The sequence below is a fragment of the Gobio gobio genome (genome assembly GCF_949357685.1).
Source record: "Gobio gobio genome assembly, chromosome: 15".
Taxonomy (NCBI): Eukaryota; Metazoa; Chordata; class Actinopteri; order Cypriniformes; family Gobionidae; genus Gobio; species Gobio gobio.
Window position 1 is genome coordinate 35,808,856 of NC_137108.1, and position 288,358 is coordinate 36,097,213.

The 288,358-nt window shown below is 37.9% G+C and overlaps 4 protein-coding genes across 5 annotated transcripts; 3 read left to right on the plus strand and 1 right to left on the minus strand.

Annotated features, from left to right (window-relative positions):
- Nucleotides 1-820: 820 nt before the first annotated feature.
- On the plus strand, nt 821-46,027 carry tgfbr2b (transforming growth factor beta receptor 2b). Its single transcript, XM_079837722.1, has 7 exons — nt 821-1,086; nt 18,430-18,583; nt 19,389-19,576; nt 34,085-34,887; nt 37,232-37,373; nt 42,943-43,070; nt 45,345-46,027. Exons 1-7 carry the CDS (start codon nt 993-995, stop codon nt 45,531-45,533), a joined length of 1,698 nt encoding a protein of 565 aa, XP_079693848.1. The 5' UTR covers nt 821-992; the 3' UTR covers nt 45,534-46,027.
- An 18,179-nt stretch (nt 46,028-64,206) lies between these two features.
- Nucleotides 64,207-121,438, plus strand: stt3b (STT3 oligosaccharyltransferase complex catalytic subunit B). Its single transcript, XM_079836884.1, has 16 exons — nt 64,207-64,766; nt 90,658-90,766; nt 95,141-95,428; nt 96,281-96,346; nt 101,699-101,798; nt 106,711-106,809; nt 107,008-107,154; nt 108,562-108,610; nt 110,978-111,132; nt 114,507-114,718; nt 115,430-115,617; nt 115,709-115,880; nt 116,041-116,214; nt 117,657-117,770; nt 117,921-118,127; nt 119,384-121,438. The coding sequence occupies exons 1-16, from the start codon at nt 64,510-64,512 to the stop codon at nt 119,462-119,464; spliced, it is 2,418 nt and encodes an 805-aa protein (XP_079693010.1). The 5' UTR covers nt 64,207-64,509; the 3' UTR covers nt 119,465-121,438.
- A 6,745-nt stretch (nt 121,439-128,183) lies between these two features.
- On the minus strand, nt 128,184-200,632 carry osbpl10b (oxysterol binding protein-like 10b). 2 transcript variants are annotated; one of them, XM_079836590.1, is made up of 12 exons: nt 200,184-200,632; nt 191,247-191,422; nt 187,301-187,380; nt 181,644-181,880; nt 164,927-165,149; nt 164,589-164,731; nt 147,471-147,617; nt 143,301-143,790; nt 136,510-136,696; nt 135,171-135,353; nt 132,439-132,592; nt 128,184-128,964 (listed from the first exon to the last, which is right to left on the minus strand). In XM_079836590.1, exons 1-12 carry the CDS (start codon nt 200,393-200,395, stop codon nt 128,920-128,922), a joined length of 2,277 nt encoding a protein of 758 aa, XP_079692716.1. In that variant the 5' UTR covers nt 200,396-200,632; the 3' UTR covers nt 128,184-128,919. The 2 variants fall into 2 exon arrangements, with proteins under 2 accessions (XP_079692716.1, XP_079692717.1); XM_079836591.1 differs by lacking the exon at nt 181,644-181,880.
- Nucleotides 200,633-201,416: 784 nt separating this feature from the next.
- On the plus strand, nt 201,417-214,435 carry gpd1l (glycerol-3-phosphate dehydrogenase 1 like). The gene is made up of 8 exons (XM_079837401.1): nt 201,417-201,592; nt 201,955-202,132; nt 202,539-202,679; nt 205,560-205,698; nt 207,542-207,654; nt 208,929-209,165; nt 209,307-209,413; nt 212,581-214,435. The coding sequence occupies exons 1-8, from the start codon at nt 201,546-201,548 to the stop codon at nt 212,675-212,677; spliced, it is 1,059 nt and encodes a 352-aa protein (XP_079693527.1). The 5' UTR covers nt 201,417-201,545; the 3' UTR covers nt 212,678-214,435.
- Nucleotides 214,436-288,358: the final 73,923 nt, after the last annotated feature.

Here is a 288,358-nt window from a genome sequence, read left to right on the forward strand (position 1 = left end):
TGTCATTGACTTCTGTTGTACATAAATTATACAAATTATGATTGATACAGCTTAACCCTAAACTTGACTCTTTGAAGAGTTCGTAATATATGCATTTTCACTTACAAATGAAATATATTTAGCTAATATACACTGTAAAAAAAAGAGACGCTGCCTTAAATTTTTAGGTAATCAACTTGCATGAAGTCAATTCAAATTAAATTGCATTAAGCTGACTTACAAAATGAGTTTAATCTTGTATAACTTATAAAAAAAGTTGAAAATTGCTTAACTTATTTTGACGAGTTAAAGCAATGTAAAAATATCTATTTGAGATATCATTGATCAAACCATTGTTTACAGTGTACAAGTATGTGACTAATACATTAGACATAATATATTAGACATAACATAAGTATACAAAGATTAGATAGATAGATAGATAGATAGATAGATAGATAGATAGATAGATAGATAGATAGATAGATAGATAGATAGATAGATAGATAGATAGATAGATAGATAGATAGATAGATAGATAGATAGATAGATAGATAGATAGATAGATAGATAGATAGATTTATACTCGTGAGCATTATAGTAGCCTATATTTCCACCCAAAAAAATGCCATAAATGAACCGCATCAAGTGAGAGTTGAAGGCATCCACCGTCTTTAAATAATACGTTGACGGCATTATCGTGGGATTCGTGTCGTTTAAAGTTCTACACAATAAAATTAGAAGTGAAGGCATATGTATAATTACAGGGCTACGGTAAAGACTGTGTCGAGAGGGAGGGAGACGGAGGAAAGTCCTGCCCTTTCTGAAAGATTTCCTGTTTGACTAGGCGAGCAGAAATAAGTGACTCAAGCTCACAGAATCCCTCGCAGTGACTGTTCACTTCAGCAGCATGATACGCTCTCCCTCACTCCGGACCAGACGCTAAAATTACTATACGCTTTCTCAAACAACGCCAGCTTTATCACGAACACATTAATGCGAGGACTACGGACATGATTGCGTTTCTAATGGAGCAATATCGGTTTTCTCTGCTCGTTTGGGGGACCTTTTTGATTTCTACCGTTGTCCTGGATCGGAACGTAGTCGGTGAGTGAATGTCTTGACACTTCTCGCGCGCTCCTTAACTTGGCAGGTATACGTGTGTGTGTTTTTTTTATGTTGGAAGACACCCATGTTTTTAACATCCACTGTGGATTGTGAGCTCATAGAGCAGCGTTTGTTTCTTGACTTACTTTTAAGAGTGCAACAGGTGATCGCATTCAGAGAACGCCAACTTCAGCGTTGTTTTTTCCTGTGCAGTTTTCGAGAGTTACGTAAGGAGCAACATATTGCTCAGGTGTTTCAAGATGACATCAGTCCCACAAAATGCATTTTTATTGTCTTGTGCCGACTCTGCACGTCTGTTCTTGATATGAGTGACTTGGGCAGAGGTGTCATTGTGTTTGTAAAACCGTTATCTGCATGTGCATGTTTGTGCATGTGTCATTATTATCTATTGTGATGTTGACAGACAGATAGATAGATAGATAGATAGATAGATAGATAGATAGATAGATAGATAGATAGATAGATAGATAGATAGATAGATAGATAGATAGATAGATAGATAGATAGATAGATAGATTGCCATTTTTGTGTACAACGAATAGCCTACAGATCAATTATATTGGCAATGCCTTAAAATATGACATGATGATAGAACTATGGGTAACACTTTACAATAAGTTTCATTAGTTAACATTAGTTAACATGAACTAATAATAAACTGCACTTATAAAGCATTTATCTTTGTTAATGTTAATTTCAACAAAATATTGTTAACAGTAGTTAATGCACTGTGAACTAACGTGAACAAACCATGATGTATTTTGATGAACTAACGTTAACTAATGCTGAACAGAGGTGTTGTTCATGGTTAGTTCATGTTGAGTAATGCATTAACTAATGTTAACTAATACAACCTTATTGTAAAGGGTTACCGAACTATGTCCTTTATGTCATCCCAAACTAGTTGAAGATGACCTTAATGCTAATTTATACTAGTAATGGAAGGAAATGCACAAAATCACATAATCACATGTTCAAAAAACCCATAGTAGTACCATGGTACATGAAACATTGTGGTATTATGAGATCATGCTAGTTTGGCACTTTTGTTTATTACTCACATTCTGTCACTTGTAGCAGTGGAATGCAAGTAAGCAATCATTCCTCCAATCGAGTGCATGACATTTTATCATGTTAATACATCAGACTTTTTCTGTTGTTATTTCCTCAGACGTGTGTGTGTGTGTGTGTGTGTGTGTGTGTGTGTGTGTGTGTGTGTGTGTGTGTGTGTGTGTGTGTGTGTGTGTGTGTGCGCGCAAAAGGGAACACCCTTATGAGCTGACAGCTGAAAAACATTACGAGTTTGAGTTTTCGGTTGTAGTGGAAGTGTTTGACAGTGCGCACAAGACATTTTTTCCATTTCAACCAGCCCTGAATCCTTCCTCCCATTTGGTATAAATTGTTTATCTCTTTCTGTCCTGTCATTAATTTCAGCCTCTGTGATTACAGGTTACTTTAGACACTAATTACACTCACTGAACTCCTCCCCACCTCACGCCTGTGATTATACAGCAGGATATGTTTGTCACACAGCGCTGGCAAATGCTGCGTTTGGTGGAGTAACAGAGATATTTCTTACAGAAATCATATTTTCCAGATGTCCGGCTACATCTTTGCCACTTCCTGTTTCCAGCCTTGCTTGGCTGCTTTTAGTTCTGCACACTTCGCTGCTGAAACACACTAGCGCTGTGTGTGCTGCATTTGAGCCAGATGCTGGAGTTTTGCCCTGCTTGTTTTAGGAATTACAAATAGCATCAGTCACCCCCATATGTAGATATGACACCTTCCTATTTCTCACCAGCCCACATTTTGAGCTCATCCAGTCTTGCATCATGCACATAAACTCATGCATTTTTGTTGTTGTTGGAGTCACTCTCCCATCAAGTTTAAAAGTGAAAGTTTTATAGTGCAATGATTTAAGCGTAATGTACAGTCCTTACATGATGTTAGAAAAAAGACCTGTTCAAATCTCAAAACCTCTCCTTCACTCCGGTGTCCGGATCATATGCTAAAATCCCTATGCTTTCTGGTCAAACAGTGCAAGCTGCTCTAATAGAGCAATATCTGCTTTCTCTGCTCTTTTGGGGGATTTTTTTCTTTGTTTCTTAAGTTGTCATGGATCGCAGCATAGTCGTTGAGTGAATGTCTTGACACCTATCGCGTGACGCGTGTCTCTTAACTTGGCAGGTATACATATGTGTAAATGTGTGTTTTTATGTTGAAGACTAGGGCTGGTTAAAAAATATTGATTATTGAATTTTAAGAACCAATATCACAGGAATCAATCTTTCAGTCTTTGCTGTTTTGGACGTCTTTGTAGCCCACCTCCCATCTAATAAATCACAACAAGCTTTGTGTTTTGGTACTTCTGATATGAAACAAAGTCTCATCTTTCAAATTCTGTCATATTTATTATACAATTTTTTTATAATAAATTCTGGTTCCCCTTCAAGGGAACTCGAGCTGCGTCACCGCTTTGGGAACGCCCCTGCGTGATTGCGTCGTGAAGCACGTATGTCATCAGTCCAATAGAGAGACGGAACGTCATAGGCGGGTGACGTCATAGACCCGGAAGCTATAAAGCACACCGGCAAACACACGCCGTTAGCTTCTGTTGCCTTCAACAAGCGCTCTGTGTTATTCTGTCCAAGTGTCTTTGTGTTGTGTCTGAGTTCAGACTGTTTTGTTACGTTTGCACTATTCACCACATTGATACAAGAGAAAAAAAAAGTATGACGAGCGAACAGCGTTACAGACAGTGTGTTCCTCCCTGCTCACGCTACATCCCGAGCGGGGATACACACTTGATGTGCGTTGTTTGTTTGGGAGAGCAGCACGCGCAGTCGGCACTCGAGGGTGCCGGCTGCGAGCATTGTGAGGCTCTGCCTCTTCGCGTGCTGCGATCCCGCCGGGCGCTCTTCGAGGAGGGCGTCCCGGTTAACGCTCCCCACGGCACGGGTCCCGCTGCGGCTGAGGCTCAGCGGCGACTCATGTCGTGGGGTTCGCAAAAGGATCTGACGGAGGGGATGGAGACGGGCCCCGCCCTATCTCTTCCTTCACCCGCCAGATCCAGCGCTGCCTCTCTGGGTTCGGGAGCCCGCTCTGCGGCTTCTCCCGCCCGGGGAGCGGCCGCGATACTGCAGCTATCTTCCGCCGAGGAGGTTGATGTCTGTAGCATCGATGCAGGGGGTGGAGACTCGTCACTTCATTCCCCTGCAAGTGAGGAGCTCATGGAGGTGCTGAGCAGAGCGGTGGCCAGACTTCACATTGACTGGCCACATGAACATCATGAGCGAGCTGCTGTAAAAAGCAGACTCGACGAGCGCTTTCTCCCCGCGCGCTCTGTTCAGCCTCCCCGAAGGAGTCTGCCGTTTTTCCCGGACCTCCACACCGTGGTGTCGAGGTCTTGGAAGCGGCCCGTGTCTGCACGCATTTTCACCCCGCAAACGTCCGTGTATAGTAATATCGCGGGGTGTAAGAGACACGGTTATGGTCAGCTGCCTCGGGTTGAACAGACGCTTGCGAGCCATCTGTCACCCGAGTCTGCGTCGACCGTAAAGGCTCCGTCTTTGCCCACAAAACCTCTTAAAGTGACATCATCTTTTGTGGGCAAAGCATACTCGGCAGCAGGTCAAGCCGCCGCGTGTCTGCACACGATGTCTATTGTGCAGGCATATCAGGCTGATCTGCTAAGGGACCTGGGGGAAAGCCACGAGATCGGAGTCGATACTATTAATGAACTTCGATCGACTGCCGATCTCGCTCTCCGTGCCACCAAGGAGACGGCTCGATGCGTCGGCCGTTCTATGGCAGCCCTAGTGGCCACGGAGAGGCATTTATGGCTAAACCTTACAGATATTAAGGAAAGGGACAAGAGCTTTTTGCTTGATGCGCCGTTGTCTCCGGAGGGCCTGTTCGGTGACGCTGTCACCACGGTTACCGACAGGTTCCTGGAGGCGAAAAAACAGGCAGCGGCGCTCAAGCAGTTCCTTCCCCGTAAGCCCCAGGTCTCGTCTGCTGCTGGGCGGGAGCAGCAGATGCCGAGTACAAGCTCCTCGCACAGGGCGCAGCAAAAAGTGAGTGTCGCCACTCGTACACCCCCGCAGAAAGGGTCGTCGGGTGCGCGGCGCTCACAGGCGCAGCCTTCTAACCCCAGGGCTGATCTGAGGACAGTCATTGTGGCGAGGAAGGCTGCGTCAAAGAAGTCCTGACGCCTCTGGGCCCAGGACAGTGAGGGTGGTCCCCTCCGCGGGCGCACGGTGCTTACCGCTGTACACGGTACCCGTGCGTCCGCGGTACCCTCACGGGGTCAGTCCGCCAACCCCGCCCGAGTGCCGGGGCGCGGAGGGGCCCCGCGGGTCATTCAAGGATGGCCCGCACCCTCTTCGGAGGGAAATTATGCCGTCGAGTCAGTCGTTCCCTGCCGGTTCGCCGCTTCAGGGCGCTGCACTCGCGGTGCAGAGTACATCAGAGACCAGCCTCGAGGGGCTGGTTCCCTTAGTAGATTTTGTGTCAGAGTGGGAAAATCTGCCTCACATATCTCGTTGGGTCCTGCGATGTGTAAAGTTGGGGTACGCGATTCAGTTCAGATGCCGTCCCCCCAACTTCAACGGGGTCCTCTCCACTGTGGTGGACCCGGTGCAGGCTCTGGTGATGACTCAAGAAGTACAGACTCTGCTGCAAAAGGGGGCTATAGAGAGGGTTCCCCCCCCGGACAGGGAGTCAGGCTTTTACAGCCGGTACTTCATAGTGCCAAAGAAGGATGGTGGGCTGCGCCCCATCTTGGATCTTCGCGTCCTGAACCGAGCCGTGGCAAAGCTCAAGTTCAGGATGCTGACACTCAAACAGATCGTGTCTCAGATCAGGTCCGAGGACTGGTTTGTCACGATAGATCTCAAAGATGCGTATTTCCATGTCTCCATCCTTCCGCAGCACAGGAAGTTCCTGAGGTTCGCTTTCAGGGGAGAAGCGTACCAATATCGGGTGCTTCCTTTCGGTTTAGCCCTTTCACCCCGCACGTTCACGAAGTGTGTGGACGCTGCTCTGGTCCCCTTGCGTTTGCAGGGGATCCGCATCCTCAATTACATCGACGACTGGCTGATACTAGCACAGTCAGCGCGTCTCGCGGTTCAGCATCGAGATGTTGTTCTCGCGCATATGAGGAGGTTGGGGCTGAGGCTCAACTCCAAGAAGAGTGTTCTCTCTCCTGTGCAGAAGATCACTTATCTCGGGGTGAGTTGGGATTCGGTCGCTATGCAGGCTCGTCTGTCGGAGCCTCGCGTGGGGTCAATCCTCTCAGCCGTGAAAGGGGTGAAGCTAGACCAGCCGCTCACTGTAAAGCAGTTTCAGAGACTGTTGGGTCTGATGGCAGCCGCGTCCAATGTTATTCCTTCGGGCCTGCTGTTCATGAGGCCGCTACAGTGGTGGCTCAAGACCAGGGGTTTTTCCCCGAGGGGGAACCCCTTTCGCGTAATCAAGGCAACGCGGCGGTGTCTCCGCACCTTGGTTATGTGGAAGGACCCCAGGTTCCTGACCCAGGGCCCGTCGCTGGGGGCACCGTGTCAGCGTACTTCTCTGACCACGGATGCCTCCCTGACGGGCTGGGGGGCGACCATGAGTGGTCGCTCGGCCCAGGGTCTGTGGCAGGAGCACCAGCGTTCATGGCATATAAATTGCCTGGAAATGTTGGCGGTGTTTCAGGCTCTGAAGCACTTCCTGCCGCATCTCAGGGGCCATCATGTGCTTGTACGCACAGACAGCACATCGGTGGTCTCCTACATCAACCATCAGGGGGGCTTGAGGTCTCGTCGCTTATACAAGCTGGCGCGCCTTATCCTCCTCTGGGCTCAGGGAAAATTGCTGTCAGTCAGGGCTATGTACATTCCTGGGCGGTTGAACGTGGAAGCAGACATCCTGTCGAGGCAGGGGCCAAGGCCCGGGGAGTGGAGACTCCACACCGATGTGGTGGAGCTCCTTTGGGAGAAGTTTGGCAGGGCCCAAGTGGACCTGTTCGCCACTCACGAGAACTCTCATTGTCATCTGTGGTTCTCCCTGTCGCCTCCAGCTCCTCTCGGACTGGATGCGATGGTACAGGAGTGGCCGAGGCTGCCCCTGTACGCTTTCCCCCCGATCGCTCTGCTTCCGGGAGTTCTAGAGAGAGTGCGCCGGGACGGGGCCCGTCTCCTTCTAGTAGCCCCGTTCTGGCCGGGCCGGGTATGGTTCTCGGATCTGGTGTCTCTCCTCGACGGCTCTCCCCTGGAGATTCCGTTCCGGAGGGACCTTCTCTCTCAGGCGGGCGGAGTTTTTGTTCACCCCCGCCCGGAGTTGTGGAAACTGTGGGCTTGGCCTCTGAGGGGGCCCAGCTCATAAGTTCCGGTCTCTCAACTGAGGTTGTTGAGACCATTCTACACTCCAGAGCTCCTTCTACGAGGAAACTTTACTACCTGAAGTGGAGACTCTTCACCTTATGGTGTCGAGATCGCCTGCGGGATCCAGTTAACTGCCCTGCGAGCGTGGTGCTGGAGTTCCTGCAGGAGAGATTCTCTGCTGGGTTAGCCCCCTCCACACTAAAGGTGTACGTGGCGGCCATAGCTGCTTACCACACTCCTTTGAGTGGTGTTTCATTAGGGCGACACCCTCTAGTAACTCGTTTCCTCCGTGGAACCTTGAGGCTGAGACCTGTGACACGCACCAGGGTGCCGGCCTGGGACTTATCCATCGTCCTTCGAGGCCTTTCTGAGGCTCCCTTCGAGCCGCTCGAGGAAGTTCCTGAGAAATTTCTCACTTTCAAAACTATTTTTCTTCTTGCTATTTCTTCTCTTAAAAGAATTGGGGACTTGCAAGCCCTCTCTGTCGCACCCTCGTGCTTGGAGTTTGCCCCGGGTATGGCTAAGGCCTTTCTCTCTCCGAGGCCCGGGTATATTCCTAAGGTCCTCACTAATCCTGTGAGACCTATTGTGCTCCAGGCCTTCTGTCCTCCTCCCTTTGTGACGTCAGACCAGGAAAAGTTAAATCTGCTTTGTCCAGTTCGCGCCTTAGACGCCTATATCCACAGAGCTGCCCTGTGGAGAAAAACTGATCAGTTGTTTGTTTGCTACGGACCTCCATCCCGTGGGGGTCCGGTGTCAAAGCAGAGGATGAGCAAGTGGGTAGTCGAGGCTATCTCACTGGCTTATGTGGCGGCCGGACAGCCCTCTCCTTTGGCTGTTCGGTCCCATTCCACTAGGAGTATGGCTGCTTCTCAAGCTCTCTTGGCAGGGGCCTCCCTGCAGGAAGTGTGTGATGCGGCGGGGTGGTCCTCGCCGCATACATTTGTCAGGTTCTATGAACTAGATGTTTCTGCTACTCCGGGGTCTCGGGTGCTCGCCTCGTAGCTGTTACAGGCGGGCATCCAGACTCGCATGGGGACGTGGGTATTCTCGTTCCCAAAGCGGTGACGCAGCTCGAGTTCCCTTGAAGGGGAACGTCTCGGTTACGACTGTAACCTTAGTTCCCTGATGGGAACGAGACGCTGCGTCACCCGGCCATACTCCTCGCATGCCCGCAAGCGCCTTGTTTCAGGCCTTCTTCAGAAGCTAATGGCGTGTGTTTGCCGGTGTGCTTTATAGCTTCCGGGTCTATGACGTCACCCGCCTATGACGTTCCGTCTCTCTATTGGACTGATGACATACGTGCTTCACGACGCAATCACGCAGGGGCGTTCCCAAAGCGGTGACGCAGCGTCTCGTTCCCATCAGGGAACTAAGGTTACAGTCGTAACCGAGACGTTTTGGTGCTACTTAATGTGGCGTGACAGATTACTTTAGTGCCTCATTTTAAGCAAAGCAGCAGGGCAGAGCACACATGAAACGATCATTTTTTCCACATTACTACTAGTTACAGCACAAAATAAACATGAATGAACATCAGAAGGTATGTTGAAAGATTCCGTACAACTGACCGGAATCCATATCATGTCACATGTAATCACTCAATCAGTGTTTAAACCATGGAGAGACGTCAAAAACAGCTTGTGAACAATAGGTCACGTAATGTTAGATTTACCTCAGAAAAGCCATTTAACGACCAAAAACTCATTAGTCAGCTAGAAAATAGGAGCAATTTGCTAAATACATACACTATATTGCATATTCATTGTATTTTTTACTTAAAGGATTAGTTCACTTCAAAATGAAAATTTCCTGATATTTTATTCACCCCAATCTAGGGCTGTAACGATTTGACCAAAAATAAAACCTCGATTAATTGAACATTTGACCTCGATTACGATTAATGAATGATTATTTTGCTTTTTTTCCCCTTTTTTTTTGCCCTCATAAGGTTTTTGAGTAGGTTCAATGATAAGGTTTGTACTGTAAATATTTTCTACTATTAAAGGTGGAATTTTTTTTCTAATGAAAAAGTGCATTGTGATTTTAAAATACTTGAAGGAAACGGTTCCCTTTCAGCAGTAATTGTCTATGGAGCAGATTTTTGTTTGTTGTACATCAGATACAGATAAATTAACACTGTAGGCCTACATTACATTTATTTGAATGCATTAATGAGAGCGTGATTGTGTGTGTGAATTACTCTTACAGTCTCTATTCATTACGAAGCTGTGGTTTGTACTTACTTCAAAGGTATTAAAGGTCCCGTTTTTCGTGTTTTTTTGAAGCTTTGATTGTGTTTACAGTGTGCAATATAACATGTGTTCATGTTTCGCGTGTAAAAAAACACAGTATTTTTCACACAATTTACTTATCTGTATACTGCTGTTTTCACTGTCCTCAAAACGGCTTGAAAGATTTCCCTGTTCTATGAAGTCCCTCCTTCAGAAATACGTAACGAGTTCTGATTGTGCCAGCGGTTCCCGTGTTGTGATTCGACAGCAGCTTAGCGCACGCAGAGCGCACGTTACCGGAAAGGTCACGCCTCTCACCATAACGGGGATGCATGCGCTCAATGATCTCTAAGTACAGCGTCCCTGGGAAAGCCAAACAAAGGTGACTTGACTCCGGGATGAAAATAACAGCGTCTCGACGACATGGCGACAAACAAACTATACGAACGCAACCGAACGCAACACTTCCTCTTATCCACGCGGGAGCAACAAGACCACGCCCCCTTTTTCACATACTCTTGTGGGCGGAGGTTAGTCAACAAACTGCTCTACTGACGTAATTAAAGCAGGAAATACCAGGATGTAGTCCTAACCAGCCGTTCGCTGTAGGCTTTGAAAGGGAACTTCTGTTAAATAAAATATCTCGCTTGGCATTGAACTTTGAGCTTTATAATTTTACAGGTATTATAAATGCTCTAACAGCAACATTACACACTAACTAAAGTTTGAAAAATGGGATCACGAAGAACAGGACCTTTAAAATGTATGCCTATAACGGTTGAGTTTCTAAGCTACTTTAGTGACTTTACTTTAGTCACAGCTTCTGTCTGAGTGTTCGTTTGTCAAAATATATCAGGCATTAGTTCAACATAATACACATCTGATGGTTGAAACTCGCTTTAATGTTCAAACTGGCAGGGCATAAACCACTTACAAATGACAAGCTTTGTGAGGACGCAGGTGACAGGTCTGCCTTCAGGGCGCGCGCGTTTTCAGAGACGCGACACGGCTCGGCTCTGTGTCACTGAAAAAAGCTGAGCACTGAACGGAGAAGTTTTCCGTATTGTTGAATAGTTCACAATCTCTTTAAAATGTTGAAACTGGCAAGCCTTTAAACGCATTTACTTGACAAACTTTATGAGCACGCAAGTGAAAGCGGCTTCGGGGCTTGCGCGCGCCGTCTGTGTGTGTGTGTGTGTGTCAGCGTGTAGGCTATAAGAACAGTAATTAACTGACCTGTATAAACTGTGTAAAACATGCAGCTACTATAGTGATTCTGGGCATCTATAAACACAGATAACTGCTCCTGCATCTCTCTGTGTGCCTTCAAACTGCACTTGATGTGACTGACGGGGCGGAGTCATGTGAAAACCGAAATAACCGACATGGGAAGAATACGTCGGTTAGAGGTTCTGAATGCCGGTTTCGGTTATTTTTCGATTAATCGTACAGCCCTACCCCAATCTCATCCAAGATGTTCATGTCTTTCTTTCTTCAGTCGAAAAGAAGTTAAGTTTTTTGAGGGAAACATTCCAGGATTTTTCTCCACATCATAGACTTCAATGACAACCAAAATGTTGAAGGTCCAAATCAATGCAGTTTCAAAGAGCTTCGAAGGGCTTCAGAGGCTCTGTGCAATCCCAGACAAGGAATAGGGTCTTCTAGCAAAACGATCTGTCATTTTCAAAACAAACCAAAAAAATTATATACTTTTTAACCTAAATTGCTCATCTTGGGCTGCTCTGCACGTGCGCCAGTGATTACGTAATCACGTCGGAAAGTTGATTGGAAACGATGTCGGATGATTTTGAAGTTGAAGATGGAGTGTTTTTGATAAAGGGCCTCGTATTAGTCCTCGCACGTTCTCTTGGGGCGGTACTTCCGCCTACGTTTTTTTTTTTTAAATGACTGATGGTTTCATTAGATAAGACCCTATTCCTCGTCTGGGATCGTGCAGAGCCTCTGAAGCCCTTCGAAGCCCTTTGAAACTGCATTGATTTTGACCTTCAACTTTTTGGTTGCCATTGAAGTCTATTATGTGGAGAAAAATCCTGGAATGTTTTCCTCAAAAAACGTCATTTCTTTTCGATTGAAAAAAGAAAGACACAAACACCTTGGATGAGATGGGGTTGAGTAAAATATCAGGAAATTTTCATTTTGATGCGAACTAATCCTTTAACCTGTTCTTCAATATTTAATGTATATTTGGATAAATCTGTAATTTTATGACGGCCACCATTTAAATGTTTATATTAAAAAAAAGAGTAGAAACATGTAATTAAAAGTATTGTTATTACGTTATTATAAAAACGTCCTTATGTGTAATTTAAATGCAAGTATCCTATAAATCAAATGATGTACCAACTGGGCTTCCCTGTATAGTTTACAGCATTAGTTGAGATATATTTTTTTCCTTGAGTAAATTTGGCATATACTGTTCGGACCCAATTAATCGATATTGAATCGAATGAATCAAATCGAATCATTTGTGAAATCAAATTGTGAAATTTATGTCAATTCCCAGCCCTACAGAAGACCCATGTTTTTATGATCCACTGTGGCTCATGAGCTCATAGAGCAGCGTTTGTTTCTTGACTGCTTACTTTCAAAAGCGTGTAACAGGTGATCGCATTCAGAGAATGCCAACTTCAGCGTTGTTTTTTCCTGTGCAGTTTCAGGAGTTGTATAAGAAGCAGCATATTGCTCAGGTGTTTCAATATGACATCAGTCCCACAAAATGCCGTTTTATTGTCTTTTGCCAACTAAACTTTGCACGTCTGTTCTTGGGCAGGTGTGTCTTTGTGTTTGTAAAACCGTTATCTTAGCACATGTTTGTGCATGTTTCATTATCTATAGTGAAGTTGACATTATAGATAGTTGTAGTATCTATGACGTCATGTTACTTTTTATTTTTTTAAGCGCATTCTGTCTTGCATCATGCGCAAAAAGTCATAAACTCACACACATTTTGTTGTTGTTGTTGTCGAGTCAAGTTTTAAAGTGCAATTAACGGTGCTCCGATTGTAGTTAGTTTTAATTGGTTTGAAATACCTTACCAGACAAATCTTTAAAATAAAGTTGACTACATTCTCTCTCTAGACACAATTTTAGGGGCCCAAACTGGCTGCCAGAGCCTGTTGTGCTTATCTAAAGCTGTACACTGCTTATCGTAATGTTCCGTCCTTAAATGACATTTGAAAAAAGACCTGTTCAAAGCTGATAGAGAACCGTTTAAAGTGCCAAACTAGAGCAAGTAATTTCCCTTTGGCCCTCTGGGAGAATCACATTGAAGTTAAAAAATATATCCTCCAGAATCAAATGTCATAATTTCGGCTATGTTATGAATGCTGTCCAAAGGAAATAGTGTGAGGTAATGGCTCTGCAGTATATAATGTTATCCAGTCAGGCCGAGTAGTAGATAAAGAGTCAGTGAGCAGTGCTTACGGAGTAAAAAAGCTCCTTTGTAGGCCCTTGAAGGCATGTGAGACTCAGGTCAGTGGATGAAGGTTGTGAGTCCGAGCTTATGTTTACCGAAGCCTCTCCGGGCCTCTGTGCCGAGAACTCAAAAATAGCTATCTCGGGGTGAGAAGAGTAGTCACATAACCTCAAAATGGCTGCATCTGATTTGACCATATTTGTCTTCGTATCCTTGTGGCCGACACAATCCCCTCTTGGCCCGCTCCAATGAACTAGAGACTAAAAGGGCACATAGTACTGTTTATCCTCCCGGCTCTGAAGACTGAGCTAAAGCAGCCGAAAATGACAGTGGATGGATCATAAGACATATATGTTGTTTGAATGTGCAGTCGAGCTAAACCTATTATGCCACAAAAGACGATGACCTATTAATATAATAGAAATATACTTTGCGAATCTATCTTCAGCCATACTTTGAAAATACAACACGCATTGCTTGCTATTAGTGTAGCAAAGGTGAGTTTGTCTGTTGTAATTGCTTGTTTTTTTCTTCAGTAGAAGTGTCTTGGCTGTTATTCTATCTGTGGAAGGAAAGCCACACATCCGCCCTATCTGTGCTTCCTTCCTTGGTTAGGTCACCTGTTCCGTCCTTCCCAGAAGAGCAGTGGAGACAGATTGAGGAGCGAGAGCTGAGTTAAGGGAAAATGAGGGTCGGAGGTCTTGCGATTGTCACTGTACAGTGATGTCATACTGCCTTCTCTGTATCAGAAACTATTCCCATTATTGAGGTGATGAGACCTGAACATGAGGGATAAGTGCTGATGGACTGATTTGCAAGTGACTCTGGATTCTAGTTTAGGGGGCGTTTACACCGAAAGCGATTTGTAAGTGACTACGTCAATCATTTTCAGTGAAAGCTGGCGATTTGAGGTGACACTTTAGACAGCAGACCACTGCACTGATGATGAGTCAAACTTCATTCAAATGTGAATGGGCTAAAAACCAATGGGAGAGCAGACAGTGGAGTACCTGATACAGTTGGAAGCTTTCTGGCAATTTAGTGCTAAGCCGATAAGTGATAACTATACTATTTTGTCCGAATAAATGACAAGCTAAATATTAAAATAAATAGGCCTGCTATGAATAGGTATCAGACCATTATAATTTATAGTATGTTCATTTTGAGATTTGCTAAAGATTACTTTTTACAGTGTTATTAAACTATAAGATTAACTTTAAGTGACCATTAGATGATAACAAGGGTGATCTAAATATAAAAAGGGGAAATTAACATGCACAATTAAATATACAATAACCCATATGATACAAAAAATAATAATATCGACTAGGGCTGGACCAGAATATTCGAATATTCGTTCGGTGGGTTGGTATTCAATTTTCAATTTTGGGATTTGAATATTTTTTTTTTCTTTCTTCTCGCATCCCCCTCAGAACAGTTATCATTCGCCCTTGAATATGTTTACACTATATAATCTGGCGAAATACAATACTTTTTTTTTTACAATTATCTTTTTTAAATAGGATGGACAGTTGAATAGGAACCCTACCTATTTGCTTCTTCTTAGAGTTCCCTGCAACGGAGTATATTCTTTGTCTAGAGCAGGGATCTCAAACTCAATTTACCTGGGGGCCGTTGGAGGAAGACTCTGGGTCAAGCTGGGCCGCATCAAGTTATTATTAACAGTTCTTCAACATGAATGTTTCTTCTGAACATGAACTGTTCCTCTGAATTTGAACTTTCCTTCTGAACATGAATGGTTCTTCAGAACATAGGCTTCTCTTGCCTACTCTTTTTTTTAAATATAGCCTATAGAAATTAAATCATTATGAAATAATAAATGATTTTAATTTTATTTAAAATTATAAACGAATTCAAAGCAAGGCCGTAACCAGGTCAAAAAGAACAGTGAACAAAATTCTAGGTCTAATTCTAGTTGGGAAATAATCTTTTTGGGACTATTTGCAAACAATATTTGCATTAATTTGCGTCAAATATATTGTCAGTCCCGAGATTCTTCACATGAGTCGATACACTGTTAACAATTGAATTCCCTGGTGGTCTAGTGGTAGAATTTTTGTAAAAAAGGTTCCGGGTTCTAATCCGCTCTCATATAGTTTTTTTTTTCTTCTTCTTCATTCAAATCAAAGATGTTCATCAATGATTGGGAGCATGGACACGTTTGTGTGCATTTTGTTTTGTGATTTCACCTGAAAGAATAGAGTCTCTCTCCGCAACGGCATTAAGCGATAGATTGACACGCTCGTCCGTGTGTGAAGACTTTGCACCGGCCAAAAGAGAATGTAAAACCCGCCTACTTTGATTTGAATAATCATCTCAATCATTTTGACATTGACGAGCGCTGTTAGACCACATTAGTTTCGACTGTCTGATCAGCCTTTTTATTATGTTCCTGTCAATCACGCGGCGTCAACCAATTATACTGCATAAGGGAGGGGCGAGCCAACTCTCTCTCACACACACACACACACACACACAAAGGAGGCAGCAAGCGCGGCACACGCAACGACTCAGCAAAAAGGTGCTTTTCAGAACAACGCGCGGGCCGCACTAACACTAAACTTTGATGTCAAGTAGGGGGCCACAAAATATCATCCCGCGAGTTTGAGACCCCTATTCTAGAGCGCATGCCTGAGCTTGCATTTTGGGTTAAGCTGCGTTGGTTTGACATTGTGGAAATTAGAATAACAGAATCGAAATGTATTAGCCTTTTTACCTGTGAGGGATGAAATTTTCCCTTAGTCACATTACACACAGAGCTTGTGCACTGTGCGGCCATGAATGAATGACATTTTAGTTTCGGTTTAGAATTAGCACCAATTCAGGGGCGGGTTGCTTAAATGGTGGGTTCATTAGCCTATTCTTAATGAGAAACACGACAACAAAACTTTCTCTTAAACAGTCGCTTTTACATTTCGCTTTGAAACCAAATCTTCCGCGATCATCTTGTCATTCAGCGCCTCACTGTCTGATGAATGAGATCTGACTCCTGCTGTTGGTCTGTGCTGCGACTCTCATTCGGCTCACGCTGCACGTTCAGTTTTTAATTGTAGTTAATCTGTTCTCTAACTGAACTAAATGATTTTTACTACTATAATATATCAAAATGACGATGGGGGCTGTGCCGCGGTGGGCAAGTGATGTAACCGGTGTTATGCCTGAACACTGATAACACAGACTATCGCAGAAAGCCTATTACCCCTTTATTATCAATCTAAATGAATCTACTGCGAAATATAGGAGCTTGTTACTGGGACATAACAGACCTGTGTGTTTTGTATCTCAAGTGCAGGGTCCGTTCTCGGAGCATGTAAGCCCTGCCCGCGTGAGGCGCGCCGCTGAGAGATTTCAGCCTTTATTAAAAAGAAGAATATGTTCAGCCCCCTCCCTCCAAATATTCAGTGTTGATTACTACCGAAGCTTCGAAGCTCAAAAAATGGTATTCGGACCAGCCCTAATATCGTCTGATATTGTACCGAAATATTGTGCACTCCTAATTTAAATGCTGTGTGAATCAGTGTTATTTTAGTATTGTTTATATATTGTTATAGTATTTATTAATATTTTAATTTGGCAAACATTCAATTAACAAAACAGTTTTTTTCTTTTTTTAAGTTTTAGTTAATAATAACAACACTGCTGTGAATGTACTTTTATGTAACTGTTCATTTCCTTATTTTTCCCCCACTGAACCCCCTTTATTGGTACTGTGCTCTTTTAATTAGTTTGCTGTAAGATTAATGTGTTAAAATATCAGTTGGGCTTTGCAGTATGGGTTGGCTTCTATGTCTTTCAGTGTGTTTGAATGACCGGTGCCCCTTTCAGTCCCAGAGAGCCACGGTGGCCTTTTATCACAGGAAAGTCTAGGAGGTGTGTGGTACTCCAAAGAGCAGCTAAACTAACAGATTACGTAATACAGTTTAACGACTTTTTATGGATTGGTCAAATACAGACACTGCACTTGAGAAAGCATACACACTGACTCATACAACACCGGGCTAGTAACCCCTTGCGTGTTCTTGAATTCACCTTTTGGGTCTCTAAGATTAACAGACTAAACCAGTGGCAGAAGCATAACTTTTTCCACTGATCTGAGGTCTTGATGTCAGTCTTTACTTGCAGAGACAGGAGTTTGATGCCATTTGGTCTCTCTGTGCTAGTGTTTGCTTGATCGCATCAGTGCATTTAGGTCAGAGTCTCAGGAACCAGACAAGGGAGCTGGAGATGAAATCAGGGCCGAACAGGGCATTGAAAAGCAGATAAAAAAGAGCAGCATGTATATCTGATAACAGAAGCATCCAGCATTTCATCTTGCACTTTTTTGTAGTCCCTTAGGACCATTCAAGGGAAGTAGATGCAGTATTGGACTTTATAGCCTACAGATTTTGCACATCTCTAGATCTGATATTGTGGTTGAATGTAAGCGAGGTTGACTATTTCATCTAGTTGTGATATTTTAATGTTACACTGTGTCTATGTTGGACGTGATTAGTGGTGCAACAGATCACAAAACTCACGGTTCAGATTATATTGCAGTTTTTGAGTCACGGATCTGATCATTTTTGGGATCAGTCACTAACTACAAGCATAGATCAATACAATATAACAAAGTTACAAATAAAGTTTAGTATTCAGATACAGAAATGTAAGGATGAAAGGATTAACTATTGCTTAGTGTTCACTATATACATTAAATATAGCTGTCTTTTTTGTTTGATTAACATTAATGACATGAACAGCAGCAGGCATTTATAGACTGCTGTCACTTTAAGAGCTAATGCACGGATCCAATATAATGATACACATTCGATTTCTTTCACAACTGTTTACATTCACTTAAAGGGATAGTACATCCAAAAATGAAAATTCTGTCATCATTAACTCTACCTCAAGTTGTTCCAAACCTGTATGAGTTTCTTCTGTTGAATGCAAAATAAGATATTTTAAAGAATCAAATAGCCATTGACATGACATTCTTTAAAATATAAACTTTTGTGTTCAACAGAAGAAAGCAAGCATTGAAAAAAAACATAAGCATAGCATTTTAAGATGCTGTTAAAAAGTCAAACTTTTAAAAACACGTCTGAGACCTCTTCATTGTGTTGCATATTATGTAAACACCCCCTGAAAAACTCATCCAGTCAGACTAGTTATCTAGGGTTTTTCTAGTCGTAAAACATCATTTTGCAAATTCTCTGTCAAGCACAGGTAAAATAGTAACTAAAGAGATTTAATGGGTGATCTTGTTTCTGTTTTATCCTAGATGGGATGCCACCTTTACATACGTTTCGGATACCTCAACTGTGTAAGTTCTGTGACGTGGAGGCATCCGATTGTAACGGAACCGACACCTGTGAAAGCAACTGCAGCATTACGTCCATCTGTGCCAGCCCGGATGAGATCTGTGTGGCTATTTGGTACGTTAACTGTCAAAGCCAAACATCTGCTTTGCACAACATTAAAAAATCACAACCACATCTTGTTTACAGATTGCAATATTATTCTAATTAAAAAAAAGGCATGACATCAAAATTGACCCTTAGCAAATGCCCTTAGGCTCAGTACATATTGTTCTAAAAGACATTTTTTGCAACACTTTATTTTACAGTGTCCTTGTTTTATATGTTACATATACTTACCAGAGTAATAACAGTAAATTATGCATAATTACATGCAACTAACCCTCAACCAAACCCCTAACCCTATAGTAGTACATGTTGTGAATTATTATTATTAATCAGTACTTAAATATAGAATTACACTGTAACACTAACACCTTAAAATAAAGGTGTTTCACTACTACGTATATAAAATACATTTTTCTTTTCTACTGACATAACCCAGGCCAAATGGTGAAGGGAAAAATTATATTATCCAGTACTATAAGTTTAATACTTCATAATCCAATACCAAAAATAATATAAAGTATCTTGTTTTACTCTGAAATATGTGACATTGAAGTTAAATGTGCTGTGAATGCCATTTCATGTTATCTTTAATTATGGAAACAGTGCTAAAAATAGCAACAAGTCATTGTTGTATCTAAGTGCTTATTATGTTTAGTGGTGTAGCAACAATGGCATATGCAGTTTATATTTTATTGTCAAAGGCAATTAAAAACGTAAAATAGCTAAATTGTATTTTGGATTGAGAAAATAACAATACCATAATTAACATCATAATCACAGTGTAACTGTATTTGTTTTCTCTATATGACATCAGGAGGAAGAGCAATGACAGCAACACAATCGAGACATTGTGCCACAATCCCTCTGAGCCCCTCTACGGCATCATGGTGGAGAACAACAACACCAAGTGTGAAATGAGAGAGAGGATGTCAAACAGCGGCCCTTTCCACATCTGCTCCTGCAACGACGAGGAGTGCAACGACAAGCTGATGTTCACACTCCGTTAGTTTCCCTCTTCATTCCTCCTTTCTAGCTTTTTCTATCCTCCCTTACTTGTGTCATTGATAGTTGTGGTTTAAGATAGTAAGTTAGTAACTAAAAATTGTAGATTCAAAACATTGTGTCCTTGAGAAAGGTACGTCCTAGGGCTGTGCTCAGAATATCGATACAACGATACATCGTCATGAACTCCTGACGATGCGCGTATCGATACAGCAGCTGCCGTATCGAATGTAATCAACGCGACGCGAGCAGCAGTGCAAGACATTCAAAATGGAGAAGAGGTTTTCAGTTAATGAATGAAGGGAACATTGCAGCACGCTTCACATCCATTAAATAGCAATGCTCTTTGGGCTTTGTCGCTATTGATATAAAACAAAGTCTCGGATTTCAAATTACGTCCATTTTATTACGAAATTCAAAAACATAAATATTGTTTTGGCGCTGTGGCGTGAGATCGCTTTGGAGCAGCTCAGCTCTAAAGAAGTGGCCGCGAGCAACGCACGTGAACGGATCTTCTCTTCCACCTTAATACTTAATACCAGTTACAGCGCGAAATAAACATGAATGAACATCTGAACGTGTGTTAAAAGATAGAGTACAACTTACCGAAATCCGTATCATGTCACATGGAATCACTCAATCAGTGTTTTGTCAAATGCGGAAAGGCGTCAGTAAAACAGCTTGTAAGCAATGTCATGTAACGTCACATTTACCTCAGAAAAAAAAAACCTATCCAGTGTCCATAAACTCGTTAGCTAGAAAAATTTACTCTAGGGAGGAGCATTTTGCTAAATATATGCACCATATTCCATATTCATTATAATTTGTAATGTTCTTCAATATTTAATGCATGTTTGAGTTAACCTGGCAAGTTTTTATGACAGCCACCATTTAAATGTTTATATTTCAAAAAATATGTATATGATTATATGATTATGTAATTTGTAAAGTTAATATTATAACTTTATTATTATAAAAAAAAGTTATTTAGTGTAATTTAAGTGTTTGTACAAATCAGTTCACTTTTACCTTTAATATTATAGTACAACTGACTCCCATAGTTTACAGCATTAGTTAAGAGATTTGTTTTCCCAAATTTGTTTTAGATTTTAGATTTATCACGAGATTTGTTTTACATTCCAAAATTTGCCATGTATTGTACCTGATATATATCCAAAATAATCAAGAACCAAGCCTTTCCAACGTTTTTTTGTGACAATTTATTTCATTTAACTAAATTTTTTTTTTAATGACAAAAACAAAATAGTTTTTCAGTTATCACAACTGTTCTAACACTGGTTATTCAATAAACAGATGTTACTGTTACTAAACTCTGCTCAAAAGAAATGTAATTCCAAATTGATCCATATCGTTAACGTATCGTATCGTTACTTCAGTATCGTGATGCGTATCGTATCGTGACATTGTTGGTGATACACAGCCCTACGTCCTGTCCATTTTTTTTTCTTGTTGAACATAATGTTTAATTCTGAAATATAGGTTATTTTATATATTATGGAAATAAAATGGGTGCAAACACCATTTAGATGCCAAGCAGTGTTATTGTAGTTATCTAAAACAAAAACTATTGAAATATTATTTTGTTAATTGAAATAAAGTTGAAATAAAATGTATTATAGTAGATATAGTAGATGTATTATAATCGATATATAGTAGATGAGACACTTAATTTGAAATGTTTCATAGGCAACTAACTGAAATAAGTTGAAGTACTAAAATGACTAAAATACTAAATGGAAAAAAAGACAAAAGCACAAAAAATACTAAAACTTAAACTAAAATGAATACTGAAAATATTAAAGTTTAAGCTGTTTCAAAATACTAATACATAGTATAGTATATAAATAATGCAAAAATAACACTGATTGAAAGGGCAGGATTTTTTTTTTTACGAATGACGGGCTTTCCAATTCTGTGGAAATCTTCAGCATTCTGCAGTCGCAGATTCCGTGTGGGACTGTGAATTGGTAAGCGAAACCAGAGCATTGCAACCTTTGAAACATCTCATGTGATGTAGCCTACATCACACCTCTCTGAGGTTTTATATAGACTATGGAAACATTGTATAAATAATGAATTGTTTCAGCTAGTTTTAGTTTTGCTAGTGCTACACTCTAGATAAATAGCATTCAACTGAATTTTAATCCCAAGCCCCTGAAACAGTCTGCATTAGCATACAATGCTAACTATTTAGCGCAGGCTCATAACGTGTACCTCGCTCTGTTATGTGAGCTCAGGTTGTCGTAACGTTCTAAAGCAGCTGCATTGTTGCCGGCCAGGCTGCGCTGTCTCAGGCAGACTTTCTATTGGCTTTGGTTGTGTGGACGACTGAGGATCTCAGACATGTGGTTTCCTGTCTGTGTAACTTGAAGCAGAGACATCACAACCACATGGCAAAACAGCTGTGTGCACTAGGCATGCTCTAAAATAACCTTATTTACCGCTATTTGGAAAGTTTATAGCATGTTTTATACATTTTAAAAAGCCGCAATTTCATTTTTTATGCAAGGAACATCCACATGTGTGTATGTTTTTATAAAACCTAAAGCATTACACAGGGATTTCTGAGGTTCTGCGGCGACTGTGCTTCCTTTATTTCAGTATGTAAACACATTTATCATAAGCTAATGAAGACAAATGTTAGGATGTTAAATTGTGGATATACAGTAAGTTGGCGTTTGAGCAGGTGTTTGATGCCTGTAGTGTTGACTGTGTAGGAGCAGTCGAGGGAGGCTGTAATTCCATCCGGTGAAGGAGGCCTCATTCCCTGCTAGAGTGGGGAAGTATTGCAGGAAGTCCATGTTTACTTATTGGAACGGTTCCATGGCATATTTCTCCAGAAATGCCTGGCATTGTTTTCCCGGACCATAACATTTTTATGACATTAACTGTGGCTGAGAGCCTGCACGTTACAGCGATAAGCTCCCTGTTCTGTATTCGACTGGAGACTTTATTGTGGCAGCTGCAGGGTGTACGCACCAGCTTATAATTATATACCGCACAGCAGAGCTTTGTCATATAGCAATTTTACACTTTTTTCTTTGCTGAATCAAATAAACAAAGTCACGCTTACAGTACTTTTAGCCTAGCTGGACTTTTTAGGTGGAAAGTACACGTTGAAATCTAAAAGTGCCTCAAATATCCCTTTTCTGTTCTCAGGAAGCTAGATTATATTTTTATTATATTTATATATTTTACGTTATGTTTTAAAGTGCCCCTTTCTTCTTCTTGATGGGTTACCTGAGGAGCCGTCAAAAGTATATATAGAGGTTAATGATGAAGTTATTCAGAGAACTCCCCATAAATGTACTTTATGTAAGGCTGTATAGATTATTGGTCATGATGGATAAACAAACTGATTATCAAAATGTATAAATATTGACTGATGTATGTATTGGTCTATCCAAAGTATACACTCACCTAAAGGATTATTAGGAACACCTGTTAAATTTCTTATTAAAGCTACACTGTGTAACTTTTTTAGTTTATTCTTTGCTAAAAACACAAAAATATATGTGCTCATTAATGTATATTTACTTCTTTCAAGTAATAAAGTATTCTCGTAAGTTTATAATATGCCATTTAAAATACATACGGGTAGGGGTTCGAATGCAGGTCGCCATGTTGCCCCTCCATCTTGAAAGTACATTAGCCAAAGAGGGACATACCCGTAAATTCAAGCTTCGCCTTTCGCGTTTTAACACTCGATGGCACTGTACAAAATTCCCTGCCTCGCGCATGTGCGCGTCAACTTGTTCAGACTTGTCTGGTGCATGCGCAGAGAGTTTTCATCTCAGCAGCGTCCAGTAACAGAGTTATACGGAGTTTTCCTTGCTTGTTTATTCCTCAAAAGTCTGTTTTTCCTTGTGTGGTATTTCTGTGCGTTCATAACTTCGTAAGTAATAATAGTTATTGTCATTGTAGATGTTTTCAGAGTGTGTCATCGCGTAATTCAGTTGATGTCACCTCAGAAGTATTTTTGTGTCAACATACAATAGCGTAATGCTCACCTATTTGAATAATCATTCAGTTATTTTGTTATCAACAATGTTTATTCGTTTATAGAAAATATTTGCTTGTAATGTATGTTGATGGAAATATGTATCAGGTCTGATCGGCATATTAACAATTGTTATACAGAGCGCACTGCAGTGCTAAAGCTGCGCACACACTTTTGTAATCCGACACCGCTTGTTAGCAGCAGCAGCGGCAGCTCCGCTTCTTTTAATGCAGCTGCATTTAGTGCCTATATATGGTACAATAAGCTCTGGTTTACGGTTACATTATACAAATGTAACTTATAAGTATAGTTATGCAGCAAAGCATTTGTGAAGCCACAACATGCACAACCCTGAGGTCGGATGGGCTACAACAGCAGAAGACCCAACCGGGTACCACTCATCTCCACTACAAATAGGAAAAAGAGACTACAATTTGCACAAGCTCACCAAAATTGGACAGTTGAAGACTGGAAAAATGATGCCTGGTCTGATGAGTCTCGATTTCTGTTGAGACATTCAGATGGTAGAGTCAGAATTTGGCGTAAACAGAATAAGAAAATGGATCTATCATGCTTTGTTACCACTGTGCAGGCTGGTGGTGGTGGTGTAATGGTGTGGGGGATGTTTTCTTGGCACACAGTACAGAGTTCACTGTACTAACCACAGTTGGACCCCACAGTTACCAGATCTCAACCCAATAGAGCATCTTTGGGATGTGGTGGAACGGGAGCTTCGTGCCCTGGATGTGCATCCCACAAACCTCCATCAACTGCAGGATGCTATCCTATCAATATGGGCCAACATTTCTAAAGAATGCTTTCAGCACCTTGTTGAATCAATGCCACAAGAATTAAGGCAGTACTGAAGGCGAAAGGGGGTCAAACACAGTATTAGTATGGTGTTCCTAATAATCCTTTAGGTGAGTGTATATCCTAGTGGGTTTGTATTGCAAGATTTCAGTTTCACATTCAGAGCCATTATGGAGTTTGAATATTTGAATGTGGCATGAATTCTGAATGTTTGAACATTTTGAATGAGTCTGTCAGCATGAAGACATTATGTCTTCTAGACAAGACTCCAGACAAATGAATAGAGCGAAAGAGGGAAATGGAGAAACTGTGGTTAACTGTGGATTACTGTCATTAGTTTACTCCCAAAAAAAGAAAAACATTTAAATGTTGTAATGCAGTTTCTCCTGAAATCTATCTACCGGCAATTCACCTGCAGAATATTAGTGCTGTTCCTCAAAATGGAGTTTGTGCAAACATTCCATTAAGCAAATAGTGAGTGAAAGCACAAACCACGGAAACGGTTAACACTTTAGTGAAAGTGATTTTGTAACATCATGTTTTAAATTTGGCTCTGAAATGGAATGAGAATGATGAGATATGAAGACAGATTGATGTCACTGTTTGATGCAGACATATTTGCTGCTACTCTTCACAGTGATGGCCGTTAATGCTTGAGTGCTCCAGCAAATGTACATTTGTTTCTAATAAGCAACTCGTAAAACTTGTCAGGAGCGTTGCACTTTTCATTGTGGTTTGCACACATGTTCTTCTGTTATTCGACTTGTAAACTTGATTGGCTCAATCAGAAGAAACACGATGTGAATATGGAACCTTGGAGGCGTCTTGATTTAGAGGTCCTGGAAGCTTCTTGTGTGTTTTTCCACGTTTTTTAACAGTGTTTATACCATCACAGTAACACACTGAACAAGATTCTCACTCAACTAGGTTGTTATAGGTCATTGCTGTAGTTTAATTTCCTCGCATTTCCTGTTGACATGTGCAGTATTATTTCTGCAACTGTCAGGTAATGTTACTATAACACGAAACAATATTGCATTACTCATAAAAAGTAACTAATCATGTTACACTATTACATTTTTGGAATGCAATGGCAGGCTATGTTTTAATGTGGCGTATGTGTATTCACACTGGAATAACAAATTGTGGCTAACCGTATATCAAATAATGTAATGTTATGTGTTTAACAAATTGTCTAATAATAATAATAATAATGTCTAATTTAACAATTTCATCTATTATTAAAAATAAATTATTATTGATTATTATTATTATTATTCATAATTATTGTCAATACAACTATTATAACATTCTATTTAGATTCAGTGTCCATCTAAACAACAACCTATATACAAATGTGTTTGTGTACACCGATCAGGCGTAACATTATGAAGTGGTGAAGTGAACGACACTTATTATCTCTTCATAACGGCACCTGTTAGTGAGTGGGATATATTAGGCAGCAAGTAAACATTTTGTCCTCAAAGTTGATGTGTTAGAAGCAGGAAAAATGGGTCACATTGTGATGGCTAGACGACTGGGTCAGAGCATCTCCAAAACGGCAGCTCTTGTGGGGTGCTCCCGGTCTGCAGTGGTCAGTATCCATCAAAAGTGGTCCAAGGAAGGAACAGTGGTGAACCGGGGACAGGGTCATGGGCGGCCAAGGCTCACTGATGCACGTGAGGAGCGAAGGCTGGCCCGTGTGGCCCAAATTGCTCAAGAAGTTAATGCTGGTTCTGATAGAAAGGTGTCAGAATACACAGTGCATCGCAGTTTGTTGTGTATGGGGCTGCATAGCCATAGACCAGTCAGGGTGCCCATGTTGACCCCTGTCCCCCGCTGAAAGTACCAACAGTGGGCACGTGAGCATCAGAACTGGACCATGGAGCACCTCAATAGAAGGTGGCCTGGTCTGATGAATGACGTGTGCGCCGCTTACCTGGGGAACACATGGCTCCAGGATGCACTATGGGAAGAAGGCAAGCCGTCGGAGGCAGTGTGATGCTTTGGTCAATGTTCTGCTGGGAAACCTTGGGTCCTGCCATCCATGTGGATGTTACTTTGAAACGTCACACCTACCTAAGCATTGTTGCAGACCATGTACACCCTTTCATGGAAACAGTTCGCCCTGCCACAAAGCAAATTGTTTGAGGAGCACAACATCGAGTTTGAGGTGTTGACCTGGCCTCCAAATTCCCCAGATCTCAATCCAATCGAACATCTGTGGGATGTGCTGAACAAACAAGTCCGATCCATGGAGGCCCCGCAGGACTTAAAGGATCTGCTGCTAACATCTTGCTTCTAACATCTTCAGCACACCTTCAGGGGTCTATGCCTCGACGGGTCAGGGCTGTTTTGGCAGCAAAAGGGGGACCAACACAAAATTAGGTCATAATGGCCGTATCGGTGTGTGTGTGTATATATATATATATATATATATATATATATATATATATATATATATATATATATATATATATATATATATATATACGCAAAATGATAGATGCCAAAATATTCTTTCTCAGATCTTGTGGAAAGTACTCATTATTCTTTCCCAGGATGATAATCCAGGCCATTGGCCTGACAGGACAAATAAGTAGCAGCATGTGTCTGTGTCTCACTGGAATATTTCCAACCTGACAATATGTTCCTACTCAGTTGATCTTTTTATATCATAGGTTATTTTGATGGAAAGAAGAACATAAAGGAAAGGAAGAAGATTGCAAACGGAGGATCAGTCTGTCTGTGTAGACTTTATTTTCAACCCAACCCTGACCTGCACGTATATATGCTGGCTCGCAAACACGCCCACGCTCACATGCTGAGGAATCTTGGCCTCCGGTTATAGAGCAGATAGTTAAAAGGTCTGAGTCACACCGAGAAAGCCGACGAGAGACCTAGACGTGGTTCGTAAGAGAGAGAGAGAGAGAGAGAGAGAAAGAGAGAGAGAGAGAGAGAGAGAGAGAGAGAGAGAGAGAGAGAGAGAGAGAAAAAAAAAGAAAAGTCAGACTTGTTTGTGGTATGAGCCATGCTATAAAACAAAGCCGTAGCCATAACAAACAAACAGTAACAGGTCTGTCTTTCTCATGTAGAGCATGTTATAAATCTCAGTACTCCGCATCAGGACAGGGATCGAAAAGGCAATAACATATGGGAATCCTCACTTTGAATTCTGACATTTTCAAAAGTAAAGCAAGCTAACAATGTGCTCAGACAACAAATGAAAGCATGCCGAAACTTATTCGTATGAGGGTGGAGAGAATTGGCCTGTCACATCAGTAAACTTAAAGAATATGTGAAATGTCATGTTCTGAGATTTTGTTGACAGGAAAAGTTAATAGAATCTTAAAGTCATGAAAAGTCAAAGGACAAATACGGTTATTTGGCAAACAAACAAAAAAACAACAGTATTTGAAAATGATTTTCCTTGAAACTACTATTGCATTGGCAGGCTCAGACTACAGATTATGGTGGGCTAGCAATACCAAGACAGGTTAATCACTACAATATGGTGCAAACACATGTAACATTTAGGATGCTTTTGATATCAAGTTTTGCATTGTCCTTGACAGGGTAAAAGATGACCTACAATCTAAAACCTGAAATTTCTGAAATAGTTTTCTTCAAAAGAAATAATGTTTAATTATATACTAGGAAATTAATATAAAATAGGAAATATACAAAGACAGTTAGACTAGCCTGAATGCCAGCCGAATTTAGCCCCGTCCACAACAATTGAGTTCGGGAAATTCGGTCTGGACTTGATTCGTTGTGGAGCAACTATGCCCCAAACAGGAGCTGTTCTGACCAATCAAATTGTCAGGGCGGGCTTTATACGATGATGGACAGATGATAAACAGTTACGTAATCATTCCCGTCACCAAAGAACGCTTGGGTTGAATTCATTCTAATCCTAAACGAAGAAATTGTTCGTATATGCATTCACCTTTACTATTTCTCTCTAAAATGATGATCGTGTTGGGAAGTACTCCGTGTCTCCTTAAATTATTTTTACAACACCGGCAAAGTTCGTTTACACTCATCTTCTTCTTCTACTTCTTCCAGTGTGCGTGCAGTTGAGTTCTGTTGACAACTATGCATCGCTCCGTTGCTCTGATTGGTTGTAGGTCTATCCAATTGAGGTCTTTCCTGGTTTGGTTGAAACACGAAACAATGGAGCCATATCAGTCTCATATTCTGACTAGAATCTGAGTATGACGACATCAGGCTTACAGTTTACTATACTTAGTAGAATTCGGTTACGGGCAGCGTTGTCAGACGGGGTCAACGATTTTCAGCCCAAAAGCTAAAGAAAAAAAACAAGAAAAAAAAACCAGCCAAAACTTGAACTGCCAAAATAATTTGATAGAAGTCTATTGCCATACCAATCAAGGTTGATGAGTACCATTTTTATCTCCTTAAAACATAATGTTGATGACAAAAAAAAAATCCCAGGAAAATGGATCAAAACAGGGCAAATACATTAAAGAGAATTAGCAAATATGACTAAAATGTCTGATGGAAAACGGTCAAAACAGCAATCAAGAAATTAATTGACTTAACCCTCAGAATTTTTTTTTTCCAATGTCAACAGTAGGAATAAGCCAAAGTGCAAAAAGTACCAATGTAAGAGATCGGAAAAACAACATAATTAGCAGGCCTTTCACACGTTAATGCACACACCGCTGCCAAAATGTGTCATTCGTTGATACTGTACGATAATCCGCCAGCAAAAAAATAACAACAGTGATATGCTTACCTTTGTCTTGCACTTTGACAGAACTATAGAAACGTTACGTTGTGAAGTACATAGAACATAACGCACTTAGCACAGTCAAAACTGATTAATTCAAACCTCTTTCAGCAGCTGTCGGGGACGAGTAGAGCGCAGTCTAGATGGTTTAAAGGTCCTGTTCTTCGTGATCCCATTTTTCAAACTTTAGTTAGTGTGTAATGTTGCTGTTAGAGCATATATAATACCTGTAAAATTATAAAGCTCAAAGTTCAATGCCAAGCGAGATATTTTATTTAACAGAAGTTCCCTTTCAAAGCCTACAGCGAACGGCCTGTTTCGACTACATCCCTGTACATCCTGCTTTAATGACGTCAATAGAACAGTTTGTTGACTAACCTCCGCCCACAAGAATACGTGAAAAAGGGGGCGTGGTCTTGATGCTCCTTCGTGGAGAAGAGGAAGTGTTGCGTTCGGTTCGGTTGCGTTTGTCGCCATGTCGTTCAGACGCTGTTATTTTCATCCCGGAGTCAAATAACCTTTGTTTGGCCTTCAGGGGCTGTAGTTTGAGCGCGTTCATCTCCCCGTTATGGTAAGAGGCGTGACCTTTCCGGGCAATGTGCGCTATGCTGCTGTCGAATCACAACACAGGAACCGCTGGCACAATCAGAACTCGTTACGTGTTTCTGAAGGAGGGACTTCATAGAACAGGGAAACCTTTAAAACTTGCAGATGTCCTGTTGCCTCTGGCTTGGCGTGCTCAGTTGGGGACACAAAAATTTTTAACTAAACATCGAAATAAATCTAATTAATAAACTAAATTAACCATATAAACTAAATTACTGATCTAATTATTGATCTAAAGCCCACACTGTCACTGTATGATAATTTAAATGAACTGATGACATCAGCGTTTTCTCCAGAATGGCTATAAAGCTGAATAAAATTATGCTGCATTATTTTCCTGTTCAGCACTGTAAAGCTGCTTTGAAACAATCTACATTGTTAAAAGCGCTATATAAATAAAGTTGACTTGACTTGACTTGACTGGTCAGTGTGCACACGATGATGGACAGGAGTCATATAGTCCCCTATATTCGATTATATATTTCAATTCAAGCCATTCAACTGTGCTCTCAGAGTTAGTTATATTTATAAAGAGTCTTCGAGTCAACATCTCCCACCACAGGTGTAATCCACGTTGGATCACTCTCCCACTCTTTATTGTAGATACAACTTACTGTATATTTATGCCACTTTGACATAACGATCACTTTAATATACAGCTACAATTTATCGCGCTAAAAACCTGTCAGTCATGAATGAGCACGTCTGACTGCTGATCGCTGATTGGCTGAAAGTGCGTGCTCGTCGGCGATGTCAATACCTCCTCCAGCTGACTCTTCGTGGGCCAGTGTGTGTCATGACTCATGATGAGTTCATGAACACTTGAGTTTTGTTTATTAACCAATAACCAAACTAAATTAGACTATACAATTTTTTTTTTGAAAACCGCCAAACTTACCTCAAACTAGCTCAAATTTTGTCCACCCGCCCAAGCCCATTTTTACCCGCACAATCAAATTCAAAACCCGCCCAATTTGGCAACACTAGTTACAAGACCCGCCCCATTCTACTTCTGATTGGTTATGTTAGTTTGGTTAAGAGTGAAAGCTGTGTTCCTCTCAAACCATTGGTAGGCGAACTCATGAACTCGAACGTGATATCAGCAATTTTTTTTTTTAAATGTATGTTGTTAAATTAGTAAATTTTAGCAGCATCTAGCAGTGAGGTTGCAAATTGCCCCCGCTCACCCCTCCCTTTCGAAGCAAATAGAGAAGCTACGTTGGCCGACACAGGACAAAGATGTCGTCGTCTGAGACAGCAGAGAGTTGCTAGCGCTCTGTAGAGAAGTTTGTCCGTTTAGGGCTACTGTAGAAACATGGCGGCGCAAAATGTTAACTTCATTTTAAGGGGATACTGACTACATAGTTATGTATATTATATTGTATTCTGTCAATAGTTCTCGTGATGGTTGACTGACATCACGATGGAGCGCCACCATCGTGATGCCACGCCCCCCATTGCGAGTCTTGTTGTGAGTGCAACGCACACTAAATCCTCTTCTATAGTTAAACTAAAAACTTAGCAGGGATTGCTCTGTAAATTAAATTGAGAATATAACTAATGCATATATTCTATTTTAAATACTGTAGTCTATGCCAGATATAGCCTACATTTTGAAATAATAAACGAGGCTCAAACATCCATTTCATAAGCATGTGTGTTTATTTCAGCACTTCCGTCAGTGAAACAACACACCACAGCCTGTAAAACATTTAAACAATTATCAGTAAATAATGGTAACCTAAAGAATATAAGAAAATGTAATATTAGTAAAAAAAAAAAAAAGTAATTTCCCCTCAAGGATACATCATATACCGCTCTGCGCGAGATGAAACACGAGCTGGACACCTTCTCAAATATCTTCATCTTCATGTGTGTTGCAAAGCAACACTTGTTGTAAAGGTTCTGAAGAGCAAATGTTATCTTCCACAGGGTCAAGACATTTAACCTATGTTTGATTATTCATTGCCAGAGAAAACGAAAGTAAAATGGCCTGTGTGTGAAATGCGCTATTCAAATAAACTTGACGCGCCTTACCAAGTCTAATAACAAGCACAAACTGTGTTAAATAAAATTAAATAAAAAGGTAGCCTATTCGTCCTACAGTGTTTTTCTACTTTCCCACAGTAAAGGACTTGAATGGGTTGCCTAATAGACTTAATTATAAAAAAAACGAAAGGAAGAAACGTTTATAATTCCCTGCGAAAATGGGTGCGACGCGAGTGAAGATTTGAGAAAAGAAACGAGATGTCCATGTGGGATAAAATGGACTAACGTTAGGCCTATTGTTAAAATTCACGGAAATCGCAAAACAGCATAAAAAAGCTGACAAATCTTAAATTGGGCTCAGCCTACCGCTCTCATTCGGCATGAATCCATTCATGGCTGCAAATTTATTTCCTTTGTAAACAAAGCTTTGTTCTTCACTCGGTATTATTCACATAAAACAGCATTCACATACAAAACACTGGGTTAGTAACGAAATTATAGTTTTGAAGTAGAAAATAGTAGGCTATTTATGTAAAGAGATATATTAAAATAAAAAGAGCACAACTCTTCTTAAGTGGAAGGAAGCTACTTTTTTCCCTCACGTGCAAGCGCGGATGAGTCATTATTTGGGTTAGTTAAATAACGAAATTATATAGTTTTTAAGTAGAAAATAGTATTTATGTAAAGAGATAATAAAATACAGCTATAGTAAATTATATATTTGTATTAATAAAAAAAAGACGATATCATCGTCCATCACAATGTTTTACTGTAAACATCGTCAACTGCCAATTTAGGAGACATCGCCCAACCCTAAATAGTTCCTCATAAATACTACACACTGCACCTTTAAATGAGCGTTAGATGATGGCAAAAATAAACAACATTTATTTGATAGATTTGGCAAAAGCTTTTATCCAAAGCGACATTCAAGCTATACATTTTTTTTCAATTCATGCATTCCCTAGGAATTGAACCTATGACCTTGCCGTTGCTTGCACCATGCTCTGCTGTTTAAGCTACAGAAAGGCAAAGGTAATGTTAATGGAACCATTAGGGATAATTTAAGTACACAAGTCAACAAAATAGTGTTTTTGGGATATTTTAATCCAAAAATCGTACATATTGTGCCTTTAATTAATCCTTTTCCAGTAAGTATGAGCAATGGTAATAGTAATAGTGGGGCTTATTAATGCACTAATAAGAAACATGTCTATTGGTGTGCCACCCGCCCACCCTCCAATGAGAAGCAATTCAATTTTAATAGATTAACTTGTGAGTCAGAGGCTTTGGAAAGCGAAATCCACTTGATTCTTGTTAAGACCTTGGCACAGATGTACGGTGATGCGTTTAACGGTAGAGCCTGCAGAAAAGTGCCTCTTATTAGCTGATAATGTCATGGACCGCAGCAGTGTGGCTGGCATCCTGTTTTATGTGGCTGGAAAAAGGCGCTGCGATTTCATGCATGTTTATATTGGTTGTTTGGCTGGAGAAGAGGTTTCTGCCGCTGTATGTGAAGGGTTGAGTGTTCCCTCTGCACCACACGTCTATGCTTTATGCATGTGTTTGCTGACTGTTCCGTCTGCCAAACGCTTTGGCATTTATTGATGTTTTCCCTCTCCCAGTGTCGTGTATCCATTTCTGTTCTTTTTATGTCTGTGTCTCAATGATAAGGCGTGTCTGTGTGTTTGATGGAAGAATGCAGACAGACGAAACACTGACTCCACGCTCTGCCCACGTAGTTGGCAGGTCTCACTTTGTCTCTGGATTGAACCTGCAGTGCTAGGGCTTCTAAGCCAATCCTCAGGTTGGCAGACATACATCGTAGCACTAGCTGGGTAAACTTTCCCTTGAAGGATGCAGTCACTGAACAGACTCCCACTGTGTGTGTGCGCTTCACTTGTGCTTCCTGTTGTGGCAGGGAACACTGCTTACAAACTGAGTTAATGATTAGGAGTTCGGTCAAACTAGGTATAGCTGAAATTTGAAATGGCTCTAAATTCTGGACATTTCTCTGACAGTTGACTTCGCTCAAGGACACAATGGTGTTAAAAATCAACAGATTTCATGGTTTTGAATCAATGATGCATTGAGATCTTTTTTGAACTTCTAATTTTAATAATTTATTGATGTGCATTTTTAAATAATTTAATTCATCTTTTAATTAATCTTATAATATTTAATTAATTAATTTCTCTGAAAAAAATATTTGGAAAGCCAAATATGACATTGTTTGTTCAAGTAACTATATAATTGGGACAATTTATGGGGAATATTGTTTGTCTAACATTGTGTTTTTATGTCTCATCATCTGCTTTCTCTCCAGCTATTGGTCCAGACCCCACAAATAACCAGGTGGTGTTGGTGATCCTGGTCAGTTTGTTGCCCCTCCTTGTTCTGGCTGTGCTGGTCATCGCCTCCTTCTACTGGTATCGTATGTACCGTCGCCGCAAACTCGACGAGTGGGAGACCAAGAAGCCGTCCAAACGCAAGGGCCCCAAAGGCCCGCTGGACTGTAGTGACGCCTGCGCCATCATGATGGATGATGACCGCTCGGATAGCAGCTCCACGCACGCCAACAACCTCAACCACAACACGGAACCTCTGCCCATTGAGCTGGACCTTCAGGTAGGCAAGGGCCGCTTCGCTGAGGTGTACAAAGCCAAACTGAGACAAAGCCCCTCGGAACAGTTTGAGACGGTGGCGGTTAAGATCTTCCTCTACGAAGAGTACGCATCCTGGAAGAACGAAAAGGACATCTTCTCGGACATCGATCTGAAGCACGAGAACATTCTACACTTCCTGACTGCTGAGGAGAGGAAGGTGGAGAAACAGTACTGGCTGATCACCGCCTATCACCCACGCGGGAACCTGCAGGAGTACCTCACGCGCCACCTCATCACCTGGGAGGATCTACGACAGCTTGGGGGATCGCTAGCCCGGGGTGTGGCTCATTTGCATAGTGACCACTCCCCCTGCGGGAGGCCCAAAGTGCCCATCGTCCACCGAGATCTGAAGAGCTCTAACATCCTGGTGAAGAATGACCTCACTTGTTGCCTCTGTGACTTTGGGCTTGGCCTCCGTCTTGACAACTCGCTGTCAGTGGATGACCTGGCCAACAGTGGACAGGTAGATTCTGCAACAATATTTCATATGGTGCATTCTGTCTGTATTGATGACATTGATGATATATGCTTCTGTTGAAGCTATCAGTCAACATAATTTCAACTTAAAGGGATAATTCACCCAAAAATGAAAATTCTATCATCGCCCTCAAGTAGTTCCAAACATGTATGAATTTCTTTTGTCTGCTAAACACAAAAGAAGATATTTTGAATAGGGCTGCAATATATATCGTTTCAGCATCAACATCGCGATAGTCACATCTCTGGGTATGCAATGTCAAGTAACTATGGGATCGTATTGATCACAGTGATCCGTTCGGACCAGCCACTGCGGTTCAGAGCGCAGGTGATTCGCTGATCAAAGTTGAACCATCATAGAGTGAAAGTTTATCATTTGCACATGTTTCAGTCTTGTCAGTTTAAACATTCATACAAGTTTAAAAAGAACTCATTGCACAGAGCACCACAGACAGCATGTGAACACTGAATTCCATCCTCTTTCTCGTCTTTTTGTGCTTGAACAGAGACATTCACGCAAAATTATGTCAATGTCCATCTCGCAGAGTATCCTCGTAAATACAGTCGCTTATGTCTTAAGTGAAAGTAAACAGATGCATAAAGATCCATGCATTAGGTCTTAAAGTGACAGCAATCTATAAACCTGCTGCTGTTTGTCATTTAATGTTAATCAAACAACAAAAGAAAAAGACAATCACTTTTGGAGCCTTAACAACGATTCATTATATTTAAGTTATACAGTGCAGACTTTGCAGTGTTATTTTACATAATTACATTTTTGATAGACTTACCTGAAAAGCAAAGCACTGTTTGTTTTATTGTATTTAATATAACTATATACTTGTAATTTGTTTATTTTCTATGCAGATTCACTCCCCTACAAAATCCCACCAGTCATTCTAGAATGATTAATTCTTTCCAAATAGAGATATTCAAGTCATCTGGTGAAATTGTTTTCATATCGCAATATATATGTATATATTGAATGTCGGTAAGCAAACAGTTGATGGGGATTGACTACCATAGTATTTTTTTCTCCATAATATGGAAGTCAATGGGGCTCATAAACCATTTGGTTAACGACATTGTTCAAAACATCTTCTTTTGTGTTCGGCAGAAGAAAGAAATTCACACTGGTTTGGAACAACTTGAGGGCGACTAAATGATGACAGAATGTAAAAAATTTTTTGGGTAAACTTTCCCTTTAATATCCACCAATCTGTGAACAAACGAAAGAGAGAGATCAGCAATGAATGTGATCAGTAGACATCTCGCATGAATTGTGTAATAAAGTCAGGCAAATTATTTATTTATATTTATATCTTATTTATTTTTTGCAATAAATGTTTAATATATTGTTAGTATTCTGACAACAAATGACTATAAATCAATGGTTTTATATTGTACCATTGTTTTTTATTTATTTACCTCAGTTGCATTGTTTTATGGGATTGTAATCCTTCAAAAAAAAAACTTTTATGAAGTCGCTTTTCCTCATTTTCATATATATTTTTGCTTGAAAATGTTACCTGTTTTATTTCGATACATCCATCACAGTCCATCACCTTTTTTCAACCTCAATGCAGCACAAGACTACTTAGATTCAAATGCCTTTATAGCTTTGTTAGTGCCAGGTAAAGCGCTGGCGTATAACATACCCAAAATTGTGCAGATTTACTGTGGCAGAGACATCGTGTCATAACTTGCAGGGAAAGTCCCCTCAGGCATTTCACCATGTGCAGATGTGTATGTATGTATGTGTGCCCTTTGTTCAAACTGTCTGCTCAGATTTATGATTCACAGGCTAAAAATGAAAAGACAAAAGGTGCTGAGTGAATCAGTAATGAACTAGCTAACAATCACCCGACTCTGAGCGACGTCTCTCCATACCCAGAGTGCGTTGATGTATGTCAGCGTTCTGCTGGTCCCAGACAGTGACCCTAGACGCATTCAAAGGGAGTTTAAACTTCAGTGCTGATGTTGCGTTTAATTTATCACGTTTTAGTTTTGTTGGTTCATCGGTGTGACCTTTTGTACTCCTAAAGTGAAGTCGAGTTGTGCATGTTTTAAAGATGAAGAAATAAAAAAGATGCAATATTACCCCAAATTAAAGGATTCTTTAATTTGGGGTAATATTTATTGGAGTTTGGTGCCCTCAAAACAGTTTTCCAAACAAAAGCAATGAACGCTTAGATTAATTTATTATCTGAATCATGACAATATGGAAGTTTTATTATTATTGTTGTTAAAAATGCAGTGTTGTCATGATATTGATAGATATATACAATATCAAATTATTTACATAAGTATTCTATGTATCTGCTTCTCAGGTGGGTACAGCCAGATACATGGCTCCAGAAGTGCTGGAATCAAGGATCAACCTTGAGAACATCGAGTCGTTCAAGCAAACCGATGTCTACTCCATGGCCCTGGTACTGTGGGAGATCACGTCCAGGTGTAATGCCATCGGAGGTGAGTACACAACCATCTTCAAGATCTCACTTGGAAACATAGCTGTTATTTTGGCATTTCCCAAATCAATATGGATAGTGAACTTGAGACAATGCTATTCTGTTTCTATTCTGCCTGTAATTGTCCCTCAAGGAGAACAGGGGTGAAAATAGGCTTGCTTTTTTTGTCTGATTCTGTCAGTGGCATTGTGGGTTTTTTTCTACCATCATTGGGCTATTGTTTTTGTACACTGCATGGAAAGCCCACTGCAGCCCGCACTGTGTTTTGACCGATTTGCAGCTTCCTGTTATTGGAGGAGTCGTTCTTTAAGAAGAGCAGAGATGGTTCGGTGTACTCACTCTATTTGGGGAATGTAAGGAATGTGTGAAATGTCAAGTGCTTCCTAAGAACTTTCCCTTTTTTGGTCAGGTGGGAAGATTCTTGGCACACCCAGATATAGGCCTAAACAACAATATATATATCTGTCATTGACTATTTATGCTCTCATCTTTGAAATACAACAGCAAAAATTGGAGGTAAATATACAGTGGGGCAAAAAAGTATTTAGTCAGCCACCAATTGTGCAAGTTCTCCCACCTGAGAGAGGCCTGTGATTTTCATCATAGTGTTACGGTTCCAGCAGAACAGAATAGCACGAGATTACACTTCAACTATGAGAGACAGAATGAGAAAAAAAAAATCCAGAAAATCACATTGTCTGATTTTTAAAGAATTTATATGCAAATGATGGTGGAAAATAAGCATTTTGTCAATAACAAAAGTTAATCTCAATACTTTGTTATACCCTTTGTTGGCAATGACAGAGGTCAAACGTTTTCTGTAACTCTCCACAAGGTTTTTACACACTGTTGCTGGTAGTTTGGCCCATTCCTCCATGCAGATCTCCTCTAGAGCAGTGATGTTTTGGGGCTGGGATTTTTGCTCACCGTTCTTGTGATCATTTTGACCCAACGGGGTGAGATCTTGCGTGGAGCCCCAGATCGAGGGAGATTATCAGTGGTCTTGTATGTCTTCCATTTTCTAATAATTGCTCCCACAGTTGATTTCTTCACACCAAGCTGCTTACCTATTGCAGATTCAGTCTTCCCAGCCTGGTGCAGGTCTACAATTTTGTTTCTGGTGTCCTTTGACAGCTCTTTGGTCTTGGCCATAGTGGAGGATGGAGTCTGACTGTTTGAGGTTGTGGACAGGTGTCTTTTATACTGATACAGGGCTTTCCTGTTGTTCAAACAGTAGAGCATGGGTCTAGCAACGCCAAGGTCATGGGTTCGATTCCAAGGGAAAGCAAGAATTGACAAAAAATGTAAAATGTGTACCTTGAATGCAATGTAAGTCGCTTTGGATAAAAGCGTCTGCCAAATGCATAAATGTAAATTTAAATAACGAGTTCAAACAGGTGCCATTAAAACAGAGGAGCCTCTTAAAGAAGAAGTTATAGGTCTGTGAGAGCCAGAAATCTTTAAATCTTTCAATTCTTTAAACATCAGACAGGATTTTTTTTCTCGTTCTGTCTCTCATAGTTCAAATGTACCTATGATAAAATTACAGGCCTCTCTCATCTTTTTAAGTGGGAGAACTTGCACAATTGGTGGCTGACTAAATACTTTTTTGCTGCACTGTGAATATGAATGCATGTGGAAAATGAGGAAGAAAGAGGGATTTTGTTGTTGAGATTAGGGATTTCCTGCATTTAATTTTTTTTGGTGGCTGCCTGTGAAATTACGGCCCGCTGAAGTAAATTTAAGTAAATTCATCAATGCAATCCAATTTTGTATTTGAAATGCTCAGGGTCGATTAAGTTTTCTTGATTTTCATTCCAACTACGGTTATCTCATATTAAGGGAAAAAGGGGCTTTGATTGCCTTCAGATAGTTTTACGTTTTCTTATATGGCAATAATCAGATAGGATTCTTTAATTTGGGGTAATATTTATTGGAGATTTTCTGTTATTTTAATCCCATCTGAATAGGGTTGATGGAATAGAACAGTAGCTTTTATGAAATAGGAAACAATTTGTATATTTATTCATTAAAATTAAAAAGGTTCTGCATTTCAAAAAAAGTAATTAAAAAAAAAAGCAATGGAAAAAATCTCATTTGCAGTATTTCTAAGCACAAATTACATAAATATACTTCTGTTCAACATTTTGGGACACTAATATATTTTTTAAAGAAATTAAAAATGTTATTCTGCAAGGATGCATTAAATTAATTAAAAGTGACCGGAAACAAAATATTTATATTTCTAATAAATTCTGAGCTTTTGAACTTTCTATTTATAAATTAATAATACAAATAATAATAATAAAAATAAAGAAATATAGTGCCAAAAATATTAAGCAGCACAACTGTTTTCAATACTGATAATAATATATGTTTCTTGAGCATCAAATTGGCATAATATTAGAATAATTTTTGAAAGATCATGTGATACTGAAGACTGGAGTAATGATGCTGAAGATTCAGCTTTGCCCCCACAGGAATAAAAACAGAAATATTAAAAAAATATATTTCACAATGTTACTGTATTTCTGATCAAATAAATGCTTGCTGAGCTTTCAAAAGACATTCAAAAACATTAAAAACTCTTACAGAAACTCAAACTTTTTACAGTAATTAATAAAATGAATAAACTTTGCTTCCCATGTAAATATCTTGTAAGCATCTTGTTTTTGAGCATGTTTAGATATTTTACTGGAAAACAAGACAAAAATATCAAGAGTCATTTTGTGTAATTTTTAAATAAATTTGGCTGTTGAGTTGTTGAAGGTGCACTTCAAAATTCTGATAACGTTTGCTATTTTAAATGGATAGTTCACACAAAAATGACAATTGTGTCATCATTTACTCACCCCCAAGTTATTCCAAACCTGTATGAATTTATTTCTTCTGCTGAACTCAAAAGATTATATTTTGAAGAATGTCAGTAACCAAACAGTTGATGGGCCCCATTGACTTCCATAGTAAGGGCCCATCAACTGTTTGGCTACCAACATTCTTCAAAATATCTTCTGTTGTATTCAGCAAACGAAAGAAATTCATCAGCTCTGGGAATATGAGTGAAGTGTGCATGTGTAAGTGTATTAGCTTGTGTATATTGTTTCTCACACTGTCCCTGTGCCTGTTGAGTTGTGTTACCCACATGCCCCAGCATGCCCTCTCTGTGGTTGACAGGGGTTGCTGGAGTCCTCCTGTCATGCTGCTTGGAGCTTATCTGAAGAGCTGGAGGTGTTTTCAGACAGACAGACTGTCTCATTCCAGCCTGTGTTGAGGGGGGTAGAGACAGACATCCCAGGGTCTGTCTCTCGAAGCCCTTGCTGTTATTTTTTTTCTTCTCCGCTCCTGCTTCCACTGAATGCAATGTTAAAAACCTGTGATCTCCTGCAAAAAGGGGGGAAAGAACAGTTTTCGGGTGCAGAAAGTCAATGTGTGGGTGTTGGTGAAATGGAAAGCTGTGGCCGCGTTGTTCTGCTGCTGCGGCTCAGTGTGTATGCTAGTAAGTCCTGAATTAGCACGGGGTGCGGCCTGGTCTAGAGTAGTAGAGCAAACTTGAGACACTGCCAGTCAAGGAGAACTCCCTCCCTTTCCTCAGAGAAACAGAGGAAAACAAGTAAATGGAGGACAGCAGCTGGCTAGCAGGTGGCAGAACCCCATGCAGGGTGGCCATCCATCAGTATAGGTCTCAGATTCACTGCCGCCACGCCTCTGACTGACTCAAGCTTCTTCACAGTCACACAGAAGAGTCAAGGGTGTTGTTTGCTCACGATCCACCCCAAAATGTCTGTCTGAAGCCTGAAAAAATCCTCCGGCAACATTGCTGCTGCATTGCTCTCCAAGCAACTTTTAAATAGGTCAAAGTGTTTAAGCAGGAAATCTTACCTCCGTCTGCCCCGATTGACTGTCTAACTGACTGTTTTATTTACTGAATATAATCTCTCGTTTAAGTGTGTAAAATCTGGCATATATAGTGTCATTTCCATTTATTCCATGGAATAAAACAACTATGGTAATTTCACAGTTAGCATTTTATTTTTTCTAAAAACAATCGAATCATATTTTCAAACTTTTTCATTTGTCAAATTACTGTTTGTTTGGAAATTATATTTACTGTGTGTAATTGACCATGTTTTTTTGTTTTTTTTCTCAACATCACGTCTCATATTTGTCTGGGACAAAAAGATGTAGCTAAAGTAAATGATGAAAAGTTTCCAAGAGAGCTTTACTGTGTGGCCTTAAAATAAATACCATATAAGAAAAAGAAAAAAGCTGTTTTTAGCCCCTGGGACATAAAAGCGCTCAAGAATGAAGAAACACCCTTAAACTATTTTATTTTTTTCTTCTTGCACAATTTCCCAGACAGAGACTTGGATAAGCAGGTCTGTGGAGGTAGCAGACGGTTAATCTAAAGGGGAAACTGTAGTAAAAAAGCGTTACCCTGGATAGCACTAGCTGGGCCCGGGGAGGGAGGCCTCAGCCGACAGGACATCTGTTCCCAAAACCACGGCATTCCTCACATAGCGAGTGCCTTTGTGGAGCCTGGCCTCTTGAGCAAAGCAAAATGTATAGAAAAAGAGACCGAAACCAAAAAAGAAAGACGCCAGGTGATCTTAATGTTGCAGACAGCCGTGTGTCCTCATCTACGGACTGCATGCATGCTAAATTCCAATTTTGTCCGTTTTACCACCATCAGGTCAGAGCCACACGCAGGGCATCGAGGACAGCAGAAATAGCACCGCAGGGGTGGGAGTATTTTGTTTAAGCGCTGAAACAGGGGAAGTCCACTTGTCAAAAACAGGATGCGTTCGCTTGTGGAGTCAGCTTCTCCGCAGGGTCCCAATCACAGTCCTCCACTTCCTGTCCCAGGCTGCATGCTGGCCTAACCCCTTCCTGTGGGTCCAGAATGCTGGGCAAGAACCACAAAGCACGCTCTCCAATCAAGAGCAAGCCGCTCCAAAGTAAATGTACTCATCAACCATCATTTGCTGTAATGGATTTTATATTGGCCAAGAAGAGTGCAATAACCGCTGTTTTATGGGAGGTTTTGGTGTTTCTTGCAGATTTTTTTTCCTGTTTCGCACCCCATGTTTGTGTGTGTTATCTATAGCTGGCTCTGGTCAAGTACTTGGCTATGGAGGCTGAAGACAGATATATGATTGGGCCTCTGCAGCTGCAAGTTTCACAAGGTCTGGAAAGTCTGTTTTTGGATCTCGCTGGCACAGTCCAGTGATTCGCCTCGAATTTCACCAATTTGTTTTCGTGAACAAAACAAATAACCCACAAACTCAGCATTGTTTATTGTTGGCATTCTGATGGGGCGACTGATTTTGTTTCATTTCTCTCCAGTTGCCGTAATGACAGTTTAGGTTTTTTAGCACTGGATAGAATAACCAGAGCATATGAAACATGCTTTCCCCCCCTCCGTCGGGGCTTGATTTCAACCGGAATTTCCAACCTCAGTACTTCTCACGACCAGACTTCTTCTGAAATGCTCTCCAAGAATGATACTTCACGCTGTCATAAAGGGATGGATTATATGTCTGATAATCTGATTGTCTTGTGTGTCTTCACAGAGGTTAAAGACTACGAACCTCCGTTCGGCTCTAAAGTCCGAGAGCACCCTTGTGTGGAGAGCATGAAAGACAATGTGCTACGAGACCGGGGCAGGCCAGAGATCCCCAACAGCTGGATGAAACACCAGGTAAAAGAGCACAGGGTTGTATTTTGACCTCAGAACATGGTAAAAGACAGCAAATTAGTTGAGAGAATTTTGTCAACTGTCTTTGGGAGCTTTTGGAAAGCGTACAATTCTCCTATGAAAAATAGCTTCAGTTATGCACTGCCCTGCCAAAAAAAAAGTCGCTGTTTGGATTTAAATAGTCAAATGCTTAAGAGTCTATGATTGGATCATTATTGCTGTGATTATTATGTTTTTAGCATGTTATATGTTTGTTATAACAGTTCTTCTATCCCTAATTAATGGAGTGTGTAGCTTTTCATTTCTTAAACAACCATGTAGGAAGACACATCATGGCCATATTCCAGGATGACAATGTCAAAATTCATAAGGCTCAAACTGTGAAACAATAGTTGGGAGGGAGCATGAAGAATCATTTTCACACATGAATTGGCACCTCTGAGTCCAGACCTTAAAATCATTGAAAGTCTTTGGGATGTGCTGGAGGAGACTTTACAGGGTGACCTTTGCATTGTCAATACAAGACCCGGACCAAAAATTGATGCACCTCTAAATGGAAATAACATCACAACATTTATTTCCATCAAGAGGTGCTTCAATTTTTGGTCTGACAATTTTGACATTGTCATCCATTCCTACATGGTTGTTTAAGAAATGAAAAGCTACACACTCCATCAATTAAGGTTAGAAGAACTGTTATAACAAACATATAACATTCTAGAAACATAATAATCACTGCAATAATGATCCAATAATAGACAAATATTTGCCTATTTACTGTAAATCCAAACAGTGATTTTTTTTTCTGTTTTCTGTTCCGTTCAAAAGTTTGGGGCAAGTAAGATTCTTTAAAAAAAGAACATACAACTTTTTTTAATTCAGCTTGGATGCATTGAATTGATTGAATTGATGTTAATGAGCAGCAAATCAGAATATTAGAATTATTTATGAGGAATCATGTGACAGTAGCCGCATTTCCATTACAGATTTTCACAAAACTTTTGGGATATTTTCTAAATGTCGATAAAAAACTATTGCGAAATGACGGCGTTTCCATTAACCGATGTTATGCGACTAGAACTTATTTTTTTCCTCTCGCGATAAGTCATTCCAAAAATGATGCCACGTATGTTGGTAGGTAAGGAAGCCATTATACTTGGGAGCGGCCACAAGGTTCAAGGCTTCAAGGTCTTCATGATAATTTGTGGCATTTCTTTGTTGTTTAGAATCCAGTATTCCTGTAATTCTATTGTCTTTTATGAGTTTAATAAAGAACTCTGTCTCATCTTCTGTCCAAACATACCGCGTCATCTAATGGTCGACTTTTACATACGCCAGGTGACCTGTAAATGCTGTTTCCATTGCAGTTGTGCAAAAATTTCCTTTTTCGAATTGCCTGAAAAACCACCTCATGCGAGGGTAAAAACTATCTTGCGATATATGGGAGTTGTTGCGAAATTGACGCGTTTCCATTGGGCGTATTTTCAATTGGCAATTTCAATTTGCGTAATTTGAAGAGTAATGGAAACGCGGCTAGTGAAGACTAGAGTAATGTTGCCAAAAATAGTAAATTTTACATTTTAAAATGTATTAAAGTAGAAAACATTTATTGTAATAATATTTCACAATGTTACTGTTTGTACTGTATTTGTGATCAAACAAATTAGTGAGTATAAGAAACTTGTCTTGTTTTAAGTATGTTTAGATATTTTTACATGGATACTGAGTAAGGGGCAATTCACACAGAACAGTTTTCCATTCCACCGCTCTACTTTTCCATTGTTTTTCAATGTAAACTAGGTGGACATGTTGGCATCTTTTGCCACATCTCGTGGATAACGCGGCATACTAAAAACGCAGCACGCAAGTTAAAATAAAACTTTAAAAAAGTAACCATGCGTTTTCTTCCCCCGCTTCACTGACCTGCATCTCATGTTTCTAACCAAAAAAAACGTGTCCTGTGTGAATAATCCCAAAGAATAATCCCAAATTTTCTTTTTATTAGTTTGACTGATAAAAACTACCTCAAACTTTTGAACGGTAGTGTATACTGACAAAAAGAGAGATTTAAAGAGCAAAAACACTAGGGATGTAAAGTTTAGTTCCCAAGTTCAACCAAAAATTATTGATTAGCTCAACTACTATAGCTATAGTTGATTAGTTTGGTAAAACTAGATTGAATAAAAGGGCATTTTCATCAAAAGACAAAAACTATGACCAGAATAAAACTGTATTTTAGGCAAATACATGCACAAAAAACGTGTGCTTTGTCTCCAGGGTGTGGCTACAGTCTGTGCCACCATCAACGAGTGCTGGGACCACGATCCCGAGGCCCGGCTCACGGCACAGTGTGTGGCCGAGCGCTTCAACGACATGGATGACGACCTAGACAAGTTGTCCACCTGCAGCAGCTCCGAAGAGAAGATTGCTGAAGATTGCTCTGTGAGCGTGAGCGATGACAAATGAGAGAGGGAGAAAGGTCACTCTCTCTGCAAAAACTGAATGTTTGGATCCTTCCAGTGAGATGGAGGGGAAGAATATGGCCTTTTCATTAAGCTTTGTTTCATAACCAAAGATTTCATGCACTTTATCAGATTATACATAGCTCACACTGAGGAAGGTCAGGCTACCGCGCAAGAGGAGCTGGACAGACGCTGGTTTTCTCCTCTGACAGCTGACCAAGAGCCAAATGTAATCAGGAAAAGGTTTTGCCTTGACACTAAAGATTCATAGGAGATTGTAAGACTTTTTACCGATCACTTCAGGATTTTCTGGATTTATGGAAGAATGTGTTGTGTGAGAGATTTGTGTGCACGAGTGTGTTCGAATAAAAGCGTGTGTTTGTAATGTATGTTTGGTGTTGCTTATACCGAGAAATGTATTGTGCTCGTTAGCCAAAGAAAAAAGTATGTTGTAAATACTGCTTTTCGACATGAAAAACCCACACTATTGAGAGAGCCAAAAAAGGGAAGAATATGCTGCACGTACATAGGGCTGGGCGGTATATCATGTTTGTACGATATATCAATATATTTTTATAAACTATAGGATGAGGCAATAATGTTTATACAGTAGTGTGATATTACAGGCGCATCTAAAAAATGGACACAGAGTGAGCTGATATGTGGAAAGTGCAGTCACACTTTAGTTTAGGGTCCAATTCTCATTATAAACTAATTATTAACTACGACTTTTGCCTCAATAAATTCCTAATTACTTATAATAAGTTAGTAAGGTAATTGTTACATTTAGGTATTGGGTTGAATTAGGAATGTAGAATAAGGTCATGCAGAATAAGGCATTAATATGTGCTTCATAAGTACTAATAAACAGCCAATATCACAGTAATATGCATGCTAATAAGCATCTAGTTATTAGTGAGAATTGGACCCTAAACTAAAGTGTTACCGAAAGTGCATAACCAAATTTGGCCTAAACATGAGGCTCATAATAACTCGTTATAGTTTACACGCATGCTTTAAGTGATTTATCTCATCAGGTGCTCTGACAGATACTTTTGCTGTTTAATGATGTGGTGCTTTCCTCAGTGCATAACTTTCATTTCACAGGCATATTCTCCATCTGTAAGAATGTTAGAAGGTCATGCATTTTGCTGTCAGGAGTGGACGAGCCTGATGCGAGCTAGTCTCCGCAAAACTTCACAGAATTCTGTGAACAAGTGCTGTCTTACACCAAACAGACGGAAATACAGATATATATATATATATATATATATATATATATATATATATATATATATATATATATATATATATATATATATATATATATATATATATATATATATATATATATATATATATATATATATATATATATATATATATATATATATATATATATATATATATATATATATATATATATTCCGTATATTGTCATTCAGCCAAAAAGTACAGAGATATGATTGTTTGGTCATATCGCCTAGCCCTACACATACCAAAACAATTTGTTAAACGAACAGTATTTTGAAATCATAAAATGCCTCATATGTTCACATATCCTGGATATTGAATTGTGCCTCTCTTTTACTACTTTTTATGTAATATATTGTAAATCTTTGATGAATAAAAAATACATTTATGTACAGTATTGACACTAAAAATGAGTCACTTTTTTATTTTGTTTTAAAGCTGCCGTCCATAAGTTTGCCTCTTTGTCCCCATCTCTGTTTGAAACCTGCTATTGCAGTTATTCGTGGAATTATCATCTTTACGGATTGTTCTAATGTTTTGAGGAGTGTGTGCGGCTTACTGCCAGTCACCGCACTGGTGTGGATACTGTACCTATTTCGGAATCACAGATTCTACGTCTTGGAAGTATTACCAAAATAATAATTTTCACAGGAAAATGTCATCTGAACAAGTGTCTGCCACTTTTGTTCAGACCATCTGAGGAAAAAAAGGCATTGCAATAAATCACGCTACCAATGGTGGTCTAACAATCGCTTAGCTATTATCACATCAAACCATGCAAATTATTATTATTGTTTACACATTATTACAAGCTTACCGTTGTAAGGTAAGGTAAGGAGATAGTTTTGAACACTTTCTGGTTATGTACTTGCTCAAAACATTTATTTTGGATCATTTTAACCCAAAAAAAAGTTACAGACCGCAGCTTTAATATAGCCTGTTCATTGTGTAGTACTATTCTTTGAATTATGAGTTGGATCTATTAGGTCCACTATCAGCCTGGGAAATTTGAGGAGATTCCTTTCATATGGATGATGATTGACAGCCAGATATTACTTGTAATATCGCCGCTGGTTGTAACAATGTTTTAAGTTAGTCTTAAACATTCCATTAACCAGTTGTCACACATGCCCACTAGTTCAGTGCTTTGGGAAACAAACCTCTTCAATGAAAATCAGTTGTCAAATATGCCTCGGAGAACTAACTGTTGCATTTCTGTACATAAGCCTCAGGGTTTCTACTACAAGAACACCTTTAGCTGTTTCTAAAGCAAGGAGTGTTCTGGGAAAGTGTCTTTTACCACAGCAGCAAGTGGGTAAAGTTTTCAAAAGAAAATCCAAAACCTGCTGTTGTTGCCATAGGGGATTTTAAGCATTGATATTTCAGTATTATCTACTATAATTATATCTATTCCTATATATATATATATATATATGTTATTATTATTTATATTTTTTCTATTTATTTTTAGTTTAGGTTTTAGTAATTTTGTTTAGTTTTTTTTTGTCATTTTATTCGTTTTATTTAGTGCTGTGAATCGGTTAAAAAAATTACTAATTAATCACCCATTTTTGATGAGATAAGTTGCACCTAACAAAGTTTTTTATATATATTTTTCATTTTTTATAATGATATTACGCAGCGCCTGAAAATAGTCTCCAGCACGCTCCCTGTGCAAGCAGGTTGTCATGTTGGTTATGTTGACGGAAGTTAGCCTATTTTCAGGCGCTGCGTAATATATCATTATAATATGTATTATGTAATATCACCCATGGTACGGCAGCAAAGTTCCTTGATTATTACGGAGGAATGAGAGTATAGTTCCTAGCCATATCGGCCGAGAAAATTTTCGGCCAAGAAAATCGCAACTTTTCATTTTCTGTCTTCTTAGTACAAAATGTAACTACAGAAGAGTCAAGTTTTAAATAGGAAAAATATCAAAACTCTTTGGTCATTTTTTGAGCGAGATGCTAACGGTCTAATCAGATTCAATGATCTATGCTAAGCTATGCTAAAAGTGCTATCGCCAGACCTGGAGACCGGCTGAATGGAAAATAGTAAAACTTAACTGTTTAACTCTAGGGGAGTTGGAAAATGAGCCTATTTATTTTTTAAAAGTGGAGTGTTCCTTTAAGATCTGAAGCACATGGCACGGATCCTCACGCATCCTATGTCCACACAATCGAGGATACTCGACAAACATTTTGGCATACTTTTGTGTGTTTTTGTCCGTTTAAGCATGAAAGAGAACTGCGGCCATGCGCTCAGTACAGATTTAAGTTCTTATTTTTGCCAAAAATATATTGAATGGGTCAAAATTATCGATTTTTCTTTTATGCCAAAAACCATAAGGATATTAAGAAAAGATCATGTTCCATGAAGATATTTTGTAAATTTCCTACCGTAAATATATAAAAACATTTATTACAGAAGAGTAAATTTGTACATTTCCTACCGTAAATATATAAAAACATTTATTACAGAAGAGTCAAGTTTTTAATAGGAAAAATATCAAAACTCTTTGGTCATTTAAATATATAAAAACATTTATTTCAGAAGAGTACATTTGTAAATTTCCTACCGTAAATATATAAAAACATTTATTACAGAAGAGTCAAGTTTTTAATAGGAAAAATATCAAAACTCTTTGGTCATTTAAATATATAAAAACATTTATTTCAGAAGAGTACATTTGTAAATTTCCTACCGTAAATATATAAAAACATTTATTACAGAACAATCGAGGATACTCAACAAACATTTTGCCATACTTTTGTGTGTTTTTGAAAGAGAACTGCGGCCGTGCGCTCAGTACAGATTTAAGTTCTTATTTTTGCCAACATATTGTATGGGTCAAAATGATCGATTTTTCTTTTATGCCAAAAACCATAAGGATATTAAGTAAAGATCATGTTCCATGAAGATATTTTGTAAATTTCCTACCATAAATATATAAAAACATTTATTATTAGTAGTAATAAGAGTTGCTAAGGACTTCATTTGGACAACTGTAAAAGCGATTTTCTAAATATTTCGATTTTTTTGCACCCTCAGATTCCAGCTTTTCATATATTGTTTTCAAATATTGTCCTATCCTAACAAACCATACATGAATGGAAAGCTTATTCATGATTTAAAAGCTTTCAGAGGATGTATAAATCTCAATTTTAAAAAACAGTTATAAATAACTGTTATTACTATGGTAATGTAACATAAGTAACAAGGACACTGTAAAATAAAGTGTTACCTGATTTTCTATAAAATCAAGTCTTGCACCACGCATGCTCAGTTGTTACTAAGTATGAGCCGGGGCAGACGGCTGTCTAATTGAGTGAAATAATCTTCCTCTTTGACTCTCTTTTGTGGCGTGAGGCTGTATGAATTGAGCTCTCACACTGGAGTCAGTACAGCGGTTTATCTGGGCTTTGTTTGGGAGTGAGAGTTTTGAAATTCATGACCGGGAACTGCCGTGACCATAATGACAGAGAAAACGAAAACTGCAGAGTGCCTCAGACGGATCATTTTTATCCCCGGCAGTCGTACACACCCCTGTTCCTCTCACCATCCCTCTTTTCCCTAGTGTCTATTGTTTCTTTACTATTTTAGCCCCTATAACCGCTGGAACGTCTGGGGGGGACCAGACAGGGGAATAAACCAGTATCTGTGGGGCTGAAGGCCTATAAATATCTCTGTGTGGCACTGATCTCAAAATAGGATTTATGGGCCCGTTCTGAGTCTTGGCATTTGTTGTTGTTGTTGTGGTGTTCTAGAGAGAGGAGAGCTGACCAGAGGAAACCGTAGTGCACTGCATTCACATTTTTTTCTGTCGTGGAGAGATGGAGTAAACAGTTTAGTCTCTAGTCTCCATTTTCAGAGATGTCTGCAAATAGCTTGAGTACTAAAATGTATAAATATACGCTAAAAGAAAAGATTTACGAGACCTCAAATATGTGCCTGTGAAAGAGACTTCTTGTGAAGTGAGGAATTCATAACAAGTGCATACGGTAAGTTTTCATACAACACCTTTATTGGGCACAGTAAGTTAGATTCATCATACATTGTATAATACATCATGATTGATACATTGACTGTCTTTCATTGTTTAGTTAATCGTCAATCCTAAATAACCTCATGCTAAACATGGCCAAAATTAAATACAAAAAAATGACTGAGTATTTCTGTGCCAAATACACTCCTTCAGTATTCAAACAAGTTTCGGAAAGTTTCTTCAGACTATGGCCCTTTATGAAGTCATAAAGGGCAGAATTCCTTGCATGTGCACTTCTCCCGGATATGTGCGTGCGCACATCAACCAGAGCGAGAGCAAGAGCGTCCACAACGAGCTTCGTTCGGGTTACGGGAGCCGTCGGCAGGGCTGTCATTTTGTTTTTAGACCACGAAATCAACAATGTCACTAAAGAAATCAAGCATTCTGCGTTAGTTTAGGCAAGTCACATAGTAAATCTCTGACATCAGCTGATTGGCAAAATTCCAATCCTGCCCATATCAGCTGATCCGATTCCTATGCACTCAACTGGCAACTCTCAAACAGGGCACCTTACTTCAGCGCAGCTTAAGTTCAGTCTGCCTGCTTGGCTGCTTCCACTGTATGCTGCTTTGCAACCCTCCCTCCTCCCCAGCTCCTCCTCAAACTGTGTTTAACTTAAACAATTTCATTCTGTTGTTATTGGTTGCATGCTCTGTTCTCAATGGGGGATTTAAGCTGCCCTCCCAGTTTAAAAAAAATGTGAGGTTGTCCCCAGAAGCTGCTGCTGTTCCTTGTCTTGGCTTTTCATGGAGCTCATGAAAAGGATGGGGAAATTACAACAGAGCCATAATCGCCAAAAAGTTGACTAAAAGTTTGTCTGTGGTGTTTTTGACTTAAGTGGACCTGACTGAAGTGTGTTTCTGGTTGTGAGGGACAGATAACCTTGTTCAGCTTCCCAAATAACCCAGCGTTAAAGGGATAGTTCACCCAAAAATGAAATTTTTATGTTTATCTGCTTACCCCCAGGGCATCCAAGATGTAGGTGTCTTTGTTTCTTTAGTAGAACACAAATTAAGATTTTTAACTCCAACAGTTGCAGTGTGATAGTCGTATAATGCATGTCAATGGGGATATTTTAGAGTATGAGAGCAATGAGAGTAAAAACACATAGACATACGAATCCATATTAAACCATGCGGCTCGTGGCGACACATTGATGTCTTAAGACATGAAACGATCGGTTTCTGCGAGAAACCGAACAGTATTTATGTTATTTTTTTTCCCTCTTATCAGACGAATGTCCTCTAGTATTCCCAGCGCCATAACTTCCGGCGAATAAGGTCAAAATACTAGAGCGATCAAAGATATACAGTATATACGTAGATGCCTCATTTGACCGATCCGCACAAGCACTAATGAGGATTCTATGTATACATCTATGATGGTGCCGGTATTTTGCATGTATTTTGACCTTATTCGCCGGAAGGGATGGCGCGGGGACAGCTGATGCAGAGCCATAGAAAAAAATGAAATAACATTTTAAATATGGATATTTTTCTTACACAAACGCATCGATTCGCTTCAGAAGGCCTTTATTAACACCCCGGAGCCGCGTGGAGCATGTTATTTGACGGACAGATGCATTTTTTATGGACTTCAAAAACAGAGCAACTATTACTGCTATTACAGTGCTTGGAATAGCCTGAACATTTTTAATATAACTCAGATTTTATTTGTCTGAAAGAAGAATGTCATATACACCTCAGATGGCTTGAGGGTGAGTAAATCATGGGCTAATTTTAATTTTTGGGTGAACTATCCCTTTAGCACTTTAAGTGCCTAGAAAAGCGCTATATAAATGTAACAAATTAATTAATTAATTTAAGGAAACAGTGGATGCAGTTTGTTTTTCCGGAGCAGCAACGGAGTTCTGCAAGTGTGTTTGTTTTTTTCCCTGTCATGAGTCGAAACCGCAGGCGGTGAGTGAAACTGCATGAAATGTCTGTGTTTTGTTGGCAATCAGCGCGTATACATATAATGTAAATAACATGTATAGTGAATCGATAGTTATCCAGGGAGTGTGTGTGTGCTTGAGATTCTTTAGCCCTGCCCACTGCATGACTTCACGAGTTTGGCTATTTTCGGAAAGAATCGGTACAGCGTATCTGTCTTTTATAAATATGATCAAACTAAAGACTCTTCGGACATATGAAGGATGCAATACTTTTTTAACATGAGATACTCTCATTCAATACTCTCATTAACATGAGATTGGCAGAAACTGTGTGTTATGCCCCCTAAAACAGCGGTTTGCTATATTAAATATTTAATATTTCCAGACATTATATTTTAAATAAATAAAAAAACACAAAAGCCAAATACACAACTGTTTAAAATTTTGAGGTCGGTTTTAATGGGGTTTTTTTTCTTCTTAAAGCAACACTACGTAACTTTTTTGTGCTCAAAATGTATATAATGATTAAGTACATCATGAATCCATTTTCCAAACCGTGTTTTTGTCTTATCCTGAATCACTATGGTACACTTAAGTGTTTATATTTGAACTATTTTAGTCATTGTAGCATGAAAAGGAGATTTTTTATCCTTTTTTTCATCTGAAAGTAAAATTTTATGCAAGTAATATTGATATAGTTTTGCAATAAAAAGAATGTGTAGGTTTCATAAATTTAGACTCTTTTGAGCACTAATGAGTTATGAGTTCAAATGAATTTATTTAAATCCAGTGAAGTCAATGGAGTTCAAAGTGGTAATTCTCATATTATATGTTCTTATACATTTCATATAATGATATATTCAAATAAAACTTCTCGTAAATATTGATAAAAAACACATATTTTCTTGCATCACAGTGGTTCTAGCTGTAGATCTTGTGAAATTTGAAATTTCAAATCATTTTTCAACTTTTTAATGAATAAAAAGGGGAGTAAATGTAGTAATAGCATGGTAAAAACACTGTAACATTCAAAATTTTAAGAATTTTAAGAAGTTACTGATCAGATACAATATGGTTTTAGTTGAAAAGAGTTATGACTGTTTTACAAGCGTATGTTTCAATGGGTCCAAAAGGTGTATTCAGTTTTTTAATACATGACAAAGGTTAAAAATGTAATTTATTCCTGTGATGGTAAAGCAGAATTTTCAACAGCCATTACTCCAGTCTTGATTTAGTGCTCAAGAAAAAAAATATCTTATTATTATCAATGTTGAAAGTGGTTGTGCTGCTAAATATTTGTGTGGAAACTGACATTTAATAGAACAGCATTGATCTAAATAGAATTTTTTTTTTAACGATGTAATTCACTGTAATTTTTTAGCACCCTTGAATGCACCCTTGCTGAATAAAAGTATTAAATTTCATTTTAAAGAGTTGATTCATGTGGCTGGTTTGATTCATTCACTGATTCCCCCTGCTGTCTGCTTTTTTGTAAACTTATAAAGCTTCAAGTTTTGCTTGAGTGCCCTACATTACCATAACAAAGCTGGCACATTAAATGTACAAAAGGCCATGAAAGTCTCCGTGGGTCTTCTTCTCCAGTACTTTCGGGCAGTTAAGTTGAAGTGGTGGGCTCTAGGCCATGTGCCGGGTGACTGATAAGTATCTGTTTGAAGACATTCACCTTTTTTCCCTGTACGTCTGGTAGCGAGCCACCATCAGGCTGCATTTCATCATGCTCTTTGATCGCTGGCGCCACCCGAGGGTACAGAGATCAAACAACAGATAAGAGATAGACACTGCAAGGGGAACAGTGCAAACTGCTCAAAAACACAACAGACTGCCACTTGCTTCCAAACAAACACATTTGGAAGGAGCTGGGATAATGACAGGCTGGCCAATTTGGAGCACCATTATATTTTTTGATAATCGTTGGGTCATTAAAGTACAAATTAAACCAAGAAGCAGACTGTCAAATGGCCTTTTTTTTATTACTATTAAGATTTTTTTGTGTGTTGTGACTATTTTCCATTCAATTAAACATAGTCTATTGTAACCAAACCCTGGAGTAAACAGCATAAGGTCTGGTCCGCATCGCAGTGTATCCTGGCCAAAAAAAGCACTTCAACAGATATTCTAACACGTAAAATGACCATGTAGGGGTAAGTTTATCCCATAATAAAAATTATTTTAAAAAAATGGTGCATTAGTCTCTATACCGAAAACGCCAGAAACACCTGAAATGATGTTAAAATAAAGAATTGCTTAAATTCATGACTATATTATAATGCAAGTACACTCTAAAAAAAAAAAAAGGTTCTATATTGCACCAAAAATGGTTCTTGGCTCGTAATCATAGGGGAACCTTTTTTAGTGCTATATAGCACCAATTTTGGTGCTTCAGTGGTTCTTCAGCGGTTCTTCAGAGGTTCTTCACCGGTTCTTTGACTAAGGTGCTATATAGCACCTCTGAAGAACCGCTGAAGAACCACTGAAGCACCAAAATTTGTGCTATATAGCACTAAAAAAGGTTCCCCTATGATTACGAGCCTTTTTTTTTAGAGTGTATTTGTATTTGAACACCTGTCTATCAGCTAGAATTCTGACCCTCAAAGACCTGTTAGTCTGCCTTTAAAATGTCCACCTCCACTCCATTTATTATCCTAAATTAGATGCACCTGTTTGAGTTTGTTAGCTGCATAAAGACACCTGTCCACCCCATACAATCAGTAATTTTCCAACTACTAACATGGCCAAGACCAAAGAGCTGTCCAAAGACACTAGAGACAAAATTGTACACCTCCACAAGGCTGGAAAGGGCTACGGGGAAATTGCCAAGCAGCTTGGTGAAAAAGGTCCACTGTTGGAGCAATCATTAGAAAATGGAAGAAGCTAAACATGACTGTCAATCTCCCTCAGACTGGGGCTCCATGCAAGATCTCACCTCGTGGGGTCTCAATGATCCTAAGAAAGGTGAGAAATCAGCCCAGAATTAAACGGGAGGAGCTGGTTAATGACCTGAAAAGAGCTGGGACCACCGTTTCCAAGGTTACTGTTGGTAATACACTAAGACGTCATGGTTTGAAATCATGCATGGCACGGAAGGTTCCCCTGCTTCAACCAGCACATGTCCAGGCCCGTCTTAAAGGTCCCGTTTTTCGTGTTTTTTTGAAGCTTTGATTGTGTTTACAGTGTGCAATATAACATGTGTTAATGTTTCATGTGTAAAAAAACACAGTATTTTTCACACAATTTACTTATCTGTATACTGCTGTTTTCACTGTCCTCAAAACGGCCTGAGAATTTCCTCGTTCTATGAAGTCCCTCCTTCAGAAATACGTATCGAGTTCTGATTGTGTCAGCGGTTCCCGTGTTGTGATTCGACAGCAGCTTAGCACACGTTGCCCGAGAAGGTCACGCCTCTTACCATAACGGGGAGATGAACGCACTCAAACTACAGCCCCTGAAGGCCAAACAAAGGTGATTTGACTCCGGGATGAAAATAACAGCATCTGATGGCGACAAACGCAACCGAACCGAACCGAACGCAACACTCCCTCTTCTCCACGAGGGAGCAACAAGACCATGCCCCCTTTTTCGCGTATTCTTGTGGGCGGAGGTTAGTCAACAAACTGCTCTACTGACATAATTAAAGCAGGAAATACCAGGATGTAGTCCAAACAGGCCGTTCGCTGTAGGCTTTGAAAGGGAACTTCTGTTAAATAAAATATCTCGCTTGGCATTTGGAGGGAGCTCAAACTCCGTGTTTCTCAGCGACAGGCCAGAAACCTGACTGATCTAGAGAAGATCTGTGTGGAGGAGTGGGCCAAAATCCCCCCTGCAGTGTGTGCAAACCTGGTGAAAAACTACAGGAAATGTTTGACCTCTGTAATTGCAAACAAAGGCTACTGTATCAAACATTAACATTGATTTTCTCAGGTGTTCAAATACTTATTTGCAGCTGTATCATACAAATAAATAGTTAAAAAATCATACATTGTGATTCCTGGATTATACACACACACACACACACACACACACACAAGCCAGGTCAAAAGGAGAGATAAACACGTCACAAATGATAATTATTTATTTATTTATTTATTTATTTATTTATTTATTTATTTATTTATTTATTTATTTATTTATTTATTTATTTATATTATTATTTATTTATATTTTAAGTTAAATCTGGCCTTGACATTAGCTTAACAGGATAACTGAAAGGAGAATCAAACAATACACAAGTGAGATAAACCACCAAACCAAAACCAGAAATGAATAGCTCATTTCAGCCCAGATCTTTAAATTGCAACAATCCCAAATCCCAAACTTTGCATTTCTGCAATCTGTGGCCTGCTCCACAGATATTGCTTGTTTACTAAACTCTTCCGTTCCCAGACTAAACCACTAAATCAAACCCTTTTGTTGCCAGAGATCTAAGGATTTGACTTTGTTTTAGTCCAGTGATTGATGTTGGGCAAAATGTGTGCTTGGCAGCAGTAGGTTCTTACTCTGACTCTGTACTGAACTGCACTGCCCTCTGTTGGTCATTGTTAAATACGATTCAGTACCTATGTTGTGTATGGGACCTTTAATGTTTAAAGTCATTACAACTATCAAGGACCATCACTGTGCCTGGTGTCAACACAGTAGTGTTTTCTTATATATATATATATATGGTTACATTTTTACAGTGTGTCGTGACTCTTACTAACGTTCATTTAATATGAGCCTGAACGAGACCTCTTTAGCCAGATGCCTAGAAAGAGCAAAAAACGAGGGAACAAAGTTACTTCATTTACGTCCAATTATGTACTATCTGGTTTCTACCACTAGAGAGAGCTGTGCTTTAAAAATATAATTATGAAAAAGTATTTTTGTTTGTGTGCCTGATGTCTTATGTGACTGCACATCATTTTAAACATCTTTTTATATTTTAAATGGATAACATTATGCATCTTTAACTTGATCTTCCCACAATGCCAAGCTCCTCTGACCATTGCAATGATTTTCTCCTGCTGCAGTATTAATAGGTTTTACAGTCCTACAATATGTGCTTTAATGATGGTAATTTCTCTGGAAATTAACCATTTGAAAATAATGCATTTGCTGAGAGTAGAAAGCCTTTTTAAACATTTTTTAAAACATTTATTTTATCATGTAGCCTATTAATTAATTCATTATTTTCCATAGTAGATTCCAAGTTGTGTAGAAAGCCAAAGCAAAGTGTTCATTTACTGATTATTATAAGCCTGTGTGCTGAGTTCTGGGCCGTCGCCGTGAGTGCCTCGCTGTCTCTACAGATCAGTCTAACGTCTTTTCCAGCACTTCCGTCCCCGAGTCCATTATAGTAATACTGGAGAAGCCGATGAGAAATAGGAAAGCGCTTTTACAGCAGAAGGCCACCTAATGAAGACAAACAGACCTTCTCCACACTGCTAGTATGTTATTTTGTGAGACGTCACTGCAGATACAGAAAGAGAGATCAATGCCTGTGACTATGAGTAGTGGTGGAGTAGATTATGGAGTATGTAACCATTTTGTTCAGGACCATTACGACACAATACTACAGTCTGGCATTCAACATCTAATGGAGGCTTGCATGATGCAGAGTGGCTTTGATAAAACATATAATTAATAAATAAATGAACAAAATAAGTGAATACATTTTAGTACCATATTGATATTCTGTAGTTTGATAACCTATAAAAAAATTAATAGAAACAAAGTAAAAAGGCACAGAAATGACTATATTTAAAATTTCGGAAGATAGTTGGATTAGCTCATGTTTTGGGGTTGCTGCCAGTGTGTTGCTAGTTGTTTTTTGTTGTAAAATTTGAGTAAAAAAGGGTCCAATGTTATGCTATTTTAACAGTTACTAATTTTATTTAGCTGGTCTCCTACAATCGGTTTACATGCTCCAAGGTAAAAACAAAACAAAAAAACACTGCAGTTTATATACACTGCAGCATCACCTCTTTTCTCACAATGTCTGAAACAGTTTGATAAAGAATTCTCTAAACCCTTTCCGAAAGGCTACTCTGCTCTGATTGGTCAGCTGGCCCATTCTGTTATGATTGGTTTACCCCTTGCAGCCTGTATCGGAAACTTTGTTTTATATAACCTTTGCATTAAATTACAAAAAAATGTGTTAAAGGCGCACTGTGTAAATTGTAGCGGCATCTAGTGGTGAGGTTGCGAATTGCAACTGCCTACCGCTCACCCCTCCCTTTCGAAGAACAGGGTGGCCGACACTGGACAAAGATGTCCTCATCTGAGACAGCAGAGAGTAGCGCTCTGTAGAGAAGTTTGTCCGTTTAGGGCTACTGTAGAAACATAGCGGCGCAAAATGGTGACTTCACTGTAAGATGACCCGCGGTGTATGTAGATAGAAATGGCTCATTCTAAGGTAATAAAAACGGTTCATCATGTAAGGTCTTTATACACCCCTGAAAACATAGTTATGTATATTATATTGCATTTCTGTCAATAGATCCTCATAAATATTACACACTGCACCTTTTCTAATGCAGCGGCTGTGGGAGTGACAGTAAAATTGACATCTTTCTTCTGACTGCCGTTATCAATCTATCTTTATTTTTCTTCCCGCTTTTTGAAAGTTGTGAAAACACTATTGTGTTTTTGTTTTTTTTGCTATTAGAGCAAATTGGAACACAAAAAAAATTGATTTAATGTAGTATCTCATTCACCGCTATAGAAGTTTACCCAACTATGACACCTTCTGCTTCTGAGAAACCCGGAAATGTGAAAAGGGTCAATTACCATATCTGAATTTCAGCTCCTCATCATCCTTTGGAAGTGCAAGCAAAGTGGATTTGCCATCGCAGTTCAGAAGTCTTCTCGACATTTCAACAACATGAACCAAACTCTTCCAGGCCTCCAGCCACAACTACAGTGTTTGAGGGTCAAAGAAGATGATATTTGCGGGCAGCCAATGAAGACCATAGGTTGGCACTATGCAAATTTGTTTCAGTTTGTTTGTGGAGGAAGTAAGACCGGAATTACGACTTGTTTCAGGCAGTTCAGAATCGGTTCTTTCTTTTGCGATGCAATAAGGCAATAAATACAATAAGTATTGGTCGTGCACTTTAACGTTTTGCATTCACAAACAGCTATATCACACACATGAAAGGTAATCTCCAAAAAAGCATAATAGGGGCACACAAAAAATGTCTCGGGTCCCTCCATCAATCTAAGTTTTACCAGTGTTATTGACAACTGTTATCTCTTAGAAGCATCTGTCTTTGACAACCTGCATGAATTGAGATGTCACAAACCACTAAAGAACAAACAAATGAATGAACCACCAAAAAATGATTAAAGCTACACTGTGTAACTTTTTTAGTCTATTCTTAGCTAAAAACACTTAGTTCTTTCAAAAATATATGTGCTCATTAATGTATATTTACTTCTTTCAAGTAATAAAGTATTCTCGTAAGTTTATAATATGCCATTGAAAATACACAAGGTAATGGGATCTAACGGTGGTCGCCATGTTGCCCCTCCATCTTGAAAGTACATTAGCCAAAGAGGGACATACCCGTAAATTCAAGCTTCGCCTTTCGCGTTTTAACCGGTTTTAACACTGTGCGCGTCAACTTGTTCAGACTTGTCTGGTGCATGCGCAGAGAGTTTTCATCTCAGCAGCTCCAGTAACAGAGTTATACGGAGTTTTCCTGGCTTGTTTATTCTTCAAAAGTCTGTTTTTCCTTGTGTGGTATTTCTGTGCGTTAATAAATCCGTAAGTAATAATAGTTGTTGTCATTGTGGATGTTTCAGAGTGTGTCATCGCGTAATTCAGTTGATGTTACCTCAGAAGTATTTTTGTGTCAACATACAATAGCGTAATGCTCACCTATTTGAATAGTCATTCAGTTATTAACAATGTTTATTCGTTTATAGAAAATATTTGCTTGTAATGTATGTTGATGGAAATATGTATCAGGTCTGATCGGCATATTAACACTTGTTATACAGAGCTAAACCTGCGCACACACTTTTGTAACCGGACACCGCTTGTTAGCAGCCGCAGCTCCGCTCCTTTTAATGCAGCTGCATTTAGCGCCTATATGTGGTACAATAAGCTCTGGTTTACGGTTACATTATACAAATGTAACTTATAAGTATAGTTATACAGTTCTTAACTGTGTATATTCTGTCATGTCATTATCATGTATATTTACCATCGTTCTCACAGAAACCACATTTATGTACATATCCATGCAAACCTGTTTATGCCTTGCAATTGGATGACTGAATAAACATTACTATCATCAAAGTTCACTCTGGATTAGCTGCAGTTCTTTCTAGCCGAATAATTAGGCCAGTTGAGTTCCAACCATCCCACTGCGCACAGAATATCCCACAGGCACCGTGTCGAATGTGGACGAGGTCGAACTGCATTTTAATCTTGGACTAAATCGGCCACTGTAGGAGTTAAAACGAAATCGGAATTGAACAGAACAGAAACTAAAATTCACTGGATGGTCATATACAAGTTCACCACTAGATGGGGGAAAATATCACACAGTGTAGCTTTAATCAAAGTCAGCATTTAATCCAAGATCCATCAGTTGTTTCTTCTGCAATAGCTGCAGCTGTCTTCAGAGACATAAAGGCCCGGAGCACTGTGATCACTGTGATCTTCACAATAAATGGAACGGCCCAATAAATGAACACACACGAGAATAGCAGTCTTTCAGAGCTGCTTTTTCTTTTGTCAAATAGATACACACTCAGCCTCATTATCTGCCTCCATCCCGCACAACTGATATGAGTCACCAGTAGGTAAGTCGCCTCACACCGTCTGATCTCTTCTAACCTCTTTATTTTGCCTAAACTTTCGAGATTTACACTCCCACCGAGACAAAGAAACCTCAGAGGAAAATAAAAGAGAAAGAAACGATTGTTAATGTTAGAATGCAATGGGTAATTGCCTTGGCATTTAAATAAGGGAATCTCTGGATTTCAGAAATGTTCTAGGTGCCATTCTCTAGGAACACAGCTACTATTAAAAATAAAATAATGGCACCAGGAGGACCAGCTAAACAAGAACACCCTGACCACAAAAAAATATAATGTTCCTAATCAGTATTTATGTTCTTTATAGTAAAAACATGTAAACATCATAAAACCAAGATAAATGTATTTGAGAAGCACAATTGCATGAGATGTTTTTGTTTAGTGGTGGCCTTTAAGCTGTTTTAATTATCAATATTTTTATCTGAATGGCTTTGCAATTCACAAAGAGTAGCTATCAGTTACAATATTTCCAAAAAGTCACATCATTTTAAAAAAATAAAATAAAAATGCAACCTAATGTCAAGAGCAGTGACTTTTAATGCATTGTGGATGTATATTTTCAACAATTAGCATATATTTGGGAAGGACTGATGGGTAAATCCAAGATTTATTGCATTCCAGACTTTTTAGCCAGGTGGGTGATGTGCACTGGCATAATGGAAACTGTGGGTGTCAGCAGAGGTACATTAAAGCTGTTCCAGATTATAACAAAACTTGACACATATTTGACTAATGGCAAATGTGATTTGGTTTAAAATGCTAAGCACCACTCCAAATTAATTTCCCTGGTCATTTTCCTGATGAAAAGGATATATAACAAGGCCTGTGTTATATTCAAATACTACAGGACACAACACATTTTCCAATACAATATAACCAAAGCCACATGTGCAAGGAAAAATAGGCTGCCCCCCCCCCCCCCAGATGCTAAGCAGCACAATAATCAATAGCTTAAATGCATCTATTGATTTTTCAATGCAGCGATATTGACATGCTTAATGTTTGATATTGTCTGCAGAGGAAGATTCCTTGCACTGTGGATAGAGGCATGTTTAACTAAACCAAATGTTTAACTTCTAGTCTATGGTCACTGTTAAACACCACATCTGCAATGTCACATTAATGGATAACTTGAACACATGTATTGCAGAGCAATTCACTGACCGATGAAGGTTGCTTTTAAAAACCTTGTAATTTTTAAACATGACCTTCAAGCTTAATGCTGAATTACCATTGAAATAAAGCAAAGTTAAGTTGAAAATATGATTCATATAATAACAGTTGTGTTATTAAATGTTTTTTTTTACCATTAAAACTCATTTGTGTCTTGCTATACTGTATAAGATATTTTCTACTGTGCCTGTGGTGTGTCATGAACAGATCCAGAGCAATATCTGCATGCTGGTTTGCACAAAACTTTGAAAAGGCTGTATGATCTATACTGCATGTGGTTTTGGAAAAAATTGTGTTTTTAAGCAAACATAACCTGGTTGAGCCTAAAACTGGGATCATGTTTTAGGGAGGATACATGAGAATACGAGAAAACCTGATCAAGGCAAATAATTCACTTTGTGAATTTCAGATCACCATCCTGTGGTATGGTAACCTAATGTAATGGCAAGTTTCCTAAACCCTATGTGGGCATTATGGGTGGAGCTGCATCCCCTAACCCTACGCATAACCCTATCTCTCCACCCATTAAACAGGTTAAGCTCCACCCTTGAGCTCCAGATGCTCTGTAGCGAGCACTAGCTTGGAGCCATTCAAATTTAATAAAAATGGCAGAGACAGGCTGATATTGTTTTCAGTACAGCTCCAGCTTAAGGCTACCACAATTTTGTTTCTCAAATCATTTATCTTATTGTAGGCTGAATACATTTTTACTGGGGAGAAACTATAAATACAGATTAAGACCATATTTTTGGAGGTGTGCTCAGGGCCCTGTTTAGCTGGTCTACTGACGCCATTATTAAATCTTTTACTGCTGCAGCTTCCCGGTTTATTATTGTGCAATATGTGTTCAAACTGTGTCCAAAAGCAGGCCCCAGTAACAAATATAGACACATGCTAAGTATGCAGTCAGATGTAATATAGCCTACACGGTTAATAATGTTTCATGTCGTTCTAAAACTTTATAGCTTTCTTTCTTCCGTGAAACAAAAATATTCATCAGCCAAATACTCTCTTTACCCATACAATAGAGTTATGCCTAAAAGCTCCTATGGAACGGCATGAGGGTGAGTAAATTAGGACGAGACGTTCATTTTTGAGTGAAACATGAGCCTTTTTCGCGATAAACGCAATAAATGACTGGAACAAACTTTATGTCGTGATATCAAATCAATCGTTTGACATGACATCCGCATAAAAAATATCGCTTGCGTAGTGACCTGCAGCTATATGAAGGCAGTTTTCTGATGCAAAATTCATTTATTTCATTGGTGTACAGCGGTACAGCGCCGCGACGGTCGTTCGTGTTGATTGGCTCAAACGAGTGCTCGTTATTGAAAACCTGGGACAGGATTGGCTAACCTCTTGTCAACGTTTTTCCGTTTTTGTTTGTCAACGTTCCAGGCTGTGCGTAATCCCATTGGCTTCTGTCAGTGGTTTGCTTGCAGCGGATTGGCCGAAAAGGTCGCGCGTGTGACCCGCCTTGTTCTACCTGTCTCGCTATGAGAGGCTGAGAGATTCTTCCTGCTGTGTATGGAACAGAACCGCCCTGTTCACCCCCTCCTACCAGTGGATCTCGTGTGTTGAATGGTACAAGCCGGTTAGCATGCCACTCATACGCGGAATCTGCTGCAAATAAATCCAAATTGTTAATCCACAACGCCAAATACCTGCAGTTGGAGCAACGGCCTGGTTGCGCAGAAATATTGGCGCCGAGGAGGGAGCGGGTTGGTGGAAAGAGGGGTGCGTGGCGGTGGGAAGTGCTTTCCTAACCAAATCCTCCAGAACATGGCGGAGCACCACACCGCCTCCGACTGTAAGCACAAAGCGAGCTCCAACGCCGGAGGTTCGGTCTCGGGCAACGGACGGCCCAACTCCCCGGCTGTATGCGGCGGCGGAGGCCTGTCCGGTGGACTGACGCAGCCGGCGGGATGGCAGTCTTTGCTGTCGTTCACCATTCTTTTTCTGGCCTGGTTGGCAGGGTTCAGCTCTCGACTTTTCGCAGTTATTCGCTTCGAGAGCATCATCCACGAGTTTGACCCTTGGTGAGTAACAAGGCGGGAGGGTTTGTGGCGCATTTATAATCTGACGTTTGGGGAAGTAATGCACGATTTATCTCGCATTAAATGAAATGTCCGTACGGGCTGCACAGTGTCGCTGCGATCCTTCATTCATCTCAGTGTAATTGTCTCAGGAAGCGTTTTGTCTCTGTGCGTACCACGTCCATGCTTGACAATTTTGACACGTAACCGCATGGCAGTTGCCCTCCATTTTTTAATATAATTTACGATAAACGAAATTGATTGTGATCGCTTTAGCCATATGCTATTTTGATTACTATTTGTTGAGGTATAATGAATTACTCCAAGGTGTCCTATAAATCCAAATCAGGAAATGCTTAGAAAATATTTATTATTTATTTTTGTTACTATTTATGTGTCAATTAATAGTAAATAATTCAAAGGTGTCTAAAAGCTAACTAACGTCATTAGTTGTATTATCTATTCAATTATGTACTTTTGCATATTGATTACATACTAGTACCTAACGTTCTCATTGGATACTTGTCTCCAAGATAGTTAGAAAATCCTTTATGATTCCTAGTTCATTGTGATTAGTAAATGGTAAAACTGGAATGGGTACTAGTGAGAAGTGAATATGATACACGCTTCACAAATGTGCACTTTTCACTGTTGGGGAAATTACTAGAAACGTGTAATATATATTGGGAAAATTCAAGATATTACTCACTATGGGATCACATTTAATTAATATGGATTCTGTCTGTTGCTGTTTTCACTAGTAAGTAATTATATAGTGAATATAAGATAATCTGTAATAACAGAATCATTGTCACCACTATATAAAATAACATGGATTGCTGATTTTAGTAACACAAAATGTTTAGTTTAAAGAAATAAGTGTTAAAATGACTTGCCGTGCAGTATTATCACCTCCTGGTACTATAAATGTGTGCATATGTGGCTCTTTCACAAAAATCTGTTTCATAACAATGTCAGATTTGCAGATAAGTAATTCTTTTGATCCGCAGAGCTGTCAAATGTAAGCTCTTAACTTCTGCTTGAGAGCTAATGTTGTATTTTTAGCACTAAAATGTTTAATCCATTCATGAATCATAGGTTTGAATTAAACCCCTTTGTGCAGTAATTGCATTAAATTGAGACTCAAAAGCATTTACTTCCTTTTCTTCAGCATATAGAGACAAACTGTCAATTATTTCCTTATATCCTCTGTTAAGAGCAGTGAAGACATGGGCTACCTGTTTATTTAACTCTTATATAAAGTCTCAAGGTGGTGGTAAATGAGGCTGGATGAATTTAGGTCAACTTCTTATTTTATCGTAATCGGAAACTTTTTATAGTCATGCTTCTCACCATGACAGATTCTTTAAACACATTAATGGTATACTCAGGCATGTGTTAGATTGCATTTCAGTGGTTATGCTACATTTCTTCTCTAAGAGAATAACAGCAGGAACATCCTGACATTATGGTCCCAATTTTCAGATTTGCAGTCATAACTGCTAATGTTGACGGTCATGGTGCTCTGCATTCATTAGTCTGAATGGAAGATCAAACAGTGTTATCTATGTGCTTAAACAAACTAATTCTTAACCTGCCTCCTAGGCTAAAATTAATGATATTCAACAGAAGAACATCCTCATGCAAAGCAGGGGAACATGCTAGAGTGTAGGTTTTGTTGTTGTCTAGTTTCTTTTTAGGTGCTGTAAAGCTTGGTCATTACACTGAAATTTCAGTTACAACTGAAATATTTGACCAAAACGGCAAAGAAATACATTTTTGGTTTCATCTGAAATGGTATTGGAAGGCTGAAATCATTGACCGAAACAGTAACATTTAATGAACACTTCTGTGATGAAGCGTTTTGACTGCCAGTGTCTATTTTGTGCACTCAATGTGGATAAGCCACAGAGGTAAACATGTCAGCAGTGCAGACACACTTCACAGTGACCCAAAATTAGAGCTGCATGATTAATCGTTAAGATCTCGATTCAAACACCCACGCAATCTCCTTCCTATATGACAACGATACACCATTGTCTATTAAACCTTTGACAAAATCATACAGAAATATTGAAATCTGCTGCTGCTGACCCAGAGAGAGCAGGTGTCATGTGTAAGTATGAAACGGCTTCACAAAGTCTTTTCAACCACACTAGTATCGTTATATCTTTTATAATAATTCAAATCATCACACAAGTACTAGGATAAAAGTTTATAGTTCGGATATAAACACTGATGTCTACGGAAGGATAGACATAGAGCAAATCAACTTCTGAAGTTCAGCAGAAACTCATTGAGCTCCATGTAAAAATGCCCAAATTTACAACAGAAAAAAAAAACATGTTTACAGCCTGGTACAAATTCTATATGGCTAAGTTTGCCCTTCATGACGACTGTGAGGGGGGGTGATTTATTTTTATTTTTATAACTAATTCATTTACATTATATAAAGCCTTAGCATTCTGCATAATTAAGGGGCGTGGCCACTTTGAGTGACAGGTGGATTGCCGTTTGTCTGCTGTCTGTTAGTCATCACGTCACCTCAGTTCCATCCACGTCCTGCCTCTTTGCCCATTTTCAGTTATTCGGGAGTGACGTGCTGCCAAGATGGCAATGGCCGATTTTGAGGCTTCAAAAACTCCCTTCAAAAACCTACGGGTGACGTCACGGACACTACATCCATATTTGTTTACAGTCTATGCAGATTGAGACCAAAATGGTCGCAAATGCAATACGTATTTGATAATAGGACAGTTAAAATTTCACACGGTTGCATTGGTGCGTGTGCGAGTAATGCTTTTGCTCTTTGGGTTCCGCTGAGCCAGAGATGGACACGCTCAGCGCTTAATGACAACTCTTCAATGTTTTCAACCACATAAGGTTTATTTAACATTTAACACATTTAAATAGCATACACAAGTACTAGCAAAACAATACATTTATAGTTTGTAAAATACACAGTGATTTCTATGGAAGAGCGCAATGACAATCCATTGACGACGTGATGTATACATATCAGATACGCATAAGTAACTATAAAGTTTACTCTATTCTTCTCCCACTTTACCAGCCACTTGCTTGTGTATTTACTTACTCATGTATTTGAGGAGAAGTGGATGAATTGACGTGTTGAAAATCTGACAGATCGGATTCCCTGAACTGCGGCGCAAACTAGCATGGCGACGCCCATCACGCATTATAGATCAACCAACATGATCATTATATTAACAAAACACATTCACTTGCATGTATTTGAGAATTGGAATATCAGGTAGTTGATAACATAGCCAGCAAGTTTGTGAATATTTTGAAAAAAAATAGGAAATAAAAGCGATACATCTGTCATACAGCGCTATTGTGGCTGCAGTGTGTCACATGAAGGGCATGACGCATAATATTTCTTCTTAGAAATATTACTTCAATAAAATAACACCCATGGCAGTAATACTTTTGTTATATGTTATGTGTGATTAATATTTTACTAATGTGGAAAGCAATGGAAGCAACGCTCAGATTAAAATATTTAGCAAATATCAAGCCTTTAGTCACTTCAATCTTTACATCAATGCAAAACCAGCATATATAAATCAAGAGAACGATTCATCATGCAAGGTCATTATTGTTTATATATAAAAGGGTTCGATCAAATTGTAAGTCGGTGCGACCAACTGAGAAAGTTAGTCGTACGGGCAACTAGTGGGAAGAATGAATCTAGAGCCCCGTCCAGTAATGCAACAGGTGAAGTATTTATGAGCGAGTCATTGAATCATTTATTCAAATTGTTTATTTATTTATATTTTTTAAATTAATTCAGATTAATAGACTGCAGCAATTAACATTTCTGACACTAGTCAGAAAATCTAGTAAATTATCTTGGGAGAATCGTGCAGCTCTACCAAAAATGATGCAAGAGTAGAAATGTCAGATGTTCAGCTGGAATAAATATTGAGAGGCGGCTCATTGCTTAAGAACTTTACTACAAATAGTTTAAAGGACAACTCCGGTGAAAAATGAACCTAGGGGTAATTAACACATGGTTACTGAGTAGATCGTTCTGTGGGATGCAGTTTCATGAAAATCGAATGTAAAGGGTTTTATCTCTAAAAACAGATTAGCTTATAACGCTAGTATATGGGGCATATATTAAGTAAAATTAAATCGCTAGTTAATACCACTAACAAGGCTCAAAATAGCCTCACACTAACACGGTATCATAATGAGGGTCCCTACATGCAAACCGAAGCATTGAGAACTTTGTAAGTGTACAAACAGTTTAATAAGAAGATGCTTTATAAGTACATTACGCGTATACAGGCAGGAGCCATCTTGGAAACAAGTCGAGCCACGGTTGAATAATCCGCCATCTCTTTAGTGTGTATCCTTTGGAAGCACTGGTCTCTGTTGCGTTCAGTTTTTTTTTTTTTTTTTTTCTTTCTCTGTTGCGTTCAGTGCTTTCTTCCGGAAAACAAAGGACCATATGAGATTCTAAGTCACAGTTCATCACTTAGCACAGCGTTCGTGGCCCGACTTGTCGAGACTGTTTTCCAAGATGGCTCCCGTCTGTATACGTGTAATGTACTGTCTTTATAAAGTATCTTCTTATTAAACTGTTTGTACGCTTACAAATTTCTCAATGCTTCGGTTTGCATGTAGGGACCCGCATTATGCTACCGTGTTAGTGTGAGGCTATTTTGAGCCTTGTTAGTGGTATTAACTAGCGATTTAATTTGACTTATTCTATGCCCCATATACTAGCGTTATAAGCTAATCTGTTTTTAGAGATAAAACCCTTTACATTCAATTTTCATGAAAACACATCCCAGAGAACAATCTACTCGGTAACCATGTGTTCATTACCCCTAGCCCTAGGTTCATTTTTCACCGGAGTTGTCCTTTAATGTATTACCTGTGAAAACGACACCCTGAACATAAGAGTGCATACATTTCGGTGGATCACTAATCATTACACAGTTTGCAGCGTGTAATGTCATGTATTATTTGTGTATTTGATTTATGATGGAACACAAAAAAAAATAAAAAATGCTGCCATAATTTTGGTGGTTTCTATGCACTTTAATCTTGTAGAAAACTTTTTTTTTTTTTTTTTTTTTTTTTTTCATTCAGTGGCCAGATTTAGATCTTAGGTTATTGCTAGTTTCGTTGTTGTGAATTCTTGGCATTAACTTTTTTAACTTTAGTGGCATATCCATATCCTGACACATCGCTGTACTTTCTCGATTTAACAACCTCTAATCTGATTGGCAAGACACTCTGTAGTCCCGGTTCCAGCCTTGACGACACTCCACACTTAGCTCTTTTTGTCCTCATCCTCTTTCCTCATCCACCACCGCTTACTCTTCCGCCTCTCCCTCTGATGATTTCCATTCATTGTTTATCAACCTGTGCGACATGTGCACTCAGAACTGGCTTATGTTTTACACAGTTGGTTTGATCACCTCATTAGAAGCAAGTGTGAACAATTGAGTTGTGTAAAAACGGTGACAACTTTTGTAGTTGTTTAACTTTTGCGAAATGTGCTTGAGTGAGTCTGTTTTGCAAATGGTGTCGAACTACCTGAACTTGTCTAAGGTTTTGCCAAAAGAGTGATTTATTTGACCAATATGTTTAGGCTACTGAGCATTTGCTTCAGAAAATGGGGTTTAGTATTTTAGCAGTTGAGAAACGGTAGTAGCATGCTAACTGGACATCCATGAGCAGAACTGAATTTCCTCTTTGTGGTCTGCACGCAAGCGCAAAATAAACTTGTTTGGTTGCTTTATATGTTGGCCAGACAACATCTTTGTGTAGGAAGTAGGTTTTACTGTCCGCCTGATGGTTGAATACTGCAGACCAGTAAGAACGCCTACTAGCAAGCAGCACAGAGTCTTGGCGAACTACAGCCAATTATTGTGAACTATATGTGTGAACTCCCCTTAAAGCACATGCTTTTATTTGATCGGGGTTGCATTGACTATATGGAGTAAGTGACTATATGACTATATAAGCACCACTTGCAAGAGTAGATTTAATTAGCTAATGGGTCATTGCTATTTTAGCCTTTCTGAAATGTATTGGTATAGTTTTCTAAACCATATACATATGATAGCTCAGCTCAGCCAATCATGCCAGTGTCATTAGCCGATTTCCATTCAGAGGCGTTCATAAAACACAGCATGTTCTAAATCTTAAATTGCATGATAATTTTACCATGATGCTGCTTTGTTCGTCTAATGCTATTGCTCACTTGGGCAAATCTGCTGGCATCTGTTAATGCTGGTGTTTTTTTCTTTTTCTTTCCAATGTTAAATACATTTTTCCTGTCCTTGCTTGTTTGAGCTGTCTAAAAGAGTAGGATTGGTTTAACCAACCAATGGAAAGTGAAGCCAAAGCGCCTCGATCGCCCCCAAGTGGTTGGTCCCAGTATAGCTCATAAACCCCTCCCCTACATCTATTCTAATGGGATGCGAGACAAACTAAACAATCAAATTACACTTCAAATACATTTTTTCCAAAGATGTTTTTTATCATGCTGATGTCACGCAAGTGGGTTTGGTTTTAGTTAGTTATTTGATGCTATAAAAACGGGGACGTGACGTCATGATTGACAGCTTCTCTTAGTGAAGTAGTCACTGAGGCACCAATGGGCTTTTTTCGGGAGGAGATTGGATCTTTAAGCTTTGATTTCTACATTTCCATTACTGTTTGTTTTACACCGACATGAGTTGTTCAGCAGTAAATTTGCTATACATTAGGATATTTGTGAATAGGTGTGCAAAATATTTGTCTGTGTATAAAATATATATATATATATATTTTTTTTGGCCTGTTGTCAGACGGATTTTGTCATTTCTGCCAATCCTTGTCATAGCCTTTTCTGCCTTTTTGTGCAATTGTGGAGCGTTCAAATAGATTCTGATGTAACCTATTGAGTGCATTTTTACAATTATATCTGTGTGTTCATGCCGTTTTGTTTAGCTGTGAATAAGACATTGGATTGTTGTGATTCCTAGTGTTTACCTTTTGTTTTCTTGCACGCATGCCTCTGTCCTCTCAAGTGTGGCATTGACACCTCTCAGGCTATTGTGTGCGCTCTTTCAGTAATCTACTTTGAAATGCAGGAGATTTTTTTTTTCTTCTTTTCTGGCTGGCGTACATTGGCTCAGATTGATTTTTTTTTTTTTACTCTTAGTCGTATGAATGTTGAGAAGCTTTTAACTGCCAGAGAGTGCTCAAGTCCCTTTGTAGAGGTTGGGATGGAGGTCCCTCTGGGTTATTGGTTTCCTGTGCACAGATTGGGCCTAGTCTTGCATTTGAGCCAATCGCTGCTGATTCATCATGCAAATATAATCTTTGGACAACAAACACGTAAGCATGCTTCTAGAACTTCAAACATATAAAACTTTCAGCATGCTAAAATAAACACCTACATGGGATTTGCAGGTTTTGAAACTTGATTTTACCTGCAGTTGCACCAGGTGTTTGGTTTTGTCATGAATGCTGGTTTCTATTAATACTCAAGGAAAGTTTCTGTAAATAACACCATTTAAAAAAAGGTTTGGGGATTTAACTGAGCTCCATAAATGTTTGGAAATTGTAAAAACTCTGAGAGCACCTTGCTTTCAAATAGCTTTTTCCTGTGTTTCCAGCTAGGGGCTTCATTGATTTGAGAGCTCAAATGAGTAATTGTTTCATGTCCAGATAATTTCAGTGCAACACACACACACACACTTTGGTTCTCTGGGTGTCTCATTTAGATCCAGCACACTGCCCCGAGCCTGCTCTGTCCTTTCTCATTTTTGGATGCTGGAGTGTTGCGTTTCCTGTTCTGCTTTTCTACTCTTAATTCCTCTAGTGTATTTTCTGTCTATCGTTTTTCTCTTTCTTGCTTTAGCTTGTGCACTTCTTTCAACCTCTCTATAGCAAATAACACAGCCTGCTATTAGGGCTGGAATGAAAGGCGAAATGTGTTGACCGGTAGAGATTTTTGTGCTGTTCCTGTATATATTGTGGTAGGTGCACTTTTGCTGCTATCAGTGGGCGGGAACTATTTAAGTTATTTACATGCAACAAAGAATCGGGGTGTTATAAAAAATTACAGAGGAGGACTTTAACAAGTCAGGAAGAAGACTCATGTACTTAATGGTATTGGTTCCAATTCATATACACAATTTCTTTAATATAATGTAATTAATTATAATATAATTAATATACATTTAAATATGCCAGAAAAGCTATATAAATGTATTTTATTTATAAATAGTAAACTGTTTGTTAACCTAATATAAATGAGTGAGAATATCAGTGCAGTATTACATTAAATATATTGCCACATTTTGAAAATATCTTTCCCCCCCCCCCCCCTCCCATCTCTTATATAAAATGAATCATACTGTGAAATGAGTTTGATCATATTGCCCACGTCTAACCCTTATGTTCTGTTTGCACAACAGAAATAAGGGCAGCGACGCAAAGCTCATATTTCTGTTTTACCTTCCCTTATTTTCTTTGAATCCCTCTTATCTCCCTCTCCGCTCTCTCTATCCATATGGCATTATCCATCCACCCTTCCGTTAATTGAGCTTTCATCCTGTATCTCCCTGACCGCGGATGCATTGTCTGTGACGGGCATTCTGATCTGAAGAAGCATTTGAGTGCCACTTATCTCTGAGTTGCCTGTGGAGTTGAGCCGCTCTCTTGTATATCTGAATGAGATCCTACTTTTATTGGAGGATATGAGGAGAATTATAATGTTTCAGGGACCACAGGTCTCTTGTTGCCTCTGCCTGGCCTTGAATATAAGTCATGTGATTAATTAGTCTCAAAAAGGAGGAAAGGAGGCCAGGCACAGGTCATCTTTTTACTGTGCTTAGTGTAACCTTTTCCAAATATTGTTAAAGAATAGTGGGAAGTCTTGTGTTAATTAGGGTGCTTTAAAATGGCACCAGGTATTGTGGTGGTGTTCACCTTTAGCTGTCTGGTTAGCATCACTGATGCCACTGCAACGCTGTCGTTTGTGACCTCTTCATATTTGTCTCCATTAGCCAGCTCATAAATATTACTACTTCCTGTTCAACTGAAAGGAGCGTTCCCTCGTCTTTTAAAGGGTTAGTTCACCCCAAAATGAAAATTCTGTCATTAATTACTCACCCTCACGTTGTTCCAAACCCCTTAAGACCTTTGTTCATCTTCGGAACACAAATTAAGATATTTTTGATGAAATCCGAGAGCTTTCTGACCCCACATAGATGGCAACACACCGACCAATTTCTAGGCTCAGAGGTAGTAAAGACATTGTTAAAATAGTCCATGTGACTCCAGTGGTTCATAACATTAAGGCTGAACCACTGGAGTCACATGGACTATTTTAACAATGTCTTTACTACCTTTCTGGACCATGAAAGTGTAAATTAAATAGCTGTTTATGGAGGGGTCAGAAAGCTCTCAGATTTCATAAAAAATATCTTAATTTGTGTTCCGAAGATGATCGAAGGTCTTATGGGTTTGGAGCGACATGAGGGTGAGTAATTACACATTTCATTTTTGGGTGAACTATCCCTATAACATTTCATTGTTTGGCAGCCTGAATTCGAGTTGTCAGTTCATGGTAAGCTGACCTTCACGTCATGTCATTTGCCTTTTGAATAGTCAAAAGTCTGATTGCTGTCTGTGTAGTAATGGAAATGGAGGGGTGGATGATATTTATGAAAAGGAAAAGGTCCTCCTTTTACTCCTCACACAGAATTTTCTGAACAATAACCACAGTATTTTTTGTAATCTTTACCTCAATCCTTTTTCAAATTCCTTTTTCTTTTAATTCCTTTAAAAAGTGTTAAAAAACTGTTTGTTCGGTTCAGTGCTGCTGTTATAATTAGGGATGCACCGATATGAACATTTTGGCCGATACCGATAACCGATAATTCTTAATATTTAAAAGCCGATAACCGATATATTGGCCGATAAATCTAAATACAAATTTTAATAAACTCTGAGAGCCTGATTACAAAAACAAAAGGCTCACCATTAAAAGCCATGTCCCAAACACTTCAACATAAATCAAACCTATACACTACAGTAGCCTATTTGAACCAGTGTGAGATTCCTTACCTTTTCAAATTAATTTTACACTCCTATGGCCAAATTTTTTTTTTTAACACTTTACAATAAGGTTTAATTTTTGTTAGTATTAGTTAACCAACCAATTAATTTTAGTTCATGTTAATCTCAACATATTCAGACCCAAAGTTGTGTCTTTTAACATTAGGTATGAACTGTGAATGGACTGTTACAAAAAACAAACATTTTATTACTAAAAGAAACAAAGGTTATTGCTCTCTGTTTGTTCATGATAGTTAATGCATTAATAAAATGAGACCTTATTTGTAAAATGTTACCAAAAATTATATTGTCTAAAAAATACAAATAATATACCTAAATAATGCAAACAAGTAATTGAACAGCATTACTTAGGCTGCATAATAAAGAATCAGAATGCAAGTGCATGAAATAACCTCCGCACAGACGATAAAGAAATGGTTTTAATCAAACCATATTGTTGATGGAAATGATACGAGAACAATAAAAGTGCTAATTATAAAAAATAATGCTTCTGTGTTTTTGAAAAAAAAAAATATGTTTAATATTACAGTAATAGTAAACATCTGTAATATTAGTCTAGTCTATTAGGAATAATGTTGCTGTTTGAGAGCGCGCTGAAGCTGGAGAGAATGAACGAACAACCATAAACTGAAGCGCTTAGAAGTTTAATTAACAACTAAATGCATCATATATGAGAACAATCAGATATTTATACAAAATAAATATAATATTACAACTTATATTAGCACAAAATCACGCATAGGTGAAGGGTTATAACTCCTGTGGATGCTCTTCCCCTGTTTGAGAGCGTGCTGAAACTTAAGATGATCACCGGTACAGTGAAGCACTGCGGGTTATTGACTTAACGAAACACATCCTATATGACTTTAATCAGATGTTTATACTACAAAAACGTAATATTACGACTTACATATGCTTAAAATGACGCGAATGCACAAGCGAACTTGACTGTGCTGGTCAGAATGCGTTGTTGACGCTTCCCACAACAGCACGCTGAAAAACAACTAAACCCAGAGAATTCACTACGTTTTATAACAGAAATATTCTCATTGCAGTGTTATGTATAGGACAGTCCCAGTAGTTATTAATGCTGTGCATTTCTGTTTGAAATGCGCGCGCCGGTACAATGAAGTGCTTTACTGCATCGTTAATTAACTCAACCAAACGCATCCTATATGGGATTATATACACAAAATAATAAATATAATATTACAACTTACAATGGCACAAAAGGCTGTGAATGCACAAGCAAACTTGACTGTGCTCGTCATGAAGGTGTCACTCCGTGGGCGCGCGCTGAAGCTAAAGACCGGTACAATGAAGTGCTTTACTGCATCGTTTATTAACTCAACCAAACGCATCCTATATGATATTACATACACAGAATAATAATAAATATAATATTACAACTTACAATGGCACAAAAGGCTGTGAATGCACAAGCGAACTTGACTGTGCTCGTCATGAAGGTGTAACTCTGTGGGCGCGCTCTTCCCTCAACAAACGCGCTGAAACACAACGCTCTTTTACAGCCTATTCTATTCTCATTATCATTTTATGTAGATTATAGAAGACTTGCGCTGCACATGTTGCACATAACTGTATTTTCCTTTTCGAAGTGATTCCAAACATATTTAGAGCAATTCAAACCCATCATGGTGGACAGCGCGTCCGTCTCAGCTGAAGGAAATAATACATTATCTATCGGCTTGACTATATCGGTCAAATTTTCTTATTGGACCGATAACGATAACATCAAAAATAATCATTTATCGGCCGATAACGATATGTTGCCGATATATCGTGCATCCCTAGTTATAATTGTCAAAACAGAAATAAAGCAATAGATATCAGTCATCGGGCACACAAACCATGCAACTAATTTGGTATCAGTATTGGTTATAAAAAAAATCAATATTGGTTGATCTGTATTTGTCACCAAATTCTGACCACACTAGGGCTGCATTTCCCAAAAGCATTGTGAGCCCAAGTTGATTGAAGACCATTGTCACCAATGTTCTCTACGGTCTAGCTTGCAATGCTTTTGTGAAATCCAGCCCAGAACATTTGTTTCGGTGCCACCTATTGGTCAAAAGTAATAAGCAATTATGTCACGTTACAAGTGATTTGTATTTATGGTCTTTCAACCATTTTGCTCTGTCAAATCCTTTTTGCGGTTGGTCTGATGCTGGCTGCCTTGATTTTTAGCTCTTCATTCTGCCTCTGTGGTGCTTGGCCCCCTTAATTGCTACTTGCAGCTATATATAATATATGAAAAGTAATAATAATAATTTATTATTATGTACATTTAGATATATAATATATTTATAATATGATATAAGTTTTTCCTGCTTGGCATATTGGTTATTCAAACAAAAAAGAGACTTTTATAATTTTAAGATATTATTGCTTAACCTAATACATTTATTGTAAAATGGTTTTGTTTTGTAAAGAATTTATTCTGACAAACAAAAATATGGTGCAGAAAAAGTATCCATTTTGTGCTGGAGCTGGTGAAAAATTATAGAGCAAGTATAAATCTGAACTACTTGGCCAGCAGAAACAAAATCTTTGTTGTTGAGCCCTGCTTTATCCTTAACTGGTATATCGCCCACATCTAAATGGAAGTAAGGTTTCTTCTGTAGCTGGGTTAGTCGTATATGTATCCTTCTCCCACTCAAGTTTCATTCATGCAGTGTCATCTCTGCTTAAGGTCAAAGTGGAGCAGTTAACACGGTCCAACTGACTGTGACAACATGATTATGGGGTCAGTTCTCGTTTATTCCTTCATACTGTTGGAGTCTTTCACCTTAGCCTCTCCTGCTTATTGAAAACCTGCATGTGGTCCATGAGGTCGCTTGCAATGCAATGTTCCACCCTGCCCATTTCTTATGATGCTTATTCTTATGGTGCTTCACAGCGGTACAAACTCATGCATTTATAATGCTCAAACAAGGGGTGCAAGGTTGTTATTCTTTTGGCAAGAAATGTTATGAAATCAAGTTATATATTAAGGTTTTATTTCCAATAATGTTGTTGTTTTTGGGGTTAGGAAAAGCAACTTTTGTATTATATTTTGAAGGTGTATGATAGATTTGTGTCATGTAACTAGACTGAATATTTTTTTACTGCAGTTAAGTTTTTTACTCAATCTAATCTTGTCAAGCTTTCATTTTTTTACCAAATACTTCTTTTACAAAGAATCAGTTCACAAATCTGAATAAGTCTGGCTCTTGAGTGCTGTTTGAGTTGAAATTGCAGTCTTTACACAGATAATATTATATTACACTTACCTTGTGTAAACAAGGCCTTGGCAAACTTCATGGTTGACATGAGAAGGTCCTTATTTTTCTGCACCAGATAATTATCGGTCACAATTAAGCATAGATGTGGGATCATTAGCAATTTTCAGAGGAGTATTACAGAGAAATCTAGTTCAGGAAAAACGTATCAGTCTCAGTGTCTAGTTAATGAAATGTAAGATTTGAAGTAGCGCTGATTGCCTAATTATTGCAAAAGGAGGTTTTCTAATCTGTCATCACACAGTGATATGCTAAATATTAATCGCTATGGTTTTTCGGCCCACTTGGGTAAAGTTATTTGCTCTGTGTGCGATACACAATACGTCGCAGGCGTCTTTTGTGTGCTGAAACGGAATGGGTTTTAATTAGGATGTGCTCACTTAGCTGAGCTGCTTTGCATTCACAGCACAAGCTTTCCCCCTTGCCAATTACGGGCCCTCAAAGTTATTCCAAGAGCGTTGCTTTGATGTGCTTGTGTCAGGCGGGACGAACTCCTTGTCCTCATCCGGAAAACCTTCCGTATCGTTCCTCAAGGTTAATCAGTTCTTTTATGTTGGATTAAATCTCCAGGAAATGAACACAAAGGAAGTGAGATGTGAATTTGGCATTTGCTGTTTGGTTTTCCTCCTCCCATCAGCGATTTAAAAAGATTAAAGGGTTTTCAGTATGAGGTTTGATCGATGCTTAAATCTTTCAGACGTATTGCTTTGACCAGACATGCTTGATGTGTGAATTTGGATTCTTAAATATAGTCAGCCATTTCATGAGTTTCTGAAGCACAATTTCTCCTTTTAAAAAGAACAGTCTCCGAATTTTATACAGCTGAGTGATCTGTTGATCCAGAGACAGTTCATTTATGAAATCTTTTTCATCCTTTTTGTTTATCATTCATAGACTTCGGGTCAGTGGTGGAGCCATTGATGCACAATAACGTCCTTGAGTTTTTTGCAAAATTTCAGTGTTGACATTTTCATTGGTTGTATTTTGAGCTTCAGACCATCTCATGCTTTTACCTAGATGAATTTGGTGACACTTTACAATGTCCCTTTAGTTAACATTAATGCAATAACTAACATTACCAATGAGCAATACATTTGTTACATTATGCTAGCTCATGTCCATTAAATATAAATGGATACAACATTTGAGTTTAATAATGTATTAGTAAATCTTGTACTAACTAAGATTAATAAATGCTTCAGAAGCATTTTTCAATGTTGGTTCATGGTAACTAAGGTAGTTAACTAATGTTAACAAATGAAACCTTATTGTAAAGCGTTACCACAATTCTTATTGGCTTCTTAATAAATCAATCATTTATTAGTCTCATTGGTAACTTAAAGTGATGTAGTTACACGTTACTTATATAGTAATTATGCATAATTACAAGGAACTAACTAGGGGTGTAAGAAAATATCGATACATGTGAATATCGTGGTATTCTGTTTGGCGATACTGTATGGTTATTTATTTATTTACATCCAAGATTCGTGGCTTTGTTTTCGGTTTAAACCACAGACTGTATAAAACCCAACCGCTAGATGGCAGTGTTATCTCAGAATGTAACTGACGCGCAGCCGGAGAAGCTCAAAGGTGAAGGTGCGTGCATCGCTAATGTTTGTATTAGCAAACCCAGCTCACAAGACGATATAATTATTCCGTTCCCGCGATATACAGAGCTGAAGTGTGGACTCATTTGGGCTTCAGCTATAAAGAAGCCACTAAGAAAATCGACAAGTCATTTTGTTTGCAAAATATGCCAAGTTAAAATCCAATGCTCGGGAAACGCATTGAACCTGAGAGCTTGCTTAACATCCCAACGTCATCCGCGCTGCTGAGAAGCGTTTCGATAGAATATGTTCAGCACGTTATCCTCTCAGTAACAAAATAAACACACAACAAAATTGACAGCGATGGCAGCAGAACGAAAGCATCTGATCATAGTGATGTGGATATGGATGCACCAGCTCTGCAGTTCAGTACTTTAAATAGCACTATACAATAGACTGCTTTAAAGCAAACAGCTTTACAGTATTAAATATAAAACAAAGTCATGGAATGGACTCTGCACTTTCTGTTGTTAAATAGTTTAGAAATTAAAAAACTGTGAACCTTTTAAAACATTCACATAAAGAATCCTGCAGTCACTTTACTATTTCCCTTTTCTTAGATTGCACAAAATAGGTATTTAGTGATATATATATAAATGATACTGTATTAATTAAATAAAATAGTTACTTGTCAGGTTTTATGTAGGGATGCACCGAAATGAAAATTCTTGGCCGAATAATAATAAAACACTTGGCCAAAGGCCGAAGCCAAATACTGAACGTGGTTTTTAAAAAATTTTCCTAGTAAAATAAAAATATTATTTGGCCATCTTATCTTATCTTTGTCCTATTATGCCTACAGGTATCATAATCAAATCATAATCAAATTTTGTTTGTTTGTTCATGAGAGGTTTTGGGAGCCTGTATAACTCAGCACTGAATAAAAACTCTGGCGGTTTGAGCAGTGAGTGGAGCCTGACTAACTTAAAACCTTTTGGCCATTGCGAATAAGAGATCAATAACTGTCACATTGTGAATGGATACATTTGACGTTCTACAGACACAAATATGCACTGGAGCATTTGCCAATATATTATTACAGTATCAACTGAGGGTGCTCTTGCTTGCATTTGAGGGTGCTTGGACAATTCAGCAGAACAGTGTCTGCAAAAGGCCATTTATGTGTCTTTCTCTGACACTTTAAAGCCTTCTTTAAGCCTTGTTTATACTCGACGCGTCCGCACGAGCGTGATTGGGTGCGCGTGGCAAAAATGACGTCATTGCAGAGTGCCAAGCGGACGAGGCGCCTCTCACACGCGCTGGTTGCTATATTTGATCGCTTCATCAAAAACCTCATTGTTCGGTAAAATGTATTCTGTCTTTTCACTTATTCACAGAAATATCGCAATATATAACAATATATCGTATAAGGTAACCCCTGTATCGTGATGCGTATTGTATCGCCAGATTCTTGGCAATACACAGCCCTATAACTAACCCTAACAATGACTCTATAGTAAGAACATGTAGTTAATTACTCTGTAATTATTTAAGTACAATGTAATAGTGTAACAGTCTCATTTTCACTAACATTGTAAAACACCAAAAAGTCCAAATAATTCAGTCTGATGGATTACATCTCAAGTAACTGATTTATTGTGCTTTGTAAAGGTCAGAATTTATTTAAATTCATAATTATTTTTTACAAATGTCACATTTGTAAATTCATGTTATGCATTTTATATTTCAGTTAGACGGGAAAATAAAGTGGCTAGGGTTAACTGCGCATTGATCAAAATAGGAATGCAATGTCCAATATCCAACTTCACATGTAATTCAAAATATAGCAAATTTTATTGTGATCAGCCATGACCTTAAAAATGACCGGCTTATATTGTCCAGAATTGTATCATTAGTGCAAAAAAGACCTTGTTTTGAAATTAAAATTAGTCATAACTTATTTAACCTTGTTTTGAATTTACAGTCAGTTTTAACAAAATTAGAGGACATTTTTAAATTTTAGTCCTTCATCTTTTACAGGCTTGAGGATTTTGCAAAGCACCAGCCCTCACTTTTACTCCCTGACATATTTAATGCGCGCGGAGACAGCGCATCTCATTTTATGAACCATAACTCTTTTCCATATATTATTCAGCCATCAGACCTCTTTCTGCTGAGTTGCTGTGCCTGAAGCTATCTTGCTTAGACAGACCCATTTTTAATGAAGCAGGTAAAAGGAGCAAACTTAGCTGAAGCCCCATCACTCTTCCATCAAAACTCCAACCTGGCTCTAACTTGCAGTCCTTACTTTTTATTTAATGGAATGATCTGTGGATTCACAGGCACCTGTATTGTTAGGTGAAACCTGGACATTTATATCTGTTTTACACAGGCTGCTGTATGCGTTACAAATGTAGTGTACTTTCTCCATTGTGCTCTGACGTGGTTTTGTTGCCATTTTCTTGAAGATGGTATAGTCCTTTTTTGTATTGAGCTGTGAAGTTTGCATCCCATCTGTGGTTTTCTTGTGTAAATGCTTGTACGGGCCGTGACAAGCTTGTGGTGCGATTGAACCAGAATCTGATGTTAATGAGATGTGTGTGTTTGTTTGGGCTATACTGATTGAGGTCAGATCTGTTGGCCCCACGGCCACCTTCTGAGCACATTAAGCATAAAACCCTCTTTTAATTCTTTGAAGGGTGGAATACTGCCTTATTAGATCACAGTAATTGGCTTTTTGAAGAGAAAAAAGGTTGGTGAAGGAATAAAAAAACCCAAGGAGCATCCCACAGACCTTATCTCTGAGGCTATTTTTGTAAAGTAGAAAATAGGGATGTGCAAAACTGTATTGTCTGAACGTCTCGTTGACTAATAAGGAGCCCTGTTTAATAGGCTAGTTTAGGGTTCACCTGACCAAGCATGTTGCTTGCATTAGTGTTGTCAAAAGTACCGACCACAATACCAAGTCGGTACTGACATTTTAAAAATGTGACTCTTTGAGCGCTGTTGGGCAGGATCATAAAAACCCCAGACTGTCAGATGTGTCTGTGATTGGCTACAATGGTCAACGCATGGGAGCGTTTGAAAGCACACGCAGTTTACGCAACAGTGAATCGCTTTCGAGTTCTATGGCAGCTGATGCTGTTCACGTGAGCACTAGAACGAATGCGTGTGATGATGACGCAGGAGATGCACTGTATTTACAACATAAACTGCGTAGAAGCCTGACATACGGTAAAACTTCAAATAATAGCCGAGTCCCAAAGACGCCTGTCTCTTTTAAACGCCTGGTGTGACGACAGGTTTGGGTAAATAAAGGCCGGTCTCAAATAGACGCTGGGTCTGTTTTTTAGTATCGGGCTGTATTTGATCTTCTCAAACCCGTCAGATCGTCTGTTCAATGTTTAGATTAGATTTCATGTGACAGACGGAACCGTTCATGAACGACTCATCACTATGGCAACATAACAAAGAGGTTAACGAACTTTCAGTCTTCAGTCTTTCTTAATTCTCTCAATACCACCATGGAGAAAAGTATAATTTGACATTTAAGCTGACAGTTGTCAAATTTCAAGCGTGGGTAAAGCTGGATACGGAGCGGCTGAAAAATTCCTTTAATGCTTGCGCGCAGACGTGCGCGTGTGTTTGTGTGTGCGAGGGAGAAGGAGGAGATATATTTCATTAACTTTGGGATGTTATCCTTAGGTATGTGGCCTGACAGTAGCTTCTGATGGAAGCGAGGATCACCTTATCCGTTGTTTCAAAGAGGGAGAGCCGTGCGCATCTGGGCGGGATCTGTTAGTGCGAGCAAGGCAGGCAGAGTTAGCGGAGGCTGGAGAGGGAGAAGTGGAGGAGAACCGCGGGGATGATGATAGTGATGAATAGAGTAATTTTCTATCACATGATTGCAGTTGTTTTACAGGGTAGCCTTCATTCTTTCTTGTTGATGTGTTTCGGGCAACAAGTTCATACGCTCAATGGATTTTAGCGGTAACTTATATTGTTCTGCCCATTGCTGTCACATCGTTTCGTTTTTTGTGCTGCCAATAATCTAAGACATTTCTTACATTAAATGATTTGTTAAACACATTCAAATTAATTATAAATAAAACGTAATATAATGTGGTAACCTCCTACCGTCATGCTTGAACATCTCAACACTAAATTAAAGGCCTGTCTCTTATAGACGCCTGTTTCAAATACAAGCCGGTGCAGTTCGGTGATTTGGGTAAATAGAACCCCTGGGCTATTATTTGAAGTTTTACGGTACTAGAACAAATTGTTGAATAAAGTCGTTATTTTTGTTTGCTTTTGCACACAAAGTGTTCTCATGGCTGCTTAAAATGAAGGTTGAACCACTGGAGTCATGGACTATTTTAACAATGTTTTTACTACCTTTATGGACCTTGAAAGTGTTAAATTGCTGTCTATGTAGGGGTCAGAGACCTCACTTCTGGTTATGTAACATTTGAGTTGCTTTTATCTTGCTTTTGTGCTGGTTCATATGGTGGTAAATTAACAATGAGTTATGATTTAGGATTGCTTAAAGGTGGGATAAGTGATATTTCGTTGCTGAACATTGTTGATATTTGAAATCAACCCAAACAAACGCACCCTTTTCTTCATTGCTCTGCCTCCAATGCTCACCCTTCAATCCTAACCGCCCTGATCCGAGTCAGTCTCGAACCCTGATCCCTGGCATGCGAGGCGCACTAACAAGGAGGCTAAACAGTAAACACCGCATTCTTTAGCAGTCATCAGCCTGAGCAACTCTCACTAGCTGCCCTCCGTTACACATGCAATGCAAGAGTCTATCATAACAGAAGCGCAAAAACAAATTGTGCTTTGTGAAAAATAAAGTGAAGATGATGAACGAACAACAAAACATTGCTCTCAACAGTCCTTCTTCAAATCTCCCTCTTGCTCGTTCTCTCCTCCACCGTCCTATACGCCCCCTAATGCTGATTGGCTACATGTTTGTTGTTGTGTCGGTCTGACCAACTTTTAAACAGCGTTTTTCACATATCGCTTACCCCACCTTTTAAAGGAATGGTTAAACCAAAAAATTAAAATTGTCATCTACTCACCCTCAAGTTGTTCCAAACCTGTATGAATTTCTTTCTGCTGAACACAAAATAGGATTTTTGGAATGATGTCGGTAACCAAAGAGTTGATGGACCCCATTGACTGCCATAGTATACAACACCTCCCCACCCCCACTATGGAGGTCAATGGGGTCCATCAACTGTTTAGTTCCCCATATTCTTCAAACTATCATCTTTTGTGTTCAGCAGAAAGAAGAAAGACATTCGTACAAGTTTGGAATGACTTAAAGGTGAGTAAATGATGACACAATTTTCATTTTTGGGAGAACTATCCATTTAACAATCTTTTCTCAGAGATTGTCATCTTCCATCTTTGCAGCTCTTTTCTTTTTCATCAGCAGCTGGCTCCTATCCGCTCCAGATTCCAAACTCCTTGTACGTTCCTTGCCTGCATCCTTATTAAATTGAAGGTGATACAGGCGTAATGTCAAACATCAAATTCAATATGACAGGCTACCCAGCCTAACGACTCTGTATAAATTATCACAATCATTTTTCCACAACCTCAATCTCAAAGGAATGCATTGCTATTTGCTAATACCCTGCCTAAAATCTCGTAGTCTAAAATGTCTGGCGTTTGGCCTTTAAAATGCACCAGGTGTGATGGGAGAAGTAAGCAGAAACCAACACTTGAGTCAAGGCTAGCCCCTCTGTTCCATTATAATACCCTTAGTCACGGTGAGACATTACAGATTTAATACACTTGCTCTATTGTTGATTTTCACACCTAGGATGACTTGAGGGTGAGTAAATTGTGGGCTAATTTTCATTTTTGGGTGAACTATTCCTTTAATTCATGACAGCACGCGCTTAATAATTCATGACCGCTCGCATTGATAGGCATTTTCCTCTGACTGGCGCTTCAAATAGTGAGATCGCATGCAGTAAGTGAGAGATGCATTAATGGATCAAAAATGAGTGTTTTTTCGGCTTTGAGTTTCTGCGTTGCCTACGTTCTCTTCAATAGATCCTGAGTCTTCACACAAACGCGTTTCATCCACACTGTGAGTGTAACCGCTCTTAACATCCCCCTCCACGCCGCCGCTAAACCACGCCCACTTTTATAGCATTTTCAAAACTGTGGTGAGAACTGACTGCTGCTGAAACGGCGGGTTTCATGACCCTTTAACGCTAATACATAATTTAATGATGTTTGATTTGCATCTTCAATCTGAAAAACACCTTTTTATTATACTGTATCTTAACTAGTAAGAGTGTGAAAAGTGTTTTAAGGGTTTATTTTCTAAAAGTCTTCACGGCCAAAAGTGCCTATAGTTGAAGAAACAACCATTAATGGAATATTTCAACCCCTAGAAGTGTAACCTCTTTACTGCTAGTCAGTTCACTCTATGGGCATCTTCACAACAGCATCCCTGTGCAGCTATTCATGTAGGTAATGGCCATTAAAGTACAGAGTCTATCTGCTTGAATGGGGAAAAATCTCCAGAAGATTGCATTTCAATGTATTTCAAATCAGCTATAAAATCTGAAAACAAGTGTATCATTTGGTTTTCCTGGTGAGATCATTTAGTTTCCTTGCAGAAAGGACGTTGCAGTGCTCCGTGAATGCCAAGGACCCGGTTCAGATTTCAGATCATGATGGCGAGTTTGACCATGCCAGTAAAGGTTGAATCTTTAGCCTCCCTAGAGAGGGAAGAAGGGTGGAGAGGCGTGGGGGTGGTAGCTAGCAGGTTGTGGTGTCAGTTAGCAGCCAGGGTCAGTGATGGACGGTTTGTATACTTTTAAAGGGGTCTTTAAATACACATGATTCACAGTTCTGCCGTACCTCCTACTCAAGTGCCAGGTTGCCAGATTCTCTTGCAAACGCAGAGCGTCTTTTGCCAGTGAGACAGCTGTATTACAAAATGGTGAGGACATTAATCCGATGGCAGGCCATGTGCTGACACTTGCCATGCATGCAGAATCTGATTAAATAAATCCAGAAGTAATGTAATGCTTTTCTATCCCAGTGGTCACAATTTACTTGCATTAACAATGGCAGTAATCAGGAATTCACTGGAGCTGTAAACTTTCAATAAGAGAACAGTATTCTATGGATGCTAGCCAGGGCTGATGCTATATTTTACGTGAATGAAAGTGAGCCGTGTCAGTTCCAATTGGTTGTGCTGTCATGAGGTCCTACGTAGGCATGTGCAAGACTAGTCGACATTGGAAATTTTGTTAACACTTTTTTTTTATTTTTTTTTATAAAAGCTACATTCAAATTACTGTCATCATGTTAATGTTACATTTAAAAGATATTATTTTGAAAAGGGAACACAATCATTTTATTCACCAGATTATTCTGTTAAATATTGTTTTCCTTTCAGCAGTGCTCATCCTGCATAATGAAATGAAAGTTTTTCTGGGCTAAAAATGGGACGTTTAGTTTACTTTTAACACAAAGCAATCACACAGGGCTGTGCCTTGATTTTTATTGTGGATAAGGGGAGTTTTAAAAGGCTGTTCATCTTGTGCAAGTAAGGAAAAGGTTCAGAATGACTACTCTGGAGTTTTGAGAGATAGCAGGACGCAGTTTGCTGAACTTGGGCTGATAAAGGCATTAGAGAGGATTACACAGATTAATTACAGCCAAGTTCGTAGTCCTTTTGTTTGAGGTTTTTCTTAATCTGTTGTGCATCAAATTAATGGTTCTAAGTTAATAAAGACTATAAGGTTTTGTGTGTGTAGTGAGGAAAATAAGTATTTGAACTAGGGCTGCACGATATTGGAAAAAAATTACATTGCAATATTTTTTTTCCCAATGATATATATTGTGATATTGAGAGCCATCAATCCAGGCTAAAGTCAATAATTACTATTCCATGATATTAATAATTTCACTAATAAGCAAGCTTCATTACAAGTGACAAAAATGTCACCTAATATTTTATTCCAAAATTAGAACATTTCTGTAAACACAAAAGCAGAACACATTTAAACAGCAGCTTTACACCAACCCCCCGGATTGGTTTACAACAGTATAACTTAAAATAAATATATTTTTTATAAAACAATTTATAAGCATTTTGGTTCACAATCTTTTGTTTTTAAGTCAACTTTTCTTAGCAAAAGTGCCAAAGTAAAACAGTGTTGGTCATCATCATAATCATGGCACATATCTTTAGCGATATGAAACGTTATTGCGTCTGTTATTTTTTTCTGTCGTTGAGAGCCTTTCTGGTAAGGTGTCACACTGGCAAAGGCATCACAAATATTTGTTTGTTTTGGTTGACATCCAGATTTGACTTTGTATTCGTCGTAAAGAGCTTTGTGGTGCCGATATAAAAGTGATCAGACAAATTGGTGGTGTTTCCTTGTTTTGTGGCCACAACTTCATGACACTTCATGCAAATTACCTCTTTTTGGTCAACATCCTCCTTTTTGTAGGCGAAATAGTCCCAATTAGATGATTTCGACTTTCTTTTTGGTACGAAATCCTTTTTTTGCGGCGGATCCTCTTCGTCGCGCAGTTTTAGCAGTGAATGTTGGCTCAACTTGGCTTGTCTGTGAGCGGTGAGCAGCGGCACAGCGAACCAATCACTGTGCAGGCACGCGGAACGTGCATGTCACCCCAGCAACAAGCCATACAACTGTGTGCTACCCTGGTGCAGAGCCATAGAGAGAGAGAGTTGCGACAACGGAAGTTCAAAACGCTTGATAGTCACGTGATTCATGTAGACCTCGAATAGTTCCAGGAAGTGCTTTGACGGGCAATTCAAATTGATAGTCACAGTGACAGAACTGCGCTTTTTGGTAATTAATAGTCAATAAATGCATTGATTTTCAATAATTTTATTACACATCGACATGTGTATGTAGCATGAGTATGTAGTTACAGCGATGTTGTTTTTAAAATATATATTTTTTTAATGATGAATAATCTACACAAGCAGGCTTTAATGTACAAGTTATGTTGATTAAGATGTGCTGATAATTTAAAATCTTACTGATTAAACGTCTTCCCTTTTAAAAGTGCATCACAAACGGTCTGTTCTGCTGTAACTCTATGGCGCGGCTGCTACTTCCGGGAACTATTGAGAGTCTCCGCGAGCCGCCATTGCTGTAAAAAAAACCGTTCCATTGGAGTCTATGGAGTTGTCGCAACTCTCTCTCTCTATGGCTCTGCCCTGGTGCTACCGTTCTCTAGGGTGCTTTCACACTAGCAGTTTTGGTGCGCACCCGGGTTCGATTGATGTCAGAGTTCACTACGTTTGGATGATGTGAACGAAGTCTTCCGAAACTCGGGTGCGCGAACCGTACCAGAGTCCGCTTAAAAAGGGTGGTCTGGGGTCCGTTTCATGTGAACTCCGGTACGGTTTGCTGCTGATGTGAACGCAATCGTACTAAATCGCGTACGTGCGTGCATACGTATGTACGTACATACGCACGCACGCACGCACACGCTAGGGCTGGGCAATATGGCCTAAAAAAAAACCCCGATTTTTTTTTTTTTTTTTTTTTTTTTTTTTTTTTTTTCACAAAAAAAATCAGATTTACGATTTAAATCGTTTTTTTTTCTTTTTCTCCTACTTAAAAAATCTCCAGATAACAAAGAAATTTAAACCAGATTTAACTTTATATTGTTTATGTAAAATATTTGCGTCTTGGTAGCACATACCTGGGGACCAAAACTTTGCTGAGCCCATTCAGAACTACAGGAGGCCAGAGGGCCGCGTTGGCGGATGTTAAAAAGAAAACCGATTTTCAAACAAATCGAAGTAAACTACACAATCGAGTTAATCGATTTATCACCCAGCCCTAATACAAACAAACATTAACATTTTTCTTTTTTTAGAAAGAAAGCATAACATATTACTAAAATGTTGCTAAAATAAGTGTACATAAGTGCATACATAATTATATACATAAATAACACGTATTTGGATATACAAACAACAGTTTTTCATTTCTTTCCTTTTTGGGGTCCTGTGAAAATAAATATTGGCAGGGTAAGTGCAAATCTGAACTACGTTTTGTAGTTGTTGTTTTTTTTTTCATGAAGTAAATTGTTCTTTGTTTGTGTTTTAAGTGTCCAATATACACAACTCTATCACAACTATCATTGTTGGGTATTTATTTATTAATTTTGCTGCAGAAAAATAGCCTAAAGGACAAAGCAGCAAAAATCCTTGTTCAAGTATGCATGACTGATTGAACAGGTGTATTCCTGTCTGTGTGCACTGAAACACAGTGAGTCAACAAATCTTGTCCTTGAACACGTGTCCTTCAATATTAAACAATTGAAAAGTCTCCATGTCTCGCTCATAGCAGACTAACGGTTGAAGGGGAGTGGTTAAGGATATTCAAACCCAAGCCGTCACACAGTCGTCATCGGAAAGGGAACGCCATTCCAGACCGGAAGTTACTTTTCATTAAAGATGATTTTTGATTAAAGATTACCACGGCAAACTCTTTGTTTCTGTGTATTAACTTGCACAGATTAATTGTTCACCCTAAGACCAGTAATGTGTGCTAACAAAGAAAATAAGATCGATTTTGATTTCATGAGGACTTTAACCAAAACATCTTTTTCCATCTCTTTAAAAAGTCCATATTTTAGTTAGTTAACCATTTCAGTGCTTCCTAATGGATGCTCCTTGTTGTAGTATTTGTAGTTTAGCACTGGTGATAGTTGACAGTTGAGTATTTAAATGGAAAGATCTGTCATTTTAGGCAGTGTCTGAATACAGTGCTTTGAACACTGACAACATGCACCTCGTCTCACCATGAAACAAATTGTGACATGCTAGTGTTGATAAAATGCTGCCTTTTCTCATTAGAAGTGACACCATGTCTTCTGTTCTTTTGTTTACAGGTTCAACTACAGATCGACTCATCATCTCACCACTAACGGCTTTTATGAGTTTCTCAACTGGTTTGACGAGAGGGCCTGGTACCCACTGGGCAGAATAGTGGGAGGGACGGTAAGTCTTTTTTTCCCCATTTACTTAATGCTTTATCTAACATGATCTAGCATTTAAATAGCTTTTTAAAAGAAACTAGTCAACAAATCTTTAAAAAAGTGCTGGCGAAAAGTTAATCGTGATTAATCGGATCCCAAATCAAAGTTTGTGTTTACTAAAACTGTATGTGTGTGTATTGTGTATAATTATGTTTATGTAAATACACACGCATGCATGTGTTTGTATTTAAGAAATATTTGCATGTATACACTGTAAATATAATTTATCATTTATATAAATATATATTTTTTTTAGATAAAAATATAGCATATTTTTCTTAAATGTATACATACATGTGTGTGTATTTGCTTATTTATATACACCGCACACACATATATTATGTAAACACAATATTATGTTTATTTTGGATGCGATTTAATCACGATACTTTTTTCCCCAGCACTACTTTTTTTGGGGGGGGGGTAAAAAGCCAATTGTTCATGTTACATTACAATTAACAGATACAATTTTGGATTTAAAAAATATATTGGTAAATGTTAAAATTATTATGAAAATAAAATTGTGATTCTCAATTCATCCACAATCGTGCATCTCTATGGTTAAGTATTAATAGAAAAGAAACACTTTACGATTACGTTCCATTAATTTTTCTTTTTCTTATAAGCCATGTTTGAACCGTTGTAAAATATTCAGATTCTGAGTGGCACTATCTTTTCTATTATAAATCAATTCTTGTTTAACACGAATTATTTATCCATTTAAGGCTTATTTTAAGATCGACATGTGAATAGACATGAATTATATCTACACACCGAAATAAGGGATTTCTGCTGTTCACACCCTACCCCCAAAGACAATTTTGAAAAAAAAAAAGTATTGTCTTTCACTTCATGATCCAGGAATATTACTACACAAATTATTTGTAGTTGAATGCTTGATCTCCACGTTGTTGCTGCATTCGTATTCCGAATGTTTGCATTCTATGCAGTTGCTTGTGAGTCAACATCACAAACGCCATGAAATAATTGTCAGCTCCTTCCAAACTTTGTGATTGGCTCAAACTCTGACAGCAGGCCTCTTGCATCATAGCGCCCTGAACTTGTTTCTCGAACAGTTAGTTACAGCGTTGTTCACACATAGCATCAATACAGAACTTTTTCAGTAATGTTACGGCTCTGCAAATGGCTAACCCATAACCTCCTATATGAAAAAAATGCAGTTAAATTCATGCCAAAGGCCGTTTTTGTACAAGCTCCTATGGACAGACAGCCTCTGGATGATTTCTACTTGAAAACAGCATCTTTTGGCCATAAATAAGGCCACCCCCTTTAACACTCCCTGTCACTGAGAAGCGCAGTGCTGCTGAACCTAATGAGCTGGCTGGAGAAAGTTTGGCTAACGTTTGGCATCTGACAGCTCTGGTGTTGGAGCTGTAGGGGGGATGCAGGAGGCAGGGAACGGCATCTGTTGTGTACAGTTCAAGCAGTCGTTATACGGCCTTCAGAGCAGGCTGGTCTGTTCCCAGCACAGCCTGCAGATTCGCTTGTTAGATGAAAAAAGAGGGTGGGTTTGTGGAGGTAAAGGATAGGGTATTTCCTTTTCTCGCTGCAGTTTGGCTGCTAAATTCAGCTTCAAAAGTGAAAGTTGTCATCATTTACTCACCCTCATGTTGTTCCAAACCTGTATGCGTTTCTGTGGAACACAAATATATTTTGAAAAAAAACATTTTTTATTCATAAAATGAAAGTCAATGGGGTACAAAACAATATTGGAGACCTTTGACTTTAATTGTATGGACAACAACTTTTTGGGAGAATTGTCTTTTGGGTGAGCGATAAGGGTTCATTTTATTTCACAATAGTTATTTTTGCTTTAAATAAGGTTTATGATATTAATATTTCATACCATTTTCAGTATTCTAAAAAAAAAAAAACGAATACTAGCCTAAAAAAACTCAAGCTTACTGAAGACAAGTAAACTCTGATCAAGAAAGAGCAACAAAGACACAATTGAAATGGCTCTACCTGAAAAACTTCAAGCACTAGAAACACTACAGAAAATGTTTAAAGTAATCAAATGTATGTTAAAATTTCAGGTGATTTTGCTTGATTCAATTCATATGTATAGCCTACTAAAGAAAAATAAGTTTGCCTTTTTAGCACTATTTTAAACTTTTCTTGGGTTAAATTATATTTGCTTGCATTCATTAATATTCACGTGTGTGCTTGTATAAGTATCTTTAAAAATATAAGGATGCAAGTTATTAACGTTTTCAAATTTCACATTTAAAGAAATCTAGTGTTTGATCATGTCTAAATATGTATTCAAATGCAAAACCTAAAAATAAGCAGTTATGATCTGCAATATCAGCTTTTTTTGAGCAACTAGAATAGATGCATGTATATTTATTAAAGAGCCATACAGGCAGCTAGTGGGTAATGGCATTACAAATGAAAATTATTATTTTCCTGCCACAAAATGACTCTAATTTGCCTCTTTGCATTGTAAATTCTCTATTTTAACCTTAATTACTAAACTAATTGTAATATAAATAATAAAATATTAGAAGAAAAATATTTTAAGTGGTTATTAATGGACCATAATTATTGCACATAGTATGTAGTACCAAAATATTTCCTCAAAATATTCAATAAAAATTATTAAACTAAAATATAGAACATTTATTTAATTGGAAAATAGTTAAGGTGTATGGTCAGTGTCACATTTGACCACCAATGAGTATGAGTGTGACCAATTAGTAAGGAATACCTGAGGGCTAAATACAAGAATAACATTAATGTTAACAATGTTGCATCTCCATCACTTTCCATAATAAAACGATACTGTAAATATGGTTGACGTAATAATCAATGCACATTATGCTGTACTGTTTACCTATATAGTGAAGCTGTTGTCTATCCGCTTAAGCCATTTTGACAGCGCTGGTTTGTTTGGAACTATTAAGAGCTCCATGAACCATGTGACTGCGCGTGCCGCCGCAAGATGAAAGCATGTCGCAACTCTGTTTTTCAACAGCTCTGGCTTTAACTGTTATGCCACATTAAGTGCGCCAAAATGCTATTTATTGTTTGATTTTCGTATTAAAACTTTTAAATTAAAAGCTTAGGCTTTGTTTCATATCAAAAGCAGGACGGGGGAGAGCAGGGAAAGAATGCAGCTGAACGAATACACTGTTTTAAAAAGCATTACAAAAATAAATGAATAACGAAATGCAATATGTAGTGACTGATTTTGATTCTGTGGCACAACGCCATGAATTAGTCTGTGTGGGAAACACTGTAACTTTTACATTATACCTGTCTTAGGCTGCGTTCACACTGCAGGGCTTAATGCTCAATTCCGATTTTTTGAAAAAATGCGATTTTTTTTTTTTGCAAGTCCGTTCACATTTCCAATTAAATGCGACCTTTTGTGATCTCCTGTGTGAACGTGAAATGACCCAGAAGTGACCCGCATGCGCAGAAGAGTACTCAACGGTCAACGACGTCACTTGTTGTTTACGGAAGTAGCCAAATATGGGTGTCAGCATTGGAGTTCGTTTAGCTTTATTAAAGTTATTTTCGCAACGGAGCCAGCACCATTACAACCTTCTCATGTTAAGAAGAAAATTAAAAAAGAGGAGGAGAGCAAGGTTTTTGGCCATGGCGTTTGTGGAGCAGTGGTAGCAACGTCGGTACAGAGAAACGTGTGTGTGCGGAGTCGCAGCCAGGAGTGGTGGGATACTGATGTGAGTGGCTTTACTGATACCGAATTCGTCAGTAACTTCAGAATGACCAGATCCACCTTCAATTATGTTTGTGAGCGCCTTCAACTAACTTTGTCACGGGAAGAGACACGTCTGCGGCGGCCCATAACAGTGCAGAAACGCGTTGGAGTGTATTGGCTAGCAACAGGTGCTTTTTTTTAATCAGGTGTTCTTTTATTTATAGTTGTTTATCTTCTCATTCCCGCCTACTTCAACGTAAAATGATGACGTTTGTCGCGTATCAACGACGTGCGGGTCGGATACATGTGACCTGGCAGTTCAGACTGAAGACGCATTTCAAAAGATCGGATATGTATCGGATTTGGACCACATACCCAAGTGGCCTGGGTCGCATTAGATCGGATCTGTGTCGTTCAGACTGTCATGAAAAGATCAGATACAGGTCGCATAAGGGCAAAAAAATCGGAATTGGGTCGTTTCAGCCTGCAGTGTGAACGCAGCCTTAGAGTTGCGTTAAATATTTAGGAATGTTTACAGGCTTTCTTACAGTGTTCATTGATTGATTAACAAGAAGTTTGCCAGCAGCAATTTGTCAATTTTGCATTCGATTGCAGTTATTAGCAACTCTCATATTTTGTCTTTTGCAGGTGTATCCTGGTCTGATGGTGACGGCGGGCCTGATCCACTACATTCTGAATCTGCTTCATGTGACTGTGCACATACGTGACGTTTGTGTGTTCCTGGCCCCCGTCTTCAGTGGCCTGACTGCCATTTCCACCTTCCTATTGACACGGGAGCTGTGGAACCAAGGTGCCGGCCTGCTGGCGGCGTGTTTCATCGCTATTGTACCCGGCTACATTTCACGCTCTGTGGCCGGCTCATTTGACAACGAGGGCATTGCCATTTTTGCCTTGCAGTTTACCTACTACTTATGGGTTAGTTGGATTTTAAATGTCACAGTTTCTGTGTGTTTCTCTATTATATATATAAAAATATATACCCCCCCCCTCTTCTTTCATCAAAACTATCAAGTTTAATTATGTGAAATTAATGATAATCATAAAAGTTGACACAACCCTAATCAGTTCACACAATCGTTCTGAATCATTTGTTCATTAATATGAATGTTTTAGCTCTGTTTTTTTTGTTTTTTTTCCAGATCTTTTCGATCACTACATTTGGTTCACAAAATTGGTCTGATTTATTTGTCATGAATCTGAATGTTAAAGTACTGTATTCTTTGACAATTACATCTGTTTTCAAGTTAGCAGCTCATTGGAAGAGAAGATCATCAGTGAATAACTTAAATTTTAGCCTGTTCATAACATAAAGTTGTCATATGACTTCAATGGACTTGGAATATTGAGCACGAGTAACAAGGACTACTTTTATAATGTGTTTGTAGTGTTTCAAGGTGCCCATTGAGAACGGTTCTAAAATGAATGAATATCCATTTCAGGAACTCTAGTGCTGTCCCACACAGTTGAAATGATGAATTAACCTTGACAGACATTCATCACATTTTCTTTCAGCTGAACGACAAGACAGCTGGAACGGATGCAGTGGCAGCATACTTTGTCTCTTTTGGTTCTGTTTTTTTCTCCCCTCTCCCCTTCTCTCAGCTGAGATGGCAAGGACTTTGCTGTCAAGCTTGACTTAAACATTGAATTTCCTTGGTCTCGTTCTTATCTCTGAGTGTTCCTCATCTTGGCTTTGTTTGAGGTGATGATATCATACCCTTTGTTTGGGATTAGCAGAATTAACTTAAGTGTGTCCTCTCCACACAGGTGAAATCGGTGAAAACAGGCTCGGTTTTCTGGGCTATCGGCTGCTGCCTCTCGTACTTTTACATGGTGAGTTTTCATTGGACTTTTTACCTTCAGTTGGTGTGTTGCATTTAATTTCAGTTAATACCATAGTAAAATACTCAGACAGCTTTTCCTGGCAATGCTATAGGAAATTATGCTACCATTCAGAAATGTGGTGTCTGAAAGATTTTTTTTTGCTCTTATGCTCACCAAGGCTGCATTTATTCGTTGGAAATACAGTAAAAACTACTATTTTGAAATATTACACTTTAAATAATTTTTAATGTTTTAAAATATAATTTATTCCTGTGATGGCAAAGTTGTGTTTTCAGCTTCACATGATCCTTCAGATATCATTCTAAAATGCTGATTTGGTGCTGAACATTTATTATTAAAATAAACATTCGTTATTCTTGTCAATGTTGAAAAGAGTTGTGCTGCGTAATAATTTTTTCAGGATTCTTTGATGTTCAAAAGAACAGGATTTATTTTAAATAAATCTTTTTTAACATTTGTAAATGTCTTTACTGTCACTTTTGAATGCCTCCTTGCTGAATAAAAGTATGACAAAAACATGCTTGGCATGACAGGTTTTAGTCCAGTTAGGTGATAAATGACAGTTATTTTTGCTGAATCAGTCAGAACGACTCAACCGAGTCACGCTTTACTCACTCAAACTGAAACAGCTTGTTTTACATAGTGAATCAGTTTCCACATTTAGGAATTAACATTTGATTCACTCATTGAACGGCAAGTCATTACTAGGTGTTATGAGTTGAATCATGAACTTTGTTTTACATCTCATGAACCTTACATAAAACACTAATTGCTATAAAATATTATTGCGTAATTTAAAGTTAAAGAACTGTAATCGTTAAGTGGAATTATAATCTGAAACCGAATCATTAAATTCTTATGACTTGCATCTGAAGTATTGGGTGCTCTGGGTCTGGTTGCACATCTCCCTTGCTATTTTTTTCAACCCATTAATGTGATATGTAAAATAAATGAATAAGCGAACAACACCATCCATCATGCCACCCTGGTGGGGCCATGCGCCAGTCGGTTATGAATATCAGCCATTTCTGAAACTTGAGATTCTTCCCCTGGAGGAAGGCAGAGCTCATTAATAATGGAAGCCTACAGCCCTGCCCAGCCCCCAATAGTCTCTGGCTTCCCAAATGTGTTTATAAACATAAATGACACCAGTGCAATCTGAGCCATCTGCTCCATCAAGACCTTGAGGTCCAGCACAGTCCGACACGGCCTAGAGGCGCTACCGGGGGCATGAGTTGAGTGAGAGTCTCTTGAGCGGGACATCCTAAGTGACCTAGAAAAGTGCAGAGGTTTCAAAGGCTGAGTGTGCTAATGGCGTTTTCTCGTAAATGTGGTGTGTAATAGCGGTGAAAGTCAGCAGGGACCTGGATGATATGATATAACTTGGTCATAACACACTGATTTTCTTTACCTTTAGTGTGTAGTTTTTGAAAACTGGTATATTGTAATCTTTTACTCGCTTGTTTCTCTTTAATTTGCATTACACTGTGACCACACCAGATGCGAGTGGCACGATGTAACACAAGACAATAGAAACCATTGTAATCAGTGATGCTGCCTACTCTGGTTGCGGTGCGAAGCGAAAAATCCCAGAATGGGTTCTATTTCTGACATACTCCAAGCGCTTGGGCTTCTTCTGAAATGGATTTGCAATGGTCGTGTTCAGTGTAGACTGCCTCAAGACTTTGTCTACACCGGGCACGACCATTGTCACATCGCAGTGTTAGTCTTTGGTGTTTTGGATGAGTATTTTCTAAACTTGTAATAATTTTAGATTATAGAAATATGAACACTGGTGATTTTACTCTTTTTTTTTTGTCTTTTCTAAAATGTCCCTTTTAAAATAGTTTTGTATTTTATTACATTTTTTAATTTATATTTTGTCAATGTCATTCATTGATTTTAGTCCGTTTTTCCTCTGACTCTAAACTCTTAAAGGATTAGTTCACTAGTTCACTTTTGCTGATAATTTACTCACCCCCATGTCATCCAAGATCGAAAAGAAATTAAGGTTTTGGATGAAAACAGTCCAGGGTTTTTCTCCATATAATGGACTTCAATGGGCCCCAAACGGTTCAAGGTCCAAATGACAGTTTCAGTACAGCTTCAAAGGGCTTTAAACGATACCAAACGATGAATAAGGGTCTTATCTAGCGAAACGATCAGTTTCTGCGAGAAACCGAGCAGTATTTATGCTATTATTTTACCTCTTATCAGACGAACGTGATCATCTGAGCTCAGCCATTACTTCCGCTAAGTGAGGTCAAAATACAATCGTGGTCATAGATATTTCGATTGTAGATGCCTAACTCTATGTATCCGTACAAGCTGGCTGAGCTCAGAGATGATCACGTTCGTCTGATTTGAAGCTGTACTGAAACTGTCATTTGGACCTTGAACCGTTTGGGGCCCAATGAAGTCCATTATATGGAGAAAAACCCTGGACTGTTTTCATCCAAAACCTTAATTTATTTTCGACTGCAGAAAGAAAGACATGGACATCTTGGATGACATGGGGGTGAGTAAATTATATGCAAAAGTTTATTTAAAAGTGAACTAATCCTTTAACACTGTGTCTACACCGGAAGTGGCTACAATAGAACCCATTATAATCAGTGATGCTGTCTACACTGGATGCAACGCAATAGAATAAATCCCAGATAGTAAACTGATGCCCCGTTCTTTTTCTGACGTACTCTTTAAGTACTCTCGCTAATGCTGACATGAAGAACAAATGGATTTGCAGCAATCACTTTATCACGTCCTGTGTCGACAGCCTCAAGCTGTTGTGGCGCGTCAACTATTGCTGAGAGACACTAATATTTTTGTCAATGTCATTCATTCATTAATTTCATTCAGTCCGTTTTATTCTGAGTAACGGTAAAGTACACTGGAATGACGATAAATTGTACTCATTGTAAGATTAAGCTTAACCCTTAAATGCATGAATGTTTTGCCAAACATATTACATATTCGGGTCTTTGGCGACCCGGATTTATATCTAACACAGATTGGTCTCTACCTGTCGCTATAATATACAAAAACTCCTGATATTAAACAATTACTGAGGAATAAAATAAAGCATATTTTGCTACCTTTTGGATGCTTGGAAGGGTTCAGTTAAAGCAGATGTTTTATACCATCACTGTCCTCGTCAAAGCTCATTTCCCAGTACATTCAGCATCTGGCTCATATTCACGATCTCAAACATATTCTCAAAACTATCATTTTCAACATCTTCAAAATAAATATTTTGATCACTGACAGCTTCCACCATCAAGTGACTTTGACACTAATATTTGATTGCTTTCATTACTTGCTCTGCAGTAAATTGCTGAGCCATTTCAAGTTTTGCTGATGATACTGTGTTTTGTCTTCTGCCTGCGGTAACTGAGTGAAACATCACTTAATCATTGTGTATCAGACATTGTCACCTTGTGGAATAAAGGTGAAATGCACTTATTCAGTCATCAAAGATTTGATTATTGTTGCGCAGAAAAAAATATACTTGCACTGTTACACCTTGGGTTGTTAGCGACCCTATTCAATTTTTTTTCACAAAAAATTAAGGGGAAAACCAAGCATTCTTTAATAATTTCTTCTTTTTTTTCTTGTTATTTATAATAAATTTAGTAATACTAAGAAGGTTGATGTAGGGCTGCTCGATTATGGAAAAAATCATAATCACGATTATTTTGGTCAATATTGAAATCACGATTATGTAACACGATTATTTCACATGACTTTGGGAATGTGTTGTATTTATTAAAAATACACCTTTCAACAATTCAATTGAAATTGTAACATTTGTTGTACTTTTTGAACTATTAAAATAAATAATATAACATATATTTGAATCAAAGTATAAAAGTATTCACGTAAAAATGATAACCACAAATAAATAAGATCAACAATATGGTTCGGCTATGCTTTTCATGTACGTCTAACATTAGTTTTCAGGTACAGAAATGTATCAAATGTAAAATAACATTGCATATTTGAGTGCATAAATTAAAGATTAATCCTATTAAACTTACAAAAGCTATTCAATCAAGAGCGGTGAGTGATGTCCTTGTCTTTTGTTGTTTGACATTAAACAGACAGCAGTAAAGGCTACTGCCCCTTTAAGACCTCGCGTCTTCTTTATCGACTGTATAAAGTTCACTTAAGGCATATACAGACTATGTCTGCTAAGATACTCATCAAGATGGACATGTTGACATACGTTTTGTGTGAGTTTGTCCGTTTAAGAGCAAGACTTGAAAGAGAACTCAATATTTGCGCGCTGAGAGACGTGTGCGCGCTCTCGGATGAACGCACAGAGACACATTTTCTCACAGCGCGCGCGGCTTCTCATTCTAAACCTAAACCCTAAAAAAGCACTAAACCCGGGTGATGACGGTGAAAACGACTGGTCATATTCGAAAATATGGCAGCACTCGCAATCTCGCATGCATTGAACAAAGTTTACAAAGAGAGAATTATTTGAAAAATATGAAGGAAAAAAAGGACGTTTACACGGCTCCCCTGCTCTCGTCAGTTTTTGTTTCTTTATTAGATTGTCATAGGTCACTCTGTTTAATTTTCAAGTGGTTAAACAAATTCGTGGTGTTCCCTTGCGTTGCAGCCACTACCATGTAGCAAATCTTAGCATGTTTCTGCTCGTCGTCTGATTCCTCGAAGCCAAACTGTTCCCAGACAACGGAGTTGGTTTTGCCTTTTTTGCTCACCAAACGCTGCTGTAACTGCCCTCCTTCTGCCATCTTTACTCGCGCCGAGTTTTTAAATTCCAGCGGATGATATGCACACGAGACTCACGACCTGAGAAAGATTTGTGGGTTCGGGAGGGGCGGATGTGCGCGTGCGCGTTTCATTCAGAAAGCAAGGCAAAATAATCGTTTTTTCTCGATTGTACTATTTTGGTGATCGTTGGGAGGCAAAATCGAAATCGAAATTCGATTAATTGCACAGCCCTAGGTTGATGTCTAACTTTAAAAAAAAATGAATGAGGAGGCGGCTAGTGAATGACATCCCGGGTCACTAAAGATGTACGCAGGTTAAACTAGTTAAGGGTTAAACTAGTATTTATGATTTTTTTTCGTGAATTAAACTTCATGTACTTGCAACATAAACTCCCAATACACCATAAACAATGTTTTTTTAATTTTATTATTGTTGTAATGTGACCCTATGAAATATAACTATTAGTATGCTGAAATATTAGCTACTTACTTACCTAAAAAATGTATTGATTCTTAATGTGAGAATACTTATACAATATTGTGAGGTAAAATATTGCAATATTTGGAAGTGTGCAACATGACGTGTTTTGTTTTGCAGGTGTCTGCTTGGGGAGGATATGTCTTCATCATCAACCTGATTCCCCTCCATGTTTTCGTGCTGCTCCTTATGCAGCGCTTCAGCAGGAGGCTATACATCGGTGAGTCACCTGTGTTGTGTTGTGTGTGTGTATATTTGTGTGAGCGTCTGGTTCTTGTATGAAGTACACATTTCACCACCCACACAATCACGCTGTGTAGTGCTTGTTCTCCCGTACAATAATGAAGCGTGAACCAGCTTTTTCCCACTTGCTTTTTGATTTGGAAATGCAGAGACTCTTGCACAGTCGTGGACGCCAAGTGTTCGACTGCATGAGTCTATCTTCACATTGACAGCAGCATTTAAAGTTGACATTGATGTTTAATGACACATTTTTTCCGCCCACTTTACTTTGCCTTTCACAACCAATCACATAAGCAGCGCTGTTCTGAGGATACATGCATCTTCATGTTGCAGAAAAAGCTCCATATCCGCAGTCTTAAACGATAAAGCATGCTAACTTTATCATGTTTAAGCCTGCCACTTCTGCAAAGTGAAAAAAAATTACCAATTCTTTTTTTTCTTCAAGAGCAACAAGTCATTTTTGGAGTCCTTTTTTTTACTTTGACAGATTATGCCATTTTTTTTAAGTGGACGAATAATTGAAGGTGCAGTGTTTTTGTGAGGCACCTGAGTGAGCACTCTGATAAAAGAATGAGGCCTTGTGCCACTAGGCTAATTTTGTTTAAATCTTTATTAGCCCCTCCCACTCTGCCACTACTGCACTACTGATGGATGCTGGGTATTAGCTCAGTTCGTCTCCATTCTGGAAAGTTCTTGCACTTGCCGCAGGTCCCACTACACATTTGCCATGGCCTGACTCCACATGGAGTATCACTGCCACCTCCTAATAGATCATACTGATTAGATTAAGTAGCTCTGCTCTCGGTTTATGGGGCCGGTGCTTGGACAAAGAACAGCAGTTATGTTCAGAGATGGATGGAGAATGGTGTAAAACCAGTGGGATATGGTTATTACATTTCTGTTTCACCTTGTTGTCTCCTTCTAGAGTGATGTGTGCTATGGTAGCTCACAGTTTAATGATTGTTTAATGTATACTTTGCCCACAAAATTAGCAAGAACTGTCTGAAAATTGTCTGATTGGCTAGGTGATACTTGACTTTTAAGGGTTTTCAAAGTTGGTGTTCCAGATTAATAACATCAAATCAAAAGATATTCAGAGTTTAGTTTGAGTAATAAGTAAACTAAATTATCGTTAAAAATTTGGGGTTGGTAATTTTTTTTTTCTTTGTTTTTGAAAGAAGTCTCATGCTCCTCAAGGCTGCATTTATGTGATAAAAAAATAAATAAAAAATAGTAATATTGTAAAATATTCACATTTTTAAAGATCTATCTATAAATATAAATATATATATATATATATATATTTATATATATATATATATTTATATATATATATATTTATATATATATATTTATATATATTTATATATATATATATATATATTTATATATATATATATATTTATATATATATATTTATATATATATATTTATATATATATATATATATTTATATATATATATATATATATATTTATATATATATATATATATATATTTATATATATATATATATTTATATATATATATATATATATATATATATATATTTATATATATATATATATATTTATATATATATTTATATATATATATATTTATATATATATTTATATATATATATATATATATATATATATATATATTTATATATATATATATATATTTATATATATATATATATATTTATATATATATATATATATTTATATATATATATATATATATATTTATATATATATATATTTATAAAAATGGAATTTATTCCTGTGAAACATGACACATTTTTTGTAGCATTATAAAATGTCTGTACTGTCACTGTTGATAAATTTAATACGTCCTTGCTGAAATAAAGTATTTATTATTCACAAAAGGAAAAACTAAAAACAAACATACTGACCTGAACTTTTTAATGGTAGTGTAGATATTGACAGGTATATCTGGTATATTCCACTTTATTTTTGTGAGGTAGTCTATACTCATTACATCAAAATCTGAACAGTTTCTTCTGCTAATTTCTCACGCATGTACTGTACAATCATTTAGAGACCCAGGACCCAGGACAAGCTGATGCTATTGCACTGTGGTTTTATATGTTACGATAAACCTGCAACAAATCATGGTTTTTGTTTTTACATGCTGTCTGACAGTCTCTTCTTGTCTAATTTGGCCAGAATAAGTTGTGTTGTGGACCAGATTTCTTTCCCACTGCAGGAAGTAATGCACATTTCAGAAACTTCAGAAGTAGTCCAACTTGTCAGAATAGATTTGAAGTTCCCTAAACGCGCGTTGATGTTCTCCGAAGAGATTGAGTTGTCAAAATGTTCCTCGCTCTTTCGATTTGTCACCTTTCCATGTCTCATCTTAACACACAACCAAAAAAGTATCTAAAGAGTGTCCTCCATCATTGTCATTGGTGTTGCTACTATTGTGTCAGGCACAGAAACGACTAGATTACTTGACCACAGGGTTCCCGTGATAGTTGCCAATGCAAGAGGGAAAGGTCTCTTCTGGTGTGTAGTTGCACTTCCAGGTAGTCCCTCTTGCAGAGAACCAGAACTAGATGTTCAGAAAGCCCTGTTTGACTTTTAACTACTGGCAAAATATGCAGGGTCTAATCGACTCGTTTAATTGCTGCTTTCCTCCACTTCATTATTTTCACAAAACAGCCTGTCAGCGGTCCATGAATGAGGAAGTGTTTGTTTTGTGTCTGGAGGTTTAGGTGTGTATTGTCTTATTAGAGCATCCTATTTTGGAGTGTAGATGGGCCAGTTTGGCCCTTAATTGATGCTTCTCAAAGGTTGACAGCTCATACAGTCGCTCTGTCACAAGCGGCTTCGGTTTCCTCTACTGCGCAGCTGCTTCGCCGTCTCGTGTACCCACACTCATACCTGGACCTCTCTTCTGACAGGCTGTCAACACCTGTCTCTCAGGTAGGGGTCCACTTCACAGAGCTGTCAGTCAAGTATCGCACAGGTGACAGACTGTTGCGGTTGCCATTCTTCTAGGAATGACTGCTCTCCATCACTGGCGTGTCTTGGGTTTTTTCTCTTCATTTTGTCTTTATTGTGTGGAATGTGTCACTTTGGATAATATGAAGGGACAGGTAGGAAATACTATGATAGCTGTTAGTCTGTTAAACACCCTCTTACTTTCTAAGTGTCTTGTTTCTTGGTCCAAAATAAGATGTGTGCATCTTTAAGTTGAACTTTTGTCTTTCAACTTTTCAACTCTGTTCAAGTCTTCTACTGAACTGCTCTTGCATTGAGGACACCAAAGCCCCCTCGTCTCCCTTCACAACCCGTTCTGCTTCAGGCAGACCCACATACCACTGCTGCCATTAGACAAATGTAAATCCAGAATGAAACAAGACTGCGTTGAATAGCTTTGTCTCAGTTACCAGTCATACTTTTCAAATTGTGGTGGTGCTTTTAAAGAGACCTTTTTCATTTATTTACTTAGCAGACTCTTAGCAATTTGCAAATGGGAAAAAACGCACAGGCAATTAATCATAAGGAACTAACAATATTAAGAGTGCCTTAGTGCTGTATTTGGAGCGTTTGCATCAGGAGAGTGCAAAGTAAATCTTTTTTTCTTTAAACATGGTTATGAATTAAATATTACACTACTGTTCAAATGCTCACAAAAGCTGCATTTATGTGATCAAAAACAAAAAAGTTTATTTTTTTTATTTTACATTTTAAAACATAATAAAATAGAATTGTATTCCTGTGATGCAAAGCTGTATTTTCAGCATCATTCATTCCTGTAGTCTCCAGTGTCAGATCCTCCAGATATCATTCTAATATGCTGATTTGCTGCTCAAAAAAAAAAAAAAAAAATTATCACCAAAAAAGAAGCTTAGTCGATGGTTAGTCAACATCATCAACTAGTTTATTAATACATAATTAAAATGTATTTTTCCGACACGTTCATAATCATTCATTTTGCCAGTGCTTTGCGGCAAGTTTTATGCGTGTACTTTTGTGTGGAATTGGCTTTCGCCTATTTTAGTAGTCATTTAAGCCATTAGTTGACTAATCGCACGTTTATAAAATACTCATTCAGCTAGAAAAACCTTTAGTTGTGGGCGGCCCTATTATAAATATATTTTAACGTTACTTTTGATCAGTTTAATACATCCTTGCTGAATAGAAGTATTACCGGGAATGTCTTTCCAAAAAAGATCTTGCTGACTCTTGAAGTTTTTAATGGTAGTGTACATTACATTTTATGCATTTTAAATGACTTGGAGTAGAGGAACATAATCAATTGGTCATAGGGATGAGGATAGTATTTTTTGGGGGGGTTAACTGTCATTTACTCTCATTTACTCTGCCTCATGATGTTCTAGACCTGCATGACTTGTTTCTTGTGGAAAAGATATTTTGAAGAATTGTGCTGGTCGCTCTTTTCCTTGCAGTTACGGTAATTGAGCCATTTAAAAGAATGCAAAAGCACAATAAAAGCTGACTGATGCTCCAAGTCTTCTGAAGCCATACAATAGCTTTATCTGAGGAACAGGCCAAGATTAAAGTGATTACTTTTTCAAGTCTTCAGAATACTTGGTAATAAAGTGCACGTTATCTAGACCACTCTCAAGAAATTTTATGGTGCTTTTGTGTCTTTTTTTGTAAAACTTGACACTCGCCATCAGTCACGTTTGTTGTAATTGCATGCAAGCCTGCGACTGGGACATTTTTTTTCAGAATTACTAAGTCCTACAAGGTTTGAACTTAATGGTGGTGAGTCAATATTGACAGAATTGTCATTTTTAGGTGAACCATCCTTTCAAGTGATCACATAAGAAGTCTTTAGTCTTCTTTTTTTTGAGACCCAATGACTGTCTAGGGCTACTCTCTTACCTTCTCTTTTTCTCTTTATCTCAGCCTACAGCACCTTTTATATTGTGGGGTTGGTGCTGTCCATGCAGATCCCCTTTGTAGGCTTCCAGCCCATCAGGACGAGCGAGCACATGGCTGCTGCAGGTATTACCAGTTTGCCTCCATTCTTTTGTTAACCGTTGTTAATTTTCACTGATTTAAAAGCAGCACTCTTAAATCAAGTCCTTAAAACCACGAGGGCGATAATTTACATCACATTAGAGTTTAGATTCTCTGCCCGAGCCCGAACCTGAACTTGACCAGACCCTTTTATGGGCTAATGGGGCATGTGTGTGTTTGCAGGTGTATTTGCGTTACTTCAGGCTTACGCCTTTCTGCAGTATCTGAAGGACAGACTGACCAGGCAGGAGTTCCAGACACTGTTCTTTCTGGGCGTTTCTATGGCTGCGGGCGTGGTTTTCCTTACCGTTATTTACCTGACTTACACAGGTGAGTGCAAATGTATAACAGCTACATTTAATTTGAACAATGTTTTAAATAACATTTTTATTCAAAGGTTTTAAACCGACTTTTTAACTGAACTTCAGCCACAAATGTGTTTAGACTTGGTTTAAATAGTCTTTGCTTGGATATCAGTTAAGAAAGAGTGGGGTAAACTGTGCCAATTTTTATTAACATTATTAGCGCAAACATCTGATATTTCAAAATTTGTAATTTGGTAATATGTGAACTATTTATACTATTTATTTGAACAAAATACAGTTAAAAAATTAATATTAAGAAATATTTTAAAATAGAAAAATTATTTTTTTAATTTTTCCTATGATGCTGAATTTTCTGTCATTACTCCAGTCTTCAGTGTCGAATGATCTTTCTAATATGATGATGATAATTTCTTCTTCAAAGAATATTTCTTATTATTATCAATGTTGAAAACCGTTGCAGCAGTTGTATTATCCTTGTTGTAAACCGATTATGAGGCCTATATAAAAAATGTGGTTACGTGTTAAAAATGATGCCTTGTTTGATAAGATTAACGGTCTGGCACAGATTTATCCACTGACATATCTTACCCTACCCTCTACTGAAAGGTCACAACTGTCACAGGAAGATTAGTTTTTTGTTGTTGTTTTTTTTAGTGCCCCACTATTTTGCAAGATTGTCAGTAAATAGATTGCACCATAATAAATTGTCACCCTGCGTGACTGATTTGCAGAATAAAAAACATTATTTTTTTATTTCAGCGTAATATTTAAAAGGTTCATTGCTGTTTACTTGTCAAGTAGAGGACACAACGCTGATGGACTGTAAAAAACAACACTTTTTTTTCTTCTTTTTTTTCCTTTTTTTTTGCAATGCAACATATCACCCTTGATGACATTCAGATGGCAAATCCTTTTATATTTCGCCCTTGTCTAAATCATTCAAACCAAACGCCTTTCAGTTAGGGAGGGAAAAAAAGTAAAACATCCACGCCATCACATCCAATACTCTACCTTCTCACCTAAATACAGCGTGACTCCATGACCTCAGCCTCTTAACATCGCACCTCTGCCGGTGTATATGGAGTCAGGGTGATTTGCTTGTATTCCCGTCGTACCCGAGGCTTTCATTAATCTTTCTGCTGCAGGGTCTCGTCTGCAGCAGGCCTCTGAGATCTCATTAAGCACTTCCCTCAGCTCGCCACACTGCTTTTCAAACGAGCGCAGTCTCGCGGTGCAGATTAATTGAAAATGTTGCTGGCTATATGTGTGGTATTAAGGTTCACTGGACGTAGTCCAAGCTCATCAGCGCCTCAGAAGCTGCTTCAAAAGTGCTCTTGAGTCAGTAATGGTCGGGTGGTTTGTGTGCGCCTGTTTACGTTTAATCACTCTGTTGTGTTCATGTGCTTTTCAGGGTACATTGCTCCTTGGAGTGGGCGTTTTTACTCTCTCTGGGACACAGGGTAAGCATGCCATATAGTTTACATTGCATACTTTTTTTTTTTTTGTTTGGTGCTCAGTCGTACGAGTGAGTTGCTAATAGCTCATTAGCACACCCTGTTAAACGGCTTAACAACAAAAGAGCCGATTTTGTCACAGTCTTAAGCATGTAGTGTGATTTATGTCTGTAAGACCGGCTTGAATTATGTCTGAATAGCTGCCTTAAGGTGATATTTATTCACACCACCAATGAAACCCCGCTGCTGGTGCACAAGCATGATACTTTGCTGTTATGACAAATTGCAATTGTTATTGGCCTTGATATTGTAATCACATTTTTGGGAGGGATTAATAGAATTTAGTTTAATCTCACACAGCTAAAAGACCCCCCCTGTGGTGAAAATCAAGTTTTTTGTGTCTGTGGTCTTTTTAATATGCTTTAAGACAAACCATGTGCAAATTCATCTGTCAACACCATTGCTAAGTATTTTCTCCTTAAAACTGCAGTGAACCAAAAAGCGGTTTGGAATCGCCCTTGTTCTTTGTCACAAATATGTTGTAACCAATCCCGTCAACATGTGGGTGGGTTTTAGTATATCATTAACTATGGCTGCAATGCAGGGAAGTCTCAAGAGAAGCCAGGTTATCCTGGTATATTTTTCTGTTGATATGAAAAATCAGGTACGTTTAGCAATATAGCGGCTGAATTATGTATATGATGTATATTACGATGTTATGATGAACTATATGCCTTTCTCCACTGATGTTCTAAGTTGTTCAAAGCGTTTCTAACGATGCTGATTTTAAGAAGGCAGCTGTCTGACTCTGAGAGGGTTTGCGTAACATTTGCAACAAACTACTAGCTGTTTGAAGATATATAATATAATAAAATGTATAACAGCCAAATGTATTAATAGTATTCAAATTATGTACTTTTTAACAGTACATTACAATTTTTTTTGGTGCATTATAGAAATTACATTTTGGATGGTAATTCTGCTTGACTGTCCTGAAAATTGTCACAATGCAAAAATCTTATCATTCCCCAAAAAGGATACACAATTATATTGATTTTGAAGTGAAATCAAACAATTTCTCAGCACAGTTCTTGTAGCTCATACATTTACATTTTAATACTTAAAGCAAATAAACTGCATGTGATCATCTTTATGTAGGCTGCATATCCAAAGAAGCTAAAATCCAGTTTTTTTTTGTGTTCAAATAATTTATTGCTGCGTTTTATCTATAGATCAAGACCTAAACAGTCACCTAATGGTCAACGTCACATTGGCTCTCATAGTTGCATGAAAAACTACTGATTTTAAAACTAATATATATATACACATGAAGCTGACAATACTAGAATATTCCCATCCCATTGCAATCAAGCTGTCACTGCAAGTTTTTGCGCTCTTTGCAAGCTGTCATAAAGCGTTCTAGTTTTGTCACAGTGTTTATTGGGTGTTACACCAAGTATGGCTGCAGCAACATTTAGCAAAAACTTTTTAGCACTCTAGTTTCTGTATCACCACAAATAGAAGTTTCCACTATATAAAAGACTGCTTAAACACGCTCAATAGGACAGGTTGTCTTACTGATTGGCCTGTATCTTAATCTCAATTATTAAATTTTTTTGGCAGCCCTGCAGGTATGGCAATGTACCTTTTTACCTCGCAGCCATAAAACCTATTAGCTTTTTGCCGGCTGCTTCTTGTTCCTTGCCCTCAGTGAAACGTCGCCCATCATAAATTCATAAATGTGAATCTCCCTCAATGCAGCAGCTCTGCAGGGAGACCCACAGTCCTGTCGAGCTCTCGCTGTGCGCAGTCAGCCATCTGCGCTGCAGTCTGCACCGATACGGAAGGTCAGGTCACCAGATAATGATCAGAAGAACACTGATAGTCACCAAAATTGAGCGCAGTAATGCAGCAAAAAGAGAGGAATAACAGCAGCGCAACTCCACAACAAACACCCATTTGAACACAAAATGGGAGGTTTTCGATTGTCCAAAGTCTTGACTTTGTTTCACTTAGTTCTTTTTATATGGCAAACTTTAGTCTTTAGAGAGTAAAACGTTTTATTTGTTGTTGGAGCTGCTCTTCGCTGATCTAAAGTTGGCTTTATTCTTCAAAGAGCTCTTGAAACTGACACCGTCCAATGGAACTCTTCTGAAACATTTCTGAGATGGGTTTTAAAATCAGTATGAAATCAAAATTGAATTTATGGTGTGTGACCGCCTTCGTAATCTTTCATTTATACGTCTTTTTGTCTGATGTCACCTGGGTCGTTCATGTTAACCAAGAGCCAAATAGCTATATAGGCGTTAATTTGAGTTTCATTTGCAAGATGTTTAGTAAGTTAACATAGCCCTCCCTGCCTGTTATACTCAGATATGCGAAGATTCACATCCCCATCATCGCATCGGTGTCAGAGCACCAGCCCACCACCTGGGTCTCCTTCTTCTTTGACCTGCACATCCTGGTCTGCACCTTCCCAGCAGGGCTCTGGTTCTGCATCAAGAACATCAATGATGAGCGAGTCTTTGGTGAGCATGTCTAATGTCCTTGCATTCCTCTGTCGATGCGTCTGTATTCAGTTTGATTCATCTTGGTTTGTATAGCGCTTTTCACATAGTTTCCAAGCAGCTTCGCAGAAAATGTGTGCCCTCTCAACTCAGTCTTGGCTTTCTAGTTGCTTTTTTATTGATCAGTATCTGTCTTGACAGAGACGGTTGACATAATTATATTTATGTAATACATATTTAATTTATACACGAGTCAAAATCTGCTAAGGACCCCCTTTTTTCATCTCTGTATCTTATGAATGTGGGCGGATCTTGGGCTCTGATGTAAATAGTTATACATCTAAAATGTTTAAGAAATAAAGAATACAAAAATCTGCTAAGGGTCCATGTAGCAAGTCTTTTAAAAATATATCTTTTATTGGAAAAATTAAACATTTTATCAAACTTATTTTTATTGCAGATTCTATTAATGACTTGCATATAGTATTATAAAATGTTTATATGTAATATTTTATTTAATAAATATTTAATTTATATTTGGGATGCACCGATTCCAGGATTCGGATTCGGCCGAATACTGGGCTTTTTGACGGGGTTTGGTTTCTGCCGAACCTCAGAATTCTTTCCCACCGAACCGAACCCTAGGCTTGCACTATGAGCTCCGCTGGTCGAAAGTAATGACGGCGCCGTTGAAAGTGAAAATGGAACTCATGAACAGAAAACGTGGCAGTACTTTAAGTCAAAAGAAGGCGATTCAAGTCGAGCTACATTTTGCAATTTGCAATGCCGATTTGTCTCATGGTGGCAAGGACCCTAAACAACAGCCGCTGTTACAACGTTTGTGTATGAAACATCCGAAAGAATACGAGTTGTGCATGAGGGAATCTAAAGACAGCAGCCAAAATGTATTTTTTTTTTTACCGTGCAAACGGCCGCATACCGATCAGATAGAATGTAAATAAAAAGAATAAAATAAATAGGCCTACACTAAATATTTTTCACTTAAATAATTACCAAAACAAGATGACAAAACGAATATACACTGAATCCGTTTGAAGCTTTGAAGAACCAGTTTTTTTTTTTGTCAAATAAAAATAGCAGGCCTTTTTTTTTTTTTAAGTAACATGTCTAAGTGATGTGGGTTAGTCTGGAGCACAGCCTGTTGACAGTTAAACCCGCGGCAGAAAACAACCTCTCAATCCTTCTGTCTCCACACTGCAGCGCGCACGCCTCCTGCGCTCTCCGTTGTTCTGTTCTTTGAAACGACAGAGGGCGACTCGGGGTAATTTTTCTATAAACCATCAGGAAACCAAAATCACACTACAAAAAAAGCCTTAAACAAGGCTTCGGATGGCCTTGATGCCCCGGGAATACAGAGATAACACCTCGCTAGAGTGGCCAGCCTTGGGAAGGGCCGTTCATTTGCTTTCCACCAGTCAGGAGCTTGTACTACTGCTGTATTTTTTTTGTCGAAATGGTCACATACAGTAAGCTTTTCCATTTCTTCATTTTGCGCGATATGTCTGGTTTGTGGTTGCACATGTCGACGCACTCCGTGAGTGAACAAATAACGCTATACAGCATATTTTTCTTAACCATGCATTACATTTTTTTTTTTTTAAGCGTTAAAAACATTTAAACTGTTTAACAGATAGTATTAATCGGCCAAAGTTCTTACTTTCGGTTAATGGTTAAAGGGTCAATGGCATCTCTACACTGCTGTGGACGTTGTTTACTTCATTAATGTGTTTACTGTGATAATGGACTGAGGATGGGAGGAGTATTCGGTTTCGGATTCGGACGAATCTTAACAAGTGGATTCGGTATTCGGCCGAACCCCAAAAATCTGGATTCGGTGCATCCCTAATTTATATACATATCAGTGATGCGCGGGTCAATGTATAAACAACCCGCACCCGACCGACGTTTTCAACTAACCCGCCCGCAACTCGGACCGCAAAAAAAATAAAATATTGTACCCGACCCGCTTCCTGACCCGCACTTTTTAAAAGTAGTAAATGCTCATCGTAGCGTCATTGGGCCATTGAGAAAATGTTTCAGGCCCTGACGTGGTGCGCTCAGAGCTGCAGCGGCGAGAGCAGGCAGTTCTTGAGGCGACCCATCATTTTCCATTTCAGCTGTATAGATGCATATTATTGATGAACGCGATGTTTGTTTCGACCCTGCTTGAAGAAATTATCAGCAGGTCAACTGAGAGAAGGCCCACTTTTGGAAAAGTGTGAAAGCCCTTAGGAGCGCAAACTGTTCTTTTTCTGAATGCTGTATGATATAGCCTAGTGTTATGTAATAAAGGCTTGATTTATTAATTTATTTCGTTTAATTTTCTTTACAATTAAGATGCTGCATGTGTTTATCCAGTCTAATCGAAGTGTGCGTCTCTCCCCTGACTTTCCCAGCAAAAATCCCGCCCCCTCTCAGAAAATTCATAAAACTGACTTTACTGAGCTATATGCGTTTAAAAGTAGCCTATTAAAATGGCACAATGGCATTGCTCAGTTCAACGTGTTGGGAATTCGGGCATTTTGTCCCGCGTCAGCATTTATTCAAAAGTTAATAACGCTCAACATTCAAAAGGTAAATAAGGATTTATTGACGACCTGACCGACCGCGACCCGAATATCATTAAAAATATTTTTGGATGACTCGTAACCGCGGGTGACCGCAGGCACCCGCTCATTTTGGATCAACCCGCGCATCACTGATACATATATTGGTTAACAAAATATCAATCCACAAATAGTTTATCAAATATTATAACTTTTTGGGGACATTTATTTTATAGGATTCCTCCCGCTAACCTTGGAATCATATTAAGCCTTAGTTTATACCTCATAAAATAATGTTCTATAGAATTCAAAGTATCGTATGAATGGTGTCAGGGTATATTCTTGAAATGCCACTTTCCTTTCTGAGCCTCCAGAAGTGCGACTAAACAGCCTGCTGGCAGAAATAAGCTCAAGGATGTTTATTCTGAACAATTTTAAGTTGTGGTGATTTGTATCCCATTTGTACCGGCGAACACTTACTGCTATTTTGATGTCTGCTATGAGTATTTCAATTTGTGGAGGCTCTTGGGAACAGAATACATTGAATTAGTCTCAGTCCCCAGAAGAGTTTGTTTTATTTTTCAATGGCTGTCATGGCGTTCCTGAAGTCTTTCACTAGAATAAACAAGGGAACTTGAACAAACGACAAGTTGCTACATGTTGAAAGGCTCACTTCTGTGTTTTTCGATCTCTCTCTCTCTCTCTCTCTCTCTCTCTCTCTCTGGAGTTATCCAGGACGGAACTATAAACAGTATACTGCAGTTAATTAACTGCAGTGCTACATTGTGTACTGGAATCATAACTGATGTTTTCTCCATCGCCCCCTAGTGGCTCTATATGCTATCAGCGCGGTGTACTTTGCTGGTGTGATGGTGCGTCTGATGCTGACACTCACCCCGGTGGTGTGCATGCTGTCAGCCATCGCCTTCTCCAGTGTGTTTGAGCACTACCTGGGCGATGACATGAAGCGTGAGAACCCGCCAGCTGAGGACAGCAGTGATGAGGACGACAAGAGGAATCAGGGGAACCTCTATGATAAGGTGAGTGAAGGGTCAAAGGTCAGGCCAAGGACCCCTTGGTGGATAAAATGTCACATTTTAAGCCTGCCTTACAAAAATGTGCATGTTACCAAATTAATGCATTTAAATAATATTTATAATAATTAGCATTTTTCTTTTTATGATACTATATACTATAATACAGCAATATTTTATTTATATAATATATTTAAAATTAATACAAATAATAATAGTATTATTACAACTATACAATTTTAATTTTGATGTACATTTCGTAATGTGATATTTTATATATAAACTGATCATATTTTAAATCAAATCAAAATGGTGATAATTAAAGCTATGATTACATTTAATAATCATATAGCAGACACTTGTCTAAAGCAACTTACAAATGAGAACAATAGAAGCTGTTGAATCAACAAAACAATGTTATGATTATTCTTTTACCCATTAGTTTGAGAACTTTATATTCTATATATTCATATAATAAGTAATATTGCAGTATTTTATGTAGCTATTTAATAACGAATATTTTACATTGAAAAACGTATTATTATTATTATTATTATTAATTATAACAACTGTAATAACTTTTTGAAAGTAGTTTGAGATCAAACTCCAGACCCCTTTTGAAGACCCTGTTGGTTTATATGAAATCTAGGATTTGTGTGTAACTTGTTTGTAGCTTCTCTGCATTCAATCTTGATTGGTGTGTTTGTGCATTTGCAGGCCGGCAAAGTCCGAAAGCACGTGTCGGAGCAGGACCGGCCAGAAGAGGGTTTGGGCCCCAATATCAAAAGCATCGTTACCATGTTAATGCTGATGCTCTTGATGATGTTTGCGGTGCACTGCACGTGGGTCACCAGCAACGCCTACTCCAGTCCCAGCGTAGTGCTGGCATCATACAACCATGACGGGTAAGAGCACCTTCATGGGGCCTATTTCTTGCTTAAAAGAAGAAATAGCCAAGTTATTGATTCTTCTTCATTCCTTTACAATTACCTCCAGATCACGCAACATTCTAGACGATTTCCGTGAAGCGTATTACTGGCTCAGGCAGAATACAGATGAACACGCTCGAGTCATGTCCTGGTGGGACTACGGGTATCAGATCGCCGGCATGGCCAACCGCACCACGCTGGTGGACAACAACACGTGGAATAACAGCCACATAGCACTGGTGAGGACAGCCATTACAATGGGGTGTGATTTGCTATAATTTAAGAAAGAAATGGAGACTTTTTCTAAAACAAGAAGAAATGAACTGCTTGGACTTAGTATCAGTGTGTTGTCTCAGTAGTGCCATCTTGAGGACACTCAATATTCTGTTCCTTCTGCAGGTCGGTAAAGCCATGTCCTCCAATGAGAGTGCAGCCTATGAGATTATGAAGTCCTTGGACGTGGATTACGTTCTGATCATCTTCGGGGGAGTGATTGGATACTCAGGCGACGACATTAACAAGTTCCTGTGGATGGTGCGCATCGCTGAGGGGGAGCATCCTAAAGATATCCGGGTCAGTGCCAATGTCAAGCCTGGCTTTTGTATGATGCAACGTTTGTAATCATTATAGATTAGGGATGGGCAATTATAATTTTCTTTTTAATTTCAATCTTGTAGTAATAATATTAATTGTTTCTTTTTTTTTTTTTTTTTTTTTTTTTTTTAGTTAGTGTATCTGTAAAGGTAAAATCTGAATTGGTTTTATTGCATCATTGAATCTGTGTAATAAAGGGAAACGATTAGGGATGGGCAGGATTGTTGACTAGTTGTTTGGAAAAACAACAATGATCTCTAATTTAATATCTACAAAATTGTACAATTATTTTATTAGATGTCTGGTGTGCTATGTGTAATCAGATTAGGGAAGGGCAATTAATGTTCTTTTTAATTCATTAATTTATTAATTTATATTTTTCTTTTTAGTATATTGTTTTTGTTTGTTTAGTTTTTATTTTTACTTTATTTTTAGTATATTGTTTTTGTTTGTTTAGTTTTTATTTTTACTTTATTTCCGTTTTTGCTCAGAATAGTCTGTATAGGTAAGGGAAGGTATTGTTTTATTGTATTGAAATTGTATAAGGAAAAAGGTTTAGGGATGGGCAGGATTGTTGACCTAACAACAAAAATCTAACTACAATAATTTACAATTATTTGTATCACACTGATTCTTTATAATTACTTTAAATCTTTTTTTTAATCTAAGGGGCTGTTAACATAATTTTCAACTAAAAACAGAAAATTTTGTATGCCTTTTGGCTGACAATGGCGTTTTGGGGACCTGAAAATATGAACTTTTGAAAATGTTTCAAAGTGCAAATTTTTGAACATGATGCCATTACCGCCTCCGTGTTAACAAAAAAAAAAGTGAATCTGTGCAAAATGGTAACGTCATGCACATGCGTGTTACTTGTTCAGTAGTGTTTTTTTATAAACATTGTTCTTGGCAATCTTTATGACATTGCTTAGAATTGGCTTGGCGGCATAATACAGTGTTTTAATCATTTTTGCGGCACCGTGTGAGCGGTGATTACTTTGACAACGTTGTCGTCTGAACATGAAAAACTTTACATTGTTGTGTAAATGTACCCCAATTCAGTCCAGTTAAATTTGAGTTCGTTTTAAAAATAGAAAATATATATTTTTAGGTTTATTATTATATTTTACCTGGATTTTTGCCATAAAATTGGTATGGCATTAAAAACAGACACCAAACTTTTTTGTAGGAGTTCTGTAGAGCAAATGAACTCTCCTGACGGCTTTAGACTGCTGTTAGACTGTCACGTAAACTCACTCTGAGATCCTCTTTAACGCTCCGTCGCTACTCCAATTAGAGCGCTTTATGTAATATTCACTGTCTTCTACATTTCAAGACAGTTACTGTTGATGGGCTTTCAGGTCGCCCACAGTGAGAAATATTCCTGTTTTTTTAAGGAGTGTCTTTTTGTGCTTTTGCAGGAAAGTGATTACTTCACACCGCAGGGGGAGTTTAGAGTAGACAAGGCCGGCTCTCCCACCCTGCTCAACTGCCTGATGTACAAGATGTCTTACTACCGCTTCGGGGAAATGCAAGTGAGTGTTTCTTCTTTTTACTTCATCAAGTCTATACATTTAATTGTGTCGCAAACAACCAGGGCTGATCCTTTAGCTATCACCATTGGGCCTTCTGATAGTGTAGTAACGTGTATATAGATAAACTAACAGCAAACGCCTCTCCCTCAGCTGGACTTCCGCACACCGCCTGGATTTGACCGGACACGGAATGCAGAGATTGGCAACAAGGACATCCGTCTGAAACACTTGGAGGAGGCGTTCACTTCCGAGCACTGGCTGGTGCGCATCTACAGGGTGAAGAAGCAAGAGAACCGACAGGCTCTGGACCACAAGCTCCGCAACATTGCAGCCAAGCAGAAGTACACCTCAAAAAAGGTTTTTTTTTTTTCCCCTCTAGATTCCATTAGAACAGCATTATGAACATTTAATGATGTGAGACCCTGTGTGACTTGAGAGTTTTCAATACTTTTAAATGTCGTTGCAAAGAATTATAGCTTAAAGGGATAGTTCACCCAGAAATGAAAAGTATCACATAATTTACTCACCTTCAAGCCAGGTGTATATGACATTCTTCTTTCAGACGAATACAATCGGAGTTATATTAAAGAATATCCTGGCTAATCCATCATTATAATGGCAGTGAATGGCAGCCCAAAATTTGAAGGCCAAAAAAGGGCATACATCCATTATAAAAGTAATCCATACGGCTCCAGGGGGGTAATAAAAGCCTTCTGAAGTGAATCGATGGGTTAGTGCAAGGAAAATATCCATATTTAAAACTTTATAAAGTAAAATATCTTGCTTCCGGCCGACCCTGCCTTCCGTATTCAACTTACGAAGAAAGTCTAACACCTTGCAGTTCAAAATGCTTGCGCTACGTTCGTCGTCATCGCCGTGCCAGGTACGCTTTCTTCGTAAGTTTAATACGGAAGGCGGTCTGCCTTAAGCCGGAAGCTTAATTTTGAGCTGCCGTTTAATGCCATTATAATGCTTGGAAGAGCCAGGACATTTTTTAACTCCAATTGTATTCGCCTGAAAGAAGAATCTCATAAACACCTAGGATGGCTTGAGGGTGAGTAAATCACAGGCTAATTTAATTTTTGGGTGAACTATCCCTTTAATAGGGGTATTTGTAGTCATTTTCAGTAATGTTCTTAAATTGATTGTCATGAATGATTAATTGATATTGTATTTAAATGTTAATAGCACAAAATGCATCTTGAAGGTATAGTTCACCCAAAAAGGAAAATTCTGTCATAATTTACTAACCCTCAAGTTGTTCCAAACCTGTATGAATTTCTTTCTTCTGCTGAACACAGAAGATGTTTTGAAGAATGTCGGTAACCAAACAGTTGATGGGCCCGATTGACTTCCATAGTATTTTTTTTTTTTCATACTATGGAAGTCAGTGGAGTTCATCAACTGTTTGGTTGCCCATTCTTCAAAATATCTTTATGTTCAGCAGGAGGAGGAAATACATTTTGGGGTGAACTATCCCTTTAAGGGCTATGTAGCCTTTTTAATAATAATACTTAATACATGTAATTAATGAAATGTTAATAGTTGTATTAATAGTTATACAATTGACTGTTATGTTCAGTTATTTAAAATGTAATTTTCTTGGTTCACAGACAGCCAAAAGGAAGAGGGGATACATCAAAAACAAGTTGGCTCTGAAAAAAGGCAAGAAACTGAACAAGAAGTCTGTTTAGCTATTGAATGAAAACGTTGAGAATGGAAAAAGAGGAAAACAAAAGACAAGGACAAGTGCAACTAGTAAGTAATCCACCAATCAAAAAGAAGAACAAACATGTTGTCTGGCGCCGCCCACCTGAGAACGTTTGATTGGAGGCTTTTGGTCCTGCGAATGCCGTGATGAGGCGGAGGTTCCTTGACTGGTTGGAGGATGGGGATCTGCACCGCAGTTTTAATCTAACAACTCTGGACTTAATTTGTTCGTGTTCTTTTCTTGTTTTTTTGTTTTTTCTTTTGTACTTGAATGTGCTGGTGAAGCGAGAGCGCTGCCCGTGTCTCAAACAGCAGGCACTATTTTTGTGTGGTACAGTTTAATATAATACAACGGAATGCTAAAACAACCAACAAATATGAATTCATTAAGCTCAGTGAACCTTGGAGCACCAAAGAGATTTTTTTTCTGTTGTCAGAGCTTGTGATAAATTGTTACCTTTTGATTATAAAACCATTTAAAACATAAAATCTGAGGAATACGGAGCAGTCTACAGTGCGACAGCCCCTAAAATGCTCTCTTGGTTTTAACTGTTATCTGACAAACCTGATTTCTATGTGACAGAATGCAGTGGGGTCTTTGTGGCTCTGAATTTGTGAGGGTTTTTTTTTTAGGCAGACGGTGCAAAGGACTCGATTAATAGTAATGTTTAACTGTTGTGGTGATTTTTTTTTTTTGAATATAAATAATTGTTCGTTACATAATTTTGAATGTTTTTGTTTTTCTATTGGTTGTAAGATTTTATGCAATAATTCTAAATTCAAATGAAGAATCCGCTTTTATTTCCTTAATTGCTCATGTGTTTTGTCCAGTGGGGGCGCTGTGGCTTGGCATCTCCTGCACACACATTTGCGAAGAACCGATGTTTTTCTTGGGCCAATTAGAAATATCAATTTTTCCCCCTCTTCCTAAACGACTGTCTGCCAGGACAAAGAGTGAATTGAATTAGTTGTAGGTTTATTAAAATGCTGCATTACTAGCCTGAATGCACTTTGTCTTAGTTCACCTTAATGTGGATCCACTACTGAGTAGCATGCAGGTGGAGAGTGCGTATTTTTAGTGTGAAATATTACATTTTTTTTTACGTTGAAAAGGGTGCTTCCTTCAACATCCAATGGGTTTTCCTTTTCTCAGTTCTTCTGGGCTGCCATTTAAACCTTTCCCCTCTTTGTTTTCTGCCTTTCTGGTTTCAATCCTACGTAATGCTTTTGCTTCACCTGTTTTTTTTGTAAGATAATTAGAAGGAAAATGTTATCGTTTTCCCCCCTCTTCTCCACGACATATCCATATTATTCTTCTCAGAGGGCTCTGAATCTTAGGAGAAGGTATTTATTAATAAGAATGAATTTGAAGTTGAGAAGAGGAAGCTTTTCATCCTGAAATGCAAAAACAGTTTTTTTTTGTTCGTTTGTTTGTTTTTTCAAGTGAAAATTTATTCCATAAATTGTAAAATAAAAAATTACAAAAATTAAAAAGAGTGAGAAAGGCAAAGATGCTGTTTGTGAGAATGAGTTGATGCCATTTGTGATTAAAAGACTTAATGAAAGAATCCGCCTTATCCATGTTTTCCCTTTTATTTTATTTTAGTCTTTACTTTTAACAGAAATACCATTTAAACTGCCCTTATTGTTATTTTAAAGCAGCACTAGGTAACTTTTTAACCTTTATAATATATTTTCAAGACTCTTGTGATGATACATCGACTTACAATATGTTGAATGACACGTCTGCCATAGCCTGACGGGGTGTGTATCGTTTTTAATCGTACTTTTAAACTTCGGGTTTCGGGTAGTAACCAGAGAACAAAAAGAACTACAAAATTTGACTGCTTTACGGCATATACATCACTTCCACCACCACCCCCACTTCCTTAAATTCCGACGTGCGAGCCCAACTATCGTTTGTTTGCCGGATGTTATAGTCATGGCCGAAGCAGCACAGAAAAATAAGAAAGCAAAGGTTTTGTCGGAGGAAAGCAAAACGAGGACACGAGAAAGTGATCGGATTAAAGGCAGGACGAGGATCAACATTGGGCCAGCGTTTGCTCGTGGGCGTGAGCTGAAGGAGGAGGGGCTACATTCTTGCAAGTAAATACATAAGACATACAAAATCATATTTTAGGATACCTAACATGTCTGTGATATTTGTTTATTTTTCTTGCCTCAAGCTATAATGCAAATCCATTTTTCAAATTTGCAGATTCATCTATGGTAGCTTAATATTATAATCTTGACGATATATGGTTATTACCTACCACTCAAACATTGAATTGAAGTATCATATAGATTCTGTATAACGGTAACCAATAGTCTAGGCTACTATAATGGCGCTGGCTTGTAAACGTGAGCATTGCGATCATTTGGCGTTTGAAAAAATAAATAAAACCCATGAAATTATATTCATATGACATGCTGAAACATATGCCACTGTACCTGGGATGAAGACATTTCACATGCGACACAAGCAGAATCATCTATGAGCAGAACACCTGCATGTGAACTCCTCCTGCAGTGTTCAGGGCTATCATAGTTGTCATGTCAACAAAGGCACGTGCGATGCATCCCCTGATGTGGGGGACACTACATTTTTCAACTAAACATCGAAATAAATCTAATTAATAAACTAAATTAACCATATAAACTACATTACTGATCTAATTATTGATCTAAAGCCCACACTGTCACTGTATGATAATTTAAACGAACTGATGACATCAGCGTTTTCTCCAGAATGGCTATACAGCTGAATAAAATTGTGCTGCATTATTATTCTGTTAAACACTGTAAAGCTGCTTTGAAACAATCTACATTGTTAAAAGCGCTATATAAATAAAGTTGCCTTGACTTGATGTAGAATGACAGAGTTTACGACAGCAGTAGAGGACAATACTGTTTCCCAACTGTAGGGGGACCCCGAGAACAAAACCTACCTAGTGCTGCTTTAAAGATTCCAATTTTTGTTTTGGAGGTCTCCTATAATTGATTTACGTGCATTCAAGATCTAAAAACACTCGTGTGTGTGTATATACATTGCAGCATCACTTGTTTCTTCAGATTGGTTCAATAAAGGTCCAGGCTTTCTAAACTCTTCCTTTCCAAGAGTTTCCTCTGCTTTGATTGGTCAGACGGCCCAGTCTGTTGTGATTGGTCTACTGCTTACAGCGCAGGTCGGAAATTAAACGACCATTAGTCGACCTTTGGAAGGGCATGTGGAGTAGATTTCACAGAGCAGAAAAGAGCCTCTTCTCGATGACATGAACCAAACTCTTCCAGGCCTCAGCTACAAGTGTTTGAGGGTCAAAGTAGATGATGTATGCGGGCAGCCAATGAAGACCATAGTCAAGTCACCTTCATTTATATAGCGCTTTTGCAACACTGATCGCTTCAAAGCAGCTTTACAGTGATGATAGGAAATTAATTTTGTTTTTGAAGAAAATAGGCTGGCATTGGGCAAAATCCTGCACGAAGTAAGACTGGAATTACTGACGACTTGTTTCAGACAGTTCAGAATTGGTTCCTTTGGGAGACAATAAGTATTGGTCATGCACTTTAATCTTTGAAACTTTTCAGACTGCTTACATTCACAAACAACTATATCACACACATGAAGGGTAATATCCGAAAAGCATAATCGGGTCACCAAAAAAAAAGTCCAGCTGTACTGCATGTCGTTATTCTACAAGTGTCCTCTAGGTGGCAGCTCTAGCACATCACACCTAGGGGGTGGTCAAGTATGCGCCTTCTTCAGAACTTACATGTAGGCTACGTGTCATGTGACATCACTCTGGAAAAGTACATCATGATAGCCGTTTCAAGCGACTGTCCTCTTCCAGGAAGGGAAAAGTTTATTTTATGTTTTTAAGAGCGCTTAAAATTGCCACTGGTAAAACATAATATAACGAAATATTTGTGCTTTTATATTTTTCATTTTAGTCAGAATAGTTATTTTTAAAGCTTTCCATGGAGAGAGAAAAAACCCACTTGTATTCTCATTCAGTTGTAGCTTAGAAAAAGTTGGGTCCCACTTTATATTAGGTGGCCTATGTACTTACATAAAAAAAAATAAGTACATTGTACTTTGTTCATATTGTATTGCAAAACTCCTTTGCTGATACTGAGGTGGGATACAGGTAAAGTTAGGGACAGGTGTGGTGGTATGGGTAAGTTGTAAGGGAAGTATCAACATTATAAACATAATTATAAATATTAATGTAACTACAGAAATTAATTCCAGATGTAATTACGTCATGTTGGTACAAATGTAAAAACATGTACACAATAAGTGCATTGTATCAAATGGTTAATTTAAATCACCTAAAGGCCACCTAATATAAAGTGGGTCCAAAAGTTGAATTGGTTTTCATATACTTTGAATCTGAATATATGAAATCTACTTTAATAATTTCTTTCAGTTTCTGAATTTCTGATAAGTAAATAAATCGGTTACATATTTACATTTTTAGCTGGCTGTCCTGTATTGGACCTTTGCTTACCACTTACACAAGTGTGTACACATCTTTGGCAGAAGTTTCAATATTTTAAGTAAGTGTTCGGGGAAAGTCCTCTCTGAGGTAATTTACAGTAGAATCACTGCTGCATTGAATCTGTGCTAATAAATGGAGTGTTTAATCAAAGCTCAATCCTGTCTTATGTTCACTGGCACAGAGATACTGTAGTGGATGTGTTGAGCTCTTCAAGTCTGTCTCAGTCAGACCCTCAAACCCATATCTTCATTCAGTCAAGACGGTTCATGCCTATTAAGGACGTCACAAAAAGGAGCAAGTTACATAACTGGATGTAGTACCTTATTTAGATGTGCATGATTAAAATCAAATCAATTGAACCTTTAACTGTGGTTTATTACATTAGATACATTGTAAATTGTACAAGTGAAAGCTGTAAACGTTAGTGTCCCCATTACTTTTTTTTAAGCATTTGAGCCACAAATCTATATACTGGTGATGGTCCTATAATTAGAATATCATCAAAAAGTTGATTTATTTCACTAATTCCATTCAAAAAGTTAAACTTGTATATTATATTCATTCATTACACATAGACTGATAATATTTCAAATGTTTATTTCTTTTAATTTTGATGATTATAACTGACAACTAAGGAAAATCCCAAATTCAGGATCTCAGAAAATTAGAATATTGTGAAAAGGTTCAATATTGAAAACACCTGGTGCCACACTCTAATCAGCTAATTAACTAAAAACACCTGCAAAGTCCTTTAAATGGTCTCCCAGTCTAGTTCTGTAGGCTACACAATCATGGGGAAGACTGCTGACTTGACAGTTGTCCAAAAGACGACCATTGACACCAAGGAGGGCAAGACACAAAAGGTAATTGCAAAAGAGGCTGGCTGTTCACAGTGCTCAATGTCCAAGCACATTAATAGAGAGGCGAAGGGAAGGAAAATATATGGTAGAAAAAAAGTGTATAAGCAATAGAGATAACCGCACCCTGGAGAGGATTGTGAAACAAAACCCATTCAAAAATGTGGGGGAGATTCACAAAGAGGGGACTGCAGCTGGAGTCAGTGCTTCAAGAACCACTACGCACAGACGTATGCAAGACATGGGTTTCAGCTGTCGCATTCCTTGTGTTAAGCCACTCTTGAACAACAGACAGCGTCAGAAGCGTCTCGCCTGGGCTAAAGACAAAAAGGACTGGACTGCTGCTGAGTGGTCCAAAGCAGTGTTGGGCACGTTATTTAAAAAAAGTAATTAGTTATAGTTACTAGTTACTTCTTACAAATAGTAACTGAGTTACATCATTATAAAAGTAACTAATTACCAGGGAAAGTAACAACTGTGTTACTTTTTTTTTTTTTTTTCAAATGTTCAAATATGTGAAATAACTTGGATGACCCCAATATTAAATATGTTAAATGAATGAATTGGACACTAAATAGAATAAATGATTATTATAAAAACATTGTACATTAATGTACACTATTGTAATGTTGCTATGTGACAATGTGAGAGACATCTATCAAATTCAATACATTATTGTAAATATTATCAGTAAACCTACTATAGTGTGAATATTGTGTAAATATTATGAGTACTATACTACTCCTTTGGTAGTGGAGCTTACGTTATCACCTGGGTTTTTAGCCACTAATTTTGTGTCGGCATGTGATGATGTGAGGCGCTTCATTAGATTAGAATTACTTGCCACCGACGTGGAGAGACTCTTTTTTTCCTTGGGCATAAGTTGCACGTTACATAAACATTCTTACCTTTCACCTCAACGAGGGAAAAGTAGCGCTTATACTTCCAGTTTGCGAAAGCTACCTTTGAAGTCGTTGGACTTGCCATCGCTCTGATATATGCGTGTGTGTAAACTTCCATCCGTTAGCCCAAAAAACGGATTCTAACGGCTTGGTCAAAAGGAATTCTGCGTGTAAGCCTTTTCAGCATTTTGGTGAAGTTCTCTTAATTTATTGATATCTCATTTTAAATCTGACTCCATGAATAATTTTATCTGACTCCAATTTTATGTGACTCCATGAAGTGTGTTACGTTTAGAGTTTATCAGCTGATCTTAAGATTGATTGCGATTTAATTTAGATCATTGATTTTCTTAGTATCTCTTAATTTTCAAATTCGTTCATCAAGAGTGTCTCAAAGACACTGACACAGACTGCATGGGGGTTCTGGCTACAGAATGTTCCTCCCTGGCAGCTCTGTTATCCCTCCTTAAATACTCCAACTAGAACAAAAAGGTTGTAAATATTTGCAACTCAAACACCTGGTTTTGGGGGAGTGGATCAGATATCTTTGAAGAGACTACTCAAAAAGGAGAACAGAATTCTCATTAGTTTTCAATCTTTCTAATACTACTAGTGACTGCAGTGAAACTGAGACCATTTTACCATTCGCACCGAGACCTTTAAAAGGACACCAAACATGAAAGAGATTAAAAAAAATGTTTTACAAGACACATCATCATTGGTATATCTGCATGTGTTGACTTGAAACAGGGCAACGAGAGGGCAAAATGGGTGGTGGGGGGGGGGATAATGGGTGATGTCCCAGAAAGTTTCTGTGAGATCTTCTCTCAAGATTAGTGACTTTTATTGTTCTATTGTTGGGGTTTGGATCTCAGCTTTTTCCTTAGCAGCAAAACCGATCCTTACATGTGCGTGTGTGTGTGTGTGTGAACTCAACCTATCAACCTCAACCTTGTCTCCCACCCACCAATCATCATCAGTTATGTGTATCACCCCACCCACCCCCCAACACGCATGGCATGCACGCACGCACCAACCAGAAGAAAAAAAACGTTGCAGGTCCGACTGACAGAGAGCCTATTTCAATGAAAACCACTTCAGTGAGCTCAATTAAAGTAACGCCGCATTTTATTCTCAGTAACGCTAACGGCGTTGTAATGGGAGAAACAGTTATTTATTTGATTACTCGTTACTGAAAAAAAGAATTCCGTTAGTAACGCCGTTTATCTATAACGCCGTTATTCCTATCACTGGTCCAAATGGTTCATGTTCTCTGATGAAAGTAAATTTTGCATTTTCATTTGGAAATCAGGGTCCCAGAGTCTGGAGGAAGAGAGGAGAGGCCACACAATCCATGTTGCTTGAGGTCCAGTGTAAAGTTTCCACAGTCAGTGATGGTTTGGGGTGCCATGTCATCTGCTGGTGTTGGTCCACTGTGTTTTCTGAGGTCCAAGATCAACGCAGCTGTACACCAGGAAGTTTTAGAGCACTTCATGCTTCCTGCTGCTGACCAACTTTATGGAGATGCAGATTTCATTTTCCAACAGGACTTGGCACCTGCACACATTGCCAAAGTATCCAGTACCTGGTTTAAGGACCATGGTATCCCTGTTCTTAATTGGCCAGCAAAATTCAGGCAAAAGGAGCCCCAGTATTGAGTGCTGTACATGCTCATACTTTTCATGTTCATACGTTTCAGTTGGGCAAGATTTCTAAAAATCCTTCCTTTGTATTGGTCTTAAGTAATATTTTATAAGTAAAATATTATAAATATAATAATTTTCTGAGATACTGAATTTGGGATTTTCCTTAGTTGTCAGTTATAATAATCAAAATGAAAAGAAATAAACATTTGAAATATATCAGTCTGTGTGTAATGAATGAATATAATATACAAGTTTCACTTTTTGAATGGGATTAGTGAAATAAATCAACTTTTTGATGATATTCTAATTATATGATCAGCCCCTGTATATAATTGTTTGTTAGCTTTTTTGTTTAATTTTATAAACAATAAAATGAACAGTAGCTAGTTTTAAAAACAACAAATGTCTGCATGCCACCTTGCCATGATTTTGAATGTTCAACTGCACAACCATTCAACTATTGCTCAAGGATCAAAAATATATTTTTCATAATGGAAATGCAAGTTTCAATAACCGACATTTGGTCCCAAAAAAGCTTGTGCCTATTGAAAATGCTTAATGTAGCTTACATTTGCAGCCCTGTTATTGTTATTATATATTTTTGTATTTAATACATATTTGACATGTATTTAACCTTTATAGAATATAGAATGTGAATGTTTCGTGATGCTTCTAAATTTGGGGAGAAAAGCACCTCTCACTATGTATGAGAATAATAATTCTAAAAACCCCTGAGATTTTAAGTTAATTTGCACATTTAAGTTAATAAACACAAAATAGTCAAAAAGTCACATTTCTGAAGATCTGTTTTTTAGAAATCAACGTTTAACTTTTAATCAGCATTTAATGGATAATACTTCAGATAAGTGACTGAAACGCATGCATATCACTGACCTTACTAAATCGTGACGGAAAAAATACATTTGCACATGATTTTAAAATCCATTCCTTCAAATATCCATTTTATTCTTTCTTCAGGCGTGAGAGACTCGACTGAAGCACAATACTGTCATCATATGGTAAGATTGATTCAGTCATTCAAATAAAATGACAAGAACATGAGGGGTGAGGTCTCTTAAACATGAATACATATTCCTCACATACTATAGCCGATCTGTGCTCACTGGTCTCAAATACCCAGAATGCTCTATGGTGTCCTAAAATAATAGCTATATCAGTCATTTGTGTTATACTCTCTGATACAGATGCTACATTTCTTCTGTGTGAAAATTCACTTTACTGTAGTATTGATTACCATAAGTAATATACAAATATAAAGATATTGCACAAGGTCACACAATTCAATCTTCATCATCCGGAGGGGCTTTTGAGGTATATTAACCACTCTCAAGTCCATTTTTTGTTTTTGGCACCTTACATTCTCTGTACGACAAGTTGGAGAAAAGGATCAATGTCTTTCCCCGCTGCTTGAGTCTCATTGGTTGGCCAGCCCCTCGTTTACATGGCCACTCCCATCCGTGGGGTGGGGGGGCTGTGATGGACCGGAATCATGTGGCTCCAGCTTTTCCTCATCACTTCGTCTTCCATAGAGGATTGTGGTACACCCATCCTTCCCCCTGCAGGCAATTCAAGGACGGAATTAAATGTTAGACAAGCTAGATTTGGGCTGTGTTCCACCCCAAATTTTTATTCCCTTTACTCGCTAACTTCCCTCCATCTCGTGGACTCGGATGTACGTGATTACGTTGAACGAGTGCCCACTACTGGCGGAACTCATGCATAAGATTTAAAAGAAACACACTAAGCCCTTGATGGAATTCACTATGGATTTTTTATTTTTATGCACCATTCTATATGCAGTTGTTGGAGAACATATATAAAATCCTATAGGTATATGAGCTGTTGGAGAAAAATAAAATTACACAAACGAAAAGAAAATATCAGTAGTATAAACGTTGACTGTGAACATAAGGTAGCTACAAGTATTATGCGATTAAATCTCAACATGAAGGCCAAAGTATACTTTGCATACTCAATGTGCACCGCCGGATTTTTGAAACCACATGCGTATTACATAGGTGTATATGACATTCTTCTTTCTTAAGAGTTTTTTTTTCCTGAAATAAGTTTTCTTTTAAAAAAAAAACACTTATCCAGCAAGGATACATTAAATTGATCAAAAGTGACAAAGACACTTTGTACTTGCACAACTGTTTTCAACTAATAATAATAAGAAATGTTTCTTGAGCAGAAAATCAGCATATTAGAATGATTTCTAAAGGGTCATGTGACTAAAACAGATTTTAAAAACAAACAAGTGTATAATGAATAATCAAATCTAGGGTAAAAAAGGAAAATCATTTGCACTCTTTGGTTCACTGAATGTAATTATCATCAACCAAGTATGAAATATAAGTGAAAAAAGATCTTACCAACCCCAAACTTAAGAACAGTAGTGTAAGTTTTATGAAGTTTCCTTCAATTTTTAAAAACCTGAGGGGGAGACTTTGCATTTGGTTTCATTCTGTTTGTGCTTGGTCCAGCCGTTTTTGAACATATGAACGTGTCTTATGTAAGTGCCTCCTAAGAAACGAATCCGATCAGGGTCCGGTGAACTGAAACCAGCCTACTTATACATGGCTTCCTTATAGTGATAGTTCAGCCAAAAATGATGAAATTACCCCATGATTTACTCACCCTCAAGCCACCCTAGGTGTATATGACTTTCTTCTTTCAGCCAAACAGAGTTATATTTAAAAATATCCTGGCTTTTTCAAAATGTATAATGGAAAAGCACACCCATCCATCATAAAAGTAATCCATATGGCTCCAGGGGTTAATAAAGGCATTCTGAAGCAAACTGATGCTTTTTTGTAAGAAAAATATCCATATTTATAACTTTATAAACTGCAATCACTGGCTTCTAGCCGTATGCGCAGGGGCATAGCCGTCTTTTCAGAAGTGAGGGGGACAGAAATGTCAGGTATAATACCTGTTTTTTTTCCGACCTGTCTAATTGACCGATTTAATTGATCTCTTGCTTTTAATTCAGTAAGATATCAAATACACTGCTGAACAATAACCACTAATATGTATAATATTTTCCCCTATATTTTATGCCAATTTTATGATTGGTTTATGCACTACAAACACTTGTGCATTACTTACCCATGGATTTTATGCAATGTTAAAAAAATATCACTGAACAAGGCAGTTTAGAAAAGTTTAAAAATTACAATTGTTCAATGTTTTTGAAAGAAGACTTCTGCTCACAGAGGCTGCATTTATTTAATAAAATGCAGTAAAAAAAAGTAATACAGTGAAATATTATGCCAATGTAAAGCAGCTGTTATCTATGTGAATATATAGTAAAAAGAAATTAAGTAATTTATTCCTGTGATCAAAGCTGAATTTATCATCATTACTCCAGTCTTCAGTGTCACATAATCCTTCAGAAATCATTCTCATATGCTGATTTGCTGCTCAAGAAACATTTATGATTGTTATCAATGATGAAAACAGTTGTGCTGCTTCATTTTTGTGGAAACTATGATACTATTCAAACTTTTGTGGTAAGATTAAAAAAGAGATAAATTAATACTTTTATTCATTAAACATGCATTAAATTGATCACAAGTGACATCTATAATATAAATAAAGATTTCTATTCAATAAGTGCTTTATTTAATGCAAATAAATGCTGTTCATTTAACTTTCTATTCATCAAAGAATCCTATAAAATAAAATGCATCATGGTTTCCACAACATTTTTAAGCAGCACAACTGTTTTCAACATTGATAATCAGAAATGTTTCTTGAGCAGCAAATCCTCATATTATAATCGATATGACAATACTGGTGTAATGATGCTGAAAATTCAGCTTTGATCACAGGAATAAATTACACGTTTACTATATATTAACATAGTAAACAGCTGTTTTATATAATAAATGCAGCCTTTGTGAGCAGAAGATACTAAACATTAAAAAGGATGTCAGTTAGCACTGCATTATTCATATACTTTATTGTCAATAAATACCTTGAGATGGCTTGAAAAACACACATGAACCATATATTGTCAAAATCATGTGTTTGTCGTCGCGTTTCATCAGTCATAATTATCTTTATTTAGCTGCTAGTTCAGCGTTGTGAATGCCTTTGGAACGCGATTACTTCTACGAATACGTTTTCGTAATCTACGCCCATGCGTATGCGAGTCTACTTCCAGCGGAAGAGTGAACTCTGACCTAACACATGGTGTAAGATGTAGGAGTAGCGTAAGCTGAGGTGAAAGTAGACGCCTCTCGCAGTTCAAACAAATAGGGCTGGGCATAGAAATGACATTTCTATTTACAAATTCTCATTTTAGACTTCTAATTTGTGATTAGCAGTGTTCTGTTTTGCTCTAACCTCTAAAATGTATCAATACGTCATGCAAGTCAGAGTTTACTCTTCCGCCGGAACCAGATTCACATACAACCGGTACCGGAAGCCAGTTATTATAGTTTAAAAAGTTATTTTTACAAAAATTTTCTTACAAAAAAAGCATTGCTTCACTTCAGAAGGATGCAATTTTTGGAGCTTCAAAAACTCAGGCTCTACTCACTCCCGTTATAAAGCTTGGAAGGACCAGGATATTTTTTTATATAACTAGAGATGGTGGTCCAGTGGGTTAAACCACTTAACTAATATGCAGAAGGTTGCTGGTTAGATCCCAGCGGACCAGTGTGTCCTTGAGCAAGGCATGTTACTCCACGTTGCTCCAGGGGTAATTGCTCCTGTAATTAGTACTCTGTAAGTCACTTTGGATAAAAGCGTCGGCCAAATTCATAAATGTAAATGTAACTCGGATTGTGTTTGGCTGAAAGAAGAAAGTCATACACCTAGGATGGCTTGAGGGTGAGTAATACATGGGATCATTTTCATTTCATTAACTAACCCTTTAAGACCAATTAGCTGACTAGTACAAGTACTGAATAGTCAATTATGAAAATATGTAGTTCTGCACGTCCTAAGTAAAATGACAAATGGGATTTATATGCATAAGTGAAACCTCATCAGGTTTTTGATGCGGATTTAGAAAGCCTCACCTCTTTGATGAAGTACTTGGGTTTCCAGGTGGTGCTGCTAGCCGTTCTCTGCTTCCCTTCTCTTCTCTGTTTCTCCTCCAGCTGGTGTTTGTGTTCAGTGGCCGCATCGATGTCCCCGGCCTTCAGCGCCGTTGTCACATGCTGCCACAGCCGTCTGTCAATCATTGACACAAGACAGGATAATATGACAGGCTGATGCTTTTTTTCATGCTTGTACAGTATATTGTTGTGGAATAATATACAGTACTTCAGATAAATTTGCCCCTATACAACATTTTTTCTGGTCAATATGTATTTCAAATATATGTTAAATGTTGTTACATTTTATTCTAGCTTCATGCATTCTTTTATCATCAGCAATTGAATGTGGGTAAGTTTCATAAAATAAAAAAAACCCTGAGAAAATCACGTTTTTGTCACAATACTACTTCGTCCTGGGTCAACATTTCACTCGGTAACTCTAGGCAGTTTTGATAATATGCTAAATTTTTTTCTTGATGCCGTTATTTTACATGTGCATAAACAATGCTTTTATTGCTTGTTTCTGCTTCTTCGCTTGTGTTTTGATCTGGAGATTCTCTCCTGTCAGAGCGCCCCCTACAGTGTAAAAGTGAAAACATGGATTGCCAGAAATTTTTGTCAATGGCGGGGAAGTGTTGTCTCATAAACGATGGAAATGGCGGGGAAAGAGTTAAAAAGAAATCACTTTTCTTGAACAAAAATACATTTTGGCAAAATGCAATGCAATGTATTGTTTAAAATATATTTTGGACAACATGTTGTAAATAAATGTGACCCTGGACCACAAAACCAGTCATAAATCACACGGGTATATTTGTGGCAATAGCAAACAATATATTTTATTGGTCAAAATTATTTATTTTTCTTTAATGCCAAAAATCATTAGGATATTAAGTAAAGATCATGTTCCATGAAGATATTTTGTAAATTTCCTACCGTAAATATATAACAAATGTATTAATATTAGTAATATGCGTTGCTAAGGACTTCATTTGGACAACTTTAAAGGTGATTTTACTCAATATTTAGACTTTTTTGCACCCTCAGATTCCAGATTTTCAAATAGTTGTATCTCGGCCAAATATTGTCCTATCCTAACAAACCATACATCATTATTTATTCAGCTTTCAGGTGATGTATACAACTCAATAAAAAAAAAATTGACCCATATGACTGGTTTTGTGGTCCAGGGTCACATATTTAGATTGAAAATTGGTAACAAAAATTTAAAATATTACAAAATTACAAATATTTTCAAATCTATTTTAGCAACATGGTCATTTTTGTTTGTTTTGAAATATACTTGAAATATATTTGAATAAAAATATGATAAAACAGTATATTTGGGCAGTCGCTTTACAATTTTTAACCAGAATAAGCTGCAAAACTTTGCTGTTTAGTTAAGGCTGTTACGTCTAGCCACATTGATCAGGATAAGAAAGCAACCTCATATGATAATTCAGCCGAATCTTTTATTCAATTTGATCCCAAACCTTTCAAGGATCAATGGATCTACACTTTTTGCAAGCGTAGCACTGCTTCAGAAGAACCTCTCTGCCGCTATATCTTCTTTTGATTGCATTACGCGGCTGTGGTACCGCCAGGCTGAGAGCATTAGACTATACTCTGATGGAGCTCTGTCCTGTTCGGCTGGATCTCTCCTCTACAATAAGCAGCATTAGAGTTTATTAAGTGAATCCCTCCAGCTCACCCAGGGCCACAGCAGTGCATGATGGTCACGAGTATTGTATAAGAGCTCTAGAGGGGCAGGATTTAGCTAAAATGCTCTAAAAGGAGAGATGCTCACCCACCGTGGCATTATCTGGATCACTGAGCTCTGATCTTTCACACACGCTATTTATTTGTATTGCCCGAGTAACTTTCTTCCCTAGAAGGAAGGTTTCACTATGCTTCCATTTTCAGTTAACAGACTTCTGCAAAATAAATTGAACAAGCTAACTCTAAATAAGAACACACATGTGTTTATATAAATGTATTTTGTACTTTGGTAAGTGTGATAATCAGATAATTTTGGCCATTTTGACAATTTTTTTTATTTGTAGGGTTAGTAGGGGGACGACCCAAACTCAAACATGTGTTGCAGACATGAGCACCATGACTGTAAAGTGCATGTGTGAAATCGGCTAGGCAACGGCGGCAACAAAGAGAGAAAAAAAATGCATTAGTAAGCATCGGGGGTGGAGCATCAGTAAATGTTTGAACCTTTTTTAATATTTGTGTTTGAGTCCCTCAATTTTCCTCAGTGTGAAAAGATCGATCTCAAAATCATACAGTCACTGCCGGAGAGGGTTCAAATATGCAAAAGATGCTGGAAAACTGAAGAATTTGCAGGACCTGGAGGATTTTTCTGAAGAACATCGGGCAGTTTAACTGCTCAGGACAAACAAGGGACTCATGAACAACCATCACAAAAAAACAGCCGTGGATCATCCAGGTAACGACACAAAACTTTTGAATGGGGTCATTTTTATAAATTCAGCTATTTTTTTGTCTTGTGGACTATATGTAAATATCCTTTATGTAAAATATCTTATTCAGGACAATACTAAATATAAAATAACATGCATTTTGTATGATCCCTCTTATTTAGCTTCTGAGCACAACTATAAATACAATTCTGGAAAAACATTAACTCTCTCGTAAATGCCCGCATTATCACTATTGAAGCTAAATTTATGCTAAAATCTCACCTTGATTCATACTGGCCCTGCTTCTCCAGTGGGCGGATCTTTTTCTTAATGACTGGCAGTTTGGATGTGTCAATCACTTTGGTCTCTCCACTGCTGTAAGTGAACTCCAGGGTCCCGTTCCACTCCCCCTGAGCCTTGCATACGATGGTACCTGTGGGATTGTGTTTTACCTCACCCGTGACTCTGTTGAAGAATAAGAGAAAATAAGTTAAAGGGGCTATATATAAAATTCAGAAACCCTTTGTTTTTAGGGACACCAGTGACTGTTAAGTGAACTGCAGCCAGCAACTTCTTGCTTGTGTAATATACAAGAGACTGAACGCGATTCAATGCCTCGATACACTTTTTTTTAAAACACTCAATTTACTGGATTCAAGGAGTTATGTGGTTGAAATAATGGGTTTTTTTTTTTAATCCTTCCCTCGCGGGTCAATTTGACCCCTTTAGGAATTAATGGAATGCAAGGAATAACTCACATAGAAAAGTACACATAAGTTTCTAAGTACACATAGAAAAACCTAAAAATGCTAAAACTTGAGCAAAAAATTAATTTATATTGTCTACATGGGTATGAGAACTTCCTTTAGGACCCAGCGGAACAGCTCATTTGCCCCATATAGAGTTATAAGGCCATCTAGTGGCAAGAGTCATTAAAAATATCATGCTATATATTTTTTTTCTCCACACGAGGTCGGCAAAGACACCCAATTTAAGATATTTTGAGTTTAATTAAAAGGGTTATGCACGAAATTGTGAGTTATTTTGAATTTAAGCAAAGAAAGTGTTGATAAAATCTAGTAATTTAAAGGTAAAAATGAAAAAAATATTATCAAAAATAAATGAAATAAGCTTTCTGGACAAAAATTTAAATGAAGTATAGTTTTAGGGCTTCGGGTCATTTTGACCCGCAGGGGAAGGATTTGTTACAAAATGCGAGGGAAGGATAGCATCTAATCATAGTGATGTGGATGTGTTTGCACAAACTCTGCAATTCACCAGTCGACAGATGAGGTCATTAAAATCACACTATGATAGCTTGATTATAAATATATTTGAGACTAATAATAGACTAGTCATATGCATTCCTTTCATGTGGCCTTGAATGGAAGAGAGGCTCTCGTGAAGTGCAGTTGTCACATGATGATCCTTTTTGAGTCCTTCACATAAAAATCAGTCTACAGGCTTTTATAGACAAACTAGGAAGTCATGGAAGGTCTCGTTTTTTTAAGGTGCATTAAAAGTTGTTCACACACTTGCAATAACAATTTATATAAATTATATAACAAAGAAAATGGCTTTTATACCTGACCTCAAATAAAATAAGCTTCTTCACTCTCACCTGTGAACTTTCCCTCCATAGAAGGGTTTGGTTTGGAATGTGACGGTGGCAGAGTATCCGCTTTTGGCACAACAGATGGAAACTTTCCCACCCAGCTCCACCCAGGGCACTGTCAGAATGGAGCGGGCGTAGGCAGAGGGCAGCGTGAACACATACTCCTCGTCATGCTCCAAGAGATGTAACACTCCTAACATAAAGAAACACAGGACACAGGTCACACTCTGTTCACAGACTCACCAGGAACCGTAGCAAGAGTATAGAGCACTTAGAACGGTTTCAGCTCAACTCCTTACAAAGCAAACATAATTCTGACTAACAAATCAAGGGAAAAAATCTGCTTTGGACCTTTGTTAAGTAATCCCAGAAGGTGCTCTTTGGTTGTGTTTCAAACTTATATTTATAGAAAAAAGATCCAAGGCACTACTTCCAGTTCAAAAAGCCTTTATTCAAACCACGGCTCACTCTAGAAACATTAAAAATAACTAAAACTTTGCACACTGATGCATTTCAGGATTCTGATTAACATTGATCTCAGTGCTCCGCAGGTGTTTATAAAGCTCTCGTATGTTTGATGCACAGGAGAAATTCAAAGAAGCAAGCAAAGATGGATATTAAAGGTAGAATATCATAAAACTAAAATTTATGATGAGCAGAAAACGGTGATCGTTGCATTCATACAACGGCTGTTTGTGCCAGTCTACCGGTTTCATCTAGCACATAATCTGTCCATAATCTGATTCAATTCCAAACCTGTCAAACAGCATAACTGCATAAGGAACCAGTCCTATAGGAATCAAATGAGAGTCCCCTAAGAATTCTCTAAACAAGGGAATAAAATACTACTGGATAAACTTTTACAAATATTTAGTTTAGTTTTTAGTGGTTGGCAACTTGCGGTTTTATAAACTTCGGGACTTTACATCACACAGTAAACATACAACTGGAAAAAAATATGAAAAGGCATAAAATGGACACTAAAATACACTATATTGCCAAATGTTTTGAGACCCTCCCCAAACGTTCCCCACCTGTTCCTTTCACTGAAACTAAAGGGCCAAGCCCAACCCCTGAAAAACAACTCCACACCATAACCCTCCCCCCCCCCACCAAACTTTACACTTGGCACAATGCAGTCAGGAAAGTACCGTTCTCCTGGCAACCGCCAAACCCAGACTCGTCCATCGGAGTCCAGTGGCGGCGTGATTTACACCACAGCATCCGATGCTTTGCATTGCACTTGGTGCTGTAAGGCTTGGATGCAGCTGCTCAGCCATGGAAACCCATTCCATAAAGCTCTCTACTCACTGTTCTTGAGCTAATCTGAAGGCCACACCAAGTTCGGCGGTCTGTAGCTATTGTCTCTGCAGAAAGTTGCCGACTTCTGCGCACTGTGCACCTCAACAAGCGCTGACCCCGCTCTGTAATTTTATGTGACCTACTACTTCGTGGCTGAGTTGCTGTTGTTCCCAATTGCTTCCACTTTATTATAATATCACTAACAGATGACCGTGGAATATTTAGTAGTGAGGAAATGTCCCGAATAGACTTGCACAGGTGGCAACCTATCATGGTAACACTCTTGAATTTACTAATCTCCTGAGAGCGACCCATTCTTTCACAAATGTTTGTAGAAGCGTCTGCATGCCTAGGTGCTTGATTTTACACACCTATGGCCATGGAAGTGATCGGAACACCTGAATTCAATGATTTGGAGGGGTGTCCCAAATTACTGGCAATATACTGTGTGTCAGTTGTCTTTGTCACACAGACCTGGTAACTCTGATCTTAGTAGATTTTTTTGGTGAAATGGAGATATGGACGTTGGTATTGTTAACTAAAACTATTCATATCTAATCATATTAGATGAAAAACTTAACACTTAGGAATGTTTCCTGGGCAACTAATTGACTTAAAATAAGTTTAAGTTGAATAACTAAATATAAACAATACAAAAAAAATACGAAAAAACCCCTATACAAATTATAATCATAAATCAATTAATTAAATGGATGCTATATAATTTATTAATAAATAATAATAATAATGCATATTAATAAATACAAAAAATTTATATAAATAATAGTAAAATAACTGGTTATGGAAAGCAGGCATAAAAACAAGGCTAAATGTAAAAATAAAATAAAAAATCTTTCAAATTAAATGGAAATAAAAAAAGACCGATTGAGGATAATGAAGCCACATTAAAACATATTTTTAAAATAACACTAAAAAGGTAACAGTTACAGTTCACTATGAAAAAATTAAATAGTAATATTAATAAAGTTAAATTTTTTATCATTTTTGTTTACCTTTGTAAAGATAATTCTGCCACTACCACTTAAAATCTGGGTCCTGAATCAAGACTAGGTGAAAACCACTGAGAGTATTAGAAGTGGTTCCAAATTATATTAGCGAATCATTAGAATTCCTTCAGGAATTAATTTCCACTATAATCCTTCTGTATAGTCCAGTGTCATGTTATTTAACCTGTTCTCATTTATCAGTCATCAGGATGACAGATTCTTTCTATATCAGTTTCATGGTGTACTTTGATTTAACACTATCCCCTGATTTCACAGACAAGGCTTAAACTAATCCCAGACTAAAATGAAGTTTGAGCTGCATGTCTTAACTGAATGCAACTTGCAATGAATGATTTTTTTTTCCAACGGCACATTTATAAAAGCTACTTAAATAGGGCCTAATCCTGGTTTAATCGAAGCCCTGTCTGTGAAACCAGGCCTGTATTATAATGCAAACCTCAAACTACAATTGGAAGTTATTAATTTAAATGATTACTTGTGTCATCTGTATAACTCAGGTAAAATCTGAACAGTGTGAGCATGTTCACAGCAGCTCTCTCAGCGGGCCTGGCCTATTTTTTATCCGGGTTACATAATGGACAGCTGTCTAGTGGCAAAATCTCTGTGGGCTTTCAGCCAGGTCTGACAACAGCACATCTGTTTCCCAGAGACAAGAGAGCTGAAGGGGGCGGGGTGGGTGCAGTTCAGCTCCCTGGCTCTGGGTCTCTGCTCCAGAAGGGTCAAGCGTGTTGCGTCCCAAAGCTGCGCTGCTAGAGCTGTTCCTTGTAATAATGCTGAGACCAGAGCTTCTCTGATGATCCCAGGAGAGGACAGATGAATTCATCTGTGCTGACGCACAAGGAAACTACATTTGATGGAGCCGACAAGGCTGAAATAGCAGAAGGGACATTCGCCATGTTAAGGGTGTTCAAGCACCCTTAATTCAGTCACGATGTCAATTTCTAGGCAAACCTGGAAGGTTGAATGACAATGGGATTTTAGTGAAATTTTGTGGAACAAAAGAAATATCAGTAGCACTTTTTAATAAGGTTTCAATTGTTAACATCAGTTAACTGCCTTGGTAAACATTAACTAACAATTAACAATACTTCTACAGCATTCATTAAAGGGATAGTTCACCCAAAAATGAAAATTCCCTGGAGCGCCAGTCTCTCGTGAACGCGCGTACGACAGTTAGCGGAAGTTAGAGATTACAGTTTGTAAAGTTTTAAATATGGATATTTTTCTGACACAAAGGCCTTTATTAACCATAATGAAGATGTCAATCGATAGAGCTTTTTTTAAGATGTAGTTTATCTGTATGTAAATATATCTGTGCAGCGCAGTACTGCTTAAACACGATAGAGCAGCAAAGAAACATGGATGAATGAGAAGAAAGAGCAGGACGAAATTATCATTATATTGGATGAATATAAGCATAAGGTAAGTGACAGTATCAGTATCATATACACCTGTCGTTAATGTTAATCAAACAATAAAAGAAAAAGAAAATCATTCACGGCTCTTGAATGAATATCTTTCATAGCTTCACTAAGAATCTGTGTATATGCAATTCATACTATGCAGTTGTTGTTTTTTTTGGATAATTTTTTTAATGCTTTTAATTTTCTCACAGTTTTGGAGTAAAATGTGTTTTGGAACATATATAAAAATGTAAAATAGTATTTTTGTGTATTTTTCATAACAATACATGTTTTTTAATTTACTTTTTAAAAACTTTTTTTCAGCACTAATCTGCCAAATGTCATCCTTGAAAAGAGACCAAACTTAAGTCTGTGCGCCAAAGCATTCAAGATTTATGACAGTTTTAGTTTAAATTTTCAGGTCTTTGCTCAAAAAGTGAATAAATGGATTATAACTATTGCATAAAAATTATTTAGTACCGTAAAATCCCCTAAAAAATATTAATTATATAGTAGATTCATTTCATTTTCACATGAAGATAACCTGAGGGTTAAAATCAAAAAGTTGTATTTATTAACATTTGTTAATGCACTGTGAACTAACATGAACAAATAATAAACAATTACATTTTTACTAACTAACATTGACAAAGATAATAAATGCTTAAAAAAATGATATATATATATACATACATATATATATATACACACATATACATACATATATATATACATACATATATATATAATCAAGTTCATTATTAGTTTATGTTAAGTATTAAGCAATGTTCACAAATGAGACTTTAAAGCAAAGTGTTACCAGAAAATCTTCCTGCCAGAGTTAAACCATAAAAACTATTTAAAAGTTAACTGAAATAAAATAAAAAACTTAAATAAAAAACAATGAAACTTATTTCATTTAGCTTGTTGCCGAGGAAACATTTCTCATTTTCATTTAGTTAGTTTAACTTGATATACTAATAAAAATGTAAAAAAACTAGACTTTTTTTTTAAATAATAAAAATGAAAAAAAAAAAAACACAAAATTACTAAAACTTTAAATAAATTGAAAATGACAAAAATATACAAATAAATATTATTTGAAAACAGAGTTTTTATAACAGAGCCTGTTTTTTCAATGAAAATTTTGAAAATAGACAGAAGGATTCACGGAAGAATCAGACTGAACAGCTCGGTGACTTAATGATCTGGTTGCAGATCTAAGGTTAACATAGGGAAAGATTTTCAGAGAATAACAACTTGAAATGTTCATCATTACATGACTTCAGAAAACGTATTTAAATAAAAATACGAAATCTCATTATATGGATAAGAACGTGAAGATTATTTTATGTTCGATAAATGATGAACAATGAGAAAGTAAGTAAATTACATCATTTTCATTTTTGGGTAAAGTATCCTTTAAATTCCCCTAAACTTCCTGCTGCTCCAATTAACACATGTGTACATTACTCTGGGGGATTCGTGCTAGCCGTCTTATAATTAATTCATGTTGTCCTAATTACAGAAGAGTCCACACCAAATGCTACCTTCATCCTGCATGATCATCCACTTCATTGGACTCTCAGTTTGGGAGTTTTTTGAATATGTTTAAGTCATAAAATGTCTATTTCAATTAAATGCTGTTCTTTTGAATTTACTATTCAAAAAAAATTATTCATGGTTTCTACTAAAATATTCAGCAGCACAATTGGTTTCAACATTGCTATTAATAAGAAATGTTTCTTGAGCACCAAATCAGCATATTAGAATGATTTCTAAAGGATCATGTGACACTGAAGACTGCAGTAATGATGCTGAAAATTCAGCTTTGTCATCACAGGAATTAATGTTAAAATATATTCAAATAGAAAACAGTTATTTTAAGCTGTAATAATATTTTACAATATTACTCTATATTATATCAAATAAACACAACCTATAGTGAGCATAAGAAACCATTTTAGGGCTGCATTCCTCAAGTGTATTTTAAAAACAACATTTATCTGGCTGCATCTGCCATTTTGTCACTCGTGACTGGGAATATCATTCTCCATGAAGAACATGCCCAAAACTTAAACTTAATTTAATGAAGGTAGAATCTTTTGGAACAGCCTTCGTGCCAACATTGCCCGAAAATGCTCCCTTTGGCCTCTTTGTTTTCATACTGAAAAAAATGTTTTTAGACAATAAAAATGCTAATATAGTTTCTTATATGTATTTATTTATTCATGAAAGTGCTCAAAGGGATGGTCAAAATTGTTGGCTGTTCCAAAAGATTCTACCTTCATTTAATTACGATACCTTGTTTTGGCTCAACAGTTTTGGGATCAGAGCGAAGCAGATCAGAGTGAGTGAAGTGAAACATCAAGGGGAGAGTTTTTCAAACAGCAGTACATTTCTGTTGTTACTCCGGGAGACAGATGGAGTTGTGATATAAGCACCAGTAAATATCACAGGCCCTGAGGCGGACACCCATCTAACCACAATCAGCTGATCTGGAAACAGTATGCTCTTTGGACACGCATCTGAGGGGACGGAGGAAAAACAGTTCTGCCTGAATGAGCAAACCCTCAGGCTTTAATCAAACAGTAATGAACAAAACTCAATGATCCCAGCAGACAAACGATTGCCATAAACAAAACACAACTTTATGAATAAATAAATACTTCTAAGAAGAAAATATATTAGTATTTCTTTTTCTATAAATGTTTTGTTTAGACTGAAAACAAAGACTCGTAAGATCTTGAACTGGATGAACTGAATTCTCATTGCACTAATAGCCATGCCCACTGTGAAATCTCATTGGTCCAAAATCCTGCTCTACTTAGTTGTTTATTAAACAAATACATTCTTTTATCTTTCTTTGTGAATTACACCGTATATATATATATATATTTTTTTTTATAAATTAAAGTTTTTTTTTGTTGCACCTATAAGACTATATAATTGCTTTCATGTTATGGTTGATCAACAGTTAATAACCAATATTAAAAGTATACTATTTTGTCTAAATATATATATTTTTTTAAAACTACGAACAAAAGACAAATGACAAACTCACCTTCTCCAACCATTGACACTCCTATGGACATGCCCATGAACTTGCTTTTTGTCCAAACATGAGTGTTGACGCATGTCCGGCGCTCTTTGCACTCGCAGTAAAATCCAGAGACTGGGGGGTGGTGGGACACCTGTTCAGCCACGAAGCGTAGCCGGTAAGATTCTAACCCCTCATTGGAGGTGGTCTGGGCGGAATGAACAGCCGCAGGTGCTGGGCTTGAGCTGGTAGTCCTGAGGGGCCGCACTTTGTCTCGTGGTACGTCCCATGTGCAGTGGAAGCTCTCCCCCAGAATGGGGTTGTAAGGCTTCTTGGCCACAGCACCTTTACGACCCTCGTGGAAAGCGGTCAGGTAGTATTCCACAAACCGGATCATGCGTTCCTCTGGCGTCGCGCCAGATGTGATGGCCAAAAACACATCCGGGTGGGCCATGAAGTTGGCATACATCTCCAAAAGGGAGCGCTTCTCTAGGATAAACGTGGGCAGCACCACCTAAGAAGAAAAGATATAGGCCTACATTATCTGACCAATTTGTGGATACATACAGTTTTGATGGTATTTGAATGTGAGTGAGAAAAGATTTCACGGATGTTGTTGAATGTGGTCCTTAAATGCATTTTGTATCAAATGAAATCACAAAATGAATATGTTTAGATTATATTTTTTGTATCACTCTGTACATTAATCAATTAATTAACATAATTTCACCAGTAGGGTATGCGTATGCACGTGATGTCACCGTCGGCCTGAGTAACTGCGGGTATACCTATAGATATACAAAAAGGCTAGATGTCTCGTCCGTGCTGCCAATGGAGGTCGACGTCCGCATCTGGCGGCCATCTTGTCACAGTCAGCTCGCTCACTCGTAACATTGTTTACATGGTGCTTGCACTTTTTAAATAACCATAACTTGCTCAATTTGTGTCTGGTTTGTTATAAACGTCAGATATGTAGTTATGACACTGCATAAATGAAAAATGATTCGTAATTTGTTCAAGCATCCATAATTATAGCCACGTTAATAACGTTTGTAAGAAACCAAACCATTTGTGAATCCGTCAAGATTTCAGTGAGATAAGAGTATTTGTGTTCATGAAGATCACTCGCCTTACATCAGGTACCACAGAGCCCTGCCTGTGCAAGATGGCCGCCGGTGATGACGTTAGAGACTCCGCCGTAAGACATCTAGCCTTTATTATCTATATCTATGGTTATATCCACTGAGTGGCAAAAAGAATGAGCGGCAGCAATGGTTTACAGTGCGAATGCACATCTAAACACATCTAAAACTGGAAAGAGCTTTGAGATTTGAGAATAGATTTGACAAGAAATCAGAGGTATATTTTTACAGACTGCCGAAAGAGAAGCAAATGGATCACTGCAATTCACAGAAACAAATTAACTCCTGGCAGCGAAACGTGGATTTGCAGTTATCATTTTGTGTAAAGATGTTGAATTTTGGGGTAAAATCATATTGTACTGACAACTCAATTCAATATTTACCATCTTATATTCTGCGTAATTTGATGTTTTTAAATAAACAATATCAAAACGATTTAAGTTTTGACAATATATATATCGATATAAGTGATCACCTGGATTTAGACCTATATTGTATTTATATAAAGTGTTCACAGGCAAATCTGCCTCATGTATTTCCCCGGCGTCAAAATCAGGCACAGGAAACACGATTCTTGGCTGGATGTCAATATCCATGGATCACTGGATCTTTGGTACGTTGTAAGGAATACTTATATTGAGTCCAACCTTTAGTTTAAACTTATAATCATTTGTTTTACTCGCATTTTCAGGATTTCCCCAGTTAAATCCATTCATGCAGCAGGTTCTTTTGCCACTCAGTCCGGCTGAGAGGGCAAGTTCCGGCGGGAAAGTGACGTCAATGCATGCCGTCTATAAGTGACAGTTTTTATGAGTGAGTGGCTCTTTTTATGATCCCTCATTCAGCCGATTCGCTCAAAAACATGGATTCTTTCAGGACTGAAACAAGTGTCTGGCTGCTTCTGAAATCACATACTTTCCTACCATACAGTAGGCGAAAAACAGTATGTGACAACAAAAGTATGTCTGAATTCATAGTACTTGTAAAAGAGTAGGCAAAAAGTAACTGTATGACCTACTTCTTCCAGTGAGAATCTGAAGTGTGCATAAGATGGACACATTACTATCCCATGAGGCCATGGGAGAGGATTTGTGAATTGGAAGTGAAGCAACACAACTGACGCTGGTAGGAAAATGTAGTATGTCCAGATTACATTCATATTACACACATATTCACACTATACAGTACGCACTTTTTTTGCGGTTGTGGAGTAATTACTTATTTAATTTAATTACCAACTCAAAGTATGCTTGTTGGTTTGTTTGTTTTTTTACTTATGTATAAAAATAATATTATACTTGTATGTTTTTCAAATGTTACCAGCATGGCTGTGATTAACCATGGCACTCACATCTGTAACAATATAAAAAAGAGCATATTGTTCTTGTAATTTTGCGAAAATAATATTTTATATTATTTAACTACGCAACGTGATGTAATGTCAGTAAACGCCCCTTATTTCTGGTGCTCAAAGATAATATTATAACTCTATGCTTGTCTTTGTAACACATATTCTGACTCCATAGATTAATGCTCTGTCCCTTCCCCCTGAGGCCTACAGTACACATACACACATCATTGAACCTCATCATCTGAGCTATCCAAATGACTGCTCAAATCCTGCTGAACTATAAACACAAGCCCAGAAGGAAATGTTTATATCAGAGAGACTAAACAAAGACTCCTCTGTAGGTAGTAGAGAGAGAAACATATATCAAAAAAACAACACAGAGACATTCCTGAGGCTGATGAATCGCAATTAGAATAATAATATCATGTCACCTCTCGACACGCTTGAATCGGTCCATTAGATTCCTAATCACGAGGACGAATAGGAACATCAAATCAGATAACATATCCTGTTAACTGATTACGTAAAGTATAATTATGAAACTGAGCTGCGTTTATGTTAATAATATTCCTTGCACGTAGCATGGTACTGTAACAGCGTGGTTTCATCAAATGATGAATCAAATTCAATCAAATGAAGGAGAATGTCAAATTCCAAGAATTTATCTTTTAAAAATAAACCAAAATACTCAGGAGATCAATTTCGATCGATTTCAAACACAGCCTAGGTCAACTAAGGGAGAAAGGAAATGACCACAGGAACTGGGAGCACAAAACTAAGCCAAAACAGAACATAACCGTGACAGGTACTTTCTCAATCTGTGTCTGAGACTGGACAATCTCCATGCAAGACTACAATACATAGAAAGAAGTATGAGATCGTGGAAATGAGTTATCCACAACTAGATCACCTGAGCACTGTTTCTAAATTAAGACATACCAAACACCTTTATTATTTTTATATTTACAACATATTCACATTTTGCATTTTTAAAACTTTATTTTAGATCTGTCAATATATTCAATTGTGATTAACTGCATACTTTTTCATGTATTATTTACTAAAACTGCATCGAAAGAACTAAAAAAAGCAAACACTATATAATACAAATACAATAATTTAACCAATTATATTGGTATAAATTATATACATTTGACTATTAATTGTGTATTCCAAAATATTCCAAATATGTGTGTGTTTGCCAAGTGTTTGCCAACATTTCCAAATCATAAAAGGCTGGAAAACCCACCCTTTGTTCCCTGAGATTGAGAGCAGATAAATAGTCTTGAGTGGTTCCTGTTTGTATGTGAAAAGGAAGAATGATGTATAGTGATAGAATGAAGTAGGGAATGGCCGAATTCTTTCAGCCCCCTTAACTTGATTAATTTGGGTGAGACAGCAAGTGTTTTTGTGTGTGTGTGTGTGTATGGGGGGACTTCAACCTGAATTCACACTGGCTCACGGGGGCTTGTGTCACCGTGGGAACCTAAATTGAGGTCCCCTTGAAGAAACAAGCTTATAAATCATACAGAATGAGTTTTTTTGGAAAAAGTAAAAATGCAGAAAGTTTTGTGAGATGGGTAGGTTTAGTGTAATGTGATAGAATATACAGTTCATACAGTATAAAAACCATTGCGTCAATGAAGAGTCCCCACAAAGATAGCAAACCAGATGTGTGTGTGTGTGTGTGTGTGTGTGTACCCGTGTGAGGTCCATGCCCAGTTTGAGTTGAGAGAGCAGATGGAGGATGATGCTCCTCTGGTCATCTAAGACTCCGAGGTCTTCCTCCTCATTATCGTCTGTGTCTGTGATCTCCTCGCTGGAGTCCACCGATTCTGGGCTGGAGTTCTGCAAATCACACACAGACAATTTACAAATGTTACTGAACAAAGATCACTTGTGATTTACTATTAAATATTTATTTAAACCTAATTTCTGTGCACCACATCTGTGGCATGCTATGAAAGCTCAAATCCACCACCACCAAACAAAAAAAGGTAAATGAGACACTAAGGCTATGTTCACACTGTCAGTTTTTGGGATTGGCAAACGCATTTATTTACGGGTATAAGTCTTGAAATGTCCCGTTCAAACAGCAACTTATAGTAGCGTCTTGAATACTGTCTGTATGAATGTGTAACGGGAGTCGAGCCTGTATTCTCTTACCAGTAACCACAGCGACAGTGACCAAAGTAATATCCAAGATGGTGACGTCCATAAAACTGAAAAGCCTTATCACTTTTGATTTGACAAGAGTCCATTCGAGCTGCGAGTTCATCCATCAAATCTTCAATAAATGACAGCAGATTTTATTTCTGGGTGGAGAACGGGGCATTTGATTCAGGCGTACAACACAAAACTGGAGAACAGTGACTGTATCTAAACCTTTAGATGACACACAGCTCCGGTTTAACAAGAAATGCGGTTGTGAGTGCGGAAAATGTACGGGTGCGAGTTTGGTTATAGAATGCAGCGGTTGTCACTCCCGTGACTGTATTAATGAAGTACAGGATTGACAACCGTATTCTGCTGCCGTGTAAACGTAGCCTTATCAGATTACCAGATAAAATCGAAAATATTATACATAATTATGATTTTTTTTTTTATCTCATAATTTTACCTTTTTACAAGTATGTAATTTACCAAAGCATAATTTTTGTTTTGTAATTTGTTTTGTTTTTTATTTGTATGTGGCACAAATAGAGTGGTGCAGGTATGACATCACTTTGTAGGCCAAAGGCGGAAGCGAGTTAGCATTTTAGCACTTCCTGTTCCCTCGTTTCAAAGTCAATGGGTTTTTTGAATGGGGTTTTGGTTAAATAGCTGAAATAGTGTCTTGAGCTTGTGTTCACCACATTAATCTATGACATAAAATACATCAGTATTACCCCACTTGTGATTTTTTTTAAGCTGTTACATGTCTTGAAAAAGGCGGTTGCTAACAAGAGGCTAATGGGACTAAAGAAGCTGTCGAGGAGATTTAACATGGTCACACCGAAAACATAAGCTCAGTCCGCTTTTACAGCCTGATTATGCTCATAATTGTGCTCTTATAAACTAGTCTAACTCAAGCTTTCTGGGAAAATGTTTTGAGATAAAAACTGAAAGAGTTGTCGGAAGCTTAGTGATGACGACGTTGAAATCGCGGAACCGTGGTTTATAGCCTACCTTTAGCTTTTTACTTCTGGCAGATGCATTAAGGCTTTGTAAGTATCATAAACTTTTGTGGATCACAGAGCTTGTTTTTGTGATAATCCAAAAGCCTATGGAAAAATCCTATTGGGTTTATCTAGAGGGAACCAGTGTGATGCTAACTGCCGGTTGGCCTACAAAGTGACGTCATACCGGCTTCCATATCATGCTGTCAGTAACCACAGACAATTTTGACTTTTGAAGGAAGTCGATTATATGTTTTTTTCCTTGAAAATAGCTTTCAATACTCCTTTAACTACAGAAATGTAACTAAAAAGAGAGAACATGGTGGATTTTAAATACATTTTAAGTTGTCATCATTATATTTAGTTTGCCTGTACCGTATTTGCATGTAAAATAGTTGAAAAAATATGATTATATTAAATATTATATTAAACCATTTTTTTCTCTCTCTCTCCAAATGGCAGATGCTCTTTGCTTGCAAGGCAACTGTGCATTTGTATGCAGTCTTGGGTGGCTAATGTAGTTGGTACCTCCTGCAATCGCTCATGCAAAAACGTTACATTGTTCCTAATGCATAATGTAAAGAAGTGGTCCAGAAGCGCCTGCCCCAAAGCTTCATGGGAAGTGAATAAAAAGCCCCTTCCTCTAAGGGCACTACGTAGATAGTGTTGACAGATGAGCGGAGCAGATGAGCTCTCTCAGTGGATCACTCTTTTTTTCCTTTCCAAGGCACACAAATGTAAGTAACTGAGGGGCAGCAGATGGGATCTAAATGGGTTACGATATGATTAGACTGTAAAGTAAAACAGTAGAGTTTTGTGGACTAGCCGTAATCCCCGAGGTAACAGTTACGACTGGGCACATTGCCTGTGGCGTTATGGCTAGATTTTATTAGATTCTCTTGCAAACCATTTATCATCTTTTTTCCACTTCCCTTTTGTGTTCTCTAATGATGGTAAAAAGGGAATATTGTGTTCCCAGAAAAAATATGGTAGCTCATCGTGCCGGATGGAACGCCCTCATTTCGAGCTGCAGTGATCCACCTGAATATTTCATAAAACAAGAGCACTTTCTCCTTCCCTCTACGACATCACAGATATGATTAAATAAACACATGCGAATAAGGTCACATGCAAGGTCACCCATCCACAAATCTATACACACAAATGCATCATCAATACTAAATACAATGTTCCATGCTGGCATGTTGTTCAATAAACTCCTACTGTCCTTGCATGGTTTGCAAAGGATCAAGGACATTCGAAACGATTTGTGTCCTTCTTTCTCTGTGGAGGCTCAGTTGGGTGGTTTTGTTTTGTTGGACTGTTTGGTAGCAACAGTAAAAAGCCAAAAGTTGGATGCAGAAACGGTTTATGCAAATCAAATCAAAGCTAATTAAATACACAGAGTATACGGTCCGTTGATGTTTCTTCTAGAAAACAATGAGATTGAATGGAAAGAAAATAGAGGAATCTCACGCATCTCCTTTAAAGTTTCAGAAGAGCCCTAATGTCTCAAACTGTGCTCAAATTTACCAAAATCTACGATCAAAAGCCAGAGATTTCAATATGAACTCAAGTATTTCTCATCAAACTGTCCCAAAACCAAATTATCGAAGCATTGCTATCTTTATATGGCTCTATCACACTCTGTTAAAAAGGGTCTCTTCAGATTTCCTAAATTTCTCCTATATTCATTTACTTTATACATATAGAAGCTATTAAAACGCAAACTCTGACTCTGAGCTAGGACATTTTCCACTGGGAGTCCTCATAGGCTAAAAACTGGCAAAACAATAGGACCGGACCAATATGAAAACATTACAACAATGAATGAAGTTTCCAACTTTCCTCCCAACCAGCAATCCAAAGGGTCACCCCTCCCTCTCGCCAACAGGATAAACATGCTGCCCTAATAATTAAAATGAACTCAAACTTACATTCATTTCAAAGCTGGTTCAGAAATACGCTCTTGGGTGTTCATCTCATACTTTCACTGTGGTGGTATCCACAAAACTCTCTCTTTCACGATCTCTCACAAACTCTGACACTCTTATCTTGCTGCCCAGCTGTCCCCGAGCGGAGGAAGCTCTGCTCCCTCCCACTTCGCCAGCCTGTACTCTCTATCTCTCTCTCTCTCTCTCTCTCTCTCACTCGCACAGATCGCTAGTTTAAAATACAGCTAAACTTCACAAGCTTTGTTTGCTCAGGACCATGAAGAATAGAGACATTACTGTGAATAGATGGAAATCATGACTGGTAAGAAGATTCAAATTGAGACCCTCGTATTGACAGAGCGACTCCCAACACATTCACTTTCATAGTGCATTTTACACCAATTTCACCTCTGCCCCGCCCCCCATTACGATGCAACCAATTGTACCTACTTTTACATGCATCACCTGTTTCTCAGAGCATGCACACAACGATGAGGACAGGTGCAGTTAGCTTGACACGTTGGAAAAATTCAGTCTGACTAAAGACTTTCGAACTTTCAAAGTGCAGGTATACTTATTTAGAGTGTCCAGTCACTTTCGGTTCTACCTTCAGTCATCAAACAGCCCCTTTAGTCACTACGTCAATACTAGTCAACATACCAGCACTAACATGAACTTTTACAAGTCCCAAATAAAAAGTTTAAAAAAAAACCTTGGTGCATTGGGGATGTACTGTAATACTTTAAATTAGCATTTCAATAGATTCCAGTGATGGCAAAGCAGAATTTTCAGCATCATTACTCCAGTCTTCGCTTGATCCTTCAGAAATCATTTTAATATGCTGATTTGCTGCTCAAGAAACATTTCTTATCATCAAAGGTAAAAACAGTTGTGCTGATTAATATGTTTATGGAAAACATAATGCATTTTTTTCAGGACTATTTGATGAATAGAAGGGTTCAAAAGAACATTATTTTAAATAGAAATCTTTACGGAATGCATAGCTGACATTAAAAAGTTGGATGACTAGTAATTTCCTACTACTTGAAAAAACAGAGATTCTAATTATTGGACAAAAAAATCAGCACGTAGTAACCTACAGTAGAATACTGTCTCACACTCGATGGCTGCTCTGTCAAGTCCTCGTCGTCAGTTAGGAACCTGGGTGTGCTCTTTGATATCAATCTTTCATTTGAAAGCAACGTTTCTAGCATCTGTAAAACCACATTCTTCCATCTTATGCTCTCAAAGCAAAATGCAGAACAGATAGTTCAAGCGTTCATGACCTCAAGGCTAGATTATTGTAATGCTCTACTGGGTGGTTGCCCTGCACGCTCAATAAATAAACTCCAGCTGATCTAAAACGCAGCAGCCAGAGTTCTTATTAATAGAGTTCCCTGTTAAACATTGCATACATTTTACTTACAAAGCACTAAATGGTTTAGCTTCCCAGTACTTGAACGAGTTCTTAACACATTATAGTCCTTCACGTCTATTGCCATCTCAAAATTCTGGCCAGTTGATAATACCTAGAATATCAAAATCATCTGCAGGCGGTCGATCCTTTTCCTATTTAGCACTTAACTCTGAAACAGCCTTCCTAGCGTTGTTCGAGAAGCAAACACACTCTGTCAGTTTAAATCTAGACTAAAAACGTAAATCTTTAACCTGGCATACACATAGAACATTATCAATTTCTATTATTCATATCAGTTAAATGATTGTTAGACTGCATTAACTATGTCAGACGGAATGGGAACACTTCCCATAACACCTGATGTACTTGTTACATCATAAGAAGAATTGCATTTACGCTTATATTAGTCTCTCTGTTTAACCCAAGGTTTACAGTGGTCTGCCGGATCCAGGCCGTATCCAGATCAGATGGTGGAACTGCGCCTAGACACGACCACAACGCAGACCTGAAGTGTCAGCAGAGACCGTGTCAACTAGACTCTCCCCCTCCTTCCCTTCTCTTTCCCTCTGTACAGATAAAAACGTTATCAAAATGATTCCCGTTCACATGGGTCCACATGCAGAAAAACCTATGCTGTTTTATGCATGCCAGACAAGTAACTACACACCTGGTCACATACGTATTCAAACACGCTTGCCTACACACGTAATGCCGTCACCATTCTCTCAGATTCACGTTTTTTAAGTTTACTCGAAGATGATAATGGTATTGTTTCAAAACTTATTTCAAAGTTTGCATTCTCAAGCCACAAAAAACTGTTGCCATGCAAATGAACGGTCAGAACGCATTAAAAGTTTTCTATTTTAGATAAAAATGCTGTTATGTAAGTGGCCTGAAAGTAAATAAATGGCCTGTAACTAATGATTTTTTTCAACGGAAATAAATCAATCAAAAACGTACTTAAGCTGGACAATAACTTTTTTTTTCCATAGCTGCTGTACAGCCAAAACAATCTTTCTTCCATTAATTTCCTATTATCACTGTGTATCACCTAATGAATCTGTATTGTAAAAAGCACTATATAAATGAAGGTGACTTGACTATCATTTTTCATCCTTGCTGAATGAAAGTATTCATTTCTCTCGAAAAAGAAAAAAGTCTCACTGACCCCAAACTTTTGAATGGTAGCTTATAAATTATGGCAGTGTCAAAATAAGAAAATAAAACCCAGTGTTCGCCATGATGTTAGTACAGTATGTTTAAGAGTGTGATGAGTTCAGTGTAATTTCAGATGATGTGTTTAATCCCCATGAGGTCCCATGACATGGTCTGATCCTCACATGACTCCACAGGAACCTCCTGAACCTAGTGTGTGTATGCATGACTATGTTCATAATGGAAATACTAGAATACTGCCCAGTATACACAGAATACTGCCTACTATTTATTTAAAATAACAGTATATGAAATGTTTCAAACTGTTCAACGGTAAGCGATTCAACGGTAGCATGATATATAGTTACAAGACCTCATTATATGACGGCCACATATAATCTCAGAAAATTAAAAGTTTGCATTTTAATTCAATTTTCTCTAAAAATGTCTTATTAATAATAAAAAAAGCCCTGCTTCATACTGCAGAAATACTAACAGCAGTATTGTCAGTGTGCGATGAGCAACAGAGAGAAAAAAGGGAAGAGAAAATGAGAAAATCCCCTGGTCAGAGGATTAAGTGTGGACTATAGATTTCACATTGGCCATTGGTATGATCCCAGATTATACTCTGCTATGTCTACTCTGCATTTAAAAGAGTTCACAAACACAACACAAGTACAGCTCTGGCTCCAGGCTTCGTCTTAGCATACAGAGATGCTTTTTATGCAGAATACAATTAGCTCTATTATACACTCTAGATGAAATACAGTGGGGATAAAAAGCGTTGGGAAGCACCTATAAAAATGCTTAGACTTTAAATGATAAAAAATCATTATTATATGATTATATATATATATATATATATATATATATATATATATATATATGATAAATCCTAATTAATAGGAAACACCGTTTCTGGAAACCTTCCTTTTCAGGGCCCGATCAAAAAAATCAGCTGACTTTGGTCAGGTGACCTGACATCATGTTACAGCTTCTGAAAAAAACAGCACGGGTGTGCAGTGTTTTAAAACAGCACCACCTTCATGAATTAATAATCAGCGGCAGCACGTTGTCTTCAGGGACGTAGTTAACGGGAGTGCCTACGCACTGAAAACAGGATGAAACCACGCTGCTAAGACAAAGAGCCTTTAATGAACTCTACCACGCTGAATTCAAATAACAGTACAACTGTCTGGAGAAACAAACAGATCGCAGGAATGAATACAAGGATAATGAACAAGTCAATCCATTTGAATTCACCATTCCAGTCTTATCCAAAAATGTATATATAGTAGCATTAAACTGGTGTACAAATGATAATAATAATTTATAAATTTTAAAATAAACTACAAACTACATTTTACTTTTTATATTTTAAAATAGTATTAAAATAATATTTTACACTGATACATTAATAATAATAATAATAATAACAACAACAACAATTTATATATTAAAAAAACACTAGATTTTACTTTTCTAATTTCAAAATATTATTATAATATTAGTTTACATTGATAAAATAATAATATTAATAATAATTATAATCATCATCATTTTAAAAACTTAAAAGTAAACTACAAGCTACATTTAACTTTTAATATTATTTTATATTATATTGATAATAATAATAATAATAATAATTTTAAATACAACTTTTTTCACATTTTAAAACTTATATTATTGATATACATTTATAAAATAATAATTTAAATGTAGTGATAAATTATTGACACATTTTGCACAATTTTACAAGAATATGTATGTACTTAAAGGTGCAATATGTAGGATTTTTGCAGTAAAATATCCAAAAACCACTATAGGCACATTTTGCACAATTTTACAAGAATATGTACTTAAAGGTGCAATATGTAGGATTTTTGCAGTAAAATATCCAAAAACCACTATAGGCCAGTGTTATATATTTTGTTTGGTTGAGTACTTACAATTTCCCAAATGTTTTCAACTATTTGTAAATCATGAGAAAATTGCAATTTAAACCAAGGAACCGGGACGTGTGAGGGAGTCGTCTGTCATTGGCGTCATATCCGCATTACTCTCGATTTCCGCTTTTACTGCCATAGAAACCATGGCAACAGACGTGGACAACTGCATAACGTCTCGCGGTTGTTGATGTAGCTTACTGCTAGTCTCATACAGCCAACAAACTAACATTATAACTTTCAACACACTCAAATGCAGTTTAGATAGTGTAGACCAAGTGAAACAGCATTGCGTTCCTTCTAGGGGTGGCACGGTTCACAAAACCCACTGTTCGGTTCGTATCACGGTTTTCGGGTCACGGTTTTCGGTTCTGTACGGTTCTTGCTGTTGTTTTTTTTAATCGTTAACACTCCAGAAATGTACTTCAGCATATGGTATATATGGCTTAATCATCCACAATTTAGGATACAGCATTAAAAAATTGTTATATTAAGTTGTTTCCTAACTGGCTGTCTACCGATTCCGACACATTGGCGTAACATTTTTCATTTTAATCATATCAATTATGATCAGAACAATGCACTGTGGCTTTAATTATTAACAAATTTCACCATTAAGTGTTCCGTGTTTCACAATCACCATATGACATCCAGCGCTGTGAAAAAATTAAATTAAATACACGAAAACACAACACTGCTAGAAGTTTTTGCCCAAACCTCAAAGACATGTTTAAATTATTAAAACTAAAAGCATATCTTAACTTTTAAATGTTACATTTATCATGTGAACTACTTATATACAACATGTTATATATGCATGCGTGTATGAGACAGAGGGGAACGCGGTCGCATTTGCAGCAGATATATGCTACCCATCATAAATCAAAGCATGAGACAGACAGGGGTCGGAGGAGAACACCAGAAAATGTGACAGAATGGACTATATTTGTCTGTATTTGCAATACACAATGCCGCGGTTCAGCTGCGTGAGACAAACACTGTCAGTGTGTGTATGCGCAACGGGCACGCGCTGCTCCCGCTCTCCGCACTGCATCTGCCCTTCCTGCTATACGACGCTAGTGCATCCTCCAACAACTCCGAGCAGCCTTCCTTATCTCTCCCACTTGCATTTCTACATGTGACGTGACCTGCAGCACTCCACTTTTACTTTACTGTATGTCCACACAAACACACACCTCTTATTTCGTGCGAAAAGGACACCCACTGTCTGAAAACATACGGGTACGAGGATACATTGCGCATGCGTCGAACCGTGCGACGCACACACTCCGAACCGAGGCAAGCGAACCAAACGGTTCCGTTTTTTTCCATGTACCGTGCCACCCCTAGTTCCTTCACAATTTTAATTGGTCAAATAAACTGACCTGTATGAGTAGTAATTCAGCACTCGCGGCACGGGTAGTTTGGTAGAATGAAATGTCCTCATTTCTTTATATGCCCCGGGACTCACGCATGTGGCGCTGTTATCGGTCTCTTATTAGTAATCGCGCCCTGCTCAATACCATGTTAAAAAACATGACTGCATTCACTCATCCAGAAACATTATTTCTCCAGAAACATTATTAGTTCCATGATTCCACACTCATTCACTGCGTCATCAATCTACGCCTTTGTTATTGTTTTAAAGAGGTTAGCGACCCCTAGCAGCGAAAAAATACATATTGTAGCTTTAAGAAAATTATTAAAAGCGCATTTAGATATTAAAAAAAATATCTAGACTTTACAATGAGGTTTGTTCATTAACAATAGTTAACTACATTAGTTGACATGAACTAACAATGAACAATACTTCTACATATTTTTTAACCTTAATATTAATCTCGACTTACTAATACATTTTTAAAATCAAAAGATGTATGTCAACATTAATGCACTGTGAACTAACATGAACAAAGGTTAAAAATGCGGTAAAAATGTATTGCTCATTGTTAGTTCATGTTAGCTCATGCATTAACTAATGTTAACAAATGAGACCTATATTGTAAAGTGTTACCCGCAAAAAAAGGGAAAGGAAAAACTGTAATAATAGTGCTTGTGGGAGTTTAACTACACAAAAAAAGCCATTGGATCTTGGATGTCTCCATTCCTGTAAATCAGAACTACTGGAATCAAAATATGAACCAAATCGATAAATGAGTCCATCCCCACTAACACCTGTCTTAGCCGTGGCCCAGTTTGTCTGGTGAACTGACCGCTTTCCCATTTCCAGGCAAGAACACAAATTCAAACCTTCCCTGTTGTGTTACCTTTCTGCCCCAACAGTGACGAGGACAGATGTTTGCCTTCTACTCTCTCACACTCACACAAACACCTCACCCGAGGGACACAAAACTCCCATACACACACCAATTTGATTCTCGACAAGCATTTGCACCGCTGCCTCTCCTGTCAAACATCTGGGATATGTATGCTTGATGGGCCATGTCTCATAGCTCGGTTTTGTTTTTCTGTTCCCTGTAGTTCGGCTGCTGTTATTTTCCTCTGACAGCACAGAGGAGCGAGCTGTCAGACCATGAACAGACACTGAAATCTCTCTCTCCCCCTTTCCTTTCTAAGATGATACTGCTGACAGCCTCATTTCAATCCCAGTTGTCCAAAAATCCAATAAAAACGTTGTATTAAGAAAAGAACCAGTTAAATGCTGTGTGTACATTACCCAAACCTACTACACTTCCTTCCCAGACAGCTTTATTCAGTCGTGACTGCTATAGTCGTGACTGCCTTCCTCTGCGGTTCACTTGCAATCTTCAATCACTGCAATCTTTTCTGCTCTCTGCCTTCCTCTATTGGTCATTACGAAGAAGTACAACCATTCTAATCAAGAAAACAATAGGCAATCTGCCACGAAAGATTGTGTTATGTTTCATTTACATCAGAGCAAAACAATCTGCAGGCATTCAAACACACGCAAAGGTACATATTTGTCAATTAAAAGACTCAGACGAACGCTTTGGCATTTGGCCAGCGGTGATAAAGGAGAAGTCTCCAACCCCCGAACGCAGCCAAGATTTATAACCTCTCGAGCGGCACTGTTGTTTTACAGCATGTCTTGCTGTTTCTGCATTCAGACATGAAGAATCACTGGGACGGCTGCTGAATAAATCGCTTGGCTAATCATTCGTTGTGTTCCCTATATCCTTGAGCAATCCCTGTGAATTTTAAACTGTTCTGGCTGAACTACCGGCCAGGCGATTCTCATCGGGTGGGCAGCTACGCCATCGACCCATGGCCCTGTCTGTCAAAATGAATTACAATATCCCAAACTCTTGTAGAATAAGTAATCATACATTCTGACGAGTCTACTTTAATTAGAAAGTAGGATATCCACAAAATCACATTTTAAATACATATCCCACGGATTAGGTCAAATGTTATACAGCAGTTAGATCTGGTCAACTAATCTGATCATATAACAAAACTGGACGGCTGTTTTAAATAAAAATAAAATATCTGGACATGATGCATCTGAAAGGTCAGTTGTAAATATTACGGGAGAATTATTGTATTAGTAACTCGTTTTGATTAGAATTAATAGGGAAAGTGTTAAAAACTATGCAAAAGCATATAAATCAGGGATTCCCCATTATTTACTTGAAATACTTTAGATTTTAAGAAAGTATTTCAATAATTTAAAACATATTGACATGTTCACTGTTCTCTGATTTAGGTTAATAGTCACATGACATGCATGCATCTTTTTTTAATCTTAAAATGATGTATTTTACATTTTTTTTTTATTTAATTGATTATAAGCGAGTTGATTCATCAAAAATGAATTTGTGGATCATACATCACCACATGAACTCTCACGAATGTGCAATTGAGAGCTAGGATAGATTTTTCATTGAATAATGACTTTTACTTCACATAAAGTCTGAAATATTGTTTACGAAATCATGCAGACTACTTTTATATTGCGCTATATCTTTGAAAGGGGTCCTGTTATGCCCTTTTACAAAGTCTTGATTTTGTTTTTGGGGTGTACTAGAATATGCTTTCATGCTTGATGTTCAAAAAACACATTATTTTTCACATATTTTACATTATTACAGCACCGCTCTCCCCAGTCTGAGCTGAACACGCCGTTTAGTTCCGTTTTTGATGAAGCCCCTCCTTCTGTAATACGAAATGGGCTGTGATTGGCACAGCTTAGCATGTGTTCGGGGAAATGTCACGCCCCTTACCATAACCGTAAGCTCAACTCAGAGGTAAATATTAAGGATGGCGTAAATTTCAAGCCAATTCAAGCTTGATTCAGACTTAAGAATGTTTACAAACAAGAGGATTGTCCAGAACTGATTTCACGCACAGACTCTGCCAGCATGGATTTCACAAGATGTTTCAGAGTGGTGGTTTTTTTTTGTTTTGTTGTAATTTTCTTTTTTTAGATACAATGTTATATATCATGATATTTGTCTGAAAACTATGGTAATACAAACAGTAATCGATCACAAAACCAAGGTTAATTTTCCTAAGGGGCGGTGAACAGCCTTACAAAAGCGAGAGCTTACAAAAGCTGCAGTAAACAAATAATGAGACATACTTTTAACAAGTTGGGAGCCAAAACCAACAGATTGTCCCAACAAAGTGGGAACTGCTACATTTCTGGAGAAGCTTTTGTGCGTAGCCTGCATTTTGCTCTTTTAGAATCTGGAAGCTGTTAAAATGTGCAGCACACAGATAAATGTTGACGTTATAATATTCAGGAACAGTGTTCAAATGAGTTTTGGAAACGTGGAGGACAAAACAGCGTCTCTTTGACATTAGCGGCAACACTGTCTTCTCTAGATGTTAATGTGTTTCTTTCTTCAGTCGAAAAGAAATTACGTTTTTTTTAAGGAAAACATTCCAGGATTTTTCTCCACATAATGGATTTAAATGGCGACCAACGGGTTGAAGGTCCAAATCAATGCAGTTTTGATGGCCTTTGAAGGGCTTCAGAGGGGTTTGCACGATCCCAGCCGAGCAATAAGGTGTTATTTAGCAAAACAATCAGTCATTTTCTTAAAAAAAACAAAAAACGATTTATATACTTTTTAACCACAAATGCGCAACTTCTGTGTTGTTCTTCTTCATGTCGTATTACGTCATCACGTTGGAAAGGTCACACACGTGACGTAGGTGGAAGTACCGACCCGGTGTTAAAACGAACGTGCAGACTAAATCAAACGCCCTTTACAAAAATAACGATAAAACAAAGATGCCGGACAATTTCAAATTTGGAGGAGAACATGAGATGGAGTTTGTGAAGAAGAAAAACACTGAAGTCGCGATAAGACCCTATTCCTCGACTGGGATCGTGCAGAGCCTCTGAAGCCCTTCAAAGCCCTTTGAAACTGCATTGATTTGGACCTTCAACCCGTTGGTTGCCATTGAAGTCTATTATGTGGAGAAAAATACTTTCCTCGAAAAACGTAATTTCTTTTCGACAGAAGAAAGAAAGACATGAACATCTTAGATGAGATGGGGGTGAGTAAAGTCAGGAAAATGTCATTTTGAAGTGAACTAATCCTTTAAGTGAGTAACATTATAACTTCACAAAGCCCGGAAAAAAATGCTGCAGTCCAAACGAGTCGTTCGTCGTACTTCTTGGAAAGTGAATTCTGTTAAATAAAATATCCCATAAAGTGTTTAACACAGTAGATCTAACAGTCATACGATTAGTGATAAGATCGATTACAGTGAAGAAGACTTGAGTGACATTGATTTTTACTCAACTGTAAGATATAAATGTACAAGCATCTTTCTTCTCGGAGAGGCACTCTTGGTTGCTGCGACTAGTGAGCTTCTGTCAACTGCAAAAAATCTCATTCCGTGTTTGACGGAAGTAAGAAAGTCTTGTGATTTGACTTTGGAATGACATGAGGGTAAGTAAATGATGACACGATTTTCATTTGTGGATGAACTATTCCTTTAATTTCCACAGCGGCTGAAGTGGCTTTTTGGAGATGGCAATCACATTATGCGGCGCAAAGACTTCGGATAATTGCGTATCTCCAGGGGTACAATATCCACAGTGTGATAAAGATCACCAGAGCACTCCTGCGTGACGCGGGCACAGCATCCATACAGCAGCAGAAAATGTAAATGCACTGCGCTTCCAAAAAAGGAGGCTCTCATATGCAGCATGATGGGATTGATTGATGGGGCTCATATGAACTCATTTCAGACTTTAGATATCAGCATATTTCACTGTCTTTGCTGGTTTCATGCCCAGATAATCCATGAACCATGCAGTTGATGCTGATGTTACATTTATAAAACTGCATTTGGTGCTGGAAGCACCTTGAAATACCTTAAAATTTGTTTTACACTTCAGTATCGTGATATGATCATCTTTTTAACATTCAACAGTGCGAACGGAGTCATTTAAAGGTTTAATGATATGAGTCACAATGTTAAATGAATTAGATGCATTATACCGGGTATATCAAAACGTAGCACAGATTCTGTCTGTTGCATTCTGGGAGTATGTTCATCCTCACAGGGTGCCGATTTAATGACAAGCACACACAAAGCCAACGCAAAATGAATTATCTCCCTTCGGGCACAGGCGCACTCACAAATGAACCAGTATTTATACATACGCCACTGCGTGCATGCAAACAAACAGTCGCATACGCTTACACCAAAGAAACAGCAGCCCTGGCCTCTCTCCAGAGGCATGCAGGCGGATAAAAGGTTTCCAGGAGGGATGGGCTGACTCATTCAGGGCTTCAGAGGGATTGTGGGTATCCTCAGTCACCCGCCACAGATGCTAAAACTAGAACACGTCCAATTAGTGCTCCTCTTCCACTCCTTCGCTGCAGAAGTCTGGCAGGCGTGCGTACAATAGCAAAGCCACGTTTCTGAAACTTGTCAAAGACATGCCTTCTCTACGGGAGACTTTAAATGAGTCAGAGACCATTCACATTTTTTGGGGCTATTATCAGATAAGCTGAACAGATCCCAGTGACAGATTTTACCCCTGAAAGATCATCTCCCATTAAAAATGAAAAGTGGCATGTCACAGAGCTGCCAGCTTCAGAACGATAATGATGGGTGTAATGATGACTATATTGCAGGGGTGTTTTCTTTGAGGAGGCGAGGGAGAATGTGCTGCCTCAGAAATGTGGATGAGAAAACTATTAGCAGTCCAAAAGCAAAATTAAATTAAATGTGAGACTCATTTTTCTAAAGCAATGTTGTCTAACAGTGACAGCGGCAGATAAAGTTTCAGGTAGCATCTATAATAAAATAAAATAAAAGATAATTGTGTTGCTTAATATTCTTGAGAAAACCGTGATACATTTATATATACACTGCACAGCCAAAAAATAAAAAAAATTAAATAGCCAAATACTTACGAGTCTGATTGGATCACAAGAAATGAAAAGCTACACACTCCATCAATTAAGGTTAGAAGAACTGTTATAACAAACATATAACATGCTAGAAACATAATAATCACTGCAATAATGATCCAATCATAGACTCTTAAGTATTTGCCTCTTCAAATCCAAATAGCGACTTTTTTTGTCCAGGGAGTGTATTTACACTATCTTGCCAAAGGTTTTGGGACGCCCCCCTTTACATGCACATGAACTTTAATGACGTCCCATTCTTAATCCATAGGGTTTAATATGGAGTTGGTCCACCCTTTGCAGCTATAACAGCTTCAACTCTTCTGGGAAGGCTTTCCACAAGGTTTAGGAATGTGTTTATGGGGATATTTGATCATTCTTCTAGAAGCGCATTTGTGAGGTCAGGCACTGATGTTGGACGAGAAGGCCTGGCTCATAGTCTCCACTCTAATTCATCCCAAAGGTGTTCTATTGGGTTGAGATCAGGACTCTGTGCAGGCCAGTCAAGTTCCTCCACACCAAACTCACTCATCCATGTCTTTACGGACCTAGCTTTGTGCACTGGTGCGCAGTCATGTTAGAAAAAGACGGGGCCATCCCCAAATAGTTCCCACAAAGTTGGGAGCATGAAATTGTCCAAAATGTCTTGGTATGCTGAAGCATTAAGAGTTCCTTTCGCTGGAACTAAGGGGCCAAGCCCAACCCCTGAAAAACATCCCCACACCATAACCCCCCTCCACCAAACTTTACACTTGGCACAATGCAGTCAGGCAAGTACCGTTCTCCTGGCAACCGCCAAACCCAGACTCATCCATCGGATTGCCAGACAGGGAAGTGTGATTCAGTCACTCCAGAGAACACGTCTCCACTGCTCTAGAGTCCAGTGGTGGCTTGCTTTACACTACTGCATCCAACGCTTTGCATTGTTCTTGGTGATGTAAGGCTTGGATACAGCTGCTCGGCCATGGAAACCCATTCCATGAAGCTCTCTATGCACTGTTCTTGAGCTAATCTAAGGGCCACATGAAGTTTGGAGGTCTGTAGCTATTGACTCTCCAGAAAGTTGGTGACTTCTGCACACTGTGCGCCTCATGTTGCGCTGACCCCGCTCTGTGATTTTACATGGCCTATGACTTTGTGGCTGAGTTGCTGTTGTTCCCAATTGCTTCCATTTTGTTATAATACCACTAACAGTTGACCGTAGAAAAATTTAGAAGCGAGGAAATTTCACAAAAGACTTATTGCACAGGTGGCAACCTATCACGGTACCACGCTTGAATTCACTGAGCTTCTTTAAAGGTGGACTGTGTAAATTTTAGCGGCATCTAGCAGTGAGGTTGTGAATTGCAACCATCTACACTCACCCCTCCCTTTCGATGCACGTAGAGAAGCTACGGTGCCCGACACATGACAAAAATGACATCTGAGACAGCAAGGAGTAGCTAGCGCTCTATAGAGAAGTTTGTCCGTTTAGGGTTACTGTCGAAACATGGCGGTGCAAAATGGCGATTTCACTGTAAGGGGACCTGCGGTTGTATGTAGATAGAAATGGCTCATTCTAAGGTAATAAAGACATAACATTTCATTATGTAAGGTCTTTATACAGCACTGGAAACATTACATATAAGTACATTCGTGTATTACAGCTTCCACAAGAATATTAAGCAGCACAACTGTCTTTAACATTAATAATAAGATGAAATGTGAGCAACTGCTATACAAAAATATAAAGGATGCTAGGAACAACTTAATATATCTGTGTCCTTTTCTAAAGTAACACTGTCCAAAAGTGAAATAAAAAAAATAAAAAAAAATAAAATAAAAAGTAATAATATTTGTGCGTACCTCCGCGTCTTTGAGGCGTTCTTTGCTCCTATGAACAGGGGAGTGAGGCTGATGTCTAGTTGAGGTGTTGTTACATGCCAATTCTCCATTCTTCACATAGTCTTCTGGGGCAGTTTTGGGCCTCGACCAAGTAGAGATGTTATCTGCACATAGGATGATATCAGTTATCATACATTGACTATTATCAAAATTTGTGGACACTGAACATCAAATGAAGCTTCCAATACTATAAATCAGACTATAATATTATATATTATATAACAAGAGAACACATTTTGGCACGCTAAACTAACACACATCACACATTTCAGAAGAGATAGACAGTGCCATATTCTTGCCTGTATTCGATCCCTGCGTGTGGCTGTGGGTGATGTGTTGGGCTGCCTGGCACACATTGTGCTGAAGGATACTCAGGCATTCTCCCAGACAGCTGAGTGTGGCTGCAGACGTGGCTTTGAGCAAGAGCAGGTCCTGATCCAGGGAGGACAGCGGCCCGCGGCTCGGCAACGACTCGATGGAATTCACCAGGTTCTTCTGTTGGCCCTCCGCCTGGGACATGACCTAAAAAATCAAGTCAACAGTCTTCTCATCGATTTCATTTGGACTTCAAAAGCATCTTAATTAAATCAATCTGAACGGCACACATTTGTATTTAGGCCTACTTCAGCTGGGCTTTCAATTACCTACAGAACGGCCCTCGAGTAAATGAATCCTTTATTAGAATACACATACAAACTAGAATTAGTTCTCCAATATTTAGACCGGCACATGCTGCCAACTTGTATACAGCATATGTAGCTCATTTTACTTCTGTAGAGTGAAATATTTCTGTGAATCTGAATAATCAATAAGACAAAAATGGGTAGAGCGTGACCTAAATTTATTCTTTAAGAATTGGTTTGCTCATGATGAGAAGTAGCTGTTCCAAAAGTAAAGTAATTTCAGAGCCAAAGCAGGTTGATTTCATACTGACTTTAACAACAAAGTAATGTAAAAATTTAACATTATTATAAAAAAAAGGATCGATAAAAAAACGAACACATGCAACATGACATGCATATATGGATATACATACACAGATACCAATGTTGATTGTTGAAAACAGTTGTGCTGCTTAATATTCGTGGAAACTGTGATACATTATATATATATATATATATATTGTGCTACTGTAGCTTGCCACGTGCATCTATTAGCCTTGGCTGCCCATGACCCTGTCACCATTCTTCCTTTCTTGGACCACTTTTAATAGATACTGATCACTGCAGACCGGGAACACCCCACAAGACCAGCAGTTTTCTGCAGTTTGTCATTTCATCACAATTTGGCCCTTGTCAAACTCAAATTCTTAAGCTTGCCCATTTTTCCTGCTTCTAACACATCAACTTTGAGGACAAAATGTTCACTTGCTGCCTAATATATCCCACCCACTGACAGGTGCCGTTATGAAAAGATAATCATTGTTATTCACTTCACCTTCATAATGTTATGCCTGATCGGTGTATATACTACAGAATAATAAAAGATATTGAGGTAAAGTAGAGATGAAAAGTGTGGTACAATAGATGTAATATTGTGGCTTTTATTCCAGGTTCCTGATTTAAAGCAGATTGAGACGCCTGTAATCCCCCCAGAGTCAAAGTAATCTCCTGGATTAGCTCAATCCCATTTTCCCAGTGTTCAAAACAAACCTGTCAGCTGCAAACCTCTCTCACTGAGAATAATTGACATATCTGTGAATATATATCGATCAGTGTGAAGAGAGTCGTGAGGGAAAGTTTGTAGTGTCTGCCACCCCGTTTGCGTCATGAAGGTAATGACCATGGGTTTTTGTGGTGGTGTAGATATCGGGCAGCTCTAATGAAAAGCAGACAGACAGCCAAAAAGGAGCAGAAACTTGCAGGACATGACTCATCACTGTAGGCCGCTCTGTATGTGCATATTTCTCTCTCTCTCTCCTTCCGCCATTCCAACACTTTAGTGATTGCAACACTATTACAGCACAGCTGTAGTTTTAATAGAGGAAACTTATACTCACACTTAAAAGGAACATTAGCGTCTCCTAGAGATATCTGCCTCTCAATCCGGTTTTTAATAAATACTCAGAAACAAATAAGATTATATAAATGTGATTTTTTAAATGAAAGAATATTCCTATGTTCAAGGCTGCATTTATTTGATAAAAATACAGTAATATTGTGAAATATAATTTAAATAACGGTGTTGTATTTTCTCATTTATTCCTGTGATGGCAAAGCTACATTTTCAGCATAATTACTTTAGTCTTTAGTGTCACATGATCCTTCAGAAATCATTCGATGCTATTTGCTGATCAAGAAACATTTCTTATTATTACCAATGTTGGAAACGATTAATGTTAATTCATATTTTTGTGGAAATCGTGACACATTTTTTAGGGTTCAAAAGAACATTTATGTGAAATAGAAATCTTTTGTAACATTGTAAAAGTTCTACTGTCATTTGATCAATTTAATGCATTCATCTGAATAAAGTGTTTCTTAAAAAAATCTAACTTTTAAACAGTACTGTATATCAGCTGAAAATTAACCTTTTAAAGCAACAGTTCATTGAAAAAATTGAATTCATGTCATTATTACTGATTGTAAAACCCATATGCTGTTACATGTAAAGGAAAATTGGAACTGTTAAGTCCAAATCACTCCACCGAGTCTGACAGACGCAGACCAATGGCGATGTTCACCAGATTACAGCACGTCACTTCTCAGATATTCTAACTCCAATTCAGCATGTTCAATCACTAACAGACTGGGGTAACACACTTATCCGACAAAGTGTCTGTTGCCGTCTGTCGTCATCTGTCTGTGCGGCGTGAATAGGCCTTTAAGACCCATTCACACCAAGAATGATAACTATAAAGATAATGTGGCAAGTTCTCACAGTCCCTCGGCCTCGCTGCTTGCCAAAGATAAGTATAACAATAACTACAGTGCCTTCCACTAATATTGGCACCCTTGATAAATATTCACAAAGGCAGCTGTGAAAATAAATCTGCATTGTTTATCCTTTTGATCTTTCATTAAAAAAAAAAAAAAAAAAAAAAAAACCTAACCTTTCATTGAAGTAAAACAATTGAAAGTGGGGGAAAATCTAATTTTGAAATACATGTTTTTTATAGTTCATACTGGTCACAATTATTTGTACCCAATTATTGCAACGTCCTTTCCCCATGTTAACAGCTCTGAGTCTTCTCTATAATGCCTGATGAGTTTGGAGAACATCTGACAAGAGATCAGAGACCATTCATTCATACAGAATCTCTCCAGATCCTTTAGATTCCCAGCTCCATGTTGGTGCTTCCTCTCTTCAGTTCACCCCACTCATTTTCTGTACGGTTCAGATCAGGAGACTGGGACGGCCATGGAAGAAGCTTCATTTTCAAGATTCAAGAGTTTTATTTGTCACATACACAGTTATATACACAATATACAACTGGCAGTGAAATGTAAACAGGTCCGCTCCATGGACAGTGCAAATAACAGTTACAAGAACACAAGGGGAAATTAAAATAGAAATAGAATAAAATTAGAATAAAAAGTATTAACATAAGTAGAGTTATAAATAAATCAAGTAAGATAAAAATAGGAAATAAGATAAAAATAAAAAAATAAAATAAAAATATAAAATATAAAATAAGTGGATATGATAAGTGAGAAACTGTAGACTTAAAAATAAGTGGTTAACATAAAATATATATATATATATTTATATATAGAGAAGTATGATGTGCATGCAATAGGTATAATTGCAAATGGAGTATAATGTGCAAACAGGAGTATGATGTGCAAACAGGTTATTACAGGTTGTTACACAGTAAAAATAGGAACGTAAAGTGCAGTGCAATGGCAGTATGTGGATGTTAATGTTTAAACTGGATGTTTATGCGTGTGCGGGGTGAAGTGAAGTCACGTGACTGAGTTCAGGAGTCTGATGGCCTGGGGGAAGAAACTCCTCCTGAGTCTTTCAGTCTTTGCCATCAGGCTACGGAAGCGCTTACCAGATGGCAGCAGGGTGAAGTGAGAGTTTGCAGGGTGATTAATGTCTCTGATGATTTTAGTAGCTCTACCTCTGCAGCGTTTGGTGTAGATGTCCTGCAGAGACGGGAGAGCTGAGCCTGAGATGCGCTCGGATAAGCGCACCACTCTTTGCAGGGCTTTGCAGTCGTGACTGGTGCTGTTCCCGTACCACGCTGTGATGCACTGAGTCAGGACACTTTCTATCGCCCCTCGATAGAAAGTTTTCAGGATGGCTGGTGAAACCCTGAATTTCCTCAGCTGGCGCAGGTGGTACAGTCTTTGCCTGGCTTTTTTCACCTGTGTCTGGATGTGTGTGGTCCAGGTCAGATCCTCGGAGATGTTCACACCCAGGTATTTGAAGCTGCTCACTCTCTCTACCGGTGTCCCGCTGATCATGAGAGGGGAGTATGACCGATGCTGTCTCTTCCTGAAGTCCACAATCAGTTCTTTGGTCTTGTTAACATTCAGAGAGAGACAGTTGTCCTGGCACCATGATGTCAGTTGCTCCACTTCGTCCAAGTATGCCGTCTCATTGTTGTTGGAGATGAGACCCAGGACAACAGTATCATCAGCAAACTTGATGATAGAGGTGGAGCGGTGTGTGGACAAACAGTCATGGGTGTAGAGAGAGTAGAGCAGGGGACTCAGCACACAGCCCTGTGGAGCTCCAACACTCAGGGTGATGGAGGTGGAGGTGAACTGGCCTACTCTCACCGCCTGGGGTCTGCCAGTGAGGAAATCTTCAATCCAGAGGCAGAGAGAAGAATTCAGGCCTAGATCCAGGAGTTTGTGTGTTAGCTTAATGGGAACTATGGTGTTAAAGGCTGAGCTATAGTCAATAAATAGCAGCCTGACATAGTTCCCACTTTTGCTGTCGATGTGAGTGAGGCAGGAGTGAAGGACGTGAGAGATGGCATCTTCAGTCGATCTATTGGGACGATAGGCAAACTGAAGAGGGTCCAAAGTGTCAGGAATGGAGGAGCAAATGTTGTTTTTAATAAGTCTCTCAAAGACCTTCATGACTAAAGATGTGAGAGCCACTGGACGATAGTCATTTAGGCAAGAGGGTTTACTGATCTTAGGTACAGGGATGATGGAGGATCGTTTGAAGGAGGTGGGGACAACAGATGTAGCAAGGGACTCGTTAAATATGGATGTAAAGAGCCCTGCGAGCTGATCAGCACAGGACCGCAGAACACGACCTGAAATACCATCCGGCCCAGCAGCTTTCCTGACATCCACACGTTTGAGTGCCCTCCGAACCTCGTCCTCCGAGACAGAGATCACGTGACCGTTGCTGCTCTGAGGGACTCTCTCTGACGCGTCACTCGCCGGAGTCGCGCTGCCGCGATTACCATCAAAGCGAGCGTAGAAAGAGTTTAACATTTTGTGCTCAGTGACACATTTTTGTGTTGAGTTTGATGTTTGTTTTGGATCATTGTCCTGATGGAAGATCCAACCATGGCCCATTATAAGATTTCTAGAAGAAGCGGACAGGTTTGGATTTTTTTAACTGTTGGTTTTTGCTAGAAACCATGATACCATGTATCTGAACAAGATGTCCTGGACCTCCAGCAAAAAAATAGGCCCACAACATTAAAGATCCAGCATTATTTAACCGTAGGCATGGGGTACTTTTTATCCTTGTGTGCACCAACCCCATCCCATGCTGCCAAAAATCTCTTTTTTTGTGTGTTTTATCTGACCATAGAACCAGGTCCCTTTTGTCGTGTCTGACAACTGAATATGCTGGAGTTTGTTTTTGGATGAGCGAGGAGGATTTTTCTTGAAACCCTCCCAAACAACTTGTTGTTGGATATTTTTTTTAGGCTTTCTGTCCCCAAGACTAAACTAATCTCTGCAATTCTCCAACTGTGATCCCTGGAGAGTCTTTGGCCACTCAAACTCTCCTCTTCACCGTGCATTAGGACGATATAGACACACGTCCTCTTCCAGGCAGATTTGTAACATCTTCAGTTGATTGGAAATTATTAATTATAATAATTCTTAATTATTGCCCTGATGGTGGAAATGGGGATTTTCAATGCTCTAACAATTTTCTTACAGTCACTTTCTATTTTGTGAAGCTCAACAATCTTTTGCTGCCAATCAGAACTCTATTCTTTGGTTTTACTCATTGTGATGAATGATTAAGGGAATGTGGCCTTTGTTTTTCCTCATATTTATACTCCTGTGCAACAGATGTCATGGCTGGACAATTTCCTACTCCAAGTCATCCTGGTGTGCTAAAAAAAACTTAAATATGAATGGGAATATACTTCAGAGATATTTACTCTTTACTATTTCTAGGGGTGCCAATAAGTGGCCAACATGAACTAGAGAAAAACATTTATTTCATAATGAGACCCCCTGCCCCACTTTTAATTATTTTACTTCAATGAAAATCTTGGAATTTAGTGCATTTTTTAATGAAAGATCAAAAGGATAAACAATGCAGATTTATTTTCACAGCTGCCTTTGCTCATATTTACCAAGGGTGCCAATATTAGTGGAGGGCAATAAAATGCTTTAAAATACATTAAATGCTCAAGTTCTTTAAAGCAGGATGGATTGGCTTCAGCAGGAAAAAAAACTTTCTGAAAGTGATTCCAATGATATTGTTTCTCTGAGCCGCCATGGACAAAACAAGTCATCCAGGTTTAGAACAACATGATGTTGAGTAAACGCTGACAGAATTGTCATTTTCTGGTCGCCTTTAAATGTGGTTTCACAGGTTAGACTGTGTTTGGTCCCACAGACATTGACGTCATCTTTAAATAATTCACTGAACCAGGATATCACTGCCGGCTCTCTCTACAACAAGTGAAAGACTTAAGGGAATTTTATAATAACTGTCCTGTCTGTCTGATACATCATAGCAAACTTTGAGCAGAGGAGAGATTTTAAGGTTGTTCATAACCCAGCTCTCGTGAAAAATTGATCCGTCTCTTTATTCTCTCTCTTTGATCCGTTTCTCTTTTTGTGTGAGCATTAAAGGAAAGAGACAAGCATCACAGCTGTCACCTGCTCTCGGCACAGAATTCCCAAGGATCCCCGCGCAGAGGTTTAGTACTGATCAAGATCCAGGAGCTGAGAGATCACACGCTCAAAACTGTTGCATAATGCTGAGTGAAAAAGACCAAAATAGCATTAAAGGCATAGTTCACCCGAAAATGTTAATTCTCAGTTCATTCTCACTCATGTCATTCCAAATCTGTATGACTGTCTTCCCAACATGGAACACAAAAGAAGAAACTTTGATCAATGTAACCAATGTTTAGCACATTAGTTAATGAAAACCTTGGCTTGGGTCTGGCCAATTCCTCATAATTCCTTTTCAAAGTAAGAGTGTAATCATCTTTCTTCTATATAGCACGTCTCTCAGCGCATGTTACTCATGAAATGAACAGAAAATCTATTTCTTGTTCTCCAGCTACGCTTTTTACCTCCCCCTCTTCTGGTTCCTCCTTCACACAATCAGTCTTTCGTGTCATGTCTTTTTCATTTTTCACCGTCAAAATGTCCATAGTAAGAAAGGTTACAATTCTCTCAGTCACTCTCCATCACTGTCACTTTTACACACACACACACACACACACATCATTATTTCTCTCTCGCTTGCTCTCTTACAGGACATGTCATTCCACTGGATCTTATCCAAAACTTTGACTGTAAGTCTTTTATGCTCACCAAGACTGTGTTTATTTGATCAAAATACAGTAAAAACAATAATTTGTGAATATTTTTACAATTTTAAATAACCATTTTCTATTTAGTTGTATATATTTTAAAATGTGCCTTCCTAATGGCAACCCTGAATTTTCAGAAGTCATTACTCTCCAGCCACATGATCCTTCAAGTGAAATGTCTTATTATTATCATCAATGTGCTGCTGAATATTCTGCTGATACTTTTATGACGACCTTTAATGAATAGAAAGTTCAAAAGAACAGAGATTTATTTTTTAAATTTAAATTGTGACATAATAAATGTCATTACTGTCAGTCACATCAATTCAATGCATCTTGCTAAATAAAAGTATAATTTTTTATACTTTCCGGCAATACTTTACTTTCAACATCCTTGTTAAACCACAATTTATCTAAATTTGTAGTTTTCTAATCAAAATTTTGCAGACATGATTTTGGATGCAAATATTCGCCCTTAAAGAATTCACGCCGACAACTGAAACAAATCACACCATCATCTAATTTACTGTACAACATATACCAAAATGAAGGTGTAAAAATGGTAAAAAGAAATGGTAAAAAAATGTAATAAATGAGGGTCAAATAATGTCAACTCAGTGTTGCATATGGTTTCCTTTAAAGGCACAGTATGTAAGTTTCACCGCTAGAGGTCGCTTATTCAAAACAAAGGCGTAGCTTGATGATGTTGCGAATGAGCATGGAATCATGGGAGTTGTAGTCTTCACGCTTCAACTCCACAGCCGATGGAAAGGATCATGTTCATGAAATCATGTTCATGAATGAGCGAATGCATTATGCAAGTTGTATTAAAGTACCGGTGGTATGAAGCAGGATGCGGCGAGAGCCCTTGGGACCGAATGCAAATGAGAGAGACCTGTGCGAAACACCAGTCTCTGAGCTTTTATTATTCAGTCAGCCACTTCCGCTCTTTTCGTTGCGAATGTGGAGTAACGCAGTGCTAATCATACTAAATACATTTGAGTGTGTTGAAAGTTATGCTATAACGTTACTCTGTGTGTTCACTCGATGGCTGGTATGAGAGACTTGTTGCACTTTGCAGTAATCAATATCGATATTAGAAAATCATATTAATAAAAACAGGATGACAGTTGCTAAATGACATGCAATTAATCTTAAAATATATTGTATGATAAAGCTCTTTCTGATTATGCTATGATAGCCACTTGACAAAATAGAGTTGTCTCTGAGGCATGGTAAAAACGTTACTCGCGGTAAAAAAACAAACGATTCTAACAATATGAATAACCATGTTGCGCTTTTCTGTTAATAAATGTAACAACAGTTGCTCGCCTGTCTAATAAAATACATACTATATTAAAGTGTCTTTTGTGTTTCCATAATTTCTACGGAAACAACATTTGGGATAATGTAAGTACACAGGGTCAACAAAATATGGAACATTGTTCTAGTGGTTTTTGGATATTTTAATCTAACAATCTTACATATTGTGCCTTTAAGATATAGGCAATACCGTATCCAAATTCTGTTATGCATAAACAGAACCAAGTCCTGATCACCTTGAAAACGACACATCAGCACATCCCTATGAAGACGATCACCTCTAATTAGTGCTGTCAGTTAAACGCGTTATTAACGGCGTTAACGCAAACCTATTTTAACGGCGTCAATTTTTTTATCGCGAGATTAACGTTCTTTTTGGTCTAACAAACTTTGTCGTTTTTTCACATGCAGTTGCAACAACTAGTAACGTTAGAAAAACTACAACACCACTCCGGATGTAGCTAGACCGGAAACAAAACATCAGGCACGCTGCGGCTGCCCACACTTGTTTGGGCCATTAAAAGAGTAGACGTGGATGGCAAGCGTGAGACGCCGAAATGAGAAACGTATTAAGCCATGGTTTAACTCAGGGGTCTTCAACTAAAAGTGCTTGTCTTGAGCGCTGCTTTCTGCTCTGATGGTGCGTAGCCTACACACCAGACGCGAATGAAGCGTTTTGCGCGAGTGATTTAAGTCAATGCAAAGACGCAAATAGACATTCTGCGGCGCGGATTAAGCGGTGTGCATGTCGCGTCATTCGCGTCCGGTGTGAGCGCACCATCAGTCTCTTCTTCACTGCATGCTTGACCGGATGACCGCGCGTCTGGGTCTGAACGTAGTAACTGAGCATTGCAACGTTAACTGTTTCATTATGTCAAAAGGCTTCGCGGTCCGGATTCGGACCGGAGTTCACTAGTTGGCGACCCCTGGTTTAACTGCACTATAGGCGGAGTCCTAGTTTACCTTGCATGTGCACTTTGTAATTTTATTTTGTATCACCCTGTTTTGATCCCTTAGAAAGGGCTGTTGAAGGGGCTGTTTGTGCAACAAAGTATTTGTTTCACCCTTTTATTGATGGGCAGTGTTACATTGTGTGAGATTATTTGCTCCAAGTGAGAATGTTGGTGTGAAATCGAACACTAAAGTATGCCAATGTTGTTTTCAATAAAACAAACATTTGAACAAAGCAAGCCGATCCACTTTTCTATGTTGATACGAGCATTAAAATAAGAAAAAATAATGGGACAAAAAGAAATCAAGGGACATTTAGAATAAATAAAAATGTGCGATTAATTGTGATTAATTGTGAGTTAACTATGACATTAATGCGATTAATCGCGATTAAATATTTTAATCGTTTGACAGCACTACCTCTAATACAAGCTAATGATTTGTGAGTGAATGCAATTTCCACTCACACTTGTACAGCGTGACTAACTGCACATCAAGCCATGGATAAAAATAAATGCAGCAGCATAATTAAAATGCCAACAGTTTCATGCAACTATAATGGCAGTCACTTCAATTCAAGGATCCTTTCAAAACCGTATCAAGAGGTGATGTGTGTCATTTCTTTCAATATTTCAATGCTTTCTATTACAGCTTAAAATCCAGGCTATACACTACTGGTCAAAGGTTTGGGGTCTAGATTATACTTTTATTTTGGAGGGAAAAAAAGTAACACTTTCATTCAGCAAGGGTGTATTAAATTGATCAAAAGTGACAGAAAAGATTTTTACATTGTTATAAAATTTTCAATTTAAAATAAATGCTGTTCTTTTGAGATTTCAAAGAATCCTGCAAAAATATTAGGCAGCAGAACTGTGTCAATATTGATAGGTAGTAGTAATATATAACAATATTACTGTTTTTGCTGTAAAAATGCAGCTTTGGTGAGCACAAGAGACTTAAAAAAAAATCATTAATGGTCAATATTCTTTCCATACCCCAACCTTCTGAACGGTAGTGTGAGTAACTAAGCCATTTGTAGGTTGGTTTGTGGCCAACAGGGGCAGATGGGGGAGTGTTCCGAATTAAAAAAAAAAAAAAAGTATTTTTCAGTTTAGGCTCGCTAGTGGTGCATAAAAGAAAACTTTGAACATGAAAGACTTTATGTTAATACGTCTACAGAATATGTAGAGCTGATGGAGGGGGAAAAAACTTTAAGCCAAACTTCAAAATATACGGCAAAAAAATTCCACCTGCTGAAAAAAGGTTTTGGAGATGAAAGCAATTGGTTTGAATATGAAAAAAGCAATGCATCTCGGCTATCTCCAGTCTGCAGAGGAGAAGAGGTCACTCTTTTCAAAAGCACAGGCCCAAGCCACATCTTTGATTGACAGCCCAAAGATCACTCTTTGAACTCTATATCAGCAGGTGTAAATGGGCCAGGGTGAGTTTAAATGTGTGTATTGGAGTGGATTGGCTCAAGACCAGGAAAGATGGGCTTGACTGAAAACGAATGAGAGGATGATTGAATACTCCACAAAATGCTTCATATAAAAGAGAATGTCATTAAGCTATTGCACTCACTTTAGAGGGATAGTTACTCAAAAAATGTAAACTTACTCTCCCTCATGTCGTTCCTAAGAAAGTAATACAGGTTTACAATGAAACGAGGGTGAGTAAAAAAAAATGAAGTTTTACATTTTACTTGAACTATCCCTTTAAATACGCTTGCCAACATTACACCCAGTAAAATATACACTGGCAAGATATTCAGAGAGATTGCTAATAATAATTTCCACCTCATTGCTTAGATACACACACATTTTGAAAGCACATTTCATGAGTCTCAGCTGGTTTCCAATGACTTGCGGCATGTTTCCTTTGTACTGTCAGCGAAAGTGACAGTGTTGTCTAATTCGAGGACAAAAATATGGCCTAAGAGCCCAAAAAGGCAGCTGGTTGTCATGAAAATGTCACACCAAGGCAGGGTCATACAAGCTGACAGAACAAAGCAAAAAGAAAGTGTCTTAGATATGATTTGTTTATAAATGTGAGGGACCTTGCAAAAACATAAATGGTAACTTAGCTTTATGCTTTTATCTAAAGATCCATTTATTCTATATGTAGTGATATTATTAAGTGATATTATAAAGATATAATACATATCATTGGCAAGTGGTGACTTCTTTAACCGGGTATGCTGGGTGGCGCATCATGTCAAAGAATGTTCCTCGTGCAGCTACGCTGGATGGGTTTATAACTTGTTTTATACAGTATATGGATTATAATAAGCGAGACGCTTGTGTTCGCTCTAGACAGAGTGTTTCCAACTCGTTGCTTACTCTCATGACACATAGCAACACAGCTAAAAGTATTTATAATGTGTTGGACCTTTTATTGAAAGTAGCCTATATTTACCTGTTTAGACATGCCTTCACAAGCAACCATAAAAGCTGTGATCGTGTTGTTTGAGTGACACATGAAAGGGGCCACTAGTGTCACAGAAATGACATACACTATATTGCCAAAAGTATTGGGACACCCCTCCAAATCTTTGAATGCATGTGTTCCAATCTCTTCCATGGCCACAGGTGTATACAATCAAGCACCTAGGCAAGCAGACGCTTCTACAAACATTTGTGGAAGAATGGGTCGTTCTCAGGAGCTCAGTGAATTTAAGCGTGGTACCGTGATAGGTTGCCACCCGTGCAATAAGTCCGTTTGGGAAATTTCCTCACTACTAAATATTATACGGACAATTGTTAGTGGTATTATAACATGGAAGCAATTGGGAACAACAACAACTCAGCCACAAAGTGATAGGCCTATAAAAATCACAGAGCGGGGTCAGCGCATGCTGAGGCGCACAGTGTGCAGAAGTCGCCAATTTGAAAAAAAGTCAATAGCTACAGACCTCCAAACTTTGTGTGGCCTTCAGATTAGCTCAAGAACAGTGAGTAGAGAGCTTCATGGAATGGGTTTCCATGGCCGAGCAGCTGCATCCAAGCCTTACATCACCAAGTGCAATGCAAAGCGTCGGATGCTGTGGTGTAAATCACGGCGTCACTGGACTCTAGAGTGACGGAATCATGCTTCTCTGTCTGGCAATCCGATGGACTACTCACTGCATTGTGCCAAGCGTAAATTTGGTGAAGGGGGGATTATGGTGTGTGGTTGTTTTTCAGGGTTGGGCTTGGCCCCTTAGTTCCAGTGAAAGGAACTCTTAATGCTTCAGCATACTAAGACATTTTGGACAATTTTATGCTCCCAATTTTGTGGGAACAGTTTGGGGATGGCCCCGTCCTGTTCTAACATGACTGCGCACCAGTGCACAAAGCAAGGTTCATAAAGACATGGATGAGCGAGTTTGGTGTGGAGGAACTGTCCAACATTAGTGCCTGACCTCAAAAATGCGCTTTTAGAAGAATGGTTAAAAATTCCCATAAACACACTCCTAAACCTTGTGGAAATTCTTCCCTGAAGAGTTGAAGCTGTTATAGCTGCAAAGGGTGGGCCAACTCCATATTAAACCCTACGGATTAAGAATTGGATGTCATTAAAGTTCATGTGGATGTAAAGGCAGGCGTCCCAAAACTTTTGGCAATATAGTGTACTTACGGAGCATCCAGTCTATGGGCGCATCAGCTTATAACACACAGGGTGTCTTCACACTTGGCATGTTTGGTTCGATTAAAACAAAGCCTAATGTGTTTGCTCTGTTAGTGCGGTTTATTTAAATAAGTGTGAATGCTGCCATCCTAGCCCCGGTGCAAACAAGTGGACCGAGGCCGCTGAAAAAAATGAAACTCTGGTTCGGTTCAAGATATATGAACGCACCAAACGAACCAGCAACAGGAAGATGAGACCCTAAAAAGGACAGTTTTTCCTGTTTTTTCTCGTCATAGTCGTGATGTTGCCCATCACAGTTCAGAACAGGCTACATAACCACGCCTACACAAGCAGACAGTTTGACTATTTTACACATTTTATAAGCTCTTCACAAGTTCTCAGCAGGTCAAAATACCACCATATGCAGGCTACGCACACACAATGAGCGCATTAATCCCCACACACAGCATTGTTTTGGATGTTAGGTAAGTTCCGTCTCATAATAGGTTATACGTCATAAAAGCTGGACTCATTTTTTTTTGGTACGGACCAAACAAACCAGGCAAACCGAACTACAAGTGTACACCCTAAACTTAGATCAGAGACGACAAATAAGAAACACCATGGCAGGTGTCCATTTAAATGTATGCCATGTAAAATATAATTATAATAAATATTCGTATAATCAATCAAAATATAGACCTAAGTATTCTTTTTAAAAAATGAACAGCAAATTGATGACTTTAACAAATGCATTGACTATCGATTAACAATGTTGGATAGTTACAGTCGGTCTACTTACAGTAGGCCAGTAAGAAAAAAAATCAAAATAAAATTTCCCTATGGAGAATATGAAAATTGTATCAAAAACAATGTGATTTTCTGTGTTTGAGATTTGGCAGTAACAGGTTGATATCTGTCAATAGTCATATTCTGGTCTCGGATGGTTTGCAACCCTTCTTCATTTTAAGTCAGAGACTGTTTAAATGACAAAAAATGTTCAGTCTGATTCAGCAGTTTGAGGTGTTATGCATATTTTGTCGCACAATCAGTACTAGGCGAGTTACGTTCCAAAGTGTATTACTTAGGGTTAAGAATTCATCCAAATCCTAAGCATAAGCAATAGTAATAGTGATGCTAGTCTTAGCAATTAGTGTTAATTGCTGTAATCAAGAAATTGTAATTGTCAATGCTGAATCATGAATGAGAAAGAGTGTAATGCGCGTAGTTGTGTCTCAAAAACAGACCATTTCTAACATCCTCACTCCATCATGAAGTATCACTGCATCAATGTCAAAACAATGTGATGACAGAAGCTTCCTGCTGAACAGCCACTTTCTGATGCTGACGCAGCACTCGCAGGCCAGCTGAGGTTGAGACGTTCCATAAGGGAGTCCGATCAACACTGCCAGTGCTGCAGACTGCACATTGACCCTCCATCAAGCCTTCAAAGCTTAAAGCAAGAGACATTGTGCTATGTTTAACAACTACTAACATGTGACAACCCAAAACTCCTCCGCAGAACAGCCAGACACTTTACATTTAACCTTTTGATGCATAACATCTACTACAGACAGATCTTTAAAAGCCAATTTTTAATCATAAGGTGTATTTTATTGAAAATTGTTAACTGATTGTAAATATGTGACAAAGCTATCTAGCTGGCTAACAGAGATTAGGTTTTAGTAGAAATAGCTAAATTGATTTCTGACTGACCTGGAAGCATCAGTAAAAATTAAAATTACAAACCATTAAGTACTGTATTGCAACAGTGTGTGTGTGTGTGTGTGTGTGTGTGTGTGTGGGCATGGTTTTGTGAAATATCAGGACACAAATGTGTATAATGACATGGGTATGACATAGGTATTACAAAAAGAGGGTGAAATATGAGGACGTTACCCATGTCCTCACTTTTCAAAATGCTTATAAATCATACAGAACAAGTTTTTTTTTCACAGAAAGTGAACTGCACAGTCTCCTGTGAGGGCTAGGTTTAGGGGCAGGGGCAGTGTAAGGGGATAGAAAATACGGTTTGTACGGTATAAAAACCATTACGCCTATGGAATGTCCTCACATTTCACAAAAACAAACATGTGTGTGTGTGTGTGTGTGTGTGTGTGTGGGCATGTTTTCGTGAAATATCAGGACACAAATGTGTATAATGACATGGGTATGACATAGGTATTACAAAAAGAGGGTGAAATATGAGGACGTTCCCCATGTCCTCACTTTTCAAAATGCTTATAAATCACACAGAACAAGTTTTTTTTCACAGAAAGTGAACTGCACAGTCTCCTGTGATGGGTAGGTTTAGGGGCAGAGTCAGTGTAAGGGGATAGAAAATACGGTTTGTACAGTATAAAAACCATTACGCCTATGGAATGTCCTCACATTTCACAAAAACAAACATGTGTGTGTGTGTGTGTGTATTAGTGCTAGTAATCACGAATAATACATTGTAAATAAATGTTAATAAAAGTTTGTAAATACAGTATATATGGGGCATGTGTGTGTGTGTGTGTGTGTGTGTGTGTGTATATATACAAATACAGTATATTATATATTTACAAACTTTTATATTAGATGTGATTTATCACGATGAATCGATTTGACAGCAATAAATATATATACATTTTTTATGTTATATGTTTTATGTTGCATGTATATGTACGTGTTATATATAGTATATAAACATTTTATATATCTTTCTATATTGTTATGCCACTTTTATATTTTATATAGAAATATGGTGGTAAGAATAAAAATGTAATCAACAAATTAATAAATAAATGTTTTTTAAACTAAAATGTAACTTTTAATGCAAAAAGTTTTTTTATATATATATATATATATATATATATATATATATATATATATATATATATATATATATATATTTTTTTTTTTTTTTTTTTTTTTTTTTTTTTTTTTTTTCATATAAAGAATATATATACAAAGACAATTTATTTTACAAATGTTTATAATTATATATAAAATTTGCAATTAAATATTGTATTGATAAATTCAAATGTAATATTTTATATAAAATACATTTTTATACTATTTACTATATATATATATATATATATATATATATATATATATATATATATATATATATATATATATATATATATATATATATATATATATATATATATATATATATATATTAGATACAAATGGAATAGATACATATTTTATATTTAATAAATGGGTATTTTCATTATTGTAATACTAAATTTAATAAAAAAATACATCGTTAAAACCAAAATTTGTAATTATTGTGGTGGGGCTATAGTGAAAATATTGACAGCCCAAAAAAATCTGAACTACTAAAAAATCCTAACAAATTTGCATCCAAAGGTTAAATCAAATAAAAAAACTATGACAGACTCCGGCTAGCTGGCTCTGTCTGACGCCGTCCATACCTCTTTGACCTGGTGCAGTCCTGCAGGGTGCTGACTGCAGGCCCGGTGGCTGGCGGTGGGGGACTTGTGGTGGGTGATGGAGATGACAGATGCGGGCTGTGTCCCATGCTGGGGGGTCTGCCTTTGGGCGGAGATGGAGGAGCACTGTGGGACGGGGTGTGGGTGCAGGGAGAAGCTGCGGGTCCGGCCGGATGAGGAGGAAGAGGAGGTGTTGCAGGAGGAGGAGGAGGTGCAGCCCTGAAAGAGACAGCAGCAATGGCAGCAGCAGGAATGAGAGGGAGAGCAGGCGCCCCGACCTCGCTTCCCCACGGGCACAGAAACCGGCCCTGTGCCACCAGCACGGTCTGCCATCACGCAAAAGAGCATCATCGGCCTGACACGACCAAGACAGCAGCCACATTCAGACAGGGAGGGGGAGAGGAAGCAAGGGCAGTGCATGGAGGGAGTGCAATATGAGACGGCAGAGAGAGGAGGAGAGAGCTTACTGTGGAGTACTGTTCTCCGCAGCAGAGAGATAAAGGTTGTCACTCGTTTGAAATGCTTTCATCTCTAAAAGCTCCCCGGTACAACCTGAGAACTGCAATCTCATTCCATCAAAGCTAATCAGAGACATCATTTTTTTCCCATGATTCACAAAAACATTTAGGGCGCTGCTGATGAAAAATGCACAGTGGCAAGTGTCTAATGCATGCTTTCGCAAATGTCACTAAATTGCAAGTCCAACTAGATTCATACTTTTTTTAAGACAATGTGCAAAACTTTCTTCCACAATGCTTCTGGGTTTGCTAAAGGCTTGGGAATGTTTATTACCGCGCTGCTTCGTGGCTTCTACAAAAGACCTTTCTATGATATTTTCGTCCATAGTTCGGGTCTATTATTTAATGTACACTACCATTCAAAAGCTTGTGGTATTTTATTTTATTATTACTGTTACTTATATTTAAAATAAATGCCGTTTAAAAATATGAAGCATTACAACTGTTTTCAACATGGATGATAATAAATATTTCTTGAGCAGCAAATCAGATTTCTTAAGGATCATGTGAGTAATGATGCTGAAAATTCAGCTTCACCATAATAGGAATAAATTACATTTTAAGGGGTCCTATAATGCCCCTTTTTTACAATGCCCCTTTTTACTTTGATGTCCCCAGAGTGTGTATGTGAAGTTTTTGCTCAAAATACCCCACAGAAACGCGTCGTTTTTGTATGCGTTCCTTTAAATGCAAATAAGCTACTGCTCCCAGCCTCCTTTCAAGAAAAGGGCGGGGCTTCAAGAGCTCGAGTTAGCAGCTCCAATTATCTCACGCAGACACGCACTGAAAAGGTCAGCCTTTTATATTCAAACCGGAGTCGGACAATGATGGAGAGACCCAAGAAGTGACAACATGTAGAATGCAACAGGACGTTTCTGAATGGTTAGTTGATGAATTTATGTAGCTGATGTGGAGATATGTCATTAATTCGCTAATCATTGATTAGCATATTCTGTCATGATAATCTATTAATCGCTCGTGTGGGAACTGTTGTAAGATGCCTACAGAGCTAGAGAATATATGCTGCATGAAGATAGAACAGGTATACTGTAGTTTCGTTTAATTATGGTTAGAACTTATGTTGTCATCTTTTATGACATGCTATTGCATTTGTGTTACGTACTGTATTGCAATAAATGTGAAAAGATGGATGCGACAGCTTGAGCAGACTCCCACATGTGCTCTTCTACAACAACTCTTCCTCTTCTCAACATGGCCTCCCCCCCTTTGTTGTGCGTTCCCGGGGGTTTATGTCATTTTTAGTTAAGTGATGTCACTAACTCATGAATAAGCTCGTTGTAGTCCCTACCAGCCACTTGTTGTAGTCCTTAAAAAGCGATGTCTTTAACAGAAAATATCTCCTTTTTTCTTTGATCGTTATAACTTTGCAGATGTTGTTTATGCTCTAACAGTAACATTGCACGCTAACTAAAGTTTAAAAAAAGTGATATCATAATCAACCACCCCTTTAAAATTAATTTATATAGAATTTATTTAATTAAAATTGTAGTAATATTTCACAATTTTACTGTTTTTACTGTATTTTTACTGTATTTTTTATTAAATAAATGCTGTTCCTTTGAACTTGTTTATTATTTATCAAAATCCATTAAATCACGGTTCCTACAAAAGATATTTCAGCAGCACAACTATTTTCAAAACTGATAATTATAAGAAATCTGCATAAAATAATGATTTCTGAAGGATGTGACACTGAAGACTGCTGAAACATTTTAAAGCATTAAAATAGAAAACAGTATTTTAAATTGTAATAATATTTCACAGCTGAAAAAAATAAAAAAAGATTTCACTTTTGAACAGTAGTGTACGCAAGTCTATTGTGAAATTTTGGCAAGTACCACTAAAAAGAACTGAATTGCCACAAAACACAGGGAATGCAGCTAGTCTGAAATTTTTTTGTAAAGTAATGTTCTATATCAAAAATGATTCATTTCAAACAAACAGAGGATGTGGTTCGGTTAAAAACAAAACAAAAACCTAAATGTAATAGCACATGTGTATTCGTATTAAACTACAGGGAACATTGTTCCTCTGGGTGCTTCAAAATGAGGAAGACCGCAATCTTTGATACAGCCCAAAATGAGACCACACTACGAGGTTTTATGTACAAGCGGGAATGGGTATTTTATTCAGGTGATGGAGCTCCCCAACCTCATTCTTGCAGTCAAATGGCAGTCCATTGTTCAGACGGCTGAGATTTCAGCCGTGATCTAAAACCACAAAAATAAATATATATAGCCCGTAATGCTCACCAAGGCTGCATTTATTTGGTCACATGATCATGATCAAATGTTGAAAACAGCTGTGTTGCTTAATATTATTGTGAAAACTGTTTTTTCTTCAGAATTCATTATTATGAATAGAAAGCTCAATAGAAAAGCATGCATTTGAAATAGAAATATTTTGTAGCAATGTACTGTAAATGTCTTTACTCTCACTTTTGATCCGTTTAATGTGTTCTTGCTGAATAAAAGTTTTAAATGATTTCCAAAAGTGCAATTTAATTATAAATATTTTGTAAGTTGACAAAATTACATAATGGACCTTTAAGAAAAACATAACAGTATCGTGCCAACACTGCAGCAGGTAATAATCAGTGCAATAAATAATAAAACACGGAACGGAACATTGACTAATAAAGCTTAAAAAAGTTTTTTTTTTTATCTTTTCAAAGCTGATGTAAAGTTTTTGAGTCATGAACAATGTGTTTAAACAAGTTTCTGTTGTTAAATAACATTTCAACGTGTTCACATGTTTACTGTTTTTATGTCAGGTGGTACAATCAAATAGTTGTATGTAAAATGTTGTATATACTGTAGTTGTACCACCTGACATGAAAAGTGTACCAACCTCTTACACTAAAAAATATATTTTTGTTTTTTACTGTTTTTATGTCAGGCAGTACAACCAAATAGTTGGATACTGTAGTTGTACCACCTGACATGGAAAGTGTACCAGCCTCTTACATGAAATTAGCAGTTTTTACCAGTATTTGATACAGATCTACAAACCTTTTCACTCTGCCAGTTGGGCTCCTCTGGATGATGCATTCTCATGTTTCTGGTTGTTACCTTGTCAATTCACAATAAAATAACCATGTTTGCAGTTGTGCCACGCTGACATTTGAGATTATACAAATTGCTGGACAGAAGCTTTTCAATTATCTCAACAGCTTTAAAATTACTGATATTTATAAAATGTGTTTATATGAAAGGTTTCAAAAATAAAATGATGCCATAGTATTTATTTTTTATTTTTTAAATATTAAGACACCATTTTAAATAGTTTTCTTAGTCTGTTAATTTGTTCGGAAAGTTGCACCACCTGATATTTTGGGGGTTTAAGTTAACAAAACACAAAATAATCTGTATTATTTAAATAATAGATACAATTCTAACTAAATAGATTTTATAGAATAAAGTGATATGTCACGAATCTATCAAATTATTTTAAAAGGAAATGATGCACTTGGACACAAGAATATGCACGTCATGCAATTGACCCATACACCAATTTTTACAGCTATGTTAAAAATAAAAAACAAGTACACTGAGTATAGAGAATCCATGGAGCATCTGTTGCATGCATTATAGATTTAGTCATTAAATGAATAAATATAACACACTGGTAATGTATTTGGCCATAGGCCGATGAAGAAGACAAGGCCCAGATTTGTGTGGTTTCAAATTACTTTGCTTATAATGTGATTAATCAAAGAGACTGCAAGGATTTTTCCTTCTTTTAAGAATACATTAGCTGCTAACACTGGGTTGTAGGGTTGTGTTATTAGACTGCCATTTGTTGGACATATATTGAAAATGAAAGCTAATAGAAGTCAAACAATGTTTTAGCCTCAAGGCTAAATTCCATTCCATTCCATTCCATTTAACACATGCTCTAAATTAGTGGATAATGCTGCTCTCACCCATACGTAAACGCTCATTTTCAGATCTGACTGGAGTTATCATTATTCTGCCACTCAAGAGCACTGCAAATTACAATAAATAATTGGACACAACACCATCTGCCTAAAACAGTCTTTCAAAAGCATAGTTCTGCATTTAAACATCCAATCTTTTTTAGGCTGCAAAACCAACATTATGCATCTTGAAGAATGACTTAATGACACGTTTCTAAGGAGGCGAACGCTTAAAGATTAACTCAGAAAAGGTTAAACATACAAATCACTGTGTTCAAAGTCAGGCAATAGTGGGAAACAGAGCGTGACACGCAATGTGTTTTTATCACATGGTATGTGAACTGACACAATAAAGATAAGCCTGTTTCTCCTCTCGGTATCAGACGATTGTTTATATTTTTGGACAAAGATAAACCGTGCCACGTGGATAAAAGAGAAATGAGACTACACCTCACAGTAAATGATCATGTCAGGTGAGATGTTAGCTGCATAGATCATTTGTCTCCATACAGCTACTTGTTTTATTCCTCACTGAATTACAATAATCATAACTAAAACCTGTGAATAACAATAGCAATGCTATATATGAGCATGATATTAGAATACTTTGCATTTTCTGAAGAAAATTTCACAGAAGGCACCATCATAATGTTGTTATTTGTGAACTAAAACTATTTTTTTCACCCGTTGTATCATCCGCCAAGCTAAAACTATGAGGTAAGTCACTTAGAAAGGTTAGAAACGTGATAGCACATCTCGACCAAATAAGCAAACTCAAGACGTCATTGCAAATGCCACCCATTACAATGAACTTTATGTCTAATGTGATGAACTTTATTCTCTGCTGAATAGAGACAGAGAAAGTAAACAGCATCACAAATCACATGACTACAGGGGCAATTTTTCATCGGAGTAGCGCCTGGAGAGGTCAGAGGAAATGGAGAGCGAGCCAGTCAATGCAGAGAATGTGAGAGTGAGAACGAGAGAGAGAGACAAAGACAGGAAGGATGACAAGAGGCACTTACAGAAAGGACAGTAAGTACATCGTCGATGACAGGGCGAACAAAATCAAAGGAGAGCCTCAAGACAAACATTGTGCTATCAAAAGCAAGAGGGAGTGAAAGAGATGTAAAGGAAGGAAATGAGAGCACAGTGTGCCGAGTTAAATGTAACTGGGTTACCTTGGCACTGCCGTCGGAGTGGCGGCGGGCACACAGCTGAAGCTGGGTCATCCACATCTGCTGCTCGCGAGCATCACAAGCTAGAAGAAGATACACATAATATAAATGGCCACATTCATTTATGCTGTCTCTATAAATAATTGAATTCAATAAGTAAGGAATAATTGACGACGGGCCGTCGAATTATTAGAAAATAATGCACACCCGAGGTGGTAATGTGGCCATGTTTTTGTCCTCAAAACACTCTTGTGTTTAAGACTAATTTCTTACGCATCTCATCCCACGACTTTCGTTCATCTTTGGAACACTAATATAGATATTTTTGATGAAATCAGAGAGCTCTCTGACCCCTCGCTAGGCAGCAATGTGATTGCAACGTTCAAAGTCCAGAAAGGTAGTAAAGACATCTTTAAAATAGTCCATGTGACTCCAGTGGTTCAACCTTAATTTTCTGAAGTGACGAGAATACTTTTTGTGCGCAAAAAAACAAACAAACAACAATCTCTTCTCTTCAACGTCATTCTCCTACTCTGTTGACGTAGTAAATACAGCGCAGCGTTTCCGAGTTCTACATCAGAATGCCAGCTTACCATTGGCTGACAATGTTCACGTGCGTGCGTGTGATGCTGACGCAGGAGCTAGCCAATAATGAGCCTGCGTTCAGACGTAGAACCTGGAAGCGCTGCACTGTGCTTACAACGTGAACAGCATTGGAGAATGACGTGGAAGAGATTGTTAAATAAAAGTAATTGTGGCGTGGTCATAGATGTATACGTAGATGCCTCATTAGCGACTGCACGGATCAGTAGAATGAGGCATCTACTATCGATATATCTATAACCACGATCTAATTTGACCTCACTCTCCGGAAGTTATGACGGAGCTCAGAGACGTTCGCGTTCGTCTGTTAAGAGGTAAAATATTAGCATAAATACTGCTCGGTTTCTCGCAGAAACTGATCGTTTCGCTAGATAAGACCCTTATTCATCCCAGACCATTATAAATCCCTTTGAAGCTGCACTGAAACTGTCATTTGGACCTTGAACCGTTTGTAGCCCATTGAAGTCCATTATATGGAGAAAAACCCTCGACTGTTTTCATCCAAAACCTTAATTTCTTTTCGACTGCAGAAAGAAAGACATGGACATCTTGGATGACATGGGGGTGAGTCAATTATCAGCAAAAGTTTATTTAAAAGTGAACTAATCCTTTAAATGTGTTTTTTCAAAAACCCGTTTTTCATAATATGCTGCATTTACGAATGACGCCTATTTGACGAATCATGCATTTCCAAAGCACGATTTTCCCAAAGATTTTTTTCATAATAATAGAGGACATTTCACAAATGCCAATCATTATTTATAATTTAGAATAAACTGGTATATTTAATTGATGTTTTATTGAATTCATTATTTATTGAATTATTTCATTTTGAGTAATTTGGTCCTCCATATGATTCGAGCATGCTAATTGGTCTTAAAAAAAAAAAGTAGCGTTCATTGTCTTCGGTCAGTGCAGCTTCAAAAGGGTTTTAAACCACATCAAACAGTACCAGACGATCAATAAGGGTCTTATCTAGCGAAACGATCGGTCATTTTTTTTTAAATAAATAAAGTTTAAAGTTTTATAAGCACAAATGCTCGCCTTGCTCTGTTCAGTGATGCGCGCTCATCACTGAACAGAGCAAGGTGAGCATTTGTGCTTATAAAACTTAAACTTTATTTATTTAATAAAAAATGACCGATCGTTTCGCTAGATAAGACCCTAATTGATCGTCTGGTACCGTTTGATGTGGTTTAAAGCCCTTTTGAAGCTGTACTGAACCTCTCATTTGAACCTTGAACCGTTTGGGGTCTATTGACTTCCATTATATGGAGAAATATCCTGAAATGTTTTCATCAAAAATCTTCATTTCTTTTCGACTGAAGACAGAAAGACATGGATATCTTGGATGACAAGGGGGTGAGTAAATTATAAGCAAAAGTTTATTTGAAAGTGAACTAATCCTTTAATGTGTTCAAAACAGAACTAGGGAATTCTCAAGCCTCTCCATAGAGACCTCTAGTGATTACACCCATGGTTGCATGATTTCTTAAATAATTCCAAAAGAGGTCGGCACCAATAGCCTCGTGGGCAGTGCGCTGACATATAGTGCTGTTGCGCTTCGGGCGACCCGAGTTCGAGTCCCGGCTCGTGGACCTTTCCCGATCCCGTTCCCCTCTCTCTCTCTCTCCCACTTCGCTTCCTGTCTACCTACTGTCCTATCATAATAAAAAAAAATTAAAAAAAAATAAATAATAATATTTCCAAAAGAGGGTGCTAATCTGCCTTCAAAAAAATATTTTGAAGGCCTAGTCTCTATTTTAACCTGAAATACTGCAATAATTAAAAAATGTTTTTTTTTAAATTACAACAAAATAAAATTTTATAATTTTCAATGGCAAAAATAGACCATAATTATTGCATAAATATTAAAAAATACCATCAAATCATCTCAAAATACAAAATTAAAACGAAAAAATATTATTGAAGAAAAATAAATTACATTGGTTTTACTGGGGTGGAGGAAGTTTAATTTTTAGGTGTCCGGTCACTTATGACCGGGAAGACAACCAATGCAACCCCTAAACGAAGAGCACCAGAGGGTTAATTAAGTGGTCAAAATCCTTTCTGACCCCCATGTCTTCTGACATAGTGCACATCTTATGTCTCCTGTTCACTTTTCATAATCATCGTAAATTAAATAAAAAAATAACATTATAATATTTACACATATGAAAGTAAATACGTGTTTTAATGGCTACAAATATAGTAGGCTGCAGTACAGAGAAGCGGGATTTGAGTACTAATTTTACTGGTGAGCGGTTCATGAGTGGAGCTTAGCTCACATGCTCTGTTGCTATGCAGGCTCTTTTATTGTAGGCTATATGACAGTGTAAACAGCTCAATAACCCTTTTGTTTAAAGGTTTAATGTAGGCCATTGCATTACGATTGAGAGAAGGATCAACAATGTCATAAATGTGATGTGCAGTCAAATGTCTCAGTGTGTATGCCGTTTAAATGAGTGTTCTCACCAATATGCTTGTTGTGCTTCATGTTTTATAGACTCGATATTGTTTCTTATTCAAATTGGGTGTTCTCTTATTGCACTCAGCCTCGTCCTGCTAGCCACAAACGTGGGATATTGGACAAGGTTTTATATGGCCTATGAAAAGCTAGTTTCTTAATAAACCATTAGGTACTGCATGGTTACCCAGGTAGAATAAATGCAAGCATTTTCACCGACACAAGACCAAAAAACTCAATTTGTGGCTTGTCTGTTACCCGGGGTAGGTGTGAAATGAGAAAAATAACACCTGAAGATTATCATTTCAGAAGACTGGAACAGTGGGAGTAGGCGAGACTCTGCCCACGGCGAGGTTGTCAAACTGCTGGGAATAATGCTGAAGGTGACAGGTTTTTTCCTGAGAAATTCATCCTCTCACAACCTCTCCGAAATTGCCTTTGTTACAAATGGCCGATTTGGCTGGTGGCATTTTGCTTGTAAACTCCTGACACAGTCTAAATGAGTTCTCAGAGTCGACCCGTACCGAAGGAGAATTTTGATGTAAAACCATCATAAAAAATTGTGGCATACAGTGAATGCCAACCATGAAAAGATTCTTGGCGTACTTGAGACGACAGAGATAAATAGAGAGAGAGGGGAAGTATAGAGATCTAATCTGATGTGGAAGTAGCTGGCAGGAAAGAAAGGGTGAACGTGGACGACTAAATCACAGACAAAGGGGGAATGCCGGAGGGGGAAACTGATATCAAAGAGATACTTCCTTAGGAGACATAGAACGTGGAGACTCAAGCTGAAGGAGAATGGAGACGGTAGGGATCAAATCGGACACAAATGACCACGTCAAAAGTAAAAGCTCACGAAGAGGAGAGGACACTCACCTCGCAGTTTGAAGAGATCTCCATTCGCAGCATAGACTGTGAACATGAAGGGAAACTCGTCGCTTAGGGCCACCGAGGAGCCAATGAGGGGCAGGGACCCTCGTGGCTTCTGGTTCTTACTGTGCTCGTTGATGAAATACTGAAGTTGACCAAGCTCAGGGTCCAACACGAAGTACCTGCATGATGAAAGACAGAGAGGAGAAGATGATGACACTACAACTAACCTGGATTTAGACAGCCAGTGATGCCTGAGTGGTTGCGTTGCATTTTGTAAGGTGTTCTTGTTGGTTGTCAGTGCATTGCTATGAGGTTGCTAAAATGTTCTAAGTGGTTAAAAATACTACGGGCCAGATCTACTAACAGTTTGCACCACTGCTAACCCTATTTTGGCATTAAAAACTACTGTCAGGAAGACACACAGTGAAAAATGAGTGGTGAAAAGGCTGACCTTATTGCATATGCATTTGTAGTTTCCCTTTCAGGCACAGAATTTATGGGACGAGAGTATTTAAATGAATCGTGCAAGGTGATTTACTAAGGTTTGCACTAGGCAATTTAAAGAGGTGGTTGATTATGATTTCACTTTTCTAGCATTAGGTATGTAAACTCACACAAAAATTGAGGGCATGATTCGAGCATGCTAAGTGGTCGTAAAAAAAATACTCCCACTTATGCTCTTTGGTCAAAAATGACAACATAGGAAATTAATGGGAAATCTGCAAAAACACAAATTCAAAGAAAAAAAATCTATATTTCTAACAAAAAAAAAATATATATAAAACTTTATAATAAATAGTCTTTGAGATTTTTTTAAATATATATTCAAATCCATCAAAAAAAATAATTTAAAGGGGTGGTAAACCACGATTTCACTATTCTATCTTTAGCTAGTGTGCAATGTTGCTGTTTGAGCATAAACAACATCTGCAAAGTTATGACGCTCAAAGTTTAAAGCAAAATTTGATATTTTCTTTTAAATAATTTTTTTTAAGGACTACAACAAACGGCTGCTATGGACTACAACACTCTTATTCAAGGGTTTGTGACATCACTAACACTAAAATGTACATAAACCCTGCCCCCGATAACATGTAACATGTTGAGAAGAGATCGCATCCATCTTTTCACATTTATTGAAATAGTTATCTCCACATCAGCTACATAAATTCATCAACTAACCATTCAGAAACGTCCTGTTGCATTCTACATTGTCACGTCTCTTCATCATTGTCCGACTCCAACTGGCTGATCAGTTTGAGACCTTTTCAGTGCATGTCTGCCCCATACACTGTAAAAAAATATGGACGTAGTGTCCGTGACGTCACCCATAAGATTCTGATAAGCCGTTCTGAAGCACAAAGTATGGACGAGATGGCCGTTGCCATCCATTGAGGCTCAAACCCTCAGCTGACCACCCACCAATCACACTCTCCTCCACAGATGTCTGCAAGGCACTGAGCCGGATCAGCGCACACAAGGCTGCTGGACCAGACAACATCCCTGGACGTGTGCTCAGGGCATGTGCGGAGCAGCTCACTGGGGTTTTTACAGACATTTTCAACCTGTCTCTTGCCCAAGCAGCTGTACCTTCATGCTTTAAACGCACTTCCATTGTGCCAGTGCCAAAACACTCTAACCCGAGGTGCCCTAATGACTACCGCCCTGTAGCACTCACACCCATCGTCATGAAGTGCTTTGAGCGGCTGGTCCTGGAACACCTAAAAGACTCTCTACCATCCACATTGGACTCACACCAGTTTGCCTACCGCAGCAATAGGAGCACAGAGGATGCCGTTTCCATGGCACTGCACTCTGTGCTCACCCATCTGGACCATAAGAACACGTATGCACGCATGCTGTTTGTTGACTTCAGCTCAGCATTCAACACTGTCATCCCATCCAAGTTAATAGCCAAACTTGGAGACCTGGGCATCAACACTTCAATGTGTAACTGGATTTTGGACTTCCAAACTGACAGACCCCAGAATGTTCGTTCAGGATTCACCTGCTCCACATCCATCACACTCAACACTGGTGTACCACAGGGCTGTGTGCTAAGCCCGTTTCTCTACTCCCTCTTCACCGCCGACTGCAAGCCTGTGTATGGATCTAATTCTATCGTCAAGTTTGCGGACGACACTACGGTGATCGGGCTCATCAGCAACAACGATGAGACTGCCTACAGGGAAGAGATCCAGCACCTGGCCACATGGTGCGCTGATAATAACCTGCTCCTCAACACCACCAAAACGAAGGAGCTCATCGTGGACTTCAGGAAAGAGTCAAGAGGCACACACGACACCATCCACATCAATGGAATGGCTGTTGAGCGTGTCTCCAGTTTCAAGTTCCTGGGGATCCACATCTCGGCGGACATGTCATGGACGACCAACACCTCCAGCCTGGTCAATGCACTGACACTGAGGAAGAATCAGCTCTCCTCGGCTATCCTGGTGAACTTCTATCGCTGCGCAATAGAAAGCATCCTGACCAACTGTGTGGCAGTGTGGTATGGGAGCTGCTCTGTTGCGGAGCGCAAGGCACTGCAGCGGGTGGTGAAAACTGCCCAGCGCATCACAGGGACTCCACTGCCTGCCATCGAGCACATCCAGAGGAAACGCTGCCTGCATCGAGCTCGCAGCATCCTCAAGGACTCCTCTCACCCAGCCCACAGACTGTTTTCTCTCCTGCCCTCCGGCAGGCGTTTCAGGATCCACCGGACCAGGACCAGCAGACTAAAGAACAGTTTTTTCCCCAGAGCTGTCTCTTTATTGAACTCAAACCCCCGTTGATCCACTTCCCTCATAAACTGATAACTCTCCTACCTCACATCTTCCTTCACTTTATTTGCACTACCGACTGTTTATCACAGTAACAACTGTTTACATATGCATCTTGCACTGCCATATCTTAACTGGATTATGCTCATTTGCACTGCCGACTGTATTTATAGTACCAATGTTTACATTTGCATTTTTGCACTGTACTTCTAAATGTAATATGCAACCACTTTCCACTGCACTTTACACTTTTTTTTCCGGATAGCTCTGTCCATAATTTATTGCACTACCCTAAATCCACTGCTATTCCTCATATTAGCCTAACATATTATTGTATACCTCTATCTGTAAAATTCTGTTTATAGTAATAGCCATCTGTATATTGTATTCATAGTACATATTCACCTGTAAATTCTGTTTATAGTAATAGCCATCTGTATATTTATTCACTGTACATATTCACCTGTAAATTCAGTTCTGTTTATAGTAATAACGTCTCTCTATTTATACATATTTATACATATTCAGTACATATCCATGTCCTGCACTTACGCATCCATTGTATATCCTGCACTTGCTGCTATTGCACTTCTGGTTAGACCTAAACTGCATTTCGTTGCCTTGTACTTGTACTTGTGTAATGACAATAAAGTTGAATCTAATCTAATCTAATCTAATCTAATTTAGCTACGTCTCTATGTAATAATAATATGTCTCTACTACTAATAATAATTGTGCCTAGATGGTTGTAAATAGATTATTTTCTGATTAGTATATAATTTTTTATATTCCTACATTTATTTGTTGCACTGTTTTTTTTATACAGTTATATTGTAAAACTAAAATACATTTTTCAGTTTGCAGTGTTAGATTTGTGGCTGCATTTGAAGTTATTTTTCGCTTAAGAAAAATAAATAATATTACTGTCAAATGCATATCAGATAATAAAAATACTGTAATAAATACAATAGTTCACTGTATGTATTTGTTCATGTTTTATTAAGGGATAAGTCTGAAGCACACCATAAAAAAATTCTAGCAATTCATACAGGGCTATTAGTATATACAGATACACACCCAGGTATCGGATCAGTACCCGGTATCGGCCGATACCCTGAGCCCAGGTATCGGTATCGGGAAGGGGAAAAGGGTATCGGAACATCTCTGCTTATTTACATCTTGTAAAAAGGGGCATTATAGGACCCCTTTAACAGACAAAAAAAAGCATGTCTTAAAAAAGACGCTAATTTGTGTTTGGTAATTATATTGTATTGTTATAAATTGGATTTACAACTCAACAGTTAAATATTTACCATCTTATATTCTGCATGGTTAGATGCTTTTAAATAAGCACTGACAAAAACTAAACAAGTTTTAGGGCTGGAGGAAATTATGATATCACATTGATATAAGTGATCACCCGGATTTAGACCTACCTATATTGTATTTATGTAAAGCGTTCACAGGCAAATTTGCTTTATGTATTTCCCTGGCATGTAAATCAGGCTCATATAAATGTCAGGAAACATGATTCCTGGCTGCATGCCAATATCCATGGATCACTGAATCTTTGGTAAGTTGTAAGGAACACTATATGGAGTCCAAACTTTATTTTAAACTGACAATCTTTTTTTTTTTTTTCTCGCGTTTTCACAATTTTCCCTATTAAATCTATTCGTGCAGCAGCTCTTTTGCCACTCAATCCGGCTGAGGGGGCGTGTTCCGGCGGGAAAGTGATGACAATGCATACCCTCCAATGCGTTCTCACTCTAATTTGTCCTGTTTAGTAAATATGGCCCTCTTGATCGCTTAGAAAAGTACCAGCATATTTTTACATTGAGGTATGTTATTTATGTCAGTAACAGAAACCTGTCGAGCAAGTAACAGTATGCGCCAAAATGTAATACTTTTAGGGGTTTGTTCAAAAGCATATGCAGTAATAACAGTGATGCTTGCCTTAGAAAACAAAACTACGTCGTACAGCTAGAATAACTGGCCTACAACAAAAAGCATATGAGAGCTTTACGGAGGCCATTATTACTGTCTCACTCCCTTCCTTTCTCATTATTCGTGATGCATTACATGCCATGTCTGTTTCCCCACTGTCAGAGCCAACCAGAGAGGTGCTTTATACGGGATCGTAACTCTGCAGGGAATGGATTGTAATCACACGGTTTGGGTGCTAAAACAAAACAGCCACCCTCTTAGTAAAAAATGGATGTGCTGCCAGTTTCTCTTCCACAGTCTCTCTTATGGGGTCTCTGAAAGCCAGGCAGACAAAGACACATCATTATTTTGAAAAGCAGCTAAAAGTATGAAGATCAAAGCAGCAAAAAATGCATTGCTTTTGATGGCGGACGACCGACGTTCACTGTGGACCTTTGGTGACATTTGCTTACATAACCTCAGTATGAAAAAACGTGTTATATCCCCTCACCCTTTAAAAAAATACAGAATAAAAACATTATATTTTTTCACAAAATTAAAAAGTAAAATGTTTATTTTTATATTTTATTAATGTTTCATTTTTCATAAATGTACAGTGCTATATATATATATATATATATATATATACACCTGAGAAAATCAATGTTAATATTTGGTACAGTAGCCATTGTTTGCAATTACAGAGGTCAAACATTTCCTGTAGTTTTTCACCAGGTTTGCACACACTGCAGGGGGGATTTTGGCCCACTCCTCCACACAGATCTTCTCTAGATCAGTCAGGTTTCTGGCCTGTCGCTGAGAAACACGGAGTTTGAGCTCCCTCCAAAGATTCTCTATTGGGTTTAGGTCTGGAGACTGGCTAGGCCACGCCAGAACCTTGATATGCTTCTTACAGAGCCACTCCTTGGTTATCCTGGCTGTGTGCTTCGGGTCATTGTCATGTTGGAAGACCCAGCCTCGACCCATCTTCAATGCTCTAACTGAGTGAAGGAGGTTGTTCCCCAAAATCTCGCAATACATGGCCCCGGTCATCCTCTCCTTAATACAGTGCAGTCGCCCTGTCCCATGTGCAGAAAAACACCCCCAAAGCATGAAGCTACCACCCCCATGCTTCACAGTAGGGATGGTGTTCTTGGGATGGTACTCATCATTCTTCTTCCTCCAAACACGTTTAGTGGAATTATGACCAAAAAGTTCTATTTTGGTCTCATCTGACCACATGACTTTCTCCCATGACTCTTCTGGATCATCCAAATGGTCATTGGCAAACTTAAGACGGGCCTGGACATGTGCTGGTTTAAGCAGGGGAACCTTCCGTGCCATGCATGATTTCAAACCATGACGTCTTAGTGTATTACCAACAGTAACCTTGGAAACGGTGGTCCCAGCTCTTTTCCGGTCATTGACCAGCTCCTCCCGTGTAGTTCTGGGCTGATTTCTCACCTTTCTTAGGATCATTGAGACCCCACGAGGTGAGATCTTGCATGGAGCCCCAGTCTGAGGGAGATTGACAGTCATTTTTAGCTTCTTCCATTTTCTAATGATTGCTCCAACAGTGGACCTTTTTTCACCAAGCTGCTTGGCAATTTCCCCATAGCCCTTTCCAGCCTTGTGGAGGTGTACAATTTTGTCTCTAGTGTCTTTGGACAGCTCTTTGGTCTTGGCCATGTTAGTCCTTGCATTCTTACTGATTGTATGGGGTGGACAGGTGTCTTTATGCAGCTAATGACCTCAAACAGGTGCATCTAATTTAGGATAATAAATGGAGTGGAGGTGGACATTTTAAAGGCAGACTAACAGGTCTTTGAGGGTCAGAATTCTAGCTGATAGACAGGTGTTCAAATACTTATTTGCAGCTGTATCATACAAATAAATAGTTTAAAAAATCATAAATTGTGATTTCTGGATTTTTTTTTTTTTAGATTATGTCTCTCACAGTGGACATGCACCTACGATGACAATTTCAGACCCCTCCATGATTTCTAAGTGGGAGAACTTGCAAAATAGCAGGGTGTTCAAATACTTATTTTCCTCACTGTATATATATATATATATATATATATATATATATATATATATATATATATATATATATATTTTAGGGCTGTCAATAGATTAACATTATTATCGTGATTAATCGCACCTTAGTTGTGCGATTAATCGCGATTAATCGTGCGCTTATCGTGAAATTAAGCATACGCCATAAACACATTAATTTTGTCCAAAAAATGTTGTCCATACTTTGTATCCAAAGTAAACAATCAGATTGAAGGGTGATTCTCACATAACTGTATTTTCTGCAAGCTTCAGGGATCATTGGAGACTCCAAAAAGACACCAAATAACCAAATATAAGGAGTCCATATAATTCTGTTATATAATAATATAAATATAATGTATAATTTTTTTTCTTAAATATATAGATATTTATATATTTTTTTAAGAAAAAATATATTTTTAATGTATAAAATATTTATACATATATATAATATAAATTATATAAATATATATACATGCAAATATTTCTTAAATATATACATGTATGGGTGTTATTCAAATATACACAATAATTCAACAGTACACACACATATATTATATAAACAAACTTTTATTTTGGATGTGATTAATCGCTTGACTGCACAATGTATACTAGCCTACAGTATAAAACAATTTCTATATTATTTACATGCTATTCAAAAATGCATGGTTCTTCAAAGAATACCATAGCATATTATGTGACATAATCGAACTGTGCTAACATGCTCACAGGTGTGTGTGTCTGTCTGCGGGAGAATTAAGTGAGATAGACATTCTCTTAGCGGTTCTTTTCAGTAAGTTATTCTTTTCAAGGCCCGATTCTCATCAGGTCAAAATATTGAGTGGTGTGGAAACCTCTCTCTCTGTCTTACACACACCCACAAATCATTAAGCACTAAATAGTGACTAGTGCTGGGGTTAACGTAAGGGCTATTTCTGAGGCATTGCTGAGGGCGAGTAACCCTCCAGTCGTGATGCTCGTTATATGCTTGGCCTGTTTCCTTATCGATCTCTGGACTAAGCAAGAGAATGAGCACAACATTATAGATGTGAGGGATTTCCCATCACGGATGAGTCATAGTCTCTCTCCCAGATGAAACTGTGGGCTGTGCTGCACTCAACCCTGCAGAACACACAACCATGAAATCCGACAAAAACAAAAAAACCTCCTGCTTTCAATGAGAGGCTCTTGCTTTGGAGTGCTTCTGCATAGCTCAGCCGTTAAAGGGCTCATTTCACATTTAGATTCCTGACTACAAATAGACTTTCATTTTGGTCCTCTAAACAAAGGACAAAATCATGAAATCATGACATTTCAGACTGATGTCTGCTTTAAAGGTGCAGAAAACATGAATGATCTCAGATTGGATTTTGTGTTATTAAGATACAACCTGCATACTAAGCATACTAATGCAATTATGCTACAGATCTGAAATAAGACTGTAGGATAAATTAAATCATGAGAGAATATTACATAACACCAGAACTTAGATAACAGGTAGGCAAACTATGAGGTGTGATCTTCTATCGCGATAGATTTCATCAGATTTTACAAAATGCAGCATTACTTGACAAAAATATGACATGGACAAAGTGATGTCCAAATCAAAAACCTTTTTAGCAGAATCATTAAGACAAACAATGAAAGATTTATGCATATATATATATATATATATATATATATATATATATATATATATATATATATATATATATATATATATATATATATATATATATATATATATATATATATATATATATATATAACCAAACTGGTTACTTTCATGCATGGTGCCATAACGGATCGAGATTAATTTCATTCTTAAATTTTAAGTAATATATTTGACCAAACAATCTACATAAGCTGATATCAAACACGATATTTAGTAGATAAAGCCCATATGCTCAGCATCAGCACAGGGAGAAACCCCAAAAAAAATGTAAACAGTGAAACAAATGGTTTAATTCATGCATAGCGTCATATTGCATTGAAATAAACCGCGTTCTATGCATTGCTGTAAGATGACGTGTATTCGTTCTTTGATCCAAACACTGGATGTCAAAGAAATTATATGATCTTCTTAATCATATTGGGCAATAAGTCTGCCACGAAAACATTTCGTATGGGTTTAAAAGTTGTAAAGAGTGAGCAAACGCCAAAAACTCTGTACCTGCTCTGCCAGCCTTGTAATAAATTGGTGTATTTGTTCAAAACCCCCTCCAAGTGTCTCTTCTGGGTCTGAGATGGATGAGTGTCCGAGACAGCCCCTGATCCCGGACTGTACGAGCCGCTTCTTGCCTGTCTCTGTGCGGGATTCCCCAGATCCGCGGAGCACTTTCCTTTACTGCTCCCTGAATGCGACACGTTCAGTGTTTTTTCCATGATTATTCCAAACTCTGGATCATACAATAGGACGATTCAAAATCCAAAGCACAGTTTCAAAACCAAACCAAAGATACTGTTAAAATAATCATCGTATGGAGAAGACGTGATTGGAGAATACTTTCATTTTTATCTTGCTGCCTTGCCTTGGACTCTTTAATGGGCTTCTCTGTGTTTCCATTGGAATCAGCGTGTGGTCACTCCCCTCCCTCTCTCCTCCAACAGGAATGCTGCATCAAAGAGGCGAGCATGAATGTGAATACGATGCCTGAACGCAAAGCCACGCCCCCTCATGGACACGGAGAAATAACATAAATAATGATAATAATCATGTTTATTAATAATAAAAAATAAACGAAATAAAACAATACAAATTAAATAATAAATAGCCTACATATAAAATATAGAACAAATTATAAAAAAAACTTGCCTTATTTATTTATTTGTTTGTTTGTTTTAAATAAACTCTCTTCAAAATTGTACTCTCACTAGTACATTTCATTTGTCCACTAACAATTAGTTATTTTGCAAGTGGCCGACTCAATTGTCTTCTGACGCTAATTTCTGCTAGTTACTTAAGATTAACGATTATGATTTATATTTTTTACTTTATTTCAGATTTTTCTGTATTATGTTATTATGTGTTCGTTGGGGTGGAAATTCAGAAAGAAAGAAAGAAAGAAAGAACCATTATGCAGATTTTCACCTCAAAATAGTTTTTCTTTAAAACTGCATTAATGTAATGGTAGGCTATTAATTTAATGAGCTATTAGGTTTAATCATTATCAAATTGTTCACAAAGTGTTTATTTATAAGCTTTAATCTGCTCAAGTGAAGCGGATAGTTCCATAAAAGCGCTATTAACACATAAACCGAATTAAATGATCCTCCTTTGTGTGTCCATATTTTTACAGCAGCGACTAGACAGCTAAAAGAAACCCGTAGAAATGACAGAGAGAGAGAGAGAGAGAGAGAGAGAGAGAGAGAGAGAGAGAGAGAACTACAACCCCCAGAATTCCTTGCTATCAATGATGACGCAGTCAAAAGTGGACCAGCACGTTCCCTCCCACCGAGAAACTGTTTGACTTTACAGTATTATTACCTGTATTGTTTACTTGAAACATTTATCCACTAGTTGAACGCAAAGGTGATGATGGCTGCTCCGCTGAAAGTATGTATTGTTGGTTCAGGAAACTGGTGAGTATGAACGTGTAATGACTAGATATGATCAATATGTGATTGGTAATGAGATTAATATACAGAACATATGGCGTGGACCAACTGCTATAGCTCAGACAGTACTTACTTAAGCTGGAGTACAAGTTTAATTGCCTGCATATTCATACTGATATTCAGGTCCATATGTTAAACATTGTTTTTCTTGGCAAAATAGAGTGATTCATGACTTGATCTGAAGGTCTGCATAACACTCACTTGACTGCAGCTGGCAAAGCAGCTTCTCATGGTTGTAAACCCTGAATGGAATGTCTCAGTGAGCTGCTGTTTAACAACAGACTGGCCTTCTGATTAAATATACTGTTGTGTTGTCCTGTGCCAAGGGGCTCTGCAATTGCAAGAATCATTGGCTCCAATGCACAGAAACTCCAGTGCTTTGCCACAACAGTCAAGATGTGGGTGTATGAAGAAATGGTCAATGGCAAAAAGCTTTCTGAGATCATCAACACGGAGCACGAGAATGTCAAGTATCTTCCAGGCTACAAACTCCCAGAGAATGTGGTAAGACAGCGGGTGGGGTGCCGTAATAGTTGGTAAATAATGATAATTATGGATAATAAATAATAATTTGGTTTTATATATGCATTTTTATATTGTTCATTGCAACCTTGCTGCCTCAATATCAGCATTGGCATCAGCCATTAGAAGAGCTGTATCAGTCCACCACTACAGAACATCAGACTTTCTTACATGCTGATTAATTATATAATACATAGTTCATTAATACAATAATATATATGAAAATATTGCTCGTATTCTTTGATAAAACTTTATATTAGTCTTTCTGATTTGCATGCTTGCTTGCTTGAAAGCACATTTTGCACATTGCTCTGCATAAATATTGTTTTATGCCAGCTTGATCTGATGCCGAAATAAGTGTCAGATTAATGGTGTTTTTTTCCGGTAGGTTGCTGTGCCGCAGCTTCAGGATGCCGCAGATGGTGCCGACCTCCTGGTTTTCGTGGTCCCTCACCAATTCATCCGGAAACTGTGCGATGAGATGGTCGGCTGTGTTTCGGAGAGGGCTCGTGGAATTACACTAATCAAAGTAAGAATACTCTGCATGCATTGTACAGAATTGAATTTGAGTGCTTTTTGAAAAGGCCTATGTTGAAGAGTTAAGGTTTTATTGTTGTGTGGCTATAAACTTATGCAGGCCATGCACCTCAATCACCCAAAAGAATGTGTGAATGTTGATGGTTAGTCACCATGAAATCAAAATCGACAAGTTTTCTTTTTTATGGAATATTGTATTATTTATTATAAATGATTTATCCGTGCACATCATTTTTTTTTTATTCAGGTGCCCTCATAAGCTTTAATCAAAATATCTTCCCCTTAGCAACATTTTTTCTCTTCTTTGATGAGGTGTTTACTGGCATGAGGTCGGGACAACCTGTCAATCACATGAGATCATAACCATTCAATCAATTGCCAATAGACAAAAATCAAGTCCCGTCCTACAGTTTTTCACCGTTTGACTCGGATATTCGTCACGATAGAGAAGAACCCTATCGCAGCTTCCAATTCCTGCCAACTTTAAGGGCAAATTATTTGTGCAAATTTCTGCAAACTGCATTGTAGACAAACAATTTATTTTGAATAATTAACGCAATATTATTTTATATAAAATTATATGAAAGTTTATTATAGAGATACAGTTGATTTTATTTTATAAAAGTTGCACTCAAAATCTAGCCTGACGTCGTCATACTCAATTCTAGTCAGAATATGAGTCTGAGACCGCTCCGTTGGGCTGTGATTATGGGGCGTGTTTCAACCGAACCAGGAAAGACCTCAATTGGATAGACCTACAACCAATCAGAGCAACGGAGCGACGCATAACGTTAGTTGTCAAATGTCAACAGAACTCAACTGCACTGTGTTGCTATGTCCGTGGGTTGAAGCGACCCCAATTATGTGATATACAGACCCAGGAATGCGAATTTTAGCAGGCAGCCCTGCCAAAATAACACATATTTTACCCCCCAAATGCCTTTTTTTCCCGGAGAACCCCCCCTGGAAAGCTATTGGGCTTGTTTTTGGCTAGTTTTGAGGAACGTTAGCAATTGGGCGGGTTTTGTTGTAAAAACTTGGCAACCCTGTCTGCACGCACGCTGGAATAAGTAGCCTAACGTTAGAAGAACAAGATTAGTGTAAACGATCTTTGCTGGTGTTGTAAAAAAATAATATAAGGATACACAGAGTACTTACCAACACGATCATAATTTCTGAGAGAAATAGTAAAGGTGAATGCATATACGAACAAGTTCTCCTTTTAGGATTAGAACAAATTCAACCCAAGCGGCTTTTGATGACGTGGATGATTACGTTACTGTTTATCATCTGTCCATCATCGTCTAAAGCCCGCCCTGACAATTTCATTGGTCCGAACAGTTTCTGTTCGCGCATAATTACTTCTCTACCGATCAATTCCAGACCGAACTGCCCGAGTAAAAATGTTGTGGGCGGGGCTAAGTTCGGCTGGCATCCAGGCTACTCAAAATCAACTTGGCTTAAAAAAACTGAAGGGCCTCATGCTCTATCAATGAGCATGATTCTTCTCATAATGCTTGCATTTTGTGAAATAAAATGCATTTTAATAATGGACCAATGAGATTCAAACTTGATAATTTATTCCCATTGTGCCATGATAAGGAATGCTAGAATTTGTTTTAAGGCAGTCAAAACAAAATGAAACAAAATGTCCATCTATGACAAATTAAATAATTGTCTAAGTAATTAAATAATAATAATAGTGTTTTATCTGGTACACAGAGCTCAAACTCCCTGTATTTTATTCAGTTATTGGCCAGCCAGGTGCTCTCCATGGCTGTTTTTGATTTAAGATTCCAAGGCTGTGTCCGAAATCAAATGAGGGCACTATCTGAGGGGACAGCCATTTGTAGTGGTGTCCGAAACCATTGTGGCCGTTATGTTCACTTATTCAATCCCACAATGCACTGCAAGAGTCGCGCACTGAATGAATTCCCGCATCTGACCAAAAAAATCATCCATCCATCCATCCATCCATTTTCCAAACCGCTGGTCCAATTTGGGTAAAGTGTAATATTATACAGGTATAAATTCCTCTTTGATTATTAAATTGTTTAATTAAGGTTTGTACATAGTTTCCATGACAGAGTTCAAGATAAATCTTTTCATTATTACTGGAGCTGCCAGTTTGTTAAGTTTCAAATGATTATTAAACGTCAAGCACAAACTATGCAAAAGTGGCAGCCCTTCCGGTACACTCAGTGTCCGAATTCAGTTTCATGCACTCCCTCAAGTGAACTATAGTGGACTAATGTAGGTAATAGTGAATGAGGGTACATGGGGCGATTTCAGACACAGCCAAAGTTTTGGTCAAACCTTGAGTATCAGCTTCCATACAGACAGGATGTTCAGGACTGAAGAATGCTGAGGAGTCTCAGACTTGATGTCTTTTTAAAAGCTGAGCACAGTGCACCATATGTGGAGTGACTCATGGGTAAAAAAGCCCTCTGTCCTGCTGGCAAACTGTTTGCGTGCAAGTTATCTCCTGGTGCCAGTTTGTCTCCTCTGTTACCGACTATGACACACAGGGCTTCATCTCTGTAGTTGTCCCTCACCAAATTATATTTATCTTCGCTATTTGAAAAGTAGCCTCAATTAATTTCTCGCAGTGTTCCGTGTTTTAATTTGAAAAGATATGGTTTGTCTGTTCTCTTTGTTCTCTATTTCTGCCCATTTCTGGTGTACGCATTCCACCTCCCTTATTATTTTTGTTCTGCTTTGGTGTTCCTCCTCATTTTTTGAGTCATTAGGCAAAGATTGTCCTCCAAACAGCTGTGTTTCAGAGTTCTATCTATTGAGGGGGAAATAGTGTAATGCTACATTAAAAGAGCATTGGGGTTGATATACTTCTCTCTTCTTTCCTTCTTTGTAGGGCATAGATGAAGGACCAGAAGGATTGAAGCTCATCTCTGACATCATCAGGGAAAAAATGGGCATTGATGTTAGTGTCCTAATGGGGGCCAACATTGCCAATGAAGTGGCGGACGAGAAGTTCTGCGAGAGCACCATTGGTGGGTGAATGTAAACTGTGAAAATTCTGTATAGTGGTGCTTGTAAGCAACCATCTTGGCAACCACATAGACCTTGTACACACTGCAGGTAAATTCAGTTTAATTCACCTGCTAGCACTTAATCCTGTTCTGTATACACAGAATTCAGTCATTTACAGAAGTGACAACCATATTCTACAACCAAATGAACCGAAAAGTTCAAGTAGTGACAACCACATTTACAAAAATTCTACACAGTGTGTACAGAACTTAACTGATCAACTAGTTGTTAATGACATTTTTAAATGCTAGGGATGTGTGTGCACAGTGCAAGGAAACCACAGGGAAAGAGGTACGAGCATTTACTTACGTGTTGCCAGATCTTATTAGAAAAAAAACCGCAAACAAGAACAAGCCCATAGTAAACCGAAATGAAAATAAGACCAAAAAAGTGCGACCTGCACCTTTTCACTTTAATAACTACATAAACTTGATCACTTTATGTATGGAAGCTTGTTTCCGCCACTGAATAAAAAATAAAACGGGTAATTGCGTTTTACTTTTTATCTCACAATTCAGACTTTTTCACAATTGCATGATATAAAGTCAGAATTGTGAGATATAAACTTGCATTTTTGAGAAGAAGAAAAAAATCCCCTTAGAATTGGATTGCGGAGGCAAAAAGTCGGAATTGTGAGCTATAAACTCAAAATTGTTGGGGAAAAAAAGTCTGAATTGTGATATGTAAACACAATTGCCAGAATAAAAGTCTGAATTGTGAGATAAAGTCGCAATTATCTTTTAAATTGTTTTATTCCGTGGCGGAAACAAGCCCAAAAACGCTTATAATAATTGGACATGGCAACACTTCAAGAAAACGCTCTGCGGCGCAGCCTTCCATGAAGAAACAAAACACGATGGCTGAGTTGGTGTTGGTTTAGTTAAAATTGTAGAACATAACGGGAATTTGGTTGTTGTAAAATTACTTTGGTCAAAAATAGCGGACCCCAAACACACAAGGTTGACTCAGATTGTTCGAATATTACAATTAAATAATACTTAAATCGATATGTCATCCTCAATAAACCCGTCTCCAGCGTGTTGCCTCCGATCATTCGAATATTGCACTTTAATAATTATTTAATCAACATCATCCTCAATAAACCTGTCTCCAGCATGTTGCCCCGGTCCCTCAAATATTCTGATCTATTATGACCTCTGAGCTGTAAAGCTGCCAGAATAATAATAATAATACGCTGTTTGTTAATTGGCCAGAGGAGAACTGGCACCCCGACTGAGCCTGGTTTCTCCCAAGGTTTATTTTTCTCCATTAGGTCACCTAATGGGGTTTTGGTTTCCTTGCCACTGTTGCCTCTGGCTTGGCGTACTCAGTTGGGGACACTAAATTTTTCAACTAAACATCGAAATAAATCTAATTAATAAACTAAATTAACCATTTAAACTAAATTACTGATCAAATTATTGATCTAAAGCCCACACTGTCACTGTATGATAATTGAAATGAACTGATGACATCAGCGTTTTTTCCAGAATGGCTATACAGCTGAATAAAATTATGCTGCATTATTTTCCTGTTTAACACTGTAAAGCTGCTTTGAAACAATCTACATTGTTAAAAGCGCTATATAAATAAAGTTGACTTGACTTGACAAGGTGGCAGAACATTGCTATGGTTACCACAATGTCAATGCATTGACTGAATATTGATAATTTATGGTATTCACTCTCATATTAAAGGCACTTGTCACTCCTGAAACTTTACAGTGCGTATGTTACCATAGTATTAGTAACATGCTAAAAAGCACCATGGGAAATCTCAACAAACATTTTCTTCGATCCACAGGCAGCAAGGTGTTGGAGAATGGCCTCTTGTTCAAAGAGCTCCTGCAGACGCCTAACTTCAGAATCACCGTGGTGGATGATGCTGACACAGTAGAGCTCTGTGGAGCCCTCAAGGTAAATATCAGTCTTGTCTCGCTGCTCATCCCAAGGGAAATATCTTGATGCAGCACCTGAGATGCAGGGCTTCAGGGGCACGACTCAGACCTCTGTGTAAAGATGAGCTTGCGCTGCTGAATTTACAATTAGATGCTGTAAGGCTGCTGTCTTCCTCGTAAATACATTGTAAAAATCGTTGTAATATTGGCAACCTTTAACAAATATTCTGGGTTATTTACAACTTAAAGAGAGCATTCGCTCACCCTCATTTTATTCCAAAACTTTATGACTTTCTTTCTTCTACAGAACATAAAATATATTTTTTTACATGAAATATTTGTATCCATACAATGGAAGTCAATGGCCATCAAAATGGATTTGTTACCAACATTCTTTGAAACCTCTTTTGTGTTCTGCAGAGAAAAGAAATACAGGTTTGGAACGACATGGCGGTAAATAAATGTAATTTATTCAAAAATTATGTTGTTGCAAACCCATATGATTTTTTTTTCTTCTCTGTAAAAAGTTGAATAAAAAATGTACTCCCCATATAATAAAAGCGAATGGGAATTTGGGCTGTCAACCTCCAAAGAGACAGAAAAGCACCATTAAAGTATTGTGAAAATGGTCCATTTGAGTCTTCTAAAGCCAAATGATAGCTTTGTTTGATAAATAGACCCAAATTTACCTTATTCACTTCCTCTCTGCTGAAAGTTGTTTATTAATAATTTTGAGGTGAGACTACTTTTCTAAGTGAACATTGGTTATTTGTAGCCAACATACATGGACTTTTTCAGATGGACTTTCACTATACAAATATTTTGCTTAACAGATTTACATATACATTGAATATAAAGTAAAGTGTATAACTTAAACTTTCATAGTAGGAAAAAAAATACTATGGAAGTCAATGGGGTCCATCAACTGTTTGGTTACCCAAACAGAAGCACCAAAATTCATATGGGTTTGGATCCACTTGAGGGTGAGTAAATGATGACAATTTTCATTTTTGGATGAACTATTCCTTTAATGCCATGCTAAATGTTATGGCTATACTTCCAAAGAATGTGAGAGTTATGTCTTATGTAATTGTATATGCTGCTATAGATTCTGCACATAGGCAAGACCAGCCCAGATTATTTATGTAAAGTCCATCAGCATTTGATTTGCCAAAGTTACCAATAGACTTGAAGAAAATGTGGGATTTGTGCTTTTATTGTGCGCTTGCAAAGTTAATAGGCCGGACACTAATTTGTACCATATTTATCCATCCTTATTTGGCCCTGTTTTAGAACATTGTTGCAGTGGGCGCTGGCTTCTGTGATGGTCTACAGTGTGGAGACAACACCAAAGCAGCCGTCATCCGGCTGGGCTTGATGGAGATGATCGCTTTCGCTAAACTCTTCAGCAAAGACGATTCTGTGTCCTCCGCTACATTCCTCGAGAGCTGCGGCGTTGCTGACCTCATCACCACCTGCTACGGAGGACGAAACCGTCGCGTGGCAGATGCTTTTGCCAGGACAGGGAAGGTGAACGGCAAACCAATCTATTTCTGTCTTTCTCCTCTTGCCTGATGGCATGTAATGTACATTTTATGGATTGAAGGAAGATACCGAGCATTAGGCACATGCTGATGCAGAAAAGATCAATACAGATTTATTTTCTTTCAGAGCATCGAGGAACTGGAGAAGGAGATGTTAAATGGACAAAAGCTTCAGGGACCATTGACTTCGGCTGAGGTCTATCATATCCTCAAACAGAAGGACCTAGTGGATAAGTATGTGTAACCTTTCTTTGACTGTTATATTATTATAAATGTATTATTTATAGCATTAGCATTAGCCTTTATGTTGGTTGAAAAATGTAAAGTAAAAAAACAATTTATTCTAACGATAATGTCTATTTAAAAGAGATCTGACTCTGGAATTTTATAAATTTACTTCTTTTTGATGCATAATTTTATCCCACTGTCTCTGTCATTGTGCATTAAAAAGAAGTATTTTTGTAAGTACTTTCCAGAGTGACGATCTCTTTTTGTTGTATAGAATTATTATTTGGTCGGAGAGTGTGGTGATTGTTTTCTAGTGAAAATACTAATTAAATACATTTTATAAATGTTCCAAAATGTCAAAATTAGAACATGATTAAATTATTGGATAAAATGTCCATTTTAGAGAAAGTACTGACATTTGTTGTGTTTAAAGTCCTCCTGTAGTCAATAATTGTATCCCTTAAAACTCATCTTTGATCAACAAAATAACATATTTAAATGTTCCTGTGATTTTTTTTTTTTTCATGCCTTAAAATGGCTTGAATGTAACTTTGCGGATACATATGCAAATGAGCCCCGCCCCCCAATCACTCACGCAAGCTCAGAATACCTGATCTGATCCACTTGGTCAACTTTACTGTAGTAAACGCGGTTCATTTGTTTGAACCAGAAACTGATCCAGAAGAAGTGGAAGAGTTATACAAGGTTGTCTACAAGTCTATGTATCAGAATGGAAGACTGGGTAAACCCAGCCTGATCTGCCGGCGATTTGATTTCGCCCTGCAACTCAGTCTGGAAACCTGTACATAGACCTGTCACGATTATTAAATAATCGTTTGATCGCGATTAATTGGTCTAATCGCGGTCATTACAGGTGATCGTTATTATTGCCCACTATTAGAAGACACAAGGGGGCCCTGTAGTTAGTAGCGGGAAGTTCGGATCATTTTATAGACTCGGATCTTTGAATCTCGTTCAGCAAAATGAAAAAAAAAAAAAAAATTGAGTCATTTCAGCATAACAGGAAGAACGAAAGACTCGGACCCGGCGGAACCCGAACCTCGAAAGATGAACTAATAATTTCTCTTTCCGGTTCTGACAGCATAGTCTACTATAGGACTGACAGGAAGAACGAAAGACTCAAACCCGAACTCGAGACTCGAGGGGTGAACTAACATTTTCTGTTTCATGTACAGAACCTATGGGATTTTGCGCACACGCGCGGCCAACAAAATGAACGGATCACTCTCTGAGACAACTCGGTAGTCCCGAGTCATATTAAAGAATCATTCGTTCATGAACGACGTACCTGCAGCACTCTACTTCTACCGGTCTCCCTCTGAATTCATATTTTATAAATAAAAGGCATTTTTCCTTCCCTGATTTTAGCCCTCTGCTCTGAACGCTCTGTTTTAAGGGGCGTGTCTGCTGGGAGACTTCAGTGTAAACTCCCACTGCTGTGATTGGCTAACATCTTTGCATTTGAAATAGTATTACTCCCTCTTTTAGCTCGTTTTTACAATTACAGCTCTCATGGTTAACTAATCTTGAAAAGTGTTGCATACATTTAGATCTATGGCATGAAAGGTTGCAGTGATGATCATTGTTGCCGATCACACACATGTTGAGCGCATGAAAGCAGCGATCTCGTCATTGCAGCTCAGTTTCTGTACGCTAACGAATGCTTTCATCTTCACTGACAGTGCAAACGTGATATACCTAAGAGATTCGTTGAGTAAAACAGGAGTCACTGATAAACTCTGGTTGATAGGTTCAGCGCGTGCTGCTCAAAGGATTGCAAAGCTTTCTTTGATCGCTTTCTTTATAGAATTGAATCACTGTTAAATAACTGTTATAATAGATATTAGATATAATAGATAAATAGATATTTTCATCCTACTAAGAGAAACAACGCAAGTTGATGTTTGATTTACACTGGTCTGATTTACTGACACTCAGGCATTAGAATGAACACAGTTACTTACATGTTGCATTACTGTTGAACCCAGTCACTGCACAATAATTGTAATCCTCAACGGCATGTTTATTGCTTGTAGCTCGATGTTACATGCGTGAATCGGTGGGCGGGGCTAAACAGGCAGTGATGAAGTAGGCGTTGATCTTCTTCTGCAGAGGCGGTGCTTCACTACACTCAAATGTAATAGCTGGGCACATTCTGAAATCGATCGTTTGCTGGGCCTGGTGTCAATGAAAGCTTTTCTTTGACTAACAAGTTTTCAGCTCTGAAACTTACAGGATATTCTTATATTACCATGACATTTTATATATCAAAAGCTCAAGGGAAAGTTGATTTCTCAGTTCATCCCCCCTTTAAGGAGAAAATACTCGGCAGAAGTGTTGACTTATGAATTTGCACATGGTTTGTCTTAAAGCATATTAAAAAGACCTCATAGACATATAAACTACATTAAAAACTTGCTTTGCAGCACATGGGGTCTTTAAACTAGCTACTTGCTAGTTAATGGTATGTTCATTTTATGTAAAAAAAAAATTATCTTACACTACCGTTCACTAAATGCGGTTGTTTTAAACTTTCTATTCATAAAAGAATCCGGAAAGAAAGTGTATCACGGTTTCCACAAAAATGTTAAGCGGCACAACTGTTTTCAACATTGATAATACTTGTTTTTTTTTTTCTTGACCACCAAATCAGCATACCGGTATTAGAAAGATTTCTGAAGGATCATGTGACACTGAACACGGCAGTATAATTATGCTTTGCCATCAAAAGAATACATTTTAAATTGTAATAATATTTCACAATATTACTCATTTTACCGTATTTTTAATTAAATAAATGCAGCCTTGGTGACAATAAGAGACTTCATTCAAAAACATAAAAAAAAAATCATACCAACCAAACTTTTGAACGGTAGTGTACCTAATACTAGAATGTGGGTTTGTGCTATTATCACCTAAAAATTATTAGGACACTAATTTGTACCCTTCTTATGTGAAGTGCTGGATACATTTCACCATTCTTCATTTAACAGACTTTGTGTTATTCAGAGTGACTTACAGAACATTTCTACTGCAGTGACAATTCCCCCTGGAGCAACCTGGGGTTTAAATGACTTGCTCTAGGGCACAATGTTCTTTGTCTAGATGCATTTACAAAATTGGTGACATCTCAAATCTACATTATTCTCCAGGTTCCCCCTGTTCACGGCTGTTTATCAGATCTGTTTCGAAGGCAAACCGGTTCAGGACATGATCACTTGCATGCAGAACCATCCAGAGCACCTGTGAGTGTCTCACAGGAACCAGAACCCACAGTGCCCCCCTTCTCCACCGCCATCCCCTACGGTCTGTTAGGTGGTCCTACCTCTAACACTTATTTCCTTCTTTTCATCTTATATACACATTTGAAGCTTCTCTTTTTGTCCCAAGTCCAGTACTACACTAATGGTTAGGCTTGAACTCAGGGGTTTGCTTCTGACCTAGCAGGTTTTGTTGTTATCACACATGACTGTATGAATTTTTTGGGAAAAGCCACGTGTTATCCACTCTTTGAGCCATTATGGAGTTTTTAACTATTTTCTCTCTGTCTGACTGCCCTCTTGTGGATGGTCCACAATATCACCTCACTAACAGACGAGATGAAATGTCTTCTTTTTTTTTTTTTAATGACCATAGAGATCTAATCCTAGAGGCTCACTTCACGTCCACATAGAGAGCTACATGGCACGACTAGAACGGCTCCGCTATAATCAATGAATTGCTTGCGTGTTAAGATGCTGTCGAACCAGCACAATACCACTATCCTTAATAAAACCTAAAACTTGGGGGAGTTTTTGATACTTTTACACTTCGTTTGACACAAGGGCACAAGTATACAGATTCCTCATTTCAGTTCTGATTGCTAAGTCTCATGTTGGTAAATGTTAAAACTGCCATTTACACCTAACGGTTTGGGAGAAATTAGATTTTAGATTTCTTTAAATGGGAAGATGCCTTTCAACTCCTTACTGGTCAGGAACATTTCTCAGACAGGTCAAATAATACTTGAATGGACTCACTTTGGGTTTGTATTTGTTTTGTTTAGTTTTAAAGGACAATAGATTCTATAAAAGGGGCTCAAATCTGTCATCTCTATATCCCAGCATGCCCCTTTTAAGACTAAGTGCTTTCAAGACGTTGGGAACAACTTGTTACAGAAAGACATTGTTGACTACAAATGTTATTGTGTTAGTGTTTAAATAACGTGTTACATATCTAAGTTTCACGAATGCGTTAAAATCTTGTTAGAAACTCCTAATTGTTGATGCCCTAGGCACTTTACGGTTTTAGTACTCACACCTCTATCGAGAGTAGCATTGAAAATACTTAATCTGTAGTTGTACTATGAAAAGAATGAAGGAATGAGTTGGTAAGATCTGTAGTTTTCAAACAAGGGAGTGTGTTATGAGAGCAGCTAGTGTTTGAATCCATAATGGCCTTTTTTAGCACTGTATACTGTGCTTATAGATCTGTTAGGGCTTACCTAACTCAAAAATATTAGCTTTTAGCATGTATCTGTTACAGTGTGTCATATTATTCCTGTTTTGTTGTTTTTTTGTTTGAAAGTTTGAATCTTACAAGTATTAAAAAAAGTATTAAAAGTATTTCCACTGTTTAATAAAAGTATTAAAAGTATTTCCACTGCAAATGTTGCAGTGGAATCAGTGTAACACTCCATTAACTATGAAACCGCTAAATGTTGTTTTGTGAATCCGTCCTGTATTCTCTCCTCTGAGAATGTGATTGTCTTTGCAAGCTGTTCTAACAAACGTCATCAAGGCTGAACACTTAAACAAATGCTGCTTTTGAAAGTAACCAATAAAATGATCTCTGTGCTAAATGTTTGTTCCATTAATGCGTTGATCTTGGTTTAAATATGTAGCAACATTTTATGATCCTAATGTAGCTTAGGATGTATGTCACAATTTAGACTGTAGCTCACAAGTTATGTTGATGAAGAACTCCACTAAAATACTGTCATTTATAGTAATTAAAACCATATAAATCAAAATTTGAAATGAAATCATATTTCTTTTTACCCTCTCAATAACTAGTTTTTATTGAAGAACCTACTATTCTTAAATGGTAGGCCAACAACAAAATAAATTATGGTTAATTTACCTTCTCACCAATCAGGCATAACATTATGACAGGGGAAGTGAATAACACTGATTATTTCTTCATCACAGCACCTGTTAGTGAGTGGGATGTATTAGGCAGCATTTTGTCCACAAAGTTAATGTGTTAGAAGCAGGAAAAATGGGCATGCTTAAGAATTTGAGCGAGTTTGACAAGGGATAAATTGTGATGGCTATAGACGACTGGGTCAGACTCAGAGCATCTCCAAAACTGCAGCTCTTGTGGGGTGGTTTAATGAAGGAACAGTGGTTAACCATTGACAGGTTCATGGGTGGCTAGGCTCATTGATGTACGTGGGGAGCGAAGGCTGGCCTGTGTGGTCCGATCAAACAGACGAGCTACTGTAGCTCCAATTGCTCAAGAAGTTAATGCTGGTTCTGATAGAAAGGTGTCAGTATACACAGTGCATCGCAGTTTGTTGCGTATGGGGCTGCATAGCCGCAGACCAGTCAGGGTGCACATGCTGTATAACATGCTGACCCCTGTACACCGTTGAAAGCACCAACAGTGAGCAATGGAAGAAGGTGGCCTGGTCTGATGAATCACGTTTTATTTTACGTCACGTGGATGGCCGGGTGCGTGTGCGTCCCTTACCAGGGGAACACATGGCACCAGGATATATATATATATATATTATTTATATATATATATATATTATTTATATATATATATATATATATATATATATATATATATATATATATATATATATATATACATATACAGGTGCTGGTCATATAATTAGAATCAAAAAGTTTATTTATTTCACTAATTCCATTCAAAAAGTGAAACTTGTATATTATATTCATTCATTACACACATACTGATATAATTTCAAATGTTTATTCCTTTTAATTTTGATGATTATAACTGACAACTAAGGAAAATCCCAAATTCAGTATCTCAGAAATTTAGAATATTACTTAAGAACAATACAAAGAAAGGATTTTTAGAAATCTTGGCCAACTGAAAAGTGTGAACATGAAAAGTATGAGCATGTACAGCACTCAATACTTAGTTGGGGCTCCTTTTGCCTGAATTACTGCAGCAATGCGGCGTGGCATGGAGTCGATCAGTCTGTGGCACTGCTCAGGTGTTATGAGAGCCCAGGTTGCTCTGATAGTGGCCTTCAGCTCTTCTGCATTGTTGGGTCTGGCATATCGCATCTTCCTCTTCACAATACCCCATAGATCAGTGGTTCTCAAAGTGTGGTACGAGTACCAATAGTGGTACTCAGGCTGTCTCTAGTGGTATGCAGAGGAATCACTAAATAATGTTAAAACACAATCAAATTTGTTTACATATAAGTACAGTACAGTTTTAATTTAACTTTTAGGTACAACACATTTTAATTGAATCATTATTTAATTATTTTATTTACCTGCATGTAAGCACAGTGCAGTGTTAATGTACGAACTGTGTATTTACAATCATAAAGTGGTTAGGAACAATAAATAAACAATAAATATTAGGAATAAACTGCCTAATTTTTTAACTGTGCAGAGATGTAGCTGAATAGTTAGGCCTACTACGCTACTGTATTTTAATGTTGGTCATTATAGTGGTACTTGGAGTGCCAAATTTTCTGAGGTGGTACTTGGTATAAAAAGTTTAAGAACCACTGCCATAGATTTTCTATGGGTTAAGGTCAGGCGAGTTTGCTGGCCAATTAAGAACAGGGATACCGTGGTCCTTAAACCAGGTACTGGTTGCTTTGGCACTGTGTGCAGGTGCCAAGTCCTGTTGGAAAATAAAATCTGCATCTCCATAAAATTGGTCTGCAGCAGGAAGCATGAAGTGCTCTAAAACTTCCTGGTGTACAGCTGCGTTGACCTTGGACCTCAGAAAACACAGTGGACCAACACCAGCAGATGACATGGCACCCCAAACCATCACTGACTGAGGAAACTTTACACTGGACCTCAAGCAGCGTGGATTGTGTGCCTCTCCTCTCTTCCTCCAGACTCTGGGACCCTGATTTCCAAAGGAAATGAAAAATTAACTTTCATCAGAGAGAACATAACTTTGGACCACTCAGCAGCAGTCCAGTCCTTTTTGTCTTTAGCCCAGGCGAGACCAGGCAGGGATTTAGAAAGCAGATGCCCCTGGGCACAAAATCGGAGGCCCCCCAGAACTCGTGACCCAAACTCACACAGCTTAAAAAACAATTTGTCCTAAACATGACACAAGCTTATATTAAGGGCTTCAAAATAACTGGTAACACAGTTAACAAGTTTTAAGCAGTTTGCCCTGTGTAAAAGATTTGTGCTGTTTAATGCGTTTAAGAATTTTTTTGGTTGATTTTCTGTGGCATAAAGCCTCAAAATTACATTCAAATATAGGCTACATTTGTTTGATTTCATTAAATAAAAAAAGTAAAAATAAAAAAAATTAGGCTATATATATATAATAATAATTTTATATATAAGAAAATTTTGATATAACCGTAGAAAGAAAAGTAGCTACACAGAATAATAGGCCTATAGCCTAAGTTACTTTTTTTTTGTAATTGCGATTACATTTTATAGCCTGGTCTTACCAGACTCTCGTACATTTCATTTGTACTGAAGTACATTAGTACTGAAGGAAAATGAAAATTGAGCGGAAGTACGTAGGAGGGCGGAGCCAGGCTATACATTTTATTGAACGATTACATAATCGTGGCCTCCGTAATTGTAATCACGATTACAAATTCGATCAATTGTGCAGCCCTGTCAGGAGAGGACAAGCTTTCTGCAAGTGAATCTCCGCTAAAATTCAAACTTCCGTGAATGAGCGCGCACAATTGAATAAATCAAACGAAGCACAATAGAATAGTAGTGCAATCATTCTGACTAAAACGGGCAATTCTAGGATTTTCATTTTATGGGGGCTCAGCCCCCAGTGAGGGTATAAAAAAAATGGTAACACTTTATAGTTTAGGGTCCAATTCTTACTATTAACTGCATATTAGGATATTGGCTTGCTCCCCCGAGAAAATTTTGATTTCTATGATCTACCTAATGTGCATTTTAAGTTGTTCTGAACGCCAAAAAATTAGATATAGCAATACCTTGAAAACCATGTCAGTGGGTAGATATGAATGATAAAGTTTTTCCATTTTTGTCAGTGAAGACAGTAAAACATATGTTTTACTGATATTTATATGTTTTATGAATAATTTTCATAGACATGTTAATTTACTGAAGGCTACTACACTCTAAAAAAATCACCAAAAATGGTTCTTGGCTCGTAATCATAGGGGAACCTTTTTAAGTGCTATATAGCACCAATTTTGGTGCTTCAGTGGTTCTTCCAACCCAGGCTCACGGCAGTTCGTGACATTGGCACGAAATTTAATCTATTGATTCGTGTTCATGGACACGAATTTCCCCATTTTTTCGTGTCGCTCAGCACGACTTTCAATGTAATGTATTTCAATGGGACGTATTTTTCGTGCCTGCACCACGTTTTTCTTTCGAGAGCACAGTATTGTTTTTTTCTCAATTGTTATTCATTTTGCAAACTTTAAGAGCTACATTACTCAACATTTAATCAAGAGATTTTAATCCTCGTTTTTATTGCTTTATATTCGGTAGGCTATACTCAACATTAATCTATTTATTCGTGTCCAAGGGCACAGATATCCTTCTTTTTTTTCGTGTCACTCAGCACGACTTTCAATGTATTTCAATTGGACGTATTTTTCGTGCCTGCACCATGTCTTTCTTCCGAGAGCACACTTTTTTTTTTTTACAATTGTTATTCATTTTGTAAACTTTAAGGGCTATACTCAACATTTAATCAGGAGATTTTAATCCTTGTTGTATTGCTTTATATTCGGTAGGCTACTCAACACGAATTGGTTCGTGTCCTCTAGCACGAATTTTCTTCTTTTTTTCGTGTCACTCAGCACGACTTTCAATCTAATGTATTTCAAAGGGACGTATTTTCCGTGCCTGCACCACGTCTTTCTTTGCAACACGGTCTCACCCCTATTCGTCACTTGACAACGGAGAGGGTCGTCCGATAGATTTGAGTGCAAATCCCTCATCTTTGAATTTTGAACTTTGATTATTTTTCTAACACTAACTCTTTTTCCTCTCTTTTTTTATTTAATTTTATACATTAAAATTACATAATTTCAGGATGGTATATTTTCTATATGCTTAAAACATTCATCATTATATTTGATAATTTTCGATCACATATTGTGGTAATTTCCCCCTCACGTCCATAAGCCGACGTTGAGGGTAGCTAGCTGAAACCCTTTTCTCATTCGGTAATATCACGATTTTTCCTCTCTTTTTAATATAATTTCGGAATACATTAAAACGACATAATTACAGGACTGCATATCTGCTGTAGGCTTAAAACATGCCTTAATTTATTGTGGGATATTTTATAATTGTCGATGGTATTTCAATTTGCAATAGTGAGCCTACTTTGCTTTTTTTTGCGCCAAAAAAAGAAAAGACAAAAAGAATAGCCTACTTTTATATAACTTTCATCTCAATACTGATTATGAAGTTGTCATAAATTAATTATATAGCCTACTGCAGAAATGTTTATATTACTTTATATGGACATATCCTTTGGCAAAGAGATGGATGCATTCTGGGAAGTGATATGTGTTTAAATGTAATGGCTACATACTCGTGTTTCCTTCACTTGGACATTTATGCTGACCCCTTTAAAATTGAGCACGGGTATAAAATATTAAGACTGTTCTTTTTAATTATGATTGATATTTTGGCGCAATTTTGTGCAACACGTCACTGTGTGCGACCATCGCAGAAACCATTGCCCAGCGCGATTCCACCACGGTAAGTCGCTTACAACAGTCTAATAAGCAAGATGAATTCATGAGCATTATTTACACGTCCATAATTAATACAATTACGAGTTTATAAAAAAAAAACATGTTCTAGGCCTAGATATAGGTTCTAGATATATATGTAGGCCTATATATATTAATAAAAATTAATAAAAAAAAATGTTACGTGACTTTTAACAGTAGCACAGGAAATAAGAACGTGATCTGTATTTATTTATCCTAAGCATTTATAAGAAAATGGGAATCACTCACTATTAGGGTACACTTTTTAAATCTTATATCAACATAACACTACATAATTAACATTTTCTGTTGTTCTCCCTGCAGATCCTGTCAAACATATCACCTGTCGAACATATCTGAACCTGCTTTTTAAAACCCAAAGGCACTTTTAAGAGCCATCTCTTCATTATTTTCTATATCTTACATCCTCTCTGTTCTCACTATCTATATTTCTGTCCATCTCTTCAATCTTTATCTATCTCACGGTCTTTATCTATTGCTCTTTCTTTCCTCCCTGTCTGTCTTTGTCTACTTGTCTGTCTTACCCATCTTTTGTCAGCCTGTCTGTTTGTATCTGACTGTGTCTGTCTGTCTGTATCTGACTGTCTGTCTGTATCTGACTGTCTGTCTGTATCTCACTCTGACTGTCTGTCTGTATCTGTCTGTCTGTCTGTCTGTATCTGACTGCATTGCAATGGCCACCAAGCATAAACTTGATTCAAAGGATCCCCACTACCAAAAGGGGAGACGCATGGCTCTGGAGCTGAAACATGAACACATTCTAGCTGAAGCCAAGGTTAGAGTTTTTGTACACCTCAATCATTTTATAACAAACATAACAAATTAAAGTAAAACATGATGAGGAATATGTAAGAATGAGTGCAGAAGATTTAATACAGGTATATTGCATGATGCATCCTGCCATGCTCTGTGACGTGTTAATAAGGGAATATAATAATAATAATAGTATATGCAGTTCCATTCCTCTGAGTTACAGAGACTTGGAGAATCTATTCTAAGGCTCATTTAAGCTGTTCAACACCTTACTAACACACTATGTTGTGTTTTCCTTTCACAAGTTACCTGCCTTTTGGTTACCATACTTTTATCAACATCAGTCTTACAAGAAATATTCACTCCAATACACAGAGAGCAGCTGCTGAGAGGAAACGTGTACGAGACCCTCCACACACCTCTAAAAGGGACTCTGTAGGACGTGGTAAGCCGAGGGGGACGCCAAGCCTCCGCTACAGGTTATATCTGGATTATTTGACATTTGTAGGAATTTACTATGACAATGTTGGACCAACTCAAATTAGAACAATGTAATTGTTTATTGAGAGTTTAAAATATTCAAATATCTAAAATGACATTAAAAAGTAGATAAACCTTTCAGTGACATTATTGAAGAAGACACTACCAAGTACTTAACAAACATATGTCTGATTTCATAAATTGTTTAGTATATAGTTTGAAAAGAAGAACAAGAATAGAGTGTGATAGCCTAACTTGTTCTTATTCTTCTATTACTGTTTTACAGCCACATACCCCACGGTTGATTGCTCCCTGTCATCCAGTGTTGAGGTTCCACTTGCTGCAACCTCAACAAAACTAAATCCTCAAGAGGAATTTGGTAATTCACAGTGATGAATTTATGCATGTACAGTATAAAAAAAGTGTTCATTCTAATACTGATCAGTTGACTTGTAATTGTTCCTTATCTACAGTAAATGATCCCTTACCGCTTTATTTTTGGATTTTCTTTACAGAAAAAAATATGGAGAGGCTCTCTGATATTTTGGCGTCATGTTCTTCTGCTGCTCAGCCTCAAAGTAGCTCTGCATCATCATGGTCTTTTCGGCAGCAGAAAGCCTCTGAGCGCTGGAAAGAAGCAAGACCATACCACCTAAAATGCCTTATTTCAAAAGAGGCTGTTGGTCATCCCCTGTGTTGCCTTTGCAACGAGCCTGCTGTTATTAGGTTGGCTTTCATTAATACCAAACTTCAATTACCCAGGGTAGGTTTGCTGAGTGCCCTGCTTTATAGGCTAAGATGCATGTCTTTTGGGATGGGAGAAGACTTAGATACCCAGATGAAAAACACATTAATGAGAAACGTAAATCTAGGACCTTCTTGCTGTGAGGTGACAGTGCTAAACACTGAGCCACTATGCAATCCTATACAATAAAATCAAACCTAGTAAAAGTGAAATAGCTTAAATAGAGTGTACAGTACTTTATATGAGTTATTAACCTGTAATAATGTATTATATCATAATATTGTTTTATTTTCTCCTTAGGTGCAGAGAGTGTCTTCCTGAGGAGTGGTTCTGTGGGGACTGTGATGTATTGCATCACAAAAAACAGCCACTCCACAACAGGGAATGCGTGATTCGTGGTTTTTTTGAAGCCATTCCTCCGACCACATGCATCATTAAAGGGGAAGATGGATATTGCACCCATGAGCAAGGTACGTTCTCACGAAAGCTTTAATTTTGCTGTTCAATGTGTGTTAGCAGACAGTTATAGATAATCGAAATAATTGGTTTTCCTTCTTTTTGCCAGCTTGCATTTTGCCAACTGTGAAGGTGCCAGACTGCTCCTGTGGAGGCACAAACTTTACTGTGTTACCAGGCAAACCAGTGATTTTAATTACCATCAATGGTAAAAAAAAAAAAAATATATATATATCTATATATATATATATATATATATATATATATATATATATATATATATATATATATATATATATATATATATATATATATATATATATAGTGTGCTGTGGCATTGTGCTTATAATTGCAGAAGTGACAGAACATATGGAATAGCACATGGTATTGTTATTAACTGAAACAAAGACAGATGTTTGTTTGTTTTTTTTTGTCCTCCGCAAAGAAAAAGAAGACACACAAAAACAATTGGGTTCACCAACCACTCAAAACCAAAATAAATAATGTTCCAACCAATCACAGCAGGTGTTGTGAGGTTTTGCGCTCGTGCACGGCTGCCTATGACGGCTGCATGCGAAAACCTCACAATACCCACCCCTGTCGGTGATTGGTTGGAACACTATTTATTTTGGTTTTGAGTGGTGGTAAGCGCAATTGTTTTTGTGTGCAGATCTCAGAGCCTAGGCTGCCTACAGAGACGCGTTTTTTTTGACGGCTTGCTTATGGGGCGGGCAGCTAGCGGATCATTAGGAAAGATTAGATGAATGTGATCATTTATGTTTGGGCCTGAAATCACTGATACAACCTTTAATATAGTTTGTCTTTAATGTAATCTTGTTTGTATTTTGAGACGTAGACCAGGGAAATGAGGGACTTTGCTGTCTCTTAAGAAGAAGACTGTCAGAGGTGTCAGAAAGGTTCCAAGTGGTCCTCCAACAGTACAAGACTGCCTTAGGTCCTGAGGCCTCTGTCCTTCTACATGTTGAAGAGGAAGATCAAAGTGGCCTCAGTAGTCCAGACACCAGTGAGGATGAAGAGGAAAACACAATTTAGGTCATTTATTTATTATTATGTATGTTTGTTTGTTTGTTTTTTGGAATAACCCCCTGTTAAGGCCATTGCACACTGAGTCCGAAATTTGCGTCCGAAATTTTCGCACGTTAAAAAATAAATACGACCTCACGTTATGTCAATCACGCTTGCACACTGCCTACGAAGCTTTCGTCCGTCATAAAAATTTTTTGAAACTGGTTCGATTTTCTAGGTTTTTCGCATGTGTGCAAAGACCTTTACTGATATTCTTATTAATTTATTTGTGTATTTTATTAATGCTTTACACACCTTACTTATTCTAAAACAGCTGAAAATCACCCTCTGATCCTAATTCTTGCTTTTTTGTTTTTCTGTATTTCCCCAGATGGAAGCTGCAGGAAGGACTATGTTGAAGGAAATGGACTTGCCCTAAATCTGTGTATTATTATTATGCTGATTGATTAACCACATCAAAATCTTGTTGAAAATTCAAACTGTATCTTTAGATTTTCCAAGCAATTTAGTAAGCACATTGCAGTTCATTGAAAATGCACAAACCTCTCAGTATAGGTGCACCAATCTTATCCAAAAATGTCAACTTTGCATGTATGATATTACCAGATGTAATTACTGGGCTCAAATGATATTAGGGTAGTGTATACTCTTTTAAGAGAGACTCCCATTAATTGTGGTGACCCTGTGACCTTTTCTTTTGCACCAACGTTAGGCCAAACTTTTGACTTGCATACAACAAATGTTATGAACCGATTTCTGTAATTTGCTCAGCAATGAATCATGTCATGTTGACCTTATGACATTCCCTGTAGCACAATCATTAGACCAGAATGTAAAATTGAATATTGTCTAATTGGGCAGATTGCCATGAAATCTTGTAAGCACATGATGACAATTCCTCTATCATCACATTTAGGCCTTAATGTAAAAACTCATTCTTTATTGCATTTTTCAATATTCACTTATTCTGTGGTGCTGCAGCAGTGTCTGTGTCAGTCTATGATATTTTGTTTTTCCCCAGAGGAGGCTGCCTATGGATCACTACTTGATTGAGTGTATATAACTGTTGTGTAACTTTATATCACTGCAAAGATGCATTATAGTGTGTAACAGAAAAATACACCGTTTTGTATTTTACGATTATAATTTATATTGTATATTATTACAGTTGACAGATGACTTTGTTTTGCTGGAGCTTTTTGCAAGTGAACTTAACCTCACAGTCCAATGTTTTAAAATATAGCCTTATGGCTTGTTTGACAAATATGCATTTGGTGTATTTTCACTGGTATTGTTGTGAAAGACAAGAAATAAAGTATTTCCAAAGATGAATATTTTGTTTTTACTTTTTCATACTTTATTGAAAAACAATATTTTATGTTTTTATAGTTGATAAAAAACATCACACTGTGGAATCTTGTTTACAGATAAACTGTTTAACAGTTTAAACTCTGTTTAACATAAAACTGCATTATTAATTACTTTAATGCATGTCTTTTTACTTATTTTCAAACAATCAACCTTGTTTGTAATTAAACAAGATCTATCATAATAAGTAATGTGTATCTGTTAGGTGTTACAGTTTTCTCGATTGCTGAAACACTATAACTATGGATTTGAACTCAAATTTCAAAAACACAACACTGTTTATCAAAAAGCACACCCTTTCCCCCAAACTATAAACACTACGCCCCAGTTTTGACACATGAGTCAGATTTGTTAAACTTTCACTGAAAAAAAACTTTACACACATTATCCATTTATCATTGCCTACACAATGTTGTAATTTAGAAAGCACTACACAAAGAGTCAAAACTGATCACACAGCAATCAGAACCTTCAACAGAGCGATGAAACGGATAACATGAGAGGGGGAGGAGAAAGGGAAAGGGAAAAGAGACAAGCAGTCTCAGATTAGATTTGTGCCAGCTCCCTAGTTGGGGTTATCCCTCTATTCCCACAGCTCTATGTTACAGCTACATGTTATGCTACAGCTAGTTAGGGTTAGGGTTAGGGTATATGGAGTCAGAATAGACTCATTAATAATTCACGCAAAAAACAAGATGCACACATGTGTAACCAATTTCACATGCATGAAACCAAATTCACGTGCACAAAAAACAATTCACGTGCGCAAAATAAAATAATATATTCATAAAATACATTTCACAAATGCAAAACACAATTCGTAGATTTACAACTGTGCACAAAAACTTTTGAATGTTTAAAATGTACACATTCATCCTGTAATGCGAATGTGCAAATCGTCATTCACGTGTGTGAATTGCCTTGGATGTGTGTGTGTGTTTTTGAGACTTTCCTAGCAGCGCAATCCTCCCTACACAGAGGAGTCGTACTCTTTAGCCAATCAGATTTAAGCTCATCAATCGGCCAATCATAACCGCGTGAGGGCGGGCCCACCTGAATGTTACGTCATCAGCGTTCGACCGCAGTTAGAGATCATGGCTAAGCTGCAGAGGTATGTATGTGAAGTTTGATCGGTTCATTTCTGTGTTTACTGAAACTAAGAACTTAGCAGTTAAGAAACTATCACTTCAACTGATCTCTGTGTGAAAATAAACATTTAGTAGTATTGATGGATTCTTATGTTTACTTCATAAAGAATTCTGCATATGCACACCATACAAATGTAGGATTTTAGATTCATAAACTCCATAGAAAGCATAACAATGGTTTGAATGATGAGAGAAAGTGTATATAAATAGACGAATTAGATAAATAGATATTTTTCACGTGGTCTTTTATTTAACTATTATTTAATTAGGAAAGAGCAGTCACAACAGTGTGTTTGTACCTGCATGTCATGTCCACCACACATTCAACTGATAATAATTTATGTAATGAAGTGCATACATTGGAGACCATTTATATTTAATATATGCTTTGTTTTAACTTTAATCTGCACATATATGCAGTTTTATTGTTTCAGATTTCCCAGACAGATGATGTATGAAGTTGCAGAGACCAGTACCGTTACCTTACCATTCCTACTGTAATTCTTTCAAAACACTCATGTTGCATCCCTTCATTTTGACTGTTGTTTCAACAAGAGGCTGAAAGTCATGCATTGTTACTGTATTAATGTACACACTCAAGGAATAAAGCCCTGCTATGCATTATTAAATGTTCTTGTTTTATGTCAGAATTAAAAGATTCAAAGAGATTTGCTACAGTTGATGTATACGGTTTATTAATTTGAAAGTTTCTGAATCCTTTGGGAATAAAACCTATATGAAATGACTTGGCCATGATTAAAGAGAGTTCACCCAAAACATTTTTTTTTAATTCATTTACTCACCCTCAAGTTGTTCCAAACCTATATGAATTTCTGTTCTGCTGAACACAAAGGAAGATATTTGTAAGAATGTTTGTAACAAAGCACATCTCTGCAGCCATTGACTAACATAGCAGGGAGAAAAATACTATGTTAGTCAATGGCTGCAGAGATTTGCTTTGTTACATTCTTCTAAATAACTTCCTTTGTGTTCAGCAGAACAAACAAAACTCAGTACAGGTTTGGAACAACTTGAGGGTGAGTAAATGATGAAGAAGCACAACATGTAGTACAGAGCAATATAATATATATATATATATATATATATATATATATATATATATATATATATAAAACATTGTATATAAATATATTCTGTAGCTGTGAGATTGGCTGATTAACAGTTTGAAGCTGGGTTAGTTCTTCAGTCACGGGGCACTGGAAACACAATGTCATTGCATGGCTGGTCAGGGATGTTGGTAGTGTTCCAGTAAGTGTCTTCTTTTCTTTTAAAGTAGATAAATGTTTATCGCCAAATGATACATTTAAGTGCAACACATCAGGTGAAAGTCAACAAATGAAATGTGTTCAATCTAGCCGCCACTAGCCCTTTCTCTGTCAGAACACATCAGATTTTTGTTTGATATTTAAAGCAGTCAGCACGCAGTACAAGAGCTGCAGACAGAGGAAGAGCAGGAAGCAGGACATGAAGTGATGGTAATATAATTGAATATAGTGTACGGAGTAATCTTAGTAGTATGATGTTAATTGCATCTTTGTCTGATCAGCATAAAAACGCTTTTTTGCCAGGCAAAGTAAAATGATTCACAACATTGTCCTGTGACATTAAAAATCTTGAGATGACAATACAACACAGAACATGTAAGTACATGTGTACTGAATAGATTAAGACATTAATACAAATTATAAACAAATTATAAAAGAGAATAAGGAAACATGAATTTAGATGTTTGTGACTGCTATCCAGATGTCACACCAAAGGTGTACAGGAACAATACGTGTAATAACAATTTAACACTGTATACTGTTGCACAAATGGCAAAATATCTTCATCACTAAACAATGAGTGCTCATTAAAAAAATTGTACATAGTGAAAAAATATCTTGATGAGGCCAGTGCTAAATGGGAGCTATTGTCCACCCAGATTATTGTTTTACAATAATTTGTGTGATTGTAACTGAGAGAGATGTCTGTCTCTGTACCTGCAGCTAAAATACAAAACAAGCATAATTTCCTCTTCATATGGGACATCTGATTACCACAGCAGTTGCTTACATCTGTTAATATTGAATAAACTCACTTCAACTGATCTCTAAGTTCTTAGTTTCAGTAAACACAGAAATGAACCGATCAAACTTCACATACATACCTCTGCAGCTTAGCCATGATCTCTAACTGCGGTCGAACGCTGATGACGTAACATTCAGGTGGGCCCGCCCTCACGCGGTTATGATTGGCCGATTGATGAGCTTAAATCTGATTGGCTAAAGAGTACGACTCCTCTGTGTAGGGAGGATTGCGCTGCTAGGAAAGTCTCAAAAAAACACACACACATCCAAGGCAATTCACACACGTGAATGACGATTTGCACATTCGCATTACAGGATGAATGTGTACATTTTAAACATTCAAAAGTTTTTGTGCACAGTTGTAAATCTACGAATTGTGTTTTGCATTTGTGAAATGTATTTTTATGAATATATAATTTTATTTTGCGCACGTGAATTGTTTTTTGTGCACGTGAATTTGGTTTCATGCATGTGAAATTGGTTACACATGTGTGCATCTTGTTTTTTGCGTGAATTATTAATGAGTCTATTCTGACTCCATAAGGGTAACCCTAACCCTCTGTGGGAACGAAGAGATGTGGGCACTTAGGGCTTTGGGAACATAGGGCTGTGGTAACACAGGGCTGTGGGAACATAGGCACGCTCCCCCCTGTAGAGACGTGCCATTGAACTTGTTACCAAGCGTACAAATCAGCGTCCATACTTGAAGTTCTTCCAGAGTAGGGTTGGTTTTAGGGTTATATATAAAATTGTAGCTTTACTATACACTCACCTAAAGGATTATTAGGAACACCTGTTCAATTTCTCATTAATGCAATTATCTAATCAACCAATCACATGGCAGTTGCTTCAATGCATTTAGGGGTGTGGTCCTGGTCAAGACAATCTCGTGAACTGAATGTCAGAATGGGAAAGAAAGGTGATTTAAGCAATTTTGAGCGTGGCATGGTTGTTGGTGCCAGACGGGCCGGTCTGAGTATTTCACAATCTGCTCAGTTACTGGGATTTTCACGCACAACCATTTCTAGGGTTTACAAAGAATGGTGTGAAAAGGGAAAAACATCCAGTATGCGGCAGTCCTGTGGGCGAAAATGCCTTGTTGATGCTAGAGGTCAGAGGAGAATGGGCCGACTGATTCAAGCTGATAGAAGAGCAACTTTGACTGAAATAACCACTCGTTACAACCGAGGTATGCAGCAAAGCATTTGTGAAGCCATAACACCGTAACCTTGAGGCGGATGGGCTACAACAGCAGAAGACCCCACCGGGTACCACTCATCTCCACTACAAATAGGAAAAAGAGGCTACAATTTGCACAAGCTCACCAAAATTGGACAGTTGAAGACTGGAAAAATGTTGCCTGGTCTGATGAGTCTCGATTTCTGTTGAGACATTCAGATGGTAGAGTCAGAATTTGGCGTAAACAGAATGAGAACATGGATCCATCATGCCTTGTTACCACTGTGCAGGCTAGTGGTGGTGGTGTAATGGTGTGGGGGATGTTTTCTTGGCACACTTTAGGCCCCTTAGTGCCAATTGGGCAACGTTTAAATGCCACGGCCTACCTGAGCATTGTTTCTGACCATGTCAATCCCTTTATGACCACCATGTACCCATCCTCTGATGGCTACTTCCGGCAGGATAATGCACCATGTCACAAAGCTCGAATCATTTCAAATTGGTTTCTTGAACATGACAATGAGTTCACTGTACTAAAATGGCCCCCACAGTCACCAGATCTCAACCCAATAGAGCATCTTTGGGATGTGGTGGAACGGGAGCTTCGTGCCCTGGATGTGCATCCCACAAATCTCCATCAACTGCAAGATGCTATTCTATCAATATGGGCCAACATTTCTAAAGAATGCTTTCAGCACCTTGTTGAATCATCCAGTATATATCCAGAATCATCCACCTTAACAAATGTAACCACACTCCAATTTTTTTATAAAAACTTGAGAGCCCTGATTAAATTATATATGGATAATTCGAAAATCTAAATTTTAATTAAAAAAGAATCCACTTGTACAGTTAAAAAAATTTCACATATAAATATGCTCAATGTAGTCTGTTCCTTTTGTCTCAACCACTTCATCCTCATATTGTTTTGAATTAAATGTATGTATGGAAAAGTAAAAACAAAAATTATCATCTTTTGCAAGTGTTATTGTAGTGTATTTGTGTTCTTTCACAAAAATATAAGTGAAAATATTCCAAATGCTTATTTATTGCTTAATTACTCACTAGAGGCTTAAAGAATGATCAAACAAATTTATTGACAAGGTGCATAACAAATTGAAACTATATAGTTTCATAGGCAATTGGACCACATCAAGACTTCATTCTTTTAAGAGAAATGCATGATATGAAAAGGGATATCCCCTACATGGAGACACGCCGTGTGTGCCTCCACGACGCATGCGCGAGAATATGACGCAAATCCGGCGCTCGGACACATGACCCAGAAGCGATTTGTTTACAAGCAGAGGAAGACGCGCGTGTCTAAGCTGTTGAATTCTACATTGATCGTGCTTTAGGTCTCGGCGTAGTTCTCAAAATGGGGCTTAAGTGTGCATTTCATTGATTCCCGAACGCTGGCGCTACGTCATATTCTCGCGCATGCGTCGTGGAGGCACACACGGAAGACAAGAATAAGTTGGATAAAGGTGTTATTTAGATTTTTTTTTGCGCACAAAAACTATTGTCGTCGCATCGTAAAATTATTATAGAGTCACTGTTGTGAGATGGACTTTGTAACGACGTTTTAAGTGCCTTTTATGGGTCTTGGGAGTGTAAATGTACTGAATGCCAATGGAGGCCTATCTGAAGCCTTTCTCAGCCATCAGCTTTCAACAAAAATATCTTCATTTGTGTTCCGAATATGAACGGAGGTCTTACGGGTGCCCAACGACATAAGGGTGAGTAATTAATGACAGAATTTTCATTTTTGGGTGAACTAACCCTTTAAATAAATAAAATTGTGACTACCGGAAATTGTCTGTTGTAGTAATTAAAAAAAAAAAGCAATTGAACTAAAGCGAATTAACAGGGGTTAAGTTGCAATGTTTAGTAAAGTATGAATCATTGCATTTACATGCACTTACTCTTTTGTGGCCTTTTCCTTTCAGGCATATGCCTTGGTCCCCCTGTGGGATATAAGATTACAGTCCAGTCATATATCCACTCAGAAAACAAAACAAAACAAAACAAAACACATTTACAATAATTAGACAAAATGCACTTTGTAATGTCTTTTCAACATAAATATGTGTCCCTGGTGTGTCTAGACACCCCTGAAATATGATAAAAAGACCATCCTCTCAGTTAATGTGTGTGCAAACACGCTGTTTAATTTGGCTCCAGATTTTACATCACATGCAGGCTCATTGGAAAATAGTAATCATTGTAGGCTTTTAGAATACTCCATCTAAAATGACCTGTTTCAGACAGGGTCTGCATAAAGGACCAGTTTAAGATAAATAAGGACTTTTTTAGGATCATGCAAAGCTACTCTAGTGGAGTATCAGAATAAAAATATAGAACTGGAAATTAGCATAATAGGTCCCCTTTAAATTCTATTTAAGTAATTAATTTACTTATTAGAGAATCTGCTTGACTAATGAGTTTCATAGTTACCAAGCTATGGTAACAGTTATCAGAACCACCAATAATTACCCTAATAATAATAATAATAATAATTCATTACATTTATATAGCGCTTTTCTGGGTACTCAAAGCGCTTTACATTGAAGGGGGGGATCTCCTCAACCCCCAACAATGTGCAGCATCCACCTGGATGATGTGACGGCAGACATATTGCGCCAGAACGCCCACCATACACCAGCTTACTGGTGAAGAGGAGACAGTGATGAAGCCAATCAGTATATGGGGGTGATTAGGAGGCCATGATGGACAGGGGCCAATGGGCAAATTTGGCCAGGATGCTGGGGTTACACCCCTACACCCCACCGCCCTACACCCTGGGATTTTTAATGACCACAGAGAGTCAGGACCTCAATTTAACGTCTCATCCGAAGGACGGACAAACATTATTTACATACCTGACTTCATACCTGACAGCTGCGGGTTTGGAGAAAGAAAATTACTCATATACCAAATAAATCTTTAACTTATTATTTAAAATTCTTGAAGATCACAACATCGCTCAAGTGTGGCAGTACATGTATTAATAGGTGTAAAGTACATGCATTCTTATTGCGATTGAATTAAGGTTGCTCCATTAACTCTACGTGTTTCATTTTCTCATTTATGTCCATCCTGTTTGTGATTATCCTAATTTGTTTCAACAAGCGCCAATCCTGCGCTGACTTGTTCAGGGAACGCAAGGGGTGGGAGAATGGTAAAGTTAAGTGTTCATGGGACACTGACATTGCCAATTATTTGGAATATTTGAATAATCCTAATATCTTTAATAATAAAATTTGGCCTAGTAATTTCAGCATTTGATTAGTAGTACTTATTTTACTTTTAGATTTATATTAGACTCACAAAATTTCTTCCAACAGCCCTAGTACAGAATCAGATAGACCTATCATCTATCTAATTATGTAATATCAGATCAACTTTGTTGATTATCCATTGAAAATGAGAACCCTGTAGGTGATGATACACAGGGCAACTTTTTGAGCAATGTTGCTGGGCAATGTTGCCGTCAACGGGCAACCAGATGAGACACAGGGCCCACAACCCATCTAAATTATCCAGATAGAAATGTGTTGCCCATTTTCAATGTGAAAGTGCCCATGGAATAATCGCTCGGCAAGATTGCCCAGCAAAATTGCTCAAAAAGTTGCCCTGTGTATCATCACCTAGTGAGTTTTACTTTATCTAGCAGCAAAAAAGTTATAGCATGGTGTGTTTGAGTTCATTTCATTGAAAAGAGCCCTAACCTGCATCAAGCTCTATGGGGGAAAAACACTGGAAGTCAAGTAACCCATGGGTCAAACACTTTTGGCCTTTACAAATATAAACTGTAACTCTTTAAATTTGTTCTTATTACCTTGCCCCTCCGTGGATTCCGCCTGCTCCACTTGCCCCTCCGTGGATTCCGCCTGCTCCACTTGCCCCTCCGTGGATTCCGCCTGCTCCACTTGCCCCTCTGTGGATTCCGCCTGCTCCACTTGCCCCTCCGTGGATTCCGCCTGCTCCACTTGCCCCTCCGTGGATTCCGCCTGTTCCACTTGCCCCTCCGTGGATTCCGCCTGCTCCACTTGCCCCTCCGTGGATTCCGCCTGCTCCACTTGCCCCTCTGTGGATTCCGCCTGCTCCACTTGCCCCTCCGTGGATTCCGCCTGCTCCACTTGCCCCTCCGTGGATTCTGGCTGCTCCACTTGCGCCCCTGTGGGGCTCGCCTCGCAGGGTGTGAGCTGCAGAGTAATCAGCTAATCCTCATTCCCACTGGAATCCTGGGTCCATCCTGTGCAAGTTAACAAGTGTTGTGTTTTGCTTATTTAAAACATAGAGGTTAACCATAAGGTTGATCTGTACCTGTTTTAACTGTTAGGTAAATGTGTTTGAATAATATATACCAAATTTTCCCCAACCAGATTTGAAGGCACTTTTGATTGCAGGAGAACTATTGAGAGTCTACTGGATGTATTAGATATCTGTAATATATTTGATTGCTTTTCTATGAAGATAACCAATACAATATATCTTTAAGTCAGGAAAATAAAACCCAGAGTGCTCATAATATCATTTGAAAAAATGACAAGTATAATGTTTGTTTACAGTCTGGGTCAAACTATTCAGTTAAGACTAGACTGTGTGTGCTAAAAAAACTTTGGGCTTTATGCCTCAAAGTTAGTAGCAGTGTAAGTTTGTGGTGTATCCAGCAAAAATTTGATGGTTTTCTTTTTCTCTGTGTAATTTCCGTTAATGATCTACATTTTAGCACTGTCCTCGATATTGTTTCAATGAGTATATATAGATTCATCATCATTTGATTCATTGACCCAGTGACCAAAACAAGTCTTTGCAAATGTAATGTGTTCAATTAGTATGTCACTACAAAAAATGCTGTGGTCACTCAGTGTGCCTAAACATTAAAAATATGGTTGTATGTGGGCTGAAAACAGAAATGAAATATGGCTCCTACAAAAACATACCACACATATGCTTGAATGCACTTAACTCTGGGTGCCAAATCCCATTGTAGACCAGTGTGCTGCATGCTATTAATACAAACAGGGCTCAATACACTTAGAATCTACATGTCTACATCTGCAGTTGCAGTTGTTTTAAAACAGTTTACTTCAATTCCCATAATCAATTACCAAGTGTGAATTTTTGTTTTTCTACCCATTTGCGTCTATATTAAATGTGTTGGTAGAGACGTCACATAGAGTAGACTATGATCATACAAGCATTCAGCAGCAGAAAAAAAGAATGACTGAATTTAAGTTTTAGAGGTTTAGAGGTTCAACAACACAAGTTGTGAACTGTGACTTTAAGATACAGTGCATGCATCTCACCTACACAAAGGTATTCATAAAATGAACCTATCTTCTGTAGGTAGTCCTGGGCAAAGGTGGATAGTGTACAGCGAGGCGTTATTATTTAGCATATTTTTGTTCTCCTTTCCTAGTAGCAGAACAGGTTTATAGCCAATGGCATGGAGTTTCTCAAGCTGCAATGACAAAATTGTGTGTTTGCTGTTTAAAGTAATAGAAAAACAACATAAAAAATAACTAAGAATATTAATTAAAAAATATATAACATTATTAATGACAGCATCCAGGTTACTGCCATTCAGGATTTTGAACCTAATGGTGAGTTTAGCTTTATGTGCAAACAGGAAAGGCTCATACAATAGAAGCAAAAAACAACTCTATATAGAAAAACAGTAAAAAGATGAACCTGACACCATGAGGGTACCCTTTATATAACTTTATATAAATATTTATTTTCGTAACATTAGTAGCTCGGGTTTGGCATCTACATTGATAAGATTATGTAACCATTGTGCAACTGGACAATGACAATCTAAAGATTTATTAAAAATAAAGGCAGAACCTTAGTGATTACTTGACCAAATGGGTGAATGCTGCACATATTTACAGTTTGACGCATTCACATTTTAAAGTGCTTTGAGTAGTACAATATGAATGCAGTTCATGTGTTATTTCTCATCCACTCGATAAGAAAGTTTGATTATTAAATTGCATCTGTAATTGTCATAATGCATGCCTGTATATGTTATGAACTCAAGAATTCCTGAGTTTCAATTATATTTGCTGTGTGTTCAAATTTTGCTCTGGTAGATAATTTAGGTATGTGATGTATTACGGTGAAGATGTGATAACTTTATGGTTGTATTACCACCACTAAAATAAAAACTACAAATCACAATTACGTGTGCCTTCAAAGTTGATAGTTAAATTATACTTTTAAATAGATTCTGATGACACAGGGAGGACAAAGTATCATTGAAAAAAAAAAATTCAAATGTATCTATATTGGCAAAAAATAATGCTTTTCTGACCTTCCGACTGGCATGCTCAATAACAAATGGTACCACTGAATGTACTTCCTAGATGATCTGGACAGTTTACTGTCATGTATGAAATTGTACGTACCATGATATTGGCTTCATCCTTGATGGATGCAGTGTTGTGGTTTTTCTTACGACCAGCCACCCATTCCTCTCGCTTCTCATCAAACCTCTGAAGCTTCTTCTTGAGGCGCTGCTTCAGAGGCTGCTCCTTTTTACAATGCGAGCAGATTTTTTGAGCGCAAAATATTATCCCCTGACAAAAGGGGCAGATCTTTTTTGTAGACCCCCCTGGCATTATAACAAAAGACAGACAGACAGACAGACAGACCGTCAGATACAGACAGACAGTCAGATACAGACAGACAGACACAGTCAGATACAAACAGACAGGCTGACAAAAGATGGGTAAGACAGACAAGTAGACAAAAGACAGACAGGGAGGAAAGAAAGAGCAATAGATAAAGACCGTGAAATAGATAAAGATTGAAGAGATGGACAGAAATATAGATAGTAAGAACAGAGAGGATGTAAGATATAGAAAATAATGAAGAGATGGCTCTTAAAAGTGCCTTTGGGTTTTAAAAAGCAGGTTCAGATATGTTCGACAGGTGATATGTTTGACAGGATCTGCAGGGAGAACAACAGAAAATGTTAATTATGTAGTGTTATGTTGATATAAGATTTAAAAAGTGTACCCTAATAGTGAGTGATTCCCATTTTCTTATAAATGCTTAGGATAAATAAGTACAGATCACGTTCTTCCTATTTCCTGTGCTACTGTTAAAAGTCACGTAACATTTTTTTAAATTAATTTTTACTAATATATATAGGCCTACATATATATCTAGAACCTATATCTAGGCCTAGAACATTTTTTTTTATAAACTCGTAATTGCGTTAATTTTGGACGTGTAAATAATGCTTATGAATTCATCTTGCTTATTAGACTGTTGTAAGCGACTTACCGTGGTGGAATCGCGCTGGGCAATGGTTTCTGCGATGGTCGCACACAGTGACGTGTTGTACAAAATTGCGCCAAAATATCAATCATAATTAAAAAGTACAGTCTTAATATGTTATATCCGTGCTCAAATTTAAAGGGGTCCGCATAAATGTCCAAGTGAAGGAAAAACGAGTATGTAGCCATTACATTTAAACACATATCACTTCCCAGAATGCATCCATCTCTTTGCCAAAGGATATGTCCATAATACACATTTCTGCAGTAGGCTATATAATTAATTTATTACAACTTCATAATCAGTATTGAGATGAAAGTTATATAAAAGTAGGCTATTTCTTTTGTCTTTTCTTTTTTTGGCGCAAAAAAAAGCAAAGTAGGCTCACTATTGCAAATTGAAATACCATCGACAATTATAAAATATCCCACAATAAATTAAGGCATGTTTTAAGCCTACAGCAGAAATGCAGTCCTGTAATTATGTCGTTTTAATGTATTCCGAAATTATATTAAAAAGAGAGGAAAAATCGTGATTTTACCAAATGAGAAAAGGGTTTCAGCTAGCTACCCTCAACGTCGGCTTATGGACGTGAGGGGGAAATTACCACGATGATCGAAAATTATCAAATTTAATGATGAATGTTTTAAGCATATAGAAAATATACCGTCCTGTAATTATGTAATTTTAACGTATAAAATTAAATAAAAAAGAGAGGAAAAAGAGTTAGTGTTAGAAAAAATAATCAAAGTTCAAAATTCAAAGATGAGGGATTTGCACTCAAATATACTCGTCCATCCCAGCGGGCACCTTGATGTCAATTTGACGTCAAATATGAGTCAAGACTTGACCAATATACTGTACACACCATTTTAAATTCGGTTTGGACAGCAATTTCTTCCAGTGTTAATTAGGTGAAAATCGGAAATTAATCCCACACTACAATTGATTTTATGGATATGTTGGCCAAAATTTTTGACGTTCAATTTACATCAAATCAATGTCATGTTTTAGACATCAAATTGATGTCATATTGACATCACATTGATATCAATATTTATTAATTATTTTTCTTTAAGTTTAAGTATTTTTTCTTAACTGATGCCTCGAAACACGTCCATTTGGCATTTCCTTTCGAACTGTGTTGGATTTGTAACATATTTTACATGAATCAATGTTTTAAAATCGTTGTGTTTGCAAAAACAACAATAAAAAAATCTTAAATGATAAAAGTGCCACAATTGTCCCACTATCATGTGGAGGAGTGGCATTTTGCATTAAAATGTAATGTGTTAATTATAAATGCTTATGTTTGTAAATGCTGCGTGACTTTGACGTGTTTTAATGGGCGTGCGCGTTGAACATTCAACTCGATTTCAAACACTGGAGCGCGCAGAGTTGCCATGGAAACGGCGCAACAAGCAACAGCTGACAACCAACCGACAAGCCGCAAAGCTCCCTCTGTCGCTGTTGTTTTTTACTGCTTTCAGGTGAGTTTAGTCTGTAAAGTTACACAAATAATACACACAACTGTTCCTGACCCCTTTCTTACGTGTAATTGACGCTTCTGTTGAATATTTACTTTATAGAAATGTAACTTTAGCGTCTTCGAAGTTCATTAGCATCTCAACCGCCTCAGAACAGGTAACGTTAAGTTAACGTTAACGTAAGCTCTTGTTTATAAAAGTTTGGACTTTTAATCAAATATTTATGGTAGATGACAGGTTTTGATAGTTTTTGTAAAGGTTTTGCTGCCAATTGAATGTGTCATTAGAAGTTGGCTAATTAATTTACAGTAACGTTAAATGTTAATCGATGACATTACTTAACTTAATAATTATCCAGAATGGCAGCACAGGAGAGCTGCGCCCTCTAGGCCTACTGCTCATGTGTCAATTTGCATTTTTACTTCAGCCTGGGGCTTATCATTTCAATTTCGGTATTATGCTGCGTTCACACCAAACGCGAATAGAGCGTCAAAATCGCGTCTACCGTGTCTAGTTTCACGCGCGAACATTTTGAATGCATTTGCGCGTCCGCGGCGAATTGGATGCGCGTAGAAAACGAGCGCTGGAAGCGAAATTGATAATGTGAGTTGACTGGACCACATTTGTGTGGCTATTAATGTTTGTGCTATATATATTTTTAATGAAAATGAAAAGAGGCAGAGTGGTGTTTTATGACATATTTCTCCTGGAGTGCCTTGAACAAGCCAAGGCACTCCAGGAGACTATAACTAATTAAAGTGCTAATTTATTTCTGTATATAGTTTACATGCATGTTAGAATGAATTGTTTTAAAACTAAACTATTAAAACGGTGGTAATCTCGATTATAAATGCAACATCAACATGCAATCTAACAAACAACAACCTATAATTTAGTCCATGACAAAGGGAGAAAATGTATACATAATCTAAAGGAAATAAACTAAATAAACAGAAGCAATCTAAGACCACATACATTCTCAAGATAACAACACATGATCAGGCCAGCTAGGAGTTAAAAGATTGTGTCCAGCCCAGCTTCTGTTCTGATCATTTGAGCAGTTTTTGAGAATGTTTGGGTTTGCTACAGCAATGCTGGAATGTTCTTGGTATTTGCTAGGGCAATGCTTGAATGTTTTGGGGGTTGCTATGGTAATGCTGGAATGTTTGGGTTTGCTAAAGCAATGCTGGAATGTTTTAGGGGGTTGCTACGGCAATGTTGGAATGTTTGGGTTTGCTACAGCAATGCTGTAGTCCTTAATACAGTTGAATAATTATCTTTATATTGGTGTTACAGTCAGATCCTGCAGCTGACAGTGACGAGGACAATGTCAAGATCTTTGATGGACATTGTCTCCAAGTATGTGCACAGCAACTGTTCATTAAAAGTTTAATAACATTACAGTCCTTAATACTATGCATCAGTTGAATAATTCTCTTTATATTGTTGTTACAGTCAGATCCTGCAGCTGACAGTGACGAGGACAATGTCAAGATCTTTGATGGACATTGTCTCCAAGTATGTGCACAGCAACCGTTCATTAAAGTTTAATAACATTACAGTCCTTAATACTATGCATCAGTTGAATAATTCTCTTTATATTGTTGTTACAGTCAGATCCTGCAGCTGACAGTGACGAGGACAATGTCAAGATCTTTGATGGACATTGTCTCCAAGTATGTGCACAGCAACTGTTCATTAAAAGTTTAATAACATTACAGTCCTTAATACTATGCATCAGTTGAATAATTCTCTTTATATTGTTGTTACAGTCAGATCCTGCAGCTGACAGTGACGAGGACAATGTCAAGATCTTTGTTGGACATTGTCTCCAAGTATGTGCACAGCAACCGTTCATTTAAAGTTTAATAACATTACAGTCCTTAATACTATGCATCAGTTGAAGAGGGTAATTCTGTTTATATTGTTGTTACAGTCAGATCCTGCAGCTGACAGTGACGAGGACAATGTCAAGATCTTTGTTGGACATTGTCTCCAAGTATGTGCACAGCAACCGTTCATTAAAAGTTTAATAACATTACAGTCCTTAATACTATGCATCAGTTGAATAATTCTCTTTATATTGTTGTTACAGTCAGATCCTGCAGCTGACAGTGACGAGGACAATGTCAAGATCTTTGATGGACATTGTCTCCAAGTATGTGCACAGCAACCGTTCATTAAAGTTTAATAACATTACAGTCCTTAATACTATGCATCAGTTGAATAATTCTCTTTATATTGTTGTTACAGTCAGATCCTGCAGCTGACAGTGACGAGGACAATGTCAAGATCTTTGATGGACATTGTCTCCAAGTATGTGCACAGCAACCGTTCATTAAAAGTTTAATAACATTACAGTCCTTAATACTATGCATCAGTTGAATAATTCTCTTTATATTGTTGTTACAGTCAGATCCTGCAGCTGACAGTGACGAGGACGATGTCAAGATCTTTGTTGGACATTGTCTCCAAGTATGTGCACAGCAACTGTTCATTAAAAGTTTAATAACATTACAGTCCTTAATACTATGCATCAGTTGAATAATTCTCTTTATATTGTTGTTACAGTCAGATCCTGCAGCTGACAGTGACGAGGACAATGTCAAGATCTTTGTTGGACATTGTCTCCAAGTATGTGCACAGCAACTGTTCATTAAAAGTTTAATAACATTACAGTCCTTAATACTATGCATCAGTTGAATAATTCTCTTTATATTGTTGTTATAGTCAGATCCTGCAGCTGACAGTGACGAGGACAATGTCGGGATCTTTGATGGACATTGTCTCCAAGTATGTGCACAGCTACCGTTCATTAAAAGTTTAATAACATTACAGTCCTTAATACTATGCATCAGTTGAATAATTCTCTTTATATTGTTGTTACAGTCAGATCCTGCAGCTGACAGTGACGAGGACAATGTCAAGATCTTTGATGGACATTGTCTCCAAGTATGTGCACAGCAACTGTTCATTAAAAGTTTAATAACATTACAGTCCTTAATAATATGCATCAGTTGAATAATTCTCTTTATATTGTTGTTACAGTCAGATCCTGCAGCTGACAGTGACGAGGACAATGTCAAGATCTTTGATGGACATTGTCTCCAAGTATGTGCACAGCTACCGTTCATTAAAAGTTTAATAACATTACAGTCCTTAATACTATGCATCAGTTGAATAATTCTCTTTATATTGTTGTTACAGTCAGATCCTGCAGCTGACAGTGACGAGGACAATGTCAAGATCTTTGATGGACATTGTCTCCAAGTATGTGCACAGCAACTGTTCATTAAAAGTTTAATAACATTACAGTCCTTAATAATATGCATCAGTTGAATAATTCTCTTTATATTGTTGTTACAGTCAGATCCTGCAGCTGACAGTGACGAGGACAATGTCAAGATCTTTGATGGACATTGTCTCCAAGTATGTGCACAGCTACCGTTCATTAAAAGTTTAATAACATTACAGTCCTTAATACTATGCATCAGTTGAATAATTCTCTTTACATTGTTGTTACAGTCAGATCCTGCAGCTGACAGTGACGAGGACAATGTCAAGATCTTTGTTGGACATTGTCTCCAAGTATGTGCACAGCTACCGTTCATTAAAAGTTTAATAACATTACAGTCCTTAATACTATGCATCAGTTGAATAATTCTCTTTATATTGTTGTTACAGTCAGATCCTGCAGCTGACAGTGACGAGGACAATGTTGGGATCTTTGATGGACATTGTCTCCAAGTATGTGTACAGCAACTGTTCATTAAAAGTTTAATAACATTACAGTCCTTAATACTATGCATCAGTTGAATAATTCTCTTTATATTGTTGTTACAGTCAGATCCTGCAGCTGACAGTGACGAGGACAATGTCAAGATCTTTGATGGACATTGTCTCCAAGTATGTGCACAGCAACTGTTCATTAAAAGTTTAATAACATTACAGTCCTTAATACTATGCATCAGTTGAATAATTCTCTTTATATTGTTGTTACAGTCAGATCCTGCAGCTGACAGTGACGAGGACAATGTCAAGATCTTTGTTGGACATTGTCTCCAAGTATGTGCACTGCTACCGTTCATTAAAAGTTTAATAACATTACAGTCCTTAATACTATGCATCAGTTGAATAATTCTCTTTATATTGTTGTTACAGTCAGATCCTGCAGCTGACAGTGACGAGGACAATGTCGGGATCTTTGTTGGACATTGTCTCCAAGTATGTGCACAGAAACCGTTCATTAAAAGTTTAATAACATTACAGTCCTTAATACTATGCATCAGTTGAATAATTCTCTTTATATTGTTGTTACAGTCAGATCCTGCAGCTGACAGTGACGAGGACAATGTCAAGATCTTTGATGGACATTGTCTCCAAGTATGTGCACAGCAACCGTTCATTAAAAGTTTAATAACATCCATCCATCCATCCATCTTCTTCCGCTTATCCGGGGCCGGGTCGCGGGGGCAGCAGTCTAAGCCGAGATGCCCAGACTTCCCTCTCCCTAGACACTTCCTCTAGCTCTTCCGGGGGGACACCGAGGCGTTCCAAGGCCAGCCGGGAGACATAGTCCCTCCAGCGTGTCCTCGGTCTTCCCCGGGGCCTCCTCCCGGTTGGACATGCCCGAAACACCTTCCCGGGAAGGCGTTCAGGAGGCATCCGGAACAGATGCCCGAGCCACCTCAGCTGTCCCCTCTCGATGTGGAGGAGCAGCGGCTCTACTCCGAGTTCCTCCCGAGTGACTGAGCTTCTCACCCTATCTCTAAGGGAGCGCCCAGCCACCCTGCGGAGAAAGCTCATTTCGGCCGCCTGTATCCGGGATCTTGTCCTTTCGGTCATGACCCAAACACTGCATGAAAAAAGGTGTATCCGGACCAGGATACTCCTGTATACACTGCTGAAATTCGGAAGAATCCAGGAGTATACTGGCCGGATAGGTCAAATTCCATGGATCCGTATATGTCCGTATTCATCCGAAATGGTACCAAATCGGATGTATGTTGTGGCCGTATACTCCCATGCTACAGCCATTTGTTGCCATGGCAAATAATCCCATCAAGTTTTTCCCAGGAGACATTTTCACACCTCTAAACAGCTTTGCCTTCCATCCCCTATTGGTCCTTCATCTCAAACTGGATTGGTTGTTTTTTTTAAAACCACTCCCAAAACCCAGACTGCTATTGGAGGACAGGACGCATTGAAAACCCAGTCAAGTGACTTTATTGGTTACTTCTAAGGCTAAGGGTGGGCTAGGTTTTGTAGCATAGGGACTTGATTGGTTATAGGCCAGCTATGCAGATTTTGCTAATTAATATATAATATATATATATAAAAAATAATCCCCTCTCCCTCCCAAAAGAAAAATACACACAAAACAATTTGCGAAAGTCTGAAATATTTATTAAAAAGGTATTAAAAAAAAAAAAACATTCTTAACAGCATTATAAACGAACATTAAAACAATGGTGAAACAAAAACAAGTGAACTAAATGTATTTAAAAGGGATGAAAATGTAAAGGAACAAATGTAAAAATATAAACAGTCCAAAGAACATAAATATACGTTAAATTGAATTGGTAAAGAAACAAAAAGGGAAAAAAAGACAGATGTAAAGGAATAAAATACACAGTGAACATAAAAAGGAAAAGAATAAATATAGAAATTAAACAATATAAAATGAGAACAATACATTTATAAGACAAAAAAAAGTGTATATAAAATACACATAAATATTCCAAGTAAACAATATAACCAAATAAAAAGAACAAAAGCATTATAAACATACATTCAAATGAATGGGGGAAAAGAGAAGTGAACAAAATGTTTCTAAAGGAAGGCGACGTAAGAGGAACAACAATACAAAATGTGGAGATCAAAAGCAACATGGACATCTAAAAAGGAACAAACATACAAAGTATACAATATAAAACGAGACAAAGAAATCTATAAATTAAAAAGTGTATATAAAATATATGTAAATGTTCTATATATGGGAACCAATAAAAGTATAAGTATATAAACATAGGAATAAAGAAAATATAAAATGGAACAATTGAATATTAAAATTATAATTATAAAATAATTGTGACCAACTCTAACACAATGTTGTTTGAGTTTTGAACATTTTTTCAAACTGGCATGATGGGCTGGTGATGTGACATGTAGCGTGGGTCAGCCAAGTCTGGTTTGTAGTAGCTAGCCTAACCATCCACACTGGCCTTCCATCAACAACAGCATCATCTTCATCAGACATCTTGTCTATAGTTGCGGTCTTCCACAGGTTCTGTGTTGGTTTGTGCAGCCCTGGACCTGGTCTCCAGCAACTGCAAAACATGACAGTGAATTAACCACTAAAACTCAGAGAGGAGTATAGTAACATTCTGGAGGGAAAAAGCTTAACCGGTTTCTTAACTTACCCGTGTCTTTCTCTGACGGTTCTGTGTGATGTTCTTCATAGTGTTTCTTTTCTGGGCCTTTTCAGACTGAGCCAAAGAATACTTCCTCAGCAAAGTCTCACAAAATAAAATACATCTTGCGACCTGCCAAATAATACATTAATAATATATAGTTAATGCCAATAAATGTAAGTAAAACAATTCAATCAAAATGTATTTGTATAGCGCTTTTCACAATACATATTCAGGGGTTTTCCTGGGTCAAAAATGGTCTTCGGTGGTGGCTGACAGACATGGTCATCCATACACACACACACACACACACACACACACACACACACACACACACACACACACACACACACACACACACACACACACACACACACACACACACACACACACACACACACACACACACACACACACACACACACACACACACACACACACACACACACACACACACACACACACACACACACACACACACACACACACACACACACACACACACACACACACACACACACACACACACACACACACGGTAAAAAAAAAAAAATACCCTACCCACTTGATCTGCAAGCGCAAAACTGACAATAAATTTGAAATAAATTCAAAGAAAGTTTGTAACTTTTGCTTATCTTATTTTGATACCTTGATGTTTGTTTTTTTTCCTCATTTTTACACTATTTACTGATAATTGTTTGTTTTGGTAATCATATCAATATTAAAAAAATGAACAAATAGCCTAATTTTCTGCCATATACAATCAGCTAGCTAACAACAACTTTGTTCTGGGTTCACCTCACTCCAGTCTAAACTAAATGATTTTACGCTATTTATTTTACTACACATTGTCCACATAAATAAGCTGAAAGACTGTTGATAATTAAAAATAATTCTTACTATCCACTCTTGCTAAAGTGGGTAAGCACACTTGTGTTCTCATTTCAGGTGTTGTTCTGAGTAAATGATTAAACTAATTCGTGAGTTCAGTGTTGGACAGATCAGTTGTTCTAACCAGTCGTTAAAATGATTCAGTTCAAAGGAGTCATTAGGTGGCGAATCGGACATTAGCACACGCGTTGTGTGTGAATCCCGTCTGTTAGAACATCGCGAAAGATTTGTCAACACACAGAAAACACTTCATAACCGGATGGGATTTGTTTCCTGTTTATTTAAAGTATGCTTTATGCAGCTGGTCAGAGAATCAGTCAATGTTTTTTGAGCGCATTTCACACCCAGCGGTAATTAAAGGAAGACGTCTGATAGCGCCACGTGCAACATGGATTCGGTCTTCAGACCTTTTGATTTTGATTAACGTAAAATGTGAAACATTATAAAGCTAAGAATGCTTATTTTGAAGACAGAGAGAGTGCGAGCGAGGGAGGAGCTCTCTGATCGTTCTCTCTGTCACTCAGTTAACTCAAGTGCAGCACTCATCTGTTCTACATCACTCATAAATCACAATAACTGATCAAATAAGGCTTTGGCGGGACAAAAATTTGTTTTGGCGGCCGGCAAAAAAATGTCAATGTAGGAAAAACCCTGATATTGTTTCAAAGCAACTTTGAAAATGCAGAAAATGCATGCGTCTACATTACAGAAAAAAACAGAGAACATTAAAATAATTTTTAAGAGTACCTTTTACACATTCAGGGTCAACATCTGTAAAAGTTCTTCAGGATCATGGATTCAAAACTTCTGGATCATGAGGGGGGAAGAAACATGCACACACACAAATGAATATTAATTTGTTTGATAAAACATTAATATTAATTATCAACTTACGGACAAGGACTTGCAAAACATACTCACCAGGTCCATACAAAAACTTCACAGTAGATCCAAAATCCTGGTTTGCCTATAATTCTTCAGAGTCCAAGTATGGTGGTTTCCTGTCCTCTCTGTTGAACAAGTGTACATGACAGTGTTCTCAGATTACTCATTCCAAAGCTCTGTTACATTTTATGACAAGCTTGATCTTAAAACTAGCTGACAGTAGGGATGGGCATTATGTCCATATTATTATACATACATGAGAAATTTTATTTTACAATAACGATATCACAATATATTTATTTTGATGGATATTTTATTAAAATGCTACAGAATAATACTGCTTTAAAAGTCTTCACTGTATGATATTCAATTAATTAATATCACTTGATTCTTAAAGAAGCAGAAGGTCTTCTCTATTCTTTTGTTTTATTAAAATGATGACAAAGCTGCAGCCCCTTTAAGAACGGATGCACAGAATGACACGCATCCGGGATTCCCCATGTTAACTTGAACTGTTTAACTTACTTAAAACATAACTGACTGTTTAAATCAAGTGAATACCTCACATGACAAGGTTTCTGAGATAATTGTGTGCATTTTACAGAAAGATAATTGATTTCGGGATCGCATGCTGTCTGAGAGAGGCTTATTTTAAAACATGCATGTCCCGTTCATTATTCTACATTCATGCATGTTTCCTTGTCAAAATGTCAAAAAGTTTTAGTACAGTCAGTGCTGCGTTATATACGCTATATTCCCATTCCGCAATATAAAAAGGTAATGTTAACGTTTACAGCAAAATCGCTAACAATAGTCAGTATCATCAGATCGCCATAACACCCAGCCCTATCTTAACAATATTACAACAAAACACAGAAACAGAATATGCAAGTTAATCACGATTAGCATATGACTTTAATGCACTAACGTTATATCTTGATGAGCAGTAGAAACAATATAAAGGGATTAACGTTACCTTCTGCCGTCTGCTGTCCGCCATTGGAAACTTAGTCTGTTCGTATTCATGTTTTTTCGTTCTCAGTCGACATCCCACCATCAAAATTCGTCCAAAATAAGATTTTAACAGGTTTAAATGGTCCATGCAATGCCATTAATAGACCGTCGTGAAGATTAGAAGCCGCGATCGCGTCGCGTCCCCGCGAGTCACGAGCAACTCCAACGGCAACGGGTGTATAATTCAAACTGAAGGCGCGCACTGTCATTGGCCAGATTTCTGGATGACGTTCAGATTGACCAATCACGCTCAAAAGAACACGGAAAGACAGCAAATAGCCTTGCAAATATAGAAAAAAACTTGTTTTAAACAACAGTTAGAAAATGTGTATATTTATTTTTATTTGCTGTTATATTTAATGAATTGGTCAAATGGTGTTTTGTGGTGTGGGCAGAGGCCTGGAAGTTTCAACCTGGAGAGCAGTGCAGATTTGTACTCTTTAAAAACAATTATTGTTTGATATTTAGTTTGCTATATATTTTGTTATATTTGTATCCAGAATTGAATGTAAAACCAGTTTGAATGTAAAAATACACCTTCACTGTAAAACAGAAAATTAAAGTAAAATATCTTAATTTAAATAAGGAAAAATCTGTAAACTAATAGTGTTTTCTCTAAAACGTTTAATGTAAATTTCTGTGAAGTTTTTAAACTTTATTTGACTTAAGATATTTGACTTTAATTTTACGGTTTTTGTTTTGCAGCTGTAGCTGCTGTTTTTTTAGGTTTTTATTTTTACAGTGTAAATATAAAACTAATAAGATTTACTTTAAAATGACAAAGAATAATGTTAAATTGTTAGTATGGACATAAACATAAACCTTTAATATAATGAGCTAAATATTGTATTACAGTTGTTAATTTACAGATATTGTTTGTAATTTTGCATGAATTTGTTATTTATGAAAACAGAAAAATAATACAGTGATGTTCCTGTATAAAAAAATTAGAATTACTGTAGTTTGTCATTAATGATATAATCCTTAAAATAACAGTCAAGTTGTTTATTTAGATATTGTTTGTAATTTTACATCGTTTTAAACATAATTCAAAATTACAAGAAAATACTGTAAAAAAAGAAAAGTTTTTTTCTGTAAAATTAGGATTATTTTTATTGGTTGCCTTATTTTTATTGGTAACCTTATTTTTATTGGTAACCTTATTGGTTGCACCTACATCTATTGTGAGTGGTGGATTTCAAACCTCAAAACGCCCCTCTTTTGCAGCGTGTTAAAGTTAAGAATCTTAGAGTGACACTTTTTGTTAACAGTTGCAGAGCTGAAAGATCTGCTTGTGTTTCTGTGTTTCTTGAGCAAGTGAATCCCTGCTCTTTTTTATTCCATATTTTTATTTTGAGCATATCAGTTTTTGGTGTTTTTAAAACAAACTTTTTTATTTTCCACATTTCATCTCCTTTTTATTTAATTCTATTATTGCCTACAAATTATTGTAAAACTTTGCAAAAATTGTTTGGGGATGGTCTAAAATGTTTGGTTAATTATCCTTTGTTAATTCCATTACATTTCTTTGTTTATTTCATTACATATTCAGATTTTTTTGTGAACGTATATGTTCAGACAGGGTTTTTATTTTGTACTGTTTTTATAAAAAATATTTGATTAAGAGACTCTTTTCATGCAGTGGTTTTAAGGCCCTGACACACCATTCTGATGGTTTGGCCCAGACCCAGGCAACGTGAACCAACCCCACAGTCGGCTTTAGTCATTGCTAGTTCAGTTTAGTGTTTCAGGGCCTTAAGAATTTATTTTTTCTGTGTAAAAAGCTTGTTTGCTGTAGCCTACAGTAGACCAGAGATAATTCTCAATCCTGAGGTCCTCCCCTGCCCCCCTCCTTCTGAGAACAGCCAGCACCTAGTGTCAGTCATTAACATATGAAAGGTCTTCTTCACACCTAACAGTCTTCAGTCCTAGCACACCCAGCAGTGTTTCAGCTGTATATGTCCGTGAAATTTCACGGATTCCTGTATACGTCCGCATACGTGAGGTTTGCGGGTTTTTCTGGAAATATACTGTTCCGTGTTACTCTGATCCGCTTTTTCCCACATACATCCGGTAAACATCAAATTACACAGGAGTATACCATGCCCGGATAGTGCCGGATTTCAGTGTTTTCATGCAGTGAAAGCTCATGACCATAGGTGAGAGTAGGAACGTAGATTGACCGGTAAATCGAGAGCTTCGCCTTACGGCTTAGCTCTTTCTTCACCACGACAGACCGGTACATCGACCGCATTACTGCAGAAGCTGCACCGATCCGTCTGTCAATCTCCCGTTCCATCCTCCCCTCACTCGTGAACAAGACCCCTAGATACTTAAACTCCTCCACTTGGGGCAGGAACTCTCCACCAACCTGGAGTGGGCAAGCCACCCTTTTCCGACTGAGGACCATGGCCTCGGATTTGGAGGTGCTGATCCCCATCCCAGCCGCTTCACACTCGGCTGCAAACCGTCCCAATGCATGCTGAAGGTCCTGGTTAGAAGGGGCCAACACGACAACGTCATCCGCAAAGAGCAGAGACGAAACCGTGTGGTCCCCAAACCTGACACCCTCCGGCCCTTGGCTGCGCCTAGAAATTCTGTCCATAAAAATTATGAACAGAACCGGCGACAAAGGGCAGCCCTGCCGGAGTCCAACATGCACCGGGAACAAGTCTGACTTACTGCCGGCAATGCGGACCAAACTCCTGCTTCGGTCATACAGGGACCGGACAGCCCTCAACAAAGGACCCCGGACCCCATATTCCCCCAGCACCCTCCACAGGATGCCGCGAGGGACACAGTCGAATGCCTTCTCCAAATCCACAAAACAAATGTGGACTGGTTGGGCAAACTCCCATGAACCCTCCAGCACCCTGTAGAGGGTATAGAGCTGGTCCAGTGTTCCGCGACCAGGACGAAAACCACACTGTTCCTCCTGAATCCGAGGTTCCACTATCGGCCGGATTCTCCTCTCCAGTACCCTGGCATAGACTTTCCCGGGGAGGCTGAGAAGTGTGATCCCCCTATAGTTGGAACACACCCTCCGGTCCCCCTTCTTAAAAAGAGGGACCACCACCCCGGTCTGCCATCCCAGAGGCACTGTCCCCGACCGCCACGCGATGCTGCAGAGGCGTGTCAGCCAAGACAGCCCCACAACATCCAGAGACTTGAGGTACTCAGGGCGGATCTCATCCACCCCCGGTGCCTTGCCACCGAGGAGTTTCTTGACCACCTCGGTGACTTCAGCCCGGGTGATGGACGAGTCCTCCTCTGAGCCCCCAGCCTCTGCTTCCTCAATGGAAGACGTGACGGCGGGATTGAGGAGATCCTCGAAGTATTCCTTCCACCGTCCGACAACATCCCCAGTCGAGGTCAACAGCCGCCCATCGCCACTGTAAACAGCGTTGGTAGGGCACTGCTTCCCCCTCCTGAGGCGCCGGACGGTTTGCCAGAATCTCTTCGAGGCCAGCCGATAGTCTTTTTCCAGGGCCTCACCGAACTCCTCCCAGGCCCGAGTTTTTGCCTCCACGACCACCCGGGCTGCAGTCCGTTTAGCCTGTCGGTACCCGTCAGCTGCCTCAGGAGTCCCACAAGCCAGCCAGGCCTGATAGGACTCCTTCTTCAGCTTGACGGCATCCCTTACTTCCGGTGTCCACCACCGGGTTCGGGGATTGCCGCCTCGACAGGCACCGGAGACCTTGCGTCCACAGCTCCGAGCAGCCGCTTTGACAATGGAGGTGGAGAACATGGTCCACTCGGACTCAATATCTCCAGCCTCCCTCGGGATCCGGTCGAAGCTCTGCCGGAGGCAGGAGTTGAAGATCTCTCTGACAGGAGACTCGGCCAAACGTTCCCAGCAGACCCTCACAGTACGTTTGGGTCTACCGAGTCTATCCAGCTTCCTCCCCCGCCATCGGATCCAACTCACCACCAGGTGGTGATCAGTTGACAGCTCCGCCCCTCTCTTCACCCGAGTGTCCAAGACATACGGCCGCAGATCAGATGAAACGACCACAAAGTCGATCATTGACCTACGACCTAGGGTGTCCTGGTGCCATGTGCACTGATGGACACCCTTATGCTTGAACATGGTGTTCGTTATGGACAAACTGTAACTAGCACAGAAGTCCAATAACTGAACACCACTCGGGTTCAGATCAGGGGGGCCGTTCCTCCCAATCACGCCCCTCCAGGTTTCACTGTCATTGCCCACGTGGGCGTTGAAGTCTCCCAGTAGAACGACGGAGTCCCCAGTCGGAGCACTTTCCAGCACCCCTCCCAGGGACACCAAGAAGGCCGGGTACTCCGCACTGCTGTTCGGCCCATAGGCACACACAACAGTGAGAGACCTATCCCCGAGCCGAAGCCGCAGGGAAACGACCCTCTCGTTCACCGGGGTAAACTCCAACACATGGCAGCAGAGCTGGGGGGCTATAAGCAAACCCACACCAGCCCGCCGCCTCTCACCATGGGCAACTCCAGAGTGGTAAAGAGTCCATCCCCTCTCGAGGAGTGTGGTTCTAGAGCCCAAGCCATGCGTGGAGGTGATTCCGACTATCTCTAGTCGGAACCTCTCAACCTCACGCACAAGCTCAGGCTCTTTCCCCGCCAGCGAGGTGACATTCCATGTCCCAAGAGCCAGTTTCCGTGTCCAGGGATCGGGTCGTCTAGGCCCCCGCCCCCGACTGCTGCCCGATTCGCTTTGCACCGGCCCCTTACGGTCCCTCCCGTGAGTGGTGGGCCCACGGGAAGGTGTCCCCACGTCGCTCCTTCGGGCTGAGCCCGGCCGGACCCCGTGGGGGAAGGCCCGGCCACCAGGCGCTCGCATACGAGCCCCAACCCCAGGCCTGGCTCCAGGGTGGGGCCCCGGCTGCGCCATACCGGGCGACGTCACGGTCCTCCTTCTTTTTGTCATCATAAGGGGTTTGTGAGTTTAATAAGGAGTTTAATAACATTACAGTCCTTAATACTATGCATCAGTTGAATAATTCTCTTTATATTGTTGTTACAGTCAGATCCTGCAGCTGACAGTGACGAGGACAATGTCGGGATCTTTGATGGACATTGTCTCCAAGTATGTGTACAGCAACTGTTCATTAAAAGTTTAATAACATTACAGTCCTTAATACTATGCATCATTTGAATAATTCTCTTTATATTGTTGTTACAGTCAGATCCTGCAGCTGACAGTGACGAGGACAATGTCAAGATCTTTGTTGGACATTGTCTCCAAGTATGTGCACAGCAACTGTTCATTAAAAGTTTAATAACATTACAGTCCTTAATACTATGCATCAGTTGAATAATTCTCTTTATATTGTTGTTACAGTCAGATCCTGCAGCTGACAGTGATGAGGACAATGTCAAGATCTTTGATGGACATTGTCTCCTAGTATGTGCACAGCAACTGTTCATTAAAAGTTTAATAACATTACAGTCCTTAATACTATGCATCAGTTGAATAATTCTCTTTATATTGTTGTTACAGTCAGATCCTGCAGCTGACAGTGACGAGGACAATGTCAAGATCTTTGATGGACATTGTCTCCAAGTATGTGTACAGCAACTGTTCATTAAAAGTTTAATAACATTACAGTCCTTAATACTATGCATCATTTGAATAATTCTCTTTATATTGTTGTTACAGTCAGATCCTGCAGCTGACAGTGACGAGGACAATGTCAAGATCTTTGTTGGACATTGTCTCCAAGTATGTGCACAGCAACTGTTCATTAAAAGTTTAATAACATTACAGTCCTTAATACTATGCATCAGTTGAATAATTCTCTTTATATTGTTGTTACAGTCAGATCCTGCAGCTGACAGTGACGAGGACAATGTCGGGATCTTTGATGGACATTGTCTCCAAGTATGTGCACAGCTACCGTTCATTAAAAGTTTAATAACATTACAGTTCTTAATACTATGCATCAGTTGAATAATTCTCTTTATATTGTTGTTACAGTCAGATCCTGCAGCTGACAGTGACGAGGACAATGTCAAGATCTTTGTTGGACATTGTCTCCAAGTATGTGCACTGCTACCGTTCATTAAAAGTTTAATAACATTACAGTCCTTAATACTATGCATCAGTTGAATAATTCTCTTTATATTGTTGTTACAGTCAGATCCTGCAGCTGACAGTGACGAGGACAATGTCAAGATCTTTAATGGACATTGTCTCCAAGTATGTGCACAGCAACTGTTCATTAAAAGTTTAATAACATTACAGTCCTTAATAATATGCATCAGTTGAATAATTCTCTTTATATTGTTGTTACAGTCAGATCCTGCAGCTGACAGTGACGAGGACAATGTCAAGATCTTTGATGGACATTGTCTCCAAGTATGTGCACAGCTACCGTTCATTAAAAGTTTAATAACATTACAGTCCTTAATACTATGCATCAGTTGAATAATTCTCTTTACATTGTTGTTACAGTCAGATCCTGCAGCTGACAGTGACGAGGACAATGTCAAGATCTTTGTTGGACATTGTCTCCAAGTATGTGCACTGCTACCGTTCATTAAAAGTTTAATAACATTACAGTCCTTAATACTATGCATCAGTTGAATAATTCTCTTTATATTGTTGTTACAGTCAGATCCTGCAGCTGACAGTGACGAGGACAATGTCAAGATCTTTGATGGACATTGTCTCCAAGTATGTGCACAGCAACTGTTCATTAAAAGTTTAATAACATTACAGTTCTTAATACTATGCATCAGTTGAATAATTCTCTTTATATTGTTGTTACAGTCAGATCCTGCAGCTGACAGTGACGAGGACAATGTCAAGATCTTTGATGGACATTGTCTCCAAGTATGTGCACAGCAACTGTTCATTAAAAGTTTAATAACATTACAGTCCTTAATACTATGCATCAGTTGAATAATTCTCTTTATATTGTTGTTACAGTCAGATCCTGCAGCTGACAGTGACAAGGACAATGTCAAGATCTTTGTTGGACATTGTCTCCAAGTATGTGCACTGCTCCAGTTCATTAAAAGTTTAATAACATTACAGTTCTTAATACTATGCATCAGTTGAATAATTCTCTTTATATTGTTGTTACAGTCAGATCCTGCAGCTGACAGTGACGAGGACAATGTCAAGATCTTTGTTGGACATTGTCTCCAAGTATGTGCACTGCTACCGTTCATTAAAAGTTTAATAACATTACAGTCCTTAATACTATGCATCAGTTGAATAATTCTCTTTATATTGTTGTTACAGTCAGATCCTGCAGCTGACAGTGACGAGGACAATGTCAAGATCTTTGATGGACATTGTCTCCAAGTATGTGCACAGCAACTGTTCATTAAAAGTTTAATAACATTACAGTCCTTAATACTATGCATCAGTTGAATAATTCTCTTTATATTGTTGTTACAGTCAGATCCTGCAGCTGACAGTGACAAGGACAATGTCAAGATCTTTGTTGGACATTGTCTCCAAGTATGTGCACTGCTCCAGTTCATTAAAAGTTTAATAACATTACAGTTCTTAATACTATGCATCAGTTGAATAATTCTCTTTATATTGTTGTTACAGTCAGATCCTGCAGCTGACAGTGACGAGGACAATGTCAAGATCTTTGAAGGACATTGTCTCCAAGTATGTGCACAGCAACCGTTCATTTAAAGTTTAATAACATTACAGTCCTTAATACTATGCATCAGTTGAATAATTCTCTTTATATTGTTGTTACAGTCAGATCCTGCAGCTGACAGTGACGAGGACAATGTCAAGATCTTTGATGGACATTGTCTCCAAGTATGTGCACAGCTACCGTTCATTAAAAGTTTAATAACATTACAGTCCTTAATACTATGCATCAGTTGAATAATTCTCTTTACATTGTTGTTACAGTCAGATCCTGCAGCTGACAGTGACGAGGACAATGTCAAGATCTTTGATGGACATTGTCTCCAAGTATGTGCACAGCAACTGTTCATTAAAAGTTTAATAACATTACAGTTCTTAATACTATGCATCAGTTGAATAATTCTCTTTATATTGTTGTTACAGTCAGATCCTGCAGCTGACAGTGACGAGGACAATGTCAAGATCTTTGTTGGACATTGTCTCCAAGTATGTGCACTGCTACCGTTCATTAAAAGTTTAATAACATTACAGTCCTTAATACTATGCATCAGTTGAATAATTCTCTTTATATTGTTGTTACAGTCAGATCCTGCAGCTGACAGTGACGAGGACAATGTCAAGATCTTTGATGGACATTGTCTCCAAGTATGTGCACAGCAACTGTTCATTAAAAGTTTAATAACATTACAGTCCTTAATACTATGCATCAGTTGAATAATTCTCTTTATATTGTTGTTACAGTCAGATCCTGCAGCTGACAGTGACGAGGACAATGTCAAGATCTTTGTTGGACATTGTCTCCAAGTATGTGCACAGCAACCGTTCATTTAAAGTTTAATAACATTACAGTCCTTAATACTATGCATCAGTTGAAGAGGGTAATTCTGTTTATATTGTTGTTACAGTCAGATCCTGCAGCTGACAGTGACGAGGACAATGTCAAGATCTTTGATGGACATTGTCTCCAAGTATGTGCACTGCAACCGTTCATTTAAAGTTTAATAACATTACAGTCCTTAATACTATGCATCAGTTGAATAATTCTCTTTATATTGTTGTTACAGTCAGATCCTGCAGCTGACAGTGACGAGGACAATGTCAAGATCTTTGAAGGACATTGTCTCCAAGTATGTGCACAGCAACCGTTCATTTAAAGTTTAATAACATTACAGTCCTTAATACTATGCATCAGTTGAAGAGGGTAATTCTGTTTATATTGTTGTTACAGTCAGATCCTGCAGCTGACAGTGACGAGGACAATGTCAAGATCTTTGATGGACATTGTCTCCAAGTATGTGCACTGCAACCGTTCATTTAAAGTTTAATAACATTACAGTCCTTAATACTATGCATCAGTTGAATAATTCTCTTTATATTGTTGTTACAGTCAGATCCTGCAGCTGACAGTGACGAGGACAATGTCAAGATCTTTGATGGACATTGTCTCCAAGTATGTGCACAGCAACCGTTCATTAAAAGTTTAATAACATTACAGTCCTTAATACTATGCATCAGTTGAATAATTCTCTTTATATTGTTGTTACAGTCAGATCCTGCAGCTGACAGTGACGAGGACAATGTCAAGATCTTTGATGGACATTATCTCCAAGTATGTGCACTGCTACCGTTCATTAAAAGTTTAATAACATTACAGTCCTTAATACTATGCATCAGTTGAAGAGGGTAATTCTCTTTATATTGTTGTTACAGTCAGATCCTGCAGCTGACAGTGACGAGGACAATGTCAAGATCTTTGATGGACATTGTCTCCAAGTATGTGCACAGCAACCGTTCATTAAAGTTTAATAACATTACAGTCCTTAATACTATGCATCAGTTGAATAATTCTCTTTATATTGTTGTTACAGTCAGATCCTGCAGCTGACAGTGACGAGGACAATGTCAAGATCTTTGTTGGACATTGTCTCCAAGTATGTGCACAGCAACCGTTCATTAAAAGTTTAATAACATTACAGTCCTTAATACTATGCATCAGTTGAACAATTCTCTTTATATTGTTGTTACAGTCAGATCCTGCAGCTGACAGTGACGAGGACAATGTCAAGATCTTTGATGGACATTGTCTCCAAGTATGTGCACAGCAACTGTTCATTAAAAGTTTAATAACATTACAGTCCTTTATACTATGCATCAGTTGAATAATTCTCTTTATATTGTTGTTACAGTCAGATCCTGCAACTGACAGTGACGAGGACAATGTCGGGATCTTTGTTGGACATTGTCTCCAAGTATGTGCACAGCAACCGTTCATTAAAAGTTTAATAACATTACAGTCCTTAATACTATGCATCAGTTGAATAATTCTCTTTATATTGTTGTTACAGTCAGATCCTGCAGCTGACAGTGACGAGGACAATGTCGGGATCTTTGATGGACATTGTCTCCAAGTATGTGCACAGCTACCGTTCATTAAAAGTTTAATAACATTACAGTCCTTAATACTATGCATCAGTTGAATAATTCTCTTTATATTGTTGTTACAGTCAGATCCTGCAGCTGACAGTGACGAGGACAATGTCAAGATCTTTGATGGACATTGTCTCCAAGTATGTGCACAGCAACTGTTCATTAAAAGTTTAATAACATTACAGTCCTTAATACTATGCATCAGTTGAATAATTCTCTTTATATTGTTGTTACAGTCAGATCCTGCAGCTGACAGTGACGAGGACAATGTCAAGATCTTTGATGGACATTGTCTCCAAGTATGTGCACTGCTACCGTTCATTAAAAGTTTAATAACATTACAGTCCTTAATACTATGCATCAGTTGAATAATTCTCTTTATATTGTTGTTACAGTCAGATCCTGCAGCTGACAGTGACGAGGACAATGTCAAGATCTTTGATGGACATTGTCTCCAAGTATGTGCACAGCAACCGTTCATTAAAGTTTAATAACATTACAGTCCTTAATACTATGCATCAGTTGAATAATTCTCTTTATATTGTTGTTACAGTCAGATCCTGCAGCTGACAGTGACGAGGACAATGTCAAGATCTTTGTTGGACATTGTTTCCTATATGTGCACAGCAACCGTTCATTAAAAGTTTAATAACATTACAGTCCTTAATACTATGCATCAGTTGAATAATTCTCTTTATATTGTTGTTACAGTCAGATCCTGCAGCTGACATTGACGAGGACAATGTCAAGATCTTTGATGGACATTGTCTCCAAGTATGTGCACAGCAACTGTTCATTAAAAGTTTAATAACATTACAGTCCTTAATACTATGCATCAGTTGAATAATTCTCTTTATATTGTTGTTACAGTCAGATCCTGCAGCTGACAGTGACGAGGACAATGTCAAGATCTTTGATGGACATTGTCTCCAAGTATGTGCACAGCAACCGTTCATTAAAAGTTTAATAACATTACAGTCCTTAATCCTATGCATCAGTTGAATAATTCTCTTTATATTGTTGTTACAGTCAGATCCTGCAGCTGACAGTGACGAGGACAATGTCGGGATCTTTGATGGACATTGTCTCCAAGTATGTGCACAGCTACCGTTCATTAAAAGTTTAATAACATTACAGTCCTTAATACTATGCATCAGTTGAATAATTCTCTTTATATTGTTGTTACAGTCAGATCCTGCAGCTGACAGTGACGAGGACAATGTCAAGATCTTTGATGGACATTGTCTCCAAGTATGTGCACTGCAACTGTTCATTAAAAAGTTTAATAACATTACAGTCCTTAATACTATGCATCAGTTGAATAATTCTCTTTATATTGTTGTTACAGTCAGATCCTGCAGCTGACAGTGACGAGGACAATGTCAAGATCTTTGATGGACATTGTCTCCAAGTATGTGTACAGCAACTGTTCATTAAAAGTTTAATAACATTACAGTCCTTAATACTATGCATCAGTTGAATAATTCTCTTTATATTGTTGTTACAGTCAGATCCTGCAGCTGACAGTGACGAGGACAATGTCAAGATCTTTGTTGGACATTGTCTCCAAGTATGTGTACAGCAACTGTTCATTAAAAGTTTAATAACATTACAGTCCTTAATACTATGCATCAGTTGAATAATTCTCTTTATATTGTTGTTACAGTCAGATCCTGCAGCTGACAGTGACGAGGACAATGTCAAGATCTTTGATGGACATTGTCTCCAAGTATGTGCACAGCAACCGTTCATTTAAAGTTTAATAACATTACAGTCCTTAATACTATGCATCAGTTGAAGAGGGTAATTCTGTTTATATTGTTGTTACAGTCAGATCCTGCAGCTGACAGTGACGAGGACAATGTCAAGATCTTTGATGGACATTGTCTCCAAGTATGTGCACTGCAACCGTTCATTTAAAGTTTAATAACATTACAGTCCTTAATACTATGCATCAGTTGAATAATTCTCTTTATATTGTTGTTACAGTCAGATCCTGCAGCTGACAGTGACGAGGACAATGTCAAGATCTTTGTTGGACATTGTCTCCAAGCAGTGATGGGAATAACGGCGTTACTAACGGAATTATTTTTTTCAGTAACGAGTAATCAAACGAATTACTGTTCCTCCCGTTACAACGCCGTTAGCGTTACTGAGGAAAAAAAAGCGGCGTTAGTCACGTTACTATAATTGAGCTCACAGAAGCGCTTTTCATCCAAACAGGCTCTCTGTCAGTCGGACCTGCAACGTGTGTGTGTGTGTGTGTGTGTGTGTGTGTGCGTGTGCGCGCGCACCAGCCATGCGTGTTGGGGGTGGGTGGGGTGGTGCACATAACTGATGATGATTGGTGGGTGGGAGACAAGGTTGAAGTTGATAGGTTGAGTTCACACCTATTTTTTTCACGGTCTATGGTTCACACACACACACACACACACACACACACACACACACACACACACACACACACACACACACACACACACACACACACACACCTATGACGCACACGCATATGCACGTTCAGCGATGGTCCAACGACTTCATAGGTAGCTTTCGCAAACTGAAAGTATAAGCGCTACTTTTCCCTCGTTGAGGTGAAAGGTAAGAATATTTATGTAATGTGCAGCTTATGCCCAGGAAGAAAGAGTCTCTCCACGCCGGTGGCCAGTGATTCTGAAGCGCCTCACATCATATGCCGCCACATTAGTGGCTAAAAACCCAGGTGATAACGTGAGCTCCACTACCAAAGGAAAGTATAGTACTGATAATATTTACACAATATTTACACTAACGTAGGCCTACTGATAATATTTACAATAATGCATTGAATTTGATTGGTGTCTCTCACATTGTCCCACAGCAACATTACAATAGTGAACATTAATGTACAATGTTTTATAATAATAATTTATTCTATTTAGTGTCCAATTCATTCATGTAACATATCTAATATTGGGGGCATCCAAGTTATTTGACATATTTGAACATTTGAAAAAAAAAAAAGTAACGCAGTAATTACTTTCCCTGGTAATTAGTTACTTTTATAATGATGTAACTCAGTTACTAACTCAGTTACTATTTGTAAGAAGTAACTAGTAACTATAACTAATTACTTTTTTAAAGTAACGTGCCCAACACTGTCTCCAAGTATGTGCACTGCTACCGTTCATTAAAAGTTTAATAACATTACAGTCCTTAATACTATGCATCAGTTGAATAATTCTCTTTATATTGTTGTTACAGTCAGATCCTGCAGCTGACAGTGACGAGGACAATGTCAAGATCTTTGTTGGACATTGTCTCCAAGTATGTGCACTGCAACTGTTCATTAAAAGTTTAATAACATTACAGTCCTTAATACTATGCATCAGTTGAATAATTCTCTTTATATTGTTGTTACAGTCAGATCCTGCAGCTGACAGTGACGAGGACAATGTCAAGATCTTTGATGGACATTGTCTCCAAGTATGTGCACAGCAACCGTTCATTAAAAGTTTAATAACATTACAGTCCTTAATACTATGCATCAGTTGAATAATTCTCTTTATATTGTTGTTACAGTCAGATCCTGCAGCTGACAGTGACGAGGACAATGTCAAGATCTTTGATGGACATTGTCTCCAAGTATGTGCACAGCAACCGTTCATTAAAAGTTTAATAACATTACAGTCCTTAATACTATGCATCAGTTGAATAATTCTCTTTATATTGTTGTTACAGTCAGATCCTGCAGCTGACAGTGACGAGGACAATGTCAAGATCTTTGATGGACATTGTCTCCAAGTATGTGCACAGCAACCGTTCATTAAAAGTTTAATAACATTACAGTCCTTAATACTATGCATCAGTTGAATAATTCTCTTTATATTGTTGTTACAGTCAGATCCTGCAGCTGACAGTGACGAGGACAATGTCAAGATCTTTGATGGACATTGTCTCCAAGTATGTGCACAGCAACCGTTCATTAAAAGTTTAATAACATTACAGTCCTTAATACTATGCATCAGTTGAAGAGGGTAATTCTCTTTATATTGTTGTTACAGTCAGATCCTGCAGCTGACAGTGACGAGGACAATGTCGGGATCTTTGATGGACATTGTCTCCAAGTATGTGCACAGCAACCGTTCATTAAAAGTTTAATAACATTACAGTCCTTAATACTATGCATCAGTTGAATAATTCTCTTTATATTGTTGTTACAGTCAGATCCTGCAGCTGACAGTGACGAGGACAATGTCAAGATCTTTGTTGGACATTGTCTCCAAGTATGTGTACAGCAACTGTTCATTAAAAGTTTAATAACATTACAGTCCTTAATACTATGCATCAGTTGAATAATTCTCTTTATATTGTTGTTACAGTCAGATCCTGCAGCTGACAGTGACGAGGACAATGTCAAGATCTTTGTTGGACATTGTCTCCAAGTATGTGCACTGCAACTGTTCATTAAAAGTTTAATAACATTACAGTCCTTAATACTATGCATCAGTTGAATAATTCTCTTTATATTGTTGTTACAGTCAGATCCTGCAGCTGACAGTGACAAGGACAATGTCAAGATCTTTGTTGGACATTGTCTCCAAGTATGTGCACTGCAACTGTTCATTAAAAGTTTAATAACATTACAGTCCTTAATACTATGCATCAGTTGAATAATTCTCTTTATATTGTTGTTACAGTCAGATCCTGCAGCTGACAGTGACGAGGACAATGTCAAGATCTTTGATGGACATTGTCTCCAAGTATGTGCACAGCTACCGTTCATTAAAAGTTTAATAACATTACAGTCCTTAATACTATGCATCAGTTGAATAATTCTCTTTATATTGTTGTTACAGTCAGATCCTGCAGCTGACAGTGACGAGGACAATGTCAAGATCTTTGATGGACATTGTCTCCAAGTATGTGCACAGCTACCGTTCATTAAAAGTTTAATAACATTACAGTCCTTAATACTATGCATCAGTTGAATAATTCTCTTTATATTGTTGTTACAGTCAGATCCTGCAGCTGACAGTGACGAGGACAATGTCAAGATCTTTGATGGACATTGTCTCCAAGTATGTGTACAGCAACTGTTCATTAAAAGTTTAATAACATTACAGTCCTTAATACTATGCATCAGTTGAATAATTCTCTTTATATTGTTGTTACAGTCAGATCCTGCAGCTGACAGTGACGAGGACAATGTCAAGATCTTTGTTGGACATTGTCTCCAAGTATGTGCACAGCAACTGTTCATTAAAAGTTTAATAACATTACAGTCCTTAAAACTATGCATCAGTTGAATAATTCTCTTTATATTGTTGTTACAGTCAGATCCTGCGGCTGACAGTGACGAGGACAATGTCAAGATCTTTGTTGGACATTGTCTCCAAGTATGTGCACTGCAACCGTTCATTAAAAGTTTAATAACATTACAGTCCTTAATACTATGCATCAGTTGAATAATTCTCTTTATATTGTTGTTACAGTCAGATCCTGCAGCTGACAGTGACGAGGACAATGTCAAGATCTTTGATGGACATTGTCTCCAAGTATGTGCACAGCAACCGTTCATTAAAAGTTTAATAACATTACAGTCCTTAATACTATGCATCAGTTGAAGAGGGTAATTCTCTTTATATTGTTGTTACAGTCAGATCCTGCAGCTGACAGTGACGAGGACAATGTCGGGATCTTTGATGGACATTGTCTCCAAGTATGTGCACAGCAACCGTTCATTAAAAGTTTAATAATATTACAGTCCTTAATACTATGCATCAGTTGAATAATTCTCTTTATATTGTTGTTACAGTCAGATCCTGCAGCTGACAGTGACGAGGACAATGTCAAGATCTTTGTTGGACATTGTCTCCAAGTATGTGCACAGCAACTGTTCATTAAAAGTTTAATAACATTACAGTCCTTAATACTATGCAACAGTTGAATAATTCTCTTTATATTGTTGTTACAGTCAGATCCTGCAGCTGACAGTGACGAGGACAATGTCAAGATCTTTAATGGACATTGTCTCCAAGTATGTGCACAGCAACTGTTCATTAAAAGTTTAATAACATTACAGTCCTTAATACTATGCATCAGTTGAATAATTCTCTTTATATTGTTGTTACAGTCAGATCCTGCATCTGACAGTGACGAGGACAATGTCAAGATCTTTGTTGGACATTGTCTCCAAGTATGTGCACAGAAACCGTTCATTAAAAGTTTAATAACATTACAGTCCTTAAAACTATGCATCAGTTGAAGAGGGTAATTCTGTTTATATTGTTGTTACAGTCAGATCCTGCAGCTGACAGTGACGAGGACAATGTCGGGATCTTTGATGGACATTGTCTCCAAGTATGTGCACAGCAACCGTTCATTAAAGTTTAATAACATTACAGTCCTTAATACTATGCATCAGTTGAATAATTCTCTTTATATTGTTGTTACAGTCAGATCCTGCAGCTGACAGTGACGAGGACAATGTCAAGATCTTTGTTGGACATTGTCTCCAAGTATGTGCACAGCAACTGTTCATTAAAAGTTTAATAACATTACAGTCCTTAATACTATGCATCAGTTGAATAATTCTCTTTATATTGTTGTTACAGTCAGATCCTGCAGCTGACAGTGACGAGGACAATGTCGGGATCTTTGTTGGACATTGTCTCCAAGTATGTGCACAGAAACCGTTCATTAAAAGTTTAATAACATTACAGTCCTTAATACTATGCAACAGTTGAATAATTCTCTTTATATTGTTGTTACAGTCAGATCCTGCAGCTGACAGTGACGAGGACAATGTCAAGATCTTTGTTGGACATTGTCTCCAAGTATGTGCACTGCAACTGTTCATTAAAAGTTTAATAACATTACAGTCCTTAATACTATGCATCAGTTGAATAATTCTCTTTATATTGTTGTTACAGTCAGATCCTGCAGCTGACAGTGACGAGGACAATGTCAAGATCTTTGATGGACATTGTCTCCAAGTATGTGCACAGCAACCGTTCATTAAAAGTTTAATAACATTACAGTCCTTAATACTATGCATCAGTTGAATAATTCTCTTTATATTGTTGTTACAGTCAGATCCTGCGGCTGACAGTGACGAGGACAATGTCAAGATCTTTGTTGGACATTGTCTCCAAGTATGTGCACAGCAACTGTTCATTAAAAGTTTAATAACATTACAGTCCTTAATACTATGCAACAGTTGAATAATTCTCTTTATATTGTTGTTACAGTCAGATCCTGCAGCTGACAGTGACGAGGACAATGTCAAGATCTTTGTTGGACATTGTCTCCAAGTATGTGCACAGCAACTGTTCATTAAAAGTTTAATAACATTACAGTCCTTAATACTATGCAACAGTTGAATAATTCTCTTTATATTGTTGTTACAGTCAGATCCTGCAGCTGACAGTGACGAGGACAATGTCAAGATCTTTGTTGGACATTGTCTCCAAGTATGTGCACAGCAACTGTTCATTAAAAGTTTAATAACATTACAGTCCTTAATACTATGCAACAGTTGAATAATTCTCTTTATATTGTTGTTACAGTCAGATCCTGCAGCTGACAGTGACGAGGACAATGTCAAGATCTTTGTTGGACATTGTCTCCAAGTATGTGCACAGCAACTGTTCATTAAAAGTTTAATAACATTACAGTCCTTAATACTATGCAACAGTTGAATAATTCTCTTTATATTGTTGTTACAGTCAGATCCTGCAGCTGACAGTGACGAGGACAATGTCAAGATCTTTAATGGACATTGTCTCCAAGTATGTGCACAGCAACTGTTCATTAAAAGTTTAATAACTTTACAGTCCTTAATACTATGCATCAGTTGAATAATTCTCTTTATATTGTTGTTACAGTCAGATCCTGCAGCTGACAGTGACGAGGACAATGTCGGGATCTTTGACGGACATTGTCTCCAAGTATGTGCACAGCTACCGTTCATTAAAAGTTTAATGACATTACAGTCCTTAATACTATGCATCAGTTGAATAATTCTCTTTATATTGTTGTTACAGTCAGATCCTGCAGCTGACAGTGACGAGGACAATGTCAAGATCTTTGATGGACATTGTCTCCAAGTATGTGTACAGCAACTGTTCATTAAAAGTTTAATAACATTACAGTCCTTAATACTATGCATCAGTTGAATAATTCTCTTTATATTGTTGTTACAGTCAGATCCTGCAGCTGACAGTGACGAGGACAATGTCAAGATCTTTGTTGGACATTGTCTCCAAGTATGTGCACAGCAACTGTTCATTAAAAGTTTAATAACATTACAGTCCTTAAAACTATGCATCAGTTGAATAATTCTCTTTATATTGTTGTTACAGTCAGATCCTGCGGCTGACAGTGACGAGGACAATGTCAAGATCTTTGTTGGACATTGTCTCCAAGTATGTGCACAGCAACTGTTCATTAAAAGTTTAATAACATTACAGTCCTTAATACTATGCAACAGTTGAATAATTCTCTTTATATTGTTGTTACAGTCAGATCCTGCAGCTGACAGTGACGAGGACAATGTCAAGATCTTTGTTGGACATTGTCTCCAAGTATGTGCACAGCAACTGTTCATTAAAAGTTTAATAACATTACAGTCCTTAATACTATGCAACAGTTGAATAATTCTCTTTATATTGTTGTTACAGTCAGATCCTGCAGCTGACAGTGACGAGGACAATGTCAAGATCTTTGTTGGACATTTTCTCCAAGTATGTGCACAGCAACTGTTCATTAAAAGTTTAATAACATTACAGTCCTTAATACTATGCAACAGTTGAATAATTCTCTTTATATTGTTGTTACAGTCAGATCCTGCAGCTGACAGTGACGAGGACAATGTCAAGATCTTTGTTGGACATTGTCTCCAAGTATGTGCACAGCAACTGTTCATTAAAAGTTTAATAACATTACAGTCCTTAATACTATGCAACAGTTGAATAATTCTCTTTATATTGTTGTTACAGTCAGATCCTGCAGCTGACAGTGACGAGGACAATGTCAAGATCTTTAATGGACATTGTCTCCAAGTATGTGCACAGCAACTGTTCATTAAAAGTTTAATAACTTTACAGTCCTTAATACTATGCATCAGTTGAATAATTCTCTTTATATTGTTGTTACAGTCAGATCCTGCAGCTGACAGTGACGAGGACAATGTCGGGATCTTTGACGGACATTGTCTCCAAGTATGTGCACAGCTACCGTTCATTAAAAGTTTAATGACATTACAGTCCTTAATACTATGCATCAGTTGAATAATTCTCTTTATATTGTTGTTACAGTCAGATCCTGCAGCTGACAGTGACGAGGACAATGTCAAGATCTTTGATGGACATTGTCTCCAAGTATGTGTACAGCAACTGTTCATTAAAAGTTTAATAACATTACAGTCCTTAATACTATGCATCAGTTGAATAATTCTCTTTATATTGTTGTTACAGTCAGATCTTGCAGCTGACAGTGACGAGGACAATGTCAAGATCTTTGTTGGACATTGTCTCCAAGTATGTGCACAGCAACTGTTCATTAAAAGTTTAATAACATTACAGTCCTTAAAACTATGCATCAGTTGAATAATTCTCTTTATATTGTTGTTACAGTCAGATCCTGCGGCTGACAGTGACGAGGACAATGTCAAGATCTTTGTTGGACATTGTCTCCAAGTATGTGCACAGCAACCGTTCATTAAAAGTTTAATAACATTACAGTCCTTAATACTATGCATCAGTTGAAGAGGGTAATTCTCTTTATATTGTTGTTACAGTCAGATCCTGCAGCTGACAGTGACGAGGACAATGTCGGGATCTTTGATGGACATTGTCTCCAAGTATGTGCACAGCAACCGTTCATTAAAAGTTTAATAATATTACAGTCCTTAATACTATGCATCAGTTGAATAATTCTCTTTATATTGTTGTTACAGTCAGATCCTGCAGCTGACAGTGACGAGGACAATGTCAAGATCTTTGTTGGACATTGTCTCCAAGTATGTGCACAGCAACTGTTCATTAAAAGTTTAATAACATTACAGTCCTTAATACTATGCAACAGTTGAATAATTCTCTTTATATTGTTGTTACAGTCAGATCCTGCAGCTGACAGTGACGAGGACAATGTCAAGATCTTTAATGGACATTGTCTCCAAGTATGTGCACAGCAACTGTTCATTAAAAGTTTAATAACATTACAGTCCTTAATACTATGCATCAGTTGAATAATTCTCTTTATATTGTTGTTACAGTCAGATCCTGCATCTGACAGTGACGAGGACAATGTCAAGATCTTTGTTGGACATTGTCTCCAAGTATGTGCACAGAAACCGTTCATTAAAAGTTTAATAACATTACAGTCCTTAAAACTATGCATCAGTTGAAGAGGGTAATTCTGTTTATATTGTTGTTACAGTCAGATCCTGCAGCTGACAGTGACGAGGACAATGTCGGGATCTTTGATGGACATTGTCTCCAAGTATGTGCACAGCTACCGTTCATTAAAAGTTTAATAACATTACAGTCCTTAATACTATGCATCAGTTGAATAATTCTCTTTATATTGTTGTTACAGTCAGATCCTGCAGCTGACAGTGACGAGGACAATGTCAAGATCTTTGATGGACATTGTCTCCAAGTATGTGTACAGCAACTGTTCATTAAAAGTTTAATAACATTACAGTCCTTAATACTATGCATCAGTTGAATAATTCTCTTTATATTGTTGTTACAGTCAGATCCTGCAGCTGACAGTGACGAGGACAATGTCAAGATCTTTGTTGGACATTGTCTCCAAGTATGTGCACAGCAACTGTTCATTAAAAGTTTAATAACATTACAGTCCTTAATACTATGCATCAGTTGAATAATTCTCTTTATATTGTTGTTACAGTCAGATCCTGCAGCTGACAGTGACGAGGACAATGTCGGGATCTTTGTTGGACATTGTCTCCAAGTATGTGCACAGAAACCGTTCATTAAAAGTTTAATAACATTACAGTCCTTAATACTATGCAACAGTTGAATAATTCTCTTTATATTGTTGTTACAGTCAGATCATGCAGCTGACAGTGACGAGGACAATGTCAAGATCTTTGATGGACATTGTCTCCAAGTATGTGCACAGCAATCATTCATTAAAAGTTTAATAACATTACAGTCCTTAATACTATGCATCAGTTGAATAATTCTCTTTATATTGTTGTTACAGTCAGATCCTGCGGCTGACAGTGACGAAGACAATGTCAAGATCTTTGTTGGACATTGTCTCCAAGTATGTGCACTGCAACCGTTCATTAAAAGTTTAATAACATTACAGTCCTTAATACTATGCATCAGTTGAATAATTCTCTTTATATTGTTGTTACAGTCAGATCCTGCAGCTGACAGTGACGAGGACAATGTCAAGATCTTTGATGGACATTGTCTCCAAGTATGTGCACAGCAACCGTTCATTAAAAGTTTAATAACATTACAGTCCTTAATACTATGCATCAGTTGAATAATTCTCTTTATATTGTTGTTACAGTCAGATCCTGCAGCTGACAGTGACGAGGACAATGTCAAGATCTTTGTTGGACATTGTCTCCAAGTATGTGCACAGCAACTGTTCATTAAAAGTTTAATAACATTACAGTCCTTAATACTATGCATCAGTTGAATAATTCTCTTTATATTGTTGTTACAGTCAGATCCTGCGGCTGACAGTGACGAAGACAATGTCAAGATCTTTGTTGGACATTGTCTCCAAGTATGTGCACTGCAACCGTTCATTAAAAGTTTAATAACATTACAGTCCTTAATACTATGCATCAGTTGAATAATTCTCTTTATATTGTTGTTACAGTCAGATCCTGCAGCTGACAGTGACGAGGACAATGTCAAGATCTTTGATGGACATTGTCTCCAAGTATGTGCACAGCAACCGTTCATTAAAAGTTTAATAACATTACAGTCCTTAATACTATGCATCAGTTGAATAATTCTCTTTATATTGTTGTTACAGTCAGATCCTGCAGCTGACAGTGACGAGGACAATGTCAAGATCTTTGATGGACATTGTCTCCAAGTATGTGCACAGCTACCGTTCATTAAAAGTTTAATAACATTACAGTCCTTAATTCTATGCATCAGTTGAATAATTCTCTTTATATTGTTGTTACAGTCAGATCCTGCAGCTGACAGTGATGAGGACAATGTCAAGATCTTTGATGGACATTGTCTCCAAGTATGTGCACAGCAACCGTTCATTAAAAGTTTAATAACATTACAGTCCTTAATACTATGCATCAGTTGAAGAGGGTAATTCTCTTTATATTGTTGTTACAGTCAGATCCTGCAGCTGACAGTGACGAGGACAATGTCGGGATCTTTGATGGACATTGTCTCCAAGTATGTGCACAGCAACCGTTCATTAAAAGTTTAATAATATTACAGTCCTTAATACTATGCATCAGTTGAATAATTCTCTTTATATTGTTGTTACAGTCAGATCCTGCAGCTGACAGTGACGAGGACAATGTCAAGATCTTTGATGGACATTGTCTCCAAGTATGTGCACAGCAACCGTTCATTAAAAGTTTAATAACATTACAGTCCTTAATACTATGCATCAGTTGAAGAGGGTAATTCTCTTTATATTGTTGTTACAGTCAGATCCTGCAGCTGACAGTGACGAGGACAATGTCAAGATCTTTGATGGACATTGTCTCCAAGTATGTGCACAGCAACCGTTCATTAAAAGTTTAATAATATTACAGTCCTTAATACTATGCATCAGTTGAATAATTCTCTTTATATTGTTGTTACAGTCAGATCCTGCAGCTGACAGTGACGAGGACAATGTCAAGATCTTTGTTGGACATTGTCTCCAAGTATGTGCACAGCAACTGTTCATTAAAAGTTTAATAACATTACAGTCCTTAATACTATGCAACAGTTGAATAATTCTCTTTATATTGTTGTTACAGTCAGATCCTGCAGCTGACAGTGACGAGGACAATGTCAAGATCTTTAATGGACATTGTCTCCAAGTATGTGCACAGCAACTGTTCATTAAAAGTTTAATAACATTACAGTCCTTAATACTATGCATCAGTTGAATAATTCTCTTTATATTGTTGTTACAGTCAGATCCTGCAGCTGACAGTGACGAGGACAATGTCAAGATCTTTGTTGGACATTGTCTCCAAGTATGTGCACTGCAACTGTTCATTAAAAGTTTAATAACATTACAGTCCTTAATACTATGCATCAGTTGAATAATTCTCTTTATATTGTTGTTACAGTCAGATCCTGCAGCTGACAGTGACGAGGACAATGTCGGGATCTTTGATGGACATTGTCTCCAAGTATGTGCACAGCTACCGTTCATTAAAAGTTTAATAACATTACAGTCCTTAATACTATGCATCAGTTGAATAATTCTCTTTATATTGTTGTTACAGTCAGATCCTGCAGCTGACAGTGACGAGGACAATGTCAAGATCTTTGATGGACATTGTCTCCAAGTATGTGCACAGCAACCGTTCATTAAAAGTTTAATAACATTACAGTCCTTAATACTATGCATCAGTTGAAGAGGGTAATTCTCTTTATATTGTTGTTACAGTCAGATCCTGCAGCTGACAGTGACGAGGACAATGTCGGGATCTTTGATGGACATTGTCTCCAAGTATGTGCACAGCAACCGTTCATTAAAAGTTTAATAATATTACAGTCCTTAAAGGGGCTATATGCGTTTTTCTGAAATTTAAACTCGCGACTGACACTTGTGGCCAAAAAACAGAACTGCTCTCATTTTCTGCTCGCTCTCGCAGCGGTGGTGACGTCACATCCGCAGACAGCGCGGGAAAAGATGACCCGCCAGAAAATAGGAAAAATAGGAGACAGGCTTATAGGTGCACCCACTGTGAGCGGACAAGGTGTCAGTATGCTCATCAGGAGATGTTTGAGTCATAAATGGTAAAATAAAAAGGCTATTGTTACGTTTATTTTGGGGAAAAAGTTGCATATAGCCCCTTTAATACTATGCATCAGTTGAATAATTCTCTTTATATTGTTGTTACAGTCAGATCCTGCAGCTGACAGTGACGAGGACAATGTCAAGATCTTTGATGGACATTGTCTCCAAGTATGTGCACATTTACCGTTCATTAAAAGTTTAATAACATTACAGTCCTTAATTCTATGCATCAGTTGAATAATTCTCTTTATATTGTTGTTACAGTCAGATCCTGCAGCTGACAGTGACGAGGACAATGTCAAGATCTTTGATGGACATTGTCTCCAAGTATGTGCACAGCAACCGTTCATTAAAAGTTTAATAACATTACAGTCCTTAATTCTATGCATCAGTTGAATAATTCTCTTTATATTGTGGTTACAGTCAGATCCTGCAGCTGACAGTGACAAGGACAATGTCAAGATCTTTGATGGACATTGTCTCCAAGTATGTGCACAGCAACCGTTCATTAAAAGTTTAATAACATTACAGTCCTTAATACTATGCATCAGTTGAATAATTCTCTTTATATTGTTGTTACAGTCAGATCCTGCAGCTGACAGTGACGAGGACAATGTCGGGATCTTTGATGGACATTGTCTCCAAGTATGTGCACAGCTACCGTTCATTAAAAGTTTAATAACATTACAGTCCTTAATACTATGCATCAGTTGAATAATTCTCTTTATATTGTTGTTACAGTCAGATCCTGCAGCTGACAGTGACGAGGACAATGTCAAGATCTTTGATGGACATTGTCTCCAAGTATGTGTACAGCAACTGTTCATTAAAAGTTTAATAACATTACAGTCCTTAATACTATGCATCAGTTGAATAATTCTCTTTATATTGTTGTTACAGTCAGATCCTGCAGCTGACAGTGACGAGGACAATGTCGGGATCTTTGTTGGACATTGTCTCCAAGTATGTGCACAGAAACCGTTCATTAAAAGTTTAATAACATTACAGTCCTTAATACTATGCAACAGTTGAATAATTCTCTTTATATTGTTGTTACAGTCAGATCATGCAGCTGACAGTGACGAGGACAATGTCAAGATCTTTGATGGACATTGTCTCCAAGTATGTGCACTGCAACCGTTCATTAAAAGTTTAATAACATTACAGTCCTTAATACTATGCATCAGTTGAATAATTCTCTTTATATTGTTGTTACAGTCAGATCCTGCAGCTGACAGTGACGAGGACAATGTCAAGATCTTTGATGGACATTGTCTCCAAGTATGTGCACAGCAACCGTTCATTAAAAGTTTAATAACATTACAGTCCTTAATACTATGCATCAGTTGAATAATTCTCTTTATATTGTTGTTACAGTCAGATCCTGCAGCTGACAGTGACGAGGACAATGTCAAGATCTTTGTTGGACATTGTCTCCAAGTATGTGCACAGCAACTGTTCATTAAAAGTTTAATAACATTACATTCCTTAATACTATGCATCAGTTGAATAATTCTCTTTATATTGTTGTTACAGTCAGATCCTGCAGCTGACAGTGACGAGGACAATGTCAAGATCTTTGATGGACATTGTCTCCAAGTATGTGCACAGCTACCGTTCATTAAAAGTTTAACAACATTACAGTCCTTAATTCTATGCATCAGTTGAATAATTCTCTTTATATTGTTGTTACAGTCAGATCCTGCAGCTGACAGTGACGAGGACAATGTCAAGATCTTTGTTGGACATTGTCTCCAAGTATGTGCACAGCTACCGTTCATTAAAAGTTTAATAACATTACAGTCCTTAATACTATGCATCAGTTGAAGAGGGTAATTCTCTTTATATTGTTGTTACAGTCAGATCCTGCAGCTGACAGTGACGAGGACAATGTCGGGATCTTTGATGGACATTGTCTCCAAGTATGTGCACAGCAACCGTTCATTAAAAGTTTAATAATATTACAGTCCTTAATACTATGCATCAGTTGAATAATTCTCTTTATATTGTTGTTACAGTCAGATCCTGCAGCTGACAGTGACGAGGACAATGTCAAGATCTTTGTTGGACATTGTCTCCAAGTATGTGCACAGCAACTGTTCATTAAAAGTTTAATAATATTACAGTCCTTAATACTATGCATCAGTTGAATAATTCTCTTTATATTGTTGTTACAGTCAGATCCTGCAGCTGACAGTGACGAGGACAATGTCAAGATCTTTGTTGGACATTGTCTCCAAGTATGTGCACAGCAACCGTTCATTAAAAGTTTAATAATATTACAGTCCTTAATACTATGCATCAGTTGAATAATTCTCTTTATATTGTTGTTACAGTCAGATCCTGCAGCTGACAGTGACGAGGACAATGTCAAGATCTTTAATGGACATTGTCTCCAAGTATGTGCACAGCAACTGTTCATTAAAAGTTTAATAACATTACAGTCCTTAATACTATGCATCAGTTGAATAATTCTCTTTATATTGTTGTTACAGTCAGATCCTGCAGCTGACAGTGACGAGGACAATGTCGGGATCTTTGATGGACATTGTCTCCAAGTATGTGCACAGCTACCGTTCATTAAAAGTTTAATAACATTACAGTCCTTAATACTATGCATCAGTTGAATAATTCTCTTTATATTGTTGTTACAGTCAGATCCTGCAGCTGACAGTGACGAGGACAATGTCAAGATCTTTGATGGACATTGTCTCCAAGTATGTGCACAGCAACCGTTCATTAAAAGTTTAATAACATTACAGTCCTTAATACTATGCATCAGTTGAAGAGGGTAATTCTCTTTATATTGTTGTTACAGTCAGATCCTGCAGCTGACAGTGACGAGGACAATGTCGGGATCTTTGATGGACATTGTCTCCAAGTATGTGCACAGCAACCGTTCATTAAAAGTTTAATAATATTACAGTCCTTAAAGGGGCTATATGCGTTTTTCTGAAATTTAAACTCGCGACTGACACTTGTGGCCAAAAAACAGAACTGCTCTCATTTTCTGCTCGCTCTCGCAGCGGTGGTGACGTCACATCCGCAGACAGCGCGGGAAAAGACGACCCGCCAGAAAATAGGAAAAATAGGAGACAGGCTTATAGGTGCACCCACTGTGAGCGGACAAGGTGTCAGTATGCTCATCAGGAGATGTTTGAGTCATAAATGGTAAAATAAAAAGGCTATTGTTACGTTTATTTTGGGGAAAAAGTTGCATATAGCCCCTTTAATACTATGCATCAGTTGAATAATTCTCTTTATATTGTTGTTACAGTCAGATCCTGCAGCTGACAGTGACGAGGACAATGTCAAGATCTTTGATGGACATTGTCTCCAAGTATGTGCACAGCAACCGTTCATTAAAAGTTTAATAACATTACAGTCCTTAATTCTATGCATCAGTTGAATAATTCTCTTTATATTGTGGTTACAGTCAGATCCTGCAGCTGACAGTGACAAGGACAATGTCAAGATCTTTGATGGACATTGTCTCCAAGTATGTGCACAGCAACCGTTCATTAAAAGTTTAATAACATTACAGTCCTTAATACTATGCATCAGTTGAATAATTCTCTTTATATTGTTGTTACAGTCAGATCCTGCAGCTGACAGTGACGAGGACAATGTCGGGATCTTTGATGGACATTGTCTCCAAGTATGTGCACAGCTACCGTTCATTAAAAGTTTAATAACATTACAGTCCTTAATACTATGCATCAGTTGAATAATTCTCTTTATATTGTTGTTACAGTCAGATCCTGCAGCTGACAGTGACGAGGACAATGTCAAGATCTTTGATGGACATTGTCTCCAAGTATGTGTACAGCAACTGTTCATTAAAAGTTTAATAACATTACAGTCCTTAATACTATGCATCAGTTGAATAATTCTCTTTATATTGTTGTTACAGTCAGATCCTGCAGCTGACAGTGACGAGGACAATGTCGGGATCTTTGTTGGACATTGTCTCCAAGTATGTGCACAGAAACCGTTCATTAAAAGTTTAATAACATTACAGTCCTTAATACTATGCAACAGTTGAATAATTCTCTTTATATTGTTGTTACAGTCAGATCATGCAGCTGACAGTGACGAGGACAATGTCAAGATCTTTGATGGACATTGTCTCCAAGTATGTGCACTGCAACCGTTCATTAAAAGTTTAATAACATTACAGTCCTTAATACTATGCATCAGTTGAATAATTCTCTTTATATTGTTGTTACAGTCAGATCCTGCAGCTGACAGTGACGAGGACAATGTCAAGATCTTTGATGGACATTGTCTCCAAGTATGTGCACAGCAACCGTTCATTAAAAGTTTAATAACATTACAGTCCTTAATACTATGCATCAGTTGAATAATTCTCTTTATATTGTTGTTACAGTCAGATCCTGCAGCTGACAGTGACGAGGACAATGTCAAGATCTTTGTTGGACATTGTCTCCAAGTATGTGCACAGCAACTGTTCATTAAAAGTTTAATAACATTACATTCCTTAATACTATGCATCAGTTGAATAATTCTCTTTATATTGTTGTTACAGTCAGATCCTGCAGCTGACAGTGACGAGGACAATGTCAAGATCTTTGATGGACATTGTCTCCAAGTATGTGCACAGCTACCGTTCATTAAAAGTTTAACAACATTACAGTCCTTAATTCTATGCATCAGTTGAATAATTCTCTTTATATTGTTGTTACAGTCAGATCCTGCAGCTGACAGTGACGAGGACAATGTCAAGATCTTTGTTGGACATTGTCTCCAAGTATGTGCACAGCTACCGTTCATTAAAAGTTTAATAACATTACAGTCCTTAATACTATGCATCAGTTGAAGAGGGTAATTCTCTTTATATTGTTGTTACAGTCAGATCCTGCAGCTGACAGTGACGAGGACAATGTCGGGATCTTTGATGGACATTGTCTCCAAGTATGTGCACAGCAACCGTTCATTAAAAGTTTAATAATATTACAGTCCTTAATACTATGCATCAGTTGAATAATTCTCTTTATATTGTTGTTACAGTCAGATCCTGCAGCTGACAGTGACGAGGACAATGTCAAGATCTTTGTTGGACATTGTCTCCAAGTATGTGCACAGCAACTGTTCATTAAAAGTTTAATAATATTACAGTCCTTAATACTATGCATCAGTTGAATAATTCTCTTTATATTGTTGTTACAGTCAGATCCTGCAGCTGACAGTGACGAGGACAATGTCAAGATCTTTGTTGGACATTGTCTCCAAGTATGTGCACAGCAACCGTTCATTAAAAGTTTAATAATATTACAGTCCTTAATACTATGCATCAGTTGAATAATTCTCTTTATATTGTTGTTACAGTCAGATCCTGCAGCTGACAGTGACGAGGACAATGTCAAGATCTTTAATGGACATTGTCTCCAAGTATGTGCACAGCAACTGTTCATTAAAAGTTTAATAACATTACAGTCCTTAATACTATGCATCAGTTGAATAATTCTCTTTATATTGTTGTTACAGTCAGATCCTGCAGCTGACAGTGACGAGGACAATGTCGGGATCTTTGTTGGACATTGTCTCCAAGTATGTGCACTGCAACTGTTCATTAAAAGTTTAATAACATTACAGTCCTTAATACTATGCATCAGTTGAATAATTCTCTTTATATTGTTGTTACAGTCAGATCCTGCAGCTGACAGTGACGAGGACAATGTCGGGATCTTTGATGGACATTGTCTCCAAGTATGTGCACAGCTACCGTTCATTAAAAGTTTAATAATATTACAGTCCTTAATACTATGCATCAGTTGAATAATTCTCTTTATATTGTTGTTACAGTCAGATCCTGCAGCTGACAGTGACGAGGACAATGTCAAGATCTTTGATGGACATTGTCTCCAAGTATGTGCACAGCAACTGTTCATTAAAAGTTTAATAACATTACAGTCCTTAATACTATGCATCAGTTGAATAATTCTCTTTATATTGTTGTTACAGTCAGATCCTGCAGCTGACAGTGACGAGGACAATGTCAAGATCTTTGTTGGACATTGTCTCCAAGTATGTGCACTGCAACTGTTCATTAAAAGTTTAATAACATTACAGTCCTTAATACTATGCATCAGTTGAAGAGGGTAATTCTCTTTATATTGTTGTTACAGTCAGATCCTGCAGCTGACAGTGACGAGGACAATGTCGGGATCTTTGATGGACATTGTCTCCAAGTATGTGCACAGCAACCGTTCATTAAAAGTTTAATAATATTACAGTCCTTAATACTATGCATCAGTTGAATAATTCTCTTTATATTGTTGTTACAGTCAGATCCTGCAGCTGACAGTGACGAGGACAATGTCAAGATCTTTGTTGGACATTGTCTCCAAGTATGTGCACATTTACCGTTCATTAAAAGTTTAATAACATTACAGTCCTTAATTCTATGCATCAGTTGAATAATTCTCTTTATATTGTTGTTACAGTCAGATCCTGCAGCTGACAGTGACGAGGACAATGTCAAGATCTTTGATGGACATTGTCTCCAAGTATGTGCACAGCAACCGTTCATTAAAAGTTTAATAACATTACAGTCCTTAATTCTATGCATCAGTTGAATAATTCTCTTTATATTGTGGTTACAGTCAGATCCTGCAGCTGACAGTGACAAGGACAATGTCAAGATCTTTGATGGACATTGTCTCCAAGTATGTGCACAGCAACCGTTCATTAAAAGTTTAATAACATTACAGTCCTTAATACTATGCATCAGTTGAATAATTCTCTTTATATTGTTGTTACAGTCAGATCCTGCAGCTGACAGTGACGAGGACAATGTCGGGATCTTTGATGGACATTGTCTCCAAGTATGTGCACAGCTACCGTTCATTAAAAGTTTAATAACATTACAGTCCTTAATACTATGCATCAGTTGAATAATTCTCTTTATATTGTTGTTACAGTCAGATCCTGCAGCTGACAGTGACGAGGACAATGTCAAGATCTTTGATGGACATTGTCTCCAAGTATGTGTACAGCAACTGTTCATTAAAAGTTTAATAACATTACAGTCCTTAATACTATGCATCAGTTGAATAATTCTCTTTATATTGTTGTTACAGTCAGATCCTGCAGCTGACAGTGACGAGGACAATGTCAAGATCTTTGTTGGACATTGTCTCCAAGTATGTGCACAGCAACTGTTCATTAAAAGTTTAATAACATTACAGTCCTTAATACTATGCATCAGTTGAATAATTCTCTTTATATTGTTGTTACAGTCAGATCCTGCAGCTGACAGTGACGAGGACAATGTCGGGATCTTTGATGGACATTGTCTCCAAGTATGTGCACAGAAACCGTTCATTAAAAGTTTAATAACATTACAGTCCTTAATACTATGCAACAGTTGAATAATTCTCTTTATATTGTTGTTACAGTCAGATCATGCAGCTGACAGTGACGAGGACAATGTCAAGATCTTTGATGGACATTGTCTCCAAGTATGTGCACAGCAATCGTTCAATAAAAGTTTAATAACATTACAGTCCTTCATACTATGCATCAGTTGAATAATTCTCTTTATATTGTTGTTACAGTCAGATCCTGCGGCTGACAGTGACGAGGACAATGTCAAGATCTTTGTTGGACATTGTCTCCAAGTATGTGCACTGCAACCGTTCATTAAAAGTTTAATAACATTACAGTCCTTAATACTATGCATCAGTTGAATAATTCTCTTTATATTGTTGTTACAGTCAGATCCTGCAGCTGACAGTGACGAGGACAATGTCAAGATCTTTGATGGACATTGTCTCCAAGTATGTGCACAGCAACCGTTCATTAAAAGTTTAATAACATTACAGTCCTTAATACTATGCATCAGTTGAATAATTCTCTTTATATTGTTGTTACAGTCAGATCCTGCAGCTGACAGTGACGAGGACAATGTCAAGATCTTTGTTGGACATTGTCTCCAAGTATGTGCACAGCAACTGTTCATTAAAAGTTTAATAACATTACATTCCTTAATACTATGCATCAGTTGAATAATTCTCTTTATATTGTTGTTACAGTCAGATCCTGCAGCTGACAGTGACGAGGACAATGTCAAGATCTTTGATGGACATTGTCTCCAAGTATGTGCACAGCTACCGTTCATTAAAAGTTTAACAACATTACAGTCCTTAATTCTATGCATCAGTTGAATAATTCTCTTTATATTGTTGTTACAGTCAGATCCTGCAGCTGACAGTGACGAGGACAATGTCAAGATCTTTGATGGACATTGTCTCCAAGTATGTGCACAGCAACCGTTCATTAAAAGTTTAATAACATTACAGTCCTTAATACTATGCATCAGTTGAAGAGGGTAATTCTCTTTATATTGTTGTTACAGTCAGATCCTGCAGCTGACAGTGACGAGGACAATGTCGGGATCTTTGATGGACATTGTCTCCAAGTATGTGCACAGCAACCGTTCATTAAAAGTTTAATAATATTACAGTCCTTAATACTATGCATCAGTTGAATAATTCTCTTTATATTGTTGTTACAGTCAGATCCTGCAGCTGACAGTGACGAGGACAATGTCAAGATCTTTGTTGGACATTGTCTCCAAGTATGTGCACAGCAACTGTTCATTAAAAGTTTAATAATATTACAGTCCTTAATACTATGCATCAGTTGAATAATTCTCTTTATATTGTTGTTACAGTCAGATCCTGCAGCTGACAGTGACGAGGACAATGTCAAGATCTTTGTTGGACATTGTCTCCAAGTATGTGCACAGCAACCGTTCATTAAAAGTTTAATAATATTACAGTCCTTAATACTATGCATCAGTTGAATAATTCTCTTTATATTGTTGTTACAGTCAGATCCTGCAGCTGACAGTGACGAGGACAATGTCAAGATCTTTAATGGACATTGTCTCCAAGTATGTGCACAGCAACTGTTCATTAAAAGTTTAATAACATTACAGTCCTTAATACTATGCATCAGTTGAATAATTCTCTTTATATTGTTGTTACAGTCAGATCCTGCAGCTGACAGTGACGAGGACAATGTCGGGATCTTTGTTGGACATTGTCTCCAAGTATGTGCACTGCAACTGTTCATTAAAAGTTTAATAACATTACAGTCCTTAATACTATGCATCAGTTGAATAATTCTCTTTATATTGTTGTTACAGTCAGATCCTGCAGCTGACAGTGACGAGGACAATGTCGGGATCTTTGATGGACATTGTCTCCAAGTATGTGCACAGCTACCGTTCATTAAAAGTTTAATAATATTACAGTCCTTAATACTATGCATCAGTTGAATAATTCTCTTTATATTGTTGTTACAGTCAGATCCTGCAGCTGACAGTGACGAGGACAATGTCAAGATCTTTGATGGACATTGTCTCCAAGTATGTGCACAGCAACTGTTCATTAAAAGTTTAATAACATTACAGTCCTTAATACTATGCATCAGTTGAATAATTCTCTTTATATTGTTGTTACAGTCAGATCCTGCAGCTGACAGTGACGAGGACAATGTCAAGATCTTTGATGGACATTGTCTCCAAGTATGTGCACAGCAACTGTTCATTAAAAGTTTAATAACATTACAGTCCTTAATACTATGCATCAGTTGAATAATTCTCTTTATATTGTTGTTACAGTCAGATCCTGCAGCTGACAGTGACGAGGACAATGTCAAGATCTTTGTTGGACATTGTCTCCAAGTATGTGCACTGCAACTGTTCATTAAAAGTTTAATAACATTACAGTCCTTAATACTATGCATCAGTTGAATAATTCTCTTTATATTGTTGTTACAGTCAGATCCTGCAGCTGACAGTGACGAGGACAATGTCAAGATCTTTGATGGACATTGTCTCCAAGTATGTGCACTGCAACTGTTCATTAAAAGTTTAATAACATTACAGTCCTTAATACTATGCATCAGTTGAATAATTCTCTTTATATTGTTGTTACAGTCAGATCCTGCAGCTGACAGTGACGAGGACAATGTCGGGATCTTTGATGGACATTGTCTCCAAGTATGTGCACAGCTACCGTTCATTAAAAGTTTAATAATATTACAGTCCTTAATACTATGCATCAGTTGAATAATTCTCTTTATATTGTTGTTACAGTCAGATCCTGCAGCTGACAGTGACGAGGACAATGTCAAGATCTTTGATGGACATTGTCTCCAAGTATGTGCACAGCAACTGTTCATTAAAAGTTTAATAACATTACAGTCCTTAATACTATGCATCAGTTGAATAATTCTCTTTATATTGTTGTTACAGTCAGATCCTGCAGCTGACAGTGACGAGGACAATGTCGGGATCTTTGTTGGACATTGTCTCCAAGTATGTGCACTGCAACTGTTCATTAAAAGTTTAATAACATTACAGTCCTTAATACTATGCATCAGTTGAATAATTCTCTTTATATTGTTGTTACAGGCAGATCCTGCAGCTGACAGTGACGAGGACAATGTCGGGATCTTTGATGGACATTGTCTCCAAGTATGTGCACAGCTACCGTTCATTAAAAGTTTAATAATATTACAGTCCTTAATACTATGCATCAGTTGAATAATTCTCTTTATATTGTTGTTACAGTCAGATCCTGCAGCTGACAGTGACGAGGACAATGTCAAGATCTTTGATGGACATTGTCTCCAAGTATGTGCACAGCAACTGTTCATTAAAAGTTTAATAACATTACAGTCCTTAATACTATGCATCAGTTGAATAATTCTCTTTATATTGTTGTTACAGTCAGATCCTGCAGCTGACAGTGACGAGGACAATGTCAAGATCTTTGATGGACATTGTCTCCAAGTATGTGCACAGCAACTGTTCATTAAAAGTTTAATAACATTACAGTCCTTAATACTATGCATCAGTTGAATAATTCTCTTTATATTGTTGTTACAGTCAGATCCTGCAGCTGACAGTGACGAGGACAATGTCAAGATCTTTGTTGGACATTGTCTCCAAGTATGTGCACTGCAACTGTTCATTAAAAGTTTAATAACATTACAGTCCTTAATACTATGCATCAGTTGAATAATTCTCTTTATATTGTTGTTACAGTCAGATCCTGCAGCTGACAGTGACGAGGACAATGTCGGGATCTTTGATGGACATTGTCTCCAAGTATGTGCACAGCTACCGTTCATTAAAAGTTTAATAATATTACAGTCCTTAATACTATGCATCAGTTGAATAATTCTCTTTATATTGTTGTTACAGTCAGATCCTGCAGCTGACAGTGACGAGGACAATGTCAAGATCTTTGATGGACATTGTCTCCAAGTATGTGTACAGCAACTGTTCATTAAAAGTTTAATAACATTACAGTCCTTAATACTATGCATCAGTTGAATAATTCTCTTTATATTGTTGTTACAGTCAGATCCTGCAGCTGACAGTGACGAGGACAATGTCAAGATCTTTGTTGGACATTGTCTCCAAGTATGTGCACAGCAACTGTTCATTAAAAGTTTAATAACATTACAGTCCTTAATACTATGCATCAGTTGAATAATTCTCTTTATATTGTTGTTACAGTCAGATCCTGCAACTGACAGTGACGAGGACAATGTCGGGATCTTTGTTGGACATTGTCTCCAAGTATGTGCACAGCAACCGTTCATTAAAAGTTTAATCCTCAGAGCCCGACGGCATCGCCCACGACGTCACACGGCACCTCCGATAAATATCTATATTATTTCATGAAACTTTTATCGATTTTCTTACCGTTTTTTCCAGCAGAAAGCTAACGAGCTAGCCATCACGGGGGTGTCTTTGGTGTCTTTGTAGCCTTTACAGAAGGTTTTCTATCCAGCCTGGAACATGTGCATCTTTTTGGAGTTGTTCAGCAATAAATCAAAACGCTTACATCCAAGATTTATCCACTTGATGTCCATAATTTATAAATTTTCCGTCATTTTTGCCGCTAGCGTGATGCTAGCTGCCATTTTGGATGAGGGTTTGACCAATGACAGGCATCCGTCATCCACGTTGGTGTGCGTCATTACGCATGAACCACAGCTCTTTTATTGTGAAGAGAGAGAGACGTGCTGCAGTTTTTAGTAGTTTTGTGGAGAAAGTTTGAGGAAAAAGTTTGAGGAGAAAGTTTGAGGAGAAGTTCCTGATAGGAACTGTTTTGAGGCTTGGCACCAGTAAATATCCAAAATCCAAAGAGGCCAAAAGCGCCTGGACTTTTTTTGGAAAAATGTAAATAGTTTTGGTTCTGTATAAATTATCATGTTTATTCCTGAGTTCCAGGACTCCAAAGACTTGAACAAACTGTTTTCCGAAATATGCTTAGCTTTTATTTATTTGTGTGTGTTTTCAATAAATATTTGAGTGATTCAATTTCCGTTTTATGTTTTCATTTGTCTTTATGGTCCCATAACTTATTTTACATTCAGGTGACATCAATGCAACACAAATATACTGACAGAGCAACTTGTCTTGAAAAAAAAGAGGTGTGTCAATTGTCTGTGCACAACAGGGTTGATGTTTTACAAGCTTTTTTAGTAAATAACACCAGGCGGAAAATTTATTGTAAAAATACCCTTAGGTCTTAAAGGGTTAATAACATTACAGTCCTTAATACTATGCATCAGTTGAATAATTCTCTTTATATTGTTGTTACAGTCAGATCCTGCAGCTGACGGTGACGAGGACAATGTCAAGATCTTTGTTGGACATTGTCTCCAAGTATGTGTACAGCAACTGTTCATTAAAAGTTTAATAACATTACAGTCCTTAATACTATGCATCAGTTGAATAATTCTCTTTATATTGTTGTTACAGTCAGATCCTGCAGCTGACAGTGACGAGGACAATGTCAAGATCTTTGATGGACATTGTCTCCAAGTATGTGCACAGCAACTGTTCATTAAAAGTTTAATAACATTACAGTCCTTAATACTATGCATCAGTTGAATAATTCTCTTTATATTGTTGTTACAGTCAGATCCTGCAGCTGACAGTGACGAGGACAATGTCAAGATCTTTGTTGGACATTGTCTCCAAGTATGTGTACAGCAACTGTTCATTAAAAGTTTAATAACATTACAGTCCTTAATACTATGCATCAGTTGAATAATTCTCTTTATATTGTTGTTACAGTCAGATCCTGCAGCTGACAGTGACGAGGACAATGTCAAGATCTTTGATGGACATTGTCTCCAAGTATGTGCACAGCAACTGTTCATTAAAAGTTTAATAACATTACAGTCCTTAATACTATGCATCAGTTGAATAATTCTCTTTATATTGTTGTTACAGTCAGATCCTGCAGCTGACAGTGACGAGGACAATGTCAAGATCTTTGATGGACATTGTCTCCAAGTATGTGCACAGCAACTGTTCATTAAAAGTTTAATAACATTACAGTCCTTAATACTATGCATCAGTTGAATAATTCTCTTTATATTGTTGTTACAGTCAGATCCTGCAGCTGACAGTGACGAGGACAATGTCAAGATCTTTGATGGACATTGTCTCCAAGTATGTGCACAGCAACCGTTCATTAAAAGTTTAATAACATTACAGTCCTTAATACTATGCATCAGTTGAATAATTCTCTTTATATTGTTGTTACAGTCAGATCCTGCAGCTGACAGTGACGAGGACAATGTCAAGATCTTTGTTGGACATTGTCTCCAAGTATGTGCACTGCAACTGTTCATTAAAAGTTTAATAACATTACAGTCCTTAATACTATGCATCAGTTGAATAATTCTCTTTATATTGTTGTTACAGTCAGATCCTGCAGCTGACAGTGACGAGGACAATGTCGGGATCTTTGATGGACATTGTCTCCAAGTATGTGCACAGCTACCGTTCATTAAAAGTTTAATAATATTACAGTCCTTAATACTATGCATCAGTTGAATAATTCTCTTTATATTGTTGTTACAGTCAGATCCTGCAGCTGACAGTGACGAGGACAATGTCAAAATCTTTGATGGACATTGTCTCCAAGTATGTGTACAGCAACTGTTCATTAAAAGTTTAATAACATTACAGTCCTTAATACTATGCATCAGTTGAATAATTCTCTTTATATTGTTGTTACAGTCAGATCCTGCAGCTGACAGTGACGAGGACAATGTCAAGATCTTTGTTGGACATTGTCTCCAAGTATGTGCACTGCAACTGTTCATTAAAAGTTTAATAACATTACAGTCCTTAATACTATGCATCAGTTGAATAATTCTCTTTATATTGTTGTTACAGTCAGATCCTGCAGCTGACAGTGACGAGGACAATGTCGGGATCTTTGATGGACATTGTCTCCAAGTATGTGCACAGCTACCGTTCATTAAAAGTTTAATAACATTACAGTCCTTAATACTATGCATCAGTTGAATAATTCTCTTTATATTGTTGTTACAGTCAGATCCTGCAGCTGACAGTGACGAGGACAATGTCAAGATCTTTGATGGACATTGTCTCCAAGTATGTGCACAGCTACCGTTCATTAAAAGTTTAATAACATTACAGTCCTTAATACTATGCATCAGTTGAATAATTCTCTTTATATTGTTGTTACAGTCAGATCCTGCAGCTGACAGTGACGAGGACAATGTCAAGATCTTTGATGGACATTGTCTCCAAGTATGTGTACAGCAACTGTTCATTAAAAGTTTAATAACATTACAGTCCTTAATACTATGCATCAGTTGAATAATTCTCTTTATATTGTTGTTACAGTCAGATCCTGCAGCTGACAGTGACGAGGACAATGTCAAGATCTTTGATGGACATTGTCTCCAAGTATGTGCACAGCAACTGTTCATTAAAAGTTTAATAACATTACAGTCCTTAATACTATGCATCAGTTGAATAATTCTCTTTATATTGTTGTTACAGTCAGATCCTGCAGCTGACAGTGACGAGGACAATGTCAAGATCTTTGTTGGACATTGTCTCCAAGTATGTGCACAGCAACTGTTCATTAAAAGTTTAATAACATTACAGTCCTTAATACTATGCATCAGTTGAATAATTCTCTTTATATTGTTGTTACAGTCAGATCCTGCAGCTGACAGTGACGAGGACAATGTCAAGATCTTTGATGGACATTGTCTCCAAGTATGTGCACAGCAACTGTTCATTAAAAGTTTAATAACATTACAGTCCTTAATACTATGCATCAGTTGAATAATTCTCTTTATATTGTTGTTACAGTCAGATCCTGCAGCTGACAGTGACGAGGACAATGTCAAGATCTTTGATGGACATTGTCTCCAAGTATGTGCACAGCAACCGTTCATTAAAAGTTTAATAACATTACAGTCCTTAATACTATGCATCAGTTGAATAATTCTCTTTATATTGTTGTTACAGTCAGATCCTGCAGCTGACAGTGACGAGGACAATGTCAAGATCTTTGTTGGACATTGTCTCCAAGTATGTGCACAGCAACTGTTCATTAAAAGTTTAATAACATTACAGTCCTTAATACTATGCAACAGTTGAATAATTCTCTTTATATTGTTGTTACAGTCAGATCCTGCAGCTGACAGTGACGAGGACAATGTCAAGATCTTTAATGGACATTGTCTCCAAGTATGTGCACAGCAACTGTTCATTAAAAGTTTAATAACTTTACAGTCCTTAATACTATGCATCAGTTGAATAATTCTCTTTATATTGTTGTTACAGTCAGATCCTGCAGCTGACAGTGACGAGGACAATGTCAAGATCTTTGTTGGACATTGTCTCCAAGTATGTGCACTGCAACTGTTCATTAAAAGTTTAATAACATTACAGTCCTTAATACTATGCATCAGTTGAATAATTCTCTTTATATTGTTGTTACAGTCAGATCCTGCAGCTGACAGTGACGAGGACAATGTCGGGATCTTTGATGGACATTGTCTCCAAGTATGTGCACAGCTACCGTTCATTAAAAGTTTAATAATATTACAGTCCTTAATACTATGCATCAGTTGAATAATTCTCTTTATATTGTTGTTACAGTCAGATCCTGCAGCTGACAGTGACGAGGACAATGTCAAGATCTTTGATGGACATTGTCTCCAAGTATGTGTACAGCAACTGTTCATTAAAAGTTTAATAACATTACAGTCCTTAATACTATGCATCAGTTGAATAATTCTCTTTATATTGTTGTTACAGTCAGATCCTGCAGCTGACAGTGACGAGGACAATGTCAAGATCTTTGTTGGACATTGTCTCCAAGTATGTGCACTGCAACTGTTCATTAAAAGTTTAATAACATTACAGTCCTTAATACTATGCATCAGTTGAATAATTCTCTTTATATTGTTGTTACAGTCAGATCCTGCAGCTGACAGTGACGAGGACAATGTCGGGATCTTTGATGGACATTGTCTCCAAGTATGTGCACAGCTACCGTTCATTAAAAGTTTAATAACATTACAGTCCTTAATACTATGCATCAGTTGAATAATTCTCTTTATATTGTTGTTACAGTCAGATCCTGCAACTGACAGTGACGAGGACAATGTCAAGATCTTTGATGGACATTGTCTCCAAGTATGTGCACTGCAACTGTTCATTAAAAGTTTAATAACATTACAGTCCTTAATACTATGCATCAGTTGAATAATTCTCTTTATATTGTTGTTACAGTCAGATCCTGCAGCTGACAGTGACGAGGACAATGTCAAGATCTTTGATGGACATTGTCTCCAAGTATGTGCACAGCTACCGTTCATTAAAAGTTTAATAACATTACAGTCCTTAATACTATGCATCAGTTGAATAATTCTCTTTATATTGTTGTTACAGTCAGATCCTGCAGCTGACAGTGACGAGGACAATGTCAAGATCTTTAATGGACATTGTCTCCAAGTATGTGCACAGCAACTGTTCATTAAAAGTTTAATAACTTTACAGTCCTTAATACTATGCATCAGTTGAATAATTCTCTTTATATTGTTGTTACAGTCAGATCCTGCAGCTGACAGTGACGAGGACAATGTCAAGATCTTTGTTGGACATTGTCTCCAAGTATGTGCACTGCAACCGTTCATTAAAAGTTTAATAACATTACAGTCCTTAATACTATGCATCAGTTGAATAATTCTCTTTATATTGTTGTTACAGTCAGATCCTGCAGCTGACAGTGACGAGGACAATGTCAAGATCTTTGATGGACATTGTCTCCAAGTATGTGCACAGCAACCGTTCATTAAAAGTTTAATAACATTACAGTCCTTAATACTATGCATCAGTTGAATAATTCTCTTTATATTGTTGTTACAGTCAGATCCTGAAGCTGACAGTGACGAGGACAATGTCAAGATCTTTGATGGACATTGTCTCCAAGTATGTGCACAGCTACCGTTCATTAAAAGTTTAATAACATTACAGTCCTTAATTCTATGCATCAGTTGAATAATTCTCTTTATATTGTTGTTACAGTCAGATCCTGCAGCTGACAGTGACGAGGACAATGTCAAGATCTTTGATGGACATTGTCTCCAAGTATGTGCACAGCAACCGTTCATTAAAAGTTTAATAACATTACAGTCCTTAATACTATGCATCAGTTGAAGAGGGTAATTCTCTTTATATTGTTGTTACAGTCAGATCCTGCAGCTGACAGTGACGAGGACAATGTCGGGATCTTTGATGGACATTGTCTCCAAGTATGTGCACAGCTACCGTTCATTAAAAGTTTAATAACAT

Coding starts and splice junctions, on each gene's coding strand:
- tgfbr2b (XM_079837722.1), top strand. CDS start 993: ATGATTGCGTTTCTAATGGAGCAATATCGGTTTTCTCTGCTCGTTTGG. Junction 18,584..19,388: donor GAGATCTGTGTGGCTATTTG/GTACGTTAACTG, acceptor ATATGACATCAG/GAGGAAGAGCAATGACAGCA. Junction 34,888..37,231: donor ACCTGGCCAACAGTGGACAG/GTAGATTCTGCA, acceptor TCTGCTTCTCAG/GTGGGTACAGCCAGATACAT.
- osbpl10b (XM_079836590.1), bottom strand. CDS start 200,395: ATGGAAAAAACACTGAACGTGTCGCATTCAGGGAGCAGTAAAGGAAAG. Junction 165,150..181,643: donor GACTGCACCAGGTCAAAGAG/GTATGGACGGCG, acceptor TTGATTTTTTAG/GTCATGTCCCAGGCGGAGGG. Junction 143,791..147,470: donor TGGGCATGGACCTCACACGG/GTACACACACAC, acceptor TTTTCTTCTTAG/GTGGTGCTGCCCACGTTTAT.
- gpd1l (XM_079837401.1), top strand. CDS start 201,546: ATGATGGCTGCTCCGCTGAAAGTATGTATTGTTGGTTCAGGAAACTG. Junction 201,593..201,954: donor ATTGTTGGTTCAGGAAACTG/GTGAGTATGAAC, acceptor TCCTGTGCCAAG/GGGCTCTGCAATTGCAAGAA. Junction 202,133..202,538: donor ACAAACTCCCAGAGAATGTG/GTAAGACAGCGG, acceptor TTTTTCCGGTAG/GTTGCTGTGCCGCAGCTTCA.
- stt3b (XM_079836884.1), top strand. CDS start 64,510: ATGGCGGAGCACCACACCGCCTCCGACTGTAAGCACAAAGCGAGCTCC. Junction 108,611..110,977: donor TACTCTCTCTGGGACACAGG/GTAAGCATGCCA, acceptor TGTTATACTCAG/ATATGCGAAGATTCACATCC. Junction 115,618..115,708: donor GCATCATACAACCATGACGG/GTAAGAGCACCT, acceptor AATTACCTCCAG/ATCACGCAACATTCTAGACG.